Here is a 226,776-nt window from a genome sequence, read left to right as displayed (position 1 = left end):
AAAAAAAGGCTGAAACAAATTTCACTGCATGTGCAAATACTTAAATATAGGCCCTATTTAAGCACATGTACACTTTTGTGACCTTCTCGGCTGGGTCAAATTTAACCCCAGAGGCATAATTTGAGCAAACTTTGTAGAGGACTACTATATCTCACTTCATACAAAATGTGGTAGCCCTAGGTCCTAGAGTTAAGGACAAGAATATTTTTAAAGTTTTCACAAAATAAGCAAGATATAAGCGTATATAATGTTCAATTTTGTGACCCGCGGGTCAGGATCAATTTTGACCCAAAGGGCATAATTTGAACAAACTTGGTAGAGGACTATACGATGTTATTGCATACAAAATTTGGTAGCCATAGTCTGAATGGTTTTCGACAAGAAGATTTTTAAAGATTTCACAAAATAGGCGCTTTATAAGCGTTTATTCAGTTTTGTGACCTCCTGGGGCAGGGTCAAAGTTGACTCCAGAGGCATTATTTGAACAAATTTGGTAGAGGTTTATTAGTTGTCACTACATACCAAATTTGGTAGCCCTAGGCCCAATGGTTATGGACAACAAGATTTTTAAAGTTTTCACAAAATAGGCCCCATATAAGCGTATGTTCAGTTTTGTGACCCCGGGCAGGGTCAAATTTGACCCAAGGGGCATAATTTGAACAAACTTGGTTATTTAAATATGTTTTATATACGATGTTGTATGTACACAAGAAAATTAACGATCATATGCAACCTTTTGCATTTTTATAGGAAAAAATTTATCTCAATATGTACTCGATTCATATTTCTTCGTTCATAAACCAGAGAACCTTTCATGCACAGCATTGGTAATCAATAGACCAGTTGACGAGTGACGTCACGCGCACCTGCAAATATTAGACTCCGCCCACTGGTCGGCAAAAGGAGGTGAAATTCATATAAGCGCATATAGAGAAGGTTGAAATAATCGTCGTTTTTATTGATACTCGTGCACTATATCAAATATAATTTTACTAACTATGTCTGAATAAAACATAAGCGTGCAAGGAAATGCATTTTTGGAACGATTATATTGTTGTTATTATTAATTTTTTTACTATAAACGAACTCGGGAGTGGAACACAATATACGAGCTCGGTATATGTGGTTACCATAAAAATCTCTTTTTGGCACATCTTCGAGACCATTTTTAAGATTTAACATTCTCAGATATTAAAATTCTTTCACAATAAATCAAATTTAATGAACACAAATAAGAATGTAATAAAAAAGCAAATAGATCGACATATAGTAACTTATTCGAACATTTATGCCTGTAAAATCTTACTTTGTTACACATTAAATGAACTTTCTTGATAAATGTAATTGTTTTTATTTAATTATTCACACCAATTTTGACACTCTTTGTTTCAGCCTTTTTAACCCGGTGTTTTATTGCACCTTTGTTTATCATAAACCGATTATCTCGTTATGAACGGATACTGTCCAAACAATTACAAAGAACACATGGTGTCACAAATCCAGGGACCTATTTGGGTCCCTGCATAAACCACATGTGGCATACAAGTGTCTGGTCATTAAACATCATTTATGATACCTCCATGTCATCTCTTTGCATATTGAGCGATCAATTAAGCAAAATTGTAAAGCCAAAATATGAAACAGTTGCTTTAATAAAATATGTTAACATATTTAAAAAAAATGAAGATATTTGTCCGAAATGGATTAGCAGTAATTAGTGTATATATAAGCCAGTTTAATCATAATAATACAGTGTTTAATAACTATAAATTAAAAATATTGTGCAATTTTACTGCTACTTAATTAACGTATTTAACGAGTACCGGCAAATGTAAACTCGGCTATTACGTGTTATGATTGTACGTTACTGTAGTGTACGAAACGACATCATGAAAACAAGTAAACAACAAAAGGGTAAAAAATACTTGCGTAAAATAAATTAATATATAGATTTATTTATCATAAAATGCTAGATTGTTATCACTCCTTATCGCCAGTAAAGAGAGTGCACGCAAAGACAGTTTAATTTGCATAATATGCAGTTTTTGTTTTTCATATGTATGCTAAACTTTATGATAATGTCATTCGATGGAAACGAAACGATACTTCATTCAATGGAAAATTAAATAACTACAATATTTACAAATTGTAATGTATTCCGCTTTTAGGGCATCGTTTTATAATTGATTAAATGCACCTCTTACACTATCGTTCGCTTATGAACAATAACACTATCTACATCAATTATAGTTATAATCAAATTAATGTGTGTGTTATTATCTTTGAAATATAATTTATCAAAATCTTACTATCACAAAGAATACGAAAGAATAGTTTATGTTTTGTTTTGTGGGATTGCCAGTTTTTAGTCTTCCGACCACGTTTAAAGGGGCCTTTTCACAGATTTTGGCATTTTTTAACTTATTCATTAAATGCTTTATATTGATAAATGTAAACATTGGATCGTAAAAGCTCCAGTAAAAAATCAAGAATAAAATTAAAAAAAGGAAAAGAACATTGCCCGGAGCAGGTTTCGAACCAGTGACCCCTGGAGTCCTGCCAGAGTCCTGAAGTAAAAACGCTTTAGCCTACTGAGCTATTCCGCCGAGTACACATACTTGACGTATTTTATACCTTATATAAGCAATCTTCTTAGTTTCACAAAATTTAACGACAAAAACAGAACTCTCCAAATTATTCAATCGTTTCGCGTTGCAACGCTTTATAATTTTTAGGTTTTAAAATCGTCAAAAGATGCATATAATGGCTATATTAGACCTTGGTTAATGTTCAGTATTACTGTTTCCTTACAAATATCATAACTAAAACGAAAATGTGCGAATCTGAAACAACTTTTTTCAATTTTGTCAATTTACCAAAGCGTGAAAAGATCCCTTTAATCTGCCGGTAATAACTAATTCGTATTTTTATACAGAGGAAATTATATTTATGAATATACATTTATTGGTACTAAATGTTACATTTTTGCAATATTATTTAAGAGTTTTAATGTTTATTTCGGATTTTGATATCGTTTTATTGACTAAACAAAAGACATTTATACATGTTTTACGTTACTGTAACCAGTGTTTTTTGCCAACCAGTCAGTGCGCATGCGCGAAAAATCCCGAATGTAAACAATAACATTCATAAAGATTTTCACGAGCGAACAACAACAACATCGCGGTATTTATATTTCTTTATTGTTTATATTTAATAGAATAATTTAGGACACGTTTAAAGACAAGCATTGTTTAATGAAGTATTTGCAGTGACTGAAGATTTAAAAATAAAAAATAAGCTTGAAGTGGTATTACTTTAAAATCACGACACACCATTTATGAATGTTTTCTAAGGTGCATATATTTCGGACAATTATATTTCGGATACGTTGTTATGTAACCACTTCGATTAAAATAAAGTTACATGGATTATAACAACACATGTTATATAAAAATGTATGTTTTTCTTTCATGACTTGAATCCTATGATGAGTTATTAAAAATCATTGTGCCATTCTGTTGAATTTATCAATTATAGTTTAAAATTTTAGTGCTTAACTTGCAGAGAACAAATGGCAAAACGGAAGCGAAAAACCCTAAATACTGAATCGACAGATGATTATCTGAAGAAGGCAGCTGATGATAGCTTGAAGAAAAAAAGGCAGAACACTAAAGTTTTAAAGCAGAAGGGTGGTCAATTAAATCGTTCTGAGTACTTCAATGAAAAAATGACACAGGATCGGAAAAATGTACAAAAATCTGAAACAAGTATTTCAAAGAAGTTAAGAAAATTTTCATCTGAAATGAAAAAAGCTGATAATGAGTCTGCAGATGAAAAAATATGGGATGATTCAGAATTACAAGCAGGCAAAGACACAGAAAAGAAAGACATAGAAGTAAAGAGAAGGGGTAAGCACAAACGCAGCAATATGGGTAATGAAGCTGAAGCTGAAATTAAACCCAAAAAATCAAGAAAGGCCAAAGAACCCAAATGTATCACTAATCCTCAAAATGTACCCAAATCTCGTGGTAAAAGAAAATTAGATAGTGCAAAATCATCAAATGAAAAGAATGACCCATCTGAAACTACAGTTGATTTTTCAAAGGAACAAGAAGTATCTTTAATTAACAAAGCATCAGAATCATGCAAGAATAAAGCAAACAATATCTTTAATAAAAACAGATATAGTGAAGTGGATCCTGAAGGAAATTGTATTGATCACAGTGCTGAAGAAGATATCGTAAGCGATGATGACTTTGATGAAGTTGATGACAATATGCATAACCCACGCAATTTAGACCAGAAAATAAGTCCCAAATTTAATCGTGCCTTACCCAAGACTGTTGACCACATGGACGCCATGGCAGTCTTGCTGCATATGGAAGGCATGGGGGATAGCAAGCCATCCACGTCCAGAAACTCCAGCGGGGCCAGTGATGATGATGAACTTGACGAGGACGAGAGTGAGGCTGAGTGGGAAGATGTTCAGGGTATGTACACAGCATGGCTGGTATTAGTTTTTGTTTAAACCTATTTGTTTTAGCTTGATTGCATCGAAAGCCTATAGGTTAATTAAACTCTTGAATCTGTTTCCTGGGTAGAACCAGTACATAGGATTAGATAACACTCCCACAGTGGGAATTCAACCCATGACCTTGCAAGGGGGCAGGGCCACAGCCTTTTTTTCGGGGGAAAAAAGACACAATTTTATGGCTTTGGAGAAAGAAAAATACTGAGGTAGATTGGAAATTTAGAGAAAAATGCATGATTTTAAAGAAATTTCATTAGGGGAAAGGGCCCTTTTGGTTAAGGGGAAGAACAAGAGGCCCCTTGCGAAAAAGTTTTTTTGGCCCTGGGGGGACATCACATCCTCTATGCTACGGTGACCTTAAGGTATTTATGCAGCATGGCTGGTATTCTTGCAGCTGTTGTATTTCATACTAATTTTCAATTGCTTGGACAATTCATGCCGCTGAGATTTAAAACAAATAATTATAACAGGTAGAATATTTGTTTGTAAAATGTAAATTGTATGTACTAATAGGTATAAATGTAAATGTTGATATTTACTCACATAATAAAAAACAAAGAAACAAAATACTAAATTGGAATAGTTGCTTCTGTTGATTGATTGTAAAATAATTGATTGATTAAATCAAAGTATTGATTGACTTTGTAGATATGCATTCTGGCAGCCCAAAGAAGTCCCAAGCTCAATCTGGCTCAGTGGAAATAACCTTGGAGGCACCTGTCCTGTACAAGAAAAAGTGAGTAGTCTGGGAGTGGAAATAACATTGGAGGCACATGCAGGGCTCAACATTAACAGTTGTCCTATTGCCCCTGGCAAGTAAAAGTTGGGTCCGGGCAAGTTATTTTATAATCTAGTTGTCCTTCCGGGCAAGTGCAAAAAGAACAAAGAGCATTTATTAAGACTTTAATTAGACATTAATTGCTGTAATCATTTTGTTTAATGTGCAAAAATAAAAAAGGTTTTGTGGTGTATCATTTTGATCTTTATTAAAAAATATGAGGTTCACAGTTAATGTGATATTTCATGTTTGGGCAAGTGGCTTTACGTTAAGAGGGCAAGTAGATTTTCTAAGTAAGTTGATTTTTAGGTTAATGTTGAGCCATGACCTGTCATGTTCAAGAAAAAGTGAGTAGTCTGGGAGTGGAAATAACCTTGGAGGCACCTGTCCTGTACAAGAAAAAGTGAGTATTCTGGGAGTAGAAATAACCTTGGAGGCACCAGACCTGTACAAGGAAAAGTGGGTAGTCTGGGAGTTGAATTTTTCTCAGCTGAGCTCAATGTGCTCATGTTTAATTTTTTTGATCTTTGGCTACACATATCGCAATATGACCCATTTTATATATTTTTATCCCCAAGCTTTTCGAAAAGCGTGGGGATTATGTGATTATCTCCGCTGTCTGTCCGTCCTGGCCACTATCTCCTCCTACACCATTAGCACTAGAACCTTGAAACTTACACACACGGTAGCTATGAGCATATGTGCGACGGTGCACTATTTGGAATTTTGATCTGACCCCGGGGTCAAAAGTTATGGGGGTTGGGATGGGGACGGGTCAGAGATTTTCACTCATTTTACTAACAACATGCGGCTTGGGGATACGCATCAGCCTCTGCAGCGCCATTTCTAGTTGAAACTGTTGCAATAAATTTAAGTTTTACTTTTGTCAGAACAATTCATCATTATCTGTAGCATGCTCTATTTGTAATTTTTAACAGGAAGAAGAAGGGCTTCGATCTAGAAAGCTACTTCAAAAGGCAGATAAATAAATTCAAGCGGGAAGTGGCCATGGATACTCATAAGGTACTATAAACAATGTGGCAATTAAAGTCTCTTACTTATTCAGCTTTCTTTTAAAGGCTTTTTAGATCAACTTTTTGAAGAAAAATGAGAGCTATACTACTCACCTGGGCGTAGGCGTCGGCGTTGGTTCAAGTTTTTTTTTAAAGTTAAATAACTTTTACACTATCAAAGATATTTAACTCAAACTTGGAATACTTCTTTATGGCAACAAAACAGTTGTGTAGGTCAAGGTGCATAACTCTGTCAGCATTATTTTTAGAGTTATGCCCCTTTTTATACTTAGAAAATTTAAAATTTGTGAAGTTTTGTGTTTAGGTCCACTTTATTCCTTAAGTATCAAAGCTATTGCTTATATACTTGCAACACTTACTAACTATCATAAGGGGACTGTGCAGGCAAAGTTATATAACTCAGACTAGTTGCATAACTCTGGTTGGCATTTCAACGGAATTTTGGCCCTTATTATGCACCCTGACCGATAGATCAGGGGTATATTGTTTCTGTCTGTCTGTCTGTCTGTCTGTCTGTCTGTCTGTCTGTCTGTCTGTCTGTCTGTCTGTCTGTCTGTCTGTCTGTCTGTCTGTCTGCCTGCCTGCCTGCCTGCCTGCCTGCCTGCCTGCCTGCCTGCCTGCCTGCCTGCCTGCCTGCCTGCCTGCCTGCCTGCCTGCCTCCCTGCCTGCCTGCCTGCCTCCCTGCCTGCCTCCCTGCCTGCCTGCCTGCCTGCCTGCCTGCCTGCCTGCCTGCCTGCCTGCCTGCCTGCCTGCCTGCCTGCCTGCCTGCCTGCCTGCCTGCCTGCCTGCCTGCCTGCCTGCCTGCCTGCCTGCCTGCCTGCCTGCCTGCCTGCCTGCCTGCCTGCCTGCCTGCCTGCCTGCCTGCCTGCCTGCCTGCCTGCCTGCCTGCCTGCCTGCCTGCCTGCCTGTAACTTTAACCTTTGTTAAAGTTTGAAAACTTTTGCAATTTGAACATACCAACTTGATATTTACCATGCATGTGTACCTGATGGAGCTGCTCATTTTGAGTGGTGAAAAGTCAAGGTCATCCTTCAAGGTCAAAGGTCAAATATCATTGTATTTTTTCTTTCTTAAAACTTTAACCTTCGTTAAATTTTTATCATAACTTTTTTAATATTGAACACAGCAACTTCATATTTGGCATGCATGTTTATCTCGTGGAGCTGCACATTTTGAGTGGTGAAAGGTCAATGTCAAGGTCATCCTTCAAGGTCAAAGGTCAAAAATAAAAAAAATAAAAATTTCATTTATCCAATCAATCTCTTACTTACTTCTCATGGAGCTGCACATTTTGAGTGGTGAAAGGTCAAGGCCAACCTTCAAGGTCAAAGGTCAAAATATAAAAAACATAACTTTTCATAACTTTTTTAATATTGAACACTGCAAATTCATATTTGGCATGCATGTGTAGCTCGTGTAGCTGCACATTTTGAGTGGTGAAAGGTCAAGGTCATCCTTCAAGGTCAAAGGTAAAAAAAAGCGGCCCATTAGGGGGGAATGTGTTTCTTACAAACACATCTCTTGTTTGACTTAGTAACTTCGAATATTTTGTTAAATTTTGTGTTTAGATCCACTTTACCTCTAAAGTATCAAGGCTTTTGCTTTCAGACTTCAAATACTTTCTTACTATCATGAGGGTAATGTACCTGGCAAGCTGAATTTGACCTTGACCTTTGAATGACATTCAGTCTCAAGGTCAAATAAATAAATTTTGCATAAATTGCCAACTTCTTTATTTAGGATCAGATTTGAATCATACTTTGACAAAACAACACTTACCTTACATACCACAATGGGCTCCACCCAAACCATCCCCCACTCCCCACCCCAGAATCCCGACCCCCCCCCCCCCCCCGCCCCCCCAATTTTTTTTTTGAAACATAAAAAAAAACAAATATTTATTTTATTTTTGAAAGACCGTCCAACCATCCCACCCAAGCTTTTGCTATCAAACTTGAAATATAATCTTATTAGTTTGTTTTGTGTCTTTACAAATGTTCAATAGATTGTGGAAAATATACCTGAACTCAGAATCGTCTATAATGTACCACTTCTTTAAAACATAAGCGATCAGTATGTTTCAATAGTGGTCTTCTTCCAGTTAGAATATGACTATATTACCTTGACCTTATTGAATATGAACAATTTCCCCATGATGGCTTACATTATACTGTCAAGAACTCGAAAAGTGGAGCGCGCTGTCTTCTGACATTTATTATTTAGAGCAAATGCTATCTGCTTGAAATATTTATTATTAATTTGTCGTTTGAGTTGAGTGTCTTTGTAACTTACAGGATGTGTAAGTACATTGTATATGAAAGTGAACACTTAATCAAGCAGATATGAAATTGTTTTGGTTTGCCTTTATTTGTTATACCCAAAGATTGTTACCTTTAGATTATATTTATGCCCCCCTTCGAAGAAGAGGGGGTATATTGTTATATTGTTTTGCACATGTCGGTCCGTCGGTCGGTCTGTCGGTCTGTTGGTCCATCCACCAGGTGGTTTCCGGATGATAACTCAAGGACGCTTGTGCCTAGGATCATGAAACTTGATAGGTAGATTGATCATGACTTGCAGATGACCCCTATTGATTTTGAGGTCACAAGGTCAAAGGTCAAGGTCATGGTGACCCGAAGTAGTAAAATGGTTTCCAAATGATAACTCAAGAACGCTTATGCCTGGGATCATGAAACTTGATAGGTAGTTTGATCATGACTGGCAGATGACCCCTATTGATTTTCAGGTCACTAGGTCAAAGGTCAAGGTCACGGTGACCCGAAATAGTAAAATGGTTTCCGGATGATAACTCAAGAACGCTTATGCCTAGGATCATGAAACTTGATAGGTACATTGATCATGACTCGCTGATGACCCCTATTGATTTTGAGGTCACTAGGTAAAAGGTCAAGGTCACGGTGACCCGAAATAGTAAAATGGTTTTCGGATGATAACTCAAGAACGCTTTTGCCTAGGATCATGAAACTTGATAGGTAGATTGATCATGACTCACAGATGACCCCTATTGATTTTGAGGTCACTAGGTCAAAGGTCAAGGTCACGGTGACCCGAAATAGTAAAATGGTTTCCGGATGATAACTCAAGAACGCTAATGCCTAGGATCATGAAACTTGAAAGGTAGATTGACCATGACTCACAGATGACCCCTATTGATTTTCAGGTCACTAGGTCGAAGGTCAAGGTCACAATGACCCGAAATAGTAAAATGGTTTCCGGACGATAACTCAAGAACACTTATGCCTAGGATCATGAAACCTGATAGGTAGTTTGATCATGACTGGCAGATGACCCCTATTGATTTTCAGGTCAAAGGTCAAGGTCACGGTGACCCGAAATAGTAAAATGGTTTATGGATGATAACTCAAGAATTCTTATGCCTAGGATCATGAAACTTGATAGGTAGATTGATCATGACTCGCAGATGACCCCTATTGATTTTGAGGTCCCTCGGTAAAAGGTCAAGGTCACGGTGACCCGAAATAGTAAAATGGTTTCCGGATGATAACTCAAGAACGCTTATGCCTAGGACCATGAAACTTGATAGGTACATTGATCATGACTGGCAGATGACCCCTATAGATTTTCAGGTCACTAGGTCAAAGGTCAAGGTCACAGTGACCCGAAATAGTAAAATGGTTTCCCGATGATAACTCAAGAAAGCTTATGGCTAGGATCATGAAACTTCATAGGTACATTGATCATGACTCGCAGATGACCCCTATTGATTTTCAGGTCACTAGGTCAAAGGTCAAGGTCACAGTGCAGGTTTTTTTTTGGCCCGATTTTATAGCCGAAATTCGTCTATGTTCCCAATCCCAAAAAGTATACTTTTTTCCCAAAATGTGGCAAAAAAATCCCAATTTAAAAAAAAAAAAAAAAAAAAATTTTTTTTTTTTTTTTTTTTTTTTATAGAAAGATGTCTAATGCTTATTTTATTTCAATTTCAATTCAATTACATCTAACAAAGTATTATATGGTTTTGTTCTTTTAATTTGAATGATTATAAAGAGTTATATCAAATTGAGTATTTCCCTAATCAGTGGACTTTTCATGTGGAAAAAAAGGCTAATGAATTTATTTTCCCAATTTCATGAAAATGCCGATAAAATTCCCAATTCCAAAGCCATGGGCTATCTTCCCAAAAAGTGGAAAAAAAACCTGCAGTGACAAAAAACATATTTACAAAATGGCTGTCACTACAACTGAGAGCCCATATGGGGGGCATGCATGTTTTACAAACAGCCCTTGTTCTGTTTCTTTCTTGAAGAAGGTTTTATACATTTCGCAATGTGTATGCTGCATATGTTTGTTAGCAATTTCTCTGGATTAATATGATCATCGACTTACAAAGTTTATTTTGCTCATGATTCTGATCACATTGTCCATCAATTAAGTTTCAATTGCGGTGTCTTTCTACTTAAACAGTTTATTTTGCACATAATTTTGATCACATTGTCTGTAAATTCAGGTCCATTTGCTGTGTCTGTTGGCCCGATGCCAGCATCTGAACTCACTCATGCTAGAAGACATTGTGAGGGCCCAGGCATTCTCAGTTGTCATAGCTACCAAAGAACTCCAGTTCCCCGGGGCAGCCAAGTGCTCTGAGACGCAAGTCACACGGGCCCTGGTTTACATCTCCAAGAACAAAACACACTTAGTATGATATAGCAATCCATTTCATGAGATATCTGTTAGAATACTTGATAACTTATATAAAATAGTATTTTTACCATATTGGCAACCAGTGTTTTGGTTTCAATAAGTTAATTAGGTGAAGTAAAAACCTGCAATGTCTGTAATATAGTTTCCCAATATTTTGCGTTTTTAACTTGGCCTTATCTCTGTCAAATTTTCAAAGTTGAATTACCTTAATTTGGCTTGATTGGTCATTGTTGGCTCGGGTACTACTTAAATGTACCCCAGGTACTCTTAAGTATACTTAAATGTACCCCGGGTACTATTAAGTATACTTAAATGTACCCTGGGTACGGAAAAGATGCTAACAACTACCAGGCCAATTTAGACTGTACCCGAGTTTTATTTCCGCCCCAAAACCGATATCGTGAAGCGCGCAACGGAATAGGAAACAATATTCTCTTTGAACAAAACCTTCCGTAACTGGCTTTTTTGAGTAGGATTTTCGATAATATAGAGGCCATTTTACAGAATATTGACATTAATATGAACAAATTTAATATGAAACAAGAATGTGTTTGTGAAACACAATGTCCCCCTATATGATGTTTGACATTGTAGGATGACCTTGACCTTGTGAAGGATGACCTTGACCTTGACCTTTCACCACTCAAAATGTGCAGCTCCATGAGAAACACATGCATGCCAAATATCAAGTTGCTATCTTCAATATTGCAAAAGTATTCATAAAATAAGCGATTTGGGCCACATATATTTGACCTCTGACCTTGAAGGATGACCTTGACCTTTCACCACTCAAAATGAGCAGCTCCATGAGATGCACATGCATGCCAAATATGAAGTTGCTATCTTCAATATTGCAAAAGTATTCATAAATGAGCGATTTTGGTCACATATAATTGACCTCTGACCTTGAAGGATGACCTTGACCTTGACCTTTCACCACTCAAAATGTGCAGCTCCATGAGATACACATGCATGCCAAATATCAAGTTGCTATCTTCAATATTGCAAAAGTATTCATAAAATGAGCGATTTTGGCCACATATATTTGACCTCTGACCTTGAAGGATGACCTTGACCTTGACCTTTCACCACTCAAAATGTGCAGCTTCATGAGATACACATGCATGCCAAATATGAAGTTGCTATCTTCAATATAGCAAAAGTTATTGCAAAATGTTAAAGTTGGCGCAAACAGACAGACAGACCAACAGACCAACAGACAGACAGGGCAAAAACAATATGTCCCCCACTATGTCCCCCACTACTATAGTGGGGGACATAAAAAAGCCGAGAACGACCGATTTAGCATTAAAATTCCCGGGTACGTTTCAGTATATTTTTCGTACCTGGGGTACATTTAAGTAAACTTAAAGAGTACCAGGGGTACATTTAAGTAAACTTAAGAGTACCTGGGGTACATTTAAGTTGTACCCGAGCCGACAATGACCATTCGAGCCAATGTGTAGATGACAGGAAAGAAAGTAATTTTGACTTCTATGAGTTTTGGCAAAATAATGGCTTTTTGTCTGTATTTTCACTATGGAATATATTATATATAGTGCCTAAACGTTGTGTTTTCAATTCTTTAATTGCTTCGCGGATTGTTTTTCACTGCTGAATCACCATAATGCGTAAGATGATCATTAAGAAAGGCATTTTTGCTGAGACCAGTTTTGAATGAATTGGGTTCTTTTGGCTTCTTGTCCCACGTAGAATACATACTGGATTTGTCAGTGTCCAAAAATTGACTTCTGGGCAGCATTCCTGTCTATGACGTATTTCAGGTTAAACTGGTGTCGGTATAAAAGTATTGCTTCTAATCTAGAGGTATGATTTTTTTTTTAAAGTTGTTAACATGTCAATATTCACACCAGTAATTAGATTAGTTCAGATTTTCAACAGTAGCCGAGTTATGAGACAAAAGTGCTCAAAAAGGTCATCCATGTCCTCTGAAAACATGTATAGTTTATAATTTTCTGTTGGTATTTTGAAACAAATTTGAGAAATGTGTAAACAAATGTTATTTTCTTGTTTGTAGATGGAAATATTTGAACGAACTATAGAGAGTGTTTCATCCCAGATAAGGCTTGTTATGGTATGCTGTGTTGATATAATTACTTTAATTTTTCAAATGTAATGAGAATATAATTTTCAAGTACCAAAAAAAGAGAAAAAAAAGGTTTGTAGCATTTTGAAATGTGAATTTCTCATGTCATGTTTTCAGGCCTTAGCCTTTTTAGCTCACCTGAGCACAACGTGCTCATGGTGAGCTTTTGTGATCGCCTTTTGTCCGTCGTGCGTAGTCCGTCGTGCGTCGTCAACATTTTGCCTTGCGAACACTCTAGAGGCCACATTTATTGTCTGATCTTCATGAAATTTGGTCAGAACATTTGTCCCATTATTACCTCGACTGAGTTCGAAACTGGGTCATGCTGGGTCAAAAACTAGGTCACTAGGTCAAAAAAAAGAAAAACCTTGTGAACACTGTAGAAGTCACATTTGATGCCCAATCTTCATGTTACTTTGTCAAAATGTTTGCCTTAATGATATGTTGGTTGGGTTAAAAAATGGTTCCGGTCTGTTGAAAAACATGGCCACCAGGGGGCGGGGCAGTATTCCTTGTATGGCTTTAGAGAAACCTTGTGAACACTCTAGAAGTCACAATTTTTGCCCAACCATCATGAAACTTGGTCAAAACATTGGTTTTGTTGATATCTCAGACGAGTTCGAAAATGGTCCAGATCGGTGAAAAAACATGGCCGCCAGGTTGCGGGGCAGTTTTCCTTATATGGCTATAGTAAAACCTTGTTAACACTCTAGAGGCCACATTTATTGTCCAATCTTCATGAAATTTGGCCAGAAGATTGGTCTTAATGATATCTTGGATGAGTTCGAAAATGGTTACGTGTGCTTGATAAACATGGCTGCAAAGAGGCGGGGCATTTTTCCTTATATGGCTATACATGTATATGGCTATAGTAAAACCTTGTGAACACTCTAGAGGTCACATTTATTGTCCAATCTTCATGAAATTTGGTCAGAAGATTGGTCTCAATGGTATATTGTATGAGTTCGAAAATGGTTACATTTGCTTAAAAAACATGGCTGCCAAGGGGCGGGGCATTTTTAGTTATATGGCTATAGTAAAATCTTGTTAACACTCTAGAGGCCACATTTATTGTTCGATCTTCATGAAACTTGGTCAGAAGATTCATCCCAATAATATATTGGACGATTTCAAAAATGTTGCTGGTTGGTTGAAAAACATGGCCGCCAGGGGGCGGGGAATTATTCCTTATATGGCTATAGTAAAACCTTGTTAACACTCTAGAGGCCACATTTATTTTCCGATCTTCATGAAACTTGGTCAGAAGATTTGTCCTAATGATATCTTGGATGAGTTTGAAAATGGTTTTGGTTGCTTAAAAAACATGGCTACGAGGGAGCGGGGCATTTTTCCTAATATGGCTATATATCATGCTTTAGTAAAACCTTGTTAACACTCTAGAGGCCACATTTATTGTCGGATCATCATGAAACTTGGTCAGATGATTTGTCCCAATGATATCTTGGATGAGTTCGAAAATGGTTCCGGTTGGTGGAAAAACATGGCCGCCAAGGGGGCGTGGAATTTTTCCTTATATAGCTATAGTTAAACCTTTTTAACACTCTAGAAGCCATATTTATTGTACGATCATCATGAAACTTTGTCAGAAGATTTGTCCCAATGATATTTTGGACAAGTTCGAAAATGGTCCCAGTTGCTTGAAAAACATTGCCGACCGCGGGTGGGGCTTTTTTCCTTATATGGACTTATGAATCTTCATGAAACTTTGTCAGTATATTTGTTTAAATGATATCTTGGATGTGTATGAAAATGGTTCTGGTCTGTTGAAAAACGTGGCTGCCAGGGTGTTCACTAGTCATGAAAGTTGGTAAGAACATTTTGTTCTAATGACATCATGGGCTGCACAGAACAGGTCAGTTCCTTTGAATCTCAGGTGAGCGACTTTGGGCCTTTCAGGCCCTCTTGTTACAATGTAATCTTAAAACTACATTTTTATACGCCCGTATAAAATACGGGACGTATTATGTGAAACCCCTTGGCGGGCGGGCGGGGCGGCGGGCGGAAGGCATCACTTTGTCCGGACTCTAATTCAAATTGTATTCATCCGATCTTCACCAAACTTGGTCAGCAGTTGCATCTAGTTGATATCTAGGCCAAGTTCGAATATGGGTCATGCCGGGTCAAAAACTAGGTCATAGGGTCAATAAGTGCATTTTCAAAGGGGCCACTTTGTCCGGACTCTATTTCAAATTGTATTCATCCGATCTTCACCAAACTTGGTCAGCAGTTGCATCTAGTTGATATATAGGCCAAGTTCGAATATGGGTCATGCCGGGTCAAAAACTAGGTCATAGGGTCAATTAGTGCATTTTCAACGGCGCCACTTTGTCCGGACTCTAATTCAAATTGTATTCATCCGATCTTCACCAAACTTGGTCAGTAGTTGCATCTAGTTGATATCTAGGTCAAGTCCGAATATGGGTCATGCTGGGTCAAAAACTAGGTCAAAGGGTCAATTAGTGCATTTTACTTTGTCCGGACTCTAATTCAAATTGTATAAATCTTATCTTCACCAAACTTGGTCAGTAGTTGCATCTAGTTGATATCTAGGCCAAGTTCGAATATGGGTCATGCCAGGTAAAAAACTAGGTCATAGGGTCAATTAGTCCATTTTCAACAGCGCCACTTTGTCCGGACTCTTATTCAAATTGTATTCATCCGATCTTTACCAAACTTGGTCAGTAGTTGCATCTAGTTGATATCTAGGTCAAGTTCGAATATGGGTCATGTCGGGTCAAGAACTAGGTTATAGGGTCAATTAGTGCATTTTCAACGGCGCCACTTTGTCCGGACTCTAATTCAAATTGTATTCATCCGAAACTTTTAAACAACTTTTTATCCTGCGTCAAAGTGGTATGGGGGTATAAGTCACATTCAGTGACAAAGCTCTAGTTCAAGTTGAATTCACCAAACTTGGTCAGAGGTAGTATATAGATTATATATCAGTTAGGTCTGATTGGAGACATGCAACCGATTAACACATGCAATATTTTTATGCAATATTTTTATCCAGTTTTATTTTGCGATATTTTCATCGGGTTTATTTTTTTCGCGATTTTTGAAATGAGTTATTTTTAACAACATGTTTATTGGTAAGTTTCATTTTTCCTTCAATCTAATCATGATTTCCACAGGTACATGAGTTTTTCACTGTGCATGGGTACTATAGAAAGGCAACTGTTTATCATTGTCATCAACCTAAAATCAATTTTTTAAATTGATTTTATGCTTATACACAAGGAAATTTTCAATTCTTTCTCATATCATCGAAAGAAATGCAGCATTTCGTCAACTTTATCGTTACTATGTCTTAAAGTATATTTTTAAACAGTCGTCTTTCTAAACAATGCAGCTTCAGATGATGTCAGTTCAGAATGTATTCTTGTTAAATCTGCAACTGCGATTTGAAAAAGGCTCATATCTACTGTGTCCCTTCAGATATTGCTTTCATATTTGGTATGCATGTATATCTGGACAACACTATGGGCATACACATTTTTACCTCTGTGACCTTGAACTTGGGGCCAGTTTTCAGGTTTTGAAATCTGCGACCGCGATTCGAAAAAGGCTCATAACTTCGGTGTCCTTTCAGATATTGCTTTCATATTTGGTATGCATGTGTATCTGGACAACACCTTTCCATGCACATAAAATGTTTGACCTCTGTGACCTTGACCTTGAACTTAAGGTCAGCGGTCAGGTTTCGAAATTTGCGACTGCGATTCGAAAAATCCTCATACCTGATGTGTCCCTTCAGATATTGCTTTCATATTTGGTAGGCATGTGTATCTGGACAAGACCTTTCCATGCACATGAAATTTTTTACCACTGTGACCTTGACCTTGAACTTAGGGTCCGCGTTTAGATTTCGAAATCTATTATGTGGTTATCTACCCAATCAGAAGAAGTGCAAGCATTTTCATCGGACAAAGGAATTTTGTAACAATGAAGCTTGTGTATTGAAAACACATATAGAGTTACACAGTAGTGGCGCAGAGATGTATTTAGTAGTCAATTGTTTGTGTTAACTCATCTGTGAAATGGTTTAGCTCATCCATCTAATGTTTATACAAGGGATTATAAAATATTGGCGCAAAGGGACACCTGTATATGAGAGAAGAGATAGAATGCAGTCAAGCATAAAAAGCATGAGAAACCCATGGAATAGAGCCTCAAGAATCTGTAAAAGGGCTGAAACTTTCAATTTGTTCAATTAAACTTTTAGACTTGTTACTGAAAATCTGTCAAAATGTTCAAGTGGGAAAAATGTGAGAAACAATTTAAAGCAAGATGGACTTTGAACAGGCACATCAAAGACAGACATGAAATTCAACATTTTCATTGTTGTGTACAAGATTGCGACAGAAAATTTCTGAGACGCTACTATTTAGTCAACCATTTAACCTCAAAACATATCTTTTCCAAACCAGAAGCAAGAAGATTGGCTATAGGAGAGCATGTTCAGCCATATCATAAGTCATTCTAATGAGGATGACATGTACATAATGGACGTCAGTGAAGTTGATTCAGTATAAGATTTGTTAGGAGAGCAGGATGAGGAGGAGAAATTAGGGTATAGATTTTCACTCATTTTTATTCGCCCGTTTAAAAAAATGGGAAGTATTATAGTTTCACCTTGGCGGCAGGCGGGTGGGCAGGCGGGCGGGCGGGCAGCATCCACAGCAGTTTCCGCTCTCTAATTCAAAAAGTTTTCATCGGATCTTCACCAAACTTGGTCAGAAGTTTTATCTAGACAATATCTAGGTCAAGTTCAAATATGGGTTATGCCGGGTCAAAATCTAAGTCACAGGGTCACTTAGTGCATTTCAAGCATTTAGCATGGTGTCCACTCTGTAATAGAAGTAGTTTTCATCCGATAATCACCATACTTTGTCAGAAGTTGTATCTAGACAATATCTAGGTCAAGTTCGAATATGGGTCATGCCGGGTCAAAAACTAGGTCACAGGGTCACTTAGTGCATTTCAAGGATTTAGCATGATGTTCACTCTCTAATTGGAGTAGTTTTCATTCAATCTTCACCAAATTTGGTCAGAAGTTGTGTCTAGACAGTATCTAGGTCAAGTTCAAATATGGGTCATGCCGGGTCAAAAACTAGACCACGAGGTCACTTAGTGCATTTCAAGCATTTAGCATGGTGTCCGCTCTCTAATTTAAGTAGTTTTCATCTGATATACATCAAATTTGGTCAGAAGTTGTGTCTAGATGATATGTAGGTCAAGTTCAAATATGGGTCACGGTAAAGTTATCAAGTTGTCCAAAACCTTCAAACGGGCGTATCTTGTGACAGTTTGGCACTCTTGTTTTCTTTATATTCATTTCTTTGTGTGTGTGTTTTTTTTTCATGAAATATCATACATGTATTGTGATATATTTTTATTTTATTTAACCCTTTCCCACTTAGAAGCTGAGTGAAAATGGCCATGTGCAAACAGGATAAAACCAGAACAGCCTGCGAGTAACTCCTAGTCTGTTCCGGTTTTATACTGTTTGCTGCTCATCAGTATCTAAAAGTTGGAACTGAAACCTTGTAAACTTGGAACTAGTAAGAAAGGCCTTTAATTAAATTTAATTTTCTTAGTGACTACAAATGCGTCAAAATACGTATCTAATTTGGTGCCCCCACATTACAGGTATGTGTGGCCTTACTGAGGGAGGTTGGTCTACTCACCAGGCTTGTCATGTCTCTGCAGCCCCTCACCTTTAAGGATCCCAGCACAAAGGTAGGGAAAGACACCAAGTACTGGTTCTACCCAGGAAACAGACTTAAAAGCATTTAAATAAGGCTTAGGCTTTTGATGCAATTGAGTTAAAATAAATAGGTTTAAACTGTAAAGATGGAGAACATGTTATGGTGTTCACAATGAATTAACAAAACAGTTTAAAATCTCTTTGCCTAAAATTCATCTGGTCTGGGGGGAAACTTTGGCATACAGGAATTAGCGTGATACTTCAAGGGCTTTTTGTAAAAAAAAAGTAGTTTCTACAGTAACAGAAATTATTGGAAAAAATCAGAATCCTTTTACAACTCAAACTTACTTAAGCTAGGTGATGATACTGATTATACAGGGCCATATGTTGAACATGCATGTTATTTCAGTGTTTTTTTAGCCAGAAAAAAAGGTTACTATGGTAACAGAAATAATTGAAAACTACGATCTGCATCCTGCCATAAATAAAAAGTACTTAAATTAGTTAATGAAACATTAAGTTATTCTGTTCGTACTCAACAACTTAAACCCTTTCCCACTCAGAAGCAAAGTAAAAATGGTTATGTGCAAACAGCATAAAACCAGAACAGCCTGCGAGTAACTCACAGACTGTTCAGGTTTTATGCTTTTTGCTGCTCACCAGTATCTCAGGGTTGGAAATGAAGCCTTAAAAACTTAAATCTCATAAAACAGGTCTTTAATTTAATATTTCTAAGGGACTACACATGTGTAAAAATAAGTATCTAAGTGGTAAAGGGTTAAATATATATCTAAGTGGTAAAGGGTTAAATAAGTATCTTAAGTGGTAAAGGGTAAAATATGTATCTAAGTGGTAAAAGGTTAAATAAGTATCGAAGTGGTAAAGGGTAAAATTCGTATCAAAGTGGTAAAGGGTTAAATACATATCTAAGGGGTAAAGGGTTAAATACGTATCTAAGTGGTAAAGGGTAAAATACGTATCTAAGTGGTAAAGGGTTAAATAAGTATCTAAGTGGTAAAGGGTTAAATACCTATCTAAGTGGTAAAGGGTTAAATACGTATCTAAGTGGTAAAGGGTTAAATAAGTATCTAAGTGGTAAAGGGTTAAAAACATATCTAAGGGAAAAAGGGTTAAATACGTATCTAAGTGGTAAAGGGTAAAATACGTATCTAAGTGGTAAAGGGTTAAATAAGTATCTAAGTGGTAAAGGGTAAAATAAGTATCTTAGTGGTAAAGGGTTAAATAAGTATCTAAGTGGTAAAGGGTTAAATACTTATCTAAGTGGTAAAGGGTTAAATACGTATCTAAGTGGTAAAGGGTTAAATAAGTATCTAAGTGGTAAAGTGTTAAATAAGTATCTTAAGTGGTAAAGGGTTAAAAAAGTATTTTAAGTGGTAAAGGGTTAACCAGGAAGGGTCTTCTGTTCGTCTGTGACAAAGCTCTTGTTCCAGTGCATTATTCAATCATAGCTCCTTTAAATTATTTGATAATCAGTATTGCTGTAACTGTCAGAATTTCATTGAATTAAAATACATCTTACAAGTACCTTCAGTGATTAAGTCTGAAAAGGTTGTGAAATTATGCTGATCTTACGGCGTGGCAAAATTATTCTGTCTCGGTTATCAGTATCTTTCATAAAGAAATCGTTTTGTTTGGATCCATATTAATAATTTTTGTTTAGGCCAAACCAGCAAAGAAAGTGTCCACTGCTACCACAGAGTCAAAGAAAAAAGTTGCAGAGACTAGCACTAGTAAGAAGAAAACTGCTGATGGTGAAAAAACTCCGCCTGCCCAGAAAAAGAAAAGGAGGAAGAAGACAGAGACATCCTCATCAGAGATGTATGATAAACTTTGTCGTTGAAACTGTTTCTCTCTTGGCAAAATTTTGCTACAATTTAATTTTATTTTTATTTTGTCAAGTGCACTTTTGCAGGTTGTAAAAATCTGTTAAAGGCACCCTCCCTGCAGGGCAGTCTGGGCTACCGGCTGACAAATTCAGGCCACCCTTATTAACTTTAAAGTCCCCCTTCAGTTTTATTTTTTTCACAGTCAGTTTTACCAGACATGTTTTTTCTCCAAGTTAATTGCAATTATCAAGCTTTTTTCCCATTCTCTGATGTAATAAGAGCAGTGCCCCAGATAATTTTTTGGGAAATAGGGTTTTCACCCATTGATTTTGAAAAATAGGGTGATTTTATTCTTGAAATAGGGTGAACTTAGTTATAAAATTGCATACCTTATAATCATTTCTGCTTTACATCTGTTGAAGCTGCACACTTGTATTGATTCAATAAATTTTTAATAAAAAATAATTAACTTTAATAAACAGATGTTTCATAACATCTTTAACCCTTGAAACAGTCCATAATATAAACTTTAAACTTAAAAAAAAATGTTAACACGAATGATTCGGCATTTATTGGCTCTTGCTTTCTTGGTTCAAAAAGTTTGCGATCGACTGATATTTTGGAGCAACAATTGCGGATGTCTTTCGACCTCTCTTAGACATTTTTATTTCGCATTGTAGTAGAAACTGAAAGAACAGACGCTTTACAAATACATGCACAATGAGCGACAGATTAAATCAGATTGAAAACGCATGTATGTCGTCGTAAACGCTTTAATTAAGTTATGAAATCTAGTCCGCAGAGCGTTTAAATAACTTTGACTGATTTCCTGCTCCGTCATCCAGGCGCTTTCTGAATAAAAGCGTCGCCGCGTTACGAAAATAATTCCAAAGAGAAAATACAGAAAATAAGCAAAGCATTTTCGATCGAAGCTATGGTACGCATCAAATTTGACGAATTTGCGTAAAAGTCAAATATGTTGCGTTTTCAATACGCATGATATTGTATTTCTTTGCGTTTTTAAACATTTTAATAGGGTGAAAGACGCAGATACGCAGCTTATCTGGGGCACTGAATAAGAGTTTCATAGAAAATATTAACCTCATAGCCACACACAATATTGGGTACTGTGACAAACAATATGATATATGCATCAAAACAATTTGAGAACATTAAAAGGCTAACTGATCTGAAAATCTAGTCTTGTATTTGGATATCAAACTCACTTGGAGCAAAAGTTTTGTAGCCTATTGACGGGGGATTGGAATATGACAACCCTGTTGTGGAAAGCTCTATATTACTTTCATTATGATCGAGTGTATGCGCATACATGCAAAATAACTTCCCACAAATATTACCATGAGGAGACGGTTATTGATCAAAACACTCATTTCCCTACCACAAAGGTTGAGTTCATGATTATATAAGCCTTGTTTTGAGAAAACTGGGCTTCATGCATGTGCATAAAGTGTCATCCTAGATTAGCCTGTGCAGTACGCACAGGCTAATCAGGGACGACACTTTCCGCCTAAACTTGATTTTCGGTAAGGAGGGACTTCCTTGAAACTAAAAATGCCATAAAAGCGTAAAGTGTCGTCCCTAATGCATGTGCGTAAAGTGTCGTCCCAGATTAGCCTGTGCGGACTGCACAGGCTAATCTGGGACAACACTTTACGCACATGCATTATGCCCAGTTTTCTCAGAACGCGACTCATATGTCTGTTGTCAATTGGCAATTATAAAGCTTATGGGGACTGTAATGTAGTCATCATGCAATTTTACAACATCAAAACACAAAAGCCCACCTTGAGGAGACGGCATGTCATGTGTAACAACCGTCTTTCTACTACAAAGGTCAAGGTCACATTAAGTTGTCAATTTCAAACTGTAACTTTTCATTTATCATGCAGCTGTAAAATAACTTTCCAGTTATGTTCACCTTGGTGAGATGTCGTGTGACGTGTTAGATCCTAGATGAAAGGTCAAGGTCACAATAAGTCGTTAAAGGTACAATTATTATAAAGTATTGTACTGATGGTTGAGGCGCTGCTTCATCATCATGCAATTCTAAAATAATTACCACACTAGTTGACCCTGTGGAGTTTGTTTTTCCTTCTAAGACCATTTTCCCTAGCTCAAAGGTCAAAGTTACACAATGGTCAAACATCCAATCTGGGCATAACACAGCTTGTCCAGACTGCAACTTCATCATTCATCTTGTGGTTTGGATTTAACGCAAATGTTCCTCATTTTAAGAGAACAAGTAGGTAGCCAGTCCTGTGTCGTTTGGGTTTAGGTCAAAGTAACACGTAGAGGTCAAAGATTAAACATAACCATGGTGCACCTTATTAAATAATAACAAACAATCTTGTCAAACAGGGCATCTTGTGTATCTTTTTAAGCTATTTATAATTTGTGGATGCTTTTGTGTAGTACACTTTCCGCCTTTAAAGAATTTTTATTTAGAAGCTACTTCCTTTATACCAAAAATATCATAAAAGCAGAAAGTGTCGTCCCTAATTAGCCTGTATTGAATGCAAAAGCTTATATGGGACAACACGTGACGCACATGCATTAAATACAGTTTTTCCCAGAGCGTGGCTCTTATTTTATCTCTTCTCAGGTCTGCAGACAGTGACTTTGAAGAAGACAGCATTCTAAAAAATAGTAAAAAGTTGAAGCGGAAAGCACCTGTTTCTAAAAACAGACGTGTATTGTCTACAGACAATGAGTTGGAGGACAATGAGCGTACGTACAATGCACATACCATCATTAGGAGTGTTTATTGTTGATGCAATGATGCTTCAATCTTTTGATGAGTGCTTATGGTTGAAGCAATGATGCTTCAATCCTTTGATGATTGCTCATGGCTGAAGCAATGATGCTTCAATCTTTTGATGAGTGCTCATGGCTGAAGCAATGATGCTTCAATCTTTTGATGAGTGCTCATGGCTGAAGCAATGATGCTTCAATCTTTTGATGAGTGCTCATGGCTGAAGCAATGATGCTTCAATCTTTTGATGAGTGCTCATGGCTGAAGCAATGATTCTTCAATCCTTTTATGAGTGCTTATGGTTTAAGCAATTATGCTTCAATTCTTTAATGAGTGTTTATGGTCCAAGCAATTATGCTTCAATCCTTTGATGAGTGCTTATGGTTGAAGCAATGATGCTTCAATTCTTTGATGAGTGCTTATGGTTGAAGCAATGATGCTTCAATCCTTTGATGAGTGCTTATGGTTGAAGCAATAATGCTTCAGTCTTTTGATGACTGCTTATGGTTGAAGCAATGATGCTTCAATCTTTTGATGCGTGCTTATGGTTGAAGCAATGATGCTTCAATCCTTAGATGAGTGCTTATGGTTGAAGCATGGTTGCTCCAATCTTTTGATGAGTGTTTATGTTTGAAGCAATGATGCTTCAATCCATTGATTAGTGTTTATGGTTGAAGCAATAATGCTTCAATCCTTTGATTGTTTATGTTTAAACCAATGATGCTTCAATCCTTTAATGAGTGTTTATGGTTGAAGCAATGAAGCTTCAAGCCTTTAATGAGTGTTTATGGTTGAAGCAATGATGCTTCAATCCTTTGATGAGTGTTTATGGTTGAAGAAATGATGCTTCAATCTTTTGATGAGTGTTTATGGTTGAATCAATGATTCTACAATCTTTTGAGGAGTGTTTATGGTTGAAGCAATGATGGAATCTCAAATGTACAATTCTAAATAAATTTTGTCAGTGCTAAGAACTCGAAGCTGACAATTAAATCTGGGAAAATTTATTATTTTGGCATGAAGTAACAACAATCAAGTTCATCTGTACCTGTATGCCTTGTAATGTATTATTCACATGCATGTATTTTTATGCCCCCAGTAGGGTAACATATAGCAGTTGAACTGTCCGTCAGTCTGTCCGTCAGTCCAAAAACTTTAACATTGCCCATAACTTTTGCAATATTGAAGATAGCAACTTGATATTTGGCATGCATGTGTATGTTTCAAAGCTGCACATTTTGAGTGGTGAAATTTGAAGGTCAAGGTCATCCTTCATGGTCAAAAGTCAAAAAATACAATCCAAGGGAAGTAATAAGCTTTAAAAGGGAGATAATTTATAAACCTGCCAAATGATATATTGAAATTTGATTTAAAAGCGGCGCCATAGGGGGCATTGTGTTTCTGACAAACACATCTCTTGTTTGTTCTATTATTTGATTGATTTGGTGAGCAATAATTGATTGGTAGAACTATATTCTAAACATTTTAAGGGCCTTCCCTTGCTAGAACAATTGTTGTACCCTGTTCATACAGTATTAATAGCAGTTAGACAGATAATTCATATAAGTGTTTCGATGATATTCTATTTTTTCAGGCTCTGACCATTGGATAGAAGTTTTCCTGGACAAAGAAAAGAAGTGGATATGTAAGCCGAATCCATGTTTTTAACTGTGCAATATATCAAATTTATGACCCCATTTGAAGAAGTGATGGGTGTATTTCTTTGAAAATAAAAGTTGGTTGGTTGGTCAGATGTCAAAACCTGGTCATGAAATCATTAATTGAGCCAAGCTGCAGAAAAATAGGCCTTAATGCACGTGTGTCAAGTGTCGTCTCAGATTAGTTTGTGCAGTCTATGCTTTTCATTCAGTGTGATCTACACTTTCCTCGGTAATTTGCCTTTAAAAATTGCTGATAAAGCTTTGTTTGGGACTTAGTCAATTTTGTAACAAACCTCCAATTTGCATTAAAACTTAAAAAGGGTACATTTTGATTATCCTTCATTATTAAAACAACATTTCTGAAATCAAACAATTTTTATGTCCCCCACTATAGTAGTGGGGGACATATTGTTTTTGCCCTGTCTGTTGGTCTGTTGGTTGGTCTGTTGGTTGGTTGGTTGGTTTGCGCCAACTTTAACATTTGCAATAACTTTTGCAATATTGAAGATAGCAACTTGATATTTGGCATGCATATGTATCTCATGGAGCTGCACATTTTGAGTGGTGAAAAGTCAAGGTCAAGGTCATCCTTCAAGGTCAAAGGTCAAATATATGGGTCAAAATCGCTCATTTAATGTACACTTTTGCAGTATTTCAATATTCAAGATAGCAACTTGATATTTGGCATGCATGTGTATCTCATGGAGCTGCACATTTTGAGTGGTGAAAGGTCAAGGTCAAGGTCATCCTTCAAGGTCAGATGTCAAATATATGTGGCCAAAATCGCTCATTTTATGAGTTCTTTTGCAATATTGAAGATAGCAACTTGATATTTGGCATGCATGTGTATCTCATGAAGCTGCACATTTTGAGTGGTGAAAGGTCAAGGTCAAGGTCATCCTTCAAGGTCAGAAGTCAAATATATGTGGCCCAAATCGCTAATTTTATGAATACTTTTGCAATATTGAAGATAACAACTTGATATTTGGCATGCATGTGTAGCTCATGAAGCTGCACATTTTTAGTGGTGAAAGGTCAAGGTCATCCTTCGAGGTCAAATATATGGGTCAAAATTGCTCATGTAATGTCACTTCTGCAATATTGAAGCTAGCAATTTTATATTTGAAATGCATGTGTATCTCATGGAGCTGCACATTTTGAGTGGTTAAGGGTCAAGGTCAAGGTCATCCTACAAGGTCAAACGTCATATAGGGGGACATTGTGTTTCACAAAGGCATCTTGTTTTGTTGATAGAATATTTGTGAAGTTGTATATGTTTGTTTTATTTATTTTCTGAACACCAGTCTTTTATTGCCCTCAGTGCTTTGATGTTTCACCTCAGGCATTGATGGTGAGGACCTGACGGTGAGGAAGCCGTATGAGTTGGAGAACAAAGCTACAAAGCCACTCTGCTATGTGATAGGTATCACACAAGGTAAGCTACAGTGAAACACAGAATGTGTTCTCTTTGACCACCCTATGTCTGGCATTGTGAAGAAGTTTACTCAGAATTGTTTATCTTGTCTATATCAAGACTAACTTTGAAACATAGTCATTAAATTCTAGGTCTCAATGTCAAAGCTTAGAAAAATCTTGTCATCACTTTAGAGGCCACATTTATGACTAATATTAATAAAACTTAGTTTAGTTATGTTTAGTTTAGTTTAGTTTAAACCTAATTATTTTAGCTTGATTGCAGTGAAAGTACTTACTTCTTATTTGAAATGCTCTTGAGTCCTCTTTCTGGGCCTAGAACAAGTACTTTGTGCCTTTAGGGGAGATCTTAAGTAAGCTCCCTAAGTGGGGATTAAACCCTTGACCTCCCAGCCGCTAGGCGGACACCATATCCATTTCATTATGGTGACCAGTAAGAATGTTTATCTTGACATTATCTACGCCAAATATGAATCTAGGTCACATGTGTTTAAATACAAGGTCAGCAGTTGCATTTTTAGGAAACTTTGTTACTACTCTGTAAGTAGAAGCCAGATGTTAGACTCAATCTTAATGAAACTTTGTAAGAATGTTTGTCTTGATAATATATAGGCCTAGTTACTTGCGCCTAAAAACTATTTCACCAGGTCAAATGTTAGAAAAACCTCGTTACCACTTTAACAGCAATCGTTATGACTAAATCTTGATGAAAATTTGTCCGAATATTACCTTGACAAAATCAATGCTAAAATTGAAGCTAGGTCAGGAAGGAGTAAAATATAGATATCCAGATCAACTCTTCAAAAATTAATATACCTTAAACTCAGATGAGGCTTAAGGGCCATCATGGCCCTGTTGTTTCATTTTCTTTCAACACTCACAATAAATCCTTCACAGCTTGCCACATCAAGGACATCACTGCACGTTACGCTGGTCAGTGGCTGACAGAGACCAGGAAGCTCCGTACAGACCCTGGCTGGTGGGAGGAGACCCTGCGACCGTACGCGTGTGCGGACAGACGGACGGACGAGGCAGAGGACCGTGACATGGCGGCCAGTCTGCAGCAGCAGCCACTGCCTACCAGCGTTGGGGCTTTGAAGAACCACCCATTGTATGTGGTGAAACTAGGGCTTTTTTCAGTCTTTATGAAGCAGCCTTGGCCCCCAGATTTTGTGAAATGTGGGAAACTGCTAAAAATTGTGAAAAAAATGTGTCCCAAACTTTTTTTAATGGTGTAAATTAGAGTCGTGAACTTACTTAAACTGTTAAAATTTGAGTTGCAAACTTCTTGTATTTCTGAAAAACAGCAGTTTTCTAAGAAAGAAAAAAATCCATGGAACTATCCATTGTATGTGGGTGACCATCCTTTGTATGTAGGGAACCATCCATTTTAAGTGGGGAACCATTCATTGTATGTTGAGAACCATCTATTGTGTGTGAGGGACCATCATAGTATGTGGGGAACTACCCATTGTATGTGGGGAACCAACCATTGTATGTTGGGGACCATCCATTGTATGTAGAGAACCATCCATAGTATGTGGAGAACCATCCATTGTATCTGAGGAACCATCAATTGTATGTTGGGAACCATCAATTGCATGTGGGGAACCAAACATTGGATGTGGAAAACCTTTTGTATGAGGGTACCATCCATTGTATGTGGGGAACCACTCATTGTATGTGAGTAACCCCATTGTATGTGGGAAACCATCCATTGTATGCGTATGCGGGAAACCTTCCATTTTATGTGGAGAACCATCCATTTTAGGTGGAGAACCCTCAACTGTATGTTGGGAACCATCCATTGTATGTAGGGAACTATCCATTGTATGTGGGAAACCATCCATTCTATTTGGGAATTGTGTGATTTCTTAAAGTATAGTGATGAAACTCTGTGTACTTTGGGGAATAAGCACAACATTTCGTTTTTCACTAACGGTTAATGGTTTGGTCACTTACAAAATGAAACTAAACTTAATATTAAAATGTCTTACGAAGAACAAAAAATACTATCCTGAAGCTTGTGATACTCATGGAAGTAAAGCTTTGCCATGTGTCTCCGTGTTAGTCTCTTCCTCTGTTTGTCCCTCTGTTATCTGTGTGCAAAAACAGAGAAAACACTTGAAAGGTCTTAAGATATAATAATTGAAGTTGGTATACATTATTTGTATCTCTTTCCAGTCATGATTGTAGCTTTGCCCTATAAGAAAAATTGAAAAAGTGGTACACAGTATTGCAAAAACTTTGTGGGACGACACCACTTATATCTCTAAATTTCTATCACAATATTTCAGAAGTAATTTAACATATTGCCCTTCATTTGATTGCAGATATATTCTGCAACGACACCTGTTGAAGTTTGAGGCCATCTACCCGGACACTGCAATACCAGTGGGCTACATAAGGGGGGAACCGATCTATGCAAGGGAGTGTGTACATGTGGTAAGTTATGTACATTTAAGTACATAAACATAAATGTTAAATGTGCCATAGAAAATAGAAAAAAAACTGTTTAATCTTTCCTCTCTTAGATACGTATTTTGACGCATTTGTAGTCCCTCAGAAAGTTAAATCTCATGAAATACCTTTTCTTACTAGATTCATATTTTAAAGGCTTTATTTTCAATCCTTAGATACTGATGAGCAGCAAACAGCATAAAACCTGAACAGACTTCGAGTTACTTGCAGGCTGTTCTGGTTTTATGATAATGCACATAGCCATTTTGACTTTGCTTCTGAGTTGGAAAGGGTTAATATCTTTTTATACACCCTTTTGAAAAATGGGGCATTTTCTGAGAACAACTTTTGGCAGATGGGCTGGAAGGAGTGGGGCGTTCAGGGGAACAATGTCCGATCAATTTTTCTAATAGTTTCTTAATAGGTTCATCTTGAAACTTGGTGATAAAGTTTTTTATGCCCCCGAAGAAGGGCATGTAGTGTTCGGACTGTTGGTCCGTCTGTGCGTCACACTTTGCGTTTAGGTTTTGAAAAATGCTCATAACTTCTATGTTGCTTCAGATAGCAATTTCATATTTGGCATGTACGTGTATATGGACAAGGCCTTTCCATACGCACACAAATTTTGACCCCTGTGACCTTGACCTTGCACTTAGGGTCCGAGTTTAGGTTTCAAAATCTGTGTTTAGGTTTCAGAAAATACTCTTAACTTCTATGTCCCTTCGAATATAACCTTCCTATTTGGTATGCATGTGTAAATGGACAAGGCCTTTCCATATGCACAAAAAATTTGACCCCTGTGACCTTGACCTTGAACTTAGGGTCCGCGTTTAGGTTTCGAAATCTACGTTTAGGTTTCGAAAGATGCTCATAACTTCTATGTCCCTTCAGATATAACCTTCATATTTGGTATGCATGTGTAAATGGACAAGGCCTTTCCATACGCACACAAATTTTTACCCCTGTGACCTTGACCTTGAACTTAGGATCCGCGTTTAGGTTTCAAAATCTGTGTTTAGGTTTCGAAAAATGCTCTTATCTTCTATGTCCCTTCAGATATAACCTTCATATTTGGTATGCATGTGTAAATGGACAAGGCCTTTCCATACGCACAAAAAATTTGACCCCTGTGACCTTGACCTTGAACTCGGGGTCCGCGTTTAGGGTTTCTAAATCTGCGTTTAGGTTTCGAAAAATGCTAATAACTTCTATCAAAGCGTTTATAGGGGGCAAATGTCATCCTATGGTGACAGCTCTTGTTTATACAACCTTTGAAAAATGGGGCATTTTATGAGAACACCTTTGGCAGATGGGCTGGCCGGAGGGCGGCGTCCAGGGGAACAATGTCCGCTCAATATTTCAAATAGTTTTTTAATCTGTTCATCTTGAAACTTGGTGATGCTGTTTTTTGGGCATACTATCTCTGCCCAGTTTGATAACCAGCTAGATTACATGATGCGTTCAAGTTTCTGCTCAATTACTTGAGTTAAGATGGAGGTTTTATACTAAAATGCATGCCTTAAGTTATATGGGAGTACATTGGGGGAAATTTGGGTCATAGCCACTGTTACTATGAATAGAACAATGGTTTTCACTCAAAAAATCTAGTTTTATGATGCGAATTTTGCTGAAATTGCGGCCCTTGGACTTGAGATTATTAAAATTGAATAAGATTTAATGTTCAAAATCTGGGTTCATGTTTTTGCCAAGTTTTCTTTTATCTCCATTATTTTTCAAATGTCAGCATTTGTACAGCAAATCTTTGATACTGGTTCTTACAATATGTCATTCTTGCCCGACACTATGAACATTTTTGATAACATTGCGATGATTTATGAATGTCACTGAAATATGCATGTGAATGAAGTTTCTAAAAAGATAGCATAGGTAGTTTAGAAAAAATGTCGTTTTAATCTTGTAGCGCAATGAAACAGATCAGCAGCAAAGATTAAATGTGATACAATCAAAAGGCATCTATACTTCTTGCACAGAGTCGTTTGACAACAAACCTAGAAAAACATACACATCCGTAATATTTTTTAAATGACTTTCCGAGTAAAATTTTCAGAAATTGTTTTCAATCATACACAACTTTGTTGTACATTAAATAATTCATTTTTCAGCTGCATTCCAGAGAAAATTGGCTGAAAGAGGGTCGGTCTGCAAGGCTTGGAGAGGAACCGTACAAGTTTGTCAAGTCAAGGCCAAAATGGGTAAATATGACCATTCGAGATCTTTTTGTAAATATTTTTGATTGCATGGCTTAATGTTAATACCCTCTTTCTGAATCGTCAAATACTTATGTTATAAAGAAAATGTTCTGACCATATGTTCACGAAAGCCGGATATTGAGAAACGTTCCGTTTATTTTCACACAGAGGATATTTGTTTAGTACACTATCAAATTCTATTCTCCAATGGTAATCAGAGAAATAAAAATATTTAACCCTTTGCATGCTGGGAAATTTGTTGTCTGCTAAAATGTTGTCTGCTGAATTTCTAAAATTAGCATTTTCTTCGATTTTTTTTAAAAGAATACTATCAGAATAGCAAACAGTTTGGATCCTGATGAGACGCCACGTTTTGTGGCATCTCATCTGGATCCAAACTGTTTGCAAAGGCCTTCAAAATTCGGTTCCCGCACTGAAAGGGTTAAGTGTGGTACATCCACTCATGAAACTTTTTACTTTCTTCGATCATCAGTGGACAAAAATCAATGATCCTCTGAAACCAACAAATTATCTTTTTATTTAATGCTTTATGCGAAAAAAGTGAAAATTATCCAAAATTTTGACTGATATTTTTCATTGTTTGAAACAGTGAATAACCATTTTTAAATCATTGATATTTTGATGTAACAAGGAGTACAGAAAAACAAAAATATATTATAAGTTACATTTGTTTATAGTAATTGCAAAATAGCTATTGCTATATACAAAAAGAAATAATTTTAGTTTACCACTGTGAATTGTGTATGTTGCGAAATTCTTTTCATAGTTATGTGCCTTAAAACTCAGCAAATTGTTTATACTTACATCATTGTTCATGGTTACTTTGTGTCTTGAACTTGTCTCGCGGTCTTTTGTGCATCAAAACTTCATAGATATGTTGTTTATACTATGTAGAAGTGCAAGCAGTTACCTGCCTTTGAACCTAGGCAAAATAGGTAACTTAATCCTTTGCATGCTGGGAAATTTGTTGTCTGCTAAAATGTTGTCTGCTGAATTTCTCAAATTAGCATTTTCTTCATTTTTTTCAAAGAATACTATCAGAATAGCAAACAGTTTGGATCCTGATGAGACGCCACGTTGTGTGGCATCTCATCTGGATCCAAACGGTTCGCAAAGGCCTTCAAAATTCGGTTCCAGCACTGAAAGAGTTAATTTGTAGGTTAGTGTATAGAAGTCTGTTGTTGCTCTTTTGATATTAGTTTAAACCTATTTATTAAAGCTCGATTGCATAAAAGCCTTAGGCTTATTTGAAATGCTCTCGTGACCATTTCCTGGGACTAGAACCAGCACTTGTTGTCTATGTTGGAGATCTTAAGAACCCTCCCACAGTAGGAATCAAACCCATTACCCCCCGGTCGCTAGGCAGACACCATATCCACTATGCCACGGCAACCCTTAATATCTTTGGATATAAAAATTAGAGAACATTATTGTAATTTTGGTTATAATTATAAGCATTGAATAGCAGTTATATGCATTTCATCTGTGTATGAGCCTTCAGAAAAGGATGCATTATTTATGCATATACTATAATGATGACAGAACAAGCCGAAGGAAGACCCAGAGGCAAAGGATCTGGAGCTGTTTGGAAAGTGGCAGACTGAAGTCTACATCCCTCCACCTGCTGTTGATGTCAGTATAATTTAGAAATAATCGAAGGGTAACCGTTGGTTATTGCGGTAATAACCAACGGTATGGAGTTCTGATGCGTAGGAAATTAAACCACGAGGGCGTAGCCCTCATTAATAAGATTTCATTAATAAGTTATCTGTGATTTAAAGGTTATACATGAGAAGTATATTAACCGAACGTCCTCCACTTTTCCGCGAAAACGTGACGTCATCACAACAATTAAAATCAAATGACGTCGTCTTCATTCATAAACAGTGCGCGGACAATCAAAGTGACGTCACTTTAAACAACCGTTGGTATATCGGGGTAATAACCAACAGTAGTTTTCCTTCTTTGTATATAGAACACAAGTCATGTGCCGTGGTAGAATAAGGGTTTAACCATGTTCCAATCACATACACTAGTTTCTAGTCCCTTAGAAAAATGAATTAAATAAATTAAGTCCTTTTGTCACTAGATTCAAAGTTTAAAGCCTACATTTTCAACCCTTAGATACTGATTGGCAGCAAACAGAGTAAACCTGAACAGACCTAGAGTTACTCATAGACTGTTCTGGTTTTATGCTGGTTGCGTATAGCCATTTTCACTTTGGTTTGAGTGGGAAAGGGTAAGTATATAACTTTTACGTATAAAATTGCAAAAAATTGTTTTCACCAACTAATATAAATGAGCCGTGCTCTGTGAAAAAGGGGATTAATACATGTGCATAAAGTGTTGTCCCAGATAAGCCTGTGCAGTCTGCACAGGCTTATCAGGGACGATACTTTCCGCTTTAATGATATTTTTCATTTCAAGAAAGTCTCTTCTTAGCAAAAATCAAGTTTAGACTTAAAGTGTCGTCCCTGATTAGCCTGTGAGGACTGCACAGGCTAATCTGGGACAACACTTTACGCACATGCTGTAAACCCCCTTTTCACAGAGAACAGCTTAAATAGAATGGCATATTGAACAGGGTCATGATTGTGCTAAATACTCACCTACATACTTAAACTATAATTGTGTTTATAGGATATAAGTGCCTCCACATTTCTCTTTTGTCTAAAAACTCCACTTACTAGTATGTGGGAAAAAAATGAAATTATGGAGATGCGCGAGTTCACATACTGTTTAACACCCGTAAGCAGCAATACTTTTTTATGATACGCGACACAAGTAAACAAGAGGGCCTGAAAGGCCCAAAGTCGCTCACCTGAGATAACAAGATATCATTGGGACAAATCTTCTGACCAAGTTTCACGAAGATCGGAAAATAAATGTGGCCTCTAGAGTGTTAACAAGGTTTTACTATAGCCATATAAGGAAAAATGCCCCGCCCCCTGGCAGCCATGTTTTTCAACCAACCGGCATCATTTTTGAACTCTTTTAAGATATTATAAGGATGAATCTTCTGACCAAGTTTCATGAAGATCGGACAGTAAATGTGGACTCTAGAGTGTTGACAAGATTTTACTATAGCCATATTAGGAAAAATGACCCGCCCCTTGGAAGCCATGTTTTTCAAGCAAACATAATTATTTTCGAACTCATCCAAGATATCATTGAGACCAATCTTCTGACCAAATTCATGAAGATTGGACAATAAATGTGGCCTCTAATGTGTTAACAAGGTTTTACTATAGCCATATATAGCCATTTAAGGAAAAATGCCCCGCCCCCGGTCGCCTTGTTTTTAAGCAACCAAAACCATTTTCGAACTCATCCAAGATATCATTAGGACAAATCTTCTAAGTTTCATGATGATCGGGAAAATAAATGTGACCTCTAGTGTGTTAACAAGGTTTTACTAAATCCATATAAGGAAAATAGCCCCGCCCCCGTAATGGCCATGTTTTTCAACCAACTGGCATCATTTTTGAACTCGTCCAAGATATTATTGGGATGAATCTTCTGACCAAGTTTCATGAAGATCTGACTATAAATGTGGCCTCTAGAGTGTTAACAAGAGTTTACTATAGCCTTATATAGCCATATAAGGAAAAATGCCCTGCCCCTTGGCGGCCATGTTTTTCAAGCAAAGGTAACCATTTTCGAACTCATCCAAGGTATTATTAAGACAAATCTTCTGACCATATTTCATCAAGATTGGACAATAAATGTGGCCTCAAGAGTGTTAACAAGGTTTTACTATAGCCATAAAAGGAAAAATGCCCAGCCCCCTGGCGGCCATGTTTTTAAACCAACCGGCATCATTTTCGAACTCGTCCAAGATAATATTGGGATGAATCTTCTGACCAAGTTTCATGATGATTGGACAATAAATGTGGCCTCTAGAGTGTTAACAAGATTTTACTATAGCCATATATAGCCATATAAGGAAAAATGCCCCGCCCCTTGGCAGCCATGTTTTTCATTTTTACAGGGGTGTCAATTTTCCGGATTATTACGGAAATCCGGATTTGAGCCGTCCAGGGTTTATTTTGAGGTGAATGTAAATCCAATGAGTTTGTTTAAGGCGGGTGGGGGTAGGGACAAAATTCTTTTAGTGCGGGATCATTTCAGAACGAATATTGTTATAGCATCATCGGCATTCGGGACATTTGCGCCTGGTACCGATTTTATTTATTGATTTCTGATTGGTAAGCGGCTGGCACTGACATGAGCAGTAACTGGCTAAGTTAAAAATATGTTAATCAAATTATATAGTGACTGCGTATTTGCTAGGTTACTGGTTACTGGTTTTCATTTTCTGCAGTCAAACGATATGCATATTTTATTTCATTTGCAAATGATGTATCGCAACATGTTTTCGGACAGTCGTTTTCGGATACGCTGGTTTGTAGATTTTTATTTAATTTCAAAGTTCTCAATATCATTTGTTTAGAATGACAAATACACCTGCGGTGTTACGGATGGTTTGGTTTATAATATTTCGCATTGTACTCACCAGAAATTGCACCTAGAAAGACTATAAAAAAAGAACAATAAGGTAGGGCTAGGGGGGTTGCGCCCTCTCTTCCCTTCATCCTACGGCCTAATTTTCCGGATTTCAAATTTGGAACAATTGACAGCCCTGTTCAAGCAATGGTTACCATTTATGAACTCATTCAAGATATCAGTGGGACAAATCTTCTGAGCAAGTTTCATGAAGATCGGAAAATAAATGTGGCCTCTAGAGTGTTAACAAGGTTTTACTATAGCCATATAAGGAAAAATGCCCCACCCCCTGGCGGCCATGTTTTTCAACCAACCGGCATCATTTTCGAACTCGTCCAAGATATTATTGGGATGAATCTTCTGACTAAGTTTTATGAAGATCAGACAATAACTGTGGCCTCTAGAGTGTTAACAAGATTTTACTATTGCCGTATATAGCCATATAAGGAAAAATGCCCCGCCTTTGGCAGCCATGTTTTTCAAGCAAACGTAACCATTTTCGAACTCATCCTAGATATCATTGAAACCAATCTTCTGACCAAATTTCATTAAGACTGGACAATAAATGTGGCCTCTAGAGAGTTAAAAAGGCAAATGTTGATGCCGCACAACACACAACGGACGACGGACAAAAAGCGATCACAAAAGCTCACCATGAGCACGTTGTGCTTAGGTGAGCTTAAAATATAATTTGTTTTGCTTAAAACAGGCCCATAGCTCAAGGTGGGTAGAAAATGTCTGAACTGAAAGATGCAGATGTGTAATTCCACATGGCCATTTATATGTTTGTAAAGTTTCAGTCCTTTTAAGGAAATTATTATTTTAGCTTCTGGGATTTTTATACCCCCATTGGTAATGGGGGCTATATAGGAATCACTTTTTCGGTCCGTCAGTCTTTTCCAAAATCTTGTCAGGGCAATAACTATGTTGTTCATAGTGAGATTTTAAAATCATTTGGCACATTGGTTCACCATAATTGGACGGTGTGTCTCGAGAAAGAATTACGTCGATATCTCAAAGGTTAAGGCCACACTTAGACTTCAAAGGTCAAAAATGGCCATACATGAGCTTGTCTGGGCCATAACTATGTCGTTCATTGTGAGATTTTAAAATCATTTAGCACATGTGTTCACCATCATTGGATGGTGTGTCGCATGAAAGAAATACGTTGATTTCTCCAAGGTCAAGGTCACACTTTGAGTTCAAAGGTCAAAAAAGGTCATAAATGAGCTTGTCCAGGCCATAAATATGTCATACATTGTGAAATTTTAAAATCATTTGGCAACCATCACTGGACAGTGTGTTGCACGAAAGAATTAAGTTGATTTCTCCAAGGTCAAGGTCACACTTTGAGCTCAAAGGTCAAAAATGGCCATAACTGAGCTTGTCCAGGCCATAACTATGTCGTTCATTGTGAGATTTTCAAATCATTTGGCACATTTGTTCAGCAGCATTGGACGGTTTGTCGCGCAAAAGAATTAGGTAGATATCTCCAAGGTCAAGGTCACACTGAGTTTAAAGGTCAAAAATGGCCATAAATGAGCTTTTCCGGGCCATAACTATGTTGTTCATTGTGCCATTTTAAAATCATTTGTTCACCATCATTGGACGGTGTGTTTCAAAAAAGAATTGTGTCGATATCTCCAAGTTCGAGGTCACACTTTGAGTTCAAAGGTCAAAAATGACTATAAATGATAATGGCATAATAATTCTTAAAAATCGCCAAAAATTAGATTCTCTTGTTTTGTGAAGACAGCATGCAAATTAGTCTGTGTCATTGCGGCATGTGGGGTTATACGTCATGTCTGTGACAAAGCTCTAGTGTTTGTATGGAAAGGGGCCACAACTACGTTTGTGTTGAAAATATGGAGGTCAGTAAATTGACATGCTGGTTCATATGTTTGTAATAAGTTTCACCATTCTAGCATTCTGTTTGCAGGGCAAGGTGCCTAGAAACGCTCACGGCAACGTGGAGATGTTCCTGCCAACCATGTTACCTGCTGGAACTGTCCATCTGAAGAGTAAGTGCATATGAGCCAGGGAAAACAGGGCTTAATACATGTATGTAAAGTATCGTCCCAGATTAGCCTGTGACGTCCACACTGGCTAATCAGGGTTGACACTTTACACTTATAATGGATTTTAATTAGAAGAGACTTTTTTTAAAATAAAACATCCACAAAGTGAAAAATTGTGAACTGACCTCCATTATACCATTAAAATGCTGCTGAAAATTGCTTTACAATAAAACTTAGCAAACAAATTAAAAATTACTGTAAATTACTCTTTCCTGCTCAGATAAGTATTTTGGTGTGATTGTTGTTACATCAAAAATAAAAATAGGACCTTTTTCATTAGATTTTAGTTTTAAAGGCTTATTTCCGACCCTAAGATACTGATGAGCAGCAAACAGCATAACACCTGATCTTGCTGCAAGTTACTGACAGGCTGTTCTGGTTTTATGCAGTGGCGTTTAGACATTTTTACTTTGCTGCTGATCGGGAAATGGTTAAAGTTGTTCTCACTTTCATATAACGTTTAGTTCCAGGTCTGAACAAAGTAGCCAAGAAGCTGGACATTGACTGCGCCCCTGCCATGGTGGGCTGGGACCATCACTGTGGCTTCTCCCATCCCCTGTACATTAACTGTGCTGCTTGTGGAGTATAAGCCACGTTCTGGGAAAACTGGGCTTAATGCATTTGGGTAAAATGTCATTCCAGATTAGCCTGTGTAATCCGCACAGGCTTATCTTTAGGACACTTTCGGCTTTTGTTTAAGTTTTGTTTAAATGAAGTCTCTTTGAAAGTCTAGGTGGAAAGTGTTGTCCCTTATTAGCCTGTTCACAGTGCAGAGGCTAATCTGAGATGACACTTTAGACACATTTATCAAGCCCAGTATTCCCAGACAATCAAGGGTATACAGTATACCAATGGTTAATGTATGCATTTTTTGGTGATTAACTTGCTACAAATACCCTAACTATACCCCATTAAGGCCTTTTAACTCCCCTAGTTTAAATTTAAGCCTTTTTATCTTAGCTGGATTGCATTGAAAGCCTCGGGCTTATTGAAACGCTCACAAGTCCATTTCCTGTGTAGTGTTTTTGGCAGATCTAAGGAATGGTGCCACAGTTTAGTCTATTTATAATTCTGTATCTGTGTTATTATTTATTTAATACGCTTTTTACTCTTGTCTCCTGGGACTGTTAACCAGTACTATGTGTCTATGGGGTAAATCTTAAGAACGCTCCCACGTTGTGGAATGAACCCGTGACCTCCCGATCCCTAGGCGGACACCATATCCATTACAGCACTGCGACCTATGTCATTATTGTTATGCCCCCGGTCGGGTGGCATATAGCAGTTGAACAATCAGTCAGTCCGTCCGTCTGCCTGTCTGTATGTCTGTCGGTCTGTCCGTCCGTCCGTCCGTCTGTCCGAAAACTTTAACATTGGCCATAACTTTTGCAATATTGAAGATAGCAGCTTAATATTTGGCATGCATGTGTATCTCATGGAGCTGCACATTTTGAATTGTAAAAGGTCAAGGTCATCCGTCAAGGACAAAGGTAAAAAAAACAAATCAAAGGGAAGTAACAATCTTTAAAGGGAGATAATTTCTATTTATCATTTGGCAGGTACAAATCATTTTCACAAGGGAAGTAATATTTTTTAAAGGGATATAATAATAAAAATATATATTTCAAAGCGGCGCAGTAGGGGGCATTGTGTTTCTGAAAAACACATCTCTTGTTCTGTGATATTACAGGATGGATGGGTGGATAGTATGTAAAGAGTTCAAGGACATTCTGCTGGCAGCCTGGGACGAGGAGCAGGAGATACTGAGGGAGAAAGAAGCAGAGGTGGGTACCAAGGAAATAATGTGAAACGATAGTCGTGTGTGGCGTTAAATATCACCAGGGATTTAATGGATTTTGGTACCTAATTAATATACTGAAGTAGGGTAGGCAAGTGGGGTTTTAATATCACCAGGGCTTTTAGGGGTTAGGGTACCAAATACGGGTAAATACTGTAGTAGGGAAGGCTAGTGGGTTTTAAATATGAACAGGGATTTAAGGGGTGTCATTCTGTTTTAAATGCACAAACATTGTCAATCGAGTCCTATAATACAATTTTACTGCCATATTGGTTATTGGTGGAAACAGAAAAAAAATCAACTAAGTTATATTGAAGAATGCGTTGTAAGTTGTCCTAGTTGTAGGCACCTTCTATACCAAGTGGTCATGTAAAATGAAATCTTTTTGGTGTGCTATGTGAAATTCCTGTCCTGGATAAGTGGACGGCACATATATGTCCAAAAAGTATAACAATTTTTTGCATTAAGCCCAGTTTTCCCATGATATGCCTACCATTCATGTATACTTTGTAGAAACGTGAGAAGCGTGTCTATGACAACTGGAGGAAGCTGATCCGTGGACTGCTGATTAGGGAGAGGCTGAAGAAGAGATTTGATCTGCAGGAGGTGGGTACCAACAGTCACATGTCTTCTGAAGTGTTTGGTAGGGTGACCCATTCCCAATGGAAAAAAGTATATATATTTTTCAAATGGGACCCTACAAATCCCAATGGAAGGTTTCCAAAAAATAATTTTTGGTTTAATAAGTCTTAACATGTCATTCATCTCCAAATCCAGCTATAGTTGAACCTTAGTAAATATAATATTGAATCACTTTTATTATCAAGTATAAAGTATTTGTAAGCATAAAATCAACAATATTAATTTCCCAATTTTAGTCAAAAGGGCACAATATTTCCCAAGCCAAAGGGAACCAGCCCCATTCCCGAAATAGTGAAAAAAAAACACTGACCAACAGTCGCATGTCTTTTGAAGCGTTTGTTCAAAGGTGTGGCTCTTGTGCTATGTTTAACATTCTGTCCAATGGTCCATACATCAGTTGATGTAGGCCCCTATATGATGTTATGAGGTAGAACTTCCTAATTATGTTGTAGTTCAGCAATTGAAACGGAAATTACTCAATAGCATTACTTAACTGAGCTTTGTCTGACATTTGTTTTGCGTCATTCATCGTCAACTTTTACCTTGTGAACACTCTTAAAACTTTTGCGGACAGACAGACAGGTGACTCCAATATCCCCCCTCTGAAGTTTCAATCATGGTGTAACTAAAAAAACTGGTTAAATAACCCAGTTCTTACACAGGTATTATAGTTATGTTTTCTTCAGGGGTTTTTGCGTAGTATTTATAATGAAATATAAAGCAGATTTACATTTTGCTAAATGATTCTGTAAAATGAAATATAAAGTTTATGACAGGCACCCAAATCAGAAGACACTAAGCAGCCAGAAAGCAGTGGCACTGCGAGCTCAGATGACACAAGTCGCAAGACAGAGCAAAGTGGGACCACGGAAGATGGCACAAATGACGGGGATAAAGTCTTGGTGGCTACTAAAGATACAAAGATGTCCTGGCCACAAAACAGACTACACACAGAGAATCATACGCTCTGTATGGTGGAAAAACTTTGAAAGATATTGGCTGTCTCAGATTGTAGTTTGCCATCTGAAATGTTAAGATGGACTCAGTTGAATAGGGCATTTGAGGTGTGCTAGAAATAAATTACTAAAAGCAGTTTATTGTCATGTTCATTGTAAAACTCTACTTTTCCATTTATTTTTCATCCAAAATAAGAAAACCACTATGTTATGTTAAATGTATAAGTAAAACTTAAAAAAAATCTACTCTCTGAAAAAATAATTAATTGTTGGACTGTTATATTTTTTTTAGCTCACCTGATTGCTCAGGTGAGCTTTTCTGACCGATCTTGGTCTTTCGTATGTCCGTCCGTCCGTAAACATTTGCTCTTAAACACTCTAGAGGCCACATTTCTTGTCCCATCTTCATGAAACTTGGTCAAAAGCTTTGCCCCAATAAAATCTCGGCGGAGTTTGAAACTGGGTTGTGCCGGGTCAAAAACTATGTCACTAGGTAAAAAAAAAGAAAAACCTTGTAAACACTGTAGAAGTCACATTTTATGTTCAATCTTCATGTAACTTTGTCAAAATGTTTGTCTTAATGATATCTTGATTGAGTTCAAAAGTGGTTCTTGTGTGTTGAAAAACATGGCCGCCAGTAGGCGGGGCAGTTTTCCTTATTTGGCTATAGAGAAACCGTGTAAACACTCTAGAAGTCACAATTTTTGCCCAATCGTCATGAAAGTTGGTCAAAACATTGGTTTTATTGATTTCTTGGACGAGTTCGAAAATGGTCCAGATCGGTAAAAAAACATGGCCGCCAGGGGGCGGGGCAGTTTTCTCAATATGTATATAGTGAAAACATGGGAACACTCTAGAAGTCACATTTTTGGTCCAATATTCATGAAATTTGGTCAGAACATGTGTTTTTTTTTATATGACAGTTGAGTTCGAAAATGGTTCTGATCGGTAAAAAAGCATGGCCGCTGGGGGGGGGGGGGGGTCATTTTCCTTATATTTATATAGTAATAACAGCTTTTGAACACTATATAGTTTATCATGTCAAGGAAAGTAACTGCAAATGAAAAATTATGTTGAATTGACAGAGTTGTCTCCCTTAATAAAATATTTGTTTTAAGCACAAGAAGATTAAGTGGAATTAATGATAGTTTTAAACTCTGGGAGATAGCAAACTTTTGAATATGTTTTTTATTGTTTGATGATTCTGTACAATATGGCATTCTTTTGTCAAACAATTAAAGCCAGACTATACGATTTTTATATGTGTTAAATTGTAATATATTGATAAATACATGTTACAATAACACAAAATAGGCAAGATATTGAAGACGAATTTCATAAAATGCAGCAAAGACAAATTAGCGCCCTGAGCTGATGGTGACGAAGATATTTCGTACATATTTTCCTACAATACTGAAGAATTCGTCTTTTTATTAGGATCAGAGTTAGTGTTCGTGTGTCGAATGAACAGACATCGCTGCAGGAATTTAAAAACAACCATTAAACTAAATTAAGATTCACATCGTACATGCATGATATACATTCTGGCGAATTCTACTGTACGGACATTTTCGATTTCAGAATTAAATATCTCGCTTATTTCGTATTTTTCGACACATGTTCGTCTTAAGTTATATTTTAAATTATATTAAAATGTATGACCTTGTTAACACTCTAGAGGTCACATTTATTTTCCGATCATCATGAAACTTGGTCTGAAGCTTTGTCCCAATGATATCTTGGATGAGTTCGAAAATGGTTTTTGTTGCTTTAAAAACATGGCCACCAGGGGCGGGGAATTTTTCCTTATATGGCTATATATGGCTTTAGTAAAACCTTGTTAACACTCTAGAGGCCACATTTATTGTCCAATCTTCATGAAATTTGGTCAGAAGATTGGTCTCAATGATATCTTGGATGAGTTTGAAAATAATTATGTTTGCTTGAAAAACATGGCTTCCAATGGGGCGGGGCATTTTTCCTTATACGGCTATAGTAAAATCTTGTTAACACTCTAGTTTTATTTAATTCAGTTGCCCAATCTTCATGAAATTTGGTCATAACATTTGTGTCCTGTGTAGTTAAGTTTGGTTTTATTATGTCAGTATTATGTACCATTAACTGTTTTATTGAATTTTTCATAACACAGAATTTTCATAATTAACATAATTAATCATAATTAATGTTTTAGTCATTACTGCTTATGGTAAGCCTATCAACTAAGAGAAAGCTGAAATGAAGACAACATGTACACAATTTTGCAGTATCTATCTCCATTGTTTAACCTGCTGAGTCATATTTCCCAATCTATTTTTAGTTCTGCTCTAGAATTTGTTAGACCCCCAGATATTGATCATTGCAGTGTGTAACTATTTACCACTCATCTTACTGACCCTCTCACTTTGCTGTATGCCAGATGTTAATATCAGTGGTCGGTAGTAAAAGCTGGTTGAACTGTTTGATATATTTTTAGCTCACCTGATTGCTCAGGTGAGCTTTTGTGACTGGTCTTTGTCCGTCGTTTGTCCGTCCGTCCGTTAACATTTGCTCGTAAACACTCTAGAGGCCACATTTCTTGTCCCATCTTCATGAAACTTGTTCAGAAGCTTTGTCCCAATGAAATCTCGGCCGAGTTGGAAACTGGGTTGTGCCGGGTCAAAAACTTGGTCACTAGGTCGAAAAAAAAGAAAAACCATGTAAACACTGTAGAAGTCACATTTCATGCCCAATCTTCATGTAACTTTGTCAAAATGTTTGTCTTAATGATATCTTGGTTGAGTTCAAAATTGGTTCCGATCCATTGAAAAACATGGCCGCCAGTGGGCGGGGCAGTTTTCCTTATTTGGCTTGAGAGAAACCTTGTTAACACTCTAGAAGTCACAATTTTTGCCCAATCATCATGAAAGTTTGTCAAAATCTTGGTTCAATTGATGTCTCGGACGAGTTCGAAAATGGTCGAGATCTGTGAAAAAACATGGCCGCCAGTGGGCAGCGCATGTTTCTCTGTATGTATATAGTGGCAGTTTTCCCTATTTGGCTATAGAGAAACCTTGTAAACACTCTAGAAGTCACAATTTTTGCCCAATCATCATGAAAGTTGGTCAAAACATTGGTTTTATTGATATCTCGGACGAGCTTGAAAATGGTCGGGATTGGTTAAAAAACATGGCTGCCAGTGGGCGGGGCATTTTTCTCTATGTATATAGTGAAAACATGTGAACACAGTAGAAGTCACATTTTTGGCCCAATTTTCATGAAATTTGCTCAGAACATTTGTTTCCTTGATACGAGAGTTGAGTTCAAAAATGGTTCCGGTCAGTTGAATAACATGGCTGCTGGGAGGGGGGCAGTTTTCTCATTATGCCCCCCCCCCCTTTCGAAGAAGAGGGGGTACATTGTTTTGCTCATGTCGGTCCGTCCGTCCACCAGATGGTTTCCGGATGATAACTCAAAAGCGCTTATGCCAAGGATCATGAAACTTCATAGGTACATTGATCATGACTCGCAGATGACTCCTATTGATTTTAAGGTCAAAGGTCAAGTTCACGATGACCCGAAATAGTAAAATGGTTTCCGGATGATAACTCAAGAACACTTATGCCTAGGATCATGAAGCTTCATAGATACATTGATCATGACTCGTAGATGAGACCTATTGATTTTCAGGTCACTAGGTCAAAGGTCACGGTGACCCAAAGCAGTAAAATGCTTTCCGGATGATAACTCAAGAACGCTTATGCCTAGGATCATGAAACTTCATAGCTACATTGATCATAACTCGCAGATAATCCCTATTGATTTTAAGGTCACTAGGTCAAAGGTCAAGGTCACCATGACCTGAAAAAGTAAAATGGTTTCCGGATGATAACTCAAGAACGCTTAGGCCTAGGATCATGAAACTTCATAGGTACATTGATCATAACTCGTAGATGACCCCTATTGATTTTCAGGTCACTAGGTCAAAGGTCAAGGTCACAATGACCCAAAATAGTTAAATGGTTTCCGGATGATTATTCAAGAACGCTTAGGCCTAGGATCATGAAACTTCATAGGTACATTAATCATGACTCGTAGATGACCCCTATTGATTTTCAGGTCACTAGGTCAAAGGTCAAGGTCACGGTGACCCGAAATAGTAAAATGGTTTCCAGATGATAACTCAAAAACGCTTATGCCTAGGATCATGAAACTTCATAGGTACAATGATCATGACTCGCAGATGACCCCTATTGATTTTCAGGTCACTAGGTTAAAGGTCAAGGTGACCTGAAATAGTAAAATGGTTTCTGGATGATAACTCAAGAACACTTATTCCTAGGTTCATGAAACTTCATAGGTATATTGATCATGACTCGCAGATGACCCCTATTGATTATCAAGTCACTAGGTCAAAGGTCAAGGTCACAGTGCCAAATAACGTATTCACACAATGGCTGTCAAGGTTACGGTGACTCAACTTAGAAAAATGGTTTCTGGATGATAACTCAAGAATGCTTACGCCTAGGATCATGAAACTTCATAGGTATATTGATCATGACTCGCAGATAAAATAATGATGAAACTTGACCAGGATGTTTGTCTGGACAAAATCTAGGTCAAGTTTTGACATTTGGTAAAGATTGAATGAACCGACTCCTCTCAGGTGAGCGAACTAGGGCCATCTTGGCCCTCTTGTTTCATTTTGTATGAAATTTCCACAACCCGCTGCAAGTTTTTCAGTTGTTATATTCCATAACCAAATATGTCCTCAGACATATGTAATGTACAAAGAATTGTCTGCTTTTTTTTATGTTATTAATTCTTTACAACCTAATTATGTTCATTCTATTGATGTTGTTTGAATCATATTTTAAAGCGTTTTAAAAATGTACACTTGAACGGTTTGACATTATACACTTTTGGGAAAGGGATATTTTGTTTGGAAGTGTGTGAGATTTCATTTACTTTTTTTGACTTTCTCTCAAGCCATTCAATGTATGCCTATAAATGAGAAGCGCTCTGAAAAAACTGGGCATAATGCATGTGAGTGAAGTGTCGTCCCTGATTAGCCTGTGCAGTCTGCAGGGATGACACTTTCCCCCTTATTAGAATTTTCGTGTAGAAGAGACTAACTTTAAACGAAAAATATTATAAAAGCGGAAAGTGTCATCCCTGATTAGCCTGTGCACTTTAAGCACATGCATTAAGTCCAGTTTTCTCAGAACGTGGCTCAAATAATGTTTTAGGATTGTTTTTTTGTAGCAATGTCCCAGGTCTCCATTCACCAGCCCATCCTTTGACTTATTTTATATTTTGAAAAAATATGTTTCTTAGTAGTCACTTCATGTATGTGTCTCTTTGTCGCCTTTACATTAAATATACTGATATGCAAACAATTGCATATTCTTTCGATAAAAGTTTATTCTTCATTTCTAAGGCTAAGAATGTGTTGGTGAATACAGACACCTGACAAACAAAACATAATAAGTTATACAAAAGCGGCATACATTTTTTTCGTTTAATAACAATATATAAATGTTAAACAAAAAAAACTACCACAATTGCACATTAATTAGGCCAATATCTAGGGCTTTGACAGAAGGTTCGCTTCTTACTTATATAATACTATTTTCACTACCAAGCAATCTTTTTAGCACATTCCTAGTATAAATTCGAACCTGTACCAGCACGTGAGCTAAAAGTAATGAAGTTAACCCATCTCAACCATGTTTAAATGATATTTCATGCCACTTCCAATTTTGCAGGTAAAGACCTTCATTCTGTATATGGCCTCACACTGCCAATCATGTGTGACCTCCATTCCCATTTAAACATTCCAATTCAAACAAAGCAATGTGATGGCGCCCCTTCCGTCCCTGTGTTTAGCTGCGTCGTTTCTTGCACCAATCTTGCTTGCCTAGACCTTGTTCCGTACATTAGTTTAAACTTATTTATCATAGCATCAACAGCAGAAGGTTTATTGAAATGCTCTCAAGTATATTTCTTTGGTAGAACCAATACTTGATGTCTTTTGGTTGAGATTTAAACAATGCTCCGACGATGGGAATCAAATCTATGATCTCCATGTCACCAGGAGGACACCATATCATATCCACTACATCAAGGCGACCTCCTCCCCTTTCCTTGTCTAGCTGCGTCTCTTCTTGCGCCCTCTCTTGCTGGCCTTGCCCTTGTTGTTGGGTTTGAAACACTTGGAACAGTACCAGGACTCCTCCTCCTCTGGGGCAACCTTGATGCCCACACACGCCCTGCAACACAGACAGCAAATAACAGACTTAGTCAGTTAAAAAAGACTCAGTAAGTCAAAAACAGGCTCAATCTGCTAAAACCGGCTCAGTCTGCTAAAAACAGGCTCAGTACAGCCAATAGCAGGCTTAGTAAAGCCAATAACATACTCAGCACAGCTAATAACATACTAAGTCAGCTAATAACAGACTCAGTAAGTCAATAACAGACTCAGTACTGCCAATAACAAGGCTCAGTCAGCTAAAAAGACTCAGTAAGCCAATAACAGGCTCAGTTCAGCCAATTACAGACACAGTATGCCAAATACAGGCTCAGTACGCCTATAGCAGGCTTAGTACACTCAATAACAGGCTCAGTACAGTCAATAACAGGCTCAGTGTGCCAATAAACAGGCTCAGTTCAGCCAATAACAGACTCAATAAAATAAAAACGGGCTCAGTAAGCAGGCTTAACAAAGTCAATAACATAGTCAGCCAATAACAAACATAGCACAGCAACTAACAATCTCAGTACAGCCAATAACAGTCTCAGTACAGCCAATAAAAGGCTTTCTATAATCAATTAAAGGCTTATTACATTCAAAATTGCAGACTAAGTAACATTGCCAGACAGACCAAGTGACGCTGAATTGCCTATAACAGGCTTAGTAACTCTGAATTGCCAATAACAGGCTCATTGACAATTAATTGCCAATAACATGCTCAGTGCCACTGAATTAACAAAAACATGCTGAGTGACACCGAATTGCCAATAACAGGCTAATCTAGAGCTTTGTCACAAACATGACAAATACCCCCACATGCCACATTGACACAGAATATTTTACATGTTGTCTTCACAAAAAACAGCAGACACCATGCTCCATGTTTAAAACGCACTTAGTGACCCCCGTGACCTTGTTTTTGACCCGAAATGGCCCATGTTCGAACTTGACCTACACATCATCTAGATACAACTTCTGACCAAGTTTGGTGAAGCTCTGATGAAAAGTACTTGAATTAGAGAGCGGACACCATGCTCAATGTTTAAAACGCACTCATTGACCCCATGACCTAGTTTTTGACCCGGCATAACCCATATTCGAACTTGACCTAGACATCATCTAGATACAACATCTGACCAAATTTGGTGAAGATCTGATGAACACAACTTGAAATAGAGAGCAGACACTTAATACGGACTGACCGACCAACAGACAGACTGAGCGACTGACAGACAAGCTCACTCCTATATACACCCCTAAACTTCGTTTGTGGGGATATCATGACATTGAGTTGTCAGTAACAGACTCGGTGATATTGATAAACCTTCAACAAATTGACAAAATACATTCAATACTTAACTAGTTTAAGAACTAGTTTAGCAACAAACGTGATATAAGCAAAAATTTTATACCAGGTTTAAATGAGCTGTTTCTTGCTTGAATACTAAACAAATCACACATATCTAAATCATTACAGCGACGTACATTCACTGGGAGTTTACTTTAATTGAACACTGTTGTTGATAAACGTATTTCATGAACAATTCAGACTTTGTTCAAATAATCATTATTGCAGCACATATTCTGCACGAGTTCAGTTTAACATCCTCAACCGTATTGATGTTGCTAAAACTAATTTTACAAGTATAGTTAGTTATTTAAGAAAAATATATTCTACAGAAAAAAGTTACTTATTTATTTGTTGATGATTTTGATATTGCTGAAATAACAGATGTTGAAAGTTCCAATTTGTAGGAATTCCGCCACATGGGCAAAACTTATGAATTTTGACGTATTTATAGACTAAACATCTAACACAGGGAACACCAGTTGTTTGTGAATACAATATATACTGGAACTTGACGGGGTAATTGAGTCATTCAAGGGCCATAACAAAAGTATTTCTGAGGGTACTTGACTTTATCAAAACAAGGGCTCTTTGTAAAACATGCATGCCCCCCATATGGGCTGTCAGTTGTAGTGGCAGCCATTGTGTGAATACGTTTTTTGTCACTGTGACCTTGACCTAGTGACCTGACAATCAATAGGGGTCATCTGCCAGTTATGATCAATGTACCTATGAAGTTTCATTATCCTAGGCCTAATTATTCCTGAGTTATCATCAGGAAAACATTTTACTGTTTTGAGTCACTGTGACCTTGACCTTTGACCTAGTGACCTGAAAATGAATAGGGGTTATCTGCCAGTCATGATCAATGTACCTATGAAGTTTCATGATCCTAAGCGTAAGCATTCTTGAGTTATCATCCGGAAACCATTTTACTATTTCGAGTCACTGTGACCTTGACCTAATGACCTGAAAATCAATAGGGGTCATCTGCCAATCATTATCAATGTACCTATGAAGTTTCATGATCCTAGGCGTAAGCATTCTTGAGTTATCATCTGGAATCCATTTTACTATTTCGAGTCACTGTGACCTTGACCTTTGATCTAGTGACCTGAAAATCAATAAGGGTCATCTGCCAGTCATGATCAATGTACCTATGAAGTTTCATGATCCTAGGCCTAAGCATTCTTGAGTTATCATCTGGAGACCATTTTACTATTTCGAGTCACTGTGACCTTGAACTCTGACCTAGTGACCCTAAAATCAATAGGGGTCATCTGCCAGTCATGATCAATGTACCTATGAAGTTTCATGATCCTAAGCCTAAGCGTTCTTGAGTTATCATCCGGAAACCATCTGGTGGACGGACCGACCGACATGTGCAAAACAATATACCCCCTCTTCTTCGAAGGGGGCATAATTATGATGAAGCAGGGACGAAAACCACTTGACTTTATGTTCAAGACTGTTATCGAAATTATTCACACAATCCTCACATAATGCAACCGCAGGCTTAGATGGTCTTCAACCCTTTCATGCTCAGATGCATAGTGAAAATCAGCATAAAACCAAACCAGCCTGCGCTTTACTCCCAGTCTGTTCAGGTTATAGTCTGTTTGCTGCATGTAAAGTATGTTAGGGTTTTAAATGAAGCCAATCAAACTTGAAAATTAAGGAAGGTCTTTAATTTAATTTGATTTTCTTAGGGACTACACAACAAATCAACAAGAGGGCCTGAATGGCCAAAAGTTGCTCACTTGAGATACAAAGGAACTGACCTGTTCTGTGCAGCCCAAGATGTCATTAGAACAAAATGTTCTTACCAACTTTCATGACTATTGAACACCCTCGCTGCCACGTTTTTCAACAGACCAGAACCATTTTCATACACATCCAAGATATCATTTAAACAAATATACTGACAAAGTTAAACAAATATACTGACAAAGTTTCATGAAGATTCATGAGTCCATATAAGGAAAAATGCCCCGCCCACTGGTGGCCATGTTTTTCAAGCAACTGGAACCATTTTCGAACTTGTCCAAAATATCATTGGGACAAATCTTATGACAAAGTTTCATGATGATCGTACAATAAATATGGCATCTAGAGTATTAACAAGGTTTAACTATAGCTATATTAGGAAAAATACCACGCCCCTTTGGCCGCCATGTTTATCCACCAACCGGAACCATTTTCGAACTCCAAAATTATCCAAGATATCATTGGGACAAATCATCTGACCATGTTTCATGAAGATTGGACAATAAATGTGGCCTCTAGAGTGTTAACAAGGTTTTACTATAGCCATATAAGGAAAAATGCTCTGCTCCCTGGCGGCCATGTTTTTTCACCGATCTGGACCATTTTCGAACTCGTCCGAGATATCAAGGAAACCAATGTTTTGACCAAGTTTCATGATGATTGGGCAAAAATTGGGACTTCTATAGTGTTCACAAGGTTTCTCTATAGCCATATAAGAAATACTGCCCCGCCCCCTGGCAGCCATGTTTTTCAACGGACCAGAACCATTTTTGAACTCAACCAACATATCATTTAGAGAAATATTTTGACAAAGTTACATGAAGATTGGGCATCAAATGTGACTTCTAGTGTTCACAAGGTTTTTCTTTTTTTTTGACCTAGTGACCTAGTTTTTGACCCAGCATGACCCAGTTTCAAACTCAGTCCAGGTATCAATGGGACAAATGTTCTGACCAAATTTCATGAAGATCAGGCAATAAATGTGGCCTCTAGAGTGTTCACAAGTCAAAATGTTGATGACGGATGATGAACGACGGACAAAAGGCGATCACAAAAGCTCACAATGAGCACGTTGTGCTCAGGTGAGCTAAAAATGCGCATCTGAGCAGTAAAGGGTAAAACATTGAGACAACAACAAATTACTGTTTTTTTAAGGTCCCTGAGGATATGGTGTCCACCCTGCAACCGGGAGGACATAAGTTCGATCCCCACTGTGGGAGCGTTCTTTAGATCTCTCAAAAAACACCAAGCACTGGTTCTAACCAAGGTACGTTTTAGCTTTAGGCTTTTAATTCAATCGCCTTTAAATAAATAGGTTTAAACTAAACAAAGTACTGTGGCCTACTCACCAGTGGTACCAGTCGTCACACGAGTCACATCCTATCATGGGGCTGCCATCATCCTGCATGGTACACGACGGGCAGATCCAGATCTTCTCACCAGACTCATTCTGTAACACAACATACCGTACTCTTCCATGTATTACGCGCAGTTGTATACCAACAAATTTCAATTTAAAAAATTGGTGCGCGTTGTATTTTGATACAACAATATTCTGACTGCTAATTTGCAAACAAATCATTGTGTTATTGAATATATCCAAATAATTTATCGTGCCCCTTATACATGTACAAAGTTGTGGTAATACATTTTACAGTGGTTCTAAGCTTAATTGGAGACTTTGCATTCTCACTAATTTATGTGCCAATGGCAACAGGTATTTTGCAACTGATATTTTTTTTTTAAAGATGTATGATGACTAAAATTAAACCCTGTTATCCGTAAAGTTAACACTACTATGAAACAACTGATACATGTATTACTGCATAGATTTAATACCCCACAAACTTCTACATTTTACAATAAAAGCTGTAAATTGACTGTCAATGTCAAATCATGACCTTGGCCTTGATAGTAGCCTTGTAGATTTACGCCCATATCACACCATACAATACAGGTTAATAAGGTTAATATTTTTGCTAAGTCAGTGTAAAACGCAGGATTCATGTAATAACGAAAATGCATTTTTAAACAAGATACGTGTTTGTCAGAAACACTTTTTCCACTTCTGCACGGTTTGAAGCTATATATTTGACCTTTGACCTTGAAGGGTGACCTTGACCTTGATCTTTTACCACTCAAAATGTGCAGCTCCATGAGATACACATGCATGCCAAATATCAAGTTGCTATCTTTAATATTGCAAAAGTTATGGCAAATGTTAAAGTTTGACGCAAACACACAAACAAACAAACAAAGCAACAAACCAACAGACAGGCCAAAAACAAAATGTACCCCACTATAGTGGTGGGGGACATAAAAAAAAAACTTAACAGAGACAGGAGGCAGTCGGTCCTTTTAGACAAGTTATTTTCTTATTGCCTGATGAATGACGAAGTTGCACAAGTTGTATTATACCAATAGTTAAGCACTGACCTTTCGAGTTTTTCTTTGACCTTTTAGTTTTAAAGGTGCTGTCTATGCAAGATTCATCATGCCCATATTTGACCATTGACCTTGGAGCTAAGGACACTGATCTGCGCATGACATGCCATCTCCACACACTGAACATCTTTTGGGAGATATTTTAACAGTTGCCTTTTGAATGCGAAAGTAACAGTATGAACAAGCTTTGCAAAAACTTATTATATCTTTGACCTTGAAGCTTGACCTTGACCTTTGAGTCAGAGACATTGACCTCTGTGACGAGTGATCTAAACATAACATTATTGCTGACATTGTCCTGACTTTCGACTTCGAAAGTGAGACCCTGACTTTAAACAAGGGATACATGTCTATGTGTAAACATTTGCGATAAATTATTTTCTAATTCTATGATGAAAGATAAGTTGACAGCGCAGACATGCCTGGTAATGCCCAGATTAGACAATTGACAGTGTTTTTCTCCGTTCAAATTTTTGGTCGGTATTCGGCCCCATTCCCAATGGAAAATAGTATATCTTTTTCCCAGTTGGGACCTACAAACTCGTAATTGAAGGTTTCCAAAAATAAAATAAATGTTTTTAGATCTCAACATTTAGTTCATCTCCCATCCAGCACTATAAGTTGACTTTAGAACATATAATATTGAAAACACTTTTATTCTTAATTTTGAAGCATTTTTTGGCAAACAAACACATTATACTCATTTAAATCAATTTTTCCCAATCTAAAGAGACCCAGCCCCATTCCCAGAATGGGGAGAGAAAAAACATTGACCAACAAGTGTAACCTCTTGCTATACCAGCTACTAACTCGGGTCTTGAATGCATCATGCAGTCTCTACATAGGGATCATCTCGAGAGGCACATTGCTGCTAAATTTGATCAAAACTTAAACATTGTTCAGATAAAATAACATTAAATGTTTCCATCAAGTTTTTCGGATATCAGATGAAAAATATTTATCTTTTCAATGGCTATTTAAAATTCAACAATTTTTAAGGCTATTGAGCAGTTGTAGAGTCTTCCCTAGAAAAACTTACGTCCATAAACAAAAACATGAAATATTTTGGTCCAAGTTGACTGATATCCTGACTGCAACTATGAACATTCATAGTCCTAAACGTTTAACTGATGGAAATTGAAGCAAGCTTTCTAATTGGACAATTGGTAGAGTTATGACTGAAGTCTGATATTGAGAACTTTCTTCAGGCCTGGTCCCACAACTGAACAGTTTTAAGCTTCATAGTCTAGATCTATAAATTTAAGCAATGGATTAAATGTTCAAGGCGTTCTTAATTATTTGTCATTACTTGAATTTTAGACAAAGATTGAGAACTCTTGTCAGAGATGGGGAAAGACTGAACAATTCTAAGCCCAACTGCATTACCTCTAGAGTTAAAACTAAAACCTCATTTACTAGGTGGGCAAGAAGAAACTTATCATATAATTTATGTACTGATGAACCACAATATCAGTTCGAGAAATAATGAACTATTCATAACACAGGGCCTTCTTTCCTTCATACAGAATGTCATTTTTTCACAATTTCAAGAAGTTTGCGACTAATCTCACAATTTTGCAACTCAAATTATTGCAATTTTGAGAAGTTAAGATTCATTAAGAAGTTTGTGACTTAAATTTTCACAATTTAAAGATTTTGCAACTAGTTTTTACATAATTTTGAAATGTTTGCGACTAATTTTTCACAATGTTGATAAGTTCGCAAATATTTTTTTCACCAATGCTGGGATAAAAGGCCCCTTCACACACCAAACAGTTAAAAGGGCTCAGGCTTACCACAAAGGATCCAACAGTCTCCAGAATGACAGTCCTCTGTGCCCCTCTCTTTTGAGCGGAGGAAGGTGGCATAGGCGGGAGGCTGGGCGGCGGCATCTTGGGTCGGTCAGCGGGCGGGGTCTCAACCTCCTCGTCCGTCGATATCTGCCGGGACGGGGGCGAGGGTTGGGGGGAGTGGTACCTGCAGGGATTTGTTTCGCTTTATATTTTAAGTTTTGAAATTTCTTCAGGGCACTAAAGCAACGTTCTGTAAGCTTGTGCCATTTGGATTGGGAAAAATAGGCGCAATTGGAATTGCGCAAAAATGAAAGTGATTAATTTGATTATAAATATCAGAATTCCAATTGTTTATAAGTTCATGATTAACTGCATTCGTAAATTTATACGCTGATGTGCTACAGAATTGTATAGCTGTATATTCAACTCAATAAACGATGATTTAAAAAGATTTTTGGGGAGAAATTTTAGGTCATGTTTTTTTTTTAAATATTTTACTTTTTGTCATTGGGAAAAGGCCTGTAAGAGGCTGTAATTTTTTGGGGGAAAAAAACACTGACCTGGTTGGCAGGGGTGGGGGTGGGATCTGGCCACAAATAATCAAATATTGAGCCAGATATAGATAAATCATATAAAATGAGGGTTTCTGTTCAGAGTGGCTCACAAGGAGTTCCATTAATGTCAAATAGGTGCATAAAGAGTTCGCAACTATGTATTACTACTGTTTTAACAAGAGATTGCCAAGCAATATGGTCCCCTACCGCCTACCGGTGAAACTCCACCATTGTCAGTAATTTTTATATTTTTTTTATATTTGTTGCCATAATTTTTTACATAGGAACAAAATTAATTGACGTACATAATCTCCATATTGCCATCTGTCCATATTTCAAGTTTCATGTTTCATGAAAAAATATGAAGAACTTTTAAAGTTATCGCAGGATCCAGAAAGGATGACGGACTGACAGACAGACGCACAGAGCGCAAACCATAAGTCCCCTTAGTAAAATGTAATAAATTACATACCTGGTCGACAGGGCAGGGGTTGGCGGGATCTGGAAGTGCAGGGGGGAATCCCGCCCTGGGGAGGAGGCTGGGGAGTACATGGGGGATGACACTGGGCTGGAACTGGGTCGTCGCGGAGACGGGGTCTTAGGGGCCTGGAAATCCAGGAACCTGGCGGTGCTGGGAGTCTGGGATGGGGATGTCTTTCCTATGGGGGATGTGCTGGGGGATGTGTTGTTTCCTATGGGGGATGTGTTGTCTTTCTTTCGACTGGTAGGGGAAACTGCAGCAGACTTCTTTTTTGGGGATCCTGATGATGAAGATGATTTCTTGCTGTTCGTTTTTGGAGGAACGGTAGATTTCATGAGCTCTTTGTATAATGCTGATGGCGATGGTGGTCTAATTTCCTTCCCTGCTTTTGGTTTTGGTGGAGACTTCTTGAGAGAGGACGGTGGTGATGGTGGCGGTGGGGCTGCTTTCAGGGCAGGTATTGTGATAGGGGAAGGCACGTTCTTGGGAGAAAAGCGAGGCGATAACGGAGAATTCTCCTTGAAAATGCTCAATTTCTCGCTTCTGTCTCCACCAAAGAGTTTCTCTTCAGCAAGCTCTTTCCTGAGATTCGAAACATCACTTTTATTTTTCCCCTTCTTCGATGAGCCTTTCTTCTTACTCTTTTTATCTGGCTTCTTGACCTTCATAATTTTCCCCTTTACAACCGACATCGTCACTTCACCATCATCGCCAGCTTTGGAACTCCGGTCATCATCGAGATCATGGTCAGAGTCACTGGTGTTGTGTCTAGATAAGGGAGACTCTGGTTTTGGTTTGGGAGAATTCCTGAAGCTCGCAAAGAGGGCGTCCGGTTTTGGAGTGGTCTCCCTTTTCTCTTTTGGAGTTGTCTCCCGTCTCTCTTTCGGAGTGGTCTCCCTTTTCTCCTCCTTGATTGAAGAGGTCCACGCTGGCTCTCCACCCTCCCCTGTCTGACCTCCGTCAGGTTTAGGGGGCAATACCTTGAACTTCCTACAATAGAGAAAACATAACTCAGAAAGGTTTAGGGCTTCACATTAAAGGGATCTTTTCACGCTTTGGTAAATTGACAAAATTGAAAAAAGTTGTTTCAGATTCGTAAGTTTTCGTTTTAGTTATGATATTTGTGAGGAAACAGTAATACTGAACATTAACCATGCTCTAATATAGCCATTATATGCATCTTTTGACGATTTTAAAACCTAAAAATTATAAAGCGTTGCAACGCGAAACGATTGAATAATTTGGAGAGTTCTGTTTTTGTCGTTAAATTTTGTGAAACTACGAAGATTGCTTATATAAGGTATAAAATACGACAAGAATGTGTACTCGGCGGAATAGCTCAGTAGGCTAAAGCGTTTTTACTTCAGGACTCTGGCAGGACTCCAGGGGTCACTGGTTCGAAACCTGCTCCGGGCAATGTTCTTTTCCTTTTTTTATTTTTTTTCTTGATTTTTTACTGGAGCTTTTACGATCCAATGTTTACATTTATCAATATAAAGCATTTAATGAATAAGTTTAAAAAATGCCAAAATCTGTGAAAAGGCCCCTTTAATGGTTGTTCTACTGTCTGGAAAAAACAAATATTTGGTTTAGAGACGCCAAAAAATGAATACTTATTTCTCTTACTACATATATTTCTTTAAATAAAAGCTTTCACACAAATGTGATTAATACCTCCAAACCACTTTGCCACATGCATGGTTGCCATGACCATGGGCACAAAACTCGGAAGTAAATGGATCATTGCACATGAAAATAGTGTCAAATTGCTTTAGAAATGTGGACGTACCTTGCTCCACAAATGTATAACATTTTATGATAAATGACTGACAGAGTAACTCCACCCTCACAAACTATGTTTGCGGTGGTATAACATATATTTGGTCCAAACAAGCAATAAAATTAAATTTTCTTGACCCATTGGAAATATTTTTTCAGCTGTCTGACCCAAGTTTTGGCCTTTATCAAAACCCAATAGAATGTTGAAGACATATATACACCTAAATGAATCAATCTTAACGTAGCTTATTTGGCCAATTGGCAAAACAATGGCTTACTACATATTTTATTTAGATAAATAAAAGACCATTCGCGAGTCAAACCTATAACTTCATTGTGTCTACAGCTGTTTAATGGTTTTAACAGGAAAGGCTCATTTTTCTTTCTTTTTTAAAGTTATTTATCCAAAGCACTTTTCCAAACACTTATTTGATAACATGTTACATTACCCTATTTATTACTGCTAAGCCAATGGTTGAATACCCACCCAGCAATTATTGTAATTAAAGCTGTAAGTTCTAAAAATTGCAAAGAAGTACAATGACAGATACAATATTGTCATCTTCTTGGTGTGTTGGGTATGTGCAAAGAAGTGTTGTATGCTAAATTATTACTCGTAGGCTGTTCTGGTTTTATGCTGGTTGCAAAAGCCATTTTCACTTTGCTTCTTAAGGGGGAAAATGTTTAAACCCATACCATTACTGTGAATAAATTAATCATTTTTAATTGTCTGACTGATCTCTTAATGTTTTTTTATTATACATACCCTCTCCTTAAGTGGAAAGGTATATTGGGAGCAAATGATCATACGCTCGCTCTCAGCAAGTCACTTTAAGGTTTAACTTTATTTTCATAAGTTATTTCCAAAATCAACAGAAGATTTTTAACGCGCATATAATACAATCTTATAACAGATTGCAAGACAGATAACATATTCGCCATGGCATAGTGGATATGGTGTCGGCCTGGAGATGGGGAGGTCTGGAAAACAAAATTTGGGCAATAAAGCTACCACACAACACTTAGCCACTTACAATTTGGACAAGAAAGCTATCACACAACACTTCACCACTTACAATTTTCGACAAGAAAGCTATCACACAACACTTCATCACTTACAATTTGGACAAAAAAGCTATCACACAACACTTCACCACTTACAATTTGGACTAGAAATCTATCAAATAAAACGTAACCACTTACAATTTGGGCAAGAAAGCTATCATACAAGACATTCCCTCTTACAATTTGGGTAAGACAGCTACCAAACAACACTTTACCACTTACAATTCAGGCAACAAAGCTACCAAACCACACTTGGAACACTTACAATTTTGGCACGGCCATCTCCGTTGCTCTACTGGGTGGGGGTGGGGAGCGTGGCTCATGTTTGGGCGAGATTGCCACGGGCGGCTCCAGCTGACTGATGCTGAACGAGCCTGGGGAGGAAGCCGAGCCAAACTTTATCTTTAATTTCTGGATCTGGAGGGGCGCAAGGGAGGGAGAAGCCTCCTTCACTGCCTCCTTGTCTGCCCTCTCCTTTGACTGGAATACACAAGTGCAGAAGAGTTCACGCTTTTTTCAGCCATATCTTAAGTCCGTTAACAGACCCATTCCCAAAGCAAAATTGCATATTAAAAAAATCCATTTTAATAACAAAAAATTCCAATTGAAAAAATAATTTATTTGAAAAGAAGTGTCTTGGGGGGTGAGAGGGGGGTATAATGTGGGGTGTGGTAATTTATTAGATGATGTTTAAAAAAAAAATTGGGGGGGAGGTTGGGGGGAGGGAGGGATTCTGGGTAGGGCGTGGGGTATTGTTTGTGTGGAATCCATTGTGGTATTCAGGTAAGTGTTGTTTTGTGAAAGTAATAATAAAATGTGATCACAAATAAAGAAGTTATGGAAATTTAAGCAAAATGTTCAATTATATAAGTGTGAAAGGGGCCATAAGTATGTCAAAATGCTTGATACGGTAGTGTGCTCTTGTTTATAGGTTGGGGTCATGTTGGTAAACAAGTATGCAAAATATAAAAGCAATATGTCAAAGGATATAGGAAATATTTGGGGTAGTACGCAAACTATAACATAGATTAATCAATATGCTAAAAAAACAAGAGGGCCTGAAAGGCCCAAAGTCGCTCACCTGAGATAACAAGATATTATTGGGACAAATCTTCTGAGCAAGTTTCACGAAGATCGGAAAACAAATGTGGCCTCTAGAGTATTAGCAAGGTTTTACTATAGCCATATAAGGAAAAATGCCCCGCCCCCTGGCAGCCATGTTTTTCAACCAATTGGCATCATTTTTTAACTCGTCCAAGATATTATCGAGATGAATCTTCTGACCAAGTTTCATGAAGATTGGACAGTAAATGTGGCCTCTAGAGTGTTAACAAGATTTTACTATAGCCATATAAGGAAAAATGCCCCACCCCTTGGTAGCCATTTTTTCAAGCAAACATAATTATTTTCAAACTCATCCAAGATATCATTGAGACCAATCTTCTGACCAAAGTTCATGAAGATTGGACAATAAATGTGGCCTCTAGAGTGTTAACAATGTTTTACTATAGCCATATATAGCCATATAAGGAAAAATGCCCGGCCCCTGGTGGCCATGTTTTTAAAGCAACCAAAACCATTTTTGAACTCATCCAAGATATCATTGGGACAAATCTTCTGACCAAGTTTCATGATGATCGGAAAATAAATGTGACCTCTAGATTGTTAACAAGGTTTTACTATAGCCATATAAGGAAAATAGCCCCGCCCCTATGGTGGCCATGTTTTTCAACCAACCGGCATCATTTTTGAACTCGTCCAAGATATTATTGGGATGAATCTTGTGACCAAGTTTCATAAAGATCAGCCTATAAATGTGGCCTCTAGAGTGTTAACAAGATTTTACTATAGCCATATATAGCCATATAAAGAAAAATGCCCCGCCCCTTGGCGGCCATGTTTTTTAAGCAAACATAACCATTTTTGAACTCATCCAAGATATCATTAAGACAACTCTTCTGACCATATTTCATCAAGATTGGACATTAAATGTGGCCTCTAGAGTGTTAACAAGGTTTTACTAAAGCCATATAAATAAAAATGCCCCGCCCCCTGGCGGCCATGTTTTTCAACCAACCGGCATCATTTTCAAACTTGTCCAAGATATTATTGGGATGAATCTTCTGACCAAGTTTAATGAAGATTGGACAATAAATGTGGACTCTAGAGTGTTAACAAGATTTTACTATAGCCATATATAGCCATATAAGGAAAAATGCCCCACCCCTTGGCAGCCATGTTATTCAAGCAAAGGTTACCATTTTTTAACTCATCCAAGATATCAGTGGGCCAAATCTTCTGAGCAAGTTTCATGATGATCGGAAAATAAATGTGGCCTCTAGAGTGTTAACAAGGTTTAACTATAGCCAAATTAGAAAAAATGCCCTGCCCCCCTGGCGGCCATGTTTTTCAACCAACCGGCATCATTTTCAAACTCGTCCAAGATATTATTGGGATGAATCTTCTGACCAAGTTTTATGAAGATCAGACAATAAATGTGGCCTCTAGAGAGTTAACAAGATTTTACTATAGCCATATTATAGCCATATAAGGAAAAATGCCCCGCCCCTTGGCAGCCATGTTTTTCAAGCAAACAAAACCATTTTCAAACTCATCCAAGATATCATTGAAACCAATCTTCTGACCAAATTTCATGAAGATTGGACAATAAATGTGGCCTCTAGAGAGTTAACAAGGCAAATGTTGATGCCGCACAACGCACAACGGATGACGGACAAAAAGCGATCACAAAAGATCACCATGAGCACGTTGTGCTCAGGTGAGCTAAAAAATTGGGGGGGGGGGGGGGGTTGGGGGAAGTAGGGGGGGGGTGAGAGGGGGGGTATAATGTGGGGTGGGGTAATTTATTAGATGATGTTTAAAAAAAAAAATTGGGGGGGGGTGGTTGGGGGGGGAGGGATTCTGGGTAGGGGCGTGGGGTATTGTTTGTGTGGAATCCATTGTGGTATTTAGGTAAGTGTTGTTTTGTGAAAGTAATAATAAAATGTGATCCTAAATAAAGAAGTTATGGCAATTTAAGCAAAATGTTCAATTATCTAAGTGTAAAAGGGGCCATAAGTATGTCAAAATGCTTGATACAGTGGTGTGCTCTTGTTTATAGGTTGGGGTCATGTTGGTAAACAAGTATGCAAAATATAAAAGCAATATGTCAAAGGATATAGGAAATATTTGGGGTAGTACGCAAACTTTAACATAGATTTATCAATAATATGCATATTCTAAGCATAAAAGGGGCAATAATTCTTTCAAAATGCTTGATACAGTTGTCTGCTCTTGTTTATAGGTTGGGGTCATGATGGTAAACAAGTATGCACAATTTGAAAGCAATATGTAAAGAGACATTGAAAATATTTGGGGTAGTACGCAAACTTTAACATTTGCTGCATATTCTAATTGGAAAAGGGGCCATAATTATGAAAAAATGCTTGATACAGTTGTCTGCTCTTGTTTATAGGTTGGGGTCATGATGGTAAACAAGTATGCAAAATGTGAAAGCAATATGTCAAGGGACAATGAAAATAATTGGGGTAGTATGAAAACTTTAACATTTGCACGCTAATGCTAACGGAAACGCCGCACCAGGGTGAGAAGGATAGCTCCACTATATATATATCATATATAATAGTCGAGCTAAAAATCCCTCAAAAAATGTACTTAACAGGAAAAATAACTTGCAATTCAGAAAAAGCCCTGGAGTTGTAGAGTCTAGTGGATTCAAATTCCAAACATGAGGGTAAGGGGTGGGGGGTAATTTTTGTAAGCAAATCATTCACAAATGAAATGCTCATAAATGACCAAAAATTTAAAATATTTAGATTGGGAAAATAAGTGACTTCCCATAAATGCTGTACAGTCAAATAAAACTGATTCACAATAAATGCTAAAAGATTTTTATAAAACAAAAATACTTCTTAATGCAGTAAAGTACTCCTTAAAGTACACATGGTCAAATTTCTGTATCAAACCTTGTGCTCTTTATGTTCCTTGTGTTTCTCGTCCTTGTCCCGTTCTTTCTCACGAGGCCGGTCCCGGTCTCTGTCTCTATCTTTGTTCTTCTTTTTCTTCTTCTTTTTGTCCTTCTTCTTTTCCTTAAACAAAGCATTTATCGCAACAACTGAGTGGATTGCAGGCTCGAAATGTGGAGAATTTGATGGATTTACATAACATTTTGGACCAAACTTAACATGTTTACTTCAGCATGTTATTGTTGACTATTCTGTCGTTGATTTTGTTTCACATAAAACTAAAAGGATCAAACCAAAACCTACACTGTACAATCTCCTTCTATTTCAAAAAATCAAAATAATATCTTGAAGACAAGAAAAAGCCAGATTTTGGTATTGATACATTTTAATTGAAATGTGCCTCCCTGTTTGAAAGCGGGGCTTCATTCATATGAGTTAAGTGTCGACCCAGATTAGCCTGTGCAATCCACATCGGACAATAAGGGACGACACTTTCCGCAAAGACAGGATTTTTGCTTGGAAGAGACTTCCTTTAAACAAAAAAATTCCAGTACAGTGTCGTCCCTGATAAGCCTGGGCAAACTGCACAAGTTAATTTGAAGCAACACTTAACGCACATGCATTTAGTCCCGTTTTCCCAGATGGAGACTCGTATGTATTAAATTCCATATTATTGCTAATGCAATCACAAACTGTTACCTTAGAACGTTCCCTCTCTTTACTGTGACTGTGCTCTTTCTGATGCCTATGTTCTTTCCTCTCCTTTTCTGAACTTTGGCTCCTATGTTCTTTCCTCTCCTTTTCTGAACTTTGGCTCCTATATTCTTTTCTCTCCTTTTCTAAACTTTGGCTCCTATGTTCTTTTCTCTCCTTTTCCGAACTTTGGCTCCTGTCCTTCTCCCTCCTGTGCTTGTCTTTTTCGCTGCTTGTAAAGGCTTCTCTGGACTCAAAGTCGTGTTTCTTCGGTGAAGCCTCTTTGACTTTCTGAGGACTGGCGGGTTCCTTCTTAACAATCATAACTTCTGAAAAGCCCAAGCACATGACAGCTTTATAGTTAATACTTTACCACTAAGAAAAGCATTTTGACACGTGTAGTTCTTTAGAATATTGAATCACATTTAAAGCCTTTTTTTAAATTAGATTTAATTTGTAAAGGCTTCATTTCCAACCCTAAGATACTGATCAGTATCAAACAGCATAAAACCTGAACAGACTGCAAGTTATTCTGGTTGCAAAAAGCAATTTTATCTGTGCTCTTGGCCAAGACAGTGTTAATCTCTGAGCTATGATGTAAATCAAAATTACAAAGAAGCAAATAAAACAGGGAAATAAAAAAAGAATACAGAAAATGCATTCATGTATCAGAGATATAAATTAGCAGGCGACCACTTGGCCATGACCCCTTAAAATCTGAAGTGTGCTGGTTAATTTTCTGAGACCATTTTTATGTCCATTGTACAGTACACAACATACTAAGAGAACAAAGATGGGCACATGTGATCAAAATGAAAGTTTATAACCCAGTCTAAATTAAATCAAAGAACCTAGAACATGTGTATTTAGACTATATGAAATTAATACTATGGATTTTAACATCACATTTTGAACTTCGATACTTTTTATCTTTACTTTTTGTGATGATTTACAATGGTGGTGAGTGACAAGAGATACATTACAACTTATTCCAAATCAAACTTTGTTTTTTTTAACCAAAGCAACACACTGGTTTTTATTAGCAAAGCTCAATGAAAAGTAACCTAAGAATTTGTGGATGAAAAGTATTTATTAATATTTGTTTATATCTAGACATTGTATTGGCAACATTCAAATTTCAATTTAATTGCTTTAAAAATGTCAAAAAAGTTTGCTCCATAAACTTTCATGATATGCAGTAAACCGACCAAAAAACCAACTTGACTCAATTATACATCCTTTTTGTACTTGATTTGCAAGGGTAAAACATAAATGTTCAAGTTATTCATTTTAGAAAATAAGGGGAATTATAATCAAACAAGAGCCGTGTTTGTGAAACACAATGCCCCCTACTGCGCTTTGAAGCCGCACGACAGCTATTTTAGAAACAAGAGCACTGCCTTGCGGGTGCAGACCTCTCATCTATTTTTCTTTTTAAAGGTGTAGGGACCTATTCAATTTCAATCACAAAGGAGGGAGGGGTGGAGTGGAGAGTGTGGGGGTGTGGTCATTTATTGTATTATCTTCCAAAAATGAAAAAAAAATGCAATAAAAATATTTATTTTTATTTGGGGGGGGGGGGATTCTTGGGGGGGGGATTGTTAGACCGTATTTCAAAAATAAAATAATAAAAATAAATATTTGTGTTTTTTAACCATGTTTGAAAAAAAAGAGATGTGTTCGTCAGAAACACAATGCCCCCTATTGTGCCGTTTGGAAAAAATAATTATTTTGTTGTTTTTTACCTTTGACCTTGAAGGATGACCTTGACCTTGAACTTCCACCACTCAAAATGTGCAGCTTTATGAGAATGCCGCTTTGAAATATATATTTTTTGACCTTTGACCTTGAAGGATGACCTTGACCTTGAAGGATGACCTTGACCTTGAACTTCCACCACTCAAAATGTGCAGCTTCATGATAACACCGCTTTGAAATTTATTTATTTTTTTACCTTTGACCTTCAAGGATGACCTTGACCTTGAACTTCCACAACTCAAAATGTGCAGCTTCATGAGAACGCCGCTTTGAAATTTATTTATTCTTTGACCTTGAGGGATGACTTTGACCTTGAAGGATGACCTTGACCTTGAACTTCCACCACTTAAAATGTGCAGCTTCATGAGAATGCCACTTTGTTTTGTTTTTGTTGATTTTTTTTACCTTGAAGGATGACCTTGACCTTGAACTTCCACTCAAAATGTGCAGCTTCATGAGATACACATGAATGCCAAATATCAAGTTGCTATCTTCAATATTAAAAAAGTTATGGCAAATGTTAAAGTTTTCGGACGGACAGACGCAAAATATTTGACATTTGACCTAGAAGGATGACCTTCATCTTCACCTTTCACCACTCAAAATGTTCAGCTCCATGAGATACACATGCATGCCAAATATCAAGTTGCTATCTTCAATATTGAATAAGTTATGGCCAATGTTAAAGTTTTCGGATGGACAGACGCCATAAATTTGACATTTGACCTTGAAGGATGACCTTGACCTTTCACCACTCAAAATGTGCAGCTCCATGAGATACACATGCATGCCAAATATCAGGTTGCTATCTTTAATAGTAGAAAGTTATGGCCAATGTTAAAGTTTTTTTCGGACGGACGGACAGACTGACTGACATACTGACACACTGACGGACAGTTCAACTGCTATATGCCATCCTACCGGGGAAATAAAAAATATTTTTGGGGGGTGGGGGCGGGGTATAGTGTGAGGGTGTGGTGGTCATTTATTGGATGATCTTTAAAAAAAATTGGGCGGGGGGGATTGATGGGGGGGATTCTGGGGGGGGGGGATCCGGATTGTGGGGGATGGTTTGGGTGGAGTCTATTGTGGTATGTCAGGTAAGAGTTGTTTTGTCAAAGTATCAATCAAATCTTACATAAATAAAGAAGTTATGGCAATTTTAGCAAAATTTAATAATTTGACCTTGAGAGTCAAGGTCATTCAAACGTCAAGGTAAAATTCAACTTGCCAGGTACATTACCCTCATGATAGCATGAAAGTATTTAAAGTTTGAAAGCAATAGCCTTGATACTTTAGAAGTAAAGTGGATCTAAACACAAAATGTAACCATATATTCAAAGTTAATAAGTAAAAAAAGGCCCATAATTCCGTAAAAAAGACAACCAGAGTTATGCAACTTGTCCTTTACTGTCCCCTTATGATAGTTTGCGAATATGAAAGCAATATCTCTGATACTTTAGGGGTAAAGTTGACCAAAACACAACACTTAACCAAATTTTCAAGTATAAAGGGGCCCATAATTCCGTCAAAATGCCAGTCAGAGTTACATAACTTTGCCTGCACAGTCCCCTTTCGATAGTTAGTAAGTGTTGCAAGTAAGAAAGCAATAGCTTTGATACTTAAGGAAAAAAGTAGACCTAAACACAAAACTTAACCAAATTTTCAATTTTCTAAGTATAAAAAGGGCACATAATTCTGTCAAAATGCCAGTCAGAGTTACATAACTTTGCCTGCACAGTCCCCTTATTATAGTTAGTAAGTGTTGCAAGTATGAAAGCAATAGCTTTGATACTTAAGGAATAAAATGGACCTAACCACAAAACTTAATCAAAATTTTCAATATTTGTAAGTACAAAAAGGGCACATAATTCTGTCAAAATGCAATCCAGAGTTATCTTACTTTGCCTGCCCAGTCCCCCAATGATAGTAAGTAAGTGTACCAAGTTTGAATGCAATAGCATTGATACTTTATGAGAAAAGAGGACCTAAATGCAAAACTTAACCGGACGCCGACGACAATAGCTCTTTTTTTTTTTCAAAAAATAGATGAGCTAAAAAATGACCTTTGACCTTGAAGGATGACCTTGCACTTTCACCACTCAAAATGTGCAGCTCCATGAGATACACATGCATACCAAATATCAAGTTGCTATCTTCAATATTGCAAAAGTTATTCTTTATTGCAAAAGTTTAACCAAGGATAAAGTTTAGAGACAGAATGACAGACAGACAGGCCAAAAACAATATAACCCCGATCATTCGATCCGGGGGCATAAAAATAACAGGAAATCAGTACAAGGCACAATAATTTACCTCCATCTATGAAGTATACCTTTTGGTGATGGTGACTTGCGCAGGACTGGTTCAGGCTCTTGTTCATGGTCAGAGACTTCTGGAGTGTTCTCCCTTGACAGCGCAGGCTCTGTGGGCGCAGGGCTCGATGACATCCGCGACGAAGATTTCTCATCAAGGGAGGCAGATGGGGACCTAGGAGTGTCCGGTATCGACTGCGCAGGCTCTTTCTTACTCGTCGCCTCACGCGAAGGTGAACGTGATGGAAATGAGAACAATGTCGCACCAGAATCCTCGGCTTCATTGTCATTCTTTAACGAGCCTGTAGTATTTTCTGTGGTATAGGTAGCGTCCATTGGTTCATGAGTGTCAAAAGATATGGAGGACCTAGGACTGTGGCCACCTCTGGGACTCGCTCCCCTACTTCGAGGACTTTTCGACCCTCTGGGACGGCCTCTGGGTTTAGGACTAAGCCCTGAGGAGCCCTTAGGTCTCCCCGGACTCCTGCCGCTAGCGGGCGGTCGTCCTGGGCTACGGTGGAATGGTGGCCGGCCTGGACTACGGCTGAGTGGTGGTCGACCTGAAGTGATCAATTTAAAATAAATTGTACAGCCTATGCCTTTTGGATTGGGAAAAACAGCATGATAAACCTTGCAATTGGAAACAAGAGCACCGCATAACGGGTGCCACGCTCTGCAGCGGGTGCAGTTTTGAATAAATGAAAGCTTGTCAGAATATTTTTTGTTGTTTTTTTTGTTTTAGAGGTCACAGTGACCTTTGACCTAAAGACCCAAAAATGGGTGTGGCATGTAGAACTCATCAAGGTGCAGCTACATATATTAAGTTGTAGGTTGAAGCACTTTGATTTTAGAGCCAATGTCCAAAACCTTGACAAAATGTAAAGGTTTTAGCACGACGCGGACAACACGACACGACGAGCTGGCTATGACAATACCTCGGGTTTCTCTGAAAACAGCCGAACTAAAAATTAAATATTATTAATACTTTTGTAAGTAGAAGTATTCCAATTGTTTATGAGCGCATGTTAAACTGCATTTTTACATTTATTAAATGAAGTGCAACAGAATTATATCGCTGTATAATGAACACAATAAACCAATGATTTAGTTTATTGGAAAAGTTTGGCATCTTTTTGGGGGAAATTTTGGTAAGATTTTTGTGAAAAAAAAGTAAATTTTTGCCATTGGTAAATAGCCTGTATACTGACCTGGACTACGAGTGGACAAGGGCGGGCGACCAGGACTCCTTCCAGTTGGGCTTCGACCAACACCAGGTGGGCGCCCGGGCTTTCTGCCCAGGGGAGAGTGCATCCCTCTCGTCCCTTGTGTCTTGTAGAAGCCGCTCATGCTGCCCTTAGGTCGCCCTCTTGGGCGGGGCATGTGAGGAGACTTTTGCTGCTGATTGAACTGCTGCAGAATGCGTAGATGAGGAGCCAGTGTTTCTGGAGGGAGTGTCGGATTTTCGGGTTCGACAGTATTGGGCACATCATCTTCCTTATGATCACTTATATCATCATCATCATCCTCAGGACCACTGTAGGTTTCACTGATAGCTGTAACGGTCCACTCCTCAGCCGCTGGTTCAGACTTCGCTACAAACTCGCGGACTGGGGATTCCGCAGTACTTTCTTTCTCTGCCATTTCTTTACTTTGACAGATAACTGAATCGATGGTGTCTTCTATGTCTTCCTCTTGTTCTTTACTGATCGTCTTTACTGGTTTATATTCTATAGGCACTATTGACTCCCCGGGCTTTACATCTATCACTTTCACAACACTAATATTAGGAGCAGGAGGGGTAGCTTTAGCAGAGAGATCAAGAGGATTGTCAGAATTCAAAACCACAGGTGGTACTTTTTTATCCCCAATTTTAGGGATTTTAAAACCGAATGCTCCCTTATTGTGTATAACATTCGGTGCACCTGCCCTGCCAGGGGACTTTGGTCTTCCTGGTCCACGTTTGATCTTTTTCTCTTTTTCCAGCCTCTTCTGCAATTGTAATTTCTTTTTCGCAGGTTTATACTCAGGATCACCCCTGTCAAACTCTTGCACCCCCACATCAATGTGATCGTCCACTTCCACAATCTTGCCCTTCTTGGTGGGATCCGTATTGAAGTCCAGCCTGATGATGGATGACTCCCCAGGGGCCCTAACTGCGGGTAATCCAACTGAGGCTGCCATCGACGAGGTAGTTTTCTGTCGAACAATTATCACGTTTTGCTTGATCCCAACTGGGGGCCTCTTTATGTCTGGGCCCCGTCCCTCGACCAATGGGGAGAGGATCCCGCTCGTTGTCATGACGACGGTCTTCATCTCGTACTGTGAGGCACAGGCTTCCTCAGGGAGGGGCTGGGAGGTGGTCAGTCTGCAATCAGACACAAATTTAACCCTTTACCACTAAGAAGTAAATAATGACCTGTTTGAATTCCCTTATCAATTCAAATTTAAGACCGTTCTTCCTTGATTTAACCCTTTTCCACTCAGAAGCAAAGTGAAAATGGCTATGTGAAAACAGCATAAAACCATTACAGCCTGTGAGTACCTCGCAAACTGTTCAGGTTTTATGCTGTTTGCTGCTCACCAGTATATGGGGTTGGAAATGAAGCCTTTAAAACTTGAATCTAGTAAGAAAGATCTTTAATTGAATTGAACTTTCTTAGGGACTACACATGCCTCAAAATACGCATCTAAGTGGTAAAGAGTTAAAGGCTTTATTTCCAACCCTGAAATAATGAAGAGTAGCAAACAGGATAAAACCTTCTTGTTTAATGCTGATTGCATACAGCCATTTTCACTTTGCTACTGAATGTGAAAAGGTTAATCAGACACAGGACCTATCACTATGACAAACAAATATTTCAGTATCATATCAAAATACCTTCCAAGAATATCATAAAATGATATAGAGCACAGTTGAAATATGCGGCATTACTCTCTGATGCTTGCGTCTTCTTTTTTAAAATTACATGAGATATATATATATATAATAAGGTACACAATTATTCCTTCTTTGATAAACATTTACAAAGTTTACTACTCATGAAGTTCTCAAGCACAGGCATATCAGGGACAACGCTTTTAGCCTAGACTGGATTTTTGTTTACAAGAGACTTCTTTTAAAGGAAAACTACAATAAAAGCGGAAAGTGTTAACCCTACTAAGCCTGTGCTAATCTTGGAGGACGCTTGACGCACATGCATTAAAGGGACCGTCAACCAGGTTGACGAAAAAAAGAAAAGTTCTAAAATACTGTATTTTTGTACAATTATTAGTTTATATTGATTAAAATATCACGACTGGTATATTACTTGAAAAAAGTTCACATTTTCAGTATATTCGGTAATAAAATTTTGCGATGTGAAATCAAAAGTACATCGCGAAAATAGGGGACATTACGACATACACACTATAAATAATGCAAGCAGATTGAAATTTTTATATATATAATACATACAATTCACTATGCATGCACAATTTGCATTCCTGGGTTTACCACGTCACAATGATGATCAATCTACTTGTGTTATTTATAGTTAACCGGTAGTTACCTGGTACACATACCCAGTAAAATTTTATTACCCAATATACTGAAAATATGAAAACTTTTTCAAGTAATGTAATATACCAGTATGATATTTTAATCAATATAAACTAATAATTGTAAAAAAATACAGTATTTTAGAACTTTTCTTTTTTTTCGTTAATCTGGTTGACGGTCCCTTTAAGCCCCGTCTTCCCAAAGCAAAGCTGTAACTTCACATTATTCTCCCAATACCTGGGTCTCTTGAAGGGCAGTGGAGAGTCTCCGGGACTGGGTGCGGGTCGTTTCTCGCCCTGGCTGGCTCCAGGCTGAGAGGCAGGGCTGGGACTCAGCTCTGCAGAGGGGCCCACTGGCTCTATGGCCTTCAATCTCTCCGGGCTCCCGGGAATCGACACCTCACCCAACTCCTCCTCTTCCTCCTCTGAAAGGACATGATTGTTCAACACCTTGTTTTTGTTTGTATTTTTCTCCATTTGGATGAAGGTTTCTAACATGGAAGCCATCAATGCATCGGAGGGCATAACCCGAAAAGAATTAAAAAAACACATTCTGAGCGTCCTTAGGTTCGTCGTCCGAGATCGGTAAGTGTACTGCCCAGTGAAGAAAGTCCAATAAAGTGTAAGTCGCTGCAATTGTCTGTTTACTAGTCAAAATAGTCTCGGTCATCGATGGTTAGCTTCTATAATGTTGGCCATTTTGTCTAAGTTAACTCGCGGTTGTTCAGGTAACCATTCAGTGTTTACATTATTTATCAAATTCAAGACACAATTTCAAATCTAAAATGTACCTGTACCTATTTTTATCCAAATGACTGCCTAAAATTCTAAAGTTTCCTTATTTTTTTTGGTCCTATGAAATGTTAGTTCAACCGTCCTATCCAGATCTTTGACTAGTACCTTCGCAAACATAATGTAAAATACCGTTACAAAGTAAATGCAAAAGAGGGTATTGTCAAAAGTGGCACGTGCTATGTACGTAAATGACAATCCGAAAATAGACAGACATATAAAATGCCTGAGAAAATGAGATTTAAAATATATTGGACATCGTGAAATAACTGACCTCAATATATTGGATCTGCGTTGAATTAGTGACAATTCTACAACAGCTTAACCAGTGAGTTCTGGATGCATGTACGGTAGTTGTTCCGGTACTTACCAGTGAGTTCTGTATGCATGTACAGTAGTTGTTCCGGTACTTACCAGTGAGTTCTGGATGCATGTACGGTAGTTGTTCCGGTACTTACCAGTGAGTTTTGGATGCATGTACGGTAGTTGTTCCGGTACTTACCAGTGAGTTCTGGATGCATGTACGGTAGATGTTCCGGTACTTACCAGTGAGTTCTGGATGCATGTACGGTAGTTGTTCCGGTACTAACCAATTAGTTCTGGATGCATGTACGGTAGATGTTCCGGTACTTACCAGTGAGTTCTGGATGCATGTCCGGTAGATGTTCCGGTACTTAACAGTGAGCTCTGGATGCATGTACGGTAGATGTTCCGGTACTTACCAGTGAGTTCTGGATGCATGTACGGTAGATGCTCCGGTACGAAGTCGAACACTTTCCTCTGCTGAACCTCCTTGCTGTCTGGGTGGGGGAACTTGAGGTCATTTTCACAAGGTACGGGATACGAGACGACCTCCTTGGCGAATGGCAATGGCTCGACATGCTGACAGTGGAGAGTGAACATACATGATAATCATTTGGAAGGTTTAAAAATTATCTCCCTTTTAAAGCTTATTACTTCCCTAAGATTGTATTTTTTTACTTTGGACCTTGAAGAATGACCTTGACCTTTCACCACTCAAAATGTGCAGCTTCATGAGATACACATGCATGCCAAATATCAAGTTGCTATCTTCAATATTGCAAAAGTTATGGCCAATGGTAAAGTTTTCGGACGGACGCACAGGCTGACAGACTGACAAACGGACTGACGGACAGTTCAACTGCTATATGCCACCCTACTGGGTGCATTAAAAGTTATTGTTGATTTGCTTAAACTTAATAACTACTAAATGACAAAACTGCTTGCTTATGTCAGTTGTTATTACAGTGGAACCCCTCTAAACCGGACACCCCCGGGACCAAATGGAAATTTCGGTTCAGAGAGGACTCTGGTTTAGAGGGGAAATTGACAATTTTACTTTCAGAAGGTCAATTACATAGCCTTATGTGGAAAAACACACACTTTCAGTAAATTTTTATAGTTTATTTACGGTATATAACATTCTTTCATATTGCATCAAATAATAACAACACATATCACATAATCTGTTCATTCAAAAGCAGTATCAGTCACAATAAAGATCAAACAGTGCACACTGAAAAACAAACAATGTTATATGTATGTGTAAGGCGACTTTTCCGACTGAAAAACATGTAAAAAAAGATCTGTTTTTCAAACATCTACCACACACGATAGTCTTCTCCACCTTGTTGATCATTTCCTGAACACTTACATACATTTCAATATCACACTAAAGATCCTTAGGTTTGTTGTCAGTAATTATAATCAGAATCAGTGATAATTTTTCATGTGCGCTTTGCGTTATTTGCGCATTCAAATTGCCAAAAGCGCATATGGCAAAAAAATCTGCTTCTAAAAAAGCGCATTGCTCCTCAAGAAAGAAAAAATTGGAAATATACTTGTTTATCATTTTGTAAACACAACCCGTATTTTTCTGCATTTTATCGAGTGTAATGGGTGATTTTTAGAGCTGAAACGATTCACCCATCATTCGATTCGATTTCGATACCAAATGGTCTGATACAGTTATTTTCGATTCGATTCAAATTAAACTATTCCCTGCTTATTTTGGAAACTATTTCATGTTTGGTTTGTCTAGGGCATGAATTAATATGTTTGGTATTTGTTATAAACTTATTAAGTTGTTCATTTAAAGTGTTTAATTTTTAAAATAAAATTTTAAAACGCAACATTGTAACAAATTTATTGAACAAAACTTGTTGATGTAATGCTCAGCATGTTATTCATTCATTCATTGGATGTCATATTGCTATTGACCAATCACAAGACGTATTACAAATGACAAGAAAGTTTAGACGACGAATTAGGAAAGTTAGGTTTAAAATGCAGATCAATCGGGATTGAAGTGAATCGAATAGAAATTTGCCGTATTGGTATCGAAATCGAATCGGCGGTGTTGAACCGGTTTTTCAATGCATCGAACCGAATCGTTACAGCTCTAGTGATTTTTACTGTAACACCGCCATAACTATACTACGTCATTCATGTTTGCATTCCTACTTGTTCTCTGCTTTGTGCGTGAAATCTTCGGTTGATAAAACAACCATTGCAACGTTCCCATACGCTTTCATATTGCTAAAAATGCCTCCCGAAAAGAAATTAAAACCTAGTCAAGATCATTTAACTTTGAAGGCTGCATTTGGAATTGCTGATAATTCCCCTAAAGCATTATCCGAGAGCCAGGCTAGTACTATGTCCAACAAGTTTTTGCCTTAGAGGCAAACAACTTATAGTTGGTTGAAATTTGACAGAATGCGACTTTATGTACTATGGCGTATGCACTGACACTGGTATGAGAAACGGCATGCAGCAAAGCTGCCAAAATCAGAATTTTAAGCTGCTTTATCAGACCATATTGCTGCTATCCAAGCAGCCCAGCTTAAATCCATCTTTCAACATTCAAGTTTTTTCTTAACAATTTGAAAAGCTTATTGGTTTTGGAAAAAGCTCATTGTTTCAGCACATGTGCACTTCAAAAACTCATTCGTTTAAAATGAAAAATGATCACTGCAGAATTATCACTTCTATTGATCAATATGTACATAACAGGCTAAGTCTCTTTTAATAGTTTTGCGATTTTTACAGTTGGCAAAATGTTCAACCATCTTTATTAATTTCATTTGATTCCATCTTTCAATCATCTTTACATATACATGTCATCATTATGAAAGAGTCAGATTTCTACACAATTTGTGAAACCAACACTTTCTTCCTATTTCATTATCTTAACATTGTATTTGTTAAGCTGTGATATTTTGCCCAATTCAATCTCAAATACAGTAAAACTGCGATAACTCGAGGAAGCACGGGACCGACATCGATGCTCGAGTAATCGCAGGTTTCGAGTAATCCATGGTATATTTTGTTTTCACTGTCTCGGTTGATAGTGCTTAATTCTGACCGCAAACGCTTTATTTACATTTAAGACGGTGCTAGAGAAATAAAAGGCTTTGTAAAAATCGCTTCAGGTTACAGTATAATAAACAAACCAATTAAGATGATCGTAAATTCATTTAATTATTTCAACATACACACAAAACATATATATAATCAAAAATATCTCATCAATACTCACAGTACATGTAGCATAATTATTTAAAAAAAGCAAACAAGGTACGTACATGCGCATAAAAAAGCACACACTAAAAACAACATAGTAACTACACACTTTGCATTTTATGTACATTAGTCAGACTTGTGTTGCGCAAAGTCAAGGATTAAAGATTGTCGCAACCCATTAGCTTCCCGGAACTGATGGCGGAAGACGCTTCGCGATAATTATCGATTGCTGGTAATTATTTAATTATCATTAAAACTGTTTAGCTTTGATCTGCTTCTCAAAGAATGACAATTTGCAGTGTTTCTCAAACTGCAACTACCTTCACACCTAATCGAGCGTCTTTTGTCTGCTTGATTGCGCTGTTTTCACAACTCAAATATTTTTAGCACCCACCAGACGAGAAAGCGTCCTCGAATAATTTCCAGTTAATTAGGTGTGGAATGCCTTTCAGGGACCGGCACACGACCTCGAGTTATCGAAAATCGCATGTTTGAGTTATCGCGGGTATTTTTATATAGACATTAAAGGAAAATGCTAGGGACTTTCTTTAATGCTCGAGTAATCGCCAGTTTTTGAGAAATCGTCAGCTCGAGTTATTGCAATTCTACTGTACATGTAGTTTATATTTTTCCCAAATTACTAAACCTACTGCGCTTTGAAACGGCACAACAGCTTTTTAGAAAAAATGTCTAAGACAAAGGCCAATACTGTGCCAAAAATTTAATGGACTGGAATTAACTAACACTTCATCTGTAAGTTATGTAGGTAAACTCACATACAAATCCCATAACTTCGCTAAAAATCAATGAACTGGAATGAAACTGATACTTCATACTTCATATGTAAGTCATATAGGTAGACTCACCTATCAAAAATCAGCTCAATATCTGAAAGCTTTGCGTAAAAAACCTTCGGAAAACGGAATGCCGGACCGGAAACGGTTGGACAATCCGACTACTATATGAAATTACAATTTTCCCAATTTGAGTCTACTAAACCACACATCTTTTTCAATATGAAGGGCACTGTCCCCGTGTACAAAGTGGTGAAGAAAACAGTTGTGTAGTATGAACAGCCGTGTACCTTCATGTAGTCGTCCAGCTCTGATACCTCGATACCCATGTGTTCAAAAGCAACAAACACATCCTCCAACCGAGGCTCGGTCCGACCAACTGAAACATCATATACTATAGTCAATACATTAAACAAAATATATTCTCCAAACTGGAACATAATATACTATAGTCAATATGTAAAACAAAATATATTCTCCAAACTGGAACATAATATACTATAGTCAATATGTAAAACAAAATATAATCTCCCAACTTGGACATAATATACTATAGTCGATATGTAAAACAAAATATAATCTCCCAACTTGGACATAATATACTTTAGTCAATACATAAAACAATAAATGATCTCACCACTTGGACATAATATACTATAGTCAATTTATAAAACAAAATATTAGTATTGTTATTCAGAAAAGTTTTTCTTTACAATAATAATTATGAAGAGTTCAGACATCATGATTAACTGCGAGTACTATGTTACGCAATGCTATTAGATAAGACATCCACAAATTGAAGATGTCACTAAAATTGGAAATTGTTGTTGCATTTTATTTTCTAACAAATACTTTAAGAGGAAAAATAAAATTGCTTTTAATATTATATTTACTCAGGTGCAACTTTATAATTATAGAGCTTAATACAGAAATTAACTAAATGCTGCAATTTCTTTTTTTTTAATCTTAAATTATTTTTATTTTTTTTGAAATCTTGAATTTGGCAGTCAATTGAGAAAAAATACATGGTTTTATGAGATTGAGAATGATTGGGCAGAATTACAATTCCGACGAAAAAAAGCATTGAGCACTCACACTGTTCAGCGTATCTGTGCGTTGTCTTGGCGACCTGCAGCAGGTAGCGCTCCAGCACGTCAGTCAGCAGCTCCAGTGGTGTCGATAGGATGGAGTTCCAGCCCAGGTGCTGACAGATCTGAGCCATGCAGATCTGCAGGGCCGCGCGACTGTACTCTTCTGACATGGCTATATGGAGAATAGGATTAAGTCTGTTGACACAATAAAACACTCCCAGACGCTAATTTTTTTAATCAGAATCTACAAGTATTTTAGTAATGAAATTTATAATTCATATGTAAAAACACATCAAAAATGTTTCTGGGGGAAAATATAACAGTTTTAAATTAATACATACTACTTTAAAGCATTGCAGGTAATATCCAAATAGAAGGTAAATATTTATTAAATGACAAAAGCTACAATCACACATTATAAACCATTTAAATACATGGGTTTTTTGTCACTAATAAATCTGCAATTTCTCTGTTGGCATGATCATTCAATAAAACAAAAGGTCTTATTTTGTTTCCCTCTATTCTCTAGAATGCTAGGTACAGGTATTGATTGTTGCAATTGCATTTTCAACAAACCATGTGCTAAACATGTTAGGCACAGCCACACATACAAAGAAAGTTGCAAATGATAAAAGTTCACTTCATACATTCTCACAGCTTGATTACAGTCAAGTAAATGAACTTAACAATTTCCCGTAACACCATAGCGATTTTTTTGCTCAATTGGGAAAAGTACCGGTACCAGTCCAATTGGGAAAATTGTGCGCGAAAAACCCTGAAATTGGGAAAATTCGGGTCGTGAAGTCTTCACATTCAGAAATTAGTGTATTTGATTTTTTGCACCAAAATACTATAAAATTGATAACTTAATGTTGCCAAGCTGTCAATATTATATTTACTCAGGTTCAAGCCATAGAGCTGCATACGGAAACTAAATGTTCTTTATTAAAAAAAAAAATTAAACCTTCAATTGGTACTTTTTCACAGCAATTGGGAAATTTGTAGTTTTTTCTAATTGGGAAAGTGCCATTTTCCGGTACTTTATAAAGAAGGAAAAAAGTGGCTGCACCTCAACACATTCTAGCACGTCTCTCAAGTTTCAAAATAACAAAAAAGCTTCATTTCTGCAAAAAAAAGACAGCTTTTTATTTATTATTATTTGAAAGGGCTTGTTCCTCTTAAGTAAATCTTACCAAAGCTTCAATTGGGACTTTTTCACAGCAATTGGGAAATTTGTGGTTTTTTCTAATTGGGAAAGTGCCATTTTCCGGTACTTTATAAAGAAGGAAAAAAGTGGCTGCACCTTAACACATTCTAGCACGTCTCTCAAGTTTCAAAATAACAAAAAAGCTTCATTTCTGCAAAAACAAGACAGCTTTTTATTTATTATTATTTGAAAGGGCATGTTCCTCTTAAGTAAATCTTACCATGAAGAATGATACCATTCCTCCATTATGAGCGGTAAAATCTGCTGTCCCAATTAAATCAAATCTTTTTCTTATCTTCAACTAAAACAAGTCAATAAAACATTTACTTTGTTTCTGGTTTAAGTTTCGATTAAATACCTTAAAAAAATGAGTGAAGAAATTAATGGTAAAAATTGTTTCAGAGTTAATGTATTTTAAAATATCCTAATTCAGGGGTCGATATATTTTTTTCCAGCAATTTGCCCTGCAGGGCGAGTAGCTTAGAATTTTCACTTGCCCTGCTGAAATATGTACTTGCCCTGCAATTTATTGTAAAAATGCAAATAATCAGAAAATTTTATGTTTTATTGTATTTAGCCACTCTTTAAATCTAAAGATGTGAAGAATTTAGACGATTTTTTTAGCAGTATTAAGAGACCGTATACCGTACTGTATAGGAAACAATCACGGAACATACCGGTATAGGCGCGTTACGGGAAATGGACTTATTTTAGCGCAGTGTGCAATAATCAACATCCACTTAATTTTTAATCGCCGATAAAACGTTGTTTTGTTTGGTAAAGATGTATTAAAATTTGAAATTTTAATCTTTTCTGCCAGAAATGCCGTCGCCCTGCAGGATGAGCGCTGCTGGAATATTCACTGGTCCGGAGCCAATTTCTACTCGTAATTACGAGCGGGGAGTGGATTTGTCGAGCCCTGCTTATTGTTTGAACTAATAAAATACCCAATGTTGTTTAAAAAAGTAATCACTTTTTCCAAATACGAATGGTGCTGGTACCAATTACTAAAATCTGTATGATGTTGGTTGAACTATTAATGTTTGGGATAATTCATAATCACCTTTGTCACCAAAATGTTAAATATATTTTTTTTTTTAACAAGAATGACATACATTTAACATTTTGAAGTAAGACGAGTTAGAAAATGTTATGTTTGAGAGCGAGACCACAAAATGAAGTGTTACAACTATTTCAAGAAATGGTTCCTGTCAGATATTAATACATTATGCAGTATAATAAATACCAACAAATATTAAGATTGATAATTATTGATTTTAGTGCAAGTGTAAAAGTTCGCTACAGTCGCTCCGTTGGTCGTCATAATTTGGTACGAATAAACAAGGGTACGTTTCATTCCAATCATCCATGCATCGGTTTCTCTTCACATCAACATGAAGTGATAGATGTTTGGCAAACGCAATTTCATATACTCACTTAATGAGTAAGCATTCCTATTCCAATCAATAAAATGGCTTGAAACTCGTGAAAAAAAGTAAATTAATGAGTTTGGACTTTTTCAACACTATTGAAGAGTATTATTTTTCACACCAAAGTAAAAAAACAAAGTTTTAATATTGAGCCGAAAGAAAATATGGGGAACAAGAAAGATCTTTAAAAATATATTCGGTTTATATCTTGACTTAAAAATGCAGGTAGAAAATTGACGTTTCTAAGTTATTAGATTTTTAAACAACGGTTTAAGTATTGTTGTGTTCATAGATACAAATTGTATGCAGGGACCTATACAAACCAGGCCCGTATCCAGGCCATGGGCCCAGGGGCCCGGGCCCCCCCAGCTGGCTGTCGAACTAGGATTTTTTTAATTATCGGCCCACTGCAATTTTTTCTCTCGTGCAAGGGCCCACAGTACACTTTCTCTCAAAACAAAAGAGCTGCTATGTTTTATTGTCCCTGATAAACAAGGGGATTAACGCTCGCCAATCAAGATAAGCCTCTAGGCAATGTTTTCTTATCGCCTTGTACACACATCCCCGATCAGTCCCCAAATGTGATCATGAATGCTTCATCTATCGATAGTTGATATAACATGCATTTTGATACGTGCAGCGAATGGAAGCAACTGCAACAGGAGTTCGTAGACTATGGTCTGATAATTGCCGACGCAAGTTATTTTCCTTCTTTGAGAAGGCCCTAGACGTATTTTTCCATTCTAAAAGTTAAAAAAAAATTGAAACATTTTATTGGAAGTTTTTAGGTCCCAATATATACTTTTTGCATTGAGAATAGGGCCCTGCATTTGAACCGGAACAAAAACACTGACAAAGGTATTAAACTTAGTATTTATAATTTTTGAAAGGAAATCACTGAAAAAGACTACGATGAGATAGTTAACATGTTTGTTTAAAAGAAACACAGATTCATAAATTTGCCGAGCAATAGATAACAATTTGGCAGAATTCAGTATTTAATATAATTGAGTACCTAGAATTGAGTAATATAAACCTACCGGTATTAATGGCTCATTGGTAAAAAAATGAAAATTGAAACAACAAATCGATCTCATTATATAAGTTAACCTGATCCAGTGTAGAAAAATATTGTATAATTAAATTATCTCTTTCCTTGAATTTGTTTGAAAACAGTAAACTATGTAAAATTGATTATTTAAGACATTCATTATTTCCCCCAAAAATTAGGCGTTTCGCGCATTTTTTTCCCTCAAAAATGGCAAGGTCTTACCAACAAAATCAGATTTAAAAAAACCTGTGACGTTATTGATTTGTGAAAAAAATGGTGGAAGCAATACGAGAGTTGATGTGGATAATCGTCAGTTTAAACCTGTACGTTTCGGAAATCTAAAGCTTTTAATATTGTTGTGAAGTCACACCAATGTTTAAAGCTTAAGACTTCCGAACTGTGCTGATTTACTTGTTATATTCCATTAATTCATATCACAAAATACGTTTTTTATAAGCATTAAAATTCACATTGCAAAGTGCCAAATTAAAAAAGTATATATATAGGGAGGGGGACCCCTCCCAAACCCTCCCCGGTTGGGCCCCCCAGTAAAAAAATCCTGGGTACGGCCCTGCAAACTTGTATAGGTTTCTGTTGTATTTCGTGAGATCATATCATATGTGTCATCCCATGTTTTATTATGAATTTAATTATATGTTCGTCATCGAAACATAAAGACGCAGTTTCTTCCACACATTGAAATAAAACTTTTACATCCGCGTCATGAGAAAATTGGTCTTATGGTAAATGCACGTGCGCAGTCAGGGGCTACGTTTTCTGCTATAAAAATGCACGTAGCGTTACGTGGTATCTCCAGAGTAGCCTATCAATATGCATATCCTGACAAAACAGCGCGGATGCGCAGGCTGGGCTAGAGCTATGCTGGCAGCATATTGCATAAGACCCATTTTCGCATCAAGCGGATCTTTGAAAATCTCATTGCGTTTTATTAAGTGACATCAAACCACAATACTTTGCGATAGAAAATTTAATCACATTGTGTGGTTATAACAAACTGGCAAATATCGGTAGCCTATTCTGGTTTGCCTTCGTTACACATGTGTGGACATTACTATTTCGGTAGTTTTACCTCACAATACACACTATACAAGACAAATGACATTAACTGATGGTTTTTCATTCATTTCTTTTCGAAAAATTCGTTTAATTTGATATCTTAAAAGCTATACTATGTTATCAACATAAAACTTTTATTAATAGTAATAGTGCATTCGTCTTACCCTGACTATTTACTGACCCAGCTCTGACCCAGAAAGTTGGAGGTGGAATTTAACGGTAATCCGTAATTGTAACTGGGTCCATATGTGTCCGCATATCCCTACTCTGATTGTTACAACAAATACTAAAAATACGCTGTCATGTTGCAATGTTCTGGGTGATTATGCTCAAATCAACCAATGGAATAAATGAAGTGTTTTCATGCGGGTCTGCTGGCGTTGTGTAAAAAGTCATTTAAGTTGAAAAGTTGGGTTAAACAGCTAGGCCGAAAAACACACACGCAAAGATCTATCAGTAAACCGTTTTTTATTATAAATGGATGTCCTCTCGCGTGTTGCACTCATTTTTTCGGCATAGCTGTATAACCCAGCTTTTCACCTTACCTGACCTTTGTAAGTGTCCAATAGAATCCAAATAAACATGAATGAATACACTTAATTTATTCCATTGGCTGATTTGAGCATACCACCAGAGCATTGGAAATACATGCCCGCGTCTTTGTAACACTGTTTTACTGCGTGTTCAGCATGAAACAATTTTATCTCTAATGAAAAGGCTTGATAGATAGAACAGTTTTACACTTAACTCTTGACATCAATACAGTTTGTGCGTGCACCTTTTATTTTCAGAAGATTGCCAGCGCCAAAGCGTTTGTACTTAAAGGCTATGTTCTCATATTTAGTAATTACTTCCATATTCCTGTCTGTGTACTAGTATATTTAAGTCCGTAAAATTATCGTTTTTCGATATCCTGATATTAGTTTTGGCCAAACCATTTTAATTATTTTCGAAATTGAACATAAAACATGTAAAGGTATGAAGTTTTAAACAAGCCGTGGTTCCAGTGGTGGAATCGCGACCTCACTTTAATGCATTGACTTCCAAGCCGCAAGGTATCAGGAGCCCGTCATATCAAGGGTCAGTTCGCGGTCAGTACAGGGATCGTTATATAAATATAGACGGTATCGCGTAAACTAGGTGAACTGGAATTTTATTTAGACCAGATGTTAAACATGATAAGTATTGATGCAAAGTATCAAAGGGCGTCATGAATTTCAGCGTAAAAGACACTCAATGAAGTTACATGGAACGATATTTTTTTTTAATGTAAATATTAATATATTGGCCGATTATATTACACAAAATAGAAAAAGATACTGGTAAACCATTATCTATAAGTTTGTGTTATAACCCCCAAATAACCATTATTTATGATGTTGTGTTATAACCCCCAAATAACCATTATCTATGATTTAGTGTTGTAACCCCCAAATATTTCATAGTTCATTTTATTTACATTGGTTTTCTTTTTTACTGGCATCCGTGTGCAGTTTTCATTAATGGAACAGAACTGTGTAGGGTTTAAAAAATCTGCCTCATCGTGTAAGTGTAAGTTCATATTTTTCTCAACTTCAATGGGGAGATGATTCTGAACATATGCGTACGTTGCTCATTTACGATAGGGGTTGAGTACTCATTGATATGAAAACACTGAAAAAGTTTGAAAAAAAATGAAGGAAAACTGTAAATTGCATGAAGAAGCTGCATTTCACAAGACACTGTAAGTTTGGAAAGAATCTGATGAAAAATGTTGACATAATCACCTAACCAAGCAGTTTTTCACTTTTATTTTTAAATTCAAAGAGACATAATTCTGTACTTATGGTCCGATATTGCTCCTATAGCGTTTGGGTTGGGTCCTCATTGATAAAAAAAACCTGTGCAAGTTTGGGAATCGGATGAAAATTTTGGACTTCGAACAACGATTTCAAAATTTCTCAAATTCTAAGGAAGATAACTATGGACGTAATGGTCGGATAATGCTAAAGGGCCCATACCACCTGGATAGTAATACGTGTCGCGCTTCGCGCTCTAAATGTGGATCTTAAAAAAAAACTCCGAGGAGTGCTTGACTCTAGGGAAACGGGTTGCTGGGACACAGCTCCTCCTTGATAAGCGGCTGCTTCCTTTATCGCAACTCATTGTTACAATCAATAATACGTGTCGCGCTTCGCGCTCTATATGTGGTAGGGATAGTACTTAGGGCCTTTGATAGACAACCATAAAAATACATGGATATTAGATGTGGTATTTGCATTTAATTGTTAATATAAAAACAAGTGTATTTTTTATAAGATATTTAAGTATGTAAGAAATTTTAATTAACGTTGTCACCACGCGACATCCATTAATTTTATTAAAATTGTCCACTTGTAGTAAAATGGATTTTAAAATGTCTACATAAAATAAAGCTTTATTATATTTATTAACCTGACTGAAAAAATGTCAGCAGCCGAACTGTTCCGTTCGTGCCGGAACCCGGGATTGAACCGGGGGCCTTTATATGATTAATGCGTAAAAAACTTCAGTCTAACGCTCACCCAACTGAGTTATTCCGGCTGACATCATTTATGTACTGCTATTTGGTGAAGTTGTGTATAGCGATCGTTATTATATGTCTATTAATAAACTAATATATTGTACGTTTTCGTACCACTACGCCTTCCAATAAACTTGCTTGCGCGATAGGTCGTCAAATATCGTACTACATCGATTTTCCACTAAATTAGCAAATTAGAAAACCACAAAATAAATATATTTTGAATATGTTTTATTTTTATACAAAACCAGAAAGTTTCGCGTATTTGCCCAGTCCCTGTGATCTTTCCCCTGTGATCAGTTGTGGATCAGTCATTAATTAAAACAATTAGCTTTGCCTTATTGGCAATAAATGTTGTAATAAATGTAATAGGCACAAATGCAGTACTTATTTACACTAATTTACACAAAACATCACCATTATGAAAGATATTCTTAAAACAAAAATATATACATTGATCCGTAAAATAACTACTCCCATAAGCGAAAAAAATGCATTACAGGTTACGCATGCGCAATTAATTTCCTTCTATATTACATATAAAATAGTTGAAGTTCGATATCAATTTTTACCATGATTAAGCAATGACCCACTATATCATCATACATCATTGGAAAGATAAATGCATAATCTTTTGAAAAAATGGATGCCATCAAATTCTATGAGTTGTAACTCAAAATATTTAACTTAGAATAGGCACACCAGTTTGACACATGTGGAGGCGACCATTTTTAGTCAAATAGTATGACCTTCTTTCAAAGCCGGGAACCATCAACAGAAAAAGTAGAGCACAAAAATGGCTCTTTTTCTTATTGCTTACAAATATACCTTCATATTAATACCAAAGTGTACCATTTGCATTCTGTTTACAAATCCTAGGCAGCATTCACTTAACAATGTGTGCTATATATCAAACTGACTGCATGTAACCCTGTAAACAGGAGTTCCGGTTTGGGGTTATGTGACCTACATACTAGTCGCCGCTCTCTAGAGCGACGCCAATGAAGATAATCGCCGATGTAATTATGGTATCTCGATAATAGATTCTTAATGTGTTTTCAACAAAACCATGATATATATTATTTTTGATTAATTTAACAAGAATTATTCTACCATATTGACCAAAGTTTTGAGCATGAGCAAGATGATTCCCGATACTGTCAATAATCGAATCAAATAGCAATGCCCGACACACCACTAAAAAGGTTTGTCCGAAGAACGCGCGGATACTTTGTGTGTGGCCGGTTGAATAACATGTTTTAATTTCACTTCCATTCTCTTTTTTGTATCTATAGATATATGATCAGAAATATGTAATAATGTAAAATAAACCGCGAAAACTACGCGGCACATCCCGTACTGCGTGAAATGCAGCTAAGAACTGCACAGACGAAGACATATGCTGTCTTTGATTTCATTCATTAAACTCTGTATACCTTTCACCAACCACAAACAACGGCGTATATCTTTTTTTTTAAAGATATTTCTTGTTTTAAACAAAGTGTTTCTAACTATCATTATGAAACATGAACATTTTGGATTTCGGCTCGGCAACAATCGAAATTTTTCTTGTAGAAATTTTGCAAAATTGCCAAAAGAGTATTTTCTATCGATCGAAGTTCAGCATATGCCGTATTGACGTATGTCCGCTCTTCTTCAACTACTAATGTTGGAATATAAATACAATGCTTGTGATATATTGTTCCAGCAAGCAATTATGTAAATTATCTGTACCGGTAAGTTGTGTTCTTTTCTTCTGCGTGCAGATTCTTCTTCTGTTAAAGGAACCGTCAACCAGATTGACGAAAAAAAGAAAAGTTTTAAAACACCGTATTTTATAACAATTATTAGTTTATATTGATTAAAATATCGCGACTGGTATATTACATGACTTGAAAAAAAGTTGTTAAGTTTTCATATTTTCAGTATATTCGGTTAAAATTTTACTGGGTACCACTACCAGTTTACTATAAATAACGCAAGTAGATTGATCAACATCGTCACGTGGTAAACCCAGATGCAAATTGTGTATGCGTAGTGAATTGCATATATATATATATATATATATATATATATATATATATATATATATATATATATATATATATATATATATATATAGTGTGTATATCGTTATGTCACCTATTTTCGCGACGTACTTTCGATTTCACATCGCGAAATTGTATTACCGAATATACTGATAATATAAACTTTTTTCAAGTAATGTAATATACTAGTCGTGATATTTTAATCAATTTAAACTAATAATTGTAAAAACATACAGTATTTTAAAACTTCTTTTTTTTTTGGTCAATCTGGTTGACGGTACTTGAATGTACGAATAGCATTCTGGGATACTGTCGAGCAGACTTTAAATCGAAATATGAAAGGTGCATGCGAAGACCAGTGACTCACGCATTATGTAAATAAGTTTCTTTAGGCTCGACAAAATTTGGAACATCATTTAAATGGTGCCATTCCACTTGCGAAAGAGGCCATCTTGGCAGAAAACCCTACGCACTAAAAGCATGATAGCGATGTCAAATTTTGAAAACCCGTTGTTCAACATCATCTCATCATCATCATCATCATCATCGTCGTCGTCGAAGTCGTCGTAATCATCCTTATTAGTCTAACCAATGTTTTTAATAAATAATTTAACAAAGACAAATTAGGCATGGGTGCTTGTATTTGAATCGGTTTTCTACTCATTAATGAAAACATAAAATCTTCTGCCTCTCTAATGTGTTTAATGTGCCTGTAATCAACCTCCATGGCTCCGTTAACGTTGCATCCTACTTATAAAATGGGACCGGATCGGGTTAAGGTCCCATCTGATATGAGCTAATAACTGTACTAAAAATAAACTAAAACGCAATTTTATTGAAAATCGTCAATTAACTACATGTGGACGATTACTCAAAAAAAAAATAATATAAAAGAGCAGGAGAGTGGGCTGCGTGTCGACCTTTATTTTGCCTTCTCCATATCTTATCCCTGTCAAATGCACGCCTCGAACGGTGAGTCAATAGATTTACAACGCATTTAAATGACAAAACGAGAACGCGGTGCATTTTTTCGCGCTAATCCATTTCCGTAAATGCAAAACTTTACAGTTTATACGTTTCTTTGCAGACCTTACTACAATTTTGCAAAGTGGTAGAAAAACTTAATTAGGCTTGACTTTGACTTTTCGACAAGTCCGTAATAATGGTCACTGCTACATAACGTGCACAATACTTAACCAAACAAGCAAATTCGTTGAATTGATATCCCCCGCCAATATGCTTCTGGACACTCATACCAAGTTTCAATGAAATCCGCCATAGCACTTCCAATGTATGACTCTGGACACACAAAAAAGTTTTTTTTTCAAGCTTCAAAGGGCCATAGCTCCGTTATTATCAGATGGAGTACAATGCCATTTGGCGTGCATCATCCTATTATCCATATATATACTCATACCAAGTTTCAATGAAATCCGCCAAAGCACTTCCAAGATATAGCTCCAACGGACGGACGGACGGAAAGACGGACGGACAACGCCAAAACAATTGGCCTATGGCGGGGGATAATTACGTGCCGATACCGACTTTGGGCTTAGACAAGTTAGAGTAACCTAAGTTCTTTCTTTGGAGTAACTTACGGTAATATTGTCGAAAAGTCAACATCGGAGCCTAATTAAGTTTAACTGCAAGTTCGCAAAAATGAAGTAAGATCTTCAAAGAAACGTATTAATTGTAAACTTTTCATTTGCACATTAAAATCAAGATTGGAAAAAAAGGCAAAATGCGACATAAAGCTCATAAACCGATGTATTATGTTGATCGGCAAACCCTATATAACATAATTGACCTTGTCGAGTGGCTAAACCAATTTTTAACTAAAATCTCGAATGATCAACCGAATGACACACAGCATTTAATTGTGTCTATCTCCGAGCTTGTTTCCAAAGATATAAGTCTTCGTTGGGTATTGACATTCTCGCAGTGGATGTAATGTGACTAAGACTTGTTCAGATAAATAACTGGGTCATTAGTCATTGCCTTTTGCACTTTGAATTGTTTATAGACGATTGTTTTCAACAACAAAAACCAATTAACATCAAAGACGTATATCTTAAAAGAAAAGATAGTTCTTGTTATGATTTCGCAAAACGTTTATTTTCTTGACGATTGTTTTCAACAACAAAAACCAATTAATATCAAAGACTTGTATCTTAAAAGAAAAGATAGTTCTTGTTATGATTTCGCAAAACGTTTATTTCCAACTGCCATTCCACTTTACTACGGTAGCACACTATGTTAACTTGCAAAATCTTCGGCGAAAATACAATAGGGTATTCGGATAGGCGCCCCCCCCCCCCGGAGAACTGCCCCCTTATTTTAAAGGGGGCGGAGAACTGCCCTCCCATCAAATCTGTAGGGGCGGAGAACTGCCCATCAAATCTGTAGGGGCGGAGAACTGCCCCCTGTCAGATTTAAGTAGGCGGAGATCTGCCCCCCCCTCCCCCCTTACACAATAATTCAAGGGACGGCTAAGTGCCCCCCTGTGTCAACTTCAATTAGCATGAAACGTCGGGCTCCATCATCACACCTTTTTACCGCAAACAGCTATTCAAACAACAATGATTTCAAATGAGAAGTTCAATGCAAATGGTGAGCAATAAATTACTTATTGCGAGTACGAAGTGAAAACAATACCTACGGGTAAGTTTTCGTCATACCCGTACACATTTTATCCGGTAACAATTTAATTTTTGTACAAGTATATTTCCATTTATCGAACTGAATAACACAAATTTTCTACATCCACGTGATAGTATTATTTAAGTCCCTTTGTACGCATCTGCACCAATCACTATACCTGAATGTCATGTAAAAGTCGTGTTTTAATAAGAGCGCGAAACATAGTCGAGTCCACAGGTGGTTAGCGTGTGGCTATGATATTAATCAGTGAAAACATCATTTTGAATGATAAATAATCATATTATAACGAAAAATTAACTTTTCTGAAAAAAAATATTTCACTATCAAATATATATATAACAAGGTATGCAACTCAAAATCACCCCAAAACGGGGTGCATCGCTTTGAACAGCCATATCTTCATCAATTGTGCAGCGATTTTCACGATCTCGGTCTTATTCAACGCAGAAATGAATTTCCTTTCTGGAAATGTATATGTCTTGCAATATTTTTACAAATGCTGGGTCAACTTTTAAGAAATAACACGATACACAACACGCATGACCCAGTTGACAGTGATCATGTATTCTTTATGAATGAAATCTCCAGTCGTAAAGACACACCTCCGCATTGGACCAATGAAATCACTCGTATGTTTAAAATGTCAGTTAGTTGAAATGTATGTAAACAAAGGTTTCAAACGGCGCTGGACAGTTAGTCTTGATGCATAATGTAACGACAAGAACGGTAATAATGTTTTTTCATACGTTTTATTGAATTATGGTATCGAACTACATGAACTTTGTAGGGAAGTTGCCCTTTACTCCGTGAAGATTTCAGTCTTAAAGACAGCATGATCACTGTCAACTGGGTCATGCGTGTTGTGTATCGTGTTATTTCTTAAAAGTTGACCCAGCATTTGTTTAAATATTGCAAGACATATACATTTCCAGAAAGGAAATTCATTTCTGCGTTGAATAAGACCGAGATCGTGAAAATCGCTGCAAAATTTATGAAGATATGGCTGTTCAAAGCGATGCACCCCGTTTTGGGCTGATTTTGAGTTGCATACCTTGTTATATATATATTTGATAGTGAAATATTTTTTTTTTCAGAAAAGTTAATTTTTCGTTATAATATGATTATTTATCATTCAAAATGATGTTTTCACTAATTAATATCATAGCCACACGCTAACCACCTGTGGTCGAGTCCATGCAGGAAAAGCATGCGTGTTAATACAGACCATGTGTCGCAACTTAATATAGACGTGCAACTAAGTACATGTAGTACTAAAGGAAAGAAAAATTAGATCGGAATTAATGTACACAAAAAGATAGTATTGACCCATTGAAAATAGCGAAAAAAATGCGTAAATTTAAGAATAATAAATTAAATTCAATAGGCAAAATGGATAATGATGAATGAATGGATATATAAGTCAGCACACAATTGTCTACCATATAAACATATACATTTGACGGAAACAGTTTGCATTTTGAGCAGAGCGTGTCCATAGGCGCTCGATGGCAATTTTTATTTATTTTTTTTCAAATATTTTCTATCTTTGTTTTGTAAGAAGATTTTTTATTGATTTAGTATGTGTATGCATTATAATGAAAAACGGGTAACTAAAAACTATATTAAAAAAATAAATAAATTAAAATACATTGCCATCGAGCGCATATGAGGGTGTCATGCATTTTCGAAAACAAAATCGGTTTCAGTTTGCTTTAATTTGCAGCTAATTAGGCAGGCTGAGAACGTGTTACCTTTAACGAAAGGCAAAGCAATCTTTTCCTTGGTAGACCGGGCCGACTGCAATTGTTGAGCACTTGTTACCTTTGGAGAAAGCCGCATACGGGTTTATTATATGGAACCGTCAAAATCCCTAATTGGTGAAAACAAACAAATAAACAATTGTTTTCAGCTTGCATAAGGATGTAATAAATTGCATACTAATTGTTTGTTTTAATTACGGGCAAATTATCAAATAATTCAGCTGCGAAAACTTTTTATTAGCAAAACGGGATTTTTTCTTTTTTCACATAGGGTAAAATCACGTGATTATCAATATGGCGACGTCCATTCCGACGCAGGTATTTTTTGTCGTTTTATACCTTTTATTACTTGTATATTATTTTTGAACTTTCGCTCACTTTCCAACCATATTAGCAAGAAAGTAACTGGCGTTTTTGTCATTGTAATACTCGCCCTACTCGTCGCGAAATTTCTTTATTGAGGGGGCACTTCTCCGGGTCATCAATTCTGACAGGAGGGCTCTTTTCCGCCCGCTATTTTTCAGCAGGAGGGCAGTTCTCCGCCCAATAAAAAACAGTGACGGGGCAGTTCTCCGCCGAGTGAAAAATCTTTGAGGGGGCACTTCTCCGGGGGGGGGGGGGGGGGGCACCTATCCTAGAGCCTACAATAGCAACAAGCAAATTCGTTGAATTGATATTCCCCGACATTATACTTCTGGACACAAGTTTTCTGGACGGATGGACCACGCCAACGTGCATCATCCTCTTATCCATATATATCTTCATACAAGGTTCAATGAAATATGTGAAAGCACTTCCAAGATATGGCTCCGGACACATACAAAAGCATTTTTTTCAAGATACAAAGGGCAATAACTCCGTTATTATCCGATGGAGTACAATTCCATATGGCGTGCATCATCCTCTTATCCATGTATATATACTCATACCAAGTTTCAATGAAATCAGCCAAAGCACTTCCAAGATATGGCTCCGGACACAAAAGTGCCGGACGGACGGGTGGACGGACAACGCCAAAACAATATCCCCCCCCCCGCCATAGGCGGGGCATAACAAGTTACACTTCTACTATTTTCGAGTCATTTAAAGAGATAAACGCGTATACTATACAATGAAATAATCAGTCTTAAATATTGTGTTGTGTTGGAGTAACAAACAGTCAGGCAAATCTACTGAAATGTTAAAAAACATGCACTTACTTCCCGCGCATTTTGCTCTTTCGCACGTGCATTTAAAATGCCGCGCAACACAATAACAATCGCCATATTCGGCATTCAATAAACAACACGCGAATCCTGAACATGAATAACCTGCTTTAATTGATTGCCCGAGACAAAGAAAAGCAATTAATCTAAAATAACGAGTCAACATGTAACTTGTAAGCGTTCTCTTGTATCCGCTCTGCTATGCAACGAACACGTGCCACGCGGACAGCAGTGTGACAACAACAACAACAAATCACGGTTTGTATTCACAGTTTAATTGGTATAATGGTCTGGTGTTGAAACCGTAAACAAGGCGCAACAAGTAAACAACTGGGATGAAAATGCAAATCGTTGATCAGTGTGTTTACAGTGATTTCTTACTATACAAGACACGTAATGTCCACGTAATGAGAACATGTTTACCGTAATGAGGACATGAATATCGTAGTTACCACAAATCACCAGAAACGGTTTCGTCGAAGATGAAAATAAATGACACAACTTCTACCTGCACACAAAGCAAACGGACACATGTCCTTTATAGTAAAAATGGTTCATTTTGTGCTGCTTTCATAAAAAGTGCTGGAAAGAATTATGATACCATTTGAGTAGAGAGCAGCGTGAAAATGGGTTTCTTTTAAGTTTTGAACACACTAATATGAATAATCAAACTTGTGAGAAACCTTCACACTTCAAAATGTACAGTACAGTTATCAAGTGCACAGTGATGACTACAAGCAACATAAAATATTTCGTATTCTTGAACGTCCATATTAGGCAATACAATTCAACGTTTTCTATAGTACAGAAATTGTCTTTGCCTGACATGTAAGTTTAAGAATAAGTCTGAAACATGTGTAGTCATATGGTCTGGTGTTTTTATAATTTGATGTTAAAATCATCATTATAAAGTAATTAAAGAGTTTTCATATGAAAATCGGTACATTAGATAAACCTTTTCAAAGAGACTAAAATAGTTTTATTTAAAATGAGTCACAATCGTGCACCGAAAGTGTGAACTACAGAAAATGGATTTCACAATAAACAGGGCTAAACAATTCAAAAGCAGTTCATCATGAAACATGGCAATGTTATTGAATTTTTGACGCACAAAATGGCCAAGAGGTATTACTGTGTTCACTGAGTGGTTCAATTTATGGCATTGCTACAAATCAATTGCTAAATGCAAAACAATATTTAGGTGCTTCGTTCAGAAACAACTTCAGTATTATCTTACCCTTTAACTGAAACTCAAAAAGTATGTAAACCTATGCATTCAAAGTGTTTGCAATGTGATAAGTGTTGATAACCTAAAATGATCATTATGACTTAGATAATGTTTGACTGTTATAGTGATGCATGTCAACCACATATTCTACAACTGCATGAAAAATAACAATTTGAATAAGTCTAAAAAAAAACAGTAAAAAATAATTTTGAATTATGAATGAACATGGAAAAAAATGGAAATAATTTATTTGTAAAAGTTTTCTTAACTTGTAAAATATATGGTTGACAAGCACATTGTGCATTTCGGACAGTGACAATAAGGTCTTACTAATAAGTATACAAACAAATATAAACTACTATAATACTAACTATTACAAGTATTGATAATTAATAATGCTTAATTAGATATACGTGTTATACTCACTATTGTAAACATATAAATACATGACTATAAGTAAATAGCATAAAACGTTACAAAGAACATTAATATTTACATTTTATTTTCATACCAAAGTTTTATGAAGGAATTTTTTTACTATCAACATTAATGAGCAAACTTGTAATTCCCCTGCCCCTTATCTTTTTTTGTACTGAACAAACCCATTTTAATCATTCTAACTGCAAAATGTGATAAAAGTAATAATACACAACCAGAATCTAAGTAATTGCGTTTAACATTCCTCATTGTTGATGACAGATTTAAGAATCCAATCAAGCAATTAATGGTGCATTTGAACTCCAAAGTAGGTCAAAGTGTGATTTGGTGATGTGACTGGATCAGAAATGAGATCAAAAGCAACACCAGTCTTAGTATCCAAGTAATGAAGTAAGGAGTATTGGTGCTAGATAAAAACACCTGCGCCAAGTGTCCTCTCAATGAAGTAAGAAGTATTGGTGCTATATAAAAACACCTGCGCCAAGTGTCCTCTCAATGAAGTAAGAAGTATTGGTGCTATATAAAAACACCTGCGCCAAGTGTCGTCTCAAATTTGCCAGTGCATTCCCCATAGGCCTATCTGCAGCAACACTTTCCACCTTGAATGGATTTTCTTTTAAAAGACTTCTCTAATAAGCCTGTGCTGATTGCACAGGCAAATCTAGAGGACACTTAACACACATGTTTACATATCTGAGCCCAGTTTGTTTCCTGAAATAGGCTTAAAAGATAAAATCTGGTTTCCTTTGTATGGAAATTCACAGAGGCACTCACTAAATGCAATCAACAATATGGATGACGGTGGGAAAAAATATAGCTTTTGTTACTGGCCTATAAAAAGAAATGGAAAAACAATACATATATGCATAACAAATAGTTTTAAAATGACAAACCAGGTACAATGAAACTTATATGATACACCACTGTGCATAAAGTAAGTACAAGCAATACAAATTTGGATTAGATTGGACCTAAAATCCATTATCTCTATGTTTACAGTTTAATACAAATAAGATGCGTTTCTATCTATGTTTACAGTTTAATACAAATAAGATGCGTTTCTAGGCAAGCATGTTTAGGCAGTCAAAAGCATGAGGCATTTCGACCATTTGGAATGTAAAACTTTGTTGTTTTTTTTAAAGTAAATTACACTTGAGTACAAAATTAATGAAACCCATTGTATGCACTTACATTGTGTTGTGTTTATTCATTATTTATTTGTACAAGTATACACCAGCAAGGGAATCTTACAAATAAGACATTATTTTATTAAGAAAATGGCAAGTGATGATGGAAAACTTATATTGCAACAAAAAAACAACAGTGATTCAATCTTTTCATTCAAAGACAGGTTCCAACAATTTGACAAGAGAACAAATACTACTCTGTGTGTGTTTGTGAAATCCAGAGTTCAGAAGCATTAGAATTAACATTAAAGAAAAGACATCATTACAAACATGTTCAACAATTACATATAAATGTAGAGAAAAAGACAACAAGAAAAGATACAAGTTAAAATCTAAAATACAAATAAAAACAAACAAGAGCTTTCTCTATCTGAAGATATATGCCCTCGAAAACGCTTCTTCGAAACTTAAACTCAGATTTCGAAACCTAAACGCAGATTTCGACACATAAATGCAGACCCTTAGTTCAAGGTCAAGGTCAAAGGGGTCAAAATTTGTGTGCGTATTGAAAGGCCTTGTCAATATACACATGCATACCAAATATGAAGGTTACATCTGAAGCGACATAGAAGTTATGAGCATTTTTCGAAACCTAAACGCAAAAGTGTGACTGAAAGACGGACAGGCAGTTCGATCACTATATGCCCTCCTTCGGTGGCATAAAAACTACCCATATGAAGTACTGCTAATTATCAAAAGCACAAATACCCTGTTATACTTCTTAAGTTACTTTTTAAAAAGTCAATGTCAAGTATATTTTAGCTAAAATGTAAGGTGAATCTACAGAGTTTTGAATGAGAAACATGAGTAGGCAGAACTGTAAAACACAAAATATGATAAAATAATGACAGATTTTGTTTTACATACATGCATAAAACCAATACATTGCATTGATAAAATATATATAATACAAAATGTAATTAAAACAAGTACATGTATAGATTTATGAATGTGGCACCAAAGCTATATGACACATTTTTCAGACTACTTTATTAATAAATATTGGCAACAAACCTGTCCAAACACAAGCTACTGAAATACAAATACAAAATACATTTTGTAGTATGATTGAATAACATACTTTCTTTAATCTCAATACATAGCATATAAACAGTATCAGTATACATAAATCACATAGATTGAAAGCAAAATACTATTGCAATATAAAAGAAGGCAGTGATTAAAACAAAATAAACACAAATTCTCTGTTCAATTAACAGAAATGCCCCGATTTGTGTTAAGTTTGTTGATATTGGTGGATAAGAAATGTTGGTAAGATTTAACTGAAGTAGGAATAATTTAAATGAATAATTAAAATTAAATCTTGACCCAATAAAATAAGATAAATATTTATCCAATTTACCAATATTTTATATTGAAGAAATTAAACATCTATACAGTCCAATACTTTTCAACTGATATTTATTTAATTACAATATTTCAGACTTTTTGAAAACAATTTTTTTTAATTCAACCCAGAGTGCATTAAGCATTAAACAAATTAACAGCGTTATATTATGGCGCCATTTCATGTTACGAAAGAATTCTAAAGAGCATAAAGGCCAACATAGAAGAATTATCCACTTCATTTATTTAAATATTGATAAGCAATAAAAAAAAACTGCTGATAATTGGGTGAAAGATAGAACAAATAATGTACACAATTTTCTATTAAGGCAAACTGTGGTGAACAATGCATTAACAATAGCAGAAATACAGATCAAAGTCATACAAATAATTAAACAATACAGCCTATGCAAAGTTAAAACTAACATAAGATACTAAAATATGGTAGTGTAGTTCATTCCAAAAGTATATAATTTAAAATAAGGTGGTCATGGATAAACAAAACCCTGTTGTTATCTTTAAGGTTTTGTAACAATATGCACAAGACCAAGTGCAGACAACACGCAGTTAATTATTTTAGCGTGTCTGTATTTTCAAACAATACAACATTTTTCAAATGTCCAAAAACAATACAAATTTCACCAGGATTCATGCAGCAAAAAGGACTTAATAGCACACTTTGTTCGCTGCCAACAAACTCTTCCATCCAATCTTCATGCATCATTCTCAACATAAATTACAATTTTCTGCCCTATCTGCATGTTGATTAGGTCCTTCAGTCAACCTGTACAAGTTCGCCCAATCAGGAATGTCCCCCAGGTGTATTGCACGCTTCCCAACAACTCCAGGCACTCAACAGTTACATCTTCAAAAAATCTTATCTCACCTAACATACATGTTATAGTAACAATACATGCGTTGCAGGCAATCTACAATCAAGCGTCGCTGCGGCCATTATTCACTCGCCCTCGGAACTTTCGGACTTCAGGCTGACGTTATCCGTCAGGGTTTTCGGGACCGCGTTGATGGCTATTTTGAAACAGTGCAGCCACTGACGCTTGTCATGTTCATCGTTACACATCAGAGTGTGCGACTGTGCTTTGTTGGAGTCCATGTGGGAAACGCGGAAAATGTTCTTTGCTGGAAAAGAAGAAAAAATTTATAACATATTATTACATATTCAAGACTTAAATCGTGTAAAATAAAATACATCACCATGATGAATGCAGAAGATGTTAATGCGCAGTCTGCACAGGCTAATCTGGGAGGACATGACACTTTCCGCTGTTTAGAAATTTTTAGTTAAAAGGAGGTCTCCTCTTAATGAAATTCCAGTGTAGGCGATCCACACAGGCTAATCTGAGACGACACTTCACGCACTTGCATTAAGCTGAAGTTTACTAGAACAAGGCTCATACCCACCACCTGCAGTGGTATAACACTCCACTACTCACATGTCTGTGATGAGCTCAAGGCTCATACCCACAACCTGCAGTGGTATAACACTCCACTACTCTTATGTCTGTGATGAGCTCAAGGGTCATACCCACTACCTGCAGTGGTGTAACACTCCACTACTCACATATCTGTGATTAGCTCAAGGCTAATACCCACTACCTGCAGTGGTGTAGCACTCCACTACTCACATGTCTGTGATGAGCTCAAGGCTAATACCCACTACCTGCAGTGGTGTAACACTCCACTACTCACATGTCTGTGATGAGCTCAAGGCTCATACCCACCACCTGCAGTGGTATAACACTCCACTACTCACATATCTGTGATGAGCTCAAGGCTCATACCCACAACCTGCAGTGATATAACACTCCACTACTCACATGTCTGTGATGAGCTCAAGGCTCATACCCACCACCTGCAGTGGTATAACACTCCACTACTCACATGTCTGTGATGAGCTCAAGGCTCATACCCACTACCTGCAGTGGTGTAACACTCCACTACTCACATGTCTGTGATGAGCTCAAGGCTCATACCCACTACCTGCAGTGGTGTAACACTCCACTACTCACATGTCTGTGATGAGCTCAAGGCTCATACCCACCACCTGCAGTGGTATAACACTCCACTACTCACATGTCTGTGATGAGCTCAAGGCTCAAACCCACTACCTGCTGTGGTATAACACTCCACTACTCACATGTCTGTGATGAGCTCAAGGCTCATACCCACTACCTGCAGTGGCATAACACTCCACTACTCACATGTCTGTGATGAGCTCAAGGCTCATACCCACTACTTGCAGTGGTATAACACTCCACTACTCACATGCCTGTGATGAGCTCAAGGTTCATACCCACTACCTGCAGTGGTATAACACTCCACTACTCACATGTCTGTGATGAGCTCAAGGCTCATACCCACTACCTGCAGTGGTATAACACTCCACTACTCACATGTCTGTGATGAGCTGAAGGCTCATACCCACTACCTGCAGTGGTATAACACTCCACTACTCACATATCTGTGATGAGCTCAAGGCTCATACCCACCACCTGCAGTGGTATAACACTCAACTACTCACATGTCTGTGATGAGCTCAAGGCTAATACCCACTACCTGCAGTGGCATAACACTCCACTACTCACATGTCTGTGATGGGCTCAAGGCTCATACCCACTACCTGCAGTGGTATAACACTCCACTACTCACATGTCTGTGATGTGCTCAAGGCTCATACCCACTACCTGCAGTGGTATAACACTCCACTACTCACATGTCTGTGATGAGCTCAAGGCTCATACCCACTACCTGCAGTGGTATAACACTCAACTACTCACATGTCTGTGATGAGCTGAATGCCGTCCTGAAGGAGCCCATCTTCACTTCGCCGTCCTTCAAGTCTTCCAGGAGGAGTTCACAGACCGGTATGGGGTCCCGGTACACCTGAAATCTCTGCTGGCCTCCCTGCGTCACCAGCCTCGTCAGCACCACGATTGTGTCAAACAGGAACAGCTGTAGCTTCTATAAGAACAGAACAGAATATGAATGTATAACACATAAACTTTACAGTTTTGAGTGTTATTCAAATACAAAATAACGTAAACCCTTTCCCACTTAGATATGTATTTTCAGGCATTTGTAGTCCCTTGGAAAGTTATGTTTATTTTAAGACCTCTCTTACTAGATTCAAGTTTTTAAGGCTTCATCTCCAAATCTTAGATACTGATGAGCAGCAAACAGCATAAAACCTAAACAGCCTGCAAGTTACTTGCAGGCTGTTCTGGCTCTTTGCTGTTTGCACATAGTGATGGCTGAATTTTACAGATATTTAAACAAAACTCTTTTTATGTTAGATGTTAATTTTTAACAAAACAAACGCACTGAGAGAAAGTAACGGTTGATTTAATTTTGTGTGAGAAAATCTTTATGATACAAAGTAGGCAACAGGAGATTGTACAATACGATGTATCATGCGCGTTACCTTGTTTACATTATGAGCATTCCTATCTTTAACATGTAAAGCATTTCAAGCATTTTCAATGGCTACATTTTCTTTGCATGAATAATTGCAAGTATTATTTGGATGAAACAAAGTTGCTAACATCAAATGAAATAACAGCAGTAAACAACATTTCAAATTTATCAGAAATATTTCTGTAAAAATGTTTCGTGGTAAAATGGCCAGTGATAAAATAAATCTGAAACTCTTTATTTTATACCATATTTATTTTATTTAGTTCTTCTATAAAATTTGTAAGTGTCACTTAACAGAAAAAAATAATCCTAAACTCAATTACAAGCTCTAAAGCACTTCAAAAGAAATTAACAGCACTATAATATTAGCATACTAATGAAAATACATATTTACAGAACTATCAAAGGCTGAAAAAAAGTTCAAAGAGTACAGCCACAACTGCCTGACAATACAAACCAGTCTCAAGTTCAAGAATAGACTGTATTTATATTAACTATCGAAAGCTGTAAGAAGTTGGTTCAATGAGTGCATCCACCTTTTTCAGACAATGAAAACCAGTCCCAAGTTCAAGAATGTATTTTTTATAAACTGTCAAAAGCAGTAACTTAGTTCAAAGAGTGCAGCCACACCTGTCTCCTAATGCAAACCAGTCCCAAGTTCAATAATAGACTGTATTATTTATACACTGTCAAAGGCAGTAAGTTAGTTCAAAGAGTGCAGCAACCAGTCCCAAGATCAACAATAGACTGTATTTTGTACACACTGTCAAAAGCAGTAAGTTAGTTCAAAGAGTGCAGCAACCAGTCCCAAGTTCTCAGAATAGCAAGAGTCATGCACAGTGGTTATTATAGGTGCCTATATATAGCATGGGACTGCATTAGTGTACTTATCAGGTCAGGCTACAAAGACCTCGTGAAGAGGCTAGTAGGATCTGAAAATAGACTCTGATATACATACAAGTGTACTTACACTGCCTTTGTTGTTCTTCAAAGTTCCATTACAGAGCAATGTGCTGGCTGTCTCTATCGCACTGTGTCTCTGCAATATAACATAACCTGCATTAATAATGGCAGACAAGCACGCATAATTAACTACAAATATATGCTTGCTGTAGTTTCAGCAATAAATTTCTTTGTACGGAAAGTTTTCTTTAACCTTTTTTCCCTTTTGATCAAGCAGTGATGAGTACCGCTCACACAGCGTTCTAGATATGCTGCGTATCAGCGTAATATACGCATTAGAAATATCAAGAAACGCTCAATTTATCATTTCCGTGCGTACATTTAAGCAAGCCAATCTGGACTTACGCTAATGCTGTACATTCTCTGCGTACATCGTAATCAAAAAATATAAACAGCTGATTGTCTTTAGCCAAAATATGCGACTGGTTTTAGTAAAAATCTGGATCGTAGAAATAGTTAGCCAGTCGGTATGTATACTCTTATCATCTAAAGGCATGGTAAATTTAGTATTGATTTTTTAACAGACAGTCAAGCTCTTATACGTTTATTAAATTACATAAGTGGTCAGCATGGCTTCTTCCAAGCCAACTCAAATTACTTCTCAAAGGAAAAGTGATTCTTTGTGTATGGCAAAAATCGTAGCGTGTAATAAAATTCTACTGCCAATACTGAATTATTTAATTTCCTCTGTTTTCAAATCAAAATGGAACCACTAAAACGCTAATAAAATAACTCTTGAAAGTTGTCAAAAAAGTTTTCCGTGGCCCACGGTGGTGGACGATAAGGAAGAAGATCTTCTTAAATGTAATCTGCCAACAATACAAGTTAAAATAACAAGAAATAAAGAAACCTACTAATATGAAGGAATACACATAGTTAATGGTTAATTGTGTTTAACATTATTAAAGTAGCGTGTCTGTACCCCGGCTATATTCTGGTTTAACTTTTAGCAAATTACCCTTCAAGCAAACCAAAATTTGACCATTTACCCCCATACTTTGAAAAGTGGGGGCATTTACCCCCATGGGTAAAAAATTATCTATAACGCTGTCACAGATTATTTTATTTAACAGATATTCAAACATTACGTTTGCAGTTTTGTTCACTGCATTAATTTACTATAATGACCTTCATAAACTTTATGTGAGCCATAAAAAAATATGAAATCATTTTATCTATGATTCTCATGATCATGAAAACTTAACATAATTAAATATCATTTTATGTACAAGACACAAAAACTCTATCAGAATTTACATGTAACCAATTTCACAAACTAAAACTCGGGTGTTGAACATGCTACTACTGTATCCTATACAGACAGGTTTGGCAAATTCAACTGTTTTACTCTCAAATCACAAATTCCCTGAGGTATGACATAAACATTATAGCCTTGCTCTGGTAAAAAGGGGCTTAATTCTTGAGTGTAAAGTGTCCTCCCATATTAGCCTGTGTAGTCCGCACAGGCTAATCAGGGACGACACTTTCCGCCTTAACTTTTTTTTTTTGCTTCAAAGAGACTTCCTTTAAAGCTAAAAGTACCACACAAGCGGAAAGTGTCTTTCCTGATCTGATTAGTCTGTGCAGACTGCACAGGCTAATCTTGGACAACACTTTACGCACATGCATTATGCCCCTTTTTTCCCCAGAACGAGGCTCATCTCAGTTAAGCGATCCACCTACCTGGTCCTCATAGAGATACGTTATTCGTGAGCGAAAGTAGATGCACTTGGCCTCGCCTGTCCGTCTGTCCGCGTCAGCCACCACCGACTCTGCCAGCCGCACTGCCTCTCCCAGGAGCTCAGTGTCCAGCCAGCCAGAGCTCTGTACAGAGAGAACTAGATACAACTTCTGACCAAGTTTGGTGAAGCTCGGATGAAAACTACTTGAATTAGAGAGCGGACACCATGCTCAATATTTAAAACGCACCAAGTGACCCCCGTGGCCTAGTTTTTGACCCGACATGACCTATATTCGAAATTGACCTAGACATCATCTAGATACAACATCTGACCAAGTTTGGTGAAGATCGGATGAAAACAACTTGAAATAGAGAGTGGACACTAAATACGGACCGACAGACCGACCGACCGACAGACAAGCTCACTCCTATTGACCCCCCTAAACTTCGTTTGTGGGGGTAATGAATACCATCAGACTACCTAAAATTATTCTTATTTCTGTCTGAAATATTTGATACCAAAAATCTACTCAAATTCCAGGCCCAAACAGTTTGAGACATACTTGCATTTGGGCCTGGCTCTGGGAAAATGGGACTTACATCAAGTGCATAAAGTGTCACCCAAGATTAGCCTGTGCAGTTTGCACTTGCTAATCAAGGACAACACTTTCCACTTTTATGAAATTCTTCGTTTAACCCTCCCTGATTAGCCGGTGCCAACAAATCTGGTATGACACTTTTACACTCAGAAGCAAAGTGAAAATGGCTATGTGCAAACAGCATAAAACCAGCCAGAACAGCCTGCAAGTAACTCGCAGTCTGTTCAGGTTTTATGCTGATTTCTGCTCACCAGTATATAAGGATTGAAAATGAAGCCTTACAAACTTAAACCTAATAAGAAAGGTCTTTAATTAAATGTAACTTTCTAAGGGACCACAAATGCGTCAAAAAACATATCTAAGTGGTAAAGGGTTTTGAAACACATTCATACTCACATATTTGAGAATGCTCTTTAAAAGAAGTGGGTATTTCATAAATCTGCTTCTGGCACCATCTAAATTAAAACAATATTCTGTGAGCGTCAGCAATCCAAATCAAGCACCAAAATAAAAATACAAGTTTACATCAATGAATTTTTTTTGGATCATAACTATTTCAAATTCTTTTTCTGGTGATACAGTTTTCAAATCTGAATTTCTGCGTCATTATAATTGTACTAATTGCAGAAGAGCACAAAACTATCATCTTCACATTCTGTTACAGGAAACAGGTTTTATCAGTCTTCCAAGAATTTCTCATAATGCATAATATCTAATCGTCAATTAAATTAATGGAAGCTTAAAAATAACTATGATTACAAGAGCTTTTAATGCCAATTCAATAGCTCAAATGAATGTTATGCTGCTTCATCCACAACAATTCAATTAGTCAGTATTGTAAAGTGTAAATACCTAAATATGAATTTCATACACAATGTATTAATTTTGCTCGTTGATATAGAGAAATATAGAGAATAACCGGTAACTGCCCTATCATTGTATAATATATACATGTAAGGTGAGGCTTGTAATAACAAAACAGCAAGGTTGCTGACTGCTGAGTTGTTGTCTGATATTTGCCCAGCATGATGTATATTACACAACAACAGGGGAGTATCCCCTTGGAACCCCACCATGCCCTTTTGTGATGCAATCACATTATTTCACATCAAATTTTATATAAATGTTTCAACCAATTTCACTAAACGTTCAAATCATTCAACAACAAATTAATGTCCAAAAATACAATTAAAATAACAATTTAAAAAACTGCACACATCACAAATTCAATGTGCATGTACCTAGCAACCCCCAGAGGTCAAGTTTGCGACTGAACGGCGAGTCCTGACACCTCTGCAGGAAGTCATCGATGGCTGGTTCCTCCTTTTTCTCGTCCAAGAGCACCTTGCCAAACACCTGGTTGGCACAGAACGGCACGTACACACGCAGGTTGGGCACCTGCAACAGAATTTAGAAAGTAAGACACCTACATAACTGAATTGAGCAGCTGCCACTTATCAATAAAGAAAGGGATTGGCAAATTTAAGATTACAATTATCTGAAAGTCAAGTGGATAATAGAAAATGGTTGCATAATCCTGAAAAAAAGAGCCTAGTTTTGGGGTAACCCAGCATTATGTATATTAGTAAAGTATCGGCCAAGATTAGGGACAACACTTTCTGCCTTACTATATGTTTTTATTTTAACCCTTACCCCATCAGACGCAAAGTGAAAGTTGCTTTTGCAAACAGCATAAAACCAGAAGTAACACACTAAAACTGCGAGAAACACGCAGTCTGTTCAGGTTTTATGCTGTTTGCTGCTCATCAGTATCTTTAGGTTGGAAATGAAGCCTTTAAACTGAATTCTAGTAAAGATTTTCAATTTAATTAGATTTTGTTTGTGACAAACGCGTCAAAGTGCATTTATAAAGGGTAAAGAGTTAAGAAAGTCTCTTCTTAGTGAAAATTCAGTCTAGGCTGGCAGAAAATGTTTCCCCAGAGTGAGGCTCCAATATTATATTTGGGAAATATGATGTCACAACAATGATGTCACAGCAATGATGTCATAGCAATGATGTCGCAACAATGATGCCTATATTGGAAAAAAAAGTCAAATAAAACAGAAATTCATTCATCATTAGGGTACATGTTCATGAATTAAAGAAGAGATGTGTTCGTCAGAAACACAATGCCCCCTATTGCGCCGCTTTGAAATATTTTTTTTTACCTATGACCTTGAACTTCCACCACTCTAAATGTGCAGCTTCATGAGAACTCCGCTTTGAATTTTTTTGGTTGTTGTTGACCTTAAAGGTTGACCTTGCCCTTGAACTTCCACCACTCAAAATGTGCAGCTTCATAAGATACACATGCATGCCAAATATCAAGTTGCTATATTCAATATTGAAAAATTTATGGTCAATGTTAAAGTTTTCGGACGGACAGACGCCATAAATTTAACCTTGAAGGATGACCTTGACCTTTTCCTTTCACCACTCAAAATGTTCAGCTCCATGAGATACACATGCATGCCAAATATCAAGTTGCTATCTTCAATAGTGAAAAAGTTATGGCCAATGTTAAAGTTTTTTTTGGACGGACGGACAGACTGACATACACACATACTGACTGACGGACAGTTCAACTGCTATATGCCACCCTACCAGGCCTAAAAAAAATTTCTTAGAGAAAGTTTTATTGAATGGCTTCCATTGAATCAAGTAAGAACCATCTTAAAAGGAAAGTTGCATAAGTCTAAAATCTTTAGCCAATGGCAGTTTAAACTCACAAAACAAAATTGTTTGGATCAATGCTTTAAAATATTATTTTTTGAGAATGAAAAAAATCACTGTACGATGAGGCCAAAACTGCAAATCCCATAATAAATCATAGAGCAAAACTGTTCCAAAACAATGTTGACACACTTTGAACTCACCCAGTCCACCAGCTGTTGCCCTATCTCTCCCGTGGTCCCATCAGGCAGTCTCTGACCTTTCAGTCGGTTCACAAGCTCTGAATAGACAATTAGTTACTGCACTAATGCGCAACCCATTATAAAGTGCACACCATATTTTGATGCCAAAACGGAGCAGACAAGTTCTCTCATAAAGAAAAATATATGAAAATCAGACTTCAAAGGGGCCTTTTCACAGATTTTGAGATGTTTTGAAGTTTGTCATTCAATGCTTTATATTGATAAATGTAAACATTAAATTCTAAAAGCTCCAGTAAAAAATCAAAAATAAAATTTAAAAAAGGAAAAAAAAGTAGCCCGCAGCAGGGCTCGAACCAGTGACCCCAGAATCCTAAAGTAAAAACGCATTAGCCAACTGAGCTTTCCTGCCAAGCATACCTAAGATGCCTATTTTGTACGTTATATAAGCAATCTTTGTAGTTTCACAAATTTAAACGACAACAACAGAACTCTCCAAATTATTCAATCGTTTCGCGTTGCAACACTTTATAATTTTAAGGTTTTTAAATCGTCAAAAGATGCATATAATGGCTATATTAGACCATGGCAAATGTTTAGTAATACTGTTTCCTCACAAATATCATAACTAAACCGAAAATTTGCGAATCTGAAACAACTTTTTCAATTTTGTCAATTTACCGAACCATGAAAAGATCCCTTTAAGTCAACAGCCACTTTACTATTGAGCAATATGTTGATCATGTAAATAGTGTAGTATAATTGGATAATGCGCACCAACTTTCAAAATTGAAAACTGAGGGTATACAACTGCGTGTAATTCATGTAAAAGTACGGTTATGTGAAGAAAAAATGCTATCCAAGTTTCCATAAGCATGTTATTTTAGGAAAGAGACATCACTGTTACAAAAAAGCTTTTTACAAATGAAATAAAAAAATTCGTTTTGCATGCTGTATTGATAGTTATTTGCAATAGCATAAACATTTCAAATCAGTTTATTGGTCATTCTGCCTGCACGCATAGTAATTTTTAACACAATCTTGTTAAAGCACACACATATTGGCAGTTCATAATAAATGGTTAGCCTTTTTCTCTGTTAAACAAATGTTTTCAAATTTGATGTGACACAATTGATGAAACCCACTTGTGCAATAGCAAATAAAACATGCATGTGTTTTGACAGATTATGGTGGCTAATACAGTACAAGTACATATGAATACTGCATGTTCATCTCATCTGTCTACACCCCCTCCCCTTGAGTCCGTTTCCAGGATAGAACCAGTACTTTGTGTTTTAGGGGAAACGTAAAGAACGCTTCCACATTTGGGATTGAATCCGTAGCCTAATAGTTTTTAGCTGGACACCACATCCACTACACAAAAGGCAACCTCCCTGCAGCGTAAAACTTATCTCAAGGGCACTCACCCTCATGTATGGGTATGAGGTCATCAAGAGGGCCGAAGATCTGCTGCAATTCACCTTCCGTCATCAGCTGTAGCTTTCGCATAGAGTCCTGATATGTCTGAAAGAAACAAGGGCAATTCTCAATGAGACATGATGTGGTGTCTTTTTCTTTTGAGCCCGGCTCTTTTAAAAGGGGGTTGAATGCATGTGCGTAATGTGTCATCCAAGATAAGCCTGTGCCGTCTGAACAGGCTAATCAGGGACAAAATGTTGTCCCTGATTAGACTGTGCAGACTGCACAGGCTAATCTGGGATGACACTTGACGCACATGCTTAAACCACTTTTTCACAGAGCAAGACTCATTTTAATATAATTAATGGCAAAACAACCACAAGTGTATTGTACAGTGACGTAAAATCAATTTTAGCACTAGACTCAATTTCTTGAGCAATTTGGGTATTATTAAAATCCTACTAAATATTATGTCCACAAACATTTTCAAGTAGTTCTGTAAAGAATGGAAGAAATATTCTTGGAAACAGAAAATAATTTACAGATTAAGTGCGGCTATATTTCATCTGTGCATGTTCCCACAAATAAATCATGATATGCACCGCTAATAATGTATGTTAATATAAATACTAGGAATCAATGTCCAAAGTTACTTTATGACACAGACGACAGTTTCAACACCCACATAACAAATAAATCATACCATATCACACATAGGAAATGAAACATAAGGAAATACAGATATAAACTTGTAACAAGTTACATCATTCTGTGACCAAACACTTGCTACATGCATGTGAAACACGCACAGGGTCATTCACACATATCATAGCAAAATGGAGGACAGTTATCAGTTTTATAGAGAATATTGCAGAGACAGTCAAAGTCTGCTGCAGTCAGTCTTCAATAAATCACAGACAATCATTGAGGCTTTAGAAGTACCAGGCAGTCAGCGTGCCAACACTCTCTCATTACGCAAGTCAGGGCATTGTTTGTGTACTTACATTTTTCACGACATTGAGGTCCTCAATTAGATCTAGTTCACCCTGATAGAGCTCGTAGATTGCCTGAAAAAAACAACAGTGGTTATATATGGGCTGTGCTCTATGTGCATAAAGTGTCAGCCAAGATTAGCCTGTGCAGTCCACACAGGCTAATATGAAACGAAACTTTCTGATTGAACTTGGTTTTTTAGCTAAAAAGGCTTTCTATACATGAAAAATTTCACACAAGCGGAAAGTGTCGTACCTGATTAGCCTGTGACATGAATGGGTGCCATCATAAAATGCTTTAATTAAATTGTAGTTAAAATCTTTTGAATGTATCTAGAACATATAGATAGTTTAAAATGAATGCTCCCAAGCCTAAATAAATTGATACCGGTACTTATTGTATACAAATTTCTTCTTCTTGTCGACCACTGCAAGCAAATTAAATTGGTTAATATTTGAGTAACTTAATTTTGATAACATAATCAACAAGGGCTGTTTGTAAAACATGCATGTCCCCCATATGGGCTCTCCGTTGTAGGGACAGCCATTGTGCGAATATGTTTTTTGTCACTGTGACAATCAATAGGGGTCATCTGCGAGTCAAGATCAATGTACCTATGAAGTTTCATGAACCTAGGCATAAGCGTTCTTGAGTTATCATCAGGAAACCATTTTACTTTTTCAGGTCACTGTGACCTTGACCTTTGATATAGTGACCTGAAAATCAATAAGGGTCATCTACCAGTAATGATCAATCTACCTATCAAGTTTCATGATCCTAGGCATAAGCGTTCTTGAGTTATCATTCCGAAACCATTTTACAATTTCGGGTCACCGTGACCTTGACCTTTGACCTAGTGACCTGAAAATCAAAAGGGGTCATCTGCCAGTCATTATCAATCTACCTATGAAGTTTCATGATTCTAGGCATAAGCGTTCTTGAGTTATCATCCGGAAACCATTTTACTATTTCAGGTCACCGTGACCTTGACCTTTGACCTAGTGACCTGAAAATCAATAGGGGTCATCTGCGAGTCCTGATCAATCTACCTATAAAGTTTCATAATCCTAGGCCTAAGCGTTCTTGAGTTATCATCCGGACACCATTTTACTATTTCGGGTCACCGTGACCTTGTCCTTTGACCTAGTGACCTCAAAATCAATAGGGGTCATCTGCCAGTCGTGATCAATGTTCCTATGAAGGGTCATGATCCTAAGCCCAAGCGTTCTCGAGTTATCATCCGGAAACCACCTGGTGGACGGACGGACCGACAGACTGACATGTGCAAAGCAATATACCCCCTCTTCTTTGAAGGGGGGCATAATAATTTATATATGGATGTAGCCATAAAATGATAGGGCATTTCACATTGTAGCAATAAGTTGGGTAGCCTCTGCTGTGACACAGAACTTCCAATAACATGTAAATTATCATAGACAATACATTAAACATGATGTATTACATACATGCCATAATTTTTCAGACCAATTCCGGGACATTGAGTTAAATTGTCCGGGACTTTTGCCGATTTTCCGGGACATGTATAAAATGTAGCGATATTTATAGACATATGCATTTTTGGTACGTTTTTTTTTGTTTCGCATCGTTAATTGCAAAAGTTCGAAAGCCTATCCGAAATACACTTGATCTATTAACGTCAAATTAAACATTACTACTTCCGTTACTAGATACAAGACACGTGTTTTCAGTGTAAGCGTTCTAAACATAGATGGTGACGTCACTGCGTTAGTGTTATTAAGACCGGTGTGTAACGCGTAGTTGTTGATACGCCTTTAGAAATCTATTCATTTATAACATTTATGTAATAAAAATTACAACAATACAGTACCGGTAGATCGTCAACTCAAATCAATTCACAATACATATAACCAATCACAATAAAACAAATACAACAAAACAGTACCGGTAGATCGTCAACTTAAAATCCGGACAGTCACACATTAGAAACGTGCGAACATAAACTGCTTTTAATTTTTCACTCAGCGATGTTGGACTTCACATGTGTGAACAACTATCCTTTGCCCTTACGCAGCGGGAAATAATGACGTAGTAGATTAAAGTCAATTAACAACCACATTAAACAATGCCGCCTTTTCGGTTTGACCGCGAACGTGAGACAATCGATATGATAACAGGACCCCTGTTAATTGATCGATTTTGACACGTAGCGTAGTCTGCCTATTCGGGTAGGCATTGTCATGGAGACGCTGCAGATATACACAGATTCGAGGTGCAGTTAAGCCTAAGATAAGGTACATGTATAAATGGATTTTGTCAATTCCGGGACATTTGACAGATTTCCGGGACAGCGGGACAAGTTCTTCATTTCCGGGACTGTCCCGGACAATCCGGGACGTATGGCATGTATGTGTATTAACACCCTTGCAAAGTGACAAATAAAATCTCTAAACAACAATGCCTACACAGATACCCTCCCACATGCTAATTATCATCTTGTTAATTGAAGGCAGCTGGTAAACAAAACTTATCCAAACAATGACTTTGCAACTTTGCACTTCTACTTTTGTTGGTAGCCTCCTTGCATAAAAAATCCAATATTGTAATCAGAATTAAGGATGTGAATATTTGGAGGATGTTTGAATATTCAAATATTTGTTCACATCCCTAATATTTAACACAAGTGGCAAATTAATAATTTGTAAATGCGTATTGGTAAAATCAATTCATAGAAATACAATTAATTTCTTATGTTAAATAACCAGGGGTTTAACTGGCCCCTAAAAAGTTGTTGCCGCTTGTTTTGAGATGTCAAATGACATTTAACCGGACATATAATTGATGGCAATTATTTTAATCAACCCTATTACAATGATGTCATTCACTCTAATATAACTTGAATAAACGCCAGAGTTGTATAAAGAACACAAAGTAATAAGTCATAATAAGCTTCATTTTTAGATCATAAAAGAAATATGTAAATGTTTAAGAATAAGGTTATGAAACATAGTACAACAAAAAATACATATGAAAAAGAAATCAGTCTACACATCTGTACATTAAAGATCTCAATTTATACTAGCATCCTCATATTAACATACCCGTATCTGCAGGGTTTTTTCTCCACTTTTTGGAAAGATAGCCCATGGCTTTGGAATTGGGAATTTTATCTGCATTTTCATGAAATTGGGAAAATAAATTAATTAGCCTATTTTTCCACACGAAAAGTCCACTGATTAGGGAAATACTAAATTTGATATAAATCTTTATAATCATTCAAATTAAAAGAACAAAATCATATAATACTTTATTAGTAATTGAATTAAAATTGATAAAAAATACGCATTAGACTTCTTAAAAAAAAAAAAAAAAAAATATTTTTTATATATATATTTTATTTTTTTTGGGGGGGGGGGGGGGGAATTGGGAATTTTTTGCCACATTTTGGGAAAAAAGTATACTTTTTGGGATTGGGAACAGAGCCGAATTTCGGCTATAAAATCAGGCCAGAAAAAAACCTGAACTGCATTAGGTTAAGTCTGATTTTGGACACTCAATTTTATAAAATCCTCATGTTATTACCAGCTCTCAATATTGTTATTATTATTGGTCTTTGTTACAGTTTATATACTACTTAATAATTGATTTTTCAATAACTCAATTTTAATTCAAGTACATATAACAAACTTTATTACAATAATTTATATGGTTTTGTCCACATTTTAATTATTATAATGAGATATATTAAATCAACACCACCCAAATCAGTGGACTTTTGGCACAAAAAAATTCCAATAAAAAGGCCTGATTATAAACAGCCAGCGTACCTCTTGCAGTTTGATGTCGTTGTTGCTGAGTCTGGTAAGGGTGGAGGAGTCCCCGTTCATCATGTCACTCCATGTGCGTGACAGCCTGCAGCGGCCGGGCGAGGGGGGCGGGGCCTTATAGGGGGAGATGGAGGAGGGGGCGTGGCACTTGTTGGAGACATGGGGCGCCAGCGGGACTTTGAAACTGAGGGTGCGCTGCAAGCAGGAAAATACGATTCAGTTGAATGTGCTAGTAACTTTAAAACTTGAATCTAGTTTAGAAAGGTCTTTCATTTAATTTAATGTTCTAAGGGACTACAAACTTGTCAAAATAGGTATTTACAGTAAGTGATTAAGGGATAAGTTATCTCATGTATTGAGAATAACATGTTTGCTGCCCTAATGCTATGTAACACATAAGGTGAGGCTTAGAATAATTGCTTATTTGTGCCAAGCCTTCTGATTACACACCCATAGGGGCTTATTTGTGCCAAGCCTTCTGATTACACACCCATAGGGGCTTATTTGTGCCAAGCCTGATGATTACACACCCATAGGGCAGTAACCTGTTTTTCTGTTTATTATATGTCTACGCCCCAATTTGTACAGAAATAATGAAATCTATTCCCTATGATTCTGCATTTTTAGCGGGCATGAATACGTTAGACGTTCAAATAATGATGAAATGAGCAATTGCATACTACTTGTAAATTAGGCTCTTTGCTATATTTGCACCTGATCCTAATTTGACAACATGTACATGGTACATGTATATCATTTAAACTCATTACAATTTAAACGTTTGTATTGTCAGTGCCTAAGATGAGAATGAAGGTCATTAATTTATCCCAAAATACACAATATCCAAAGATTGTCTGATATTAGCCTTGTTGACAACAGACATGATATAAAAAATGATAATAGGCACCTTTGTATCAGCCATATATCAATGTATATAATGATAAAATACCTTGAGTGTGTCTTGTTTGCGGTTGGCCTTCGGTGAGAGCAGATTTGCCAGTGAAGAGACACGCAGCAGCGACTTCCTCCGGCTCTTCTTCTGCAAACAGAGCAACCACACATTGCAGTCTCAGGGATTTCAATTGAAGCACATTCATTGCTTTCTGATGCTTGCATTTTGCATTTTTTTTAGCAAATTATCTGCCTTGCATAATTTTGATGCACATTTTACGAAGAAGTCAACTGCAAAATATATATATGTAGTAGTTGATTTAACCAAATTGCTTTTTTGCATAGATTTTTCACTTAAGTTGAAGCAAAGCAACATTGGCAGAAAAACCTACTGTGAACATCTTTTTTACCCCTCAAAATTTCTAGTGATCTCTGAAAACTTAAAGCACAGCCTGCAGGGGTTTTTCAGCACTGTCTACGCCTCCAGAAAACGGAGGCACGCCCAAAGCAAACGGACCCGATCCCAAACCGAAATTATAAACAAAATTCCCAATTTCCAAAAAAAAAATTTTATTTTTTTATTTTTTTTAAGAATGAAGTGTCTTATAACTTGTGTGACTAACCAGTGTTTGTTTTGGTCAAAAATATCTGCTTTAAGGTTTTGACTGTACAGTTCTTATCTCAGAGTGTAACTGTAACTGAAAAACAAAACTGCAGTACTTGAATAAACGTTGAACATGCCCAATATTGCATCTGTTTATATAAAGAAGACAAAATAACAAATAAAAACAAATTTGTTTGTTAAACCACTAAATTATTTAAGCATGATAAATTCACAATTTTTTCCCAAATGAGCCGTTTCACCAAAGCAAATTCCCGAAATGGCCAATTTTGTCGATAAAAAATTCACAATTTGGTCCGACTCCTTTTCCCAAAACAGGCAGAAAAAACCCTGGCCTGTGGTAACACTGAGTGAAGGGTCTTTTATCACCTGGTTTTCTAAACACATTTAAATCACCATGTTTAATGTGAAAACACATACAAGAGCATAATGCAGGCATGGGACAGCAAATTTCACCTCAGGCATGGGATAGCAAACTGGGCCACAGGCATGGGAAAGCAAACTAGACCTCAGGCATGGGAAAGCAAAGTGGGCCTCTGGCATGGGAAATCATGCTTGACCTCAGGCATGGGAAAGTAAATTAGACCTCAGGTATGGGAAATCAAATTGGACCTCAGGCATGGAAAATCAAATTAGCCCTCAGGCATGGGAAATCAAACTAGACCTCAGGCATGGGAAATCAAATTGGACCTCAGGCATGAGAAATCAAATTGGACCTCAGGCATGGGAAATCAAATTAGACCTCAGGCATGCAGAAGCAAATTATATCTCAGTCACGGGAAAGCAATTTGAACCACATGTTATCTTTCATCTAAAATAATCTACATCATTAAAATGAAAGTCATTAATAGTTTCCATTAAATTTTGACTGCAAGAAAAAAGTTGTCTATGTGTTTAAACATTTACACTTAAAGGCACCCTCCTAAAATTGAGAATATAGTGTTTAAAAAAAATAAATATTGTATTAATTTGGTAGCAAGTTTCAACTCAAGAGAGCTGGATAGTGTGATGACCTAAACAATTTTTTTGGGCCAAAATTTTATTTTTACACAAAAAACACACACTGAAACCATATTAGTATAGTACAGTAAAATCGTGTTATTGCCTGCAGTTCAAATCTATACCATGAGACAGCCACATAATAAGGTGGGTGAATCAACTTAACACAGAATGTGCACAACCTTTAAAATTTGGTTACATGTTTCACACAACCGATTTGAGATACATGTATCTTTATATGTGCTATTCAGGTTTTTTTTTGGCCAGATTTCATAGCCGAAATTCGGCTATGTTTCCAATCCCAAAAAGTATACTTTTTTCCCAAAATGTGGCAAAAATTTCCCAATTTCCAAAAAAAAAAAAATTTTTTTTTTTTTAGAAAGAAGTGTCATATGCGTATTTTATCTCAATTTTAATTCAATTACATTTAACAAAGTATTTTATGATTTTGTTCTTTTAATTTTAATGATTATAAAGTGTTATATCAAATATTAATTTTCCCAATTTCATGAAAATGCCGATAAAATTCCCAATTCCAAAGCCATGGGCTATCTTCCCAAAAAGTGGGAAAAAAACCTGCTATTATACCTGTACACTCCTCTGTTTTGGCCACAGTCTGAACTGAGCATCAAAGTCTAAAATATTAATCGCCACTGCACAGTCCAAACATGTGTTGAAACTCGACCAAACTAGTGTTTCCATTGAAATTATATTAGAACTTAATCCAATGTACACACACTTTTTTTGCAACAAACATTGTCAATTATTATATTTGCACAAATGTGTTCTTAATAATTGTGTTCACTTTTTTAATTAAAACAATAAAATATATGTACAGTAATATTAACTACAATTCTAGCACCTCTTGACAATGCTACCCTAATTGTAAACAAGGCACTTCAATGCAGCATTTCTGTATTTGTCAACACATAAGTTCCAATAAGCTGCCATGCGCAGGTAGGTCTTTATTAATGACGGGCACATTTGTTTTCACCATGATGATATAATAGCAACGAGATCGTCTCCATGATAACAATCAATAATCTCTAAGCTGCAGTCAGCAGCCTAACCGCCAGAATCAGGGCTTGAGTTCTGTCGATGACACTCGATACCGGCAAATGGGATTTCCAATAGCCTTAAGAATATGGTCTTAGCACTATCTTGGTAAACTAATGTTACATTATCAGCAGGGTTTATTGCGTATTATCCTTCAGTTGCAGAGAATCTAAGTATTGATCATATTTAACATGAACACTTAATTGATAGAGGCAATCTACTGGTAAATGATCTTTTTTAGGTAAATAGCCACTCTCTATTGATCACCGATTTCTTGCCCTAAACGTCTGTGAAAATAAACTACTGGAATATTAATAATGACAAAACCTTGGTACGAGTTTTCCTAACAAATCAATTGTAACATACGCAATTTGTCAACCAGTTTCAATGTTTATCAACAAATGGCGTATAATTACAGCTCTAGAGTGAGTCATTTTAAGACTCGCATAACAACATTTAAAGAGACCTTTCCATGATTTGGTGAATTGACAAAATAAAAAAAAATGCTTGATATTTGTGAGAAAACAGTTCTACTGAACATTTAACATGCTCTAAAATATCCATTATAGGCATGCAGACGATTTAAAAACCTGAAAATTATCAAGCGTTGCAACGCAAAACAATTGAATAATGTGGAGAGTTCTATTGTTGTCGTTATATTTTGTGAGACAACCAGGATTGCTTATATAAAGTATAAAATACATTACTCATTGTATGAGCACGGATGGCCGAGTGGTCGAAGCGTTAGACTTTTACTCCAGCGGGGAGTGGTTTGAGCCCAGTTGTGGGCAACTTTTTTTTTCTTTCTTTAATTTTATTTTTGTTTTTTACTGGAGCTTTTTAGATCCAATGTTAGCATTAATCAATATAAAGCATTTAATAACAAACTTCAATACATGCCAAAATCTGTGAAAAGGTCCCTTTAAGCAAAGCTCCACGATTTCAAAATGTTTTATGACAACGCTCTACAATGGCATTTAAGGTGACCGCATACCAAGTTAACCAAGTTATATGCGAGCTGGAAGAAAAATATGGCTACTGGAAGCTGTTTGTACAAACACGGCAAAACACACTTCCTCCTCGCCTAACTACAGTAGTATGAGGATATGATAACCAGCGATGAAGAAAGGTAAATATTTGGACAGCTTGCCCTACTGAAGTGTTGTCCTGGTTTTTATACCAGGAAATAAACTCTGCAGTAATTCTTACTCAAAAGGCATTGAACCTACTCCATGACAAAATACTACCTTTTTTGTTTACATAATTTAGGTACATTGTATCAATAATTATGTACAATTCTAGATGTTAAAAGACATTAAAGGGACCTTTTCATGTTTTGGTTGACAGAATTGAAAAAGATTGTTTAAGATTTGCAAATTTTCGTGTAAGTCATGATATTTGCGGAGAAACAGAAATACTTATGATTTACTTTGCTCTAAAATATTCATTATAATTTTATGAATCTTTTGACAATTTAAAAACCTAATCATTATAAAGTGTTACAAATGCAAAACGATTTAATAATTTGGAGAGCTCTGTTGTTATCGTTATATTATGTAACAATACGAGGATTGTGTATATAAAGTATAAAATACACAATTCATGATATGAGCATGGATGGCGGAGTGGTCTAAGTGCTACACTTTTACTCCAAAGGTCAGTGGTTGAGCCCAGTTGAGGATTGCATCTTTCTTTCTTTAATTTTATTCTTGTTTTTTACATGAGCTATTTAGTTCCAATGTTTACATTTATCAATGCAAAGTATTTAATGACAAACTTAAATAAATGCTAAAATCTTTTAAAGGGCCCTTTTCACGTTTTGGTAAATTGACAAAATTAAAAAAAGTTTTTTCAGATTCGCAAATTTTCGTTTTAGTTATGATATTTGTGAGGAAATAGTAATACTGAACATTTACCATGCTCTAAAATATCATTTTTATGCATCTTTTGACGATTTGAAAACATGGATATTATAAAGCGTTGCAACGCGAAACGATTGAATAATTGGCAAGTTCTGTTGTTGTCGTTGTTTTTAAGGAAACTACAAGGATTGCTTATATAGGTAAAAAATACATCCACTTATAGCATGAGCAAGGATGGTCGAGTGTTCTAAGCGGGAGAGTTTTTACTCCAGGACTCCAGGGGTCAGTGGTTCGAGCCCTATTGAGGGTTACTTTTTTTCCTTTTTTTAAATTGTATTCTTGTTATTTTACTGGAGTTTTTTAGGTCCAATGTTTAAATTTATCAATATTAGCCATTTAATTACAAGCTTCAATACATGCCTAAATCTGTGAAAAGGCCCCTTCAAAAGGTCCCATTCAAACTCATGCTTTGTCCCCTACATGACAAGTATACCCCAACTGTTTTGTCAGGTATTTGTCAGGTATTTATCAGGTATTTTAAGGCCATTTTTTCTTCTTCTTCAATTAAGGTGTTTATTGAGTACAGTTTTTACCATTTTCAACATATGTCAGACATATCCCAGCTTTCCTTTAACAAACTCACACTTTCCCAAGTTAGCTGGTTTTCAAGTTAGTGCAGTGTTTTTTCCATTCAAAGTTCAAACTCAAGTCTCAAATTTTCCATTCCCAATGAAAAAAAAAGTGTATATTTTACCCAAATAGGACCCAAAAATTCCCAATTGAAGTTTTTTTTGTTCCAACTCAACATTTAGTTTCCATTGAGCTCTATATGTTAAACATTAGTCAATATAATATTTAAAACACTTTTATTCTCAGCTAGATTTGAAGATTTTTTTTTAAAAACACCACCACCACTTATTTTCCAATTTTAGTCAAAACGCAGTGATTTTTCCCAATCTAAAGGGACCTCAAAGGCACCATCCTATGATTCCTGTCATAAACTTTAGTCTAAATATTATTCTTAATCTTTTAAGGAGAAGAAAATTTGACTTTTGTCAAAATAAAAGCTGTATAAGAAGTGAAGTAGCACACATAAGGCTTAATTTTTTTTATCACAATCTTCATTCATTTATTGGGCAATTAAGACACACTACTTCTATGAGCGTATGTTAGACTTGGTAATGTAACTGGAGATTGACGTCAACATTTGAAGGAAGCACTTTATCAATTTAAACCAGCCAATAACTAGAGTTGCTGAGCCTGATAAAAGTTTTTTATGGATTCAAGATGGTTGTGGGAAGCTATCAATCAATATCCAGCCAATATTTGTGTGCTTGAAATCCATAAATAATTGCTTGACAGCCAAAAATCAGCGCATTTACTTAGTTTCGGAAATGGATACTTTTGAAATTCTGTTTCTTTGTCAGGAATGGACATTTTATTAATCTTGAGTATTTATCAGCAGATGATGGTTTCTTTTAATATTTAAACTCTTGTCAGAAAATTGTGTTAAATAGCATGAAAGAATGAAAATTATTTTTTTACATACATTTTATAAAAATTGTAATTCAAAGCCATCATTTGTTGATCTTTAGGTAAACAAACTGAACAAGAGATGTGTTTATCAGAAACACAATGCCTCTTATTGTGCGCTTTGAAATAAAATTTCAATGCATCATTTGGAAGGTTTAGAAATTATCTCCCTTTAAAGGCTTATTACTTCCCTTGGATTGTATTTTTTGACTTTTGACCTTGAAGAATGACCTTGACCTTTAACCACTCAAAATGTGCAGCTTCATGAGATACACATGCATGCCAAGTTGCTAACTTCAATATTGCAAAAGTTATGGCCAATGTTAAAGTTTTCGGACGGACACACAGACAGACAGACAGACAGACAGACAGACAGACAGACAGACAGACAGACAGACAGACAGACAGACAGACAGACAGACAGACAGACAGACAGACAGACAGACAGACAGACAGACAGACAGACAGACAGACAGACGGACTGACAGTTCAACTGCTATTTGCCACCCTACCGAGGGCATAAAAATATGCGGATTTGGAATAAAAATATACATGTAATTGGGAAAATAGCTTTATTTTAAGTGCAAGCAATTTATTGACAATTATGACTTAAAATTGTGGAGACAATTTAAAACAAACCGGTTTCACCCAGTCAAACCAATAGTGGCTGTAACAAAGCAAAAGTTTTGCAAACAAAATCTGCCATATTGGAAACAGTTATTTTCGCATATCCAACATTCAATTTGCTTGTTCAGTCAAACCTCATTTAGCAGTCATTTGGCCACAGTACTTACTTCTTGGTCTAGATTCCCCCCAGACAAAAAACAGTCCGAGTATAACGGTCACCTTTGTATATTTAATCCTTTACCACTTAGATATGTATTTTGACGCATTTGTAGACCCTTAAAAAGTTAAATTTAATAAAAGACCTGTCTTACTACATTCAAGTTTCAAAGGCTTCATTTCCAACCCTTAGATACTGATGAGCAGTGAACAGCATAAAACCTGAACAGACTGGGAGTTACTCTGTTACTACTGCACATTGCCATTTTCACTATGCTTCTGAGTGGGAAAAAACACACACTTTTACCTCTTACATCATGGCGTCTATTGTGCGTCAATCTGATTGCTGTATTTGCCTTTGACATGATAAATTCGACCCACTGTGAGAAACAAATACTAGTAATAGGGTGTTGAGAAGGGTTTCTTTTACCATGATAATTATGGAAAAACCTTCCAAAAAAATTATGTAAGAGTATATTACTTGATGGATGATCTTTCATATTTGTTGTCCTCCTTCTGCACTTAGAATTCTTTCAAACCAAAGAACGAAAAATGAATGGCTTCTGTTACAAGTTTATACCCTGGACAAAAGTTCATCATAAAAATTACAAGCGCAATTACTAAAATTATTGAAAAAAAGAGTAATGGTTCAAGTGAACTGCACTTCCCATCATTGGTAATTCAAAGAAGTTCAAAGCTGATATTTCTTATGTTTTGCAAGATATGCCCCAGACAAAATTTTAATGAAATAAAATATAACAGGGGTAAATACATCTCAAAATATGAATGCAGGAATTGTCTCTTGTGCATTGCACAACCCCTCAATGATATCTTCCAGGGTATTAAGTCTCTAGTTGATATGTGAACCTCATATTTTTCAAGCACATGATATACTATACATGAGGACCAGAATGGCCCTGAAGCCCTCGCCTAAGTTCCAGGTAAACCAGTTGTTGAAGACTTGACCTGGTGACCTAGTTTTCAATCCCTACTTAACCCTTTACCCCTTAAAGACGTTTTTTGATGCATTTGTAGTCACTTAGAAAGTTTAATTTAATTAAAGACTTTTCTTACTGTATTCAATTTTAAAGGCTTCTTTTCTAACCCGTAAATACTGATGAGCAGTAAAAAGGCCATTTTCCCTTTGCATCTGACTGGGAAAGGGCTTACCAAGATTCAAACAGACCCTTGATATTGTAAACATTGTCAACCACGTTTCAACAAGATTTAGTTGTAAATATTTCTTTGTTCTTAATTGAGCAAAAAAAAATTACCAAGATACCAACTTTCATTGAGACTATCATATTTTTGAGTCATTAAATTATCCTTTTCATTTTAAGTACATTGAGTAATTATTTCAAAGCAAATGCAGGATCCAGTTTTGTAGACGCAAGACTTACAGAGAGGATAAATGGCGCGCAAACATAAAGAACCTTTAGGTGAAAAATCAGTGAATTTGTAAAATAAGATCATAGTCAGGGAAGCTGCACAGTACACAAACACTCACAGAACACGCTAGCAACTGTCAAAGAACAATGAACTTTTTATCAGGACTAATGGAAAAACACTAAATGACAACAGTCACGTGAAAAACATTTACAACATAAGAAACAATGTGCACAATCCAAAATGAGACATAAACAAGCTATCATTGTCAGGGGACAAGGGCATGGATTGATTTTTTCATGGGTGGACAGAAATTTCCATATTTGCCAGCTTATGTACGGGCTAACGAGACTAGTTTCCGGTAAACTAATGAGTGATACTAAATACCAACTGCATAAATCACTGTCTGTTTTAAGTGGAAGAGGACAAAAACTGCGAGAGGCAATTAACCAATATTTTTCCTGATAATGAACTTCTGACCGACAAATTAAGTACTTAGCGAAGAACGTACAATAGAGTGGGTCTGTAGAGGAAAAGTTTGAAGAAGTGACGCAATTTCGTGAAGCATCTTACTTTGAACAAAAATAGCTTACCTGATTTGCACAAAGGGTGGTTGTGCAGGTCAAAAACATGTAAGGAAATAGAACTTGGGCATACGATGCAATTTTCCTGAAGGAAACAGTTCTTGACAATTGTGAGGAATGATCCATTAAAAGCATTTACTCAAACCCTGCATTCAATTTAAATTATATGATTAAATAACAAAACGTACACATGAGTTTATAAGTTCATAGTTTGGCAATTTGATCCGGTACTAATTCCTCCTATAGTTTCTTTCTGTCCAAATGTTTAAATTTTATTTCTTATATACACATTATTCTCATGAAATGTACTTACTGGTTTTCAATCTGTGAATAACAATTTTGTAATCAAACATATGCATAAGCTATAAATCAAAGCATGGACTATAGCAGAAGATCAATTATTGACATCAACCTTACAAACTGTGAACAACCAGAAAGATCATAATGTTTGCCAGTCATGACTATGTTTCTGATAATTAAATGTGTCAATTTGTTATACATATTACAGTGATTACAGTTCATACTTGACAGGGCAAAATTTGTCCTTTTTACACAATGTTGCAAGTTAAATGGCATTTTAAGAGAAAATCAATGGCTTGCTACAATTTAAATAATTGTTTTGTCCATTATTTTTTAATGCATGTGACTCATTGTGAGCTCTAAATACAGCTTCCTATAAAACTAAAATACTATGCAAGCACTAGAGGAACTGCAATATATCAATATATTGCAGTATTTTTGGCAATACAATAACCTAATATGAAATAATTTACAAGATATACCAGTATTTAGCACTATTTATACATTTTTACTTTGCAATATATTGCAAGATGTACGTGTTTCGCCCCATTTTTTAAAATAAGTTTCTCACAGCAATAAAAAAATGCTACTGAATTTTATCATAGCAATACTTTATTGTGTTTTAATTTTGGAATTTTTTGCTTGAGGTAGATTTTCTGCAGTGTTTTATAAAGACACAGTATACTATTAAAACTTTGCCCTCAGTGCCATAATATATTTTCTCTGATCACAATGAGCAATAATAATTAAAATCAATAATCAACAACAAACAAGAGGGCCATGATGGCCCTGAATCGCTCACCTGACTCATTAAGATCAGATGAAAACTATGACCTCTATTGTCTACACAATGTTTTTCTATGATTTGACCTAGTGACCTAGTTCCTGACTCTAGATGACCCAAACACAATCCCAATCCAGATTTCATCAAGATAAACATTCTGACCACAGTTCATAAATATTGGATGAAAACTGTGACCTCTATTGTCAACACAAGGTTTTTCTATTTATTTGACCTAGATTTTTACCCCAGATGACCCAAATACAATCCCAACCAGATTTCATCAAGAATTCTGACCAAATTTCATAAAGGTTGGATGAAAACTGTGATCTCTAATGTCTACACAAGGTTTTTCTATTATTTGACCTAGTGACCTAGTTTTTGACCCCAGATGACCCAAATAAAATCCCAACCCAGATTTCATCAAGATAAACATTCTGACCAAATTTCATAAAGATTGGATGAAAACTGTGACCTCTATTGTCTACAGAAGGTTGTTCTATTATTTGACCTAGTGACCTTGTTTTTGACCCCAGATGACCCAAATACAATCCCAAACCGGATTTCATCAAGATAAACATTTTGACCAAATTTCATCAAGATTGGATGCAAACTGTGACCTCTACTGTCTACACAAACAAATTGTTGACGGACGGACGCACGGACACACGCAGGCACGCACAACGGACGCCGGACATCACACGATCACATAAGCTCACCGTGTCACTTCATGACAGGTGACCTAAAAATATGTGTTGGAGATAAACATGAACAGTTGTGGTTAAAATCCCATAGAAACAAGGGCTGTTTGTAAAACATGCATGCCCCCCTATATGGACTATAAGTTGTAGTAGCAGCCATTGTGTGAATACGTTTTTTGTCACTGTGAATGGTGGTGGTGGTGGTGGTGGTGGTGTAGTAGTAGTAGTAGTAGTAGTAGTAGTAGTAATAGTAGTTGTAGTAGTAGTAGTAGTAGTAGAAGTAGTAGTAGTAGTAGTAGTAGTAGTAGTAGAAGTAGTAGTAGTAGTAGTAGTAGTAGTAGTAGTAGTAGTAGTAGTAGTGGTAGTAGTAGTAGTAGTAGTAGTAGTAGTGGTAAAAGTAGTAGTAGTTGTGGCAGTAGTAGTAGAAGGTGGTGGTGGTGGTGGTAGTAGAAGTAGTACTAGTAGTAGTAGTAGTAGTAGTAGTAGTAGTAGTAGTAGTAGTAGTAGTAGTAGTAGTAGTAGTGGTAGTAGTAGTAGTAGTAGAAGTAGTAGTAGTAGTAGTAGTAGTAGTAGTAGAAGTAGTAGTAGTAGTAGTAGTAGTAGTAGTAGTAGTAGTAGTAGTAGTAGTAGTAGTAGTAATAGTAGCAGTAGCAGTAGCAGAAGCAGTAGCAGCATTACAAGACCAATACTTAAGAATGATCAAATGGGAAAAGGTAACCTAGCACTGGCAGTAAATATGGGGCTCATTTACAGGTCAGATTTGGAATCTCTGCTGTAAAATGAGATTTTGAATGAATTAAAGGGAGGCAAATCTGTAATAAAAAGAACATGCATAAACCGTAGTTTTTTCCCTTGTTTGAACCATGCTAAATCCTTACAAGTTTGGAAAGAATTGGATGAAAAATTTGGACTTTATTGCATAAACACCATTTTCTCAATTCAAGGGGAGGTAATTCTGTACTTCATGGACCAATAATGCTCATTTTTTGTGGGGTTCGTGTCCTCATTGATATAAAGACACTGTGCAAATTTGGAAAGGATCGGACAAAAAATGTGGAAGATTTTTTTAAAGTTTTCACAAAATAGGCAAAAACGAATAAACATGCAAAGTTCAACAAGCTCCTGCGGCCATGTTTTTTGACGAATCAAATTTCTTTGAACAACTTTTTCAGGGGAGCCTTCAAAGGTCATCCCTGTGAATTTTTTTGAAAATCTGATGAGCGGTTTCTGACAAGAAGATTTTTTAAGGTTTTTACCATATATGGTCATGGCGGCCATCTTGGTTATGCGATCAAATTTTTTTAAACAATTCTTTTGTCCCATGACCTAGGGATGCTCCACATGAAATTTAGTTGAAATTGGCTCAATGGTTTAGTAGAAGAAGATGTTTACAAATTGTTTACAGACAGACAGACGGACGGACGGCCGGACGCCGGACGCTGAGTGATCACAATAGCTCACCTCGAGCTATCGCTCAGGTGAGCTAAAAACATCAAAAATCCTATATGTAAATGATCCCTTTTCCAGAAATTTTTTTCTATAATATTCTGTAATGATTTCTTAAAAAAATGCTGGACACTACAAGTATAATTGACATACATTAACAGAAATTCCCATCGCAAATGCCATCAATGTGCAGTTCTAAGAAACAGTTGTTTTGCTTGACGTCACACTACAGACAACGAAAAATAAAAAAGTTAACAGCAAATTAAAACGAATCTCGTCACAGCACTTAAGAAACTCACTGCCTTTTATTGCAGCAGCTAATGCGTTGATGAGCATTTTCTGCTTCCTTATTATTTAAGCTTGATGGATATTACCCATATTATTTTCCCAATGTCTAGACAACTTCCATGTGACGCCGTGTGAGGCGTAGTGACTACAGGACCCTTTAAACCAACCACAGTTTTTTCCCCACCATTTCTGGAATGGGGCCGGGTCCCTTTGGATTGGGAAAATTTGCAGCATTGTGACTAAAATTGGGAAATAAGTGGTGCTGTTTTTTGCTAAAAATTGCTTTAAAATTGAGAATACAAGTGTTTTTAGTATTATATTTTACTACCTTATACTAAGGTTGAATTTATATGGATGGGAATTTTGTTGTTGAGGGACAGGGGGGGGGGGGCTCTCCCATAGGGAATTTTAGCTCCCACTTGGTAAAAATATATACTTTTTCTATTCGTGAGAGTTTTCTAAAGGCATCATGATCTTTTAAAACAAATAAGTATTTTTTCAGTAAAGTGCAACCGCACGTTTGTAATATAAAGTCCCCACACTGATCCGACATTTTTCAAACCGTTCAAATGCGCGGTTGCACTTGACTGTAAAAATACTTATTTGTTTTAAAAAGATCATGATACCTCTCATGAATGAGCAGGCTCTCCACTTTATCCCATTAAAAATGGTGAAATATTATAAAAAGAGATATTTAAAAATGTTAATTAGGTCGCGCGTTATTCTCCCAACACAGATCCGAAAAAATCAAGTGGTATAGGCACCGTGGATACTGATGAGCAGCAAACAGCATAAAACCTGGTTTAATGCTGTTTGCTCATAGCTATTTTCACTTTGCTTCTAAGTGGAAAAGGGGTAATCAATAGAACAATCATTGTGGAGGCTTCAGTGTAATCCCTGACACACATGTAATGCAGAAATTTTCAAGATACTTGGCTATTTTAGTCCGGTAATTATACACCAACACTTAATTATATAATGAAGATATTTTCCAGAAATAAGAAAATCATGCTTTGGTTTCATATTTTGTTAGTCGTTCTATAAATGGCAAGATATTAATGAAGTGTATTTTTTTCAAAATTGCCTGTCATGTGGTTTTCCTGATTAGTAAAATTTCACGTGGACTAACATGTGTTCTGAAAACGCCCCTCCACGCTTCTTGCGAAATTGATTAATTTGATCCAAAAATGTAATTAAAAAATGCGAAACAATCAAAACATTATTGATATTCTTTTCAATCAGGAAGATTACATCACATGTTTCAATGTTACATTGTACTTATTTCAAATCTTAGAAATGTAAAGTTATCAAAAAAATTCACAATGACCCCCCCCCCCACATCACACACCACCAAAATTAAAAATAAAGAAATAAAGATTATTTCATAAGTCAAATGAACAAAGTACATAAACAATGTTTTTTTCTTGAATCATCTACATTGTACATGAGCTTAAATAAGTATAACTTTACTGTCGATTCAAGCAATGAATGTAAAGTTTAATTGCACTTTATATTTGTTTAAATGGTTAATGTTTTCTCCATATGATATTTAATTTAAAACAAGAAACCGTCAGAGACGGGTTACGCTCCCCAAAGTTTTTTTTGGTCACAATGTTGCACTATATAATCAGATAAAAGGAAACGTCTTTAGGGGCATAACTTTGGACAAAATAATACGATGGATGGTTTAGCAACTTAAAAATTTCAAAGGGCCATAACTCTCTTAATAAATCATCTAACCAGAACCCACTAATAACATGTGCATCTCCTCCATGTAGTTAAGATTCCCATAAAGTTTCATTGAATTCCAGTTAGAAGTTAGGGAGAAATAGTCCGGACAAGAATTGCACTTTATTTACAGTTTATAGAAAATTTTAAAGGGCCATAACACTGTAAAAAAATCATCCGACCATAACCTGCTGATAATATGCACATCTCCTGTTGGTAGTGAAGCTTCCCATAAAGTTTCATTGAATTCCCGTAATAAGTTGCTGAGAAAAAGCTCGGACAAGAATTGCACTATATGTACAATGGAAAATTTCAAAGGGCCATAACTCTGTGAAAAATCATTCCAAGAGAACCCGCTGATAATATGCACATCACCTTTTGGTGAAGCTTCCAATAAAGTTTCATTGAATTCCGGTCATACATGTAAGTTGCTGAGAAATAGCCCGGACAAGAATTGCACTATATGTACAGTTAATGAAAAATTTCAAAGGGTCATAACTCTGTGAAAAATCATCCGACCAGAACCCGCTGATAATATGCACATCTCCTGTTGGTAGTGAAGCTTCCCATAAAGTTTCATTGAATTCCGGTCATTAGTTGCTGAGAAATAGCCCGGACAAGAATTGCACTATATGTTCAGTTAATGGAAAATTTCGAAGGGTCATAACTCTGTGAAAAATCATCCGACCAGAACCCGCTGATTATATGCACATCTCCTCTTGGTAGTGAAGATTTCCATAAAGTTTAATTTAACTCCGGTCATTAGTTGCTGAGAAATAGCCTGGACAAAAATTGTGCATGGACGGACGGACACACGGACAGACGAAGCGGCGACTATATGCTCCCCCGAAAAAAAATTCCTTAGTATATAAAACTCATAGCCTAGAAAAAGGCTATGTTTAAAGTGTGTTATAATCTATAGATTATTGAACTTGAAATGAAATTAACTAAACAGTTTCTTGATTGCAAAATGACACTTCAGCAGCACTTTATAATATAAATAAAACAAGAGCACTGCATAAGGGGTGCCACACTCGGCTGCGGGTGCAGTTTTGAATAGATGAAAGCTTGTCAGAATTTATTTTATTTTTTCAGAGGTCACAGTGACCTTGACCTTTGACCTAGTTACCCAAAAATGGGTGTGGCATGTAGAACTCATCAAGGTGCAGCTACATATGAAGTTTCAAAGTTGTAGGTTGAAGCACTTTGATTTAAGAGCCCATGTTCAAAACCTTGACAAAATGTCAAGGTTTTAGCGGACGGCAGACACGACACGACGAGCTGGCTATGACAATACCTCTGGTTTTCTCCGAAAACAGCCAAGCTAAAAATTCAGTAAAACATGACTTATAAGACTATTGTCAAGCAATATAAGTCCCCTACCTACACAGGATCCACCATTTTCAGCAATATTTGTAGTTAATTTGTTGCCATTGCAACAAGAATTCTTGACTTAGGAACAAAATGAAATGACGGGCATAATCTCCATATTGTCATCTAACATTGTTTGGAGTTTCATGAAAAAATATGAAGAACTTTTATAGTCATCGCAGGATCCACTATTTTCAGCAATATTTCTAGTTTATTTGTTGCCATAGCAACCAGAATCCTTGTCGTAGGAACACAATGAAATGGCGTGCATAATCTTCATATTGCCATCTGTCCATGTTTCAAGTTTCATGAATAAATATGAACTTTTAAAGTTATCGCAGGATCCAGAAAAGTGTGACAGACTGACTGACTGACTGACTGACTGACTGACTGACTGACTGACATACTGACGGACACACAGAGCGCAAACCATAAGTCCCTTCGGGTTTCACCTATAGGGGAATAATAAACAGTTGGAAATCTGATATTTATAATAATATTAATTATGTTTCATTCTTATTGATTTCAGGGTTTTTCTATATTTTTCCCAATCCAAAAGACACAGGTTGAAAAATATTAAGCAAAAAAAACAAACACTGTTACTTCATATTGGGAAAAATGGCTAGAAAATCAGATTGAGAATGCATTTCTTTCTCTACTGCTTTCAAGTGCCTAATAGCTGAACCCTTTCCCAAAGTAAAATGTGCATATTATTTCGCAATTTAGAGCAAAACATTCCGAACTAACAAAAAAACTTTGTTTTTATTTCCTAAATGAAAGTGTAATGATCATATTCAAAACTTTCCAGCCTATTTACAGACTGACATTTCTTGTGGATATCCATTTACCATTGACAATTTAGTATACAAAGGGAGAGAACAGTTATAGCAAATGGGTCTTGTTTATCTAATATTTCCAAAGCTTCAACTAATAGAGATGGATAGGGAAATCAACTAAATATTAAACTTTATTTCAACTTTCTTTTTGTTTTGAAACAATAAATTGGGAATTTTAGACAGTCTTTTAGGTATAATATATACATTTTGAGATTGTAAATGAAACTAGAGCTTTGTCACAGACGTGACGAATACCCCCACATGCCGCATTGACACATAATATTTTGCATGTCGTCTTCACAAAAAACAGCGGACACCATGCTCAATTTTTAAAACGCACTAAGTGACCCCTTGACCTAGTTTTTGACCCAGAAAGGCCCATGTTCTAACTTGGCCTTAAGATCATCTCCATAAAACTTCTGATCAAGTTTAGTGAAGATCAAATGTAAACTACTTGAATTAGAGAGCGGACACCATGCTGAATGTTAAAAAACGCACTAAGTGACCCCGTGACCTAGTTTTAGGCCCAGAATGGCCCATGTTCAAACTTGTCCTAGAGATCATTTAGAAACCTTGTGACCAAGTTTGGTGAGGATTGGAGGGAAATTACTTGAATTAGAGAGCGGACAACATGGTGAAGTTTAAAATGCACTAAGATACCCCGTGACCTATTTTTTGACCCGGCATGACTCATATTCAAACTTGACCTAGACATCATCTAGATACAACTTCTGACCAAGTTTGGTGAAGATTGGATTAAAACTACTTGAATTAGAGAGCGGACAACATTGTGATGTTTAAAACACCCTAAGTGACCCCGTGACCTTGTTTTTGACCCGGCATGACCCATATTCAAACTTGCCCTAGACATTAGCAAGATACAACTTCTGACCAATTTTGGTGAAGATTGGATAAAAACTACTTGAATTAGTGAGCGGACAACATGGTGAGGTTTAAAACACACTAAGTGACCCCGTGACCGAGTTTTTGACCCAGAATGGCCCATGTTCGAACTTGACCTACACATCATCTAGTTACAACTTCTGACCAAGTGTGGTGAAGATCGGATTTAAAGTACTTGAAATAGAGAGCGGACACCATGCTCAATGTGTAAAACGTACTAAGTGACCCCGTGACCTAGTTTTTTACCCGGCAAGGCCCATGTTCGAACTTGGCCTTAAGATCATCTAGATACAACTTCTGACCAAGTTTGGTGAAGATCGGATTTAACTACTTGAATTAGAGAGCGGACAACATGCTGAATGTTTAAAACGCACTAAGTGACCCCGTGACTTAGTTTTTGACCCGGCAAGGCCCATGTTCGAACTTGGCCTTAAGATCATCTAGATACAACTTCTGACAAAGTTTGGTGAAGATCAGATGAAAACTACTTGAATTAGAGAGCGGACAACATTGTGATGTTTAAAACACCCTAAGTGACCCCGTGACCTTGTTTTTGACCCGGCATGACCCATATTCAAACTTGCTCTAGACATTAGCAAGATACAACTTCTGACCAATTTTGTTGAAGATTGGATAAAAACTACTTGAATTAGAGAGCGGACAACATGGTGAGGTTTAAAACACACTAAGTGACCCCTTGACCGAGTTTTTGACCCGGCATGGCCCATGTTCGAACTTGACCTACACATCATCTAGTTACAACTTTTGACCCAGTGTGGTGAAAATCGGATTTAAACTACTTGAAATAGAGAGCGGACACCATGCTCAATGTGTAAAATGTACCAATTGACCCTGTGACCTAGTTTTTGACCCAGCAAGGCCCATGTTCGAACTTGGCCTACACATCATCTAGATACAACTTCTGACCAAGTTTGGTGAAGATTGGATGAAAACTACTTGAATTAGAGAGCGGACAACATGCTGAATGTTTAAAACGCACTAAGTGACCCCGTGACCTAGTTTTTGACCCGGCAAGGCCCATGTTCAAACTTGGCCTTAAGATCATCTAGATACAACTTCTGACCAAGTTTGGTGAAGATCGGATGAAAACTACTTGAAATAGAGAGCGGACAACATGCTGAATGTTTAAAACGCACTAAGTGAACCCGTGACCTAGTTTTTGACCCTACAAGGCCCATGTTCGAACTTGGCCTAGACATGTAGATACAACTTCTGACCAATTAAGTTTGGTGAAGATCGGATGAAAACTACTTGAAATAGAGAGGGGACACTTAATACGAACCGACTAACAGACCGACAGTCTGACAGACAAGCTCACTCCTATATACCCCCCTAAACTTCGTTTGTGGGGGTATAATTAGAAAGTTGGCCCCATTTAAGCCCAAATTTGAAAACAACAACAGATGTGTTTGTCAGAAACACAATGGCCCCTATTGCGCCGCTTTAAAATAAAATTTCAATATATCATTTGGCAGGTTTAGAAATTTTCTCCCTGTTAAAGCTTATTACTTCCCTTGGATTGCATTTTTTACTCTTGACCTTGAACGATGACCTTTCACCACTCAAAATGTGTAGCTCCATGAGATACATACATGTATGCATGCCAAATATCAAGATGCTATCTTCAATATGCAAATGCATGTGTTTATAGTCTGATTACTATTTACATATTCAATCGACTTTGACATTTGCCCCCCGATCACTGGGATATCAGTCGTCCGTTTACAATATTGCAAAAGTTATGGCAAATGTTAAAGTTTTCAGACGGAATGACGGACAGACAGTTCAAATGCTATAATAGCCACCCTACCGGGGCATAAAAACAAAACAACAACAATGCTAATATAGAGGAAAAAATACACTCATAGCTAACATCCATCAAAGCTAAGTAGCAAGAGATACAGATGAAACGTGTCATTTAGGGTTAATTTCATACAGACAGACAAACAAACAAGCCAAAGAAGGAGCAGACTGGCGTATTGATATATGCATCTTGGAATCAGAAGATGCCAGCCACATTAAAAGGGGCTAAACTTTTTTGATTGTTGATGAAGGATGACAAAAATGGCAATTGCACAAATCAATATTATAAGGAACAATGCCGGCAAGTTTGAATGCTTTTCATTGAAAATTGCAGTAGAATGCCTGCTGACAAGTCTGTCTAAGGACAAACAGACTGACAGACTTTCCATGGTGATTCCAGTATACCCCCTTTAATTTTGTGACTGGGAGGATGTTTTTTTTCATGAACCCATGTTTAAGTGTAATAATACAATCAAACATATGCAACGGCAACATAATGGATCTTAAATGAACAGAGCAATAGATTTTGAAACTGAAACATGTATGCAAATCACTAACGTTAACTGTGCACAAACCTGTTGACTGGTGCCAGATTCAAAACTCTGCAAACTAACACAGTCATCTTCAATCTTGCGCTTTCTTTTACGCTGAAATACCAGAATACATGTGATATAATTATCAAATAAACCAAAGAGTAATTATAAATTTATAAATATAAAAACAACTCAGGGCTAACGCTAATGTCAATGGACTGGTTTGCCGGTGATGTTAAACTTCAGAGTCAGTTTTGACAAGCTCTTCTTTTATTGAGTTTTAACTTTTTGAAGGTCTATTTTTGTTCACTTATGTAGGAAACAAACATTGTTATGGTCAACTATGACATTTAATCTCTTAGTGTGACCTTGATCTTTAAGGTGAGGAGACTTGTGTAACAAACAAGACAATGCCATAGGATGGCTAACATTTGTGCCAAGTTATTTTTACTCTTGACCACTAAGTATGACCTTGACTGTTGAGAAAGGGAGACGAGTGCTACATGCAACATGTCTTATGGTGGTTGACATACATTTCAAGGTAAAGGCTCAGGGATTTCAGCAGATTTTGAAAACCAGGAGTCAAAATGCCCAAGGTCTCAAAAGAATGAGGGGTTAAAAAAAAATGATCATGGTGAAAATACTGAAGTAGCATGAAATGTTCCTAGGTGAATGTATATGGTTTTGCAATAGCTTTCTTGTATCATAATAATGAATAAAACATTTTCACAAAAGCTTTATTATTTCCATAAATTATCATTTCTGGTCCTTTTTTTAAGTTGGATTGTGGAAAACAAATGTGTCAAAATGATGCAAGGCTTATTTTGTGCAGGAGTCAAAAATGAGAAAATTGCAACTTGCTTGCATCAAATTGCAGGATTCTTCTACAATTGAAATCACTGACTGGCTGGAGTTAAACTTCTCACAGGCGTAAAGTGTGAGTGCTATATGATGTTTTCTTCGAATGGGGGCCATTACCAGCAAAACAGCCACTCATGTGTTTTTAAACATGTTACAGGAAAAAGGCATTTTGTTTCTGACAAAACTTGTTTGAAAATGTTAAATAAGTTTATAGCAAAAGTATTCAGCAAGGTACCATACAAAAGTTCTTATTCAATTCAGTCATACCAAAATTGACAATTCAGGAAAAAGTCCAATCACTGAATGTCTTCTTGATTTCTTTTCTTCATTGCATGTAACCCTGGAAAACAATATACATGTATATAAATTTAGTGTCTATTTTGGGAGTTTATCATCTGGATAATGGGAAATTTGATTTACAAAAAGACAGGTAAGTAGGACAATACAGAGTCTATTTAAATGTGTCGTCATTAAACATAAAGAGCATTCACATGATTTAAACATTTATTGATGCGTTTTAAAACATGAAAAACACAATGAAAACATTCTTTATTATAGGTCCGTGTTGACAAAATTTACCTCTAAGCTACATGTAAAAAAATGCTCTTTTTTGCTGTTATACATGTATTTTGTTACTTTCAATTAAAGCTTTTTCTGTTGCAAACAAATCATATCATAATAATAACTAAACAGAAAATAACAAGAGATGTGTTTGTCAGAAACACAATGCCCCCTACTGCGCTTTGAAGCCATATATTTGACCTTTGACCTTGAGGATGGCCTTGACCTTTCACCACCCAAAATGTGCAGCTCCATGAAATACACATGAATGCAAAATATCAAGTTGCTATCTTCAATATTGCAAAAGTTATGGGCAATGTTAAAGTTTTCGGACCAACAGACAGATAGATGGACAGACAGTTCAACTGCTATATTCCACACTACCGGGGGGGGGGGGGCATAAAAATCAATAATGTAAAATAACTTTTCAATTGAGTGTGTTTGTGTCTAATTAAGCAGAAAACTGATGAGATCAGCTGTCAGTTTCCAGCGTTTTTTTTCCCCAAAGGAGAAAGGTACCTGTACCTCTACAATTGGGAATTTTTTGAGTCGTGAAATCTTCAAATTGGAAAAAAACGAGTCGCGGAATCAATGAATTGGGAAAAATTTGAGTCGCAAAATTGATGAAATGTGAATCTTTAAAATGCATTTTATCTATCATTAGGGGCTATATTCTGCATCACAAAGCATTATAAAGCTCTAGGTTTTCACAGAAAAACTACTGGTGATTATATTTTGACAATCATGACATATCATGTCATGTGAAAATTGTGTTATTGCTACTTCAGTAGGAATGTGCCTGTCAATGGAAAAATATATCTTCTATAATCACTGAGGTTGCAAAGAAAATAATATTAATAATTTTGTTTAAGCCCTTAAGTCTCGCAAGCCCTGCAATGTTTTAAGTGAGTAAAATTAAAAAATTAAAAAACAAAACAAAAACAACAACAATGGAACTTAGACTGGTTTGAAATCTTTCAACAATAGACAGTGAGAATAGCCACACATAACCAAAATGAGTTTTTAGAGTAGATTGCTTTAACAACTATCAGGGCCCTCCCTTGCCGCTAGGGGAAGACACCCACAGCCCTCATGAGGGGGAATTTCGCGTTGTTTTGGGCGAAAAGGGGAATTTAAGAAGATCTTTTCACCAACCATTCAACACCTAAAATTGCTATATTTTAAAGTGATTTACAAAAATATACATTTAATCAAAGGTTAGTAGCACCATACCAGCTGGCAACATAGCTATAAAAAAAAATAAAAAAAAGTTTTGTCTTTTTTGGATGGGGAATTTTTAGCTGAAAAAGGGGAAAAAAGTATACTTTTTTCATGGGGGTTATAAGCCGCCGATATTCGTCGGTAAAAACGGCCAAACGAGGGCCCTGACTATTTTCAAAGGTTAGTCTTATATTTTGTTTTCATTTTTTTTCAAATCATCAAATATGATGTTAAGATCATCTGCCATAAAATGCTAATGTATATGCTGTAATTACAGCATTTTTTTTCCGCAAAGGGGAAAGGTACCTGTACCCCTACAATTGGGAATTTTTCGAGTCGTGAAATCTTCAAATTGGGAAAAAAACGAGTCGCGAAATCAATGAATTGGAAAAAATTTGATTCGCAAAATTGATGCATTGGGAACCTTTAAAATGCATGTTATCTATCATTAGCAGGGTTGGAACCAATAGACTGCCCCTGCTTTTAACCGGCGGTTTTTACTCTTTAAAACCGACCCCTGTCAATACACCCGAAGTGGTCATTACTGGTCAATACTGGTTGATTGAACTTTACCCCCAATTTTGATGAATATTCCATGCTAAATTAAACAATATTGATAATATAAATTTAACAGACATGTTGTTAATAATGTCTTAAGCTATAAATACCCACTATTTTATACCTGTTCATGCAATTTGTAGGCCAATCTCTCAAAATTGTGCAAATTAGTGTAAGTTGGTCAATTGGATTTTTCTAGTTGATTGAACTTTTTTTCAATTCTAATGAATTATGACTGTTCACATAATTCTGTGCTTAATTCAACAAGAACCTGTCAATTACTGTGTATTAGTTGTTCCTCACAGTTCCCCAGTCTTTTCACCTATACAGGTTGGGGCACCCAAAACTGATAAAAGGCCCTTAAATGGCACCTTTTTGACACGTACCTTTCCTGCCATGTATTCTTACTCAGATTTCTTTAAGTACTTTATAAACAAAATAGTGAAACAATATTTTACTTTCAATTGATATAAAAATAAAAACATAAGAAATAATTATTAAAAGAAAAAAATAATTGAACAAAAGAGTCTAGAGTAGACCCACATTTGGAAAACATTATTTGTTGGAAAAATCAAGAACTTTGATTGCTTATTCATTTGAAGACCAATTGTGTCATGTTCTGATAAAACTGGGCATAATACATGTGCATAAAGTTTCAACACAGAGTAGCCTGTGCAGTCCGCACAGGCTAATCAGGGACGACACTTTCCGCCTAAATTTGATTTTCGGTAAGGAGGGACTTCCTTGAAACTTAAAATATCCTTAAAGCGGAAAGTGTCGTACCTGATAAGCCTGTGCGGACAACACTTTACGCACATGAATTAAGCCCAGTTTTCTCAGAACAAGACACAATTGAACTTTTAAATATGGAAGGAAAAAAAACCCTCTTAATACAGAAAGGAGACAAGTTAGAAGTAACAATTAAATTATGGCAAGTTATCTCCTTTTGTGTGAGTGAAATGAAATAGCCTAAGGGCAGATTTGCTTCATTGTCAATATCAGAGACATAACACTGCATGCATTTTATTACCAATTAAGGCTTAGGGGCCAGATTTATGACCCTAGAAAACACAACAGTTCTGTATGTCCATCTGCTTATCAAATAGATCTAACAATAGAACAGTGAAATACTATGGTTACTACAATAGTAATAATACTTTAGTAACAGCAGGTGTTTTTTTTATCTGATTTTGGGGAAAGGGCCTGTTCCTTTTTGAGGGGAAAAAAAATCGCGCGAAATGCCGGATTTTGGGGAAAAAAACACTCGAAACGCCTGATTTTGGGGAAAATAAAAAAAGTCTTAAATAATCAATTTAACATATTTTGCTGTTTTTAAAACAAATTCAAGGCAACAGATAATTTAATAATGCAATATGTTATATTTTCTACACTGGATCAGGTTAACTTGTACCTGAATGTATTTAAAGTTAAAAAAAAATAAAAAAAAATTAAAATTAAAAAATCCAAGGGGAAAGGGCCGTTTCAGCGGGTCCCAAAGAAGGAAAAAAGCCCTGAACAGATGTGATACACTGAGATAAAGATATTGCCTTAGTCCTTATGCATTCTAAGCCGTTTCCATAAATGATAAAGAAGTAATTTTTTACAGCTTTAAAGATTTTTACAATAAAAAGCGCAAAAAAAGTTTATCAATAACAGAATTATGATTGATTTGCTATAGAATAGCTTAAAGTCTTCTGTTGTGATGATTAAATTCTACAATTTTCAATCGACCAGTATTGACCAGTAATGACCAGTATTGACCGGTTTTAACCGGGTATTGACCGCCGGCCTGGTCAATACTCAATTGACCGGTCAATATGCCAACACTGATCATTAGGGGCTATATTCTGCATCACAAAGCATTTTAAGTAGGGATGGCAACGAATACCGATATTGGTATTCGGATATTCGGTCATCCTTCCGAACGAATATTCGGTCAACATCTGTTAGAAAAAAATCAACTATGTTTACCGTACCATTACTCCATGAATTCTACTTTCGTTTTTACCGGAAGTTCCCCGGAAGTGACTAAATATTGACACAGCATTGCCGTCGCTAATTGTTAAAATTGAATGACGAAAACTGTTTTTAAACTTTTAATATTGTAAATCAACAATAGAACGAGAAACATAATATTTACATGACGACAAAACAATTACATAACAAAACAGTTAGATCTATAAATAATTTAAGCTAAACTTAAAGATAGTATTTACATAGCGAACACGTGCTTTAATATTGTACATCAACAATAGAACGAGAAACATAATATTTACATGACGACAAAATAATTACATGACAAAACAGTTAGATCTATAAATAATTTGAACTGAACTTAAACGTATTATTTACATAGCGAACACATGCAAACAAAACACCGTTGCCACATTTAAAAGTCACTCGGATCGGCGTCACTGGGCACATGAACATTGTTCTTATTTAAAAACACGATTGCGTCGACCAGATCACTGGCGAGTCTATTTCTTAGTTTATTGATGAGCAATCCAGTGGTTGAGAATATGCGCTCAGATGGCATAGAAGTTGCAGGTACATATAGAACACTCCTAGCAACATACGCGACTTTTGGAAATTCGCTCTCGTGACGTTTCCACCAGTCAAGAGGTTTAGCGGTTGGCTCCATTTTCACAAGCAAATATCTCTGAAGTTCGTCAGAATTCTCTTGCTCGGTTAGAGGTTGAGTAAATTATTTTCTAAAAGCTTTTTTGATTGGACAACGTGATTATAACCGTACGATCTTTTTTGTTTTTCACACCAAGTCGGCACTTCCTTTACTTATTTAATCTTTTATCATGTTAAATGTAATTCGAGTTATTAGATCAAGACGGGTCGGTGTTTTAATTGCCATACGGTCTTATTTGTTTTTTTACACCAAGTCGGCTTTTCCTTTACTCATTTAATCTTTGATAATTTTAAATGTAATTCGAGTCATTGGATCAAGTGCAGGTCGGTGTTTTGATTGCCGATGCGATTAGAACCTATCATAATTTTGACACAAAGTGACTGTCTTTGTTAGGCAATTAGCGGGATTTATGACCGGTATACTGTCATCACCATAGCGACGAATTATCCGGACTAAACATTATGACACGAGGAACGACTTTTTGTACAATGTTTGAAGCAAATTTCACGAATACAAAGTCTTTGAAATTACTTGATTTTTTTTATTTTTTTCTTCCGAATATTCGATTCGGAAAATAGTATCCGAATATTCGGTCCGGGACCGAATATTCGGATATTTGTTGACATCCCTAATTTTAAGCTCTCGGTTTTAACAGAAAAACTACTACTAGTGATGATATTTTGACTATCATGTCATGTGAAAATTGTGTTATTGCCACTTCAGTAGGAATGTTCCTGTCAATGGAAAAAATATCTTCCAGTGATAGGCATAAGCACTGAGGTTGCATACAAAAAAATAATAATTTTGTTTTAGCCCTTAAAAGTCTTACAAGCCCTGCAATGTTTCATGTGATTTAAATTAAAAACTTAAAAACAAAACAAAACAAAAACAATGGAACTTGTACCCATTTTAAATCTTTTAACAATAGACAGTGAGAATAGAACACATAACCAAAATGAGTTTTTAGAGTGGAATGCTTTAACAACTATTTTCAAAAGTAAGTCTTATATTTTGTTTTGATTTTTTTTCAAATCATCAAATACTGTGAAACCATTTATTCTCGACAGCACAAAATTTCGTGATTTTTATAAAAATGACGATTTCGTCAGCACTTAAATTCGCCGATTTCTGATTTTGAATTTTTAAAAAATGCGTCAGTCAATATCTGATTTGTGTGTAATACATATTAGCGATCAATCGCAGTTGCGAAAAATCGTGGTACGAATGCGGGTACACACTTGAGAATCACTGCAGGAGGTGGGGCCTGTTTGTCACATGCCAATTAACTAGTCTTTTGTTATCAAGGGACAGTAATGGACCCTCTTAATGTATGCCATTCACACGTTCATTGTTATGATTAGCGGACAAGTGGGATCGAATAACCGTTAACGAGTGTTTGTAACAACGAAGCCAATTGCCAATTAGTCTTATTCTATTTTTATTAAAATGCTGTCAATACCGTTTTAAATCTGTTTGTGTTATATGAAAGAGGTTGCAGATTGTTAAGTGTTTTTTTTTCAAATAAAATGCTTTTTTTATTCTGATATCAACATTAAAATTATAAACTCTATGTGTGTGTTTGTTCTTAAAAAGTAAACTACCGGTATATAAATCAATTATTTAAAAATAAATAAATTGATACATATAAAATAGTAATAAGTGTGGTTAAACGCAAACAACAAACAGCAATTAAAATATTCTTTATTAATTTGTGATAAATAAGCATGATGATCACACGTCGTCATCTTTTCATTTGGTTATTGTCTTTCATCGGCATTCGCTGCGTGATGGCTAATATGCAACACCCCTGAAAAACACAATGCACCCAATGGGTAATAAAGTTATAAACAATTAGCGCTAATTCATTACCATTCTACATAAACGAAGTCAACGCATTCGATACAGCTGTACTGCACACGCGTTTTAAAGAAGTGTAACGTGTCAGTTAAGTACCTTGTGTAATCTACATCCCTTTGTGTCAAAACCGGATTAATCTTGATTACGAAACAGCAGTGAATGTGTGCATGGATTATGTTGGAATTTAATGCCTCATGTCTACGGTAAAGTTTTTAAATATTGTTCAACTTAGTGTTTGTTTTTGTTCAAACATAGACCATGATTGTTCGTTAGGATCTTAAATTCGCCGATCGGTGGACTGACGAAATTTATGAAAATTAATTCCTGACGATTAATATGGAATGAGTGATGTATTGGACGTCATCAATTGATGACGTTCATTGAACGAATGATAATGGCGACTAAAATTCGTTAAGCTCCTGGTTATAGCCGCGATTTGGGAGTCTTTAAAACTGGCCCAACACGTTTGCTAAAATTTGACATGTTAATGGACAAGAACGCGATCTACACGATGGCATATTCGTCATTCCTGGGAAAACTCTAGTTTTTGATAAAATGACGCAAAAGAAGTGTTTTTTATTGCGCAATCGCTATAAACACGTGGCTTGGCCGGAAGTACATGTAGCGTTAATAGCAACCCCAAGACAATTCACCCCAGGAGACAATTCACGCGCAAGACAATGCAAATTTGATTTTAAATATTTTTTCGTACCCATATTTTTTTCGTACTTGATTTTTTTTGTACCCATTTTTTTCGTACCCAAATTTTTTTCGTACCCAAAATTTTTCGTACCCCAATTTTTTTTTCGTAACCATTTTTTTCGAACCCAAATGTTTTTCGTACCCAAATGTGTTCATACCCAAATTTTTTTCGTACCCATTTTTCGTACCCAAATGTTTTTTTACCAAAATTTTTTTCGTACCCATTTTTTTCGTACCCTATTTTTTTGTACCCAATTGTTTTCGTAACCAAATTTTTTTTCGTACTCAATTTGTTCACACCCAAATGTTTTTCCTTCCCAATTTTTTTCGTACCCATTTTTTTCGTACCCAATTTTTTTTAATGTACCCATTTTTTTCGTACCCAAATTTTTTCGTACCCAAATTTTTATTTGTACCCTTTTTTTCGTAGCCAAATAGTTTTTCGTACCTTAATTATTTTTGGCATAAATTGTTCGTACCCAAAATTTTCGTACCCACATTTTTTTTCGTACACATATTTTTCTTACCAAATTTTTTTTCCTACCCAATTTGTTGTGGAATAATTTTTTCGAACCCAAAACTTTCGTACCCACATTTTTTTCGTAACCAAAATTTGTGTACACACATTTTTGTGTCGTACCCAAATTTTCATTCCCACAGTTTTCTTACCCAAAATGTTCGTACCCACGTTTTTTAATCCCCACTCATTCCATGCCGCGAAACCCTTAAGGTGTCGCAACTCTAGTAATGGTTTCACAGTAAGATATTAAGATAATCTGCCATCAAATGCTTATGTATATGTTGTAAATAACTATACTATTTTACACCCATGTCTCATTATTTTTAATTTTATGTTAAACTTTTATTTGTTTATATCCGTATCCAAATAGTTTCTGTCCAGATTTGACACTTAAAAAACTATACATAGATCTTAAGTAATATGCGCATTGAACTCAATTCGGTTAAATTTTTTTTATAATGTAAACACAAATTAGTGTTGGGAAAGTTTATTGATGTACGGTAGATTGGTCTTTACGATGGAATTCTTTCACAGGAAAAATCGATCACTCATCGCGGTTATGTAATCCAGTCACATTTTAGACAGCAGTTAAAGTTGCGCCCCTTTGAAAAGTTTTGATTACTTTCTACGCACCAATTTCCGGCGAAAATAAATGGCCTAAAATGAAAGGCTCAACGATTTCAAAAGATATTTTCAGCAAAAATTAAAGGCACTGGCGATTGAGAACGGCACCTAAAATCGTTCGGAACGGTAGATATCGAGATTGGGAAAGGTCCGGTGCTAAAATTGGGAAGCCTCCGGTAGGCTTTGGGAAAGGTACCGTTCCTCTGGTACTAGAAAAAGAAGGAAAAAACGCTGTAATTAACTATAGTATTTTACACACACGTCTTAAGTTATATGAGCATTAAACTCAATACAGTTACGTTTTTTTTAATGTCATCAAAAATTAGTGTTGAGAAAGTTTATTGATGTACCGTTCCCCCGGTACTAGTTAAAGATGGAAAAAACCCGCTGGTTTCACACCTTCTCTCGTCTGCAAAAATAGGCTTATCACTGATATGAAGACAAGCAATGCCTTAAGGGCATATTTGCACTATTTTAATTAACTACAGTAAATGAGTGCCAAAAACTTGCTGCTAAATAGATCTGTTTTTGTCAGTTTAGTAAAAAGTACCAAGAAAAGAAATTGCCTTTTGAAAAAATGAGATTTTGAAAAACTTTTGACTTACAAATCAGAATGACTTTCAAACTATACAAGCAATCAAATGCATTTAAGATTACAAAATAATTGATTTAAATAACAACAAGGGCTGTTAGTAAAACATGCATGCCCCCCATATGGGCTGTCCGTTGTAGTGGCAGCCATTGTGTGAATACGATTTTTGTCACTGTGACCTTGACCTTTGACCTAGTGACCTGAAAATCAATAGGGGTCATCTGCGGGTCACGATCAATGTACCTATGAAGTGTCATGATCCTAGGCAAAAGCGTTCTTGAGTTATCATCGGAAAATCATTTTACTATTTCGGGTCACCGTGACCTTGACCTTTGACCTTGTGACCTCAAAATCGATAGGGGTCATCTGCAAGTCATGATCAATCTACCTACGAAGTTTCATGATCCTAGGCGTATGCGTTCTTGAGTTATCATCCGAAAACCATTTTACTATTTCGGGTCACCGTGACCTTGACCTTTGACCTAGTGACCTGAAAATCATTAGGGGTCATCTGCGAGTCATGATCAATCTACCCATGAAGTTTCATGATCCTAGGCTTATGCGTTCTTGAGTTATCATCCGGAAACCATTTTACTATTTCGGGTCACCGTGACCTTGACCTTTGACCTAGTGACCTCAAAATAAATAGGGGTCATCTGCAAGTCATGATCAATCTTCCAGTGAAGTTTCATGATCCTAGGCCTATGCGTTCTTGAGTTATCATTCAAAAACCATTTTACTTTTTCTGGTCTCCGTGACCTTGACCTTTGACCTAGTGACCTCAAAATCATTAGGGGTCATCTGCGAGTCATGATCAATGTACCTATGAAGTTTCATGATCCTAGGCCCAAGTGTTCTTGAGTTATCGTCTGACAACCACCTGGTGGACTGACCGACAGACCGACATGAGCAAAGCAGCCAATATTCCCCCTCTTCTTCGAAGGGGGACATAACAATTAATAGATACATGTACTTATCGCCAATAAGCACGTAGGAATAATCCGTTTAAGAAAATTTTATTTTTCTCTGAACTCTCTGTTTGCAGCTAAAAGTGTAACCAATGAGTAATGAAGGTGTTGTAAACTTAGGTGGCGTCCAAATATATATTATATAAGGTCCAGAATTATTGAGAAATATATAACCCGTTTATGCATCAAAGTTGTCTATAGTAGTTGCTTTGTTTTATTCATTATATTGGTAAGTATACCGGACTTTATTTGGCGTTGGAAATAAAGTGTTTTTTAATCACGGAAATTATACGAATTTCTTCACAAGTGATAATTTGTTGTGTGTTGAAATATAAGGAGTTGAAAGAATTTGCATGTACAAAAAAAACTCGCTAATCAGACCGGGTATCCAAGTGTCAAGGGTCATTCACAGTTTGCGGCATCTGTTTTGATAACGGATTAGTAGATAGCCCACATATGGTGTAAAATGACACTTATTGGCACCTATTGATAAATGATAATAACTTGCGCATTTTAAAATAGTTTCTTAACTTTTAACGTTATAAAACTAGCTACATTAAATTTGGAAGATTTAAACCGAAAGAAATAAAAATGCTTTATTGTATGTGATATTATTAAAAATTATAACAGATATATTTTTACGCATTTCATTAGCATTAAAAATATATTAAGCACAGTTTATAATGTCTTTTGTATTAGCCGACTTCATTAGAATGTCAAATTTATTTAATGCTGGCCACCTTTGAAAATATAGTTTTAAATATTCCTTTCTAATTTCTCTATACAGAGGACAAACAAGTACAAAGTGACACTCATTTTTTATAGCGTGTCCGTTGCAAAAACTTACATTTTCTATTTTCGCGTAGTATCATATTATAACGACCACGTTCGATCTCTAATTTATTTGACAAGTATGAGGCGAAACAATGCACCACCTCCGAGTTCCCGGCCAAGGTAGGTCAAGTGTATGGTGTTGTGCTGGAGTAATGCACATGTATATTGTTTAAATTCTGTTGTATTTTGTCACGTTCACTGTATATTCTATGTATTTTTTGTAAATGTATTTTTTGTAGACAGAAAATAAAAAAAGTTCAAAGTTTGTACTTCATTGAGATTTAATAGAAAATAGAATTCACATATTAAACAATATTATTATGTGATTGAAATACATTGAAATTATGTATATTTTGTAATAAAGAAAATAAAAAAACTTCATACATGTTTTATGTCGTACGCCATTTGATTTAATAAAAAATAGATTTCACATGTTTAACACTATTATTATTATGTAATTATGTTCTATTTTTTCAGTGTGACTGTATAACGTCTGTAAATGTTTGCTTGTAACTGTATATTTTGTTATATAAAATTTAATAAATTGTGTGATTGTGCTTGTACATTGACTGTATATATCATAAATGTATATTTAAACATAAACAACAGATAAAGAAAATAATTAACTTCATACCTGTTTTATGACTTATTCCATTTTGATTTATGTGTATTTGTTTGTAAACAAAATTTGAAACCTATAATAACAATAGTTGCTTTAAGGCCTTTTTGGTTCATTTTTTTGCCTTTTTGGTAGGCTTTGGGGCCTTTTTGGTAAGGCCTTTTTGGTATTTGGCCTTTCTGGACCTAAACCAACAACTAACGCAACACCTTATAATCCTTTTTATCCTATATATTTCCTTAGTATCGGGGGGCTACCGCCCCCAAGCCCCGCTTTGTCGATAGTGGTAAACAACTGCGTACCGGTAAAGTTCAATACGATGCTGTGCGGTAATCTTGCGCAGTTAAGGGTCAATTGGTTTAAAAACATGTTCTTGAATAAATTGACAATATAATATCTTATTTTATTATGAAAATAAGAATGTCATGTGCTTATTAACACAAAAATATGTCATTAATTCAGTGAGGAACTGTCCGATTTGATTTCCAAACAAACATGACTCACCTCATTTTCAATATGTCAGTGTGTCCGGTAATCTTGCACACTTGGTGTAATGACCTCATTTATGCAAAATTGTAGACATATCAGGTGTCCAAGTAGTGCCAAAAGACATTCCAGAAAATTATTTTAAAAATCACTTTGTAAAACCATTCAAATTTAATGAGGATTTCTAGTGCAGTTTTGGTGATGATGGTGGTGGCATTCTGTTGACTGTAGCAAAAGAAACAATAAAAATATAAAAAATGATTGATTTCTAGCGTGAAAAAAATGTTTATGCATAGCAGGTTAAATTTTACCCCGGATCATACTTCCATAGTTTACAGAAAATATCAAAACTAGGCCATCGCGCATGCGGACATCATACCAAATGTGGTTTGACAGAATGGCGGGAAATGATAACAATGTCGTCTGATAGGATATATTTTTAATAGCCAAAAATACATAACTGATCGGTATTGTGCAGTGGAATGCTAAATTACACGTTGGATTTAAGAATTTTTAATTTAAAGTATGAAAAACTCTAGAGACCGCAGGGAATCTGTGATTCATTTAGATTTATCGTAAGTATACAGTTATTGAAATTCAGATTTAAATCTACAAGCATGTCGGGCTAGTACTATGGGAATTTGAACAAGGGACAAAATTGTCACAAAACCAGGTTTTCATTGTGAAAAAAAAATCTGATAAAGGGAGAAAACTCAAACTGAACTTTTGAAATGACCAAAAAAAATTAACCCCCTTTGTAAGTTTTTTTTTTTTTAAATCTATTTTTAGTCGTGGCGACCTTGACATTGGAGATATTGACGTTATTCTTTCGTGGGACACACCGTCCCATGATGGTGAACAAATGTGCCAAATGATTTTAAAATCTGACGATGAACGACATAGTTATGGCTCGGACAAGCTCATTTATGGCCATTTTTGACCTTTGAACTCAAAGTGTGACCTTGACCTTGGAGATATCGACGTAATTATTTCGCGCGACACACCTTCCAATGATGGTGAACAAATGTGCCAAATGATTTTAAAATCTGACAATGAACGACATAGTTATGGCCCGGACAAGCTTATTCCGCCAGCCCGCCAGCCAGCCCGCCCGCATTCGCCAATCTAATAACCAGTTTTTTCCTTCGGAAAACCTGGTTAACAAGCCCGAGTCAGATTTTATTAGCCCAAATTTTTTGTTAAAAATGCAGATAAACATAACATAAAACATCCAAAGAAGCATTCATTTATTCAATCTTTAGAATATAATACAAATCTCTTATTAATTTTATCCTCATCCAAGTTAGCTTCTTCGTCATCTGAGCCAGCCTCTTTCGGATCCTGAAATAAGAAGAAATTAATTTTCACACACGGATTTCAATCAAATCACAATTATAAATATAAGCATAAAGTTTAGGTAAAAAAATAGCAGAAATGTATCCCATATATCCATGTGAAAGAGAGAGCAAACCTAAACCACCAGCATACATGCCATACGTCCCGGATTGTCCGGGACAGTCCCGGAAATGAAGAACTCGTCCCGCTGTCCCGGAAATCTGTCAAATGTCCCGGAATTAACAAAATCCATATATACATGTACCTTATCTTAGGCTTAACTGCACCTTGAATCTGTGTATATCTGCAGCGTCTCCATGACAATGCTTACCCGAATAGGCAGACTACGCTACGTGTCAAAATCGATCAATTAACAGGGGCCCTGTTATCATATCGATTGTCTCACGTTCGCGGTCAAACCGAAAAGGCGGCATTGTTTTATGTGGTTGTTAATTGGCTTTAATCTACTACGTCATTATTTCCCGCTGCGTAAGGGCAAAGGATAGTTGTTCACACATCTGAAGTCCAACATCGCTGAGTAAAAAATTAAAAGCAGTTTATGTTCGCACGTTTAACCGACAAAGAAGTTGAGTAAAAAAGTAAGCATATAAAAACGTCATCCTCACTAGGTTTATTATTGCCTTGTTCTAAACCCCAAGTAAACATAACGTTAATTTTATTATATACATGTTATAAGTGGATAAAGGCGTATCAACAACTACGCGTTACACACCGGTCTTAATAACAATAACGCAGTGACGTCACCATCAATGTTTAGAACGCCTACACTGAAAACACGTGGCTTGTATCTAGTAACGGAAGTAGTAATGTTTAATTTGACGTTAATAGATCAAGTGTATTTCGGATAGGCTTTCGAACTTTTGCAAAAAAAACATACCAAAAAATGCATATGTCTATAAATATCGCTTCATTTTATACATGTCCCGGAAAATCGGCAAAAGTCCCGGACAATTTAACTCAATGTCCCGGAATTGGTCTGAAAAATTATGGCATGTATGACCACAAGAAAATATATAAGCAATTTAGTGCCAGGTTATTCTACAAAAAGCCAGTTGACAAATGCGTCAATCACAGTTACCTCAGATTCTCATTCCTCAACGACATACTTGAATGACAACTGTTTGGCCATTACTATCTGTGTCCCGAACGCAACGCAAATTATTTATTTTACATAATAGTAAGCCGGGAACTACAAAACCATGCGCTTTATGCGCAGTAATCCAATTATCGGCTGATTGCCCAGCACGTGTGCGCAGTGTGTTAAAACATAAGCGGCTGTTCAGATTTAAGCGGCTCAAAACTTTGTTTACAAATATTGAAAATGAAAGTGGAACTCGTTTTCTGTTTAATGAATTGTACAAGCACGTCGGGCTTGTAATATTGAGTTTTCTACAAGCCCGAAAGAAAAAATACTAGTTTTTTGCTGTCGGACTAGTGCGAATTTCGAGGACTAAGTATATCAGTGTTCACGATACATGTACAATCTATAAAGATGATGCAACCGGTGTTAAAATGTAATAATCCCATTTTTGTTTTGCATGGAATATGTACATTTTAAATCCGTTAATTCTTAAAAATGTGAAATTCCATATTTCATCACTAAATAACACCATTTGACGTCGCTACTGTGGAGTGCGCAAGATTACCGGACGTGCAAGATAACCGGACTTACCTGTATAGCTAGCTGAAATAATTCGCGTTCAGAATAAATCTGAACGCTGAAACTCCGGTCTGCAAAAACCATAACGAAAAATCAGTGCTCACGCTGCTGCCAGACATTATCGCCAATGGCGATTATTTTATCCAACTGGCTATTATTTCTTAAAATTGTCTAGAAAAAATGGCGATTATTTTATCCTCCTACATCAAAAAACAAATTGCCTCTTAATGTTGTCCGGCGAATGCGAAACGCCTGCAAATCGGGCCATCAAGCAGGAAAAATCGATAAACGAGATTACCTGTGTACACACTCGACCCTGTGTATCAAAAAACAATTGCCTCTTAATGTTGCCCGGCGAATGCGAAACGCCTGCAAATCGGGCCATCAGGAAAATCGATAAACGAGATTGCCTGTGTACACACTCGACCCTGTGTATTGTCATACACGCGTCAATAACTTTTGCGACATTGTGGTCTGGAGCGTTTTTCTCAATCAGTGTCCGACAGCAGTGATATATTTCGGAAAAAACGTTTTTAATCTCCCCGTGCTTTACCAATTATCGGTAACTGTTAGATCTTTGATAAATTTTCGCCGATTATTATTTAATCGTCATGAAATCGCCGCTTATATTGTCGGCTGGTTTAGTTTTTCACGCCGTTTTTTCTGCAATTAGATTACGTTGAACATTGCTTGATGAAATAATTATTTAATCGCCATCAACTAATTATCCCCGTAATTACCGCTGTTGTCGTCTGCTTTAACATAATGATTTCAATTTTTAACCAGGTAACCTGGTTTTTCCAATTCAAAGGGACCCGGCATATTCCATGGCCAGCAAACACGTGTTTGGAATTACACTGAGGTGGTGTATATTAACTCATGCGCTGTGACGTTAATTGATGGAATAAATCATTTACAATTGATATTGGCCTCTGCCTACAATATTGCGGCCGATGGCTAACGTCGTATAAAGAGATAAAGTAGTCGAACGATATGCACATTTTAGATTATTTATATTAATATTTTATATAATGCATATTTCATGTGCAAAACGCGTACAAGTTTTCGGATTACCGTTTTCGGATTCTGTATTTTTTCGTCGATTATGATCTATTTTCGAAGTTCATAATATCAAAATTAGAATGACGAATACACATGCGGTGATACGGAAGGTGTGGTTGATAATATTTCGTGTTGTATTCACCAAAAATTGCAATTGGAAAAACTATAAAAAATAGTATAGCCCAGGGCTCTGGGTGGGTTGGGGCCTCTGCCCTTAATTCTTATGCCCTTAATTCTTATGTGTATGTAACTGGAGCTTAGATCTGGTTTGTTAAGTCACACCCACAACATTGAATGTATTCTTTATTGTAAAGCCATGATTATATTTTATAAGAAAATGACACACTGATATTATGCTTGTTTTTAAGTATATATTTATATTATAACTTAAAACCAATAGATATACATTTCATAAAACATAGATAAAATGAGATTCATTGTTTTTCTGGGTTTTTTTTGCCTTCAGTACCGTTTTGCGGAAAAGTCCGCATATGTTTTGGCTATTATTTTTTTAAGGAAAAAAATTATGGCTATTATTTTCTGAAGGCCAGAGTGAGCACTGAAAAATAAATACAATACTATTATATCAATATGCTTAAAATTGCAAAATAACATTACCAACTCATAAAGATTTAGTTAATTAGTCCATTTTTACCTCAAATAGCGTCGATTTAAAGTTAAAAGGCATAATTTGTTTCAGTTAAACTTCTGCTTAAATCGCAATACAATCACCAGTGCTTTTTTTTGCTTTTTTTTCTTACAGCCTGTGCCTTTTGGATTGGGAAAATTAGCGCGATAAACCATGAAATTGGGAAAAATAGCGCGATAAACCATGAAATTGGGAAACATTATAAATATGATTATAAGAACAGGATTAAAATTATTAAAGTATGTTTGACAGCATTTTTATTTAATAAAGTACTAATTTAATGTGTTCTTACAATGAAGACAATGTTAAAGTTAATATCCTTCCACATTCATATTGAACTTGTAATAATCTATATAGATTCTTAAATATACCATTTAATCATAACCTCTTTAACAGTAAGAATTTAATTCAGTATTCTTTTAAATTAAATATCATATGGTGAAAACATTAACAAATATTTATAAAAAAAAACGCTTTAGTGGTCTTGCTATGTTAATGATGTATTATATGGAGTTAAAATAATGTATTTCATTTCTTTACCTTTCAACATCGTGCACTTCAATGCTATTTCAGTAAACTGTAAAGCGTGACAAACATAATAAAGCAGAATATGCATATGAATCTGATTTTATACAGATCCACTAACATATAAATCATATCATGTTTGTCTCTTTCCATTTTCGAACGATACTCATCTTAAATGCATTAACTTTGTGAGTAACCGTAGACTAATTCCAATTTCCTAACACTGATTTCCGTGATGCACATTCACTGTGAAGATTTGTAATAAATATTTGTTGTTTTTATCTCAAACGTTATATTTTGCGTTAATTGACAAACGCATTAAATTATTCCGTAATAACCATATGATATCCATTGTTAATTTGAATGTTACAGTACATTCCACGCGTTTTCCCCAATTTCCCTCCATACTCTGCGGGTTTCGACCTGGAGGGAGATTAAGAAAATTCCGCTATACGCGGCGTTTGCATGATTTTGGACGCGGCGGTTAACGATCGGCAAAACTGATAAACCGACGCGACGGCCCTCGGCGTTGGCAACGCGGGGGAAACTCCGCGTTTTACGAGATAGCGATCAATTTAATTTTGTTTGACTTCCTGATTTTCAAATAAAATTACATTTATTACAAGTACATACATGTACATGAATTATAATATTTACAATTAAAAAAAACAACCAAGATAGATCGATCCCGACGTGGTTGTAGAAGTAGTTGTGGTTGTATAGAAAACTCGTTGATTTACGACACACAAAACGTCGTCTTTTAACTAATACTTACCAATTAATATAAACACAGTTTGCAACATTGTTTTTATTTTGATAATTTAATCCAAAGTTTTCATGTTAGCAGGTGATTTTCTATAATGAACATGTATACAAATGACCAAGGACCCTAAAAATCTCGCAAATCTGTGTGAATTGACAGTTTGACGTAATCAAAGAAAAGCCGCTTCCTGTCTAAAGGCATAACTTACTCAAGTAAACACGTTCAACGAATGCATAAGGAATGGTTTTAATTGTCGGAACAAAGTCTATTCTCTGCTCGCTAATGCATTGATTTTCTCTTTGTTTGTAGGTTATTCCATTGATTGCTAAAAGGTGGTAACTATTGAGTTGATAATTGCATTTAATATTCACAGTTGTATTCTTGTTGCGTCGACATTCTAAACAATGTTTACCAGTAATTATGGACCAAATCGGCAGAGTGACATTCACACATGTTAATCCCTTTTGTCAAAACACCGAATACAGCAGTCTACACAATAGGTCAGTAGACAAGCTTTGCGTGTTTTCATAACGTCAAACACTTAAAATCCAGTTCCGCCCAGATGTCTTCTGTAATCAGTTTACAGTACAATTAGTGTTAAAATAATTACTCTACTAAAATACCGTAACGATAAAGATTCGGCGTGTTCGATTTGAAATTATTTTAGAGGAAATATCAACTTATTCGCGATATAATTTCGTTAATAAATACCAAAGAAACTTTTAACCGAAATCAACAATGTTCTCTGCGCTACAAAGTTTGTATCAAAAAAATCAATACACGCACGCTTTGCAGGAGTATACATTGTACCTTGACCTTGTACATTGCAGCATAATTTTCGCGCGCTTTTGTCGGGAAATATTCATGACTGTATATTGGAAGCATTTGTAAACGTCGTGTTAACAATTAAAAATCGTAGTGTGTTTCGGATTACTAATTATTATTCTCATTTGGAAATTTTACGGAACATTTATTCTTGTGTCGTATGTGTTATGATTTAAATATTAATTTGTCAAATGTATTATATTAGACTAATTCATATTGTAGACGTACCTGTGAATTAAAAAACATAATTTTTATACGTATTAATTTTCTATACAATTATCTTTTTATACATGTACTACAGTATTTAAACAATTTATTATAACAATGTTTTTATTTTTTTGGCATGCCCAGTAGCACACTGCTAACGCGGCGTTGCGCGGCGATCACTGATAAGAACGGAAGGTGTCTGCATTTACCGACTAGCCTAAAGTAATACACGCCGCGGGAATTAGCGAATTAGTGAACACTCGCTAGCAGAAAAAACCCGCGGAGGGAGCGCGTTTTTTGGGGAAAACGCGTGGAGTGTACTGTATTTATCATTTTCGCCGCTCATCGCAAATTTCTCGTCTGCTTGCCGCCATCTTGGGCGTGTGTAAAAACAGGTGTTTACAATCGGGATACATCGACTATCGTCGGTATCCTCCGCAATATAGAGAGAGATGTGGATAGCAACGTAAAATCGTATTTGGCTAAATTCGCGAAAAATATGTAAGTCATTTGTTGTTCGGCGACGACTCGGCAACTCGATTGGCACTCGTTCGAAATTATTGCTTAATTACATTGTAATCTTATTGGCTTTATTGGGAAAATGTTGTCTTTTTTTGGGAAATTTTAATCAAATTTTTGGGAAAAAACGTCATTTTTTGCAATCAGGAAGCAGCCGAATATCGGCTGTAATTTCTGGCAAAAAAAATCACTGATCACTAAACTCTCGCCATGTTATGAAATATTTAAATATCAACCAATCAGAAGAAGGCATTACAGTGTAATAGGCTGCGTTATCGATTAAAATCTACCTGCCGTATACAGCGGGCACAGCTATTGGAATTGAAAATGTGAGTAGTGTGTTGATTTAAATTGGTCAGGCGTGCAAAATTGAAAGAGTCATTACATAATTCTTACGGAACATTATTGAGAAATGAATTATCTACACAGGTATGTAAATATTATTGCAATCCGTTGATATTAACTGTCTGATATCGGGGCTTGAATGTTGCGCACCAAATTCCTTGCGCATCAATATTGACAAAGAAGGAAAACTCTCGCTATTAAAAAGATAGAGTGGACTATTGACGCCAAGAGTCTGCCAAAGCAAAAATCATCAAAAGACTCTTAGGCAGCAATTTATATTGACTACCTGTATAGCCAAAAATGACAGCAGAGGTCGCGAAATTATATGGCCGTATACAGATCAACTGATAATTTTATGAAAACTAACTACAATTCGTTCGGTAACCAAAATAAAATATTACCTTAGAGAATTTTCGTCACCCATAATATTTTATTTAAAATAAAGTTTTTTTGTTAAAATCAAAACAAATTATCGTTAATATTTCCAAAACAAAGTCTTAAAAATGGCGGCTAACGAACGGACCAACCATCATCGAACTTTTTAAAGTCAAAATGGACTGCATTTTCAGTCAAAACGGTTTCATCCACATCGGTTATTTATCAACAACCAATTGATGTTTGGAGAAATTTTCCACAATCAGACCTTTTTGCATAATTCCAAAGAATGCAAGTTAATTTTGAAAAATCTTGGCTGCGTATTTTTCTTCTAGAAAGATGAAAAACAAGTAGGTGCTTATAAAATATATCGTTTAAAATGGTTATTTTTTTACTGATATTTTTTCAAGCATAGACGTTTGTTGCTATTTTTCAATGAATAAGGTTTGTTTTTATTAAATGAAGTAATTTTCATTTTCCATTCACCTCTTTATTAAGACGTAGACAGTGTTAGGGCGGCCGAGAGTTCATATTCGGTAGTCAATGCCTAATTATTCCCGTGTATTTTAAAGTTTATTTACAGGTTCGTCAGCATCTCCAAGATTACATGTATATGAGTAGACATGCCCTTGTAACCTTTCAAGGCAAAAATAATTTGGAAAGTTGGTCAATTTATCCCGGCGACTCGGGTTTTCGCACAACAATAATTTTTAATCCAATGAGACAAGTGCATGGTTTCCAATGAGACATTTATGTGCGCTGAATGAAAATTTCAAGACAATTCACGTTTGGTTGCCCCGCCATAGAGAGGACAAGGCAAGTCCACCAAAGGAGTGCTGACAACATTCAAAAACACCTCATTCGCGCTCCTGGTGAGCTAGCCGTCGACCCGAACCCAATAACATTTCACCAGTAAGTTGAGCATTCACAGTTTCGCCGTCCTTTGACTTCCAGTATCTTCATAAGACCACTCCCTGCAAGTCCCGTTCTGCATCGCTGCTCCAGGGCCTCTTCGCCGCCACCTCCGCTTCCCATATTCTCCCGTTCCTCTTCCGACGATGTAGTGAGATCAATATCCACCTACAGACCATAAGAATTCTGCTTGGTGATTCTTCCAAGGTCAGGGAGTCAGTAAAGTCAGTGTGAGAGGACGTCAAGCTTGAGGGTTGACGGTACTCGCTGGATTCTAAGAATACATGAATAAGTAGGTTTTGTGTTCGATAAAGCGCAGGAACCAATACATGCCTTTTCTAGAGAGTGATGGATTTGTCATAAATAAAACGAATCAAAATGTTTCAATAGTTGATATGTTTAAATCCGACAATTAACGGAACGACAAAAATAAGATATGTTTCACAGTTTGTTCACGTTTGTACCAGTCCCAGTTCCTGGTATCCCCCTTAACGAAAAAGGTCAACCTCAAGTTGTGCGCGAATTACCGCACCATCAGCCTCGTCAGTCATCCAAGCAAAGTTATGCTACGCATCATCATCAATTGATTGAAAGTTAAGACGTAAGAATTGCTTACCGAAGAGTAGGCTGGATACTGAACTGGGCGGAGAACAGTGGAATAGATCTTCAAATACAGAGTCATCAAAAACACCTGCAACACAAACGTGAGCTCTTCTTCATCCTCATCGACTTTAAGAAAACTTTCCGTCGCGTGATGCATGATGGTCTGTGGTCTGTTATAAGGGCATTAAATATTGACAAATTATCAGTTTTCACTTTCGGTTTGTATACATTTAGAAACACTGAAAATTCATGTTCAAAAGTACACTTAAACGTTTATCAATAATTGCGGGACAGTAAGCCGTTTGTACATTACGTAAAATTTCACAACAATTGAGCGCTGATAGTGCTTTTTCATAAAAAATGTGGCAGAAAGTTTGGCGCTAGTTCATCGCGCGTTGTAGACAGCCTTATAACAAAAGACGGATCACATCAAAGCATGACGGCTCCCCAAACGAACAGGAGCTCTATCTTACGGAGTATGCCGGCGATGTAGCACGATTGGAATAACATGGTACCTAACTGTTTTTTCGTTATATATCAGGCAATGCTTACTGGGACATGTTGAGTTGAATTAGTAATGGATGCCTTATGGGTGAGCATTTTCGAAAGCTCCACGGGTAAGGGTCGAGCTCGGGATCCCTTGATTGCAAAACAAGCACAGTATCCGTAATAACTCTCTGGTTATTTTTTTTATATACAATTGTATGTATCTAAATGTATTTTTTAAATCATGAATGCTTGCAAGCTTGTGTTCCATATTGAAATTAGAGATGTATAGATTACTTAGTATATATTTGTTCTCGTGCTCGTTTCACCCAATAAATGTTTACAAAAGTAAGAAATGTTCAAGTTTAGAAGCTATAGATATCCCGAATGTACTGTTGAGTCTTTTAAACTTTATAATATACACGATTTCAAACAGGAAGTTTTAAATACACATTGGGTCATTGCGCACAAAACATTTTATCCACAAAAGCCGTTATGTTTAATAGGTGTTATAATATACGCAAATAGACACTGGATTATTAATCGATATTCATTTAAGGGAAGCCAATAAAAAATGTGTATCTAAACGAAGTTGTTTGTCAACCTAGATACTATTGAGTGGCGCATGAGTTATCTATAAAACAAGTACAACCGTTGTGTAGAGACGAAGGAATTTTAAGACCCTTTTTGTAAGTGTAAACTTTTTTTTATTTAAAGCGTATTTAGTGACACAAACATTGACACATACTCGTAATGGTAACTTTCGTTTTGTAACAAAAGCACATCATCTGATTTATGGAAAACCAGTGATCAGCGTTAGTCACTTCGTCGAACATTAGCTTTATAGCTTTATATTCTATTTGGTTGATCTGTTTGGCATTTGGAATATGCTCATCAATATTTTTTAACATATGTTCGAACACTATTTTTTATACATGTTAAGAATTGTGTGATTATTTGATATTCTTCTCTGCAAGAAATACGAACAGACTTGTTAAACAATGCTATTCATAAACCGTAATAAAGGTAGTGTTTGCAAATTGATTATGTAAATAAAAAATAATTATTCATAATTCTGTGTTACAAACGAGTTATATATGATATAATATGTATTAACGTATATAATTTAGTCGTATGCATCTACATGTACGTTTATTCAAATTTAATACCGCGTAGAACTGATATAGTGATTTTATCGTAATAATTGATTTACTCCTTACGATGGCAAACATTTGCTAAATTTTAATTAAAATGTAGATACACGCGAATGATATACCACTGTATGACACACTTGAATGACCTCTTAAATGAAATTCTATACTTGCATTCCGTGACAGTTTCACATGATCACAGACTTTGTTGGGTTCCTCCTTTTGACTTTAATGGATTTAAACACGACGGTTAGTGGTGCTTTATTTCAAGTAACTTTTTAAGCAATTTTTCTTAAGAATTTCAACTAGTGCATAAACGACAGATTTGTATGCTGCTTATGGAAATGTGAAATACATCATAATTACTTTATTTAATAAGCATGTGTTGTTGTTCAAAACTCGATTTGTACTACACAGTTATCCTTCACAGACCGTGAAATTTTGTCAACGATTTCAGAGGTATTCAAGAATTCATTCTTATACCTTAAGACATCGACACAAAATGCAAGAAAAACTGTATTTTATGCACTAACGATTTTTGCAAATATATTTCAATAACTTGAGATATTTGCAAAAATAAAGTTCTAAACGGTATGTTTACGTTCTGTACAGACCGTGGGTAAACTCCTGAAAACCTCGTTGATTCTTCACCCTGGTGAAGATTCTGAGCTAACGAAATCCCCGACACTATGTCCGTGTACATATACCATTTACTACTATTACTGTCTCTGGAGGAAATAAGCGCAGCGTCAAACGAGCGCAACTCCAATGAAACGTTCATTGAATGTGGCCTGGGTTACCGGAATTGCTCACAGAAGGTACATTTTGAGATATTGTCTTTTTTATTCGCAAATTGAACATACGTACTATTCATTGACATTGACGGGGCTAAAATAAGTATTATACTATATTTGTAACAATATGATTTAGTTTTACCACTACGGACTTGTTGGTTAATGACAAATGTAAAATTGAGAGAATAACTGGACACTTAATACACACCGAACCTTATTGGTTATAAATGAATACATGATAGAAAGGAATGCACATTTGTGTACTTTTAATTAAGACATGACTAGCTGTTGCCTTCAAGCAAACACATTGAACTGTGAACTGTATAACTAACATGCAGATATAATTGTCTTTTCACAATCTTGTTAACGTTTTCAGCTCAGAAGATTCGATGGCGACAATGAATTTTTCAACTGCTCTGTCGGGGGAAAAGACGGCAAAACATTTGCATTACTTTTATTAGACGTTGTTTCATTACATTTTTCACGCGCACGACTCGAACATAACACATTGTTCATCAATTATTTAAAATATCTATATGATATATGTAGTTGAGCAACCATTCATTTATTTAATGTTAAATCACTTTATTTTCTAGAAATAAAGACTTTCGAGAACACAATCTCACTCAGTAAAGGATGTAATATTCCATTCGATGCACCGGAACTGCTAGGTATTAGCTCAGACTGTTTGAAGAACAGTGCCATAAACCAAAGACAGACGATTGAGATTACATTTCGCCTTCCAAAAGGTATTGTTAACCTGCATACATTAGTTCGATGTTTGCAGCCAAATTGCATATATACTTATTTTAATCAGAACTGTCGGAAAGCATAAATCTAACCCTAACATCTAATTAACACAAAATCAATATTTTTATTCTTAAGATACCATGTTATTCTTAAAATTGCTTCACTTTATTAAAAAAAAGTCCAAAAATATGGACAAACATGCCATAATGAGTCAAAATAATGAGTATTTGGGTGTATTTGAGTGTATTGGGGTAAATCGTGCTGCCGATCGGAAAGTATAAATTATTACGGGGTCTAGAATGGAAATATTACACCTACATAAGAAAAAAACCCCAAAGTTGTTGGAACTATATTACATAAATCATTAGAAGGAAATATACCCTTAATAACACCAGCCACATGACTTAATACCCTTACATGACGAAGTAGTACAAGTACTGCACAGAACGAATAATAGTGGTCTTAGAACCTTGGGATGGGCAATTCTTCGCCGTCAAACTATTTAGTAAGAATAATATGAAACAAAAGCGATGCCCAATCTCTTCTTAATACTCGTCAACTTCATTGTCATTTTTGTAAATAATTGTAAATAATTGTCTTAACGTTTAGTGGTAACAATATGTCAGCGCCAAAATACATTTTTGATCAACGAACACACCTTTATGCCTACCGGTAACTGGTATTCAAAATATACCATCCTACGGGTTGTCCAGAAAGTTTTTTCCAAAAGTATTCATTTATTATTTCAAGCATTTTTCTGTAACAAGAGTGACGAAGATCAATCGCAACACGTTGGTCATTACCAGTTCCCTAAAGCGATCTACCTCAACTTAAGCCGAGTACGAGAGGAGGACTACAGTGACCCGTGGTCCTTCACATGCCCTGGAGAGAGAATCTTCATCTTCCACAAATATTCCCCACGTCTTAATTACGAGGCGGACAACCCGGTAAATAAGTTGTTCCCCAAACAGCTTAACAATAAGAAATGTATTGCATATCAACGTTTTAAAGTTATTCCTCTCCTGAGTATTTGAAGGATGTTTTGTAGACCAATACAACCTTAAAAGTAACGTGTCGGTGATAACATACAGTTAGTAAACTGACTTCGATGCTTTATGCACACACGAAAAAAGAAATAGCTCCATCATAAACATCTTTTTAAATATCTGAAGCTGTAATGCCAACTATTGCAACATTAGACTATTTGGCGAGTTGACCCACCGTAATCACTATATAGCCATTTTGTATCTGATATCATTTTCAGAGGATCTTAACCTACCGGCACAGGCTTGGTTTGAACCTATCTAACCAAAGCTATTCATACATATTGAATTTTACCACGGCTGAAGGACGATCACGTTATTTCAACATTAAGCTACCAGGCAAGGATCATGCTTCATAATTATGACCATTCGATGAACAATTACCATCATGTAAACCGCATACAAAGTTACAGCACTACGTGTACATAAATAATTATCTGAGCCTAGACGTGTTCATTTATTTGTACGGCTTGCTAGACGTTTGCACACCCGTGAGTTATGCACAAATATACACTGACATAAAACATAAAAATGTCCTCTAGTTATATTTCCTTCCCAATGGCATTCACATATGAATGTCCACTTTTAACCAATTTGCTTCAGTTCGCGACAACAACAGTGCAAACTGGCGACCAGCGGTGGTCACAACTCTCGATGTAATTCAGAGAACTATAGATGTCATCGTAGAACCACAGCCCAGTGTTTTAAATTCTACCGGCTACCAAGTGACCTTGTGTTCCCTTGAAGATCAATGCAATCAACACAACCAAGTAAGTTTTTATTTACACGTTGGTCCTGTTCAGATTAGTCGTAAGGTGATTGTAAATGAATTATATGTCATCCGTTGCCTCGAGAACATCGTCAAGTGAATTTTGTAATACCGAGATTGATTAAACAACGAACTATTTGATTTGGTGAACTTTAAAATAGTTGTAAGTAACCGTTACACTATGTGTCTTGTTTTCTAGATTGATAGCACGAAGACCAACAGTACGCGGTTCGAAAACATAACACATGGCGTTTATTACGTAAAGGTACAACACTCTAATGTAAAATGGAAACAATGCCATATATAGCAGCGTTAAATATGCGGTATTGTGCGCAATAATAACAAATATATACATATCTTATTCCAATATGCGTTTTGAACGCACTGTGCACATCATCGGGACCCCGATTCTAAATTTAAATACTCGTGTTTGTTTCAAGATTAACTGACTTAAGGCGCTAATTTAATTGCTTGTCACTTTTATTTTAACGTTATTACGTGTTTTATTTACTTAACATACCTCTAAATATATAGCAAAGTGACACTTCAGCTTCACCAGCAGGAGAGAAACCTGTTAATAACTCGCAGTTCAATAGTTATAGCAAGGAATCAAATGAAGAACAGTGAAGCAAAAAACAAATGTACCAAGCAGGGCAGTACACAACAAAGACACACACATATGAATCAAGCGGATGTCACCGCTTTGGAATGGTTGATTCAAAGTGTGTCGGTTTTTAGGAACTCTAAACCCATCAATTCGTCGAGTATTATTCACACATTTGAATAGATAAAACCAAAGTGGCCCGATGCACTATGCCCCGTTCCTGTTGTCATGTTTAGAAAGTCCCATCATTGTCGGAGCATTACTTTTCAATTTACACGCGACACAAACAGGTGGACGAATGTTGTCAATCTGTATGCCCCCCCCCCCCCCCACACACACACACTTCTGCTCCGTGATTAAGCATTTTCTGTTTAAACCCTACTAAGCATACACATGTGTTGATCCCATGTATTTAGGTAATGTCCAGCCCGTGTGCTACATCGAACTGTCTAGAGGTAAAATCGTTCCGAGTCGACGCCTTGGCGATTCCAAAGATTGCAGGTAAAAGAATTTAAAAAGACCGAATAAACGGACACTCGCTTGATATGGTTTGAATATATAAATAATAAAATATGTTAAAGATGGGTGACGATAAACAACAAAAATACGTAACACTGAATGGCAATTTAGTATTAAATTTTGGTTTCAAAATAATAATTTTAAGATTGTACTTATAGTATGATTAAGGAAATCTCAATCGGCTTCAGTTTATTTTAAACTTTGTAACAATAAAGGCTATCGTTTGTGATAACGACTGCATATATAGGTGTTTTTTTATAATAAGATTCTCTTCTCCACAATCTAGATGAATTTCAACATATGCAGATTACTGTCATTGTGGCGGGCAGTGTTGTCGGTGTAGCACTTCTCGTTATTCTCGTTATTCTTACCTACTGCCTCCGACGTTGTGGACCGTGTGTACGAATACGAAGAAAATCTGGTTTGTGTGTTTCTAACATACATCGTTTAAAAAAACTTCTTAACAAAATATACAAGCATACAAGCCCATTCAGTCAAATACATCTACTACACTCGACTATCACTTTAATTGTATGTTTTAATTTAATGTAAGTGGACGAAATGGTAAATATTGAATGCAATAAATATCAATACAAAATTTTATTTCTTTTGCAGACAAGAAGCCCCAAGGAATTGTGTTACACCCATTTCTCGACTTGTCCCGTAGCAACAGCAGTACGGACCGGAATTATTTGAAAGTAATGGAATACTTTCAAAACTTTATCGTTAAGGCATTCGACTGCGAGTTAGTCCCCATCCCCCTTGGTTGCATAAATTGCAATAAAACAGCATTGGACAAGCTTTTTAGCGGGCTGGTCTTCGTCATTGTTGTTTGTGCCAATGACAATGGTAACCCATATTTTAAACAACTTTTGGCGAGGGCAATGCAAAAGCGAAAAAAGCAAAAGAATTTATTGGTTATATCAGTAACTTTGTCTTGTTTTTCGTCACCAATTACACATGAATGTATTGCAGACTTGGAAATGATAACACTTCTGGAAAATATACACAATTTATCACCGTTTTACAAAAAGATACACGCGCCAAAGTTGAAAGACGACGATTCATCGAATTTAATACAGTTTAATATTGACTATCCGGAATATCAAACACTGGAGAAATCTATTAAAGATGCCTCACCATTGGCTCATTTCGAAAACACAAGTTCGCACACTGAATGCGACACTGATATAAAAACGAAACACATTTGTCAAACAGAACGAAACATTCAACTTCATTCTACCATATGCGGTAAAGACATTCATCAACATAAACCATATGAACAAAACATCGAAGAAAACAGGAAAGAAAAGAAACGACAAATGGCTAGTTTGAAAGCAAATCTGAGTCAGGTAAATGACTCTTCTTCGGACATATTTTACAATGAATCGCAAGCACATGAAAACATGCGGGAACTACCAGTCGCAAGCGACCAGGTCAGTCGTGAATCAAATCGATATAATCAAAGAAGAGAACGACGATGTCAACAACTGGAACCTCGTGCACCGCAGTTGGGCAGTGGTGAACATTCGTGTAAATTGACCGTTACACATCCGCCAATTTTAAACTATAATAAAAAAGTGCACTTTAAAACATTCCCTGTATTACATAACCATCAAATTCGAAGTCGACCTTCGGACTATGAACACGAACACGTGCTTCACGCTTCAAACTTGAAAGAAGACGATTCATCGCTTTTCATGCCGTGTAATATTGACTATCCGGAATATCAAACACTTAAACAATCTATAATAGATGCCTCACAATGGTCTCATTTCGAAAACTCAAGTTCTCAAATTGATTACGACACCGAAAAAGATACTAAACATATCTGTCAAACAGAACGAAAGATTCCATTTCTTTTAACCAAATGCGAAAGAGACGGTCATCAACATACGCCATGTGAACAATATATCGATGAAAAGAGCCCAGAAAGGAAACGACAAGAAGAAGCAAGTATTAAAGCAAATCTGAGTAGGTTTAATGACTCTTCTTTTGACATATTTTACAATGGAGCGCAGGAAAACAGGCAGGAATTACCACTCGCCAGCGAACAGTTGGGACGTGAATCAAATGGATACATTAGAACTCAAGGAAGAGAACCACATTGTCAACATTTCGAACATCATCGTGCATTACAGTTTGACAGTGATGAAACTTCACTTAAAATGCCGATTTAAATCATATTAAAACATGTCATGTAAAACACACGTCGGTTACACATGAACATCAAATTCGAACCCGCCATTCAGAATGTGATAACAAAATAGTATTGCTTCTTTGTGGACACGGGTCCTACAACGAAAGCAACCCGAAGCCACGTATCACCAGCGAATTTTGTAAAAGATTTTTATCAAATGTACATATGCATACATATATAAAACATGAACGCCAAAACGTGACGTGTGAATCGAATATTACACATTGTGATGTAAGATTGCGGTAAAATTATTAAGTGTTAACATTATTAGTATGCAGACATGTTTTTATATCTTTTAAACATATTAAAATATCAAGTTAGCGATGTATCTTCACACATTTGTTTTACAAACTAGGTGAAAAAAGATCGCAGACATTTTATATCATCAGAATTCTAAAAGAGTCAGTGATGTTAAGTAAATTACCAATATCCCGTTGTAATTTATTAATATCACGTGATAGTTCATGGATTATGACATCTACAGTAGTCACATACCTTAAAGAGGCCTTTTCACAGATTTTGACATGTATTGAAGTTTGTCATTAAATGCTTTATATTGATAAATGTAAACATTGGATCTTAAAAGCTCCAGTAAAAACAAGAATACAATTAAAGAAAGACATAAAGTAACCATCAACTGGGCTCGAACCACTGACCCCTGAAGTAAAAGTCTATCGCTAAGACAATTCGACCATCCGTGCTCATACAATGCGTGATGTATTTTATATTTTATATAAGCTATCCTCGTAGCAACCCAAAATATAACGACAACGACAACAAAAGAACTCTTAAATTTTTTTCAATCGTTTCGCGTTGCAACGCTTTAAAATTTTCAGGTTTTTAAATCGTCAAAAGATGCATAAAATGGAATTTTATAGCGTTGTAAATGTTCAGTGTTACTGTTTCCTCTAAAATATTATAACTAAAACGAAAATATGCGAATCTGAAACAGTTGTTTCGTCAATTTACCAAAACGTGAAAAGGCCCCTTTAATAACAGGCACATATTGTTAAAAATAATGTTGTAAATGTCTTTCAGAAAAAGAAATCGATGCATCATATATTTTAGCGCATCCCATAGTACGTATATACACATATTTTTGTTTTATTCAGGATGCACACATATCCTGGTTTTGTGGATACCTTTATTTTTTTATTGTTGCCAACGACTAGACACTTTGTTCTGGATCTATCGCACATTTGGTGTGATTGCACAATATTTTTTTCTACGAAAAGCAATTTTAAGACGAGGAAGTGTTCCTTCTTATGGTCGTGTCCTCGTATAGGCGTGTACTCGTGAATCGCAGTTGTTAACGCAGTAATCCTAAAAATTGAAAAGTTAGTTGTTTCGTGAAGCCATTTCACACCATCCGAGAAAACATGCGAGTGTTAAGTACACGCCTTCTCTTATTTAAGTATAGGCTCGACAATATGTATTATGTCACACACAAATGTAGTCGATGATCAGTTATCAGAGTCGTGTATTTGATATGGTGCGCAATTTTGCAATCATGTCAGAGTTCTCGAGGTCGACTCTACTCGTGTCACCAAAACAATAGAAAGTGCGTTCACTCTGAGAGTCAGTTTAATTGTTGTTTCGCATGGATTAGCTGAAGTGTTAAAGCAATGCGATAACTTTTATACTAATTTCGACATTTGATAGTTTCCGTATATAAAAAAAACTTTTAGAAAAGCGTTGAAACATAACATAAGTTGTAGGGATAATCAAAATGCAATTTAATTGAAACAAGAGTGTATTGTACCAAAATAATCTTTCTTTTGCTACCAGTCATAGTACATGACCCTAGTTAGTATTGGTCTAATTTATGTGTGTAATCTAGTTGTACTTATAATTATTCAATACCATTTATTAAATGGTGAAAACATGTTTTGGTTCTATAAAAAAACTACATACATCTGCGATTCTTCCTAATGATTCAATGCCAACAAAGCTGGCCATACCCGTCTGCGAAGAAACATCGCAAGTACAGTTGTACTTATTTTCAGAACGCGGGCAATTTGGCATTTCAGCAAAAAATGGCATTGTGTAGGAATTCAAAAGGACACCCTGTGCTAAATTGTCCATTCATAATCGTCTGCGTTTTTTATCTATCATTTGTAAATATCCAAAGGTAAATCCTTACTTCCTCATGTCAGTTCTGTAACTTTAAGCGCTTGTTTATTGGTAGTTTTATATTTAATATACATGGCTTAAATCTCGCACACAACTTCCTGTTTGTACATTAAACACAAGTTGTTTCCATTCATGTAGTTTTATTGGCGTCGCTCTGGTATGTAATGCATTTTTTTCGCTTATGGGAGGAGCAGTTATTGTACGGATGAATGTATATGTTTTTGTTTTAAGAATATATTTTTTGTATATTAGTGTAATTAAGTACTGCATTTGTGCCTATTATATTTTTTACAACATTTATTGCCAATAATGCAAAGTTAATTCTTTTAATTAATAGCTAAACACGGGGACTGGGCACTAATAAAAAACCACAGGGACTGGGCAAATACGCGAACCGGTGAAACTTTAAATAAATACTCAACATTTTTGTCTTACACCTCAACAGTCACCGTGGTATAGTGGATGAGGTGTCCGCCTAGCGATCGGGAGTTGGTGGGTTCGATTCCCAGACGGGGAGCGTTTTTTAAATATATTATTCATTTTAGTTATATATTTATATATTTTATATTTTTAATATATATATATATATAGATATAATGTTAAATAGAATTTAAAAATACTGCGTTTTAATGCGACCTAAATACAACGTTGCACATTTTTATTAAAATTAATGGATGCCGCGTGGTGACAACGTTAATTAAAATTTCTTACATCTCTTAAATATCTTATAAAAATACACGTGTTTTATATTAACAAATAAATGCAAACAACACATCTATTTTGCATGTATTTTTGTTGTTGTTTATGGTTGTCTATCATAGGCCCTAAGTACTATCTCTACCACATATAGAGCGCGAAGCGCGACACGTATTATTGATTGTAACAATGAGTTGTGATAAAGGAAGCAGCCGCTAATCAAGGAGGAGCTGTGTCCCAGCAACCCGTTTCCCTAGAGTCAAGCACTCCTTAGAGTTTTTTTTAAGAACCACATATAGAGCGCGAAGCGCGACACGTATAACTATCCAGGTGGTATGGACCCTTTGGTATGGACTTTTTTAGATGACACTATCAATGCGCATTTTGTGAGATGAAGCAGATTTTTTTTTAAATACACAGTTTTGTTCCATTTAATGAAAATTGCACACAGATGCCAGTAAAAAAAGGAAACCAATGTTAATAAAATGAACTATGGAATATTTGGGGGTTACAACACAAAATCATAGATAATGGTTATTTGGGGGTTATAACACAACATCATTGATACTGGTTATTTGGGCGTTATTTGGGGGTTATAACACAACATCATAGATAATGGTTATTTCGGGGTTATAACACAAAATCATAGATAATGATTATACCAGTATCTTTTTTCTATTTTGATTAAAATAATCGGCCAATATATTAATATTTACAGTAGAAAAAAATCGTTTCATGTAACTTCATTGAGTGCCTTTTAAACTGAAATTCCCGACGCCCTTTGATGCTTTGCATCAATACTTATTTTGTGTTGTAAAGCAATACATGAACAACGTCATTATGGCAGGTCGTGTCGTTTTCAGAGTCATTCAAACAGTCACGACACGCTGCCTATTTCCCATAGTCAAAGAAAGGTTAAGTGTATTTTGCAGTAAATATAAGCAAAGCTTTATGATCTGAAAATATTGTTTGGAAATCATGGGCATTTTGCAGCTTAATGCAAGTACTTAGAGCCCGATTTCAGACATACTTTAAAACAATAGTTACTGAAATCGTTTAAAATGGACATCTTACCGATAAACAAAACAGCAAGAGATTGGTCAAATAATAATTTAAAACTTTGGTTATTTATAGAAAAAAATATCATTTTTGTTCACTGTTGCATGACTTATTTTCTTGAAAGTGAACACAATGTTTGTTTCTGAATAATGTTGCTGGGTTTTTTAATTAGCTGAGTTAAAACAGTGCATATTCTTGTTTCATTTTAAAATTGTATTGGTCAAACCCGATGTTGAAAGTGATTTTGCATAAACACATCGAATGTGTTTGTTCAATACGTGGCATATTTGAATCCATTCAACGCCGTGAATTAGAGTAGACCTTGATTGAAAAACAAATTTACATAAAATTTAAATTATACTAGGAGACAACGTTTCCTCATTGGATCTAGGCATATCATTGACGTTGTAAAGTCCCCGTTCGCGGAATAGATCGTTATTTTGCATATAAATCGTATAGCGAGAAATAAACTTTACATAAATTCATTGAAATCTATTTTTATCGAGGTTGACATCGAAAACCTGGTCAAAATCGATTTTGAATCGATACAATATTATATAAATGATCATAAATACATGCAATAGGCGAAAATCATTGCAGCGTCGCGAATTATGCAAATTATATCTATATTTAGCTTTCGCTAAACATTATAAGTATATGGAAGATAAATACATAGATTTAGCAAAAAACGTAGCGTTGCAACTCAGTTTCCGTCTGTAACAGATGTATTTGCATTTGTTCTTACCTTCTATCCGCATTTGTTTTGTTTAGGTTTGAATTAACGTGTCGAATCATGAATACTTATTACCGGTAGGTCGTTTTCGTACTTTAACGTACTCGACCCCAAAATAAAAATCGCTATATTGTTTGTTTCCAACCGATTACAACCGGATTTTCAGTGATATCCTCAATAAAAACACGTTTTCCTACGATTCTGCGTTCCTCTTTTTCAGGTGCACTTTTAATAAGTTGAATTTAAACTGAATGTTTAAAAGTGAAAACTGATTGGCGTTGCATGAAGACGGATCAAAACAAATAACTCCATAATTTTGTTTTCATTAAACTTAAAACAATCAGCGACAGGAAAACAAAATAATACCATAAAATATGTTGGAAAATCTGTAGTCATTACAATACCAATTAACATAAATAAACATGCAGAACAGTATGCACATATTGTTGTAACGCTTAAATCCCAGATAACTTGCATGGAGATGTATTAAAAATAAGCTCAGATTATTTCTGATTTTATTAAGATTCATTGCCTCTTGCTGTAAAACTGTCCGTCTCAGGGGAGTAACAAATTATATATGCCTTTCTATTGTTTCGGTGAAATTTGTAGAGTCGATCTCAAGAACTCTGCCATGATTGCAAAAACGCACACCATATCAATAACACAACTCTAATAGCTGATCATCGACTACATTTCTTGTGTGAAATAATTCATATTGTTTAGCTTATACTGAAATAAGAGAAACAATGTACATTCCTTTAAACATTTGCAAGTGTGGATGTAACTAAGCATGTTTATTTCTAGTATCATATCACATTTCAAATTTTAAACAGGAAGTTTTTAATCAATATTGAATCCACGATATTATTTCACAAAGACCGTTATGCTTAACAGGTATTTCGCCAAATACGCCACAATACACACAGCTTTATTGACCGAGGTTTATTGTAAGGGTAGCCAATACCAAAGGTTTTTATCTCAACGAGGAAGTATTGTGTCAACCTAAATACTACTGGTTACTTATGCATAATCTATTAAAGAGTACAAATACATTCACGACGGGCAAAGGAAGTTTACAACCGTTTTGAAAGTGGAGACCATAGCACATGTTTATGATTACCAATCAATGATGCGCCGTTTGCTACAACACGAAGGTTTTAATATTCTTAAACTGCATGTATATATGGAGCACCATTGTGTACATTTAAATTCTTCTTTAGTTGTTGTGCTTCTCAGTGGATTGATATTCTAATAAGTTTACTTAAACACAGTTACGCTCGGGTTGAGACATTATTTGGTATTTTGGTAGAAATAAAGATTGTTCACTGAACTGATCGGATAATCCATTCACAACGTGAGTATATAAACGGTGATGAAATATATGTTTGTTGTTAAAAACACAACGATTAGATCAAACGTTAAACATTTAGCGAGTATTTGTGCATATTCAAACAGATCGATATAGGAAATTATTATACACAGAAATAACTGAATCCAGATTTAACGTACATACATTTTTATTATCCATACGTCTGTTTAATCAAATTCTAAGGCATACTCGTATGTACATTTCATCAGGCTATTAATATTCGAAAACTGATGCAGATTAATTGTAATAATGATTGCCTGTTAATAGTCGTTATATATATGGGCCGTGCTCTGTGAAAAAGGGGTTTAAGGCATGTGCGTAAAGTATCGTCCCAGACTAGCCTGTGCGGACCGCACAGGCTAATCAGGGACGACACTTTCCACTTGTATATTTTTCGTTTCAAGAAAGTATTTTCTTAGCAAAAATTAAGTTAAGGCGGAAAGTGTCGTCCCTGTGCGGACTTTACAGGCAAGTCTGGAACGACACTCTACGCACATGCATTAAACACCCTTTTCACAGAGCACGATCCATATATATTAAAAATGCATGATGTAAATCATTGTACGATACATCTATAATGCGTTTCAATTGCTCTCGTTTTAGTTAAATTTTCAAACACCTGAAAGACCCGATGTCATGTCTATGTGCACATACTTTATACCACTGATACTGTCCCTTGCGGCAGTCAGATCAGAGGTTGATTGCGACGCACCCAAAACGATTAAACGATGTGACATGGAGGCCCGGAGTTGCTCACAGAAGGTACACTTTGTGATCTTTTTCTAATTGTGTCCGTTAATTTATCAGATGGACTATTTGTTAACGTTGAAGGGGCAAATATGTTTTACAAATTCTATTATATCTTTACAATAGTATGGCAACTTCGAATTTGTTGGTTAATTACAAGAACATACATGTATATGCATATAAGCGAACACACATGCACACAGAAAAGTTAAGTGAAAATGATTTAGTGTTGACCTTTATAGTGGTCATTAAGTTAGTAACATGAGGCTCCTGTTTTAAAAAAGGATAGAATCAACGCATACGTGACGTGTTTATGTAAGTTTGTGTATAAATGAGCACACAGCTACATACTTAATACAAAGTGCGTCTAAACACGTACTGTTAACATTATATGTTTATATAGCAGAAAGAAATTAACTATGCCATGGACAATATGTACGTTTGTGTAACCTTTGGCCTTTGTGTGGCCTTTAAGCAAATACTATTGAATTGTTATATGTTTGGAGTAGTGAACTATGTACCTTAATTGCACAAATTATTGACTCTTTACAATCTGTTTGTCGTTTTCAGTCTATAAGATTCGATGGTGACAATGAATTTTTCAACTGCTCTGTTGGACATAAAGAAGGTAAGTCCTTACCATTACTTGTTTATTCTCGTTAAGTTTTTGAAATACATGTCTTGACATAGTAAACTAACAGGATTGTACGTCAATAATTAAAGAAAGAGCACTTGCATTTCATATGTAATTGAACTATCTTTTTTATTTTACATTATTTGTAAATTCATTTCCAGAAATAATCAATTTCAAGAAAACGAACTCCCTGAGAAAAGATGTTGCTACTCTATTCGACGCACCTGACCTGCTTGGTGTTAGCTCGTACTGGATTCGTGAATTAGACAGTTTCGACAGTTTAGCTATTGAGATCACATTTCGCCTACCACGAGGTATTTCTGATCAGCTGCACACTATTTTTGTAGTCAAACTGCATATATACTCAACTTAATATGAAAAATCGCAATGCTACGGAGGCATAGAAGTGACATTCACTTCTCTTCTTTTACATTGCTCTCTTATTTTTTCTATCTCGTGGCCACGACATAGCTAACTCGAGATCAAATTTTGCGTAACATGTGTAAATATTCTGTACGCATATATATATATATATATATATAGCAGGTCAAAGCAGGCAAGAATCTTATATAAGTTCATAAAACATAACATACTACTAAAAGTACTACTATTACTTCTACTCCTACTGCTGTTGTTGTTGTTGTTGCGGCTGTTACTACTACTACTACTACTACAACTACTACTACTACTACTACTACTACTACTACTACTACTTCTACTACTACTACTACTACTACTACTACTACTACTACTACTACTACTACTACTACTACTACTACTACTACTACTACTACTACTACTGCTGCTGATACTACTACTACTACTACTACTACTACTACTACTACTACTACTACTACTGCTACTACTACTACTACTACTACTACTACTACTCTACTACTCTACTACTACTACTACTACTACTACTACTACTACTACTACTACTACTACTACTACTACTACTACTACTTACTACTTCTACTACCACTACTACTATTACTACTACTACTACTACTACTACTACTAGTACTACTACTACTACTACTACTACTACTACTACTACTACTACTACTACTACTACTACTACTACTACTACTACTACTACTACGACTACTACTCAGCAGTAGTAGTTGTAGCAGTAGTAGTAGTAGGAGGAGGAGGAGGAGCAGTAACAGCAGTGGCGATGTTAGTAATAGTAGTAGTAGTAGTAGTAGTAGTAGTAGTAGTAGTACTAGTAGTAGTAGTAGTCGTAGTAGTAGTAGTAGTAGTAGCAGTAGTAGTAGTAGTAGTAGTAGTAGTAGTAGTAGTAGTAGTAGTAGTAGTAGTAGAAGTAGTAGTAGTAGTAGTAGTAGTAGTAGTAGTAGTATCAGCAGCAGTAGTAGTAGTAGTAGTAGTAGTAGTAGTAGTAGTAGTAGTAGTAGAAGTAGTAGTAGTAGTAGTAGTAGTAGTAGTAGTAGTAGTAGTAGTAGTAGTAGTAGTAGTAGTAGTAGTAACAGCAGCAACAACAACAACAGGAGCAGTAGTAGTAGCAGTAATAGTAGTACTAATAGTAGTATGTTATGTTATATCAGAGCCTTGCCTGCTTTGACCAGCTATATATATGCCTACAGAATATTTACACATGTTACGCAACATTTGATTGGCTGACTAACTCGGGATCTCGAGATGACGGAAATTCTCTCCTCTTTTATTTAATGCACTCTGCCTTTATTTACTGCACCGCTCTTTTTTAATTGCACGCCGCTTTTATTTAGTTTTGCACTCCTTTTTTTCTATCTCGTGGCCACGACATAGCTAACTCGTGGCCACGAGATAGAAAAAAGAGGAGAGCAATTTAAAAGAAGAGAAGTGAATGTCACTTCTATGCCACCGTACAATGCACTTCTATTAAGGTTGTCTAACAAGTATACACTGTATACGAGGGCACCGATACATCTATTTAGGAAAAACAACTTGCACAATGAAAGAACTAAAAATAACCCAAATAATAAATAATGCATAAGAAGGAAAGAGAGCCTTAAAAATCAAGTTGGTTTTAGTCATTTGACCATAAGCCTTTTACATGGAAACACAATGCACATACCACATATTAAGGATAGCTCAGGGCTTATCGCCTTCGGATGGGCAATTCATCGCCGTAAAACTATTATGTTAAAACTAAATACATTTAAAAGAACGTTGCCGATTATCAAATTTATAAATATAATCTGTATTGTCAGTTTAATTATTATCAACACCAATCTCGTTGACAGCAAACGGATATTTTTTTCTGATCAAGCTCATGTCTTACTGGTTAATGGAAACAATTTATCGGCGCTAGCATATTTTTGGCCTGATGATTCATTGTACGTTATTGTATTCATCTATATTCTTACCTGTTACTGGTATATCAACTAAACATAAAGTTTATTTTCTGCAGCACATTTTACCAAAAGGATTTATGTATTTTCAAGCAATTCACTCTGGCGTTATTGACCAAGACAAATCGAAACAAGATGGACGCTTATACTCAGGGAACAAGGAGCAAATGACCTATGGAGGACATTACCAGCATCCCAACGCGATCTTCTTAAAATTTTCCAGCGTATGGGAGGAGGCGTACCGCGATTCTTTTTACTACAAATGCCCTCGCGAGAGAATCTTCATTTTCCATAATTATTCCCCACCCACTCATTACGACGTGGACCATCCGGTATGTTAGTTTTTCGCAAAAATAGGTTGTATAATTTTTTTGAAGAATATATATAAAACATTGAACTATTCAATAATTTAACATCCGTGTATTTCAAGAAGGATAGTAACGTAAACTATTTAAGTGAAAACCGGAAGAAAAATACTGTTCATTACTTGACATTGAAGTGCGTTTTTTAGCTCAACTAGCACACAGTGCTTCAGAATACCGTGTTGTTCGTCGGCCGTTGTGCATGCGTCCGTCCTTTTTTTTTCTAAAACTTTCTCCTCCTGAACCACTGGCAGTTTTATGACACCTCACAGGAATGATGTTTAAGTGATCCTCTTTCAAAGCTCTTTAAACCGTTCCTGACCATTGCATATAAAGGTCAAAGGAGCTCGAACAAAATTTTTAAAATACAAACTAAAAAAATAATATCTGAAACCACAAGGGTCAGGACGTTAATATTTGGGGTGTGACATTGTGTTGCTGTCGTCTACTTAGTTTTTTCAAATAATTTAACAGGGGTAAAACCTTTCAACGCCTTATCATTCTTCTATCAAACCGCAATAGTAACTTGTTTTTCTTAGGAATAAATATGGAAAACATTGTTCAACCGACTCTGAAAACGCAAAGCTAAGAGGTTTGGTTATTGGCATGTATCCTTTTTATCGCTGTCCTCTACCATTTTTAATTATGCACATTTGGTAAAAACTGGACACGCTAGTGTCCAGTAGTATAAACAATAACTTTAAGAATCATACTTTCTGGAACCTATAGGTCAGTGGTCTGATATTTAGTGTTTAACATAGTATGTTGGTCGTTGGCCAAAAATGTTTAAATCATGTCTATGGGGCCCAAATTCGTCCCGCACTAGGGGTAACGCGATTTCCATTTGTTGTGTTTGGGTAAACAAACGAAGTGAAACGAATATAATTTCCGTGGCTACTTTATTATCATTCAACGAAAGAAGCGATCAATGCCTAACAACTAACTAACCAGATCAGAGGTCAACATGCAGTTATGAAGAACATGGGGCGGGGCGTTGCTACGCTTCATTTACAAGTAGGCGTGGCGTAGCGGCATTATCTAAACACACAACAATTCTCCCCTATTAATTTCATTGATCATACATGTAAATAAAAATGAACATACAAACACATGCATTAACATGTAAATATCAATATACACAATTCTAACAATTATAATGAATAATCAATAAAACCTTGACCATTTCAAGTTCATGACCTCTTAACTAAGCATGACCTTTTATTCATTATAGCATGCAACCAAAGAACATAAGTGAGCGTCCGAATTCGACACAGGTTGATGACCTGTCTTTCTCTCTTGCCAACTAAAGTTAATGTCTGTATGCCACTATAAAACATTATTGGCTGAACATTAAACCATCAGTGTCATTAGTACTGCAGGCGTTCGGGCGGTCTTCTATTGCGTAATGGATAGCGTCTTTCTGGCAATCGTAAATCCGTATCATTACTACGATTATCCCGGGACTCATTTATTTCCATCGAATTCGGTGCCGGCTGAAGGTCACTGACATTTGTGTTCGCGGCATTTAAAATAGTTTCTAAGGGTGTGAAAACAGGTACATTTATACGAGAATACTTCTGCATTTCCGACGCGCGAAGCTGATAAACATGGCGTTTCCATGTCATATTATTCCCGATATCTACTTTGTATAATAGTGGACCATCTCGAGAAACTATTGACCCAGGGATCCATTTTCCCCTTGAAGTAGGTCTGAAATCTCGCGCTAAGACACGTTGGCCTAATTCGAATTCGCGAACTTTTCTATTGTCAGCCATTGACAATTGCATTTGACCATTATCATTCAACGATAGAAGCGATCAATGTCTAACAACTAACTAACCAGATCAGAGGTCAACATGCAGTTATGAAGAATATGGGGCGGGGCGTTGCTACGCTTTATTTACAAGTAGGCGTGGCGTAGTGGCATTATCTTAATACACAACACCATTAATGTAAGTATTGATGACTTTACAAAAATATTCTTCTCTGAAACAGCAGATGAGGGGTCAAATTATTTATGAACAGAGGGTATAGATAAACTTCACACTTCTTTTTACCTGTAGCCGCAAGGGCCAGGTGTTTAATATTTGTTTTTAGCATTATATAGTTTTCCTCTTCCAAGTTTGTTTAAACTATGAGCATTGGATAAAAACTTATCTAATAAAGTGTTACATGATTTATATAGACTTATTAAGTAAATTACCTTAAAAATCTTATTCTCTGAAACTGAGAAGATCAGGGGTTTAATTTGTTCTGTGCGACATCGTATGGTGGTCTTCTGCTTAGTTTTTTTTAAATCACGAGACTTCGGTCAAAATTGACCCACTCTATGTATAAATGTTTTGATAATATATGTATTGTTAAAAACATAAATTTGTTCTCATACTGTATTAGACCACAATAAGAATGTGGCATACATAAAACAAACTACATTAATCCCACAAAAATCACACCATCTACAATTACAATGTTAGATTCTATAGATATCAGGTTAGCGACATTGGCCTATTGGCCTTCTTGTTTGTTAAAACGTACCTACTGACGTCGATTGGATTGAAATTAAAGTATATTTTGTTAAATATTTATGTTGTTTTTTTTTCTTGCAAAATTATGCGTTATGTTTTTTTTATACATATAACACAGTTTAAAACGTTAAGGTAGACAATGCAAACAGTGCTTTTAAACATGAATTTGTTTTCTTCAAATTATTGCATTTGTCGTAATCAAGATCACACGTGTCAATCGGATTGGATTGGATTTATTACTAATAATAAGCTCTTTTTCCGAACGTAATACATACATATATATATATATATATATATATATATATATATATATATATATATATATATATATATATATATATATATATATATATATATATATATATATATATACAAACATTGGTTTTCTGGTATCATTTTCAGAGGAATATATCCTACCGGTGCATGTTTGGTTTGGATATATCTAACCCCAAATATACCTACATATTGAGTTTGAACACGTCTGATGGGCGATCACGTGATTTCTATATTACGCTACCAGGTAAGGATGAAGGATTAACATTATGGCAATTCAACGGAAAACTATACCCAAAAAATTAACAACGGCGCAATTATTTATAAATAAAGAATTACCTATTTTAACGGGGTACATAAGCATAAAACTAAGGATATTGGCTTGTCGATGAGTGATAAACCTAAAGCACAAACCATGTCTGTTGCATTATTATAATCTCCCGCAGAAATAAGAAGGTATATATATAAATGAATGATAAATTATAGGCGTCTCTCCGTGCGTGCTTGCGCCTGCGGTAACTCAAAACGTTTTTAAGCTAGGTGAATGAAAATAAGTATGTGGATAAAAAAGCCATACTGGGAATATGAACGTCATTTCAGCTTTTCCTTATACATAAACTATGGTTTCTATGGTTTCAGAAATAAGTGGAAAGTATCTGGATATTGTCAAAAATAAAAGAAGCGTTTTCGTCAGACAAGATATTTGGTTGCAATGGTTACAGAAATAATTAACAACTAAATATGGATCCTGTGATAACTCAAACAGTACTTAATGCAGATTGAAAGAACGGGGCGTGTAGATAAGGCGCTAACTGGGAATGTGAAAGTTATTTCTTTATAGAAACATGATGGTTGCTATGCTCACACAAATAAGAAATAAATAAAATATCGCCCCATTGGTGCAGAAAGGTACCATGTGATATTGAAATTAGAAGGCACATGGTACCTTTTTGCACCAATGGGCGATATGGATTCTTTGAACTGAATACGAACTTCAGTTATGTGGATTAACCTTTGTGTGTGCACAAAGGGCAACATTGGAAGAATGCATTCAATTTTTTGTCAGATAAATAGCAACATTAAATCGTGCTTGTAACGAAGTTTTCGTTTGTACATGACACATATGTTGTTCTGTTGTGTGTGTGTGTGTGCGTTGTTGTTTCTCATCTTAAAAATCAGTAAAATCACACTCATTTGCATCAGTTCGATACATGGACAGTAAGAACTGGCGACCAGCGGTGGCCACCAATCTCAATGTGAGTCAAAGAACTATAGAGGTCATCGTGGAGCCACAGCCCCGGAATTTTACTTCTCTTGGCTACGATGTAACCCTCTGTACAAAAGAAAGGGGCTGCGGTCCAACCAACCAAGTAAGATTTAATTTTAGTTTCAGTATGTTGAGCTTCTGATTACGTTTTGTATAACGTGATTCAAAATTACATTTAATGTCAAGCGATCCAACGAGAATGTCTTAAACAGTATAGAAAATATATAAAAGTCACAATCAAATTAGTACAAATTATTGTCATACTTTTCGCCCTATTTTCTAGATTTCTGTGTGGGATACCAATCGAACAGTGTTTAAGGACATATCACATGGCGTGTATTTCGTAAAGGTAAGCAACTACGACTACTACTACGACTACTACGACGAAGACGACTACGAGGACAACGACGACGACGACGACGACGACGACGACGACGACGACGACGACGACGACGACGACGACGACGACGACGACGACGACGACGACGACGACGACGACGACGACGACGACGACGACGACGACGACGACGACGACGACGACGACGACGACGACGACGACGACGACGACGACGACGACGACGACGACGACGACGACGACGACGACGACGACGACGGCCTACGACGACGACGACGACGACGACGACGACGACGACGACGACGACGACGACGACGACGACGACGACGACGACGACGACGACGACGACGACGACGACGACGACGACGACGACACGACGACGACGAATACGACGACGACGACGACGACGACGACGACGACGACGACGACGACGACGACGACTACGACGGCGGCGGCGACGACGACGACGACGACACACGACGACGACGACGACGACGACTAGACGACGACGACGACGACGACGACTACGACGACGACGACTACGACGACGACTACGACTACGACTACTACGACGACGACGACGACTACGACTACTACGACTACGACTACGACTACTACTACGACGACGACTACGACTACGACGACGACTACTACGACTACGACTACTACTACGACTACTACTACGACTACTACTACTACTACGACTACTACTACGACTACGACTATACTACTACTACTTCTACTACTACTACTACTACTACTACGACTACTACTACTACTACTCCTACTACTACTACTACTACTACTACTACTACTACTACTACAACTACTACTACTACTACTACTACTACTACTACTACTACTACTACTACTACTACTACTACTACTAGTAGTACTACTACTACTACTACTACTACTACTACTTCTACTGCTGCTTCTGCTGCCGCTGTTGATGCTGCTACTACTGCAACAAGTACGAGTGCTCCTACTTTTGAATCTATTCATTACTACAACTAGTACTATTACTACTACATAATGTCTATCCAATATTCAGGTTGTATCCAGAACCTGTGCTGCTGCATACAACTGCTCGGAAGTCATATCGTACACAGTTGACGCAACAAAAATTGAAAAGAACGCAGGTAAATGAACTGTTCCTGAGCTTATAAACTGGATTCTGCTTTCTAGTATTAAAGTAATGAAACAAAATAACGATCTGTAAAGAAAAAAAGAACACTTCCTTTAAGCGCGGAAAAAATCGATTTCAAAAAGCATAATTTTATATTGTACACAATTTATTATTAAGGAAGTTAATCAATGCAGCTTAAACTTATTAAAAACTGTTTGAACATCGCTAATCGCCTTTATGCCAAGGGGGTGGACGTACATGATGCATCAGTAAGGTTGACGCGAGAAATCGATGTTAATGTAGTAAAGACACGGATTTTAGTTGAATGTGTTGTCAAGCGGTGCATATTTATTCAGATTATTATTTTAATTGTTGAATTTATAAATCTTGATGCTGACTATTAGATATAACCACATGATTCCGTGGCATGTAGACTCTGTCTGTCGACAGAAAAAAGGACTAATAACAAAACTATTAAAGGAAAAGATGGTCGGAATGAGGTGGATATGACTATTACACTAATAAAAACGACTGTGTTCTGGGTATACATACATTTAATATAATGAACAGAATACAACTTGTTTGCAAATATGTGTGTTTTGTACGTCGCGGACAAAGTCGTATGTTTTCTGCAAAAATTGTATAAGATGATTTATTTACAAACTGCTTTTTTACACGCGTGTATTGGATATGAATTTTTAAAAAATCGTACCTCTGTATATACACCTAATGTGTTTTTTACCTGATATATATATATATGTCAGAATGTGAAATAAATAACAAAAATTATCATTTGAGATAAAATAATTCTCTTTTAGTGATTGTAACTATTCATGATTTCAATATCTTTAGCAAAATTAGTAATACATTAAATAAGTAATAGAAGGCTTTCACGGTGGATGGCATGCAGAAACAATTATTTATTTATTTTCACGAAACGCCCTTAGTTTTATTTACGCCATATATAATGAAAACAATACGTTTCAAGACAATGTTATTTAAGGTTTCGATTACACTTTTGATACATAATATTGTTCTTATTTTCGTTTCTAACTCGATTAGGATAACTTCTGATAATGTGAACTATCATCATCATTATTATTAGTCACTCTTATTCTTCTTTTCTCGTTGAATGTGCTTTCAAGTTATGCAAGTGAATTAAATTTCACTTCGTTTTACAACGGACGATGTAACAAAATTCATAGGCATGTGTTAACATGTGCCATAAAAACTAGATAAGAGACCATACATCTCGAACTTGACCATTTAATAGATGCTGACTGCTGTTCCAGTTAATAACTTTTTGGTCAGTGTGCTTTTCAACAAGTGTCTTAAAGTTTCGAAATAATGTGGCAATAGACATTGCCAAAATTCATACATTCAACAATACAACACTCACCTGAACGAAAGTATTCCGCTTTTCAATAATTTGTTCCACAAATCCGCTATCTTCACAAAATAGATTTCAAAATCTCGATGTAGCCATACTGATGCATCGTTCACGTCCACCCGCGTGTGTATATGATTATTTATGTTACACGAAATCTTGGTGGTAGAAATATATTAGTCGATGTCTATCGTCTCAAGAACAAACGATCGTCTAGCCTAGGTTTTCTATTATTAGAATCTCCTCTCCGCTATTTAGCTGACTTGCAACCGACGCAAATCGTTACCATGGTGGTCGGCTGTGTTGTCGGTGTGATGTTGGTGTTGATGCTGACCGTTGTTACTTCGAGGTCGTGTCTTCGTCGACGACGAAAACGAGCAAAATATGGTTTGCGTGTTTTTGACCATGGTAATTTAACCAGGAACTTGTTCACCTTTTGTCAAAATTACAATTCATGAAGTTTTTTTTACACATATAAAAAAATGAATGAACAATGTACATCAGTGAGCGAAATAACACTTATGCCATAAACTTAGTCTAAAAATACAATTTCGTTTACCAATAATCAACCTTACAAATTGATAAAATTTTAAAGCGTTACAAACGCGAAACGATTGAGTAATTTGGAGAGTTCTGTTGTTTTCGTTATATCGTGTGACATTACGTGGAGTGCTTATATTGAGTGTAAAAAATACAGAATCCAATACCAATAAATAATTTATGTCTGTGTGGTTTAAGCTATAGCCTTTTAACATAAATGTCATTGGTTCGAGCCTATGTGAGATTAACTATTTTCTCTTTTTTCATTTCTTTAATTTCATTCGTGTTTTATACCGGAGCTCTTGAATCCGATGCTTGGATTTATCATTTTAAGCATTTTATTAAAAAAACACTTCAAACATGCCAAAATCTATGAACAAGTCCTTTTAAACTCATCATTGAAACAAATTAAAATATAAGATGAATACAAGTTAACAATTTAAAGTCTAATTCTGCTGCGAAAGACACATAAAATATCGAAGTGAACGTGTAGATCTATCGAGATTAAATTTGGGTATAAAATAATTGACAAATACATATATATATATATATATATATATATATATATATAAACATGTACAGCAGATGTCGTATATAATATGTTATTTCCTTTGCAGACCAGAAGCCCCAAGGAATTGTGATACACCCATTTCTCGACGTTTCTCGTAGCAACATCAGTACGGACCGGAAGTATGTTAAAGTATTGGAAGACTTTCAAAACTTTATCGAGAAAGAATGTAAATGCAAGTTAGCCCCCATCCCCGTTGATTGCTTAAATGGCGATACAACAGCTTTGGACAGGCTTTTCGGCGGCCTTAAATTCGTCATCGTGGTTTGTACCGACAACAATTCGAACCGATATTTTCGAACACTTTTAACGAGAGCAATTCACAAGAAAACACAGGAAAATAATTTATTTGTAATACCAGTTACTTTCTCTTGCTTTCCTTCACCTTATAAAGAGAAATGTATTGAAGAAAGCATGATAGAGCTTTTGCAAAACATGAACGATTTGTTATCTAAGATACACTGTATAGACTCGGAAGAGGACGAATTTTCGCGATTAAAACAGTCTTATGAAAACACTCCTGAATATAAAGATCTAGAATCATCTATTAAAGATGCCTCACCAGTGTCGTATTGTGAAAACATAAATACTAAAACTGAGAGCGAACAAGGTACAAAACCTATCTGTGAAGGAGAACGCAATAGTAAGCCATTTGTAGGTATCAATCAACCTAATTCTACCAAATGCGAAAGAGACGGTTTTCAACATAAACCATGTATGCAAGATATAGGAGAAAATAGTCCAGAAATTAAACAACAAGAGATAGCACGTATTAAAACGAAACTAAGTAGATTTAATGACTCTATCTCGGATATATCCTACAATGGAGCGCGACCTAAGGAAAGCTGCCGTAAAGTACACGTCGCAAGCGAACAGGGTGGATATGTACCAAATGTAATCAGTGGAAATAAATTTCATCAATGCGATCAAACACCTTATCAATCTTCATTAAATAATGACAGAGGCGGACAATCATATCAAATGAGCGCACCACATCGGCATATTTTGAACGAAAATGAACGACTGCATATTAAAACATACTCTGTACCATACACATCTGGCATACATGAACATCGCATACGAAGTCAACCCACGGACTATGATAACGAATTGACGTTGCTTGCTCGAGGACAGGGCTCCAACATTGAAAGCAACGCACCGTATGTTATTTACGAACCATCGGCGAATTTTAGCCCCTCATTTGAGTACCAAGGAATGAATGAAAAGGTGCCTATATCACATACACACGACTGGTCAAGTAGACAAAATGACATTACCATGCAAAACATAGCATGTGCGATTCCACGCACAGAACACATGCAATTCGACTGTAAATATAACACTTTCAACCACCATAGCACTCCAGTATGCTATGGCCATTTGAATCAGGATTTGCAAACTCGGCTTTCAAGTAATTACTCTCGAGATCCGTATTATGGCGAACAAAATATACATCCTCTATCCAACATGAGTCAGAACCTTTCAAAAACAAGCGATGCTAGACCTAACAAAGATACAACTTCTTCTGCTGCTACCGCTGAAGTTGCAAAAACGTCGATTTATTTCCCTGCTTTAGACAAGTTTACGACATTTGATGTTACCAAAACTTCAATTGAAAGTGGAAAACTAAGAACAAAACCGAAGGCGTTATCCATCCCCTCGGATCTCAACACTATTTCTGATTGGATTCCACCGGAAACCGGAAGTATACTTGTTACAAGCAATGACGACCTGATGGACAAAATGAGCAAGATCAATGAAAACTATACTGAGGAACTTCAGGAACTTAAGCGATGATCATCAAGCAAACCGTTTGTGTACTTATCCCGGGTACAATTTAAACTGGACCTATATTACTCGAGGAGGTTTATCATTTTAGGACGAAATACCCTCGACAAATTAAACGCAATATTTATATTTTATTGATTATTGTTCACTTCTTAGTCTGGTTACTTTGGTAACTTGCGCCTTTTCTTGATCACTGTGATACCTCGAGTTACAGAGGTTTCATTGGAATCAAAATGAATTGATACAAAATGTACCTCAAACAGTCTATTTAACAATAAATTATTGGATACAATGTAATTTCTTCCTAAAAAAGCTAAATATTTTAGTACCATTGAGAAACGCTTGCTTTTATATATGTTTTGTTTTATATTATATCTTGTTTATATTTTAAACAGTTACAACTTAAGTGTATTTGTGACATAATTATAGTATATATTTCATAACACGTTTTATTCTCGCCCAATTAAGGTTAAATAATGAACCGCCACATGTAAAACAATTCTTTAACAGATGCCCAATTTCAGAGTTCAATTCAACTGTATTGAATCTACATTATAGTCTCGTCAGCTCACACGTTTACGTGCCTGTTTTATTCCAATCTTTTATTATTATATTTCAATAAAAGGAATCAATATGAAAGAACAGAAAGTCAATAATATATATATCTCAAGAAAAAAATTCCTGCCAGACTTTGCTAGTGTTTTATGTCTTAAAACGTATCTATATATCACTGAATATTGACGTGTTAGTTCCCGAAGAATTGTTTTGACCTCAAAGTGTCATTTTTTTATATATACCACACATAAATGTGGTATATAAAAAAAGACACTTTGAGGTCAAAACAATTCTTCGCGCCCTTTTCATACTCGAGATGTGCGTTCAAAGGCGCTTTACATTTTTCCCTGATCTCTGGGTCATAAGTCATCCGTTAACATCTTGGCGCAGTATGCAGCCACAGCACATTGGCTTATTTCCCTCACAGGTACCCATTTATACACCTGGGTGGAGAGGAGCAGATGTGGGATAAATTTCTTGCTCAAGGAAATTCCAGTGGTCAGGGCGGTATTCGAATCAGGAACCTCTCGATCCCTAAGCCAGTGGCCTACCATTAGACCACTGCTCCCATCTTGACTTTCAAACTATGAAAACACATACAAGTTTTGTAAATTTACATAAACACAGAAAATTGACAAAGAACAATTACTCTAAAAATAATGAAAAGGTGCTCAACACGTAAAACATAAACGAAGGGCAATAATTCTTTCAATACTGAAGACAGTTATGGTGCTTGTACTTGGCATTTTCGTTAAAGTCATCTATAATTATACGACGATTAAATTGAAAACAATAAATAAGTCAAGAATTCGGCACTACCCGAGGGACTTAATAAAAAAGCAAAGGGAAAAACTAAGAAAATAATGACAAAAGATGTGTGCTTATTTTTACTCTGCTATTCCCGTCAATGTCCTCTATAAAAATTTGACTTTTTTTGTATTTGAATACTTTTAATACTGCTTGGGTCTAGCACTGGTCGTTTGTAGCGTTTGTAAAAATGATGCATACAGTGTGTATTTCAAAGTCAACGATGACTCCAGGTTACTTTTCTTATATAACTCTGATAAAGTTTAACTGATGTGTAAACAAGTTAAGTCGCGTTCAGCATTGGTATCATGTAATGTTAACAGTCAGACATATAGCTCTACACATATTTATAACAGTTTCGTTTGCACTGAAATGTAACTATTGTTAAACCTAAAATAAAGGTGTTTCGTAGACGGGGTAGATTATTTCCATCTGAAACATCGGCATTTGAAGGTCAGCAAACAGAAGTTTTACATGATTGTAATTATTTTGGTGCCGTTTTTGAATATACTGGAAATTGGTAGCAAGCAATGGATTGAAAAGAGTAAGAATAGAGAGCGATTGAAAATCGCCTGTTTAAAGCTGTTTGTGTTTCAACTTGTGACTTTGAATCACCAGAAATTCTTCGACAGAAACTATGTGATCATCTATCAGCAAAGTTAGATACATACATAGATTTTTTACCGAACAATACTTGTGCCAATAAAAGGGATAAGTACATATCAAAAGTAAATTTCTTTCAAGAAGAAGGGCACTGGGACAACGACCTTGCAGATTCTTTGCCCCTAGCAATAGCGAATGTTTTTGGAAGAGTATTAAAAATTTACTGTAGCAGGCGTGCTAATCCTATGTATGAGATAAGACCAACATTGCATGCAGACACTGATGCGAATGACCGCATAACTCTGGCATTCATACAAGTGCCAGGCCTCGAACATTATGATGCTTGCACTAATGCAATTACACCCAAGAATGCTAACTATGACTTCACTGACACTGGAATACCAACGAACGAATACACAGAAACTGTTGATGTACAGACTATCACGCCAAGAAAGCAGGCAAAGTATAACAGTCCTGCAAAATTTACAGCGAAAAGAAAACGCAAGACACAGCCAGAAAAGTGGAAGAAAAATATTAGAAAGAAACGACGCATGCTTGGACTACAGTACACAAATACAAAAGGGAAGTCTGTTGAAGCAAAGCGGCTATTAGATGCTCGTTGCAACTGAAGATATAAATGTAGAAACATCTTCACACATGAGCAAAGAGATGCAGTTTTTCAAAACTACTGGAATATTGGATCTTACGAACGCCAAAAGGACTTGTTATGTTCCAATGTGAAGGAAAATACTCCTGAGAGAGTTTGTTCAAGTGCAAAGACGAGACGTGTGTGTTCAAGAAGCTTCTACCTTGACAATAAGCGAGTCTATAAAGATTTTTTTCTTAGAACGTTAAATATTGGCAATAGGGTGGTAGAAACGGCTTTGAAGGCTCGTCCACTGGAATATTTGCTGCATTTGATAAAAGAGGGAAACATACACCTCGCAATAAGACCCCAGAAGCAGTGATTAACCAGGTTAGACAGCATATTGAATCTTTCCCTACGGTTGTGGCCCACTATACAAGGCAAGACACAAGGAGAAAATTTCTTGGAAGTGATCTTAATATCGCACAGATGTATAGGTTATATGAAGAGAAGTGTGTAGCAGAGAAAAAGAAAGCTGTCAGTGCCTCAAAGTACAGAACAGTATTCTGTGAGGAATATAATTATTCATTTCATGTACCTAAAAAAAGATCAATGTCAAACATGTGTCGTATACCACCAGAAAGATACATATGGTGAATTAACAGAAACCATCAAACAGGACTACGAAGAGCACATTAAAAGAAAGTTAAAAGCAAGAGCTGAGAAAGAAAACGACAAAACTAAAGCCAAAGAAGATAAATCATACTGTGTTGCTACTTTTAACTTGGAAGCCGTGTTGCCAGTACCGTGTTCCCTTGTCAGTCAAGTCTACTATAAGCGGAAACTAAGTTGTTTCAATTTGTCGTTCTATTCTTTGGCAGATGCAAGTGTGACTTGCTACCTGTGGAATGAAACCGAAGGCAACAGGGGATCGTGTGAGATAGGAACTTGCATACAGACTTACATACAGTAATTGCCAGTGGCAACAAAACATCTGTGCCTTTACTCAGATTGTTGTTCAGGACAGAATCGAAACAGGTGTATTGCATCCGCTTTGCTACAAGCCATCAGTAAAAGTCTTAGTTTAGAAACAGTCGATAAAAAATTTCTAGAAACAGGACACACTCAGATGGAGAGTGAATCGGTGCATGCAGCAGTAGGAAATGCTAAGAGGCGTACTTCAGTCTTTGTTCCAAGCGAATGGGACACAATCGTTAGATTGGCTCGGAAGAAAAAACCGTATACAGTTGTGCCTATGAAACACTATGACTTCCATGAGTTTAAGTGTCTGGCAAAGTCTGTATTTCCACAAAATATCATTAATCTTGAAGGAAGAAGAATTCAATGGATGAAAGTTAAGTGGCTCCAGTTTCGAAAAGCAGACATAACCAATATTTATGTCAAGCATGACTTTGACGAGGAATTCCAGTGCATAAAAATCAAACAGTCACGAAAAGGTATTTCTCTCAGTTCAAAGCTACCATGGCTGTATACTGAGAAACTGCCAATAGCAACTGCTAAACAGAGCGATTTAATTTCTTTGTGTAGAAATGGAACAATACCCTCGGAGTATCACAAATACTACGAAGACATACCAGATGACAAAAATATGAGAGACTGCTTACCAGATCCTGACGCACTGGAAAGTGATAAAGACTCCGACCCAGAGTAAGGATCAGCAGCTTGATTGAGTTTTGTTACAAAACTTGCAAAGGTGTTGTATTCAGTGGACAGTTGAAATCAGTAAACGGTTAAATTGGTACAAAAGAAACAGTAAAATGTATAGTGACAGAGGTCTCTTCATAAACAACATTTACAGAGAGGACTATATGAAAGTTTTGTTTGACAAAAAATGTTACTTGTGACATTTTAGTGTTTACCCATTATACAATTCAGTGAAATTCTTATTCTTAGTACACTTAAACCATTTTCTATAGCATGCACATGTTCAAAAGTGTTTTCTGCTAGTTTTCAGTAAGTGCACTTAAAACTATATAAACACAGATAATCAGTCATAAGTTGAGGTACATTTGTAAACAAGTGCACTTAGTGCGTTTATACACTTAATGGCTCGACAGACTAGTTTCATGCCAATAAGATATAAGTACATTTTTCTTTAAAACACCATTTTGTATTTAACCCTGCTTATTCTAAATTTTAGTGTATTATCTTATGAGTATTTGCTATTATATAATCAGTTTATCATATACCTATCTTATTTCAAATAAAATATATTATTTCTCAAAACCTTATTTTTGATTTTCCCAAAAGTGTGAAAAGTGCACTTATCACGTTCTGGCCCTTACCCCTCGAAATATGAGTGGTTTCTATTTTATAGATTACTTAGATTTATCATCTAAATCTCTTAGACAAGTGCTACCTCACAAAGCTTCGACCTTCCAGTCTGCCACTTAGAATTCAAACTGAAATATATGTTGGACAACATATACCACGAAGCGAACGTTATTGTCTGTGTTGTAACGAATAAGATGTCGAAGATGAGTTTCATTTTGTTTGTTAATTACCTTAATACGTTGATATTAGATGAACATATCAAAAGAAATGTTATAAAATTATGTCTTCTGTTTATAAATTTCACCGACTGCTGAATGCAAACAAATAAATTTGAACTTATTAAGTTAGCCAAATTTGTAAAAGAAACTCTGATTTAAGAAACATATTTCAAATGTTGTTACTTAACTTCAAATAGCAATCCTCTATATATAACAAGTATTTTACCTAGCCTTTTCATAACCATATACGATGCTGCTAATGTTAATTGTATTGCTATCTAGTGTTTAGACGATGTCCACTGTGCAATTCTGAGTACATATTTGTCTTGTCTGGTCCTACCTCGCTATGAACCACGTGAAGAGAACTGTGTGCATAATGCATAATGCCAATCAAATTCGTGGCATTGACATCAATCTACAAAAGTTAACATTTCAATACTATGAAAGTTATGCTATACCACAGAAAATATACCGATATACACAAATAGAAAAGAATAACTCAAATTTTCAAAAAGGGGCAATAACTCTAAACATCTTAAAAAGATATGTATGATTCTTGTTTTCTGCATTTTCTCTTAATGTTCTCGATACAAGCACAACGTTAAATACCTTCAATTCTCAAAAAGTTATGCACAGCCCAGAGGGTTGTATTATAATTCTCTAGTGATAGTTATGGTCCTTGTCTCTGCACTTTCCCACAAAGCTCGCTATGAATCGGTTTAATCCCTTCATTTTTTCCCGAGTTATACACCGCAACAACCAAACCGACGGGCAGCTAAAAGACGGACAGAAAGAAGGACGAGTGGACGATACGATTACAATATGCCTCAAGTTGGGGCCATGCAAGTGACAATACAATGTGTTTTTTTATTCATAAATAGTTGTTATGTAATTCTTGTTGAACATAATTTATTTATTTTTGAGTAAAGAGACTTTATTTACCTCGTACATAGGTTTATGCAGGTCGAGTCCATCCTGCTCCATACCGTGCACACGATTATTTGTTAGTAGTACAATCATGAGTTAATATTTCAAGAGAGACATATAAACACATTATGTTTAAAATGGACATTGTTGAAAATAATTGCTACCAATTCATTTAACAACACAGGCTTAATTATTCATACAATTAAACATATTCTTTCTTTTGTTCATTTCGATAAAAAACGAATAGTATATATAAATAACAACTTGAATTTATTTTGCTAACATGTTTTGTGTTTTCTAACACTAGCTTCTTTTTTCTTGAACGGCTATAAAGATTGGATTACACAATACAAAAGTTAATGTGAAGCCATCCATCATTTTCAGAAGAGGAATCGTTCCCTCATGAAGGCGTGTGCTCAACACTCGCTAATTTCTTGTAGAGTGTGAAATAGTTGTACGCAACCAACCTTTTTAGTTTGGAATGTGTTGTGTAAATCTGTTACTCACTTATTTCTCATCGTCTGGATTATTTGAAGTTTTAAAATATATTTGTTTTAATGTAATACTCATTGCGAAACATAACACGTTCGTGTGTGCTTGAAAAAACAGCAATAATGTAGTTAATTGAATAAAAATAGTTTTGTTTCTTTTGCGAGTATCATATGAATAACATGATATTAAGGAGCCATTTGACCACATAGTTGCCTTTGTCAACACCTGAGTTATGCATTTTCGAACGTTGAAATCCACTGAACGGTTTACCGTTGCTGTACACAACAGGACGTTATTATCAATCGTTGCTATTATCAGTGTTCAAGTCGTCGAAACATTGGCCGTCCATAATTTCCGGTAAGTTTTTGTTACTGTTTTGTGATATTACGAGGAAATCAACATGGAGCATAGGTTACAACGGACATATTATAAAGAAACACAAACCAGACAAAAGAACACGTACAATCTCTTTTGATTTTGATTTGTTCTACTTTTGCTAAATGTTCAAACTGTAAATGCTGTGGTATAAGACATTTATATACAATATTTACAACATTTTAGTAAAATGGGGATCTATCAGTAATTGCATTTAATTAATAGAAAGATTGTGGCTATGTGTACCAAATGATAAAATCATGCAAAATCAAAATCGACATATCTGCTGTTTTATTATCTGAAACCAAACGAGTAATCATTTAATAACCCAATGTCAATAAAGTTAATATGCAGGTAAAATTGTTTGCTAAAAACTAACAAAATTTGCACGGGCCTCGGCAAAAATTCCCTTATGATTAACTAGTTTTTTCCCTACATACATACTCTCTGCTATTAGTGCTTTTGATTTACCTGTGTTGGCATAATGAACATGATCACGATAATGGCGTCATCAACCTATGCCGTTAAAATAATTAATTAATGACCGTAAATATACAATTGCATATTCCGACCACTTTTTGGAAAATAATTTATTTTATTACAACTCAATTTGCTGGTAACGAAGTGGGTCTAAGGTTCAACTTAAGGCTGCATGAGTGGCTATACCCATTTTTTATTGCGGAAAACGTTTGAGCTTAAATGTTAGAATATCAACGAATTTAGTTAAGTTCTTTATTGTATAAACACAATATCAAATGCGCAAGTCTATGTTTTCTATTGTTAATTGTGAGTTTTTGGTTTCTTGCAAGTTTATGTGTTCTATTGTAAATTGTTCGCTTTTGGTTTCTTTGGTTTCTTTGGCGGGTTTGCTGAAAAAAAAACACAAATAATTAAAGTTTTATTGACGTCAATTGATTATTATTGGTTTCTAGTATCTTTTGGATACACAAAATGGTGTTGACTGTGACAATTTCATCTTGCAATGTCAATCGTGACTCATGTTTATATATAACGAAACTTCTGTCTTATCTGTCATATAACAGTTGTTTCAAAAGTAAACACACTTTATACGCATATATTTCAAGACATGCAATTTTTGACGTTGATGTTGAAATAGTATTGCCATTTAGTGTTTTTCTTTGACAATGTCGTATTTAGTTGCTTTAAGCACATTAACAAACAAGTAAAGTAGCATCACCTGTGAAATACCTTCCTGAGTTTGATATATGCATTACTAGTATGTTTGTTGATGTTTCCGCTTGCCGCATATGTCTCCTTTCAGCTAATCACGTCATCGATATAAACATGCCTTTCATCACTTGAGAGCTGCTTTGCGATTGACATATCGTACACGACATCTGAAGCATTACATACAATCTACACTAAGAACCGTCAAACACATCTAACGCAATTTAAAAATCAGCAAATAAAATAGTCAGAAAATCAGATAAAGACCAATGCGTGAAACGTTGTGAGGACTAACACACTTTTCGCGGCTGATTAAATTATTGTGAAGAGTTTATCATGCCTAAATCAGTATTCTTCGCGACCAATTACATTACAGTTAATCATTAATGAATATGGTTTGTTATATTATTGCTTCAAAATATCATTTGACTTCCTTCGAAATCGAACACAATTGTGAAAAATACACTTTATTATATTATGATTAATGAATTGTTTCATAACGACAATTGATAATGATTGAGTTTTAAAAGAAATATAAATATAATCACTTATGTATAATTAAGATATCAGATGGTTATCGATGAATGCTTAATATGGCTCACATCATGTAAACAAATAAGATTGCATGAAATGAGAAGATATAACTTCAACACAATATAACAACTCACAGAATATGCGAAATATTTGTTTAACTAAATGTAGAAAAAGGTAGTTAATGGTGTATGAATCTTTGAAAAAGTATGCAATGGTTCATATTATATTTTATCACAATTGTTAAAACTTGTATTATTTAAAGGGACTGTCAACCGCAATTGACGAAAACAGAAAAGTTCCAAAATACCGTATTTTTTTACAATTATTAGTTTTTATTGATTAAAATAGCACGACTGGAATATTACATTACTTGAAAAAAGTTGTTAAGTTTTCATATTTTCAGTATATTCGGTAATAAATTTTACTGGCTACAGGTACCAGGTAACCTCCAGTTAACTATAAATAACGCAAGTAGATTGATCATCATCGTCACGTGGTAAACACAGGATTGCAAATTGTGCATGCGTAGTGAATTGTATATATTATATATATAAAATGATCAATCTACTTGCGTAATTTATAGTTTGTGTATCGTTATGTCACCTATTTTCGCGATGTACTTTTGATTTCACATCGCGAAATTTTATTACCGAATATACTGGAAATAGGAACTTTTTTCAAGTAATGTAATATACCACTCGCGATATTTAAATGAATATAAACTAATAATTGTAAAAAATACGGCATTTCAGAACTTTTCTTGTTTCGTCAATCGCGGTTGACGGTCCCTTTAACACCTTAGTTGAACGTTAAAACAGCAAATAAAACCATGTGTGTTTCAATTTTCAAACTCAGAGTGTGAGGAATGTTTTTCAGATCATGATTTAATTCATTATACAATTTGATTATAATTGATAGCTGCATGTTCAAAGGAAAATTAAACTAACAACAACAATTTGCGAGTTGGCAAGGGCCGCGTATTTGAAATATGTGCAGCGATGCCAACACAAATTTGTTGTCTTAAACGAACCAACAACTGTCCAGAAACACAAACACATCAGTGCGCGTGCAAGCTAGACACAAAGCAGCAAGTTATAGATATATGTTGAATACTTCTTAACAATAACTTAAATTAATATAAAAAGTTATATTATCAATTATAATACCGGTCGCCATGTTGATTAATTGAACTATTATGTGTTCTCTACTTATTTCGTCTGTTACGTGTCCATACAAATGTAATACTTTTGATTACTTTAGTATTATATTGCTAAAAGTACTTTCAATCTTGATCAACCTGTACATATTAATCTCACTGAACAATATAGTTGAAGTGCACTATGATTGGTGTGAAAATTATACCTACATTCCACCGACCGAAAAGACAAATACCAGTTGAGAATGTGGAAAAAAGACAACATACATGCATGTATAATGAGTGTATGAAACGTGTTGTGTCCTTATTTTTGATTGTATCCGCAAACTAAAAATTGTGTATTCTTGTCCACCGTTTTTGGGGAAATCGTCATGGCCCTTACTTGACATAACTTAAATCTTCTAGATCATTAACTATAAGGCGGTAGTGTTCAAATTAAAAATTGCTTCTATAAAATGGAACAAGCATCTTGTGTTTACATCTTTTACAGTAATTAAAGTGATATTATGCGCATTTTTCACTGTTGGATTGAGCTGGAAATAATTAACAGGTCAAAAGAATTAGTTAAAATGTGGTAACTGACCAATTATCTGCAACTCATCTTGCTACCAGTTGTTTATACAAAATATATATTATATTCGATATTTTACATGGCTGTCCCAGTCCTCTAAGCAGAGCGGAACTTTTTATTAGGATCGGAGTTAGTGTTCGTGTGTCGTATGAATAGATAACGTGGAAGGAAATTAAAATGATCCGTAAAACAAAATTGTGTCTTTGTGTCGTATGAACGAATCTCAAACTAAATTTAGATTCTCATCGTTCATCGAATCATTTCTGTCGTCAGACATCAAAACGAAAGTACGATTGATATTCAAATGCATTATTTGTCTCTTTCCGGGATATTGTTTTAGTATCTTGATGCTGCATTAACAAATATAAGTGTATATGAAGTGAAAACACCAAACATATACAACGGTTGAGATAGACACCTATAGACATAGCACATACTGTTAGATGCGCATAATATCACTTTAAGCTTCCATGAGGCTAAATTGAATATTGACCGGAAACGGTGCTTCCTGAACCACTAGTAAACCATTCTTCTTGGTACATGTCTTCTAAATGAAATTTACAATCAAGCTGATATGAAGTTTGTATGAATTATGGCAACTTTTAGAAGAACAGACAAGAATTATAAGAATGATTAACACCATAAACAGCTTTTTTTATCGAAGTCAAAGTACTGCGAGAAAAAAATAAGTAAAATGGAATGCCGGGATGCAATTCATGCATCCTCTTAGAAATATAGCTTCTTTCTTGGTTCCATTTGATTTTGTCTAGTAGTTGCGAAGAAATAGAACTGACAAGATGTATGGACTTATTGCTCATTTCATAACTTATGAAGCGAAACGTCGTGGTTCAATGAACGCATCTTTTCCAAGGAAATCTTTATATAAGGTTCCATTGGAATTGGGCCAGTGGTTGAGGGGTAAAGTGTGCTCTTTACGCTCATTTAAGTATGTTAAGTCGCAGATAAATCCTTGATGTTGAACATCATTGGTTAAGAAACACCTTCTCTTGGTAATAAAACGTCCCCTTAAGTGTCATGACCGATAATTGCAGCAAAATTATACACATTTGAAAAACGGAGGACGCAAGTCCCAATCGGCGACTGGACACTCACAACCCGAACTTTTCGGGAGCATCATAGCTCAAATAGGAGCTCTCGTTACATACAGGTTCCATGGATATAATTGTATGTAAATTAGCTTTGCTAATATTGTCGATTAATCCAACACCACCAGAGATCATCGCCGCGCAATAAAGGTTTAAACATTTTAAGATACAATACATTGTTATTCGCATTTTCCAGGGTGGTGATATCAGCTTTATAAACAATAGGCGGGAAAGGTTTATTTAATGGCCATTAGGACCGGATTATTGCCCCTTTACAAGAGATCTGCTCTTTGAAGTTCCGCGTTGAAATATCGGTGCCACAACACTGAAGATGCCTGAGAAATACTGATGATAGATAAAACTACTAAATTTATTCACAAATGCGATAAGGAATTATTCTGAGGTAATTATTTAAAATACTATGTTGAAAGCGATATGATAATTCAGAAACGTAACGCAGTCGTTATGACATTAGCTGAAATAAAACATCCGTGCAGACTGAGGTTAGATTATTACATTTTTTTAATTGAAAGTCTGAGGAAAAGTCTACATTGAAGCAAATGTGTTTGCGTGACATTTGTAAACAAATCAATGCTATATAATTAAATTTACACTAAAGGTTTATAACTCAACGATGTTATCCACGATGACTTCATGTAACATACCATCAGCCTATTTAGCGTTGATAAAGTGCCGTCAAACTCATGTGGTGATTTTTGAAAAGTTTTTAGGCTGTTGAGTTGTTTGAATTATTCACATTTACGAATCGCTAGGCCTATAACTTTTTGAACACATATATTAATGTGTACAGTGGGTGTTTTAAAAATATTTTTAAATGATAGGCATGTGCATACAGGCAATAGTATAAAAACACGGATGAGTGAATTATTGCAAATAGTTACGACAGCCGGATCTTGAGTAATGCGGTGTGGTGCTTTGCTGATGAGGACACATATAGAGGTGTTGTTGTGTGTATTGGTCCTATCCACCTGCATACGTTCAATTAAAACATCAGCCGTTGCGCGATTCTGGTAAGTGCTATGCTTATTGTGCACAATGCATAATAATAATAATAATAATAATAATAATAATAATAATAATAATAATAATAATAATAATTATAATAATAATAATAATAATAATAATAATAATAATTATTATTATTATTATTATTATTATTATTATTATTATTATCTTTTTTTGATGATAATTATTATTTCTATTTTTAATTATTAAATATTAATAATATCGTTTTTAATAATAAATGTATATATTATTTCAGTTATATGTATCTAATAATATGTTTTCCAAGTTGTGAATGACATATATTTAAACATGAAAAAAGCCGCAAAGAAAGGCTGTATAAAAGATAGATTATAATGATAAGATATCCTGTAATTATTTTGAAAAAAACTTGATTTAGTGTCGCGTAATTTTGTCTGCCATATTTAGAATAACTATAAGCTATTTTAGCATCGATTGATAATTTTACTATAATTGTATTAAGCGATAAAATATAACATTTCGAAATGTTAATCTCAAGTAAGAATCTTGTACGAAATACTTAATTTGTTTCTTGTTAACGAGTTTCAAATTTCTAGACTATATTAACTCCACAGTGAACATACTAACTGAAAATTAAACATATCAGAAATAATTTAATTCTGATAAAAAGCAGAAATGCAATGCCCAATTAGGAACAGAAACACCGTTCTTCGAAACAGCATGTAACCAAGAGTGTTACAGTTGCTCGGAAAAAAAACTTGTTTTCGCCTGCCCGCTTCACTGGCATTTTAATGTGTGTTTGTTTCTCGGTAAATGAAGTGTTCATGATTTAGTCTACCTGGTCGCCTATTGGCAACTGCGCGTGCCCAACCCGTAAATAAGCGGCGATAAAACGCAAATAAAATACCTGACAACATGGGGCTTCCTTCCAGATATTAATGATTGAAGACTGACATATGGTAAGGTATCCCGCTAGTATAAAAAAAATCCGAGACTGTATTTGTGAGTTAAATAATTACATTGATCGGTTGGCATTTCACTTGATCGAATACGATAATACGCAAGAAGCAATACATAGAACATTTATCACACTGCGACGGTTAGGTTTTTAACATTAAAAAGTACTCTCTGTAAATTTGTAAGAACGTGTTTTTCTTTATCTGAATCTGAATTTATAAACACAAGTATTAATGGATTCATATTCATTCATGTATTCTTTATAAAAAACATGCAAATATAATTACACGATATTACAAAATGATGCATTATGAAATATGTACAATATTATTAGTTCATATCATAATTCCTGTCGAGTTTAATGAACTATGGTTTGAAATAACCAAGAGTATCGGAATTGTATAATCGAATTATCAAAGCATAGTAAAAAAATAAACAAAACTTCTCAATATACTTTTAACAATGCATATTGATTGAATACATCCTCAAAGGTGTTTACTTTATTAACGATTAAGAAAACGCCATCTTACCAAAATGCGGTATTGCGATTGGTTTGGCAAATGATAATGTGTCAAAGAAAATACGTGAAATGATCTAACACACACGTGATTACTAACATTGCATATTATATTTTATATGGAAAAATGTCCATTTCTTGTTAAGAATCTCTACAACATACACATTGAATGAGCAACAGGTTATATACGGATTTTAATTTCTTTTTCTTTTTAATAAATACATATATAAACATTTTTGCAAAACTGACGTTTTTGCCATGGATAATACGTTTTGTGAACTTTATTGAACATATATTATTTGCTTATCTCCACTTAACTATTTTCTTAAAACTTTGAGTTATTAAATAAGTTTGTATATTGTACTTTTTAGGATGTAACAACGTATGTTTGTATTATGTTACCGTCCAAATGACAGTGGATATACTAGGCTTGAATATGTGTGTAAAAAAGATGGAAAATGAACAAGTCTGAATAAAATGTATATATATATATATATATATATATATATATATATATATATATATATATATATATATATATATATATATATATATATATATATATATATACATATATATATATATATAATGTATTCGGTCGAACTGATAATCTAGTATACATTTGCAATTTAATTGATCTAATCAACTTCTTAATGCATATAATATCAATATGTATATATTATATATATATATATATATATATATATATATATATATATATATATATATATATATATATATATATATATATATATACATATATATATATATATAATGTATTCGGTCGAACTGATAATCTAGTATACATTTGCAATTTAATTGATCTAATCAACTTCTTAATGCATATAATATCAATATGGTCTTAATATGGCAAATATATTTACGTGATAATTATCTTTTTCAAAGAGTTGATTGAATAAAACACTATATAATCTTTACCGTCTATCTTTTAGCATCATAACGTCGTGAATATTTTAAGCTAAATTTGTCAATGAAATACTCTAATAAAAAGTTAAAAATAAATCTTAAGTAATCGCATATAGGTCTTCACGGTGCATAAATATATAAATTCGTGCCAGACGTTTGTAATCAACGCCAATAACACATTTTTATCCAGGACCATGTTTGTTTGAACGACACTTGCAATTAAACATGCCACATAACCACCTGTTCTAATGGAAGGTAAGGAAGCTTTTTGCAGTGCGATTGCAGTCTTGACAGTTTCATGGAGCTTTGACGACGTGCAGTAAATTAAAGTGTTCAGGATTTAGTCTAACCGAGCCTTATTAGCAACACACCACCTGAAAATAAGTGAAAAATACAAATAATTTATACCTTCAACACGTACATGTAATCTCCCACGACCATTATGCAATATGCAGCAATATGCGATGGCGAATTGAGTGATGCTGAATATTGACCGTTGAATATATTCAATTATTGTAATACTTTAAGCGTGTTTGATTTGTGTATACTGATCGTTTTTTAACGGAAATAGCGTACATACATAATTCGTGTTTTATTGTTAATACGACCGTGAGTGTGAATTAAATAAGAAATTATGTCTATTTGTGTAAAGCATAGTAGACCATTACTCATAATAACCATACTGATTCCATTATATGCAAGAACGTGTTCGTGGATATGCAAAACGTAATTATGTGTTGCATAGGTGAATATAAATATTGCAGGCGGTTACGCAAATGGTTGATTTTGATTGTCAATTTAATTGAAATATTAGATTTGTACGCTGTATATTTTATTCATAGCAGCATGCAAGACAGTTTTCGAGCGAACAGGAAAATCAAATCTTTGAGCTTGAAGTTTGACCTTAATGTTAAGCTCAAAAGTACAATATGATGAATGCGACTAGTATTAACAATAATAAATTATTAACAATACATATCTTAAAAAATATATGCGGCATATAACCTGACTTTTAATTTAATGTAGAGAATTTTCGTTTGTTATGTGATTAAATTAAAAACAAAGGTTTAAGTATTGTTCGTAAATGCAAATTTTACTACGGGATATCACATCACTTCACATTACTTATCATTGTAGTATACCCCACCCTTAGGCACGGGAAATGTTAATTTTCTTCTGAGTCCGTGTCAGGAGGGCAATTTCAATAACGTCATGAACACAGTTTCAAGGTTTCAAAATCATGGTTTCATCGATATTTAAATTTATTCCATATGAGCCAGTTCTCGTATAAATAAAATATCATTCAACAGTATTATAATTCTAATTACGCCGATAAACTGTAATCATAAAGATCTCTGGAGTTCCTAAAAAACGCTCATAATGTCAGACTAAGTAACGCTTACCATCTTTGGAATGGTGAATTGGAGTTCCTAAAAAACGCTCATAATGTCAGACTAAGTAACGCTTCCCATCTTTGGAATGGTGAATTGGAGTTCCTAAAAAACGCTCATATTGTCAGACTAAGTAACGCTTACCATCTTTGGAATGGTGAATTGGAGTTCCTAAAAAAACGCTCATATTGTCAGACTAAGTAACGCTTACCATCTTTGGAATGGTGAATGACGCCATACGAATCTGTACGTTTTCTAAAGAGATCAATAGATTTTACGAGAACTTTTAAGAAGCGATCTGAACTGATCTTGACAGAATGCACAAAGTTGTTTATCGGAGCTATTTATACCTGTCGCAAAGCCCTAAGGATTTAGGATTCTGTGCTTCAAGCAATAACAATGACTTAGGAATAAGGCTAAGCCAATCTGAATGACTTTGGATTGCAACAGCCAATCAAATGCATTTAGGAATCCTAAATCCTAAGAAAAGTTCTCTAGCTGCAAACATTCAACAATAACATTATATTTTAACGAACAAAAACATATTAGGACCATATATAGATAAGCAAAAGATTCTACATCTTACAATAAACAAATATACTTCTCTCTGACCTAAACAAAATGCAGTTATGACAGAAAATATATATTACGGTACTATGTATCCGAAACATTGCAACAGCTGAACAGTGCATTTTAGGAATGGCGAATTTTACACAAATAACAACACATATGAAAATTTAATGACAATGAAATAGTATCTTTAAGTTACAAGTTACTAGTTAAGTTAAGTCGTTTTGTTATTATTATACAATGTAAAGTCACTTAGAAATGAATATAACCAATAGAATGAATGCAATATGACGGTTGGACTAGCTTCCTTCAAGTTCGGACATTGATAGTAAGTTTTATAATTCAAGTTCTGTTTATTATCATTCGACTTAGACAAACATACTTTAATGATTACTATCAGTACATATAACAACAGACCCAGTAAATATCATAATAAAACACTTCACATATAATCTTTTGTATAGGATAGTGTAGTGGTTGAGTAAAGTTTTCTTTAAAATATAGCAATTTGTTTATATTAAGAATTACAGATAATACACACGTAAATGAATACTCCAGGGCCTTACATTATAATATTTTTTCCTTGTCAACGAAACAAATTGATATTTGATTAAGACGCAGTTTACTTTCCACTCATTAAAATAACCATGTTACATCCGCGTCATGCGAAGATATGTCTTATGGCATATGCGGCCAGCTTAGCTCAAGCCCAACCTACACACTTGCGCAGTCTGATCATGTACTACGCTTTCCTTTAGAAAAAAATCACTCAAGGTTTCGTGGTTTGCCCTAAGTATCCTCATCAGTATGCATATCCTGATAAGACTGTGCCGATGCGCAGGCTGGGTCGGAGTTACGCAAGCAGCATATTGCATAAAACCGATTTCCGCATGACGCAGGTCTTTAAACTAAATGCGTCTTGTAGATGGAACATCCAACCAAGAATCGTTCGATTCAATCTGTGTTATTTATAGGCCAGTAACAAATGTCGGTTGCCTATTTTGGCTAGCAGGAAATATTTTCAGACAGACTGACCGCGTACGTCTCACATGTGTAGCTAGATTATAAACGATTTCCCTCCAATTTTGGACACTATACTATTTTGGTGGATTTGTCTCAGAATACAACACAAATGGTATTTACCGATAGGTTTTCATTAATTTATTTCCCTACATTTCGTGTTGTTTGATATATTGGTAGAAATAATGTGTTATCAACATAAGACGTGTATTGTTATTAAATTCCGCCTACCACTGATGAGTTACCTACCCCGCACCGATCATGATAGTCCTGGGAAATCGGGATGGAAGTTAACGCTAATACGTTGTTTGCAACTTGGCTCGAATGTGAATCCATGTTTCGTATGTTGTCCGCATTTCACTACTCTGAACAGTGTTACATGCTATACTACAAAGGTGCGGTGATGTTGCTAGTGTTCCGGGGGATTATGCTCATATCAGCAAATGGATTTAATGAAGTGTATTCATTCGGGTCTGCTGGCGTTATGTAAAGGTTATCTAATGTGAAAAGCTGGGTAAAACAGCTACGCCGAAAAAGTATCGGACGGAAATGGTAAATATATTTATCTGATTAATTTTTCATCGCTGTTGATTTTAATGTCAAAGAATCGATTACTGAAATATGTGTCAACCACAAATCCGTATTAATCATTATTCAAAATGTTTGACAGTAGTAATTCGTATAAATATCAACTGTACTATAAATATTATTATTGTTTTCAAGATGTCTGTTGGCCCTATCATAAATGGTTGTATAATGAGCGCGAAGGCGTCACATACTTATTATCCCTCGCCAAGGGCGCATTATTGTCGAAAGGGTTAAGTAAGAACTACTGATCGCATGGGTTGCGCTCAGATACGTATATATATGTACTTTTAAGCAAGGGACAATTACTCATTACACATAACGCTTTTGTGAAACCTTGACATATGCGCTATATGCTGTTGTATAACGTTTCACGAAAAGTTGTAGCAAAATATAGAAGAAATTGCACACCGAAGTGTTTACATGCGACAATAAAAACAAGGCAATAACTTCTTAGAATAACACGAGCGTGGAACCGTGACAATAAGAGTTGTAGCGCTTGCCGACAATCATATTTGTTAAAGTTTGAAGAAAATCGCTCGCAAAATGTTACACACATTATTTGCAATGCAATTTTAAACAGAGGGCAAACACTTCTTGCAAATAAAGCAATTGAGAAATATTAACAATGTTATAAGCACTTGGAGATAATTATTCTGTAAATTAGACATATATATTCCGCGAAGGCACCAACAAAGTGGAATCAAGGTTTTCATGTGTAGCTCTTTTTGATTTATAAACAAAGCAATTATGTAATGATAAGCCATGTCTTGATGGGAGTGTTATAGTTATGTTCCGAACGGTAATTAAGACGAATGTATTTTTCTCTGTGCATGCTGAGACGACGTCAGCTTTATCATGAAATATTGCATTATGTTCTTATTGAATGTGTCTATGAATATTTTTAATGTGTCTTACTCATCTTCACAATATTATTGCTCAATTCCCAAAATAACAAACACAATTTAAATCGGTTCAATACTTACTGAGTCGAGCTCCTCACAATAAAAGCACAATTAAAAAATTGGTCGATTACTTGGTAAATAAATCTGTAAAGGGGGTATGTGATACTTGTATTATTTACTTTCTCTTAATGTCCTCTATAAATGTACAAAGTTCAATATATTCGTACCTCAAGGAGTTTTGAACTGCATAAGAAAATTGACCAACGGGAAATCTTGACATTACATGACAATCCATTTGATTCCCTTCAACATTTACCGAATAAAAATCCGCACAAGCAGCGAAGCACACAAAAGGAGGGAAGGACAGCCAACAGGACAAATGGGAGGAAGGACGGATGGACGATGCGATTACTATATGCCTCCAGTTGGAACCATACACATGTCAATATAGCCTTCTTTGTTTGATAAATTGTAGTAAAATGTATAGTTGAAATATTTGTTACCATAACATTTCGCAACAAAAAATAGATAACTCATATAATCATACTTAACCTTTGTTTTGATAATTCAAGACAAAACAAACAGTTTTTAAAAATTGAAACTTTTATTTTTGTTATTTAAATTCAGGTTAATTTATTAACGTACTAAAATATATACAACTCACTCTATTCCTGCGTTAAAGTACATAAAACAGCCGTCACTAACTCTGCGGCGTAGTATGAAAACAATTGTCAAATTACTATGTCAAAGTTTTTTCGATGTGATATTGGTGCCCGTCAGGGTGACAAGACCGCTTCTACCATATTTGCTCTATTTATAGATGAATTATCAGTAATGCTACGTGAAACATGTGGGTCTGGAATTTTGTTTTGAAATGAAATACCTGACATTTTATGCCTCATGTTTGCGAACGATATTGCTAGTTGTGCGGAAACGGCCTTTAAAGGGGCCTTTTCACAGATTTTGGCATTTTTTAACTTATTCATTAAATGCTTTATATTGATAAATGTAAACAATGGATCGTAAAAGCTCCAGTAAAAGATCAAGAATAAAATTAAAAAAAGGAAAAGAACATTGCCCGGAGCAGGTTTCGAACCAGTGACCTCTGGAGTCCTGCCAGAGTCCTGAAGTAAAAACGCTTTAGCCTACTGAGCTATTCCGCCGAGTACACATACTTGACGTATTTTATACCTTATATAAGCAATCTTCGTAGATTCACAAAATTTAACGACAAAAACAGAACTCTCCAAATTATTCAATCGTTTCGCGTTGCAACGCTTTATAATTTTTAGGTTTTAAAATCGTTAAAAGATGCATATAATGGCTATATTAGACCATGGTAAATGTTCAGTATTACTGTTTTCTCACAAATATCATAACTAAAACGAAAATGTGCGAATCTGAAACAACTTTTTTCAATTTTGTCAATTTACCAAAGCGTGAAAAGATCCCTTTAATCTTTAACAACAGTTAAACGTAGTGGATCAATTTTGCATTAACACGAGAATGAAGATTAGATAAAACTGAAATAATTGGTTTTTGAAACCGCGGGCCTCTAAGAAATTACGAGCGCTGGACATATCGTGGTACGAAAATAAATACTACTTCCGCTTATATATACATGGGATTATTGTTCACAACCAAATTATCATGGAACGACGCGGTGCAAGAAAGACTGAACTAATAATCCTAAAAAGCAATATTCTAAATTTATAGTTATAAAGGACTTTTGGAAACTTCCCTATTAATTTTTTTTTTTTACTTTTTGATATAATGGTGCAGACGATATTGTGTTACGGCTCACATATATAGAGATATGAATATGTAAATGCTATTGAAACTGTCCAAAAGAAAGTTTGTAAACACCATTTGCATGTCAGTAAAAACTCCTAATACCTGTATCGCCTTTGGTTAATGTGGCCGACTACCCTTATCCGTGACATATTTTGTTAATTGCATTAAATATTGTTATAAATTGTTAATGATGCCTAATAACAGATTTCCTAAACAATGCTATAATATTTTAATAACAATAGATAACGCCGAGCGTAATTGCTGGACAACGAATGTAAAATCCTTTATATTTAAATATGGTTTCGGGTCCGTCTGGATCTCTGAGATGTTGGTAACGTAGATTTATTTGTATGCAAAATAATTCGTTAAAATATCAGAAAGCCTTTGCCAAATTTAGGTGCTTCAATCACAAACTAAATATTAATGTTTTTAAGCAGTTGCATATAATTTGAGACTTTGTTTTTTTTTATCGAGAATAATGTTTCTATTATTGATTGTGAATACCATGCGTTTTTTTAATGTAGTAAATATGACACTGTCCGTAGAGAATTTCTTTATAACTGGTATATGGATGGAAATACTGTTTATGACTTTTATAATCTGATGTACAAAACAGATAATGACTCACTATTGAAATTATGTATGTATGTGTATCATCTTTTGAACAAAATTTAAAAAACTGATATATTTTAAATGTAAAATGAACAGAATGTAATACGTTGATATTTTTTATATTTAAGACGATGTGTTCGCAACTACAAACATGTGTTATCTTCAGTGTCAAATAATGTGTATTTTGGCCGACGGCATTTATTTACTTAATAAACTGTTGAGTTGAGTTGCGGTAACATGATTTGTTTTTTAAACACTAGCTACGCTTTCTTGAACTTTTGTTAATGTTTCACTACATAATAAATATTAATGTGAAGCCATCCACCATTTCAAGAAGAGGAACTCTTCCCTCCTGAAGGTGTATGCTAAACACTCTCTGATATCTAGTCAGGGGTGAAATTTGAGCACGACGCTAAACTTTTAGTTGGGCATATTGCGGTCTTCTGTGACTCAATTCTTTCTCTTCGTCTGGAGTATTGAAAGTTTGAAAAGCAAGTTTATTAATAGTATATCCATTAAGTTCCAGTGCATTTGAAACAACAGGAGTAATTTCGGCAATAGAATAAACATTTAAATATGTGTTTATTATGCTAGAACCACATTAACATCTTGATGTTAATGAGCGACTGAATAGATTTTTGTAACCGATGTGAGACCCTGGACGTTGCTATTAGTTGTTGCTGGGGATCATTGGCCCTAATTATTATTTTTTTTGTTATGATGTTACGAGGAGTGCGACTGGATCGTTTATTTTTGTTAAAGACACAGACAATTAGTAGTGTCATGTTATAAAAACAACATGCGAACGACTTACTACAGACACGTTTAAGAGAAACTATCACGACCAAGAGAAAGAGAACCTTAAACTTTTAGTGATTTGCTTTGTTTAAATGTTGATGAATGTTCAAATTTGTAAATGCTTTGCTATAAGACGCATATATGCGATGTCTGTAATATTCTATTGCGAATATATGAGTAATTGAATACAATTAATATAATAGTTGTGTTAACATGTGTACTCTTTGAGGAGGCTTAGTGTCTCAAAGGGATAAAAGTTAACAAGCATTCAATATTTATGCTTTTTATTTTAATCTTATTATTCAGAGTCGCAAACCGCAATTCGTTCGTAAATCATAAATGACAGTGCTAAACGCTATTGCAAAATTATGTTTAATTGTTTCATACATTTAGGCTGACGGAACACACTGTATACCATAACCGCGATCATTTACGTACAGAAAACCAAGTACATATTGATGCGGGAAACACGAGGTTAATATAATAAAAAGAGAGCGTTCTTTCGGCCGATGAGTGCATTGAAATTATTTTTTTACCCAATAACTATAAAACACCGGGTATCATAGATACCGGTATATGATATTACGTACCACCTATACCATTTTCTTAATCAACTGGAAATAAAATAGCTTCGAACAGATATTAACGCATTTTTACAAATAACTATTACAACATCATGTCAGGACAACCGCCTGTATCGATAAATATGGGCAATTATCAGACTGAGCGACAATATCGTCGTGTATCAAAACTGGAAACAGCTGATGGGTCTCTATCTAAAACCAAACAAGAAATCAAAAAAAGTGCCCAATGTCAATAAAATAAATATGCAGGTGAATTTATTGCTCAAAATAGCAAACGGGCCTTGTTTGAAATTCCTTTATTATTAATTTCATTTAGTTTATTTTTGCCTACAGACACGAGGTTTAGGATAAGAACAATGAAGTAACTTAAGTTCTTTAATTGTACAAACAAAACACCAAATGCGCATGTATATGTTTTCTATTGTTAATTGTGTTTTGCTCTCAATGTTCGTGATTTGCCTAAGAAAGAAGCCACATATAATAATTTGGGCCGGGCATCAATTGATTATTATTGGTTTATAGTACTTTTTCATAAACTAAATGGTCTTGAAGGTGACACTGCACTCTTGGAATGTCGAACATGTCTTTTTATATATGTAACACATATGTTAAAAAATTAAAAAAAACATTTAAGCCTTGGCGTTGATGTTTTACATATAGCTATGCAATTTAGTCTAGTGACAGCGTGATATTTTGTTACTTCAAGAACAAATACAAAGAAGTGAAGAAGTATAACTTGTGAAATAATTCCCTGAGTTTCATTTCAGCATTTCTATCATGTTTGTTGATGTTTTCTTCTTGTTTTATCATGCCGCCTATGTGTCATTTCAACTTATCACTTCATCGAAGTACACATGTCTTCCATCACTTGAGAGCTGCTTTGAGATTGAAATATCGTACACGACATCTGAAGTATTGCATACAATCTAAACTAAGAACTGTCAAACACATCTAACGGATTCTAAAATCAGCAAATAAAGTAGCAAACAAATCAAATTAATACACTTTTCGCAAATAAAAACGTTGTGAATAGAGTTTATCATGTCTTAATCATGGTTTTTTCGAATACAATTAAATAATAAATCAGTAGTAGCTATGGTCTCATATGGTTACTTCAAAAGAATATTTAGCTTCCTTCGACATCGTTACACAATTTTAAAATGAATACATAATAATACGATTTTACGTGTTATAACTGAGCATGATTGAGTTTTAAAGTAAATGAATGTAATCACATATTTATAACAAATATGTCAACACATATTTATAACAAATATGTAAACACATATTTATAACAAAAATGTCAACACATATTTATAACAAAAATGTCAAGACATATTTATAACAAATATGTCAACACATTTTTATAACAAAAATGTCAACACATATTTATAACAAAAATGTCAACACATATGTATAACAACTATGTCAACACATACTTATAACAAATATGTCAATACATATTTATAACAAATATGTCAACACATATTTATAACAAATATGTCAACACATATTTATAACAAATATGTCTACACATATTTATAACAAAAATGTCAACACATATGACTTGCATGATGTTAAACAAATATGACTGGTTAGATTGGAAAGACATTTAAGAACTCAAACTAGATATATATATATATATATATATATATATATATATATATATATATATATATATATATATATATATATATATATATATATATATATATATATATATATATATATAAATCAAACTGTGTTAAAAATATATAGATAAAAAGGAAGTCGAGGGTGTTTAATTGTTTTTTTAGACTTGTATAATGTATGCATTATTTCATACTTTATTTAATTCCAATAGTTTAAACGTGTATAATTTAACACTAGGAGGATAAAACAGTACATACAAAAACGTGTGTGCCAAACTCAGAGCGTGAGGAATGTTTGTCAGATCATGATTTAATTCATTATTGAAGTGGTTATAATTGATAGCTGCATGTTCAAATGAAATTTAACTAACAATTACAAAGTGCGAGCTGGCAAGGGCCGCGTATTTGAAATATGTGCAGGGATGCCAACATAAATTTTTTATGTCTTGAACCAACCAACAACTGTCCAGAAACACCAACACGCCAGTATATGTGCAGGAAAGACACAAGATGGACGTAATAGAAATATGTTGAATCCTACAATACAATTACTAAAGCATTAAAGTTATATTGCAAGTAATAAAAGAAAAATTATAAACGGTTGAAATGTTGAAATATTTAGACATTCGAATATTGTACGCTAAGCCGTAAGGCTACGTTTCGACTGATACGTTTCCATCCATGCTTGCTATTACTTTAACATAATATTGCTAAAATAATTTACTACAAAGGCTATTTTAAAGTTGATAAACCTGTAAATATTAATCTCACCGATTAACACATGTAAAGTACGATGGCCTTTCGGGTGAAAACGATACCGAAACTCGTCTAAAAAGAAGTGACAAATACCATGTGCGTATGTGGAAAAAAAACACATACATACATGAAAAATGACAATAATAAACGTTTTGTTTTCTCAAAGTATTTACGCATCTGTAAACTTAATCGTGTGTTCACCATATCATAGTATAAAAGATGATGAGACTACATACCATAAACAATTCAGTAAGGGCAATTAATTTCAATGTGCCCTTAAATAATAGACGCAAGAAGACATCAAACGGCCAAACATTAAACAATTACCTTCCATTTTAATATATTTATCAATTCATTTCATTTAAATATAAATTAATTATATTTATATTTAATCAAAGTGAATATCCACATCCAACAAAAGGAGAGAAATATATTTGAGTCAAATGTTGTACAGTTATTATTGCGTGTCTAAATTATGTTAAATTTGTAATGTCAAATAACCAATCGTTACCATTTCAAGAATATATTACCGTTCGTTGACAAACAAATACTAACTAATATATAACATTAAACGTCATCAGTTATCACTATTGAAAAGGGTTCGAAAGAAAACGAATGACTCTGATCTTTGTAATGCCCCTAAATTTAATAAACTACAAGCTCAACTGTTTTCTGTTTTGTTTTGTTTTTGTTTTAACTTCTTTTATGTGTGTGGGGGCAGGGGGGGGGGTTGCTATTGGAAAGTACAGCGTTCACTGCACTTAAGTGATTATACACTTAAGCATCGTACCATCACTGTCTGTGGGTAGACGACATATCAGATCTGTAAATCTTGATTGCAACAATTCAACACTCTAAACAGATTCATTCCATCTTAATTTGTCAGATCGAAGATAATAACACTTATGTGATCGCACTTTTATTATTTGATATTCTGAATGGTAAATTGTTGTGAACAACGAACATAATATTCAACATTAAATCATATACCAGCATTTGCATGAAGCTCACAGTTGGTTACTAAAATAAAAAAAAAAGATATTTGCAGTCTATAAGTTGGTAACGACATTATATTCTACATGTTGAGTGGCTGTTTGAAATAAAGAACTTTTCACAAAACCGCAACTAACAGTGCAATATATGTTGTACTTTAGAAATGGTTGGGCAGGTAACTGATTTCAATGAAGAATGTCTATTCAACACGTGAGCTGCTCTGTTTTTACCTAAAATATATTCATCACATTGAATTCCTAGCTTAAGAAATAAATACTTCTTTTTATCACACGCTAATGAAATGTGTATTTAAGTATACCGATTTCGAATTAAAATGACATTTTCCCGCTCTTAAATGCTGTAGAAAATTGAATTGTTGAGCTTAACTTTACGATTCCTACACATGTGGTGCGGCTTAAGGTTTGTTGGTGTTTTTCAACTGGTTAAAGCGATTAGTAAAGTTTCTTTTTTTTCTAGATTTCTGACTTGTAGTATCCAGAAACACAAAGCAGTTTCCAATAGTTTCCAGTTTCCAATATTCAAATAAAACAAGGACATTACAGACCTGATGGATGGTTCACAAAGCTTTGTCTATTAAATGGAATTTACTCAGGAAAGGAAGGATACAAAGCATTACTAAAATCCGCTAGATCCTTAACTACAAAATGGTTATGTTTTGTATTTGGAAACCATATATTTAAGGTAATCGCACATAATATCCCATAGCATCACAAAACGACCTTTGCAGCACCAACTAATATCAACAAACTTCAACTGCAAATTTCTTTAATGATTTTTAACGAACTTTTATCGCGTGTTTCTTAGTAATGAAGCTTCCATAAAGTTGTATTGAATTTTGACCGGTAGCTGAGCTTCTCGTGACCACTATTAAATGCCTTTTCTTTGTACGTGTCTTTGAAATAAATTTTCCTATTAAGTGAATATTAATTGTGGCCAGCGAAAGTATAGAAATTTATCGGATATTATAAAAATTATACACAAACAACAAATTGAACAAAATAATCAATGTCCCACAACTCCGAGAAAAATACACTGAAGACGAATATCGTGCTTCGTCTTCGAAGTTATAAAGCTTACTACGGTGTTCCATTGAATTTTGTTTTGAAGTTGCAGTGTATTATTCTTGTTTCAGTGCACCTCTTTTCTTGTTGACAAAACATCCGATTTTCATAGAAAATAATTGAAGATAAATATCAAGTACATGAGAAAGGAAAGGACGCAAGTCTCAATCGGCGACTGGACACTACACCAAACCAATCAGGTTCAATGGATGTACGTGTTCGTAAAATTGCTTTGATAATATTATCGATCATTTAAACAACAACAGAGCTCATCGCCGCTTAATATAAGTTTAAACAATTTAAGAAACACTACATTGTTATTCGCATTTTCCAGGGTGGTGATGTCAAATTTATCAACAATAGTCGGGGAATGTTTATTTAATGGCCATAAGGTGCGGATTATTGCCCCTTTACTAGAGATCTGCTCTTTGAAGTTCCAAAGCTATTATCGATGATGCAGAACTGAAGATGCCTGAGAAATACTGATGATAGACAAAACTACTTAATTTATTTACACATGTGTGATAATGAATTTTTCTGAGTGAATTATCTAAAACACGTTGATGCAAGTGATATGATAGTTCAGCAATGAAACTCAGTCGTTATGACATAAGCTTAAAGAAGAACATCCGTGAAGAGTCTAGATTATTGCTTTTTTGTTCAAAATTGAAAATTGAAGAAAAAGTATTTTTTGAACCAAATTTGTTTGGCGACATTTGAACAAACTTTAAGGAAATATTGTAATCAATTAACATTAAATTTTAGAATCTACAGAGGGTATTCACGATGACCTCATACAACAGACTGCCGGCATAAAGATAAAGTGTAGCCTAACTAATCAGATGGTTTTTGAAAAGTTTGTCAGGCTGCGGAAATATTTGAATTATTCATATGTTTGAAACGCTTTAGCTTTTTAAACACATATATGAATGTTAACAGTGGGTATTTTTTTTTTTTATAATTTTAAATGATAGGTATATGCATAAAGGAATTACTAGTAGTAGTAGTAGTAGTAGTAGTAGTAGTAGTAGTAGTAGTAGTAGTAGTAGTAGTAGTAGTAGAAGTGGTAGTGGTAGTGGTAGTGGTAGTGGTAGTAGTAGTAGTAGTAGTAGTAGTAGTAGTAGTAGTAGTAGTAGTAGTAGTAGTAGTAGTAGTAGTAGTAGTAGTAGAAGAAGTAGAAGTATACGTAGAAGAAGTATATGTAGTAGTAGTAGTAGTAGTATATGAAGTAGTAGTAGTAGTAGTAGTAGTAGTAGTAGTAGTAGTTGTAGTAGTAGTAGCAGTAGTAGTAGTAGTAGTAGTAGTAGTAGTAGTAGTAGGAGTAGTAGTAGTAGTAGTAGTAGTAGTAGTAGTAGTAGTAGTAGTAGTAGTAGTAGTAGTATAGTAGTAGTAGTAGTAGTAGTAGTAGTAGTAGAAGTAGTAGTAGAAGTAGTAGTAGTAGAAGTAGTAGTAGTAGTTGTTGTTGTTGTTGAAGTAGTAGTAGAAGAAGTAGAAGTATACGTAGAAGAAGTATATGTAGTAGTAGTAGTAGTAGTAGTATATGAAGAAGTAGACGTAGTAGTAGTAGTAGTAGTAGTAGTAGTAGTAGTAGTTGTTGTTGTAGTAGTAGTAGTAGTAGTAGTAGTAGTAGTAGTAGTAGTAGTAGTAGTAGTAGTAGTAGTAGTAGTAGTAGTAGTAGTAGTAGTAGTAGTAGTAGTAGTAGTAGTAGTAGTAGTAGTAGTAGTAGGAGTAGTAGTAGTAGTAGTAGTAGTAGTAGTAGTAGTAGTAGTAGTAGTAGTAGTAGTAGTAGTAGTAGTAGTAGTAGTAGTAGTAAACTGTCAGAATGAAGAACCTGAAGTTGTATACCTTTGACATGATGATGGCAGCATATATAGCAATTGATATAATTGCTTATAAGTTCTATCTCTATTGAATGTGATACTTAATACGAAAGAGTTGTTTACTTAAAAAAACACAAGGTTGAAATTAAAAAAAACAACACGACAACCTTTTTAATGTTGTGTTCTATGCTAATGGTAATCACCAAAGAAAGTAACCTCCTCTGCAATGGCTTTGTTAAGAGTGTTCACAGCATGCAAATCTTGAAATTGGAACAGTCAATCAAAACCCACGACTCAACCAGAACATTACATCAATTTGCCGGTTTGACACAGTCATTACATTTGATTATTTTGATGTAAACAGACGATACACATTTGGAAACAAGGTTAGAAATCATAAGACAAAAGATTAATAATTATTTTTGTAATGATTCATAAAATATTTGAGATGTAACACATTTATGAAAATTACCCACGACTCAACCAACATATAGCATACCAATTAGGAACAGAAACAATGTCCTTTAAAACAGCATGGAAGCAGTAGTGTTACAGTTGCTTGGGAAAAAAACACTTGTTTTCGCCTGCTCGCTTCACTGGCATGTTAATGTGTGTTTGTTTCTCATTAAATGAAGTGTTCATGATTTAGTCTACCCGGTCGCCTATTGGCAACTGCGCGTGCTCAACCCGTAAATAAGCGGCGAATAAAACGCAAATAAAATACCTGACAACATGCGGCTTCGTTTCAGATATTAATGATTGAAAACTGACATACGATAAGTTAGCCCGCCGGTATCAAAATCCAAGAATTTATTTGTGAATTAAATGATTTCATAGATCGAAAGGCATATTTTTAAAGATCAAATACGTTACAGTTATCTAATTGTAACGGTTATTAAGTTAAACATAACAAGGTATTCTATTTAAATGTGTAAACATACTTTGTGCTTTATTTGAATTCGAATACAAACACAAGCCATAACATATTTACACAAATTCATGTTTTCTGTATAAATACATGTACAATATAATAACAATATAATATAACAAGAGTTCGCTATAAAATATTTACAACAAAATTCTTGAACGAGTTTAAAAACATAAGGTAAACAAATTATCACGAGTGGCAAAAGGGTATATACGGTAATAAAATTATCAATCGATGAAAACAAATTATCTTCTCGGTCTACTTTGAACAATTCATGTCAATAGTATGAATCCTCAAATGTTTAGCGATGAAGAAATCACCATTTGACCAAAATACATTCGTGCGATTTGTCAGATAAATGATATTATGTAAAAAAACAAAACTTTTAATATAATCGTTAGCAAACGTTAGTAAAATAATTTCTTATGGTATTTTAAATGGAAGAAAACGTTCACTTTTTGTTAAAGAATCACTCTCTATACTATGTTATAATTAATGTCCAAATAAGATATGCGCACTATAATTTTAATTTTATTTTTCATTTCGATCAATACGTATATAAACATTTCTGTTAACCCTTTCAGTGCGGGAACCGAATTTTAAAGGCCTTTGCAAACAGTTTGGATCCAGATGAGACGCCACAGAACGTGGCGTCTCATCAGGATCCAAACTCTTTGCTATTCTGATAGTATTCTTTGAAAAAATAGAACAAAATGCTAATTTTAGAAATTCAGCAGACGACGCTTTAGCAGACGACAAATTTCCCAGCATGCAAAGGGTTAGTTAAACGGACGTTTTTTAATTGTAGGTAAAACGTTCTGCAAACTGAAATTCATCTATATAATCTGCTCATATCCACTAAACTTTTTTCCTAAAATTCTGAGTCATAAAAGAAATGTGCATAGTGTACTTTTTTATTATGTTACAACGCATGTTTGTAAAAAATACACGTTGACAAAATATTCTTCACTGTATGTGTTAAATCAATGATATATGTAAAAGTCTAAAACAAAACAGTCCACCGTCTGTCGAAGTGTATGTCTATAAAACATTTGTATTTGAATTCCTTCAATCAACTTCTTATTTAATATAGTATCTTACCGATATATTTTGTGACAATAGCTTTTTCATACAGTTAATTGTATAAAAAAAACACATGTTTAACCTTCTGTATTGTAGCGTCATGCTATTGTGAATATCTTTTAACTTAATTTATCAATGAAATACTCTACAAAAATTTAAATTTAAATCTCAACTCATCATAGCACATCAATATATCAATTTGTGTCAGACGTTTGCAATAACACTATTTTATTCTGTAGCAAATGTCAGAACATGTTTGTTTGAACGACAGTGGCAATTAAACATGCCACACGACCACCTGTTCTAATGGAAGGTGAGGAGGCTTTTTGCAGTGCGATTGCAGTCTTGACAGTTTCAAAGAGCTTTGACGACGTGCAGTTAATTCAAGTGTTCAGGATTTAGTCTACCCGAGACTTATTAGCGACACAACGTTAACCACCTGAAAACAAGGGGAAAATACAAAACTGATTTATACCTTCAACACGTACACGTAATCTCCCACGGCTATTATGCAATGTGCAGAAATATGCACTGGCGCATTGAGTTATGCTAAATGTTGACCGTTGAATATATTCAATTAGTGTAATACTTTAAAGCGTGTTTGATTTGTGTATACTGATCGTTATTAAAACTGAAATAACGTTCATATATAATTCGTGTTTTATAATGAATTGGACCGTGAGTATGTATTTAATAGGAAATTATGTCTACTTATGTAAAGCATAGTAGACCCTTACTCATAATCACCATCCTGATTCCATTATATGCAAGAACGTGTTCGTGGATATGGAAAACGTAATTTTGCGTTGCATAGGTGAACTTAAATATTGCAGGCGGTTACGCAAATGTTGATTTTGATCGTAAAATAAACTGCAATATTGATATTCGACGTACACAAATGGGTTTTGTACGCTGTGTATGGTATTCATAACATAATGCATTACAGTTTTCGAGTGAACAGGAACATCATAGAACTTTGATCTTGAAGTTTGACCTTGATTTTTTAGCCCAAAAAAAAGATAATGACTGCGACTGGTTATGAACATTAAATATCTTTAAAAAAAAGTTATTCGGCGTATTTATAACCTGATTTTTAAATAAATATAGAACATTTTCTTTTTTTTATATAATTAAATTAAAAACAAATGTTTAAGTACTGTTCGAAGATACATATTTCAATACGTGAGATCACATCCTATGTGTCCTCACATTACCTTTTATGAATTTATTAATTTGTCATCGAAACAAGTTGATATTTGATTAAAACGCAGTTTTCTTTCCACACATTCCAATAACCCTTTTACATCCGTGTCATGCGAAAGTTGGTATTATGGCATATGCGGCCTGCTTAGTTTAAGCCGAGCCTGCACACTTGCGCAGTTTCATCATGGACTACGCCTTCCTTTATAAAAAATATCACGCAAGTTTTCGTGGTTTGCCCTGAGTAACCTCATCAGTATGCATATCCTGACAAGCCTGTGACGATGTGATGGCTGGGTTGGAGTTACCTAGCAGCATATTGCATAAAACCGATGTCCGCATGACGCGGGTCTTTAAAAATATAATTGCGTCTTGTAAATGGAACATCCAACCAATAATCTTTCTATTCAATCTGTGTTATGTATAGCAATGACAAATGTCGGTAGCCTATTTTGGCTTGCATGAAAGATTTTCAGACAGACAGACCGCGTCAGTCAAACATGTGTAGCTAGATTATTAAACGATTTCGCTCCTATTTTGGACACTTTACTATTTTGGTGGTTTTGCCCCACTATATAAGACAATTAGCATTTACCGATAGGTTTTCATTAATTTCTTTCCCTAAGATTCGTGGTATGTGATATATTGAAAGCAATACTGTGTTATGATTTACTAACCCAGCACTGACAATGATACTCCTTGGAGATAGGGATCGCACTTAACGCTTATACGTTGTTGCAACTGGGCACAACTGTATGGGTGATAAGTTGGTTCCTTTTTCCTTGTTCCTTATTCCTTTTTCGAGTAAGGAATAAGGAACAGTCCCTAACTCCTTATTCACACGTAACATATTTGTTATAGGGTTTTAAAGAACAATAATGCAAACATTTCTGAAGTAAATCAAAACAAAATAACTCGAATACATTTACTTAATGTATTACACTACATATTCATGTTTCTTCTTCGCGCTTGCATAGGATTTCTTGTTTAAACCGAATCGATATTTTCTAATTCGAATACTAATTTGACATGAACAAAACCTAAAACATATACTATTATTTTACAGATATGTGATTAAAAAATCAAACTTGTACATTCAAACATGTTTGTTTGTTTATAATCCAGTTCCTTATTTGAGGCTGAATAAGGAAAAAGGAACCAGTTTCTACATTGTTTTATTTAATAATAACATAGTTCCTTATTCGGAACTGGTCCTTTATTCCTTATTCAAATCGAATAAGGACCTGTAATGTTCATACTAAACAAAATAATCAAATGAACCAAAGGGACCAATAAATCAATGAAAATCATTGTAAATGTAGGTTGGGTATCAAAAAACATTAATTGCAGCACATCCCTATTAAGTTTCATTTAATGATAACATAGTTCCTTATTCTGTTCAAGTTGAAAGAAAATCGCACACAAATGTTACACACATTCTTTTCTGTGCAATTTAAAACAAAGTACACAAACTTCGGGCAAAGAATGCTCTTGCGAATTTAAATATGTACAGTTTCAGTTTCAGTTTATTGGCAAAATCAGCAAAAACATGCTTTTGGCCAAATACTAAACAAATATACATAAAGATGACAACACAAATGAAATACTAAACAGAAAGCATTTCACATAAATAGATAATTAAATAAATATGTGAATACATAATTGGTTTTCAACGTTAACAAGAAGCAACAGAGTAGCTAGCAAGCAAGGTAATCATTTCGTTTTAACATAGCATTGTTAATAAATTTGTGTTGTAATTTCCGGCTGCCAATCTGACCCATTACCCATAAATGCTGGTGTTCCTCAAGGGTCTATATTCCCCTCCTCTTTCTTATATACATCAACGATATTGTACGAGATATACACTGTCCAATTCGCCTATTTGCAAACGATACAGCGTTATATATAATCGTCGACAACCCGATTGATGCAGCTAATCATCTTAACTCTGATCTTGCAAAAATCCATTCTTGGGCTGATAAGTGGTTGGTTACCTTCAATCCATCCAAAACCGAATCCTTAGTAATGTCTAGAAAAGTCAACCGCCAAATCCATCCCCCTCTTTTTCTCAACGACTGCCAAATCACTGAGGTTTCGTCTCATAAACATCTCGGCTTACTTTTTTCTGATTCATGTTCTTGGCACGAGCATATTGAATCAATCAAGAAGAAAGCATGGCAGAGAATTAATTTAATGCGAACGTTCAAGTTTACGCTCGATAGAAAGTCCCTTCTATTGATATACACAGCATTTATCAGACCAATTCTCGAATATGCTGATGTAGTCTGGGACAACATTACTACACAATATGAAATTGAACTTGAAAAGATTCAACAGAAAGCGGCAAGAATAGTTAGCGGAGGAACACGTTTAGCATCTCTGCATAATCTATATAATGAAACGGCTCTTGAACCATTAAAAAATAGGAGAACAAAACATAAACTCACCAATTTCTATAAAATGTATAATTCTATATCACCCTCCTATTTGTGTACTCTGATCCCCTCCAGCGTTTGAGACAGTTCGGCTTATTCACTTCGCAATTCTAACAATATTCGCAGCATTCAATGTAAATCATAACTTTTTTCACGATCTTTCCTACCATCAACTATAAACTTATGGAACAATTTACCTGAATCTGTAAGAACAGCTCCTCCTCTCTCAGCTTTCAAAGCAAATCTAAACAAAGACAAAAAAATGATTCCCCAGCATTACTACAATGGAGAGCGGCAGTCTAATATTCTACATGCACGTTTACGAATGCATTGTAGCAGCTTAAATGAACATTTGTACACAAAAAATATTGTACAAAGTCCATATTGTCAATGTGGAGAGATTGAAGATACATACCATTTCTTCTTCAATTGCCCCATTTATACTGCAAAAAGAGTTATCCTTTTTGACAATCTTTTCAGTTTTCAACCAATAACTCTGCAACTACTTCTTTTTGGTGTTAAAAACGGATCATACGAAGTAAATTCTCTAATTTTCAAACATGTTCAGTCTTTCATCCGAGATAGTCATAGATTCTAATCCTTCTCCATCTCAGGAACAAACCATTTCTGCTAACGATGCCCCGTCCCGCGACTACTTCCTTTCTTATCGCAACTTCTCTTATTCGAACTCTACTATTACACTTCCTTCCATTTCCTTCTCAACGTATTACATTTTTTGGTATATATACTACCCTGTTATATGATTTGTATTACTACATATATATTTTCTCCATTTCTAAACGGTATTCAAATACCAATAACTGAACTGTACGTTTCATAATTTTGTGATTTTTATAAGTTGTAGTTACACGTTTGGTTGTTTACACCATATCAGCAGCGCTTCTAACAGACAGAAGAGAGACATAGCATAAGCCTCGAGCTTTTTTCTCAATTCTGTCAAATTGTATCCGACAGCCTTTATATTAAGCAATACTGCAATTTCTTCCTGCCTTGTGTATTGTTCGAAAATAATATGTATGTTTGTATTGTATTGCTTATATGTACTTTCTTTTGAACTAAATAAATAGTGTTTAAACCAATAAATTTGGAAATATTTATCAAGTGTCTGGAGTTAGTACGGAACATCATAGATGTGAACTTGTTGACAGTATAAAATGACTGGTAAACATGATACTTAATTCTTAAATCTTGATAAAGCGTACATATACATAGGAAGTGATATTCTGTTTCAACCATGTTACTTTTCCACAGTTTGCATTTCCTGTTTTCTCTAGGAATGTTATTGTATCTGCCAGTTTCAATTTCTAAAGAATGAGCGCTTAGTCTAAATCGTGTTAGAGCTTTTCTATGGCCATCATTATCAACACATTTTATATATTTTTCAAATGTATAATCCTTTTAAAATTTAACATAATAATATAATGTGCACGATAGCACTTGGAGATAATTATTCTGTTAAATAGACAAACAGTGTGACTGATATATGCCGCAAAGGCACAAAATAGTGGAATCAACGTTTTCATGTGTAGTTTTTTGCTTGTTTTATAAACAAAGAAATTATGTAATGATAAGCCATGTTTCGATGGGAGTGTTATAGTTATTTTTGAACGGTAATTAAGACGAATGTATTTTCTCTGTGCATGCTGTGACGCTGTCAGCTTTATCATGAAATATTGCTTTATGTTTTTATTAAATGTTTCTATAAATATTTTGTATGTATCTTACTCATCTCCACAATATTATTGTTATATTACCCAATTAATAAAATGCAATTGAAATCATTTGAATGCTTCCTGAGATGAGATCCTCACGATAAGAGAATCACTACTAAAAATGGTCAATAACTTAAAAAATCTGTAAAGGAGATGTGTGATTCTTGTATTATTTACTTTGTCTTAATACCCTTTATAAATGTACAAAGTTTAATACCTCAATAACTAAAGGAGTTATTAGCTGCCCATGTTAACTGACCAAATAAAAATCTTTACATAAAAAGTCATGTGATTCCCTTCAATATTTACCAAATTATACTCCGCACAAGAAGCGGGGCGGAATGACAACCGAAAGGACAAACGGGATGAAGGACGGACGGACGAGTCGATTACTATATGCTTCTAGTTTGAACAATAAAAATGACAATATAGCCTACTTTGTTTGATAAATAGTATTAATATTGATTGTTGAAATATTTGTTACAATTACATTTTGCAACAAAAATCTATTAGTCATATCATCGAACTTATCCTTTTTATTAATAAACCAATACAACAACACATACTATTTAATAATTAAAACTTTTATTTATTGCGGTAACATGGTTTGTTTTTTATAAGACTAGCTACGTTTTCTTGAACTTTAACAAATGTTTCATTACATAATAAATGTTAATAAGAAGCCACCCACCATTTCAAGAAGAGGAACTGTTCCCTTCAGACCTCGTATGATAAACACTCTCTGATATATCATAATGTGTGAAAATATAGCAAGAAGCTTAACATTTAGTTGGTCATATTGCGGTATTCTCAATTCGTTCTCTTCGTCTTGAGTATTAAAAGTTTGAAAAGCAGTTGTATTTATGTTATATCCATTAAGTCCCTGTGCATTTGAAACAACAGCAGTAATTGCGGTAATTAAATAAACATTAAATGTGTGTTTATTATGCTAGTACCACGTTAATATCTTGATGTTGATGAGCGGTTTGACCAGATTTTTGTAACCTATGTGAGTCTCTGGACGTTGCTATTAATTGATGCTTTTAGCAGTGTTTAATTCGTGGGATCATTGGTCCTCATTAATTTCTTGTTAGTTCTTATAATTGTACTATGACATTACGAGGAGAACGACATGGATCGTATATTTGTGTTAAAGACACACACAATCAGTAGCATGGCTCACACGGGTAAAAAATATTCATCGGGTCCCGAGAAAATTGTATAGCATGTGTTAGCTTCTTTAATATTGTAGCGTTCTGCCAATTGCGTAGATCTATTTATTGTTACTTTACAGATAAATTCTGGATGGTTAATAAAATGACTTTAAGACAATAAACGTTTCAAACTGTTTTTTTTAACTTCCGTTTCTTTTGTGTTAAAAAAACTATATAATATTACATGTATACAGGCATCCACTGTCTAACAAATTATGTGTACTAGTTACACTGATCCTCTTGAACAGATACAGATTATTTCCAATATAGCGATATTAAAAATATTCAATATAATCAGCTGATCAAAGACAGATCAATTCACACAAGTGCATTAATGCAATACATGCAGCTTACGCTTAAATAGTTACTTTTTATGTTAGTCTGTTAGTAAAGTATTATGTATTAAAATAAACCATTTAAAAGTTATAGCAATCAAACCACGTACTCGAATAACTTTTAAGTTAGATTTTTGTTTAAAAATAACGTGGAGTTGGTTCCTATGAAAAGACTGAGCGAGTCTGACTCGGAGCAAAAAATTGTCTCCTTATATACTCTATGATGGGATCGACCATAAATCTGGGGCGAAAAGCGGTCGAAAAATGGTCGTAAGGTGGTCATGTACCAGACAAAGGGCAGCCATCTTGGATTTAAAATAATAGTTAAACATAAAGCGCAGTTAAATTATGACATTTACAAGAGCGGTGTATAATACCATGAAATGATATGGGCGTTTTCTGTTCGTTGCCGACATCATTGACTTGGAACAATTCAACCGTTACGAACACAGGAAGTAAGATGGCTGACGGCTGACAAAAATGTGATTTTACTCAAAGGAGTTTTACGATTTCTTAATGGATAATGGCATCTTATGCAAAAAGGAACAAACATATAAAGAGACTAAGTAGAAATTGATTACATGCAATGGATATTACCATTCACAAACGTGAGTAAGAAGTTGAATACATGCTTTAAGGATCAGTGTAATGAAATTTCGCGAGACGTAATGTTACTTGCAATGAAAAGTCGGAACACAATCAAGTCCAGGATAAAATACATATTAAGTGTAAAATTGTGCTTATAAAATAATAAAATTTGATAAGCACAGTTTATACAAAACAACGTTGGACATGACTACTCGCGTTGGGTGCCTGTTTAAGATGACAAAACAACAACATCAAAAAGGTAAGAATTTTTAAAACAAACATCTTCAAAATCATTCAGAAATGTTGGGGCATTTCTTTACCCCCCTCGCACAAAATTGGCTCTCCTGAGTCAATTCACAAATGTCAATTTCAATTCATTTTATATATGAATGAAAGTATACATTCAAAAGTCCATTGGTGTCCTTAATAGCGAGGTTTCACTGTATTCAAATACTTATGTTTGAACTTTTATGAATAAACATTTAAACTAAAATTTGAAGTAACGTTGTAAACAGTACATTAACAGATTGTTCATATGCACTTTCTGACAATGTCACTTCTTCATTGTCAAGTGTCTTTTTATAACTTTAAATTTTAAACTGTAAAGATTATAATTTAAAAAAAACAATGTTTATGTACTGAGTGTTTAAAGTCACTTTCTAATGTTTTTAGAAACACTTTTCACTGATGAACGGTTCTCTCTTCGCCGCATCCTGTCCATGTCGTCTCTCACCTGGAGCACGGCCGTGGTTACTCTTTGCAGCAAGTCGTTCTGCCTCTCCAACAACCGGGTATGGCGGCTCACTTCTGTCACAATCCTTTCTACACCTGCAGCCATATCCGAGGTTAGTTTTTGGATGTTCGCCAGGATCAGGGACCTTTGGCAGTGCTGTCTCAACACGCTCCTCGGGGGCTTTCGGAAGGGATCTAGTGGGCGACGCTGATTGCCTGACCTTCTTGGCTGGAGTAGGCTGAACCTCGGTATCTACCCCTTTAGTCGTAGTTGACCCACTACACACCTTTTGCGCCAGCAACTCCAGCGGCTCTTCATCAAGGAAATCCAAACTTGAGGTGTCATCCAGGTGCAGGACGATCTCATCCTGGATGGGCGTTCCAGGTGTCACAACTGACTTGACGAACTTTGCTCCTGCAGTGGAATTTGGAGTCTTCGGAGGCTGGAATAGCTGGGCCTGACCTTCTGCCTTCGGTGTAGGCCTGTAGACCGAGACTTCATTAGAAATTTGGTTCTGAATGAACCATCCATTCGAGATGTCTTGAAGCGGAAGCGGCAGATGGTTGGGCACATAGGGTTGATGCCTGAAAATGTTCAGAACCGTCGGCGTAGCAGTGACTGGTGACTGGATTTTAGGCGCCTGTGTACGTGTAAGCAAATCAGGTAGTATAGGATTTTCTTCTGGGACATCAAACCACCCTTCTTCTGCTTCGTCCGCATGTGGCTCCGATACAGGGTCTCCCAAACGTTCAATGTCCAACTCGGAGACAATGGAAGGGTTATCTGATTTATTCAGATATCGACGTAAATCCGTAACGCCCCTCATCTTCGCCTCCTTAACATGGGGTGCGTATTTTGTAACGTGATCCAGAAGGTGCTGCTGTGTCTGACATCTGAAGCTGCAGAGGCTGCATGTGTAAAGTACTTGGTCAAAAGTAACATGGTACTTGAAAATATGGCCCACAAGTTTTCCCTTTCTGTCGGTCTTCTGACATTTTTGCAGCGGCACTGTACCCTTGGTTTCTTCGCTGTCTCCATATCCTGCAAATATAGCATCATGGATTGAAGGGCGAGTTACCGGTCTAGTTGAGGGAACCAATCTGTTTTTGATCAATAACACTTTGTTTTGACCCCTTTAATTACGCTGACTTTATAGTACTTTTATCACGAATTTAGAACTTTTGTGGATGACTGTGATACCATTAACTTTTAAGTTACTTATTTAAATATTTATTTTAAGTCTTGCGAGCTCGCCAAGTATCTGTGATATTATGACTGTGATATAGTTAACACCGATTTGTATACGATCATCAGTGATATGTGTTGAGTTGTTTGTTTATTGCTAATAACATTGTACACATGTCAGTGATAAACGGACTGGCTATAAACCAGACTTTTCTATCATAGTTTTTTTTTTACTTTCACATTTTTTTATAGAGTACATTGTACATGTATTTTACAAATTCACATTGCCTTATGAACAATCTAGACTAACAAAGTAAACTTTAAGCACTTGCTAACACGAAACTTGATTAACTAATTTACACTATTTTCGCGCTTCACATTCAGTTTATTTTGCACTTTTAACACCCAAGATGGGATGTTTTTCCCTCTATAAGGTTTCAGCTTGTCATGATGAATGGTTCTCTGTTGTCCGTCTGCGTCCAATTGAATAGTGAGGTTGATTTTTGAAGACATTGCGGTTACAACAAATGGGTCATCATAGCGCGGTTCAAGCTTTTGTGACACACCGACTCTTCTAGCTTCTCGCAAGAAGTAAAGGAGAGTTTCGAGTCGTATATCTCCTTGTTACGCCTTGCTTTACGTGCCAAGAAAACTCTAGCAAGTTCGTTAGCCCTCCTGGTTCTATCCCGCAGCTTCAAAGCGAGTGCTGCTGCGTTATCCACCATCTCCGCATTGAAATCTGACTGGCCAAAAATAACATCAGCTGGCAAACGTACTTCTTGACCGGTTGCCAACATGTTAGGTGACTGAACGGTGCTCTCATGCGGAGTTGCCCTGTAGGCTCCGGCAAGTCTGCCTAGATGCAGGTCCCATTCTGCTCGCTCATCTGCAAGGTAGACCCTAATCATTTTTAAGATGGAACGATTTAATCGTTCCACTTGGCCATTCCCTTTTGGGTTACGTGGACTTGAGCGGCTCTTTTTAATTCCAAACAGAGAGCACATTTGTCTGAAAACTTCGCTCTCGAATGATGACCCCTGGTCTAAATGAATAGTGAGAGGAGTCCCCCAACGGGAGATAAAATGTTCTACAATTTTCTCCGCGCACTCCTCTGCTGTTTGCGTTTTTACAGGGATTACCTCAACATACTTGGTGAAGTGATCGGTCATCAACAAGATATGCCTGTTACCAGCGGTCGTCACTGGGAGAGTGCCAACAAAGTCCATTGCTAACATATCCCAGGGACCTCCTGCCTGTAGATGCCCCATAGGAGCCGTAGGCTTCTTGTTGGGAGTTTTGTCTCTCTCTCGCAGATATCACAGGCCTGTATGTATAACCTGATATCAGTTTTGAGATGGAACGAGTAGAATGACCTAACTAACATCGCCTTGGTCTTTTGGACACCTTGATGATCAGCAGTAACTGGGTTGTGTGATTGGCGTACAACTGCCTTTCTGATAACCTTTGACGTTATGAGCTGCAACGTTTCAGGGGCTGGCATATCATCCTTTCTACGGCGAAATAGCACTCCGTCTTTTAACAATAGCTGATCCCAGATTACCCAATAATGCCTTGTTTCTGGGCTTTGATTGGTCATGTCAGCACTCTCTGTTTTTTTTACCGGAGTTAATGGCCCTAGCAGTAATGCCAATGTCACTGTCGATATCCAGCATTGTTGCCATCTGTTCTGATGTGTACTGGCTACACCAGGGTTTGGATCGTAGCACTGCTCGTATGGCATCCCGTGTCGCTAAGTTGTTTGACTGCGCTTCGTGAAATACATCACCATGGGGCCTGTCTAGTAAGCCTGGAAGTTGAGCGACCATTACTGCTGCCCTTTTCCTACATTTGGTGCAAGGCCCACACTTGAGCGGCTCGCTGGTGTCGACTAGAGGACAGTCACAATCTTTCGGCCCTTCACAACTTGAGAGAGCATCACAATGTGGCTGCTTCAATCCGGAGCGGTACTCAATTGCGAAGTCATAAGTGGCTTATATGTCAGTCCACATAGCGATTTTGTCTCTCGGCTCTTTCATACTAAATAGCCATACAAGAGCTTGGTGATCGGTCCTGACAGTGAACCTTCGGCCGAGCAGATACTGGCGGAAGTATTGTACATAGTAGACTACTGCAAGTAACTCCTTTTCAGTGATACAGTAGTTCCTTTCAGATCTGCTTAGCGCTCGACTGGCATACGCACTAACATGCTCCCTGTCCACTTGGAGCTGTACCAAAACCGCACCGATGCCGACTCCGGATGCATCTACATCCAAGTAAAACATCCCTCCCGCATTCAAG

At 35.8% G+C, this 226,776-nt stretch overlaps 5 protein-coding genes and 1 long non-coding RNA gene across 10 annotated transcripts; 3 read left to right on the top strand and 3 right to left on the bottom strand.

Annotated features, from left to right (window-relative positions):
- The first annotated feature begins 3,166 nt into the window (after positions 1 to 3,166).
- LOC127880502 (DNA repair protein complementing XP-C cells-like) lies at positions 3,167 to 46,123 on the top strand. 2 transcript variants are annotated; one of them, XM_052427805.1, is made up of 20 exons: positions 3,167 to 3,186; positions 3,568 to 4,493; positions 5,183 to 5,270; positions 6,251 to 6,335; positions 10,836 to 11,024; positions 13,068 to 13,124; positions 18,810 to 18,899; positions 20,549 to 20,706; positions 23,338 to 23,462; positions 25,082 to 25,132; positions 26,491 to 26,583; positions 27,480 to 27,693; positions 28,916 to 29,027; positions 31,166 to 31,255; positions 32,816 to 32,905; positions 37,719 to 37,800; positions 38,322 to 38,415; positions 39,548 to 39,641; positions 40,169 to 40,261; positions 41,074 to 46,123. In XM_052427805.1, exons 2-20 carry the CDS (start codon positions 3,575 to 3,577, stop codon positions 41,284 to 41,286), a joined length of 2,937 nt encoding a protein of 978 aa, XP_052283765.1. In that variant the 5' UTR covers positions 3,167 to 3,186; positions 3,568 to 3,574; the 3' UTR covers positions 41,287 to 46,123. The 2 variants fall into 2 exon arrangements, with proteins under 2 accessions (XP_052283765.1, XP_052283766.1); XM_052427806.1 differs by lacking the exons at positions 3,167 to 3,186; positions 3,568 to 4,493; positions 5,183 to 5,270 and adding an exon at positions 5,621 to 5,715 and having other exon boundaries at positions 41,074 to 41,389.
- A 613-nt stretch (positions 46,124 to 46,736) lies between these two features.
- On the bottom strand, positions 46,737 to 79,977 carry LOC127880499 (transcription initiation factor TFIID subunit 3-like). Its single transcript, XM_052427795.1, has 14 exons — positions 79,868 to 79,977; positions 77,228 to 77,395; positions 76,423 to 76,511; positions 72,518 to 72,677; positions 71,242 to 71,428; positions 68,675 to 69,831; positions 67,487 to 68,026; positions 63,400 to 63,722; positions 62,701 to 62,823; positions 58,980 to 59,194; positions 55,862 to 56,860; positions 54,839 to 55,019; positions 51,947 to 52,047; positions 46,737 to 47,501 (listed from the first exon to the last, which is right to left on the bottom strand). The coding sequence occupies exons 2-14, from the start codon at positions 77,391 to 77,393 to the stop codon at positions 47,381 to 47,383; spliced, it is 4,362 nt and encodes a 1,453-aa protein (XP_052283755.1). The 5' UTR covers positions 77,394 to 77,395; positions 79,868 to 79,977; the 3' UTR covers positions 46,737 to 47,380.
- A 12,482-nt stretch (positions 79,978 to 92,459) lies between these two features.
- Positions 92,460 to 154,064, bottom strand: LOC127880511 (rho guanine nucleotide exchange factor 3-like). Of its 2 annotated transcripts, XM_052427819.1 has the most exons (15): positions 153,958 to 154,064; positions 133,730 to 133,802; positions 132,644 to 132,715; positions 113,124 to 113,213; positions 112,175 to 112,369; positions 108,380 to 108,442; positions 107,384 to 107,480; positions 105,960 to 106,036; positions 104,324 to 104,480; positions 103,479 to 103,537; positions 102,486 to 102,626; positions 100,810 to 100,878; positions 99,203 to 99,386; positions 94,401 to 97,544; positions 92,460 to 94,290 (listed from the first exon to the last, which is right to left on the bottom strand). In XM_052427819.1, the coding sequence occupies exons 1-14, from the start codon at positions 153,978 to 153,980 to the stop codon at positions 97,363 to 97,365; spliced, it is 1,482 nt and encodes a 493-aa protein (XP_052283779.1). In that variant the 5' UTR covers positions 153,981 to 154,064; the 3' UTR covers positions 92,460 to 94,290; positions 94,401 to 97,362. The 2 variants fall into 2 exon arrangements, with proteins under 2 accessions (XP_052283779.1, XP_052283780.1); XM_052427820.1 differs by lacking the exons at positions 132,644 to 132,715; positions 133,730 to 133,802; positions 153,958 to 154,064 and adding an exon at positions 115,275 to 115,440.
- Positions 154,065 to 157,701: 3,637 nt separating this feature from the next.
- LOC127880505 (uncharacterized) lies at positions 157,702 to 164,096 on the top strand. The gene is made up of 10 exons (XM_052427810.1): positions 157,702 to 157,901; positions 158,254 to 158,311; positions 158,474 to 158,626; positions 159,378 to 159,574; positions 159,892 to 160,009; positions 160,274 to 160,440; positions 160,639 to 160,704; positions 161,460 to 161,544; positions 161,849 to 161,983; positions 162,178 to 164,096. The coding sequence occupies exons 1-10, from the start codon at positions 157,773 to 157,775 to the stop codon at positions 163,740 to 163,742; spliced, it is 2,673 nt and encodes an 890-aa protein (XP_052283770.1). The 5' UTR covers positions 157,702 to 157,772; the 3' UTR covers positions 163,743 to 164,096.
- A 183-nt stretch (positions 164,097 to 164,279) lies between these two features.
- Positions 164,280 to 169,650, bottom strand: LOC127880540 (uncharacterized). Its single transcript, XR_008049567.1, has 2 exons — positions 169,504 to 169,650; positions 164,280 to 165,085 (listed from the first exon to the last, which is right to left on the bottom strand). It is a non-coding gene; the product is annotated as an uncharacterized LOC127880540 (long non-coding RNA).
- Positions 169,357 to 184,446, top strand: LOC127880504 (uncharacterized). 3 transcript variants are annotated; one of them, XM_052427809.1, is made up of 11 exons: positions 169,357 to 169,737; positions 170,356 to 170,514; positions 171,070 to 171,127; positions 171,295 to 171,447; positions 173,584 to 173,822; positions 176,780 to 176,897; positions 177,854 to 178,020; positions 178,201 to 178,266; positions 179,327 to 179,414; positions 181,026 to 181,175; positions 181,946 to 184,446. In XM_052427809.1, exons 2-11 carry the CDS (start codon positions 170,389 to 170,391, stop codon positions 183,691 to 183,693), a joined length of 2,913 nt encoding a protein of 970 aa, XP_052283769.1. In that variant the 5' UTR covers positions 169,357 to 169,737; positions 170,356 to 170,388; the 3' UTR covers positions 183,694 to 184,446. The 3 variants fall into 3 exon arrangements, with proteins under 3 accessions (XP_052283769.1, XP_052283768.1, XP_052283767.1); XM_052427808.1 differs by having other exon boundaries at positions 169,358 to 169,737; positions 181,047 to 181,196; positions 181,946 to 184,445; XM_052427807.1 differs by having other exon boundaries at positions 169,358 to 169,737; positions 181,026 to 181,196; positions 181,946 to 184,445.
- Positions 184,447 to 226,776: the final 42,330 nt, after the last annotated feature.

The sequence above is a fragment of the Dreissena polymorpha genome, chromosome 5 (genome assembly GCF_020536995.1).
Source record: "Dreissena polymorpha isolate Duluth1 chromosome 5, UMN_Dpol_1.0, whole genome shotgun sequence".
NCBI classification, from domain to species: Eukaryota; Metazoa; Mollusca; class Bivalvia; order Myida; family Dreissenidae; genus Dreissena; species Dreissena polymorpha.
This window is presented reverse-complemented; position numbering and strand designations above follow the sequence as displayed.

Coding starts and splice junctions, on each gene's coding strand:
- LOC127880505 (XM_052427810.1), top strand. CDS start 157,773: ATGTCCGTGTACATATACCATTTACTACTATTACTGTCTCTGGAGGAA. Junction 157,902..158,253: donor ACCGGAATTGCTCACAGAAG/GTACATTTTGAG, acceptor TAACGTTTTCAG/CTCAGAAGATTCGATGGCGA. Junction 160,705..161,459: donor ATGGCGTTTATTACGTAAAG/GTACAACACTCT, acceptor CCATGTATTTAG/GTAATGTCCAGCCCGTGTGC.
- LOC127880499 (XM_052427795.1), bottom strand. CDS start 77,393: ATGTCAGAAGAGTACAGTCGCGCGGCCCTGCAGATCTGCATGGCTCAG. Junction 63,723..67,486: donor CAAGTCACCATCACCAAAAG/GTATACTTCATA, acceptor TGGGCTTTTCAG/AAGTTATGATTGTTAAGAAG. Junction 52,048..54,838: donor AGACTGTTGGATCCTTTGTG/GTAAGCCTGAGC, acceptor GTTGTGTTACAG/AATGAGTCTGGTGAGAAGAT.
- LOC127880504 (XM_052427807.1), top strand. CDS start 170,389: ATGTCTATGTGCACATACTTTATACCACTGATACTGTCCCTTGCGGCA. Junction 173,823..176,779: donor ATTACGACGTGGACCATCCG/GTATGTTAGTTT, acceptor TATCATTTTCAG/AGGAATATATCCTACCGGTG. Junction 179,415..181,025: donor AAAAATTGAAAAGAACGCAG/GTAAATGAACTG, acceptor TTCTATTATTAG/AATCTCCTCTCCGCTATTTA.
- LOC127880511 (XM_052427819.1), bottom strand. CDS start 153,980: ATGGGTGACGAAAATTCTCTAAG. Junction 106,037..107,383: donor CCTCATACCCATACATGAGG/GTGAGTGCCCTT, acceptor TTGTCTATTCAG/AGCTTGTGAACCGACTGAAA. Junction 104,481..105,959: donor GGCAACAGCTGGTGGACTGG/GTGAGTTCAAAG, acceptor ATTCTGTTGCAG/GTGCCCAACCTGCGTGTGTA.
- LOC127880502 (XM_052427805.1), top strand. CDS start 3,575: ATGGCAAAACGGAAGCGAAAAACCCTAAATACTGAATCGACAGATGAT. Junction 23,463..25,081: donor TGAGTTGGAGGACAATGAGC/GTACGTACAATG, acceptor CTATTTTTTCAG/GCTCTGACCATTGGATAGAA. Junction 29,028..31,165: donor CAAGGGAGTGTGTACATGTG/GTAAGTTATGTA, acceptor TTCATTTTTCAG/CTGCATTCCAGAGAAAATTG.